At 56.9% G+C, this 253,860-nt stretch overlaps 14 protein-coding genes and 3 long non-coding RNA genes across 52 annotated transcripts; 8 read left to right on the forward strand and 9 right to left on the reverse strand.

Annotated features, from left to right (window-relative positions):
- The first annotated feature begins 4,329 nt into the window (after positions 1–4,329).
- MINK1 (misshapen like kinase 1) lies at positions 4,330–47,741 on the forward strand. Of its 11 annotated transcripts, none has more exons than XM_044391708.3 (33): positions 4,330–4,623; positions 32,476–32,541; positions 34,194–34,250; positions 34,334–34,459; positions 36,119–36,229; positions 36,553–36,643; positions 37,033–37,163; positions 37,442–37,496; positions 37,634–37,712; positions 37,916–38,091; positions 38,601–38,670; positions 38,881–39,091; positions 40,319–40,432; positions 40,872–40,958; positions 41,139–41,339; positions 41,495–41,668; positions 41,994–42,254; positions 42,673–42,758; positions 42,917–43,027; positions 43,170–43,279; positions 43,366–43,493; positions 43,847–44,007; positions 44,276–44,378; positions 44,463–44,600; positions 44,699–44,807; positions 45,009–45,176; positions 45,301–45,444; positions 45,559–45,693; positions 45,811–45,911; positions 45,996–46,145; positions 46,231–46,390; positions 46,466–46,605; positions 46,921–47,741. In XM_044391708.3, the coding sequence occupies exons 1-33, from the start codon at positions 4,567–4,569 to the stop codon at positions 47,002–47,004; spliced, it is 4,095 nt and encodes a 1,364-aa protein (XP_044247643.2). In that variant the 5' UTR covers positions 4,330–4,566; the 3' UTR covers positions 47,005–47,741. The 11 variants fall into 11 exon arrangements, with proteins under 11 accessions (XP_044247643.2, XP_044247644.2, XP_044247646.2 ...); XM_044391709.3 differs by having other exon boundaries at positions 42,054–42,254; XM_026520766.4 differs by having other exon boundaries at positions 4,331–4,623; positions 43,405–43,493.
- A 310-nt stretch (positions 47,742–48,051) lies between these two features.
- Positions 48,052–52,244, reverse strand: CHRNE (cholinergic receptor nicotinic epsilon subunit). 3 transcript variants are annotated; one of them, XM_044391714.3, is made up of 12 exons: positions 51,985–52,244; positions 51,651–51,793; positions 51,505–51,549; positions 51,286–51,395; positions 51,021–51,176; positions 50,812–50,912; positions 50,326–50,526; positions 50,135–50,249; positions 48,876–48,990; positions 48,619–48,805; positions 48,410–48,516; positions 48,052–48,314 (listed from the first exon to the last, which is right to left on the reverse strand). In XM_044391714.3, exons 1-12 carry the CDS (start codon positions 52,028–52,030, stop codon positions 48,165–48,167), a joined length of 1,476 nt encoding a protein of 491 aa, XP_044247649.2. In that variant the 5' UTR covers positions 52,031–52,244; the 3' UTR covers positions 48,052–48,164. The 3 variants fall into 3 exon arrangements, with proteins under 3 accessions (XP_044247649.2, XP_057167353.1, XP_057167354.1); XM_057311370.1 differs by having other exon boundaries at positions 48,052–48,516; XM_057311371.1 differs by lacking the exon at positions 51,021–51,176 and having other exon boundaries at positions 48,052–48,516.
- A 1,031-nt stretch (positions 52,245–53,275) lies between these two features.
- On the reverse strand, positions 53,276–71,789 carry LOC123002195 (uncharacterized). Its single transcript, XR_006411860.3, has 4 exons — positions 67,786–71,789; positions 61,737–61,818; positions 55,489–58,807; positions 53,276–55,117 (listed from the first exon to the last, which is right to left on the reverse strand). It is a non-coding gene; the product is annotated as an uncharacterized LOC123002195 (long non-coding RNA).
- On the forward strand, positions 71,578–74,420 carry GP1BA (glycoprotein Ib platelet subunit alpha). The gene is made up of 2 exons (XM_026520725.4): positions 71,578–71,624; positions 71,866–74,420. The coding sequence occupies exon 2, from the start codon at positions 71,872–71,874 to the stop codon at positions 73,954–73,956; it is 2,085 nt and encodes a 694-aa protein (XP_026376510.3). The 5' UTR covers positions 71,578–71,624; positions 71,866–71,871; the 3' UTR covers positions 73,957–74,420.
- A 1,659-nt stretch (positions 74,421–76,079) lies between these two features.
- On the reverse strand, positions 76,080–79,369 carry SLC25A11 (solute carrier family 25 member 11). Its single transcript, XM_026520741.3, has 8 exons — positions 78,655–79,369; positions 77,893–78,045; positions 77,594–77,800; positions 77,325–77,415; positions 77,143–77,233; positions 76,963–77,062; positions 76,831–76,882; positions 76,080–76,692 (listed from the first exon to the last, which is right to left on the reverse strand). The coding sequence occupies exons 1-8, from the start codon at positions 78,747–78,749 to the stop codon at positions 76,537–76,539; spliced, it is 945 nt and encodes a 314-aa protein (XP_026376526.1). The 5' UTR covers positions 78,750–79,369; the 3' UTR covers positions 76,080–76,536.
- Positions 79,370–79,477: 108 nt separating this feature from the next.
- RNF167 (ring finger protein 167) lies at positions 79,478–83,741 on the forward strand. Of its 2 annotated transcripts, none has more exons than XM_044391693.3 (9): positions 79,478–79,861; positions 79,944–80,024; positions 81,287–81,412; positions 81,521–81,608; positions 81,804–81,894; positions 82,105–82,210; positions 82,359–82,452; positions 83,070–83,150; positions 83,234–83,741. In XM_044391693.3, exons 1-9 carry the CDS (start codon positions 79,778–79,780, stop codon positions 83,536–83,538), a joined length of 1,056 nt encoding a protein of 351 aa, XP_044247628.1. In that variant the 5' UTR covers positions 79,478–79,777; the 3' UTR covers positions 83,539–83,741. The 2 variants fall into 2 exon arrangements, with proteins under 2 accessions (XP_044247628.1, XP_048082873.1); XM_048226916.2 differs by having other exon boundaries at positions 79,652–79,861; positions 81,287–81,360.
- Positions 83,742–84,229: 488 nt separating this feature from the next.
- PFN1 (profilin 1) lies at positions 84,230–87,081 on the reverse strand. Its single transcript, XM_026520763.4, has 3 exons — positions 86,789–87,081; positions 85,181–85,373; positions 84,230–84,579 (listed from the first exon to the last, which is right to left on the reverse strand). Exons 1-3 carry the CDS (start codon positions 86,918–86,920, stop codon positions 84,482–84,484), a joined length of 423 nt encoding a protein of 140 aa, XP_026376548.1. The 5' UTR covers positions 86,921–87,081; the 3' UTR covers positions 84,230–84,481.
- Positions 87,082–87,967: 886 nt separating this feature from the next.
- ENO3 (enolase 3) lies at positions 87,968–94,169 on the forward strand. Of its 2 annotated transcripts, none has more exons than XM_048226913.2 (12): positions 87,968–88,053; positions 90,071–90,157; positions 90,425–90,520; positions 90,700–90,758; positions 90,940–91,009; positions 91,347–91,480; positions 92,352–92,574; positions 92,683–92,880; positions 93,073–93,274; positions 93,636–93,744; positions 93,873–93,931; positions 94,017–94,169. In XM_048226913.2, the coding sequence occupies exons 2-12, from the start codon at positions 90,073–90,075 to the stop codon at positions 94,084–94,086; spliced, it is 1,305 nt and encodes a 434-aa protein (XP_048082870.1). In that variant the 5' UTR covers positions 87,968–88,053; positions 90,071–90,072; the 3' UTR covers positions 94,087–94,169. The 2 variants fall into 2 exon arrangements, with proteins under 2 accessions (XP_048082870.1, XP_026376517.1); XM_026520732.4 differs by lacking the exon at positions 87,968–88,053 and adding an exon at positions 89,061–89,423.
- A 593-nt stretch (positions 94,170–94,762) lies between these two features.
- SPAG7 (sperm associated antigen 7) lies at positions 94,763–98,697 on the reverse strand. Its single transcript, XM_026520746.4, has 7 exons — positions 98,574–98,697; positions 96,253–96,320; positions 95,939–96,027; positions 95,739–95,823; positions 95,528–95,617; positions 95,289–95,445; positions 94,763–95,179 (listed from the first exon to the last, which is right to left on the reverse strand). Exons 1-7 carry the CDS (start codon positions 98,656–98,658, stop codon positions 95,070–95,072), a joined length of 684 nt encoding a protein of 227 aa, XP_026376531.1. The 5' UTR covers positions 98,659–98,697; the 3' UTR covers positions 94,763–95,069.
- Positions 98,698–98,818: 121 nt separating this feature from the next.
- On the reverse strand, positions 98,819–113,930 carry CAMTA2 (calmodulin binding transcription activator 2). 4 transcript variants are annotated; one of them, XM_044391683.3, is made up of 22 exons: positions 113,848–113,930; positions 112,469–112,563; positions 112,179–112,282; positions 110,967–111,034; positions 110,749–110,884; positions 110,127–110,213; positions 109,754–109,907; positions 109,351–109,485; positions 107,931–108,874; positions 107,232–107,358; positions 105,895–106,029; positions 104,129–104,244; positions 103,391–103,575; positions 103,001–103,079; positions 102,669–102,891; positions 102,270–102,574; positions 101,165–101,361; positions 100,759–100,942; positions 100,545–100,616; positions 100,061–100,248; positions 99,677–99,751; positions 98,819–99,569 (listed from the first exon to the last, which is right to left on the reverse strand). In XM_044391683.3, the coding sequence occupies exons 2-22, from the start codon at positions 112,497–112,499 to the stop codon at positions 99,506–99,508; spliced, it is 3,609 nt and encodes a 1,202-aa protein (XP_044247618.1). In that variant the 5' UTR covers positions 112,500–112,563; positions 113,848–113,930; the 3' UTR covers positions 98,819–99,505. The 4 variants fall into 4 exon arrangements, with proteins under 4 accessions (XP_044247618.1, XP_044247617.1, XP_026376499.2 ...); XM_044391682.3 differs by lacking the exon at positions 113,848–113,930 and adding an exon at positions 113,270–113,612; XM_026520714.4 differs by lacking the exon at positions 113,848–113,930 and adding an exon at positions 113,270–113,610 and having other exon boundaries at positions 110,127–110,198.
- Positions 108,458–111,760, forward strand: LOC113271077 (uncharacterized). Its single transcript, XR_003322050.4, has 3 exons — positions 108,458–108,711; positions 110,821–111,011; positions 111,209–111,760. It is a non-coding gene; the product is annotated as an uncharacterized LOC113271077 (long non-coding RNA).
- A 272-nt stretch (positions 113,931–114,202) lies between the features above and the next one.
- Positions 114,203–119,539, reverse strand: INCA1 (inhibitor of CDK, cyclin A1 interacting protein 1). The gene is made up of 7 exons (XM_048226910.2): positions 119,439–119,539; positions 118,365–118,446; positions 116,138–116,251; positions 115,883–115,922; positions 115,428–115,621; positions 114,840–115,005; positions 114,203–114,645 (listed from the first exon to the last, which is right to left on the reverse strand). The coding sequence occupies exons 2-7, from the start codon at positions 118,439–118,441 to the stop codon at positions 114,499–114,501; spliced, it is 738 nt and encodes a 245-aa protein (XP_048082867.1). The 5' UTR covers positions 118,442–118,446; positions 119,439–119,539; the 3' UTR covers positions 114,203–114,498.
- Positions 119,540–119,954: 415 nt separating this feature from the next.
- Positions 119,955–140,972, forward strand: KIF1C (kinesin family member 1C). Of its 5 annotated transcripts, none has more exons than XM_044391688.3 (23): positions 119,955–120,154; positions 121,740–121,860; positions 122,102–122,236; positions 122,653–122,729; positions 123,083–123,262; positions 123,885–123,950; positions 124,326–124,504; positions 124,598–124,709; positions 124,826–124,903; positions 125,033–125,098; positions 125,184–125,259; positions 125,780–125,858; positions 126,049–126,194; positions 127,351–127,520; positions 127,680–127,759; positions 127,878–127,953; positions 132,182–132,261; positions 133,076–133,170; positions 136,014–136,097; positions 136,426–136,612; positions 136,728–136,800; positions 137,770–138,378; positions 139,653–140,972. In XM_044391688.3, the coding sequence occupies exons 3-23, from the start codon at positions 122,194–122,196 to the stop codon at positions 140,343–140,345; spliced, it is 3,249 nt and encodes a 1,082-aa protein (XP_044247623.1). In that variant the 5' UTR covers positions 119,955–120,154; positions 121,740–121,860; positions 122,102–122,193; the 3' UTR covers positions 140,346–140,972. The 5 variants fall into 5 exon arrangements, with proteins under 5 accessions (XP_044247623.1, XP_044247624.1, XP_026376507.1 ...); XM_026520722.3 differs by having other exon boundaries at positions 119,956–120,154; positions 122,102–122,232; XM_057311374.1 differs by having other exon boundaries at positions 119,956–120,154; positions 121,754–121,860; positions 122,102–122,232.
- Positions 140,973–145,340: 4,368 nt separating this feature from the next.
- On the forward strand, positions 145,341–155,083 carry LOC125283768 (uncharacterized). Its single transcript, XR_007191761.2, has 3 exons — positions 145,341–145,403; positions 146,207–146,353; positions 148,682–155,083. It is a non-coding gene; the product is annotated as an uncharacterized LOC125283768 (long non-coding RNA).
- A 6,665-nt stretch (positions 155,084–161,748) lies between these two features.
- Positions 161,749–248,227, forward strand: ZFP3 (ZFP3 zinc finger protein). 13 transcript variants are annotated; one of them, XR_006411845.3, is made up of 7 exons: positions 161,750–161,854; positions 174,977–175,069; positions 231,046–231,500; positions 240,823–240,917; positions 241,212–241,307; positions 241,747–241,810; positions 243,048–244,990. XR_006411845.3 is itself a non-coding variant. In XM_026520731.4 (2 exons), the coding sequence occupies exon 2, from the start codon at positions 169,676–169,678 to the stop codon at positions 171,179–171,181; it is 1,506 nt and encodes a 501-aa protein (XP_026376516.2). In that variant the 5' UTR covers positions 161,749–161,854; positions 169,668–169,675; the 3' UTR covers positions 171,182–172,530. The 13 variants fall into 13 exon arrangements, 2 of the variants coding, with proteins under 2 accessions (XP_026376516.2, XP_026376514.3); XR_006411850.3 differs by having other exon boundaries at positions 243,929–244,990; XR_007191757.2 differs by lacking the exon at positions 241,747–241,810 and having other exon boundaries at positions 161,751–161,854; positions 243,929–244,990.
- ZNF594 (zinc finger protein 594) lies at positions 181,192–189,192 on the reverse strand. Of its 3 annotated transcripts, none has more exons than XM_048226909.2 (2): positions 188,921–189,192; positions 181,192–185,481 (listed from the first exon to the last, which is right to left on the reverse strand). In XM_048226909.2, exon 2 carries the CDS (start codon positions 185,438–185,440, stop codon positions 183,500–183,502), a length of 1,941 nt encoding a protein of 646 aa, XP_048082866.1. In that variant the 5' UTR covers positions 185,441–185,481; positions 188,921–189,192; the 3' UTR covers positions 181,192–183,499. The 3 variants fall into 3 exon arrangements, with proteins under 3 accessions (XP_048082866.1, XP_026376513.2, XP_044247625.2); XM_026520728.4 differs by lacking the exon at positions 188,921–189,192 and adding an exon at positions 186,417–188,914; XM_044391690.3 differs by lacking the exon at positions 188,921–189,192 and adding an exon at positions 186,283–188,914.
- On the reverse strand, positions 208,739–226,143 carry SCIMP (SLP adaptor and CSK interacting membrane protein). Its single transcript, XM_026520761.4, has 5 exons — positions 226,028–226,143; positions 216,516–216,639; positions 214,976–215,039; positions 213,245–213,318; positions 208,739–211,277 (listed from the first exon to the last, which is right to left on the reverse strand). Exons 1-5 carry the CDS (start codon positions 226,046–226,048, stop codon positions 211,126–211,128), a joined length of 435 nt encoding a protein of 144 aa, XP_026376546.1. The 5' UTR covers positions 226,049–226,143; the 3' UTR covers positions 208,739–211,125.
- Positions 248,228–253,860: the final 5,633 nt, after the last annotated feature.

Below are 253,860 nucleotides of genomic sequence, written 5' to 3' on the forward strand. Positions count from 1 at the left end.
ACTTTGTTGGCTTCCCGGGGCTTGTCCTGTTCTTCGGCTCTCCTTCCATGCACTAGGAAGCTGTTTTCTGTTGGGTAAACATTGTCGTGCCCATTATGTCGCATGGCTCTGTATTAGGCATACAGGGGCGCCTGGGTGGCTCAGTCGGTTCAGCTACTGACTTGATTTCGGCTCAGGTCATGATCTCTGGGTTGGGAGATGGAGCTCCGGGCGGGGTTCCACGTTCAGCACGGTGTCTGTTGGACATTCTCTCTGTCTTTCTCTCTCTCCCTCAGCCCCTCCCCCCATTTGCACTCTCTCTCTAAAATAAATTTGAAAAATTTTAAAGATTTTTTAAATTTATTTGACAGAGAGTGAGAGAGAGCACAAGCAGGGGAGCTGCAGGCAGAGGGAGAAGCAGACTCCCCGCCGAGCCGGGAGCAGATGTGGGACTCGATCCCACGACCCTGAGACCATGACCTGAGCCGAAGGCAGATGCTTCACCGACTGAGCCACCCAGGTGCCCCAAAATAAATCAAATCTTTAAAAAATAAAAGCAGGGGCGCCTGGGTGGCACAGCGGTTAGGCGTCTGCCTTCGGCTCAGGGTGTGATCCCGGCGTTATGGGATCGAGCCCCACATCAGGCTCCTCTGCTATGAGCCTGCTTCTTCCTCTCCCACTCCCACTGCTTGTGCTCCCTCTCTCGCTGGCTGTCTCTATCTCTATCGAATAAATAAATAAAATCTTTAAATAAAAAAAAAATACGACAGAACGAGGTATGCCTGTAAATGGTAGGGTCTAGAAGAGAGTGTAGCACACACCGGATTGAAGAGGGTGACCTCCCAGGGCAGGCGGAGAGAAGGGGATAACGGAGGGGTATACACAGAGAGCTCTTCACCTGAATTAGTGCCATTTATGTAAGCGGAATGCGGGGTAAATAAACTTGTATTTCATATATATATTCATTTCTTTTTGTGTATCTGAACTATTTTGCAATTAGGAAGAAGTTCAGTGCAGGTCCGGGCTTTTGCCTATCAGTCCTCAGCCTCGCTCCCCAGCCTGAGAATTGACCACAGGAGCAGGGGGAAGCAGAGGGGAGCAGAGGGAGGAATTTAGGAAGACTTCCTGGAAGAGGGGTGTGTGGGTGGATGACAATGGGGAGAAGGGGGATGCTGTTGCCCTGCTCCCGTCCTTTGAGCCCAGCCCTCCCTTCCTCTGAAGCAGTCACTTGCACTCAAGAAATCCCCCCTCTCACATACAGCGGTCCCCTGGTACTAATTGGCATCCTGCTAATTAGCCTCATTGTCAGCGGTAAGTGCCTCTTTCCTGAGGGGACCGTTACCTCATTAACCGAAGGAGGGGGGTAGTGGAGAGAGCAGCCCTCCTCCTGCTGAGGTGGGCTGGAGCTGGGTGGGCTTCTGCTCACACTATCTGTTGGTCTATCTGCAACCCCCGCCCCCACATACACACAATTAATCCTGGAATTTCTTGAATGGAAGGCAGCACAGTGCAGGGAAAAGCAGTGGGCTTGGAACAGGAGAGGTGACTCGAGACCCAGGAAGAAGAGAATGAATCCAGACTCCCGAGGTGTGTGGGAGGCCCCGAGGGCACTGGGGCCTGTGGGAGAGGTTCCTCTGTCCCCAAGGGGGTCCTACAATTTGTCTTATTTTTAATATTTTAACTTTCCTTGGGGCACCTGGATGGCTCAGTCAGTTAAGCATCCGACTCAATTTTGGCTCAGGTCATGATCCCAGGGTCTTGGGATGGAGTCCTGTGTCAGGCTCCTTGCTCAGTGGGGAGCCTGCTTCTCCCTCTCCCTCTGCCCCTCTCCCCCACAAGAATACATTTAAAAAATATATCTTCATTTTCTTTGATGCCCGATCCAGGACTTTCTCTACTACACCGTCTGTAAATTTTTATTACGGACAATTCCGTATATACACACCTAATAGACGACATGAACGCTCATGCCTCCAAGTGTCCATACTCCAGCCTCAGTAATTACGAGCAGGAGGTCAGTCTTGTTTCTCGGCACTTCCCACCCTCCAGGCTGCACTGCCGCTTGAGTTCGCGTGGCCAGCCTATCCCTGCCATCTTCATCTGCTCACTCATTGATTCAGTGTCTCTCTTTTTTAAAGATTTTATTTATTTATTTGGGAGAGAGAGAAAGGGAGAGCATGTGCACAAGCAGTGGGAGCAGCAGAGGGAGAGGGACAAGCAGGCTCCCCGCTGAGCAGGGAGCCCGATGTGGGGTTCAATCCCAGGACCCCGGGATCATGACCTGAGCCGAAGGCAGATGCTTAACCGACTGAGCCACCCAGGCGTCCCTTAGTATCTCTTTAGTAAACACTGCCTATGAGTCAGGCATAAGCAAATGTATTGAGGACCTAGTATATGCCAAGTACTTTACATATCTAATTTTATTTTATCCTAATCTATTATCTCTATTTTATAGATGATAGAATTGAATCTCAGAGAGATTAATGACTTGCCCAAAGGACTAACTTCAAATTTTGTTTTTCCCTACTATCCCATGGTCTTGATCTTGCATTACCAGATATCCCAGTGCCTGCCCACGACAGACGCCTTCATTCACTTAACGTGTTACTGAACCTCTAAGGGGCGCCAAGACCTGTGCTGAACAAGGCTGACATGATTCCTGCCTTTTAGGAGATGCGACAGACATTTACAATTCAAAGTCTCAGTGTTACTATGGATTTAAGGCAGGCAGTTAAAACAGAAGAGCTAAACTCAGCCTTGGCGGTCAAGGAAGGCTTCATGGAGGAGGTGATTTAGACATGTAAGGCAAAGCAAAGTGCAGTCAGAGTGGGCGTGGTCAGAATATTCCAGGGAGAAGAAACAGCAGGTGCACAGGCTGGAGGAAGGTCTGTTGGGTTCTGGCCACTGTGAGTAGAAGATTTCAGTATGGCTAGAATACGTGAGATCGAATGGCAGAGTGTGGAAAACAAGGCAGAAGAAGCAGGCAAAATCTTGAAGGGTCTTTGATGTCATACTTTATTCAAAAGTGGGGGCGCAGTGAAGGGTCACAAACAGGAGAGTGACATCAGATTTGAGTTTCAGAAAAATCACTGTGGGTATGGAGAATTGACTTAAGGGGGTCCAGGCAGGGAGACCAAGCAGGTGGCTGATAAAGAGGAATGGAGATAAGTGGTGATTGTGGCGTGGACAAGGACAATGACAAGGCAAACAGGACGGGAGGGGAGCAAAACTGGACGTGCATCCAAATGTGCTACAGAGAAGGGTCTAGAAACGAGGATGTTAACCCCTTTCCGAGGACTTTTCATTCAAACTCTCCTAAGTGATGTTTGCATTAAGACGGGTGGTGGGCTCTTTCAGAGACAATATTGCTGGAAGTGATCTCGGGGAGCAAACAGCCTTCTTTCTCAACTTCGCAGGGAAAGAAAAGCCCAGAGAAGCAAAGCAACTTGCTCAAGGTCACACAGCAGACACTGGCAGAACATGACTCCTGGTTCTTTTCATAGCCTCACCCAGCCTCCAGTGAGGCTAACGGCTGGGGTTGCTGGGCCCACACTAGACCTAAGGTGACCCAAGCAAGATCTGGAGAGGTTGGACACAGGTCCCTCCACCTCTCCTCCGCCTCTCCCTGCCACCCCTGCCCCCCCACGCGGCTCCAGTGATCGGTCAATGAATAACTGTTGAAACAGCTCCTTTGTGCAGGGACAAAGGTGTGCGGGGAGGATTCCCCGTCCCGAGATCCCCAGACCCCTCCTCAACACTCCCCACTCCATCCAGGGAAGGGGGTAAAGGGCACTCTCCAAGCACCCGGCGCCCCCTCCCAACTCCCACGTGGTTTCTCTAGCCAAATTCTCACCCCAGGCCCCTCCCTCGGCGGCTCCACTGTTGCCATGGCAATTAGGTGGGTGGACAGCCCATCCTATCTAGAGGCCACCCAGCCCTCGCGTGGGGAGTTACCATAACAACCCCCCTAGTAATAGGGGGGTTGAGTCCCTCCCCCCTTCCCCCGCAAATAGAGGTGGGTGGCTTGATTGGCAGCTGGGCACACGAAAGAGGAGGAAAAGGGAAGGAAAAGCGTCAAAGGAGAGCGAAGAAGGAAATGGGGGAGAGAAAGGGCAAAACACAGGGGAAGGGAAGGAAACGCGTGTGCGCACGCGCGCCGGCCGGTGGGCGCGCTCCGCGGCCGCCCGGCCACCGCCCACTTCTGCTCGCCAGGCTCGCGCTGTCGCTCGGTCCTCGCGCGCGCCTTTCGCTCTCGCTCTCTCTCCTGCGCCTGCGCGCAGGTGTCGGCGCCTAGGGGGAGGGGAACCCGGCGCGCTCGCGTCACGTTCCCTCGTCCCCCCTCCCGGCGCGCGGCCACTCCGCGCCTGCGCAGGAGAGTCGGGAGGCTCGGGTTGCGGGCTCCGGGCGCTAGCTCCTGTCAGTCGGTGGGTCGGTCCTCCCGCCGGCCCTCCCCCTCCGCGTCCTCCGGGGGAGGCGCGGCGGAGTCCGCCCCCGGGATCCCCCGATGGGGGAGAAGCGGCGACGGCGGCAGCGGAATAACCGAGCCGGAGCGTGAGCGGCCCCGGGGCCCGGCTGCCCGCGGAGGCCATGGGCGACCCAGCCCCCGCCCGCAGCCTGGACGACATCGACCTGTCCGCCCTGCGGGTGAGCGCGCCGCCCCCAGCCTCGCCCCGGTTCCTGCCCCCCGTCGCCGGGGAGCGGAGCGGACGCCCGCCTCAAGTGCCCCCCGGGCGCCCTTCCTCCGGCCCCGGCGTCCCCCGCCCCTCGCCCCGGCGCTGGCCGCTGCGGGGCCCCCGCCCTCGGCTCCCCTTCCCCGTGCACGCGCTGCAGATTCCGGGAGCCAGGTCGGTCCCCGCCCTGTGCTGCCCCGCCCCCACACTCCCCTGCCACCTCTGCCTGCACGCGGGCCCCGGACCCCCTTCCCCCACCCCGCTCCCCCAGCCCCGCCACCTGCAGAGTATCGCCGCCCGTGCCTCTCCCTGGCCCCGGCCCTCCCTCCCGGCCTCTTTCCAGCCTTGCCCTTACTCGTGTCTCCTTCCTCCTCCTCCTCTTCCTCCTCCTCCTCTCCTCTCTCTCGGCGTCTCGGATTTTGACTTTGCCACTGCCTTGACAGCCTCCCCCTCCTCGCCCACCCCTGGATTGCACCTCTCCCCTGGCCGGAATTTCAGCCTTCCCCTCTGTACCCCGCGCCTCCTGCGGTCGCCCTGGTCCCCGTGCTCAGCTCTCCCTCTGCCTCCTCTCGTGTTTCACGTGCAGCAGTCCAGAACCAGGCATTTCCGGTCTCAGGGTCCCTGCCTAGTGCACGACCAACTCTGCAGCGGTGTGGGGCTGGAGCGGAGACGAGGGGGGGGGGGGCGCTGGTTCTCTCCCGAAGCCCTGGCACGGGCCACGGAGAGGATGTTTATGTGTATGGACTCACACAGAACATGTGGTCGGTGGGGAGGCTGCAGAAGGGTGGGGGGGGGAGAAGGTGATGGAGATCTCTCAGGGGAGGGGCTCCTTAGGAAAGGGGATCAGCGGAAGCAACCACAGCAGGAATTTCTTCGAAATACCTGTTTATTGACCCTTCTGGGGCACGTGCACGCCCTCGTTTGGGAGCTCTCAGGAGCGTTTGTGTTCTTCAGCAAGGTGCTCCGGCTTAAGGGGCGACTTCGTGATTTCAAGGTGAACGCGCCACAGACTGTCCACCCAGGTGCCGTGTTATGCTGCGTCCTCCGGGCTTCCTCAACAGGCCAGGGGGTGGGGGACAGCAGGATTTCCCGTCTCTGGGTTGGCTTCTCCGCAGGCCCCTGTTTCAATGGTCTGGCTTCGGAGTTCGCCAGGGAACACGGCCAGTAGTGGGAAAAGGCGGTCAGCCACACAGGTGCCCCGGATACGCCTGGAGGGGGAGAGGGGAATTGAGGAGAGCAGAGTCATGTCGTTAATTGGGTTTCTCTAGGTGACACAGTTTTTCTTGCCATTCAGGTCATAATTTGTTTGGTGCAGTGTTGGGCTAGGAGACCTGGCTTGCTGGAGATAAGGTGATAAGTTGCTGCGGAGGGAGACTCAGCATTGAATTTCATTCTGTGTGTGTGTGTGTTGGTGGTAGAGGAATTCCCAGCTCCCCTTAATGTGCTCTGCTCTGGTGTGAACCCGCATCTTCCCTTCCCACCTTGGTTGTTGATTAACCCTGGCCACAGGTCCCTGTGGTTCTGGTGGCTGATATACAATAAAAAAAACGGGAGGGTCCAAACCGTGACCTTTGGCTGAAACCCTGTGGAACTCTGCTCGGGCTTCTCTTTTCCTTGAATCCTCCACTCTCGCCTGGACTCCCCAGCCTGGGATTTCCAGCAATTCTGCAAACACCCTCTGACCTTGGCTGTGGTATTTCCTTTCTGGACTTCTCTGCTAGAAGCAGTGTTAGCCTCCTGCCTCATTCTCCTCTCCCTCCATTCAAGAGAGGCCTGGGACCTGCTCCCAGGGCTTCTGTCTTTCCTGCCTCCTGCTTCTCAGGGAAGCACTCCCTTTCTCCTCACCCCGCCACTACCTCCACCCCTCTACTGCAGGGCAGGAGGGAGGGCTGTGCTTTCTTTGAAACGGGGCTACAGAGGGCCTCCTTTCTCCTTGCTGCTGACCTTTTCCGGGTGCCTGTTCCCTCCGCTCCACCTGCAGAGCAGCTGTGGCCCTGTGGAGTGACATCTCCTGTTCTGTGCCTGTCTCTTCTCCAGTGGGAACCGGCAGCCTGGGGAATTAGCAGCAAAGCCTGTTTCCCCTCTCCTACAGCATCTTGTGTCGGGGGCCTGGGGGCGGGGGTTTGAGAGAGGAACATGTTCACTTATTAGCTGGCCTTGTAGAGCCCACATTGTCTTTCTCCTTGGTTCAAGAGAGGGTTTGGCTTTCAGCTGGTGATGAGAGGAATACTTGGTTAGGGGGCCAGACTGAACGGCACTCAGCTCCTAGCCTCATGCGGAAAGGCCAGAGGGCCTGCGCTTTGTAACCCCAGGCGCACTTGACCTCTGAGGTTCCATTTCTACTGCAGCCCAGTAGCGGGGGCTGTGGACTCCTGAGTTCAAGTCCCGGCTTTCTCACTGTGTAACCTTGTCAGATTCTGCGGAGAGCCCTTGCTCCCGGCTCTGTGTGGGGAGAGTAACGGTGCCGAACGCAGAGTGGCTGCGGACTCACCAAGTGGAGTGGTCGGTCCGGCGGCCGGCACATGGGGCCGTTCTGCTGCTCGTGTCATCAGATGGCAATCAGAGACGCCTTCCAGCGCAGCTGCACCTGCAATAGCACCGCTTCCCCCGCTTGGTTTCTGTGGAAGTTTTATACAGCAGTCCCTTAGTCTGCATGCTCTTACTTCATCGTGTTTGTCACTAGCCGACAGATATATTTGTTTTTATCAACCTCGACGAAAATGTGACTTCAGTGGAAGCTAGGATCTTGACTGTTCGGCTCATTTTTGCGTGCCGGCGTCCGTGTCGGTGTTTTGCACATGACAGGGCTCAACGTGTGTTGAAAAACGCGTGTTATGACAAGTGAGCGCTCTCAGCACAACGCTTGCTCAGAGAGAGCATCCAGTAAATGCCCTGCTCGTTAGGCGTCCTCTTGCCCCTCTTCTACAGACACACAGTTGAGACTATCTCTTCTGAGTTGTTTTTGGAATCAGATCTTGTCTGGTGGTAAACAGAGTTCTGGAAGCCTCCGTCTGAGTGTGATGCCCTGAAAGTAAACTTCGGACCATCCAAGAGAAAATGTGGGCCTCTTGTTTCAGACCTTCTCTCTGTCCCAACTTGGTGACGTTCCAGAAGAATCTTCTGACTTGTGGCTCTTGGCTTCCCACAAAGGCTAAGTATCAGTAAACCGGATGGGACAAGGAGGGAGCCGACCCCAGGCTGACCTCTTTCCTTTCCCTTCGCTCCTTTCGGTTGACCCACTTCATAAATCAAACAGCTTCTCTTTACTGTCCGAGCAGCTGGAAGTCTTAGGCTGCAGTGCCCTTGAAACCGTGGAGCTGTGCTCGGTGTCGCCATGTTGAAGTAATATCAGGGCGCCCAGTCAGGAGGGACTTGTTGCAGGGTAGTTGTGCAGACAGACATGGTGAAGCCTCTTCCCCTCTCTTCTGTCCCCATGAGGCTGTGGGGCCAGCACCACTGGGAAAGCTGGCAGCTCGGGCCCTGAGCGCCGTGGACGGCCAGTGTGTTCGGATGCGCTCACTGTCCAGGTGTGGATGGCACCTGCCTCAGGTGGGGCAGCGCGAAGCCTGACCTCCTGCAGCAGAAAGAATGGCATCAGGTAGTGACTTTTCCCCCAGAGAACTGCAGAGGGGAGGTGGGGCTGTAGCGGGGGGGCAATGAAGCGCGGGGCTGCTGTGGCAGAACGATGGAAGGAAGGTTACAGAGAACTTTGCTAGAGCCAGCTGTTCGGCCTTCCCCCCACACCAGGGGAGAGAGCCCCACCCTCTCTGCTGTCGGACGGAACAGATTGCTGTGGCCCTTAGGGATAGGTGGAGGGGACGGTGTGTGGAACAGTGAGGTTTCGACAGTGAAGACAGCAGGAAGAGGGTCAGCAAGAGAGCCGGCTGGCCCACCCCTCACGCTGGCCCCAGGAGCTCCGCAAACACTGTGCTGTGTGAAATCCTAATGTCAAACCTGGCCTCCGTTCCTTCGACTTTGGACGGCGTGCCTCGCACAGTTTGGCTATGCAGTGTCCTCCCCTGTTATTTTGGGACAAGATGGCAGGAAGTATGCAGCCACTCTTTACAAGCTCGTACTCGGTCTCTAAGTGAGGAATGTGGAGGTCACCTCTCAACCAGAAACACAGAACAGGCCTGGGAGAGCATCTCCAGAAGCCTTCCGAGAGTCGGCCTGACTAATCTTGCTGGCTCCAGACAGAGTTGAGCCGGATGAAGTGATGGAGGACATCCCTTCCTGTGTTGGTCACCCGCCCCTGGCAGGCAGCTGCTTTGAAAAGCAGGTTCTGGTGCTGTGGGAAGGGTGTCACGTCAGGCTCAGAACTACACGAACCTGTGGCATGAGAGCTCTGCCTCGTCCATCGAACACATGATTTTGCAAGCTCAGGGTCGGTCTTTCTTTTTTCTTCTTCTTTTTTTTTAAGATTGATTTATTTTAGAGAGGTGGGGGAGCAGAGGGAGAGAATCTTCCAGCAGACCCCCCACTGAGCATGGAGTCCGACTCAGGGCTCCATCCCACAACCCATGATACGATGACCTGAACCAAAATCAGGAGTCAGACGCCTAACCGACTGAGCCATCCAGGCGCCGCGTCAGGCCCCCCCTTAGCTGTTGCTGCTCTCCTCAATATCTCGGAATCCTCAAGGTCGGGAACTTTTTATTGAGTCTGATTCCCGTGAATTATGCCGATTTTCTGTTGTCCCGTCTTCAGTCATCTCGAAATCCGATCCCCAGTCCTTTCTCCTCCCTGAGCATCCGCTCCACACCCCCGACTCCCTCCGTCTTTCCTAGGTTGCAGAAATAGAACAAAAAGTCAGGTTAATAAGTCACCCTTCAAAACGTTTCCCGAATGCCCACAGAACATAGGGAGATAGAAACCTTCCTTGGTAGCAGACGTGGGCCCTGGCCACACCCACGTTCATTCTCTCCCCTCTCCCCTTCTTCCTGCCATTCTCCTCCTAACCAGCCCGCCCTTGACTTGCGTCTGGGATTCTTCCATCCACGGGAAGCTCCTCCAGAGGCTAACTGAGAAGGTACTTGAGGCTTTCTGTTCTTTCTAAGGGTGAGGAATGGTACACGGAGGAGAGAGGAAAGGGATGGAATTACAGTGACCCAAGGAGCCCCTGGAGATTGCAGTCCAGCGGCCAGACGGCCTGAGGTTGTGCTTGTTAACTGTGGCTAGGCTTCCTGTTTTGTTTGCAGAAAGATCTGGAACTAGGCACAGAGGGCACACTGATGAACGAGATAGACTGGGTTTTCCTGCAGTCTAGGAGTGGGGAGAGACATTAACAAAACAATCAGACATATATATGTGTGCGGCTGCGTATGTAATTGCAAATTGTGATAAAGGCGACGGCAGAAAACTTGCGTATGTCAGGAGTGCGTGTAACTAGGGTCATTCTTCCTTTTTATAGACGAAAATATTTGGTGGGTCAATGGAGAGAAACAGATGACATGTCCGAACACCGAGCTGGCGTTGCCACAGAAAGAACAGCTGGAGGAGAACCAGCGGGTAGCGCGTGGTGATGGCCAGAGCGGGGAGACCTGGGAACGGGGCCGTGCTTAGGGCGGAGCGTTTAGTCAACAGCCAGGCGCCTGGGGCCTGAGGATGGGGGGGGAGCTCCAGGCTTACCGTCCAAAAGGATTTCTTCTGAACCTTCCTGTGGGAGGAACAAACGAGTTTGATTTCAAGGGTAAGGGAATGTACCTGGGAGGGTGTATGACTCAAGGACCCTCGTGTTTACTTATTGGGGGGAGGGTCTCAGGACGGGGTCACTGTGAGCCACGCGTCGCTCTGCAGAGGGTGGGTGAGTGTGCCGTGGTCTGGCCCAGGTGCATGAAGGACAAGGGTTATCACCGGACACGTTATTTTAGGTCTGTGATAGAGGTGTGCGCGGCGTGATGTGTTCGTACGTGGACACGGTGAGATGGTTACTGCCGTGCGGCTACTCCACATTCCCATCTGCTCACACAGTCACCTGGGGGGGGGGGTGTCAGTGGCTGTGAGCCTGAGCTCTGGCTGGGCTTGGGAGGTGGGTACGTCTCCCAGAAATAAGCACAGGCGGGCCGGGCCCTGGGCCCGACTCTTGCTCTCACGGTCTGCGGGAAGTGGGCTTCTTCCCAGCGTTTAGGTAGATGCCGTCTATAAATAGACGAGAGTCTCAATTTACATTGTGTGCAAGTAAAGCATGAGTGGGGTGTGCAGGGGGACTGTTCCTGGTTTTGCACGTTTTAAATGAAGCAGGGCTGGGGAAGCCACAGTCTTGGTCTTCTTGGAGGAGACAGACGCCAGAAGCTTTGGTGGCGGGCCGTAGAGAGAGTGGTTGGTGGCACAGCCTGTGGGAGGAGCCGTAGCGGCCAGAGAGGGATGAATGGAGGACTATAAGGAGGGGGCTCTGCCTAGGAAGCATGGGGTGGCTGGCAAGGGAGGAGGCCAGAAGGCCTTGGACAGCAGAGGTGATTAGACCTTAGACTAAGCTGGGAAGTACGTGTCCCCATGGCAGGAGAGTCTGCAGGGCCCACCCCGGAGCCCCCTGCAACCCGAGCCCCTGGCACCCTGGAGCCCCCAACACCCCGGCACCCGGAGCCCCCTGCACCCCGAGGCCCCAATACCCGGAGCCCCTGGCACCCCGGAGTCCCCTGTACCCGGAGCCCCCGATTCCCCAAGCCCCCAGCACCGTGAGACCCCAGCACCCTGAGACCCCAGCACCCCGGAGTCCCCAGTACCCCAGAGTCCCCAGCACCCCGGAGTCCCCTGCACCCAGAGCCCCCCGCATCTGGAGTCTGGGCTGCAAGGAAGGAGCTCTGCCTCCTGGCCTGTGGGACGAGAAGGCCTCCTGAGAGCAGGACTGAGTGGGGCTGGCCTTCTGGGGGAGAGGGGGGATCCTCGTGCCTTCCTCCACCGGGAACCGTTTGACGAGAGGATTGGAGAGGATCGGAGGGGCTTGCGTTGCTGAACTGCTCCCAGAAGCACGGGTTTGAGGAGTTTTCTGTGAACAGCGAGCCTTACAGGGACAGATTGTGGGAAGAGAAGGCCGCCACCTTCAAGCCACCTCAATTTCTGCTTTCTGCGGGAAGCCTGTCCTGACTGTGCCCGCCCTCCCTCGTCAGCCCCCTCCTCCTCCTCACAGACCCTGTAATTCAGCATCTGAATACGTCCTGCCTCATACCCCGTATTGTTTTATGGTCTTGTCTGTGCCCCCACTTCCTTAGGTCTAGGGACCATGACCCTTCCTTCCTGCTACCCTCACAGTGCCTCCAGGAAAGCTGAGCACGGGGTTCAGTAATCACCCGCCGAGCGGGAGATTCGGCTCCGAGCATTGCTGGGACCGGCCCTTTCCCTCTAGATTTGATCTACAGGCCGCAGAGCAGCCCCACGTATCCTGCACTGGTTCCTCACTCAGTGGTCCTCGGCCAGGGCGGTGCCGCCCTCCCTCCAAGGGCGTCTGGGAACGCTGGGGAGGGAGGTGTAACTGTCACTGTGTCTACATGGGGACCGGGGACGTTCGCAGCCCTGCGTGTGGGAGGCACAGGGAGGAATTGCTTTTCCACCCAGGCTGCCGGCGGTGCCTCTTGCGGGCCTGGCGTTGGCTTGGGAAGGGCCAGGTGAAGGACCGGGACAGGTTCCTCCCTCAAAGTCCCCTCCTGTCCCGAGCTCTGGGTGGGGAGAGGAATGCAGGCTGTACAGGGGTTTGGCGCATGGCACCTGTCTGTCCCGACAGCTTTTCTGTGTTTGCCGGCACACCTCCGAAGGTAAAGTGGGCAGGCTCCAAGCCAGACTGGAAGGAAGACGATTTCATGTTCTCTCTTTACCACCCACCCACTCTTTCTTTCAAGGCACATTTGTGAGAAGGTGGCTGAAGCGTGTAGTACTTGGTCTTTAATTCTGAGTGGCTCGGGAAGGAGTCTTCAGGAAAAGAGGCAGGCGCACCCCACAGCCCAAGCGTCAGCAGGCAGAAGCAGGTGCGCCCACGGGGTCGGAGAGGAGGCTAGCACACTCGTCCTTCCTCTCGGGTCTTTGTACTCTCGGGCTGGCCCCTGGAAGGCAGAGGGGCGGTGAGTGAGCGCCATGACTCAGATCGCACAGGGAGGAAGGCACCTTGCCCCTGGTACGCTTTGGAGGTGGGCGAGGGGCGGGGGATAGAGCAGCGATGGGGACAAGCAGGGGAAGCCCAGGGACAGGGCTGCCATCCACTTCTCGCTGCCTCGACGTGGCTTACGGGAACAGAGCTTGGCGGGCTCCTGGTCTCGTCTCGCCAGGGTGTGGAGGCGCCGCAGTGCTCTGACCTGAACAAGGTCCTTCCCTCTGGAAACCACCTCGGGCCCACAGGGCCCACGTGTTGAACAACACCGGGTTGGGGGTACAGGCAGGCAGCACGTGGCCTCGCGGTTTGTCGTTCCTTTGTCCTTTAGACTGCCAGCGAGCCCCTTTTCTCTTCCGTCAGTTCTGATCCAAGTCGTTTCTATTTTAATATGGGTTCATCACAGGAGGGGTTTGGGGTTGGAATGAGAACGGTAAGAACACTAACTCTGCGGTGGGCTCTGTGCTTATATAACCTCGCCAGCCCTCCCCATAGCCCTTCAGAGCAGCCATCTCCCTTCCAGGGTGGACACACCAAGGCTCACAGAACGTGGGGAGTCCCAGGGCCTCGTCTGGGGTTGGACAGCCAGGACGTGGCAGCTCTTGGAGTCAGACTCAGGTCTGACTCACTGCACAGCCTGAGCGTGTCGGCGCCCGTGCGGCTGGCCTGCTCCAGGGGGCAGGGCGTGTGTGTGCGGAGGAGAGGGCACGGCGTGGCTCCCGTCCTAGACCGTGTGCTCCGAGCAGTGTGGTTTTCTCCTTGCTTCCGCTGTGAATGTGTGCCTGTGGTGGGCAGGCTGTGGGGGCTCGCGCAGGGATGTGCCACTGTCCGTGTTTCTGTGCTCGCGTTATCTGGGGACTTTGGGAGTGTGGCCTGCCTTGTAGATTGGAGACAGCCTGTGTGAGACGTGGTTCCTGCCCTTGAGGAGCCCACGGTCCGGATCTGGGTCTTGGTAGAGGACAGGCTTTATTCAGAAACGTGGGACATGTTTTGAGAAGAGGGACTGAGTCGTTAGCCTGGGTCTTTGAGGACTGCAGGTGGGTTGGCATTGGTGGGCCCGGGCCAGGAATCCGAAACTTCATGGGGCCTGTGCCCAGGATGGATAGAGATTTCGGGGCGATGGGCTTCTGGGCAGAGCACTCTGATGGCAGCAGGGAAAGATATGCACAAGAATCCAGAAGATTGGGGCGCCGGGTGGCTGAGTCGGTTGAGTGTCTGACTCTTGATTTTATTCGACTCAGGTTGTGATCTCGGGGTCGTGAGGTCAAGCCCCACGTCGGGCTCCATGCTGAGCATGGAGCCTGCTTGGGATTTTCTCCCTCTCTCCCTCTGCCCCTGGACCGCGTGCTCGTTCTCCTGCAAACACTCTGCTCTCTCCCTATATATATTAAATAAATACATCTTTAAAAAAAAAGAATCCAGACGATTTCGTTTGGAAGAAAGTTGAATGATTCAGAAAAGAGACCTGTTCTTCGTCAGGAAGCGAGGAAGACTGTCTCACTCACTCCTCCCTTTAAAAAAAATGTGTTGTTTTTTTTTTTTACCGTAGTTACATATACATAAAATTTTACCATCTTAGCCAAGTTAGGGTTTCGAGCAAGGGCACTAAGTACCCTCACATTGTTGTGCGACCATCCCAGACGAAGCTCTGTCCGTAGGAAGCCTGCAGTCCAGTCCTGGCACCCCAGCCCTGGGACCCGCCGCTCGCCACCTGCTCCCCTGCTCTGTTTTGTGTGTGCGGAGCTGAGCGAGCGAGTGGAGGAGGCCCTGACAGAGCAGACGCTTAACGCTTGTGGAGCCGGGTGAGGTGACCTGTCGTCCCAGAAGTCGCTCTGAACGCGCACACCCCCCCGCCCCCCGCTCGGGATCCCGGCCCGGCTCTGAGGGGGATTTTAAATGAAGGGCCCAGGCCGCGAAAGAGAATCTAAGGGGGTTCTCGGCCACCTCCCGTGTCTGGTTCTGTTGTGCCTGTGTTCACCATCGTGTTCACCATCGCGCTCATCTCAGCTCTGACGTCTCATCCCGGGGGCCGGCGGGCCCACTAGAGTGAGTTGGAAAGGTCATTTGGGGGACAAGGGTCACAAAAGGTAGCATTTCTGCACTGGTGCATGAGGGACACAGGCCCCTAGAAGCAGAAAAAACCCGCCCTTTGATGAGTGCCGTGGACCCCGGGGAGAGCGCTGTCCCCTGTTCCCGAGGGTGGCCAGGGGTACGGCTCTGGCTTGAAGCTCTCTTCAGCAAATGCCTATTTGTGTGTTGATAGGAACCATTCTAGGTGCCGAAAGCTCGGACACGGACAACATCCTGTCAAGGAGGGAGGTTCTCACTGTCGGACGGCAGGTAGTGCGCCCTGATGCGTCTCTCCTGTGGGACGAAGGGCCACCGGAAAGGCCTAAATACTTATGGGGGGAGGGCGTGGTGAGCTGCTAAAGATGATTTGGGGAAACCTGGGCCTCCAGGCCTGTAGGGTGTGGAGCCAGGTCGGGCTGCGTCCGGGTGCCCGCAGCCCTGGACGGACCCGGAGCGTGACCTGGAGTTGAGTTGGCTTTCTTAGGATGGAGGTGGTCAATGCAGGGGCCTGCCTGGCCTCCTGGCCTTCCTTTGGCCACACCATTTGCCATTTCTTCATTGCCCTTCAGTGGGAAAGAGGGAAAAGGCAGCAGACGCTTGGGACTGGAGTCACCCAGGACAGAGGAGGGCAGGAGAGCCCCGCATCGCCAAGAGGCCTGCCTTACAGGTCGGAGTCCAGGCCACAGGGGCCTCCAAGCCAGTGGCTTGGTCATGGTGACTTCGGGTCCGCTGTTCAGGGCTTTGTGCCCAGGTCCCCAGTGTTTGTGTTGGATCCCAAAGCCAGAGGACTTTGTCTCTGTGCCCAGCCTAGAGGACGCTGCACAACTCACCTCGGCTTCCAGGCTCTTCTCCCCTCAACCCTCAGAAGCCTACGGTTCCCTTACCCTGAGCCAGGTGTCAATGGGGTTTGGTGGCTTTCCTTGGATGAGCCCACTTTACCCGACGGTGCTCAACGTCAGAATGAGCTTGCTCGGCTCACTCACCCCGAGAAGGACTGCCTGGCTTGCGTGTCACCCTGTGGTCCGGCCTCATGCGCGGCCTGGGTCCGGTCGTCACCGCCGGTCTAACGCCGTCAGCGCCTGTGTGGAGGGCAGAGCACGCGCAGGCCATCTTACGTTTGTAGAGGGGCCCGCGGGAGGTCGGGGATCGGACTCCCAGCTGCCGCGCTGCCCAACCCCTGCAGCCCGGGGCTCCCGCGAGGCCAGCCTGGGGCCCGAGGGGCGCTCTCTGCAGACCAGGCGTGTCTCGCAAGGCGGCGAGGGTGCTCCTACTGCTGCGCTGGCCTCTTGACCTCAGATGGGGTCGAGGTGACGTCTCCGGAGAGCTCTCTTGGAAGGCCTGAGCACACGGGGCCCGTGGGGCTGAGGCGTCCCGACACCCGCAGCGAGCGCGGCGTCAGGAGCCGGGGGACCCAGTTCTAGCTGCAGGTCCCGCTCTTGTGTCTGGGATGCGTGTCGTCTCTCTGGGACTTGGTTTCCTCGCTTGCACAGTGAGGAGATGGGGACAGTGGCTCTTAATCAGGCTCCGTGGGAGTCACCTGGTAGCTCTCGTACCCTTCGAGCGCCCTGGCCTGGCCCAGGGGGCGGTGCCGTGCATCCAGGAGATCTGATGCGGAGCCGCTCCCAGGGCTTCTGGACCGCACAATCCCCAGGGTCCGTCCTCCCTTCTTTCCTCTCCTCCTTCCTAGAAGGCTTCGGTGCCTCCTAGCCGGCGTGCTGTTTGTTCTCAGCGCTGTAAACACACGAGCGCGTGAGATGCGTGATTTGCTGTGTGCTGCGCGTGAGGAGAGGCACGCTTACCGGGTGGCGAGTGTGCGTGTGAAGCTGGGCTGGAGGGAGTTGAGGGAAACGGGCCTGGGCCGGGGGCTGGCCAGGGCGGGACGGCCTCGTCCCAGCTTGTCTGGGGAACACCAGCACCACCGTAAAGACCTCAGGGGGCCAAGTTGGGGTGCGGGCTTGCAGTTGGGTATCTGGGAAGGACACGAAATAAAGGGAAGGCTCAGCAGAAGGTCTCCAGGCCTCTCTGAAGCACGGACCTCCGTGTGCGTGCCCTCCAGGACCGTTTCCCGAGTCTGCTAGTGCCCGGGGGCAGAGCGGCCAGACCAGGTGAGAACCGACCTGGGGAGCTGGGCCGAGCCTGGACTAATGGGCCTTCCCTGTCGTCACTCGCCCCTAAGAGCACAGGCCTTGGAGACAGAGTGGGATTCACATCCTCGTGCCAGCACTTACTGGGTGACCGTTGGCAAGGTCATGACTACCCCCAGGCCTCCTTTTTGTCAAATGAGGCCTGAAAGGCCCATCTCATGGGGCTGCTGTGACGGTTCAGCAGAAGTGTCGGTGACGTGTGGGTGACTGCTCGCTGGAGGTGGGAGCGGCCTGATTGTGCTTGTGAGAGAAAGGCCCAGAAGGGGCGTCTCCTGGGGTCTGTGGGCATGCCTGTCCTCCTGGGCGTGGTGTTTGGGAAAGAGACTAGGCTGTGGGTGGGTGAGTCACCGAGCCCCCAGGTGGGAGCATGGCTGGCTTCCCTTTCCCTGCCCTAGAGCCTTCCACCATCCCCTGAAAGGCCTCCTGCTTCCCTGGAAGAGAGACCAGCTTCACAATCTAGTGTCTGAACGAGAAACTCCTGTCTGTCCTGCCCCTGAGTCAGGAGGCCTGCGCCCTGCCCTCCATGTGGAAGGTCGGGGCCCACCCAGAGGCAGCACTGGGCCTCACCCTGGCCACCCTGAGGGGGACGCCTGGCTTTGTTAGGATGTGAGACCCAGGACCTTGGTTCAGAAAGCTGCGGAGTACTTAGTGAAAGGCTCGGTTCTGGACTCCAGCCTGGGGGCTGTGGCTGCCGGGCTCCCCCGGGCCGAGAGATTGAAGGCTTTCCTGCCCCAGAGTCTGGGGTCTTCCGTACCCCCAGCAGGCCTTTCCTGGCTCCTTGTGCCTCTGGGACCTCGCCTTAGTCCTTCCAGAAGGGCTGCTTCCCACAAGCTCCGCGAAGGAGCGCGCCGCTCTGTGCGTCACCGTGGTTGGTCTCCAGCAGGCGCTCGGTGTTGGCTGACCGAATGTGTGAACTGGTTCACTAGGCCCCAGCACCGCGGGAACGCGGCCAGGGAAGGTTCCCCAGGAGACACGGGAAAAGTTGGGCAGCCTGTTGGCTCCGTCCTGCTGGGCAGGAAGTTCTCCTGTGTCATCTGTCATCTGCCTCCCTGCGGCTGTGTCGTTCACTCTGAGTTGGCCCTTGGTGGGGCCCATGAAGGTCTGGTCTCCGCCCTTTGAAGAACAGCCCCGGTCTGCCTTTCTCGGTCTGTGATTCAGACAGTCCTCCCCCTCCCTGCCGGCCTCGCCCTCCACCTGCCCTGCTGCCTGACTCAGCTCCTGTGCCCTCTGCCCTTCCTGCCCTTCCTGCGGGCTCCTTCTATGCCCCCCTGTCCCTCATGGCGGTTCCCTCCCCAGGGCCCCCCTCACCACACCTGGTTGCCCTCCCGTCTGAAATTATTTATTTGTTATTATGTTTTAAAAGTTCTCTCTCTACCCAGTGTGGGGCTTGAACTCATGAGCCCGAGATTCAAGAGTGGCTCTGCCGCTGAGCCAGCTGGGTGCCACCCCCAGCCCCGGAATTAGAAGCAGTGAGGGGAGAGACAGGCCACAGGTCTCCTTGTCCCTTCCCTGGGATCTGCGGACACCTGACTCCCCCAGGAGGAGGTTGGCAATGAGGTATAATGATTTGTTTGTGCTACAGTCAAAAACCAGCCGTGAGAAGCCTTATTATTATCCAGCCCCTGATTAGTGCTGTCCTCCTCCGAGAGAGCTCCGTCTGCCAGGCTGAATGGGCTTGCGGTCCCCTCCCGCCCCCGCTGCCCCTGCTGCCTCTGCCTCTTCCTCCCCTTCCCCTCCTCCCCCTCCACCATCTCCTCCCCCTCTCTTCCTCCCCCCTTCCTCCTCCTCCCCCTCTTCCTCCTGCCCCTCTTCCTTCTTCCCCCCTCTCCTCTTCTTCCTCTTCTTCCCCTTCCTCCTCTTCCTCCTCCTCCCTTCCTCCTCCTTCCCTCCTCTTCCCCCCTGCTATCTCCTCTCCTCCCCTCCTCCTTCTCCTCCTTCTTCCCCCTTCCCCTTCCCCCTTTTCCCTTCCTCCTCCCTCCCTCCTCTTCCCCCTCCTCCCTTCCTCCTCTTCCATCTCCTCCTCTTCCCCCTCCCCTCTTCCCCCTCCCCCTCTTCCCCCTCCTCCTCCTCTGCCATCTCTTTCCCCTCCACCTCTCCCCCTCTTCCTCCTCCCCCTCCTCTTCCTCCTCTTCCTCCTCCTCCCTTCCTCCTCCTTCCTTCCTCTTCCCCCCTCCTCTGCCATCTCCTGCCCCTCCCCTCCTCCCCCTCCTCTTTCTTCCCCCTTCCCCTTCCTCCCCTCCTCCTCCCTCCCTCCTCTTCCCCCTCCTCCCTTCCTCCTCTGCCATCTCCTCCTTCTCCCCCTCTTCCCCCTCCTCCTCCTCTGCCATCTCTTTCCCCTCCACCTCTCCCCCTCTTCCTCTTCCCCCTCCTCTTCCTCCCCCTCCTCCTTCCTCCCCTTTCTCTTCCTCTTCTATCTCTTTCTCCTCCTCCCCCTTCTCCTTCCTCCCCTTCCTCCTCTTCCTCCTCCTCCTCCTCTTCCTCCCCCTCCTTCCACAGGGACAACCTTCCTCCCTCTTCCCAGCCCCTCTCAGCCCCGCCTCCAGGGCCCTCAATCTGTGCCCCACCCCCATGTTCCACCTGTCCTCCCCTCAGTTCTGCTTTTGATCTGGTTTCTCCTCTCCTCACCACTCTTCACCCTAAATCCCGGGGACACCACCAGTGTTAATAAGTCGCCTTTTGACACACTTCGCCCTTGCTCTCTGGAAGGCGGTCTCTTCGTAATGATTCTGTGCAAATTTGTAGCACTTAGTGGTTTTCAAAACGTTTCACATGCAAGAATTCTTGTGATGGGGTTGGGTAGACAAGGAGAGGCTCTCAGAGGTGAAGTGACTTGCTGGTTTGCCCCCGTCACATGGAGGCCTCAGAACCGGTTCCAGGCCTTCCGGGGCTCAGGGACGCGTACACACTAGCCCTGCCTGCTACACGGGCTCCCGCTGGGCTGCGGCGTCCCTGTCCTCCCGCACCTCTCACCCTCCTGGGAGCTGTTTTCTGGGTTGGGGCCTTCTGCGCCTCTCACCCGGCCTAGCCTCTGCCTGCCTCCTTCTCCTTTCTCCTCCAGGACGCTTGCCCTGGATCTCTTCTTGCCTGCTGGCTTCTCACAGTCTTTGGATCCTTATTAATGTTTTTGTTTGGGGGGCGCCTGGCTGGCTCAGGTGAGCATGCAACTCTTAATCTCAAGGTCGTGAGTTCAAGCCCCACAGTGGGCGTGGAGCCCACTTAAAAGAATCATGTTCTTGTTTGGGTTTTGTCAACTGTATAGGAGTTCATTGCTTCAAGAAAGTACACTTTCTAGAGGTACCTAATTACCATGCATATAAATTATGGGATGCCGATTCACAGGACAAAAAGGGGTTCGCTTTTAGCAGCTGCCCTAGTGCGTTGCTTTTAAGTGAATATTCATGGATTATTTGGGAAGAATGGAGGTAAACCCAAAACTAGTGTTAGAAACCATTGACTGCACTAGGGAGAAAGGAAGGCTTTTCCAGAGAACACCAGCTTTCTTTTATTTCTATATTCCTTCAACAGACAGGTTTCGGATGTGGCCCTGACCCCTAAGAACAGTCTAGCAGGGGAGACAGTTAAGGAGTTAATCACAAGAACATGACTGTGCCACCGTAGGCTCCTGTGGGAGCAGGTGGCCGGTGGTCAGGGAAGCATCCTGCAGGATGGGCCGGGGCAGGGAGCAGTGTGCTTGGAGGAGTGAACAGCAGGTGCAGAGCGCAGCGGGAGCAAGGGTGTGGCAAACTAGAAGAGCCCAGAGAAGTCCAAGGGTGTGCAGGGCCCCTCCGCCTCCACGCCAGCAAGAAACTAATGATTCCGAGGTGCGGCTGGTGAGGCTCCAGGTGAGCCAGGCCTGGGAGGTCAGCTGGAAGGCGGTCAGATCTGAGCCTGAAGAAGAGGCTCTTGGGCCCGCAGATGGCAAATGAAATCTCTGGGGGTGGGCAGAGCTCTGGGGGCCGGGGGCAGCATGGCGTGGGCCACAGGAAGGCCCCTTGGATTGGCCATGAGCTCATGAGTCCCTGCTGCAGCAGACCTTTAAGTTCTTGGAGCCTCAGTTTTCTTATCTGTAAAATGAGCTGACAAGTCCTGCCTGTCTTCCCTGCAGGTCTGAGGTGCAAATGACATGGTGTCACTGCGGTGTCCCCAAGCATGAGGCCACAGAAGGGATTCTGCTGGGCAGGGGCGTGGCTGGGCGGTGGAGGGCAGGGGCTGTCCTGGGGGCTGCCCCCTCCCCCCCCAGAACAGTCTGGAGGCAGGTGGAACCTCAGACACAAGCTGTTTATCTTTTAGGGTTTGGGGTTTATTTTTAAATTTCTGACTGTGATGATATTTATTTTTTCTTTTCCCTTTCCCCACTTCTCCAGCTCAGCCGCAGAAAGGGACCATCTGTCCCCTGCCTTGCCTGTGGCCATTTTAGAACCCGCCCCACTGCTGGTGCTCTGGCCCCCTCTCCTTCCCTCCCTCCTGGGGCTGACTTCCCCTGCACTTCCCCCCCTCCCCCCACGGCTCCGTCTAGCGCCCTCCAGCTCCCGCTCTGCTCCCCTCTCCCCTCGGGTCTGGAGGGAGCGCCAGCCCGCCCCGCCAGCCCGCCCCGCCAGCCTGCCCCACCGACCCTCCAGCCCCGCCGGCCCTGCCTGAGGCCACCATCCGCCCGCGGGGAGCCTCCTCGCTGCTCTGACTGCTTTCCCATTAGAGTGGTATTTGTGTTCACGCGTGTAGCATGTCTGGACCTGTTTCTGCCTCTCTGTGCGTGCGAGTCCCAGTCACGTGTGTGTCTTTCTGGAGGAGAGACTCAAAAACTGTCCCTCCCCCCAGCACATAAACCTCTCCCGGTTCCTTCCGTCCCCTGCGCTCCCAGAGCCTGCTCTGCTCCTTCCCCCACACGCTCCGTTCCCACCGAGCAGCGAAAGCACGCGTAGCCGCCAACTGAGGGCCAGCCCTTCCGGGGGAACCAGGATCCCAGGAATCCGAGGGCGAGGGCCGGATGCAGCCCCAGCATGGGAGGCAGGGCCGGTTCTGGACAGCAGAGAACATGAAGGAAGGGGTTTCTGCAGCTGATGGGGGTTGGTGCCCCTCTCCTGGGGGGCTTCCTTCCTCACCGGGAGCATGTCCTGTGCCACATGCTTTGGCTTGGAGCCTGCTTCCCTGGGAGGAGCGGGGCGATGGCACACTCCCCGCCCCCTCCCCGCCCCCCCCCCCCCCCCCCCCCGTCGTCATGGGCATGGGGGCATGGTGCGAGCGGCCCAGACCCGCTCCCCTGGCGGGGCTGCCTCCTGCGGGGAGGCCACCTGGTCTCTGCTGGGTCAGGAAGAGGTGACCTGATGAGACCCCTGCCCCTTCGTGCGCCGGCCCCATCCACTCCCCCCCCCCCCCCCCCCCCCCCGCACGCGTACACTTCCCGCAGATGCACACCCGCCGGCCCGCGGAGCTCTCTCTCGGCAGGTGGGCGCTCGTGGCTGCTCCCGGCTCATTGGAGGATGGCTGCACGGCCAGCGCTCACCCTCACCCGGAGTTCTGCCCCCGCCACGGCTCTGCTGGCCGCCGGGCGCCTGTGTCCCGTGGGACCTGGACTGGTGCGGGGAGGCACCAGCCTCGCCCCTCAGCCTGACCCCTGTCTGGCCCTGGCTTCCAGGGAGTCCTGTGGTTGGCGATGGGACCGAGGGCATCGAAGCTACCTGTGCTTGGCAGCAGGCAGCCTCTGTGTTAGCACGTAGACTGCTGGGGTCGTGGGAGTGGCTCTGAGCCCCACTGCCTTGCCCTGGGGAGGGGGAGGGCCCCTCTCCAGCCTGGACCTTGATACCACACATGGCCTTTGCCCCTCTTCCCCTCTGGGTAGGTCTTCGGGGTCACAGGAAGAGCTCAGGCAAATGGGCCTATTTCCCTCTGGGAGGTGGACAGAGGGCCGCTGCACCCAGCCCAGTCTCAGCACCTTGTCAGTAGAGGCTCCCCGGGCCCTGGCAGCCCTCTCTCCCAGGCTCTCCCAGGCTCTCCCAGGTCCTCCCAGGTCCCAGAGCTGTGTGGCTCGAGGCTCTACTGCGTGCCCTCGTTGGGTCCCTCTGTGGACCATGGCTCCCCACTCTTTCCCTAGAGCCCTTTCCCCATCCGTCTGTCTGCCACTACTCTGTGGAGCCCTGGTCCTCCTGTCCCCCACCCCTGCTGCCCCGCCTCCTGTCCAGGGCAGGATGGCAGGTCCGGCCCTGCTTCCAGCCTCAGGACCTGCCAGGGCGCGTCCCCATGAATAATCACTGCGGGGCCTGCAGCGCAGGACAGACCAGCCCCCCTCATCTCTCTCCCCAGGCCTTACGGGTCTCCTTCTTTCTGCCACTCTGGAGCCTCCTAGACTCTCTTGGGAATTCTCAGTGGACAGACCCTTCCTGCTCTGAAATTCTGTGAGCTCTAAGACCCACGGTGGGGGGAGGGGGTGCCTGGCTGGTTCTGTGGGAGGAGCACGCGATCCTTGATCTGGGCTTGTGACTTTGAGCCCCAGTTGGGCGTAGGGCTTACTTTTAAAAAATAAAATCTGGGGCGCCTGGGTGGCACAGCGGTTAAGCGTCTGCCTTCTGCTCAGGGCGTGATCCCGGCGTTATGGGATCGAGCCCCGCGTCAGGCTCCTCCGCTATGAGCCTGCTTCTTCCTCTCCCACTCCCCCTGCTTGTGTTCCCTCTCTCGCTGGCTGTCTCTCTCTCTGTCAAATAAATAAATAAATAATCTTAAAAAATAAAATTAAAAAAATAAAAAATAAAATCTTAAAAAAAAAAAAGACCCACGGGTCAGCAGAAAAGTCGGGGGTGCATTTCCCATCACACCTCCCTGTCCCGCCTTGGCCTTAGGCCTCACGTCGTACCACATGTGACTTGTGGACGCATTCGTTCTCTCCTCTCCGTGCTGGAGTCTGACTTAGAAGCTCCTAGAAGGCAGAGCCAGGGTTTAAGGAGGCCCTGTGTGACAGGCACTTAGGAAAGCTGTGGCTAATGTTGGTAATAACAGCTTGCATCGTTAGAGGACTTCACAAAACCCTTTACTGCCCAGGGGTTCCATCTGCAGGCAGGGCAGATGCGGCGGGAGTGCCTCCCCGCTTTGGACACAGGAAGTCTGAAGGACGCTGGAGGAGGCCTGTTGTCAGTGAACAGGACCGGAAACCAGGGTTCAACCCTGCCAGGTCTGGGCCACTTCCCGGAAATGTCACCCCTGCCCTAAGGTGCTTGCCCCTCTTTGCCCATTTTGTCACCCACCCCTTTCCCCCCAGACTGCAGGGAACCTGGAGCCTTCCTGTCCCTTTCTGGGTCCCTGCACGCTAGTCTGTCCGTCCTTGCCCTACAGCCTTGGCCCTCTGCTCCCGCAAGCCCGAGCTGCAGTTCGTATCCCCACCTCCCCCACTGCCACCACATCGCAGCCTCTGAACCCAACCGTGAACCGACTGGTGCGTTTTCTCTTGGGATGCGGCCACAGCCTTCATACCGAACCTCATCTCAGCCTGTCCCACTACCGCGTTAAACGGCTCCGGGCTTCGGGGAAGAGAAAGGAAGATGTCAGCCGGTGCTGGGCCCCTAGCCCCGGACTGGCTGCTTTGCTGGTTGTCAGAGTTCTGCTCGCCATTCCCTCCTTGTCCTTCCTCCAGATAGGAGCTGTGGGGGTACTGGGAGCCCCTCGAGGGCCCGCGGAGCAGGGGAGAAAGAGCCAAGGCCAGTGCGCGCCCAGCTCTCTCTTGGTCAGTGGAGGCGTGATCAAGGGGCGAGTGGGCACCTTGGGAAGGACCCCCCGGCGCTGGGCCCCCAGCCCGCGCCTGATGCTGGAGCGGTCCTGGGGCCGAGGCTGGGGTCACTGACTCTGTGAAGTCTTTAAAGGGAGATTTAAGGGGCCCCTGAGTCGCTCCCGTGCACTCAGAGACACGTGTGGTGCCGAGAGGAAATAGGCCGAGGGGCCGCTGTCCCGCGTGAGCTGCGTCCCGAGTGGGTGCGCGGCGGCACTGCCTGGGTGTGGGGCAGACTGCCCCGGCACCGCGGCCGCCTCTTCATATGCGAACACGTGTGATTATGAACCGTACGGGATGCCATGCAACGGGGGGGGGGGGGGGCACAGCGCCCCATAACCCGGCTCTGCCGGCAGCGCACCTCCCTGAGGGGGTCTGGCTCTTGTCTCCCAGCCCCGCTCATCAGTATGGGATTCCGGCATTTATACGACGCCGTCCACGTCTTTTCTGTCCCCTGGACACTTTCTAAAGTTGTAATGTATGTAAACGCTTCGGTCCGGAAGGTCTCGGGAGTGGCAGAGAGCAGCCCAGACCGTCGCCCTACGCACTCCCTATGCGGCAAAAGTACGGTTGACCCTTGACCGCTGCAGTGTTGGGGGCGCCCGTGCCCTGCGCAGTCAGAAATCTGCGTGTCATTCTTGACTCCCCGAAAACTTAACTACTAACCTGCTGTGGACCACAGGTCTCCCCGAGAGCAGAAGCAGCCGACAGGCCCAGCATCCTTACCGCAAAGGGAGGCTTCAGTATTCACTGCGGTCTTCCTGACGCCCAGCCAGGACGTGAGGACACAGCCCGGAGGCCGGCAGCTTCTGGAGTGTGCACGGGAGCGTTTACTGTCCTAGAGTGAGAGCTGGGAAGTTTTCTCATCTTGCCGAAAGGGAACCCAGAGAGGTTAAATGACTTGCCCCCAAACAGAGGTTAAATGACTTGCCCCCAGCCTGTTAGCAGCAGAGCCGAAATACAAACCGAATTCCCCAACTCTTAATCCTGAAAGTGGTTGTGGTTTATCATTTTGTGTTTGGCCCGGGACCTCGTCATATGTGTTAATAGTCCAAAAGCACTCTGTGGGCCTCCTTCCGAGTTCGTAGGGTCGTTTTCTCAGTGTGGAGACGGTCACTGATCAAAATTCTTGATTGAGTGCTGGGGGAGCTACTCTTAGGATTATTTTTCTTTTTTAATTTTCTTGTTTTTTTATTAAGGAATCTCTGTGCCTGATGTCCGGCTCGAACTCAACCCCGGATCACGAGTCGTGTGCTCTCTGACAGCCATCCTGGCGCCCTTGGCGTGTTTTTAGTAACAGCTTTATTGATGTCTAGCTCACATAGCCCACAGTTCAGTAGAGGGGACTGTAGTGTGTTCACGGGCTGGCTGTCGCCGCTATGCAGGGTCAGGACGTTTTCACCAGCCCCAGATAAAACCCAGTACCCACTAGCCGTCGCTGCCGTCCCCCCTTCACCAGCCCCTGGAGGCCACCACTGTTTTCCGACTGTGCGTGGGCCATGCAGCCACACAAAACGTGGTCTTTTTTTTTTTTTTTTTTTTAAGATTTGTATTTATTTGAGAGACACAACGAGCAGTGGGGAGGAGCAGAGGGAGAGGGAGAAGCAGGGAGCCCGATGCAGGACTCAATCCCGGAACCCTGGGATCATGACCTGAGCCGAAGGCAAGCGCTTCACTGATGGAACCCCCCCCCCGCCCCCCGCCGGGTGCCTCCAGAATGTGGCCTTTTGTTGGGTTTCTTTCACTTAGCGTGTTTTCCAGGTTCATCCGTGTTCTAGCGTGCGTCCGTGCTTCATTCCCTTTCCTTGCCAAATAATACCCTGTCATGTGCATGGATCACATTTATCCATCCACCAGTTGACGGACATTTGGGGTATGGCTGCTCCTGGGCTGGGGTGACTAATGCTGCTGTGAGCGCTGCATGTGTTTTCAGTTCTCCTGGGCATCTGCTTGCTGCGTCTCGTGGTAACTCTCGGTCCTACAGTTTGAGGAACTGCCACACTGTTTCCCAAAGTCGCTGAGCCATTTTACATTCCACCCGCGGTGCGCCAGGGCTCCAGGTTCCCCACCTCCTCCCAGTGCTTGTCATTGTCCGTCCCTGTGATGGTAGCCGTTTTAGTGGCCGTGACGTGGGATCTTGTGTGGTTTGGGTTCAAATTTCCCTCATGACTAACGATGTCCGTATTTTCGTGTGCTTGCTGGCCACTCTGGGCCCTCGGAGAGATGTCTGTTCAGACCCTTTAATTGGGCTATTTGTCTTTCTATTGTTACTTTGTTCTTAAGGAGTCCTTTTTATATTCTGGATACAAGTCCCTTATCTGATATATAATTTAAAATGTTTTCTCTCGTTGGGTGGGTTGTCTTTTCACTTTCTTGATGGTGTCCCTGGAGGCACAAAAGTTTTAAATTTTGAGGAGATCCAACGTAATGTTTTTGTTTGTTTTCTCTTGTGGTTTATGCTTTTGGTGTCCTTTCTAAGAAACCATCGCCTGATCCGAGGTAATGATTACTCCTGTGTTTTCTTTTAAGATTTCCATGGTTTTGGGGGCGGGGGGGAAAAAGATTTCTATGATTTTAGCTCTTAACATTTTTAGGTCTGTGATCCATTTTGAGTTAAAATTTTATATGGTACACGACAGGGATCCAGCTGCATTCCTTTGCAGATGGATACCCAGTTGTCCCAGCACCATTTGTTGAGAAGACTTGACTACCTTGGTACTCTTGTCAAAAATCAGTTGACCACAAATTAAAGAGTTGATTTTTGGATTCTCCATTCTAGTCCATTGATGCAAGTGTCTATCATTATGCCAGTATCACACTGTCTTGATTACTGTAGCTTTGTAGTAAGTTTTGAAATCAAGAAGCGGGAGTCCTCCAACTTTGTTCTTCTCTTTTCAAGATTGTCTGTCTCTTCTGGATCCCCTGCATTTCCGTCTGATGTTTAGGACGAACTTGCCAATTTCTGCAAAAATGCCCACTTGGATTTTGATACAAGTGCACCAGATCGGTAGAGACTCACAATATTAAGTCTTCTGATCCATGAACATGGGAAATCTTTCCATGTACTTAGGTCTTTAACTTGTTCCAACAATGTTCATATTTTCAGTGTCCACGTCTGACACTTCGGTGGTTAAATGTATTCTTTTGGGTGCTGCTCTAAATGGAATTGTTTTCTTGATTTCATTTTTGGATTAGTCACTGCAGTACATAGAAATAGGGTTGGTTTTTGTTCATTAATCTTGCATTCTGCAACCTTGCTGAACTCATTGATGGGTTCTGATTTTTAGTAGATTTCTTAGGATTTTTCTGTACACGTGATTATGTCATGTGCACACAGAGATAGTTTCCCTTCTTCTTTTCCAACCCAAATGCCTTTTCTTCCTTTTTCTTTCCTGATCACGCTGGGTAGAGCCACCACTATGACGTTGAATAGATGTGGCAGGAGTCAACAGCCTCGTCCTGCTCTCAGATTATTGAAAGAAAAGCACGTCTCCATGTGGTCCTATTCTTGAGAAACTCAATCGCACAGTCTGCACCGTGAGATTAATTCGTGAAACCGAGGTTGACATTCATGGGTGGGACAGCTTGGGGTGGGCTAGGGTAGCCGGGGAAGACTTCCTGAAACAAACAGGATTTGGCTTGGCGGACAGGAAAAGCTCATCATTAGGCAGGGTCAGCGTGTGAACGTGAGAAGAGTAGGCGTGAGTTGAGTCTGTGAGGATGGAGGGGCTGTGGGGCCGTTACAGGGGGATGGTAGTTCATCTCACAGAGAAGCTGCTGCCGGGGGGCCTGCACCCCACCCATCTGTCAGTACCCCCCTGACGTGCAGGGTTTCTCCAAATGGGGCCCCGGACCGACCCACAGTAGAGTCACCCGGGGAAGGCGATGGGGGGCTGTTTCATAGACAGATTCGGCCCCTCGCCCCAGACCTGCGTGCTGCCTCGGAATCCCGGGAGCCAGGTCCCAGGGTGTCTTCCCACATGACCCTCGTGTATCCTGAAGGCCTGTCTTCCCCAGCTTTTCCACCTCACTCAGGGCCCCGCTCCCACGGAGCAGGTGGTCTTCCCCCCGATGTGGTCATTAAGGTCAAGGCTGCCAGCCGTTCCTGGGGCTCCCTCATCTTCCTCCTGCCTCAACAGACCAGTGTCTCTTCTCAGTCCCTCCCGTCCTCTCTCCCTCCTCTCTTTCGTTATCCGCAGCCTTATCCCCGTCCATTCCCGCCTCCCGGCGTCTGGCTAGACAGGAACCTGATGGCTGACAACAGTTTGAGCAGTCAGAGGAAGGGCTGGCGGAAGCTTCTAGCACATTGTCTTGGAGCCAGGCCCGCGTGCGGGGGGCAGGCCAGGCTGCCTGGGGCCTCCCACGCACAGAGCACCCCTGCAGAGGCACCTGTAGACCCTCCGCGGAGAGAGCCCCCGGGCTCGCGGACAGGCACACGTCTGAAGGGCACACGCAAAGCCAGATCTGTGCATAAATCCGTGCATTGGAATGGGGCCCTCTGAACCCTCAGGTGTGTAAGGGAGAAACCAGACGCACCGAATCGCGAACGTAACCCCGCGGGGGACGCAGTTTACATACAGGCTAAAAAATCCGTTCGGCAGGGTTCCTCAATCTCCTGTCTTTTTGTCGTCTTCCCTTCCACAGGCAGGGGAGACCTTCCTGTTTTGGAAACCCTCTGTCTGACCCTGCTGCCCCATCATCTGATTCCCCTTCCGCTCAGCCTAGTTTCCCCAGATGGCGCTGTGCCCGTGGGCCCCACTTCTCCTGGCCTGCGGCCCCTCCAGCCCCGCCGCCACCTGCCTTCTGCACCCGCCGCCGGCCTCAGTCCCCGCAGAGGTTCCCGTGCTCCCCTGAGCCTGGGGCCGGTGCTGCTTTCCTCTGTGCCTGTCTGTCCTGCCGTCCAGCATGGAGCACAGGGCTGTTTCTGAGAGGCCGGCTCTTGTGTTCTTCCTTCCCTGGATGCCTGTCTCCTGTGTCCACTCTCAGTCTTTGTCTCCAGACCCTTGTTTCTAACCACCTGACGTCCCCTAACATTGCAAACTCAATGTCCAGACCAAACTGCCGTCACCAGCCCAGCCTGGTCCCCTCACTCTCACTTTCCTGGGGCCAGCTGACTGCAGACCCAGCCTGCCAAGCCCGGCTCCGTCCCCCTGTCTCCTCCAGGAGCCCACCTGACAGGCCGGCCTGCTTCAGTCTGTCCCCGAAACCACGAAACAGACCTTCCACCCAGTCCAACCTCTGTCTGTGTGAGCAGGACAAGGCCCCAAACACTTAAATGTTCACTCAGGACACAGCTGGTGCCCAGGACCCCCTAGAAGGGCACTCGCGGGGCCCCTACTCTGCCTGGCAGCTTCTTGGTGGCTCGAGGGCCTTCGCTCGCTCTTTCGGCATAAAATCTTGTACTGCCGCCTGTCCGCGTCAGGGTACTTGGGCTGTCAATCACGAGGTCCATCCTGGACCTTCCATGTGCACACGTGTTGTCGAGCTCTGTTTGCGCCTAACTGAGGACTTGTCACCTAGTTGGTGCTCAATAAATGTTTAACAGGTAAATGAAAGAGGAGAAAGTTGCCTTACAGATTTCCCCTGATTAGGGCGTAGGCGGGCCCAGGGTGGGTGTAGACACTCACTCAGAAAATATTTATTGGTTGGTTAACGATGGGGCAACTCTGAATACCAGACTGAGGTGTTGGGACTCCTCTGTGAGCTGCGGGGGCCAGGCTGGCTCTGGGCACAAGAGGAAGGTCGGGAGGGTGAACGTGGGCCGAGGACGGAGGCGTGGTGAGGCACGAGCCCGGGGGCGGGGGCACCCTGGAGCTGAGAGGGAGGCGAACAGGGACATTTGGAGGAAAGAAGGGATGGGCGACAGGTGTGGAAATGGTCCTGCTGTTGGCAGAGGGCACAGCCTCGGCGTTCTGAGCAGGGGGCTGGGCATCATGACACCCGTCACAGGCATGGTCTCAGCTTCCTTCTCGGGAAAGCTCTTCCTGGGAGGTGCGGCCATCCTGGTTTGCGGGTCAGGAAACCAGCTTGGAGCTGCAAAGCTGAACCTGGGGATTGTGTCTACCTCAAGGACTTTTCTTCCCACACATCTGAGGAGGAGGCGGGTTCGGGTCTGAGATCACAGAGTTAAACCGTCCATGCTGAGCTGAGGTGCCTGCGGGAACATGGTTAGGACTCCCAGGCCCATCCTCCCCTGTTAGACAAGGAGCCTCCTGAAATTCACGACCAGAGTCCCTGTCCTGTCTCTGTCCGCCTCGGAAAGAGCGGAGCAGACGTAAGAAATGACTGCCCAACAGTCCGAGTTCGGAGGCCTCCGAGAGGCTGAGCCCTTCTGGGGGGCTGGGGGACTGCAGGCAGACAAGAGAGCGGGGTCCAGGCTCCTGGCCACTCTCATCGGTCCCCCTGCTGTGACACTCTCCCACTGTTTTGTTAGACCTGCGCAAGGTGGTTTTGTTGTCGGCCTGTTTTTGTGTTGGGGAACTTCGGCTGGAGCCTAATACTTGCACGCAGAATCACAGAACTCTTGGCCGGGTCAGCCCAGGCCCCTGGGCAGCACTCGGGGAGCCTCTCGACACTTCCCCCGAGATTCCCTGGAGCAGGTGAGGGCTGTTCTTGGGCTGCTGCGTCCCAGGCCCCGGGCTGGGTGCCGGACACGCCGCTGAGCGAAGAGGGTTCCGGCACTTTCTTCCGGGAGTTTCCAGGCGAGTAAAGACACGGTGCACGATGGCGCGTGCTCTGAGAGGGGACACACACAGGGGGCTGCGCGGCCAGGCCTTCAGGTCCCCTTGCCGGGAAAGTGGGCACAGCTGGCGTCCAGTGAGGACGCCCTACAGAAGCCTCGGGCTGGGTTCTCCCCACCGTCCGGCCCGTCCACGCTAGGCTCCTCTGCTGGTGGCCGTGGAGGAGCGGTGAAGGGTTCTTTTGTTTCCCAGAAATCCCAGCCTGGGTTTCAAAATCGGGAGGAAGGAGTTTCAGGTTATATACTTTTCAGATGATCAGCCCAAAGGCCCAGGTGCTGCCTGGACAGTGTGTTCTCGGTGGTGTTGCCCCGCCTGCCAGGCCTGCAGGTGGCCGAGGGGGTAGGGCTGCGCCTCCCGGCCTGTCTCCAAAAGAAGGCCCAAACGGAGGGTGCGGGTGGCCTCCCCGCAGCTGTGCCGGCCGCTTGCTCTCGGTCTAGCAGGCGATGAACCTCTTTGGAGGCTTTGTCTGAGCCCTTGGAGCCTCTCCTCCTGGCACCGCCTGGCTCCAGAACGCAGGAACCGGCAACGCTCTGTCCCCCCTCCCCTCCCAGCGGCCCCCCCTCTGTCACCTGCTCTCCTGCCCAGGAGGTCTGCAAAGAAGCAGGAGGAGGGAGCTTCTGGATTTCTGGCCTCCTGCTAGCTTTTCTCCTCCCTGCTTTTAAAAAGTCCTGACAGCGCTGGTTACCTCTTACCGCGCACACACTCTGTGCTGGGCACCGTCTCAGGCTCTTCACGGGCCTCGCCTCACTTACTGGTGACCCCAGCTCCCGCGCTGCGCGCTTGGGCATTGCCGTTTGGCAGAGGCCGCAGACTCTCAGAGTCTGTTGCTGCCTGTGCGATCCCGGGCGTGCCCAGAAGGCCAGCTGGGCTCCCACTGCCGTCATCTCTCCCCTTCCTCTGACTTTTCCTGTAGAACACGAACTCTGAACCAATCCACGAGAACCACAGCTGGGTCTGGGTTCCCCCGAAGCCCCCTTGTAATATCCCTGTGCTCACTCATCTGACTGGATACCTCTCTCCCCTTGTTCTTCCTCCCTCCCCACAGGACCCTGCTGGAATCTTCGAGCTGGTGGAAGTGGTCGGCAATGGAACGTATGGACAGGTGTACAAGGTGAGGCTCCTCCGTGGGGCCCTCAGGAGGGCTGGTGGGATCGGCCCTGGGTCTGAGGACTTGGGGGGAGGCTGGGGGAGGGGAGCGAGGGCCTGGGAGAGGCAAGGAGGGTGGAAGTAATGGGGAAGGAAGCCCAGGACGTGGGGTGTTTTTGCTGGCCTGTGCACGGAGCCTCCATGAGTCCTGGGTGCAGCGGGAGCAGGTCTGGAGCCGGGTGAGGTGTGGGCAGTGGCAAGAGTGGCTGTGTGTGCGCACGCGTACATGCGTGCCTGTGTCTCTGCGTGTGTGTGTATCTGTGCGTGCATGTGTGTGCGCGCGTGCACGTGTCTGTGTGCACGCGTGTCCATGTGCATGTGTGTATCTGTGCGCGTGTGTGTGTCTGTGTGCACGTGTGTATGTGTGTGCGTGTCTGTCGGGGCTCACCTGGGAATTCAGAGCAGAGCTCAGGCCACAGGTGAAGCCTTGGCTTCTTCCGAGACCGCAGGGAGGCCCAGCCTTGGTGTTGGTGGAGCCCCAGGACCTGTCGCAGAGGGGAAGTGGTTTTCTCGGGCTCCCACAGCTGGCCTGCAGCAGGGCTGGCGCCAGAGCTCTGGCCTTCTGCTCTGGGGGCCGCCCCTGTCTGTTGCCTGTCGCTTTAGCCTGGCCTGCCCAGGCCTGCCCACGGGTCCCACCAGGAGGGGGAGGGGCACGTTAGATGTTCCAGGTGGATGCTGTCCCCAGAGCTGGAGACCCCAGGGCACATGCCTGCCTTCTGCATCTCCCGACATGATGCTATGCCTTTCCACCAGTCTCTGCATCTCAGGGGCTGTTTCCTGGATCGCAGGGACCACCCTGTAAGCTTTGGGGGAAAGGTGCGCCCCCTCCCCCATTCCCCTATCACCAGCCTGGTTGTTGCCATGGAGATAGCAGCTCTGCGTTCTACTGCTTCTCTGGGCTTGGGGCCTTGAATGACTGCTGAGGGCAAAAATGACCCAGGGACTGCCCCCCCCTTCCCCAGGAAGCCTGGACTTCTCTGTCCAAGGCTGGGATGGCTCCCGGAGGAATGTCCGAGGGATGAGGGGGGAGGAGGGAGAATGACAGGGACATACTCCAGAATTTACTCTCCATTAGCGCTGGTGATGGGGCATCGACAGGCCGTTCAGCCTTCTGGGTGTCCCAGAGTTCCCTAAAATCCCAACTCTGTATTCTTTCCTGCCAATAATAATAAAAAGGCTTGGACGGGGATGATTCTGGGAAAGGCTTCCCGGAGGGGAGGGGGGAGCATGAGCCAGTGTGTCTGACATAGAAGGTGCCAGAGAGGCAGAGCCCCTCCCCCAGCCCCCCAGCTCCCTCCAAGGGGGAGAGCATCTCTTTCACTCCCCGCTCTAGCTTTCAAACTGTGGGAAGTCCGGACCAAGGTGAACCTTGTTCACCTCCCTCAGCTGTTTTAGGAGAAGAGACCCTTCCTCTTGATCCAGCTGAGTGCTTAGAGTCCAGGCTCCATGGTCGTTCTTGGAGGCCTCTGCCTGCCCCTGTGACTAACCCATAAATGAAGTGTCCAGTCACCATGGGGACACTTTCTAAGACAGAAAACAGAAGGCACGGCCTGTCCCGGACTCATGCCGTCCCTGGACGCAGCCTCAGACCTGCACGCCCGGCTCTCTGTCCCGCAGGGTCGGCACGTCAAGACTGGGCAGCTGGCTGCCATCAAGGTCATGGACGTCACGGAGGTAGGCAGCAGTGGGGGCAGAGGGCGGGCTGGGGCACTGAGGAGGGCTGGGGGCTCCCGGGCTCAGCCCTCCCATTCTCCTAGGACGAGGAGGAGGAGATCAAACAGGAGATCAACATGCTGAAGAAATACTCTCACCACCGCAACATCGCCACCTACTACGGGGCCTTCATAAAGAAGAGCCCGCCCGGGAATGACGACCAGCTCTGGGTGAGACGGCCCCCAGCCCTCCCTCAGTCTACACAGCCTCCCGACTCTCACACTGTGGCCTCTTGTCCTCTGAGTGTTGGGGGAGCCCCGGGGTCCTGGGGTTTGCCCGTGCCCTGAGCAGGGGCTCACACTGTGTGTGGCCCACACTTACTAAGCAGGGAGCATTGTCACCAAGCAAATGCTGGGGCAGGTGAGTCCGTCAGTCCTGCCTCCCCCCCCCCCCCGCCCCGCACAGCTCGGTGGGGGGTGTGTGTGTCCACGGCCCCAAGTACCGTGTGCGGAGGCAGGGCTCGGACCCTCCTGGCAGAGCGCAAGCCCTTCTGGAGGACTCCTCTAACCAGAGCTCGCTGTGGCTCCTTTGGGCCTCCCCCAAATCCCTCCGGGCCCAGAACATTCCTGAGAGTCATTGCCCTCCCGGGCCTGGGCCCATTCCCCAGCCTCGCCCTTTCTGCTCCACAGCCCAGCCCCCGGGAGTTAGTGCCAGGGAGCGTGGCACGCGGGCTTGGGCTCATGCTGGGTCTCCCCTCCCACCAGTTGCCAGACAAGTACTTATTGAGCACCTTCTGTGTACTCTGCGCAGATAGGCGTGAGTCACGGCCCCGTTTCCAGGGTGCTCACACACACAGAATATGCCCAGAGGAAGCGCGGCAACGCTGCCCCGGTTACCTGCCGGCTGGTGAAGGGGGATCCGGGGAGACCAGAGGCTAGGCGCTAGCCGGGGCGCCCCCTGCTGGACACGCGGGACCCCTGTCCTTCCCCTGGGCTTGTTGGGGGGGGCAGATGTGCGGCATACAAATTCCCTTTATTGCATGTGCGAGTGCCACATTCCCTCCGGCCTTTCTGCATCAGAAGTGGCTTTTGGAAAATACAGTGGAACACGAGGACTGGCTCCAGTGCCCGGGGCGCTGACGTGGCCCGGCCTCCGCGGTTCGAGCCGGGGTCTTCCCAGGACCCCTCCTGCAGCTCTCTGGCTGACGGCGTGCTGCGCTGTCTCAGGCCGGCCTGGACAATCATTCTTAGCCTGTCTTGCCTCGGTCAGGGGTTGCCCAACTTTTCTTTTGCCATGAAGGCTGGGCAGCAGGTATTCGGGGCTCTGTGGACCGTAAGGCCTGTGACGGCTCCTCACCGCACCCGCCGAGCCCCGAAACAGCCACAGGCATGCGCATATGAACGGGACCGGAATGTCGGTGGGCCCCCAGAAGCCTTTATTTAGGACACTGAAACTTGAATTTTATAGGATTCTTAGTTTGATTTTTTTTAACCATGTATAAATGTAAAAACGAGGCTTAGCTCACCGGCCAAAGTTTGCCAGCCCGCACTCTGGGACTGCCGTTGTGGCTTCGGGCGGTGGGTCCCCACAGGGCGCCGACGAAAGCCTCGGGCCCCTCGCCCAGGAAACCATGCGCACACACCTCATTCTGTCTGCAGTCTCCAGGGTTCCTTGGGCTCCTCCTTGGGACCCAGACGGTCTCCCTCAGCCCCACGTGCCCTGTCTTCCCGCCTGCACAGCCTTCTCCTCTCCTCAGCTCCCCCCTGCTCCGCGGCTCACCCCAGTTGTGGCCCCAAGGCCTCTGGCCCTCCTCCAGGGGGCTGGCGGGGAAGGAGGCCCTGCCTGACGGCTGCTTCCCCCCAACTCCCTGCACGTCCCTGGGGCCGTAGCTGGTGATGGAGTTCTGTGGTGCTGGTTCCGTGACAGACCTGGTGAAGAACACGAAAGGGAACGCCCTGAAGGAGGACTGCATCGCCTACATCTGCAGGGAGATTCTCCGGGTGGGTGCAGCCTCGCCCCCGGCATAACCCTCCCTGCCCCAGGGAGGCCCGGGTCAGGGGTGGGAGGAGGCGGAGGCCAGTGCTGGAGAACTCTGGCAGCTGGGGGGCTGGGGGGGGGCAGGGACAGGGCCCTTGGGCACCATACCTGCCCCCTGCAGCTGCCGGGCCTTCTCCAGGGTTTGCTCCTCTGAGGACACGCACCTCGGGCACTTGGGCTCCCGGGTGGGGAGGGGCCGCCCTTGCAGCCCAGCCCCATCTCCCCCTCCCCTCGCTCTCGCACACCTCCAGCACCAGGGCTGATCTCCCCTGCCCTCCTGCCTCAGGGTCTGGCCCATCTCCACGCCCACAAAGTGATCCATCGAGACATCAAGGGGCAGAACGTGCTGCTGACAGAGAATGCCGAGGTTAAGCTAGGTAAGCCAGTTCCTTCCACAGCAGATGCGGCCCCCTGACCTCCAAGACAGAATGAGAGAGGCTGGGAGTCTTGCTCCTGCCCTCCCCATCCCCTCCCCTGCTAGAAATCACTCCAGAAGTTGCCCCCCTGCTACCTCTGTCCCAGGTGCTGGGCAGGTCCTCCTGGGGAGATGGGATATTTTGGCCCCTCCTTCCTGTCCCTTGGCCCTTTCACATTGCTTCCCCCCCCCCCCCATGCAGGGAGATCAGGTCAGGCTGCTCGGGATGTAGATGGGGTGGCAGAGATGTGAGGGAATGTCTGGGTAGGCAGGGACCGCCGCTGCCTCTGGGGCATGCACCTGCCAGCGCCAAGACCCTCTTTTATGACCCCTCCCTCCGTGTGTTCCCAGTGGATTTTGGGGTGAGCGCGCAGCTGGACCGCACTGTGGGCAGACGGAACACTTTCATCGGGACCCCCTACTGGATGGCCCCGGAGGTCATCGCCTGTGACGAGAACCCTGACGCCACCTACGATTACAGGGTATGGAGGAGGAGGCAGGGCATGGAGGCAGCCGGGGCAGCACAGGGATGGGGTGGTGGGTAGATTGAAGACACTGGGGGTGTGGACGGGCCAGGTGACACAGAGAAGGTGTGGTGGTGTGCTGGCGGTGAGGGGTGGGGTCTGCTGGAGCCGGGCCTCGGGCAGGGGTGCAGACCAGAAAGTGGCCCTGAAGAGGCCCGGATGGTGGGTGCAGAGGATGGTGGGTGTGGAGGGCCGTTAGGGACATGCTCCTGTCCCTCCTTCTCTCCCCTCTGCAGAGTGACATTTGGTCTCTAGGAATCACAGCCATCGAGATGGCAGAGGGGGCCCCCCGTAAGTGTGGAGCCTGGGAGTGGAGGGAGCCCCAGAGGGGCTGGGGGGGTGGGTCACTGGAGGTCATGGTGGGAGGGGCTCCTTGAAGCTCTCCGCATGGCTGCGAGAGGGACTCATGTTGTCCCCCCATGTGCCAGCTCTGTGCGACATGCATCCCATGCGAGCCCTCTTCCTCATCCCACGGAACCCACCCCCCCGACTCAAGTCCAAGAAATGGTAGGTCCCTGGACCAGGCCCCCTGTCTTCACCCCTGCAATCCGTGAGGGTCTGCACCACAGAGGGGTGGGGCCAGGCGGGGCTTGGAACGCGGAGAAGACCATGGGAAAACCCAGGTGGCTTTTGGACGGATGCTTCCCCGCTCGCGCCTGTGACCTCCCCCTTCCGAGGGGCCGTCCCAGTGTGAGCTCTCTCCCTTCCAGGTCTAAGAAGTTCACCGACTTCATTGACACGTGTCTCATCAAGACCTACCTGAGCCGCCCGCCCACCGAGCAGCTGCTCAAGTTCCCGTTCATCCGCGACCAGCCCACGGAGCGGCAGGTCCGGATCCAGCTCAAGGACCACATCGACCGCTCCCGGAAGAAGCGAGGCGAGAAAGGTCAGCGGATCAGCAGGGAGGTGGCTGGCCAGCAGGGAGGGCCTCCTCCGCAGCCCGGCTTCTCCCGCCCCTACCCGCCTCCCCTCCAGCGCCTAGGCCTCCCGGTCCGAGGAGACCTTCTCCCCAAACTCCCAGCCCCATAGGCCTTTGTCCTCATCCACCCCCCCCAGCCCCCCGGATCCCAGGCAACCTTCCCAACCGGGGCCACCCTGTTACAGGCCGAGAGGCTCCATGGTGAGCGGGTGCGGCCGCAAGTGCACATTGTGCGCGTGCGCTGCGCCATGGCTGGGGCGTCTGGTCCACCCCCACCCCCACCCCCGCTCCGTCCGTCCTGTCCGGGCCCAAGTTCCAAGGGGCCCAAGTTCCAAGGGGGCGGACGGGGACCGGGTGCGCGGCCCGCCACGCAGACCGTGTTGATCATCCCCGCGGAAGGTTCCCTAGGTCGGGGTGGGGTGTGGGGCGCTGGGTGAAGGAACAGCAGTGCCGCCCCCCCCCCCCCCCCCCCGCAGAGGAGACGGAGTATGAGTACAGCGGCAGCGAGGAGGAGGACGACAGCCACGGAGAGGAGGGCGAGCCCAGGTGGGCCACACCGCCGGCTGAGGGGCAGCCGTGCGCCCTGGCGTAGGGGGCACAGAGCCGGGGAGACCACAGAACCCGCCCCGGGTGCCGGAGGAGCGGGGGGTGGGGGGGTGGGGGGCGCAGGCTGCGGGAGGGGGCGGGGGGCGGGGGCGACGGGCCCTGCCCCCGCGCACGCGCACTGACCCCTGCGCCGTGCCGCCCCGCACCCAGCTCCATCATGAACGTGCCCGGGGAGTCCACGCTGCGCCGGGAGTTCCTGCGGCTGCAGCAGGAGAACAAGAGCAACTCGGAGGCCCTGAAGCAGCAGCAGCAGCTGCAGCAGCAGCAGCAGCGGGACCCCGAGGCGCACATCAAGCACCTGCTGCACCAGCGCCAGCGCCGCATCGAGGAGCAGAAGGAGGAGCGGCGGCGCGTGGAGGAGGTGGGCGCCCGGCCCGGGCTGGCTCGCCCTCCCCCACCCCGCCGCGTCCCTGCTTCCGCCCCCCGGCTCGCCGCCCCCTCCGCGTGGGGGTGTCGGCGGCCCGCAGAGAGGGTGGTCCCCACCCCCTTCCTGCGCGGAGCCCCTCCCGTTCGTCCCGCCCGTGATCTCAGGTGTCAGGGCGCTGGGGCCCCGCACACGCTCCAGCGGCCTGGGCGTTTGCCCCAAACAGCCGTGTGGTCTGATCTGGAACTCCCTTCTAAAGGTCCTCCTTTTATTTTTGGTTGGTTGGGCTTAGATTTGCTGGAAAGTACGGTCTTGTCACTTGGAGTAATTGGAGGCGGGTGGGAGAAATACCTTTTAGTAGTCTTATTTTTAAATAGGGGTGGTTTTTTTAAAATCACCGATTTAAAAAGGGAGCATCTGTATCCGTACGTACTTAGATGCCCTTATTTTGCGGGACGGACGTGGCGAGGAAGGAGAAGGTATAAATATGGCCTTCAACATTGGGATTTTTGTTGAAACGATTACATGATTTCAAAGTTGGTGGAGAGCCGGACTTAACAAGAAGACCGTCTAAGTGCTCGGAGATACCCCGCTGCTGTCCCCAAAGCAGCCCCTGAGCCAAGGCGCTGCGCTAGCCGGGCCCAGAGGGTCGCACCGATTCCCGGCAGCGGACGGAGAGAACGCCGTGTGCCGCGGGGTCCCCCTCTCAGGGACGGGCAGGGCACCGGGAGCTCCCGGGCTGGAGGGGCCCCTCGGGCGGCCTCCCCTCTAGTTTGGACACACCTGGCCGCACCCGCGCGGCCGCCCTGGGCCCCGCGCTTCTGCACGGGGGCCTGCCGCCCCCTTGTGGCCAGAGCCTGTCCCTGCGGCCCACTCCACGCCACTCCCGGCCGGGGTGGGTGTTCGGGGCCAGGGGCTGGGCGTCTAGCTATCGGGCACTTTGCTGCCGTGGCTTGGCTGGCTTAGTGGAGGGGTGGACAGAGAAGGCATCCGAGGCTGCCCTCCGGGGGCAGCAGCCGCCGCCGGGACCCCCATGGCTCTGGGGCAGGGAGGCTTGCAGGAGCAGGCGGGAGTCGCCCCGTCCCCCAGCAGTCCCAGTGAGAAGACGTGTCCGCACTGTCCAGTAGGGGTCCACTTCCCAGCGGGCGCCAGCAGCAGGCCGGGCACCCCGTTCTGGGGCTGAGGGTCCAGGGCAGGCGTGAAAGCACGTGTTCCCACCCCCAGCAACAGCGGCGGGAGCGGGAGCAGCGGAAGCTGCAGGAGAAGGAGCAGCAGCGGCGGGAGGACATGCAGGCCCTGCGGCGGGAGGAGGAGAGGCGGCAGGCCGAGCGGGAGCAGGTACAGCGCCCCCAGCGCACACCGGACTCACCCCTTCCCTGCCCGCCTCCCCTCTGCTCCTGCTGCCTGCCTCCCCTGCGCCCGAAGCCCTTCCCCTTCTTTCCCGTCGCCTAGATTCCCCCTATCTTTTCCAGCTTCACTCTCTCTCTGTTTTCTCCCACCCTTCAACCCCCACCCTGGCTCCTGTCCTCCTCCTGTCTCTGTGCCTTCATTCCCCATCTCTCTGCCCCGTCCTTGACTCCTCACCCCTGCACCTGCTTTCGCGGGCGCTCCACCGGGCTTCCTCCTCATCGCCTGCCCTCCCGGGGCTCATCCCACCCCATCTGTCCTCTGATTCTGCCCGCTCTCCTCCTCATCCTCACCCCACCGATCCCGTCCTGCAATGCTGCCCCCCCCCCCGCCTCTCCCTCTCCCCTGCCCTGTGCCCCCCGCCCCCCAGGACTATATCCGTCACAGGCTGGAGGAAGAGCAGCGACAGCTCGAGATCCTCCAGCAACAGCTGCTCCAGGAACAGGCCCTGCTGCTGGTAACGGGGTCCCCGGTCCCTCTGGGAGGACGCGGAGGCAGGGCCTCCGTGCCGGAGTGGGATGGGGACACTTCAGGTGCCAGGGGAAGACCCCTCCCGTCCGGGCAGCTGGAGAAAGGGCCTGCCTGCGCCCGCCCCGGGCCGCGCCCCGCTGAGCCCGCCCCCCTCCCTTGGGCCCAGGAGTACAAGCGGAAGCAGCTGGAAGAGCAGCGGCAGTCGGAGCGGCTCCAGAGGCAGCTGCAGCAGGAGCACGCCTACCTCAAGTCCCTCCAGCAGCAGCAGCAGCTGCAGAAGCAGCAGGGCCCGCCCGGGGACCGGAAGCCGCTGTATCACTACGGCCGCGGCGTCAGTCCCGCCGACAAGCCGGCCTGGGCCCGAGAGGTACTGCCGCTGGCCTCGCCACCGCTGCGGGGGGGCGGCCGGGGGGACGTACTGCTGGGCACGGGCCAGAGGGCCAGAGAGGTGCGATGAGGGGGGGCTGTGTTTTGAAGACGGCGAAGCAAAGCTGGCCCGTCAGGCATCCTTCCACGCCACAGGTCGAGGAGAGAACGAGGATGAACAAGCAGCAGAACTCCCCCTTGGCCAAGACCAAGCCCAGCAGCACAGGGCCTGAGCCCCCACTCCCCCAGGCCTCCCCCGGGCCCCCGGGGCCCCTTTCCCAAACTCCTCCTATGCAGAGGCCGGTGGAGCCCCAGGAGGGACCGCACAAGGTGAGCCTCTCCCCGTTCCCAAGTTAACGCACGGACAGGGGAGTCTCTCTCTGCACAGCCGCGGCACAGCCATGTGCACGCGCACGCGCACCCTGAGCAGGGGTCGTGGATCTTGGGGTATGGGGGCAAAGACGGCCACTTGTCTGTCGCTGCGTGAGTCTGGTCTTGTCCCACCTGTTCCGGGACTTCCAGAGCTCCTCTCCTCCGACGGACAGTTGGAAGCCAGAGGCTTTCCTCACCCCTTCCTCCCAGCCCAGGCCCCCCGCTCCCCGGTGGGGATGCGCCACAGAGCGGGCAGCCCACCCTCCCTGGTCTTTCCCTGCAGAGCCTGGTGGCGCACCGGGTCCCACTGAAGCCATATGCAGCGCCTGTACCCCGATCCCAGTCCCTGCAGGACCAGCCCACCCGGAACCTGGCCGCCTTCCCAGCCTCCCATGAGCCTGACCCTGCCGTCCCCACGCCCACTGCCACGCCCGGCGCCCGAGGAGCCGTCGTCCGCCAGAATTCAGATCCCACCTCCGAAGGGCCTGGCCCCAGCCCGAACCCCCCAGCCTGGGTCCGGCCCGACCCTGAGGCCCCGCCCAAGGTAAGGGCCGTGCTATGGGACCAGAAGAGAGCAAGGGAACAGAAAGAGGAGGAGCTGTGGGGAACGGGCGAGGTGGAGACAGTTCAGGGCTGGAAGGGAAGGGCCAGACGCCTGCCCTGGGCCCTGGGCCTCGGGTACAGGTGGGACGGCGGGCTGCCTGCTCTGGGACTGCGTCCCTGCTCCCGGGGCTGAGGGAGGGAACGGAAGCATGCCCAGGGTGTTTGGGGAGCCTCGGGGGCAGACTGGCTGGGCCGCAGTCCCCGCTTCATGATTGTGAAAAATTCGTGAGCTTCCATGAGCTCGGTTTGCGTGTCCGGGAAAGCCGGGGAGAACACCTGTCAGGGACCAGGCGAGGACCCATTTGAGGAGTGGCCAGCAGGCCGCAGGCACGACAGGCTGATCCCCCCTCCTCCTTCAGGTGCCTCAGAGGACCTCCTCCATCGCCACCGCCCTCAACACCAGTGGGGCCGGAGGGGCCCGGCCCGCTCAGGCTGTCCGCGCCAGGTAGCACCCTGGTGGGGTTGCATGGGGACCCGGGCGGGGGTGCTGGGGGGGGCACAGGGAGGTTGCCAGGTTACCCGCTGAGGGGTGGGCAAGCCCCACCTCGTCACCTCAGCACCCCTGCCCCGCCCCCCCCCGGCACCCCTGTGCTCCCTCCACAGACCTCGCAGCAACTCCGCCTGGCAAATCTATCTGCAAAGGCGGGCAGAGCGGGGCACCCCCAAGCCTCCAGGGCCCCCCGCTCAGTCCCCTGGCCCGCCCAACGCCTGTAGGTAATGGAGTTGCCTCCCCATTGCCTCCCACCCTCACTTCTGCCACGGGCTCCCCCCCCAGGTGGTGGTTCCCCTCTCTGCGCTGCAGCTCCATGCTGGAGGGGGGCACCGGCCTCCCTGACCTGCCTCTGCCCTCCCACAGCAACCCCGACCTCAGGAGGAGCGACCCTGGCTGGGAGCGCCCCGAAGGTGCCCTCCCGTCTCACGGGCACCTCCCGCAGGCCGGCTCGCTGGAGCGGAACCGCGTGGGAGGTAGGCAGGCCTGCTCTGGGATGCTGCCTCGGGGCCGGGTCGGGGACGGTTGGCTGTGGAGCTCCAGGGTCACTGAGGGTGACCAGGTGTCCATGACCTCCCTTCTCCTACCCTGCCTGACCCAGCCTCCTCCAAACTGGAGAGCTCCCCCGTGCTCTCCCCCGGGAACAAAGCCAAGCCTGAGGACCACCGTTCGCGACCAGGCCGGCCCGCAGTAAGTCACCGGTGGCAGCTGTGGCCGCATCTGCTCCCGGGGCAAGGGGGGGCTTGGGGCCTCGGAGCCCCCAGGAGCCTGGTGCTGGAGCTGGGCCCTCTAGAACCTCGTGCAAAGGGGCTGCGGGCTGCACTTCTCGGCTCCTGACCTGTCTTCACCTCTTTCCTGCTCTCCTGGCTGCTTTTCCATCCCTGCGGCCTCTCCCAGAGCTATAAGCGCGCCATCGGTGAGGTCAGTGAGAAGGCCTGCTTGGGAGCCCCCTGTTGCCTGCCCCTTCTCCTTCTGGCTCCCTTTGTACCCGCTTCCTCCCTCCCCATTCTCCCCTCCTCATTCATCCCCCCCCCACCCTCCAGGATTTTGTGCTGTTGAAAGAGCGAGCCCTGGACGAGGCCCCGCGGCCTCCCAAGAAGGCCATGGACTACTCGTCCTCCAGCGAGGAGGTGGAAAGCAGTGAGGATGAGGAGGAGAGCAACGGCGAGCCCTCCGAGGGGAGCAGAGATACCCCCGGAGCCCGGTATGGGGGTGCCCTGGGGAAGGGCAGGCTTTCCCTCTCCTAGCTGGGGGACCCTGGCTATCACTGCTGGTCAGGTTCCCCTTCCCTTCTCTAGAGCACGGGGTCCGGGCTGGTGTCCCCGGGCCTCCCCCAGGAGCCAGCACACGGCACCCCTCCCCCCACAGCGGGGCAGCGTCAAGTGGAGGGGAGAGCACTGGTCCTCCCTCTCCGTCTGCGCCCCTCGGTGGGCGGGACCTGGGGCTGACAGCCGTCTTCTCTCCCACGGCAGTGACGGAGACACGGACAGCGTCAGCACCATGGTGGTCCACGACGTGGAGGAGATAGCCGGCACCCAGACCCCCTATGGGGGCGGCACCATGGTGGTCCAGCGCGTGAGTGCGCCCCCACCTTATTCCGAGCTCCTGCTGTGCCCCGTCCTCCACGCCGGCACTGGCTGCCTTTCCTCTGTCCCTTAGACCCCGGAAGAGGAGCGCAGCCTGCTACACGCGGACAGCAACGGCTACACCAACCTTCCAGACGTCGTCCAGCCCAGCCACTCGCCCACCGAGAGTGGCAAAGGCCAGAGCCCCCCCTCGAAGGACGGCGGCAGCGACGTAAGTGGGCACATGCGGCCCCGAGCTGTGGGGCAGCGGGCAGGGGTGCCGGGGGCCTGGGTCTCGAGTATTCGCCTGATCGCTGCCCGCTCCCGCAGTACCAGTCTCGTGGGCTGGTGAAGGCCCCTGGCAAGAGCTCATTCACGATGTTTGTGGACCTGGGGCTCTACCAGCCCGGAGGCAGCGGGGACACGATCCCCATCACAGGTGAGGGCCACGGAGGCAGAAAAGGCACCTGAGGCTGGGGATTTTGCTCCGTGTCCACCCCTCCCTGCACCTCCTCCTTTCTCTACCCTCCTCCTGTCATGCTGAGTACTCAGAGGCACCCTCCACCAACTGCAGGGGTGGGGGTGAGGAGGGGTGGGGGAGAGGGCTGCAGCTCTCCTCTCCCTGCTCTCTTTCCCGCAGCCCTGGTTGGGGGAGAGGGCGGCCGGCTGGACCAGCTCCAGTACGACGTGCGGAAAGGCTCCGTGGTCAACGTGAACCCCACCAACACCCGCGCCCACAGTGAGACCCCCGAGATTCGGAAGTACAAGAAGCGGTTCAATTCAGAGATTCTCTGTGCGGCCCTCTGGGGTGAGCCTGGCGCCGTGGCGGGGGTGCGAGGGGAGGAGCGGGGTGTGGTGTGCCCTGTGCTCCCGGTCAGGCGGGGGCGGGCTGCGGGGACCGGGCTGGGTGACCTGGCCGCCTCCTGCTGCAGGCGTCAACTTGCTGGTGGGCACGGAGAACGGCCTGATGCTGCTGGATCGAAGCGGGCAGGGCAAGGTGTACGGGCTCATCGGGCGGCGGCGCTTCCAGCAGATGGACGTGCTGGAGGGGCTCAACTTGCTCATCACCATCTCAGGCACGCGGGGGGCGGGGCGGCCCGGGAGGAGGCGGGGCTGCGGACCACGGAGGGCGGAGGCGGGCGGGAGGCCGGGGCGGACCTCCAGTGAGGGTCTGTGTGTCCGGCCCGCAGGGAAAAGGAACAAATTACGGGTGTATTACCTGTCTTGGCTCCGGAACAAGATTCTGCACAATGACCCGGAAGTGGAGAAGAAGCAGGGCTGGACCACCGTGGGGGACATGGAGGGCTGCGGGCACTACCGCGTGGGTGAGAGGAGGTCACTGCAGGGGGTCTGGGCTGCAGGGCTGAGCCTCAGAGCCAGAGGCTGGGCGACGGGAATTGGCGCTCGGTGACACGCTTGTGCCCCCCCCCCCGCGCCCCCAGTGAAATACGAGCGCATTAAGTTCCTGGTCATCGCCCTGAAGAGCTCCGTGGAGGTGTACGCCTGGGCCCCCAAGCCCTACCACAAGTTCATGGCCTTCAAGGTAGCCCCAGCTGCAGCCCCCCACCTGCCCAGCGCCGGCCCAGCAACCCCGGCCGCGTCCCCTGAGCCCCTCTCCCCTCCGCAGTCCTTCGCCGACCTCCCTCACCGCCCTCTGCTGGTCGACCTGACAGTGGAGGAGGGTCAGCGGCTCAAGGTCATCTACGGCTCCAGCGCCGGCTTCCACGCCGTGGACGTGGACTCGGGGAACAGCTACGACATCTACATCCCCGTGCACGTAAGCTGGGCGGGGCTTCGAGCGGAGCGCGGCCACCAGCCCCGGGGTCTGGGTGCCGGCCTGCAGCCCGCCCTCTCGTCCCCAGATCCAGAGCCAGATCACGCCCCACGCCATCATCTTCCTCCCCAACACCGACGGCATGGAGATGCTGCTGTGCTACGAGGACGAGGGCGTCTACGTCAACACCTACGGGCGGATCATTAAGGATGTGGTGCTGCAGTGGGGAGAGATGCCCACCTCTGTGGGTGAGTGAGGCGCCCGCCCCCTCGCCGCTGCCGGAGCTGCAGCCCGCTCACGGCCCCCCTCCCCTTCTCCCCCAGCCTACATCTGCTCCAACCAGATCATGGGCTGGGGCGAGAAAGCCATTGAGATCCGCTCAGTGGAGACAGGCCACCTGGACGGAGTCTTCATGCACAAACGGGCCCAGAGGCTCAAGTTCCTGTGCGAGCGGAACGACAAGGTGGGGAGGCCCCTGTCCTGCCCGGGGCTGGCTCCGCGGCCCTAGGTCCCCTGATGGATTGGGGGGGGGGAGGGGGGAGGGGGGAGGGGGTCCTGGGGGCACAGCCTGCCCTTCCTTCACTTTCAGTCTGAGACACCCCACCCCCCGACTGCACCTGGAGGTCTGTGGCTGCCCTCTCCCCAAGCATCTCTGCCCCTGGGGTGGGGGGCGCTCTAAGAAACACATTCTGCAGTTTCTAGCTCTTCCCTCTCTCACGTTCCCAGTTAACCCAGACCCCCCCGCCCCCCCTCGGTGACGTCCTCTTCTACCCCACAGGTGTTTTTCGCCTCGGTCCGCTCCGGGGGTAGCAGTCAAGTGTACTTCATGACGCTGAACCGTAACTGCATCATGAACTGGTGATGGGACAGCCGCCCCACAGCCAGACCCCCCCCAGGCCGCCCTTTTCTCCCCTCCCTGGGCTTTTGCTTTGACTGGTTTGATTCACTGGAGCCTGCTGGGAACGTGACCTCTGACCCCGATGCTTTCGTGATCACGTGACCATCCTGTTTTCCCCCCCCCCCCCCACGTTCTCTCCCCAAAACTGTGCCTGTCCCAATTCCAGGGAGAGGCACAGCATCCCCTTACCAGGAATCAAGAGGGCCGAGCCCCACCCCTCTTTTCTCCACTTCAGAGGAGAGTGCTTGGGGCGTGGACCCCGTACCCCACTGCTGCTGACCAGGCAGGGCCCTGGGCCCCTTCATTTGCACGTCAGGGGAGCCGGCTCCCCCCTTGAATGTACCAGACCCCGGGGGGGGGGGTCACTGGGCCCTAGGTTTCAGGGGGGTCGCCCGCCACTCCAGGGGCAGGGACCATTTCCTCATTTTCTGAAAGCACTTTAATGATTCCCCTCCCCCCAAACCCCAGGGAATGGAGGGGGGACCCCGCCAGCCAAAACATTTCTCCCTTTCCAACCCCATTTCTTTCTAGCCTCTGTCCTTCCCTGGTGGAGGGAGGGAGCAGGGAGCTCCCGGTCCCCACCCCCGGCACCCCCTTGCTTGCCTCTGTATATAGTGTGAGCAGCAAGTAGCCCCGCCCCTCCTCAATGTAGTGGCCTTGGAGATTCCGTTTGTTAATAAAGACAATTCAACCAGCTCCTACCATCTCGGGCCCTGTTTTACTGTTTTCTTTGCCAGGCCTGGATACCAGCCAGGGTGAGCCAGCAGGGCTGGGAGGGAGGAGGCGGCCAAGGCGGCCTAATCCCCGTGGGCTTGCGAGGACCTTCACTGAGGGCGAGAAGACGAAGCAGCTCCTAGGGCTAGAGGGTCACATGGGCCTGGGGCCTCAGGAGCTGGGTGCGTGGGCAGGGCTGGATGGAGGGGTGAGGGCTGGTTTCTGGGGGACCGTCCTCGGCTTCTGATCCCGCCCGGCGGCCAGACCTACGCGTGTGCGCGCGCGCACAACTCTTGGGAGGTTGGCAAAGTGGATTTATTACGGAGGTGGGTAAAGGGTCACGATACAGCAGAGCCCAGCAGAGGGCTTTTCAAAACCGGTTTCCTCCCGGAAGTTGGGTGGGGAGCCGGCTACATACACGGAGGGTAGGGCAGTTCGGGCACCTGGTTGAAGTAGCCCCCGAGGAAGATGAGGCTGGACCCCACGCCGAAGAGCCCCAGGGCGGCCCAGAAGCAGATGTTGTCCAGGGCCTTCCCCATGCGCACCCAGTCGGACACCTCCTGGGGAGGGGGCAGACACAAGCTGCGGCTCCCGCGGCGCCAGGGCCTGGAGCCTCCAGGTGACCACCCGCCACCCTCCCCCTGGCCTGTCCCACCTCACCGGAGGCCTCCCGCTCCCGCGTGCTCTCGGCCACAAAGTTCACGGCATCCACGCAGCAGCGGACCTCGGGGGCGGCGGAGCCCAGGCTCTGGCAGAGGGCAGCTGGTGGGGCGCCCGGGAGGGGAGGATCAGCGGGGAACCCGCCCCGCCCCGCCTCCGCCGGTGCCAGCCAGCCCGCCCACCCGCCCGGGCCCCCCTGCTCACCAGTCCAGACCCCATGTCGGTGCCTCTGTCCCTCAAACACGAGCTCGCTCCGCGGCTTTTTCAGTATCAGCTCCTCAGCGCGGAGCAGCAGGCCCACCGAGGACGCGCGCCGGGGCGGTGAGGTGGTCCGGGGAGCCTCGGGGGGCGCGCCCGAGCCCAGCAGCCTCGGCAGCAGCTCCAGCAGGACCTGGCGGCAGGGCGGGGCGAGCTCGAGTCCCCGCCCACCCAGCGCCTCGCCCTGCCCACCCGGCGCTTACGTGGCGCAGCCGAGGGGATATGGTGTGTGTGGTGGGCGTCCGCAGAGACACGTTGAGCACGACGACGCAGTTCATGACGATGATCGTGGCAACCACCATGACGAAGATGAGGTACCTGCGGGGCCCGCCACAGGTGACCTCACAAACGACCCTCCCCGACGGCAAGGCGGCTCCTCCCCAGAGGGCCAGAAGGCGCGAGAAGCTCCGGTGCCCCCTTTTCCGCCGGCGGCCATGAAGGGGACCCCCAGCTCCCTGGAAACCCTGCTGTGGGTCTACCACTTCCACAGCTCCACGGAGGTGAGGCTACGCCAGAGGCCCCGCCAGGGCGGGCGGCCCCGTGAGATCTGTCTGCCCCGTGACCCGACGGCCCCGCCACCCCTGCTCCTTGTCCAGGTGGCCCTGCAGCCCCCACTCCTGTCCTCCCTGGAACTCGCTGTGGCCGCAGCCCACGAGTATCTGGAGCAGAGGTTCCGAGAGCTCGAGTCCCGGGATCCGCAGGGGCCGCCCGCCCCGAAGCCCACCCTGGGGCTGGTGCTGAGAGAGGCCGTGGCCAGCGTCGTGAGCTTCGGTGCCACCGTGTTCGAGGTGGGGCGCAGGGGGCTGCGGGGAAGGGGGGGCAGAGACCCCTGCATCCCCACCAACTCCTCCATGCCCCACCGCAGATCTCAGCCCTGTGGCTGCAGCAGGAGGTGCGGGGACTGGACAGCGGCGCCGGCAGCCCGAGCCCAGCCTCAGGCGCCGGGGACCCGGGCGGAGCGCTGGCCCGAGTAGCCCAGGCCGCGGGGCAGGGGGCTCGGCAAGCGGGGGCTGCGGCGGGCGCAGGTGCCCGGCTGGTGCTGCAGGGGGCGTGGCTGTGCCTGTGCGGGCGGGGCCTGCAGGGGTCCGCCTCCCTCCTGCAGCAGTGGAGGCGCCAGCTAGGCCTCGGAACTGCTGGGGGACCGGTGAGTTCAGGACGGAGATGGATGGAGGGGAGAGGAGTTGGGGGCCGGAGGCGGCGGGGCTCGGGGGGGGGGGGGGCACTGAACCGGCCCGCCCCCGGCAGAGATACTCAGGGGACCTCAAGGTGGCGTCCAGCAGCAGCGCGGAGGACGGCGTACCCGAGAACCCACCGCAGTCCCAGATCCTCCCCACGCTCGAATAAAGCCCAGGTGGGCCCGGAAGGCGGAGCTGCTCCCGTGTCATGTGGCCCTGGCCCCGCCCCCGTGCTCGCCCGGCCCCGCCCACACGCGTGGGTCCCCTCCGGGACCCTCCGCCGTCACCTGCCCAGCATCGGCACGCTCAGCGACGTCTCGGGGATTTTCTGCGCAATCAGGAACAGGAAGACAGTCTGGGCGAGCAGGACGTTGATGGAGACGGTGCACTTCTGGCCGCCGGCTGGAGGGAGCGCCCGGTGAGAGCAGGCCCCGCCGCCCGCAGCGCGCCCGGGGTGGGGGTCCGGGTCGCCCCTTACCCTGCGCCGGCAGGAAGTAGGCGAGCAGCACCAGGCCCGAGATGAGCACGCAGGGCACGATGATGTTGATGACGTAGAAGAGCGGCTTCCGGCGAATGATGAGTGTGTAGATGACGTCGACGACCCCCGGGCCGCCAGCGGAGGCGCGGTCGGGGCGACGGATCAGCCCGGGGCAGAAGTCGATGGCCCACTCGCCGTTCTCTGCGGGGCGGGAGGCGCGGTCAGCCGGCCCCCGGGCCGCACACCTGGGGCTCCGGGCGGAGGAGAGGGTGTGGCCGGCCCACCCCGGCTGGTGGGGCCGCAGGGGGTCTGGGCCGTCGGGGCGAAGGCGGTTCCGGCGCGACCGTCGAGAGTGCTTTCGGGGGAGGGGCAAGGTCGAGGCCAGCTGCAGGAGTCCAGCCCCGGCCTCGATGGTCTCGGGCCACAGCGAGTCCCCACCCTGGACCCCGTCTCGGGGCGGGTTCTCGGAGCAGGAGGAGGCCTCACCAGTGTAGGCCTCGGTGTCGATTTCGATCTTGCTGATGGTCTCGCCTGCGTCGTCCACGGCGAAGACGAAGTCCACCTCTTCGGCACTGTAGGTCTGCGAGCTGCAGGGCAGGGCCGGTCGGCACCGGGGAAGCTCGGACCCGGCCTCGGCTCCGCCCCCGGTGCCGGTGCCGGCCCCCCCGCCCCCGCCTCTGAGCCGCTCATCCCACCGGAAGACCAGCGAGCAGTTCTGCCAGTCGAAGGGGAAGTAGGTGACCTCGACGGCGCAGGTGCTGCGGTAGATGGCGGGGGGCAGCCAGCTCACGTAGCCACCCTCGTAGACCAGCACGTTGGCGTCGTAGGCCACGCCGAACTGGCCGTCAATGCTGCGGGTCCCGAGAGAGACGGCGTCCGCCCGAGCCCGCGACCCCCTCGCCCTCCGAGCAAGCCCTGCCCCCTCCAGGTGCAGCTCCGCCCCCGGCCGCCCGTGCTCACTTGTTTTCCAGCACGATCTCCGGGAGCCAGACGAGTTCCGAAGGCACCCGCAGGGTCTCCACACCCCCGAAGTCGTCCTTGCTGTAGTTGAGTCGGTAATCCTGCCAGTCCTAAGGAGTGGGGGCGGACTGGCGAGTGCCCTGCGTCCCCCACCTGGTGCCCCCCCAGGAGACGGAGAAGGAGGCCAAGTCCTCACGCTGTTCCCCAGATTTGACTCACGATTCCAATCCAGACGCTGGTGGTGAGGGTCTCCTCTTTCTCGTTCTGCAGACGGTGGGGGGGGGGGGATGTCAGGATGCTCCAAGTGGGATTCCACAGCCAGGAGTGGAATTTCAGGCTCCGGGCTAGGGGTGGGGGTATCTTACTAGGGAGATGAGGTTGGTCAGGGTGACCTTGAGGGTGATGGTGACCGTCTCTTCAGGCTCCTTCACTGGCCGGCGCTCTGGGTCGTAGTTGTCGAAGAGATGGTGGTAAAGACGCAGCTCCTCGTTCTTCGCCTCACCTCCACCTGGGGATGGGGTCAAGCGGTGGGCTCGCTGCAGAGGAGGGGCGGGGGGGGGGGGCCTCTCCGCTGCTCTGGGTCCCCGCAGGGCTCTGCTGTGTGCTTTCCCCCCGTCTCCTGACCCAGACCCCGAGCCTGCTTCTCTCGTCTTTGCCCCGTCGCTGGGGCCCGTGTGTGGGCCCGACCCCTGCCCCTACCGAGGAGCTGCAAGACGAGGAGTGCGCCCAGCAGAGCCCCTGCCATCCCGCTGTCTGCTCCTGGGGTTATTCTGAGCTCTGGCAGGCTTTAGGGGGGCAGGCCAGGGTGTGGGAGGGAGGGGGGAGGGGTGTTAGTTCCGGCCTGAGTTAGGGGACTGTCACCTAATCCTCTCCGCACCGCTACCGCAACCAGAGACGTCTTGGCTGCTCCCACAGGCAGCTGCTCCGTCCCGGCATCCTTTGCCTGCTGTTTGGCTCGCAGACCCGACCCCCTTATGACCAGAGCCAGCCAGGTGCAGGTCCTTGAAGAGCACCTGGAACCACAAGCCTGGCAGTGGGGGATGGGGTAGCCCTGCTCTGAACATGTGCTGGTGTCCCTCGAGTAAGCCGCCCTGTGCAGGTGACATCCCTTGCCTTCTGTCACTCACGTGGGACGCGTTATCACCACCCCGGCCCGGCCAAGGTCACGGCAATGTAGTTTCTGCCGGCAGAGTCTGGCAAAGTCTCCACAAAGACCTGGTAGCAAGACCGGCAGCCGCCGGGGATTACCCGGCAGGAAAGGACCACCTGGCGAAGCAGACCTCGCGCCAATAGGGCCCGCCTCCTCCCACAACCTGTCTCAGGTGGGCCCACCCGCAGCCCCTCCCGGCACCTGCCGCACACGCCCGTTTCTCCTGGCCTCCCTGCTGCCACCTCGTGGCCACACGTGGTAATACCGCCTTCCCGCCCCAGGCACACCTGAACGGATTTTTTTTAACCTTAAAGTCTCCTTGGACCACCCGAATCGATCACCTGAGGTGCTTGCTTAAAATCCCTACTCCTAGGTTCCAACCCCCAAGAACCCTGAGTTAAGAGGATGCCAGGGATGGGGTGCCAGGAATCTGGGTTTTCCTTAAGAAGCTATCCGTGTGGGGCGCCTGGGTGGCACACGGTTAAGCGTCTGCCTTCGGCTCAGGGCGTGATCCCAGCATTATGGAATCGAGCCCCACATCAGGCTCTTCCGCTATGAGCCTGCTTCTTCCTCTCCCACTCCCCCTGCTTGTGTTCCCTCTCTCGCTGGCTGTCTCTATCTCTGTCAAATAAATAAAATCTTAAAAAAAACCAAAAAAAACAAAAGAAGCTATCCGTGTTTGCTCCTGCAGTGGGAGGTTCTGGACTAAGCACTTCCTGCTCCTTTGCCCATCGTGTCTTCACACGAATCTGGGAGGCGGTTACCATTGTCCCAAAAGTATGAAAGAGGACCCTGGTCAGGTCCACGGCCACTCAAGCACATGGGCAGTGAAGCACGAGATTCAGCGATCAGCTTTACTGATCACCTGCACCTGGGTTCCTTTTACGCTTTACAAAACACTTTCATGTCCATCCTTTTGGGGTGTCCTTCCTCTACCTGTGAGGCCCCTCGTCCTCGCCCCCGGGTTACAAGCAAGGACCCCGAAGGCCAGAGGGTCCACACAGCTTGTCCATGTCCCAGGCGTCCTGGAAGCCACTCCCCCCACAGCTAACCCGCTCTTCCAGTCCACACTCTGCCCTGCAGCCCAGCCGAGCGGATCCCTGGGGCCCAGCTCATCTCCGTGCCCGCGGCTGATGGGGGAACTGGCTCCGATCCGTGCTGCGGCCCATTCCGTGGTTCCTGGGTCAGGGCCCGGGCCAAGGGTTCTGGCAAATGCAGGGATTTATCTGACATGAATGGGCCCTCCAAGGTCCCTGCCCTGGCCCAGCCGCTCGGATTCTAGAGCTGAATAAGCCCCGTGGCCTCCAGCAGGAGGCAGCGGCCCTCAGTGACGGCCGCGCGGTCAGAGGGGAGCTGGGGGCACCATGTCGCCGGGCTTCCCTGTGTTACAAGAAACAGCTGCACAGCCCAGGTGTCCTGTTGGCTTCCGCCAGGACTAGACACACGGGACCCGGACCCGCGTCGGAGGCCAAGGCGGCTCCAGGGACCGCCCCTCCCACCTTTCCCACCCCCTCTGGCTCCTGGCCAGCCTGCTTTGCTCTCTCCTGTGTAAGCCCCTCTGCGGTCTGGGTTCGGCTTTCTCGAGGTGGCTGCCCTCTTCGGGGGCAAAGTTTGGTCTTTGTTCCCACTGCCCCTACCCCTGCCCGATGCCCTAAGGCTCCAGCTGCAGGCCAGGAACGAGCCTGGGGTTGGCCTGAGACCGTCCAGGGTGGGCAGAGCTGGGGGCCGGGTGGAGAGCTGAGCCTGTCTTCCCCCAGGTTTGCTCGGGATGACAACTGCCCGAGGTGCCAAGCTTCCTGCTCAGTGCGTGGGGCCAGGCACCTGACTCAGGCTTTGTGTTTCTATCATGAACACCCCACAAAACTGACACTTTTGTTCCTGGGGACGCCTTGGCTTCCAAGCTGGACCCAAAGATCTCTGCCTAAGAGGCAGCGACTCCCTTTGCCGGCTTGGAGCAGTCGCCTCCCCCCCTCCATAGCCCTGCTGGATTCAGAGCCCTGGGTCCCCTCACAGTTCAGATACCCCAAGCTGGTCTGATGAGGCCCCCTCTGCACACAACAGAAAGAGCCCCCCTTCCTCCTGTCAACAGGGGGAGAGGGTTCAGCTGAGCCAGGACGGTGTCTAGCCAACCCTGGTTCCTAGACCGTCCCCCTTGCTAGCACCCACCTTCTCTGATCGCTGAGACCTTGCCGGTTTACCGTGTTCAGGGCACAAAGCCCAGAGCCTCGCACATCAGAGGCGCTCGGAAAACACTGAACAGATAAGTCAGCACAAACGGAGGAACGTCTTCCCAGCGCTGTCCCTTCTTCTCCAACCAGGGGACCCCAAAGGACCTACCAGGTACCTAGCGACGCCCACCCTCTGGCCAGGGTTGATGGGTCCAGAGGAGGACACCGGCTCAAGCCTGGGCCGAGGAATGTCCTTCCCTGACAATGTTGTCCGGCAACAACTCAGGAAGTGGGGTGCGCTCTCCTGGGGGCACAGGACGGCGCTTACACATGGGGGCACAGGGCAGCTGGTCGCCATGCAGGGAGAGACAACGCACTGGGGACACACGCAGATGACAGAGGGCCTTGGGCCTCCCCACCCCGGCCGGGCTGCGCTCACGTCCCCCGCAGGCTGTTGTCCAGCACTTGCCTTGAACGAGGCGCCTCTGCATCCTTCCGATAAATCCCCCGTTGACTTAAAAATAGTAGCATTAAGAAAAGTAACCTAGTATAAAGAAAACAAAATACCCCGTAACACAATACCCAGAAAGATGCGTCTGACAATAAAAAGATCAATGCATGCTGTCCTTTAGATGTAGGGATGGCAAACATGCTCCCCTCTCCCCCCACCACGGGCATGGAGACCCCTCCCCAGGCCGCCTGGCCAGCAGCGCCCTCCATCCGCCCCCATCAGCACCAGCCAGACCGGCCCGGGCAGCAGCTTCCCTGCCGTCCCCAGAGCTTAGCGGGCAGCCTGGCAGATGGCAGATCTTGGATAGAAGTAGAGAATGCATTAAGTCACCGTTCCGCTCTTGCCCAGGTATGAACCATTTGGTCACAGGATACAGCACTCTCCTGCCCTCTAGGACCAAGGAGGGACATTACTGGGAGGGGTTCACAGCCTAGTGGCGTTGAGGCAAAGCGCAAAGGACTCAGGGAGACAGTGGAATGCAGGAAACTAAAAAGGCACAAAGCAGGGGCCTGTGGAGTGGAAAGAGAAGGTCTGAAATAGAAGAGTGAATGAAAGGCCTCGAGGTCAAGCGAAGCCGACCTAAAACCCGAGGCGGGGTGCTGCCCCACCTAACAGGTGCCTTCTGTTAAAATTATAAAGCGTATCTTACATGCAGTATGTACAGAAAACATTTGTACAGTTACAAGATAATAAACACGTGCCCACCACCCAGGCCAAGAAATCGGCTCTTCCTGTCCCCGGAACCCTCTCTGCGACCCTCCCCCATGGGCCCCCCGCCCCCGCCCCTGCTCAGCGGTAACTGTCATCCCGAAACTGCAATTCTGTTTTCCTTCCGGTCATGACAACCTAGCTGTTCCGATGTTTGAACATTTGTAACGGAATAATGTGTCTCTTAAAAAAAAAACAAAAACAAAAAAAACCATAAATAAAAGTAATACATGCTACCACTAGAAACACAGAAAAATCCAGACAGACATAATGAAACTCTAACCTTTCTTGTTGAATCGCTGGGTCGTACACCTGAAACGAATGTGACACTGCGTGCCAAACTAGACCAAAAACCCAAAAATCACATCACTCCTCTTTCTATCCAGCCCCTCTCCCCAAAGGTTAACAGCTTCTGTTAAATATGCATCTTTTTTTTTTCTTTTTTAAGATTTTATTTATTTGAGACAGAGAGAGGGAGGGTGAGCATGAGAGCGAGCAGAGCAGGAGAGAGCAGAGGCAGAGGGAGAAGGAGAAGCAGACTCCCCGCTGAGCAGGAAGCGGATGCGGGCCTCGATCCCAGGACTCTGGGATCATGACCCCAGCCGAGACGCCGCACCGACTGAGCCACCCCGGCGCCCCGGATGTACATCTTTCTAGAGCGAAGTCCGGCATGTGTGTGCGCGTATGAATAGATACAACAGCGAGCAAGCATTTACTTTCTGCAACTTCTCTCCTGGCGAGAGGCGGGGCGCGCCCCGCCCTCACTCTTGCAGCTGCTACCCCGATGATGCTCCGTGGTACGCATGCGCCCCAGGCAGCCGCTCCTGACCCGACGGGTAGACACTGAAGATACGCACCGTTCTGGGCTCTGCTCCGCGGCCTTGAACATATTTATGCATTTCCCTTTGCTCTACTTTTTGCAAATGTATCCAGAGGGCAAATTCCTAGCAGGGAAACGACTGAGACAAGAAGTTCATGCGTTAAAAAAACAAAACCAAAAAAACGCTGGTGCCTTTTGCCCAACTGTTCTCCAGAAACAGCACGTGCCCGCTTCCCGCATTCAGGCCACAGGAGTACGAGAACGCTTGCCCCGCTCGAGCCCTCCCCAGGAGAGAAGAGCTTCAAGCTCGAGAATCTTTGCCAACCCAGCAGGTGAGAGCTGCTGTCTCGTTATTCGGATTTCCCCGTGCTGATGAAGAGGGTCGAGCTGTTTCTGTGCCAGTATAAGAGAATCTGAAGATAAAATAGTACATTAATAGAGAATATAAGCCTTAATCAGATAAATCCCATTGGGACAACTAGAAAACCCATCGTCAAAATAACCACCAGACCCTCAGCTCCCGACCGCCGCTCGGTGGGCCAGAGAATCTGAACATAAAACGAAATCAAGAAAGTCCTACAGTAAAGCCAGCACCAGCGTATTCCTTATCTCAGAGGGAAGAAGGCCTTGCTTCCCTCCCCTGCAGCCCCAAATCAGAGACCATAGAGAGAAAGAAGAACTACAGGATATTTCTGTAGGGTCCAAACCATAAACCCAAGGGCAAGCAAGTGACAAACAGGGAGCCACCGGCTCATCTCCTGTCACTGAAAACCATCCAACACTCACAAGGTGGTGGGGCCTCCCCTCTAACGGCACTGACGAGGAGCAGGGAGAGGCACCTGGGTGGGGGATGGAGAGGGCGGTGGTCCTGGTGTTGGAGGGAACGCAGACCAGAGCAGGAGGGCGGCTAGTTCCTCGGGAGAGAGACGAAAACGGTGAAGACTCATAATAAAAACCTTCAACAGGGAGGAGCAGAAATGAGAGCGACAGAGACAAAGATGGGAGAGGTAGAGAGGAGAGGGAAGGCAGAGGAGGGGCCTCTGGGGTGGCTGACACAGCCAGGGGTCCCCCAGGCCCAGGAGGATGCCTGCACCCTCCCCAGAACGCGACCTCTTTACTCTTGTGGCTACAGGAGAAAACAAAAGTCTTTGGGACTCACAGGGCAGGAGAGGACTCCACTCTGACCGCCCGATTTCAGGTCTCCTGTAACGTCTCCTCTGAGAACAGAGGAAGAAGGCGGGAAGGCAGGTTTCAGCAGCAGCCAAGCATGGACGGTGCATTCCAGGGAACATTCTAGAACGTCGTGGGCTTGGCTCCAGAGAGAGTAGGCTGTCTGCACAGATCCTGCTGATGATTCTGAAAACCCAGGAGTTTGGGGCGCCTGGGTGGCACAGCGGTTAAGCGTCTGCCTTCGGCTCAGGGCGTGATCCCGGAGTTCTAGGATCGAGCCCCACGTCAGGCTCTTCCTCTATGAGCCTGCTTCTTCCTCTCCCACTCCCCCTGTTTGTGTTCCCTCTCTCGCTGGCTGTCTCTCTCTCTCTCTCTGTCGAATAAATAAATAAAAATCTTAAAAAAAAAAAAAAAGAAAAAAAGAAAACCCAGGAGAACATGCTTCAGGGTCCGAGCAGAACCACCGCTACGAACTCCGTCCACAGCGCCAAGACAGGCGGTCCTCACAGAGAAAGGGCGCGAGAAGCCAAGATGCACTCCAGCGAGTCCGGCTCTCTTACCCATCGGGCCGCCTCTGCCGTGAGCACACGGCATCTAAACCACTCCTGTTGGAGCTTCCTTCATATTCCAAAAATATGAAAACAAGACCTCCTGCTTCAGTGAGCCTGGAGGACGACGCTCAGAGCACAGAGCCGGGTGACGTAACGCTCAGAGGCTCTGTGAAAGCATTGCAGCGACGTTTGCTCTCCGACTCGACTCCACGGCTCGGGGTCTGATGGTCTTGTCCGTTTCAGTAAAGGATGACGGCTGTGAAAAATACACAACAGACCCAATCCCTGCTTCCCTTCTGTGTGGGCGTCCTCGCCTTCCCTCCTTACGGTTACGGGCACATGCTTCTAACACACAGGCCATGTTTTTGCGAAGGCTTTTGTTGGTGACAGCTGCCGTGATCTTCCTGCCCGGCTGTATTTTCCTTCCAAAAGTTCCCCTCAGTCCTGTGATGAGATCATGAAAAAGACCCTTCCTTTGATATTCTTTTTAGAAGAGAACTAGTCATCACCAGCGTTTCTCCTGCCAACACTCGACTCCACGTCAGCAATGGCAAAACAGCGGGCATATGGTTGACGTGAAGGATTCACTTCTACTCTGGGGGCACCTGGGGAGCTCCGCCAGTGATGCGTCTGCCTTCGGCTCAGGTCATGATCCCAGGGTCCTGGGGTCTAGTCCCGCATGGGGCTCCCTGCTCAGCAGGGAGCTTCTCCCTCTCCCTCTGCTCCCTTCCGCTCCCCCTGCTCGTGCTCTCTCTCACTCTGTCAAATAAATAAAATCTTAAAAAAAAAAGAGAGAGATTCACTTCTACTCTTTTGAACCAAAGCAACATAAAGGCAGATCCATTCACGCCCGTCAGGACTGATGACAGTATCATGCCTTAGAAAGCTGTCTTCATAGTAAATGAATTATGTAACATGTCACATTTTGATTAAATGTGACCAGTTTTTATGGAAGACATTTATTTTTCTGATCATTTGATCCTTTCTCTTCTTTTTAAGATTTTTTAAATTTATTTTTCTAAAAGATTTTGTTTATTTGAGAAACAGAGAGACAGAGCGAGCAGGAAGGAGGGGCAGAGGGAGAAGCAGACTCCCCACTGAGCAAGGAGCCCGATGCAGGATTCGATTCCAGGACCCTGAGATCATGACCTGAGCCGAAGGCAGATGCTTAACTGACTAAGCCCCCAGGCACCCCTAAGATTTTTTTTAAGAGAGGGAGGGAGAGAAGGGAGAGGGAGAGGGAGAATCTTTTTTTTTTTTTTTAAAGATTTTATTTATTTATTTGACAGAGATAGAGACAGCCAGCGAGAGAGGGAACACAAGCGGTGGGAGTGGGAGAGGAAGAAGCAGGCTCATAGGGGAAGAGCCTGATGTGGGGCTCGATCCCATAACGCCGGGATCATGCCCTGAGCCGAAGGCAGACGCTTAACCGCTGTGCCACCCAGGCGCCCCGAGAGGGAGAATCTTTTTTTTTTTTTTTTTTTTTTTTAAAGATTTTATTTATTCATTCGACAGAGAAAGCCAGCGAGAGAGGGAACACAAGCAGGGGGAGTGGGAGAGGAAGAAGCAGGCCCACAGCGGAAGAGCCTGACGTGGGACTCGATCCCGCAACGCCGGGATCACGCCCTGAGCCGAAGGCAGACGATCAACCGCTGTGCCACCCAGGCGCCCCTCGAGAGGGAGAATCTTAAGCAGGCTTCACACCCAGCGTGGAGCCTGATGTGGGGCTTGATCTCATGACCCTGAGATCATGACCTGAGCCAAAATCAAGAGCTGGAAGCTTAACTGACTAAGCCAACCACGCACACCCTAAAGATTGTATTTTTAAGGAATCGCTACCCCCGATGTGGGCTCGAACTCATGACCACGAGATCAAGGGTCACACGCTCCACCAACCGAGCCAGCCAGGCGCCCCCTTGTTTGATCCTTTCTGTCTAATAGCATGTAAAACTGATTTTTAAAGGGGAGGTACAAAGTTAAATTGATTTTCTACCTGTGGTCTAAAAGCAGAGAAAAGAGATTCCTGTGTTTGTGAGTTTTTCAGCCTCATCATGGGGAGAGGCTTTGTTGGACCAGAATCTAAAACAGGAAGTTCTCTTCGGTTTATCCCAAGGCTGGGTTTTTTAATTCATTTTATTCATTCGTTACTAAAAATAAGCGCCAGTTTATACGTAAAAGGCGGCGGGGGGCATCAGTAAAAGTAGAGAGAGGCGGTTACAAAGCTCAGCTAGTGATGTCCGCATAACAAAAGATTCCCCCCCCATGCCCCGGTGGTTTTACAGGTGATTTCTACTGAACGTTCAAGAAACAGATCATCTGATTGCCCACAAGCTCTTCCCCAAAGTAGAAAAAGAAGGCAAACCGACTCATTTTAGGAAGTTCCGACTTCGGCGAAGGACACAAGAAAATGAAAACACAGGCCTCATTCACTTATGAACATAAATGTGAAAATCCTACATACAAAACAGTCCAAAAGGTTGACTGAGAAAGAAACCATCCGACCTGATTAAGTGCATCACGCCCCACAAATGCAGAAGTGACGTGCATTCTTTCCTCCCAAAGGAACCCCATCTTGTTGAGAGTGGCCGCCCACGCCCAGCCCCGAGGGGTGGGTTGCAGTGAGTCACAGAACCCCATCTTCTTCACCGGGCACTCAGAATACAACCCTCTCTTACAGCCAGAAGCACCGTGATCCGCTTCTGACCAATGTCACTAGAAGTCTGCCAGGGTGGGGGCTGCCAGCAAAGTCTGTCCTTTGCTGGTAAAAGGAGAGTCACCTAAGATAAAGCGGTTTTTCGCGTCTGCTCCTGCTCTTTCCCTTCCACCACCGGATTCATGCCTTTGAGGTGACAGCCATGTTGCCACCATGAGGTAACTGGGCTGAGGACAGAAGGCCAGTGTGCCAGAGATGGCCCATTAGAAGGGTGGGCTCCTTCCTACTGAATGGCACCATCAGGCTGCTGGACCAACCTGTGAGGGCTGATCTCTCTGACGGTTGAGAAGTTAATGGCCATCGGGCGACCCCTGGCTGGCTCAGTCAGCAGAGCGTGCGACTCTTGATCTTGGGGTCGTGAGTTTGAGCCCCATGTTGAGTGTAGTGATTACTTAAATAAATAAACTTTAAAAAAAAAGTTAACGCCCTTAGTTTTTAAGAAAGCCTTGCTGATATTCTGTGAGTCACAGCTGAGACCATTTCTACCAATTCAAATGGTTTAACATCAGAAAACGTTCCCATGTTAATTGTGCTAGTGGACTCCCGGAGAACGATCCCGCGCATGTAGGAATTAGAAGTAGGAAAACACACAGAGTGTAGAACACGATGTCAACTTTGAAAACTTCAAAAAACAACATCCTGAACTTGAAAAAGACTTACGTGTCATGATGCGCTCCCTGCAAAGACGGGGATAGGACAGGACTGTCATCACCGCAGCACTGGTGGGGTCCTGGCCAATGCACTAGGATAAGAAAATGAAAAAAGCAGTAAGACAGGAAAGGAAAAGAGAATTATGTGACGGTATAATTACGTACGAGGAAAATCTAGCAGAGACAATAAGCAAACCACTGGAACCAACAGCAGAGTCAGGGGCTTCACCGGATGCAAGAAACACTTACAAATGGCAGTCGCTCTCCTTGGCACTGGCAATAATCAGCTCGAAGCAATAGAACAGAAACGATCACAACACTAACAGAATCTATGAAGTATTCAGAACTAAACTTCATTTATTTTTTTTTAAAGATTCATGAATTCATTTGAGAGAGAGGAGGAGAGAGAGAGAGAGCACGAGCAGGGGGAGGGGCAGAGGGAGAGAATCCCAAGCAGACTCCAAGCCGAGCGTAGAGCCCGATGTCGGGCTTGATCTCACGACCCTGAGATCATGATCTGAGCCGAAACCAAGGGTTGGACATCCAACTGACTGAGCCACCCAGGTGCCCGAGAACTAGAATTTACTAAGGGTGCTCTCCACGTTTATGTGAAACCTTTATGGGAAAAAAAAAAAGTGAAACAGTTAAAGGACATAAAAATCAGTGTAAACAGGGAGATAAATTCTTGGTTTGGATGCACTGCCTCAACATTAGAAAGATGACAGTTCTCCCCCAAATAAACTGTAAGTTAAATTCTTAGGAACTTGAGGAGGAACTTATTCTAAAATGTTTATGACAGTATAGAGGTACCTGGCTGGCTCAGTCGGTAGAGTGTGTGACTCTTGATCTTGGGGTTGTGAGTTCAAGCCCCATGTTGGGTGTAGAGATTCTTCAAATAAATATATATATTTTTAAAGATAAAATGTTTATGACAGTATAAAGGTCCATCTGGGGCGCCTGGGTGGCTCAGTCGTTAAGCGTCTGCCTTCAGCTCAGGGTCTGATCCCAGGACCCTGGGATCGAGCCCGCATCGGTCTCCCTGCTCCGCGGGGAGCCTGCTTCTTCCTCTCCCACTCCCCCTGCTTGTGTTCCCTCTCTCGCTGGGTGTCTCTCTCTCTCTCTCTGTCAAATAAATAAATAAAGTCTTTAAAAAAAAAAAAGGTCCATGAATCGCCACATCAGTTTTGAAAAAGAAGAGGGGAAGGAATCACCCTGCCAGATATTAAAACATACCACAGAAGTTATAACAAATAAGCAACAACAAACAAATATATAAAATACAGAAGGACACAGCTGACATTGCTTAGTTGCTGACAAACTATGGGAAGCGATAAGAGCAGAGGAGCCGCCCGTGTGCACACAGAAGGGTGGTTACGGGCGAACAGTGGGGTGACATCAAGAAGGACAGGTTAGATCAGCAGACAAGGTAAGCAGTTGCCTCCCTCTGTGGAGAAAAAAAGAAGGAAAGCTGCATTCCTACGTCACACCACATGCAAAAGTAAACTCCAGGGGGATTAAAGACTTTAAAACAACGGTAAAACTATAAGGCTAAAGAGGAGAAGGTGGGAGAGTATTTTTCTGACCTTGAGGTGGGATTTTCTGAAACAAGATACCAATACCACAAACCATAAAAGGACACATTGACGGCCTGAATACATTACAATTAGGAATTTCTGCAACAAAGGACATCACAAGGCACTTTTATTCAAGCACCAGACATCGGAGCAGGGAGCGAGCTGTCCACGGAGCGTGGGGGACCCAGCGCTGCTGAGCGAGGGAACAGAGGGGTGCGTTCCCCGGGAGTGCTGTCTTTCAGCAGGAGTGCAGGTAGGGTTTTGGCGGGATCCTTGGTAAGGCTATGATAGGAAGATACTAACGGAAGCATATAAACGTCAGGCAGGAGACAGAGAGAGGAGCCAAAGGAGACGTCTTACTGGAAGGGGTCATCCTCTTCCAGGGCACGCAACAGTGTCTACCCCTTTAGAGCACGCGCGGTGCTTCTGGCCCGGAAGTTTGCCAGCTGGAGGAGGAGACGGTTGGCGGTTCACACAAAGCATGACAATAGCTTGGGCAGGGCTGTAGGAATTTACAACACAGTAACGAACCCAGCCTGGAGAGCTCAAAGACCAGTTTCCCTCCTGGAATTCCAGCTCCACCACCGTCCCACCGAGGGGCCCATCCTTAGAGCCCAAGAGACCCCCGGAGATGGTCCAGTTAGTGGCTTTGGTGAGCAAACACTGGCTGGAAACCGTCCATTCCACCTGATGACACTCGGGGTCAGTTCTGTAAAACCTCACTTCCAATTCTAATGTTTTGTTTTAGCTGGGTTCTTCCGGTTACAAGGAAAAAGAATACATATAAACCACCTAAAAAGGGTTTTTCAAGATTTCCGGCAATAATCGAATCACGCAAGGGTCATCAATGGCTGCTACACCTTATAGGCCTAGTTTAATTGGGAACAGGATATTTTGCATAGCGTCAAAATATCTCCCCACAAAAGGGCTTCTTAGAGACAAAAGGAAAAACGGGACCTTGACCGTGGGAAAGCACGGTGGATTCCACCTTCACCACGTATCAAAGGCAACATCGCCAGAAACAGGTCAAAGAGATATAAAGTGTTTCCTGATACGATTGCCCCCAGAAAGCCACATCACATCTGTCATAGTCACGCCAGAAACCCCCCCCCCCAAATCCAAGCACGAGAAACATCAGACAGACAGAGGGAAATTCTACACAATCGAGGGACATTCGATGTAATTACTGGACTGTGGCTTTCAAAAATGTCAAAGTCCAAAGAATAAAGACAGTTTACGGAACTATAGGAAATAAAAGAGCTGTAGTCCTGGGGTGGGGGGCTCCTGCGCTGGAGTGGGGGAGGGGGGCAGCTCTAAAGGACATTTTTTGGACAATCGGCAAAATGGGAACATGAACTGTAGATTGGATAATATCATTGCATCGGTACTGAATTTCCTGAAATTAACAAGCACACTGCAGTTATGTAAGAAAATGTCTTTGTTTTTAGGAAACACACATGGAAATGTTAGTGACAAAGGGACACGATGTCTCCACGTTCGTCTCAGTTCAGGAAAAAACACTTGAGAAAGAGTGATAAAGCAAAATGAGACAAAATGTTCACAAATGGTGAGTCTGGCCCAAGCTGATACATAAAACTAACCCTCACGTGGTATGTTTATTGCCAACCGTGGGAAATTGAGAAGTTTTCAGGAAAAAGGTAGCCAGCGCCACCGGGGAGATTTCTGTTTCTGGGAAGATGGAGTAGATGCGCTTTTCCCTGTTTGGCCCATTACGTCCAACTAAACTCTGGAACATTCGATATAAACACAAGAGGTGAAGGAGTCAGCAACCTGGATACAGGCTCAGACAAAATAATAATAATAATAATAATAATAATAATAATGAGGAGGAGGAGGGGAAGGAGGAAGAGAAGAAGAAGAAAGAAGGAGGAAGAAGAGGAGGAGGGGGAAAAGGGAGGAGGAGGAGGAGGAGGAGGAGAGGAAGAGGAAGAAGAAGAAGATAAAGGCCCAACAAAAGCCTGCTCTCTCTAGCCAAAGCACCAGGCAAGGAATAGCCTAATGAGGCAGAACTCGGAAAATCACTGGGATGCCTGGGTAGCGCAGTCATTAAGCGTCTGCCTTTGGCTCAGGGCGTGATCCTGGCATTCCGGGATCGAGTCCCACATCGGCTCCTCCGCTGGGAGCCTGCTTCTTCCTCTCCCACTCCCCTGCTGTGTTCCCTCTCTTGCTGGCTGTCTCTCTGTCACATAAATAAATAAAATCTTAAAAAAAAAAAAAAAGAACTCAGAAAATCACCACTCTATTCCAGGCAAATACCACAAAGTGTGGCCACACCCACACCTACAAAGGCCAAAGGGTGAGCCTAGAGTTCTGCCCTCCCCAGGCTCATCATGAGATGCCCCAACATCCCTGCCAGGGTGGGGAGCTCTCTGGGAAGGCCAAGCAGGGGGGCAGGGACTTTACCAAAGCTGGCCGGTAGCCACGGGGGAGCCTGGATTTCCATCCCAGGCAGTGGCCAGGCACCCCTTCCCTTCCCCGCTGCAGGGCCTCAGGGGAGGCCAGGTGGGTTAGGGCGGTCACTCACTTTCCTCACTTAGGAGGCTGCAGGGACCGCGCGGGGAGCTGAGACCCCCACCCTCACCCCAGCTGATGTCAACAGAAGGGGGGGCTTGAACTTCTAATTCCGCCTGGTGGCACCTTTTCTTGCCAGAGCAGTGTCAGAAAAAGCCAGCTAGAACAGAAGATTTTAGGCCCAGACTCTCAAAAAACCATACAAAAATGGCCACGTTTCCATTAAAAAAAAAAAGTCATTCCTCATACCAGGAACTGCAAAGACCTCGAAATGAATGACAAAGACAACCAATAGCTGCCAACACCGAGGACGGAGGTGTGAGGATTCTCTGGGAAGTATTTCAAAGCAGGCACGATATAAATGCTTTAACGAGACGTTATGGACACGCTTGAAACCGATGCAGACCTGACTTCAGCAACGGCACGGAAGATCTAAAGACGACCCAGAGGAAGACTGTAGCACTGAAAGGCGGGACGGCTGAAATTAAAGCTCAGGGAGTGGGCCCCACAGCACAATGGAGGGAACAGAGAAAAGAATCAGTGAGCTGGAAGATACAACTATAGAAACTACCCTTTCCAAACAACAGAGAGAAAACAGACTTCAAAAAAGTTGGGGGGGGGCGCGTGGGTGGCTCAGTCGGTGCAGCCTCTGACTCTTGATTTCAACGCAGGTCAGGATCTCAGGGTCCTGGGGTTCCTGGGTAGCTCAGTTGGTTGGGCATCTGGCTCCGGCTCACGTCATGATCCCGGGGTCCTGGGATCAAGTCCTGCATGGGGCTCCCTGCTCAGCAGGGAGCCTGCTTCTCCCTCTGCCTCTGCCCCACCCCTGTTTGTGCTCTCACTCTCTCTCTCAAATGAATAAATAAAAAATCTTAAAAAAAAAAAAAAAAAAGGATCTCAGGGTCCTGGGATCAAGCCCTGGGTTGGGCGTCCATGCTCAGCAGGGAGTCTGCTTGTCCCTCTAACTTCTGCCCCTCCCCCTCTCATTTGTGCTCTCTCTCTGTTTCTAAAATAAATAATCTTTAAAAAAAAAAAAAAGTCTCGGGAAGCTCCGGGACTCTAATAAAACATCTACCATGTTGAGCAGGGAGCCCGATGTGGGGATCGATCCCAGGACATGGAGATCATGACATGAACCAAAGGCAGACACTTAACCATCTGAGCCACCCAGGTGCCCCAAGAGACTATCCAAAGTTGTAAAGAAACATAAACAGACATGCAAGAAGCCAAGTAAATCCCAAATAGGAAAACCCAAAGAATGACACAAAGAGAGGTGCCTGGGTGGCTCAGTCAGTGGAGTGTCTGCCTCTTGATTTTGGCTTGGGTCTTGATCTCAGGGTCGTGGGATCGAGCCCCATGTCAGGCTCCAAACTCAGTGCGGAGTTTGTTATGACCCACTTACTTTGTTTCTGTCCCTGGACCACTTTCACTCGGACCACCGGATACCCTGACCAGCTTATATCAGGCTAGTTGCTTGGGCCCCATGACTGGCTGAGGTCCGCTTATGCAGCTGGAATAGAATCATTCCCACAAGAACCCTAAGGACTGAGTCGGAGTAATTTTTCAAGAGAAAAGAAAGAAGGGGCGCCTGGGTGGCACAGCGGTTGGGCGTCTGCCTTCGGCTCAGGGCGTGATCCCGGCGTTATGGGATCGAGCCCCACATCGGGCTCCTCTGCTAGGAGCCTGCTTCTTCCTCTCCCACTCCCCCTGCTTGTGTTCCCTCTCTCACTGGCTGTCTCTACCTCTGTCAAATAAATAAAATCTTTAAAAAAAAGAGAGAGAGAGAAAAGAAAGAAAAGTTGAGTGGATCTTGAGCAGACGTCCAACAAATGTCTCCCACACAAACTCTTTAAAAATGAACCACAGATAGAGCACTGAGTCGGATTCTTTGGATGAGATCAACTCTGCCTAACTTAATGCAACAGAGACTTGTTGGAAAGATGCAGGGCTCACCGGGTACAAGTCAACATGACAATCCAGGACTGCTCCAGAATCAGGTAGCAATGGGACCTTTGTAGGAGGAACCACTCTACACTTTTCCTGAGCACTTTCTTGAAATGAATGCTGTCCAGTTCTATTTTCTCTTTTCTTGTCACCACAGTCACCATTTGAAAACCTAGGACAGGGAGAACAGTTGTCCGTGATAAGGTTACATCCTGGAGCTAAACTCAGGTGGTGACAGGAAGTACCCGGTGGAAGGAGCTTCCAAAGACGTTGGGGTTTCCAAAGTGAGAGGGCAGCGTGCCTACTTCCATACTCTTATCAAGTCTGTACTCATCTGAGGAGATGAGATCTCCCAAAAGGAAACTGGGGTCCTCTTACCTAAGAGGCATGAATGCTGCATTAAAAAATTATACATATTTCCCTTGGGTATTACATGATAAAACATGTTAAGTGGTACAAAGCAGTATTCGGATGAAAAGTATGAATTAAGTGGATTTACTTGAAAAGCAAGAAAGATGGAAAATAAATGAACTAAAAATTTCAACTCAAGAAGGTAGGAAGAGAACAGGAAAATAAGCTCAAAGTATGAAGAATTATTAAAGGTGGAAGCAGACATTCATCATCCAAGAGGGGAAAAAAAGCAATTGACTAGTAAAACTAATAAATCTGGTTCTTTGGGGCACCTGGGTGGCTTAGTCGGTTGAGCGTCTGCCTTCGGCTCAGGTCATGATCTCAGTGTCCTGGGATCAAGACCCGCATCGGGCTCCTTGTTCAGCGGGGAGTCTGCTTCTCCCTCTCCCTTTGCCTACTGCTCCCCCTGCTGTGCTCTCTCACTATCTCTATCAAATAAATAAAATCTTTTTTAACAAATCTGGTTGTTTGACTAGCCCAATAAAATAGACTCATCTTTGGCAAGTCCAGTGAGGAAAAAAAGAGGGAATGGGGAGAAAGAGAGAAAAGACAAGGGGTCATAACTCTCAAATGGAGATTTTAACAAATGATAAAAGTTTAAGTGTTCAAACCTGCAATACTAAATTTGAATAGCCACATGAAAGATATTTTATGAGAAACTATCAATTATCAAAATTGACTCAGGAAATCTCAACAGACCAAAAATTATAGAAATTGGAAAGGTATTCCAGAAGCTATTCCCCAAATGGCATCAAGTCCAGATGGTTTTATAGGTGAATTTCACCAACCCCGAATTCAACGGAAAACCCCTACGATCTCTAACTTTTTCAGAGAATATAAAATTATCCAACTTAATTTCTAAAGCCAGCATAACTCTGGTAAAAAACAAACCAAACAAACAGAAAAAGACAAAGCCCCTCAAAAGAAACCTATGAGCCACTTCTATTTTCTAACTTAGATGTAAGAGCTCTAAGTAAAATATGAGCAAACCAACCTAGAATTATATTAAAAGAATAATTCATAATAGCCAAGTAGTGTTAATCCCCAGCCTTCAAAGATGTGAAATTAGAAAAAAAAAATTCAGAACTTTAACATGTGAAGAAAATGAAACACAGCATTTCAGTAGGTCCCAAAGCAGATGAACCCCTTTTCTGTGTCTGCAGAAGCCTTCAATTTAGGAATGTTTGGAGAAGCGGAATCGGCCTCCTATTACAGAGGCTGAAACCGCCAGACTTGCTTTCCCAGACTTCCTGACAGCTGGGTCACAGGCATTTGACTAAGCCGACCGACACCCAGACTTTGAATCGAGCTGGTACCGCAAAGGAGGAGGGGTGGTCCAGGAGGCTGTCTCTGTGCAGGGAGGTTATGTGAACATGGAGGCTCCAGCTCAGTGACTGGTCTTGGAGCAGGAGTCGAGTTTTGCTCACCAGACTGGTTCTGCAGCCTGGTTCTGTTCCGGGCTACACAGTTCCAAGTCTGGTTCTCTGGCCCTTACTGGGAAGTCTGGGAAGTGGCCAATGAACGTTTAACAAATTCCTATTCATCCTCGCCAAGGACATTTTCTGTTGCTTACAACGAAAAACCCCAATACATCAACAATCAATAGCTCCAGGGGCTCCACTCCACCTCACAGCCTCTCTCTCTCTCTCTCTCTCTCTCTCTGCAACTTCTCACCACACTTCCTGATGCTTGAGTCCTCATTTTCTCCATGTTCTCAAGTACTTTTTGCAGTGGGCAAATTACATAAATGTCAAAGCTACGGATTAACTGCATTCGGCTCACGTGTCCCCAGTGGTGAAGGGAGCAGACGTGGTTGCACGACGTCTCTTCTGGGGGAGAGTGGGTGGGACATTTAATCATGAGAGGGGGTGGTGGACCCACAGACATGGTGGCCGTCTCTGAAATCGGCACCTCACTTGGTCTTGGGAAGTTCTGTTTTGTTTTGAAGTCATCTCTACACCCAACATGGGGCTTGCACTCATGACCCCAAGATCAAGAGTCACACGCTCCACCCACTGAACCAGCCAGGCCGCCCAAGTCTTGGGAGGACGTAAAAGGCTTTCCAGAGAAGACATTCAGGGCTGGGGCTTTCCAGATACGTAAGGGTTGGGCAGAAGAGGGTAAGAGGTGAGAACACAGTCCAAGCATAAGAAAGAAAGAAAATTATCTTCTAGAGTGAAAGGTGGGAGTGTAAGAGATGGGGCTGGACAGGTAGGCAAGGGTCAGATCACATAGGACCCTGTAGGTCATGTCAGGGGGGCAGGGAGGCCAGGGAGGCCGTTCTTGAAGACTACTCCATGGGGGATGGGGAGAAAGAGGGTCAGGGTGTCAGGAGATCAGGTGGGAGGCTGTTCCAGTGAAGCCGTAGTGAAGAGCTGGTGTCCTGAATTGGAAATGGTGGGGATAGAGAGAAGTGGGTTTCGGAGAGATTAGGAGGTAAAATCAGCAGGACTTGGTGACAGGTTGGATGGGGATGAAGGAGGGAAGGAGTTAAGGATGACTAGCAGGGATTGTTTGTATCGACTGAATGGCCGAATGGGCGGATGATGGTACCATGCACTGGGCTGAACGACACAGGAGGGTTAGCTATGTGGAGAGAGGTGAGCTTAGCTTTGAACATATTGTTTTAATGTTTACAGGTCATCCAAGGAATCCAAAAGGCAGTAGGACCTAGATGCTTGGGTCTCTGGAGCGGGGTCTGGGTCAGAGTAAAGTTGAGTCACTGGGGTGGGTGTATGGTTGTTGAAAGCAAGGGAATGAATGAGGGTAACATCGGTGTTTGTGCAGTGCAAGAAAGGGAGAGGGCCAGAGACCAAACTCTGGGGGAAGGCTGACTTCCCATGAAGGCCGGAGGAAGAGGAATCTACAAAGACTGAGAAAGGTCAGCCAGAGAAGAGGAAAATGAGTGGCATGAGTCCCAAGGTAGGAGAGGCCGCGGGTATGCAGGCTGCAGAAAACAAGTAAGATCATAATGAAGTGTCCAGTGGGTATAGAGGGCTGGGGGACACTGGTGACCTTGGCCACAACAGAGCCAGTGGGTTGGAGGGAACCATGCTAGAGAGGGGGAAAGGCAGAAGGCGGTAAGGGTTAAAATTGGCAACTGGGAAGGGGAAGTGAGTGGCAGCTGGAGAGGTTTAGAATCCGGGGACAGTGGTGGTTGGAGGAGTCCACTCCCAATCCGCCCTGTGGAGATGGAGAGTGGGAGAAGGGAGCCACAAGGAGGGCTGGGGACAGCTGTGGAAGGAGGTGATAAGGGCCTGTGTCCGGGAGGGACACTGTTCCCAGGTCACAGGAGGGAGTCGCTATCAGGCTGGCATTTCCTCCCCATCCCCATCGCCTTCCTGCCCCTGCTCAGCCCTCCCTGGAGCTGGAAGAGAGCAGGACAGAGTCACACCCTGCAACAGACGCTGTGCCCTCGGAGGTTCTTCTGCCTGCCCGTAAGCTGGACTTGGGGCTGGGGGACGGGGCTGCTGAGGGATGGATAAGAACCAAGGACATGGGGCTAGCGGTTTTGGCTTCGGGGGGCAAGGGTGGGAGAGGGCAGTGGGGAGGACAGGAGTAGGGGGGCTGAGTTTCTGGAGGGATCCCCAAGGCTGCAGCAGGAACTAGAGTCTGGAGGAATAATGGCCAGTGCCCACGAGGTGCCCACTCCCCTGCCCGTGTCCCCCTGACCCCCAGGTCCCCATGCCTCTCCTCCTGTTGCTGCTCCTGCTGCCGCGCCCTTCGCACCCCCAGTTGGTCTGTGAGGTCTCCCAGGTGACCAGCCAGGTGGAAGTGAACTGTGACAACAGGGGGCTGAAGGCGCTGCCTCCAGGTCTGCCGGAAGACACGGCCATCCTGCACCTGGGCGAGAACCCCCTGGGCACCTTCTCCACAGCGTCCGTGGGCTCTCTGGCTCAGCTCGCACAGCTTCACCTGCGACAAAGCCAGCTGACCAGCCTGCAGATCGCGGGCTCGCTGCCCCGGCTGGAGACCCTGGACCTCTCCTACAATAAGCTGAAGAGCCTGCCCGCGCTGGGCCGGGCACTGCCAGCCCTCACCACCCTGGACGTCTCCTACAACGAGCTGACCTCGCTGTCTCCTGGCGCCCTCGATGGCCTGAGCGGCCTGCACGAGCTCTACCTGCGAGGCAACAAGCTCAAGACTCTGCCCCCGGGGCTCCTGGCGCCGGTGCCCCAGCTGAGGAAGCTCAACCTGGCCGACAACAAGTTGAACGAGCTGCCCCAGGGGCTCCTGGATGGGGTGGGCGAACTCGACACCCTCTACCTCCAAGGAAACTGGCTGCGCACCGTTCCGAAGGGCTTCTTTGGGGACCACCTCCTGCCTTTCGCTTTTCTCCACAACAACCCCTGGTCCTGCGACTGCGAGATCCTCTATTTCACTCGCTGGCTGCAGGACAACGAGAATAATGTCTACTTATGGAAGGAGGGCGTAGACGTCAAGGCCATGACTCCCAACGTGGACAGCGTGCGATGCGTCAACGTGGCCAACACACCCGTCCACACCTACCAAGGGAAGGGCTGCCCCAGTCTTGGGGATGGGGATGACCTAGACTACGACGACTACGGAGAGGAAGAGGTGGGAAAGGTAACGGCCACGAGGGCCGTGGCCAGGTTCTCCACCAACACCAGAGCCCACACAACCCACTGGGCCCCACTCCACTCAGCAGCCACTGCTTCTCTGGACCAGACGCCCCGTCTGTCTCCCACCCTAGAGTCCACTGAGACACAGAGCACATTCCCAACTGCCCCAGAGCCCAGCACACCCATGCCCCACCCCCCGCCCTCCACCACGATCCCGACCACCCCAAAGCCCCCCATGCCCTCCACCACAACCCCGACCACATCAGAGCTCCCCATGCCCACCGCCAGCCTGGAACCCACGACACCCCCCACCACCCCAGAGCCCACCACGACTCCCAGTACAACCCCCACCACTCCAGAGCCCACCACGACCCCCAGTACACCCCCCACCACCCCAGAGCCCACCACGACCCCCAGTACACCCCCCACCACCCCAGAGCCCACCACGACCCCCAGTACAACCCCCACCACCCCAGAGCCCACCACGACCCCCAGTACGACCCCCACCACCCCAGAGCCCACCACGACCCCCAATACGACCCCCACCACCCCAGAGTCCACCACGACCCCCAGTATGCCCCCCACCACGACCCTCACCACCCCGGAGCCCACCACAACTCCAACCACCCCCACCACCCCGGAGTCCACCACGACCCCAATCCTCTCTGAACTGACCACATTCTTCAAGATGCCAGAATCAACCTCACTCCCTGCTATCTTGGAATACCCAGCCCCCACCTCACCTGCCCACCTCCCAAAGGCCCACGAGGTGGTTCAAGGGAATTTGGAGAGCTCCAGAAATGACCCCTTGCTCAACCCTGACTTCTGCTGTCTCCTCCCTCTGGGCTTCTATATTTTGGGTCTCCTCTGGCTTCTGTTTGCCTCTGTGGTCCTCATCTCGCTGCTGGCCTGGACCCGGCACGCGGAGCCACAGGCCCCCGCCACAGCCACGCACACCACGCACCTGGAGCTGCAGAGGGGAAAGCAAGTGACCATGCCCCGGGCCTGGCTGCTCTTCCTTCAAGGGTCACTCCCCACTTTCCGCTCTAGCCTCTTCCTGTGGGTGCGGGCCAATGGCCGTGTGGGGCCTCTGCGGGCAGGACGGCGGCCCTCAGCCCTGAGTCTGGGTCGGGGTCAGGACCTGCTGGGAACAGTGGGCATTAGGTACTCTGGCCACAGCCTCTGAGGGTGGGTGGTTTGGGGACCTGCAGAGGCTGTGATGGGCTTTCCTACTGGGATCTAGCTGGGGGGGAGGGGTGGGCAAGGAGCACAGGGTCCGGGGAGACTTAGCTACTTTTCCTTTATCAGAAGCCTCCTCTTCGGACCACATGAACCACCTCCTCGAAGGAGCAGGGGTGGAGAAGAGCGGGGTGGGCCCTAGAACAAAGCTCCCTATGCTGCAGGAGAGGGTCGCAAACCACTAGGTTGTTACCATCACCTTGGGGGAAGTTTGGAAACAGCAAAGGGAACAGAGCAGGAATCTCACACGCGTGTACCGGAGGGAACTGGGAAAGCGCTGTATCGAGATGTGAGCCCTGATAGTCCCTGGGGAGCAGAAACATGGTGGTTTTCTTTTCTTTTCCTCTGTTGGACATTTCTAGTTGTACACCCTTGCATATTATTTGTGGAATAAAAAAAATAACTTCAAAACACCGGAGTTTCCTTTAGAGGCGAAGTGTCCGGGGCACCTGTCATTCGCACGTCCGAAGCCCCACCTGCCCCCACCAGAGTTGGATCAGTCGCCCACAAAAGTTCAGCAGTCTGCACCCCCTGCCTGGGGTGCCCCCTCTCCTCCTGGGGGGCCGACCACCAGGCCACCTCAAGCATTACCTCCAGCTCAAAACCTCTAAGTCTCCCTGGAGTGGCCACTGCCGAGGCGCACCTGCCCCCAGCCGACTAGGAGCCAAGGTGGGCACCTGCCCGCACCTGCGGCCTCCCGACCTGCCCAGCGGCCAGGTGGGTGTGGGCCTGGCGGCTTGGGCCACTGTGATGGGTTTTACTGATGACCAAGCCGTCTCACTCAAGTGTCCTGCTCGCACGCTAGAACCCACTTCTCACCAGCTCCCCTAGATTCCGCCGTTTCCCCTCACCACGCCAGGCACGCTGTCTCCCCTGTGCCGTCTCCAGCCCAAACCAAGGCCTGGGGCCCAGAGAATGCGGTGGAAGCTGAACCTTCCTGGCTCGAGAACCCCCCTTCTCCAGATGACGCAAGCCTGAAAAGCTGACCGCTCCTCTCCTGCTTGAGGTCTCCCCTGGAGAGAGGACAAATCTGGAGCTTGGCCGTCAGGGGCCTGTGCCCACTCACCCGGCTGACTTCTTATGACAGGTGCTCCATGACCCATGCTCCCGCTATTGCAAGCTTCGAGATCACCTGCCTCACCCCACCTCCGCCCTGCCCCACCCCGGGGTTTCCCCTCTGAGGCTTTGCTCTCCGTCGGGCAGGTGCCACCAGCACGGCTCTCCCTCCAGGCTGGGCCGGGTGCCTCGCATTACCCTGCAGCGGCCCATTGCTCCTCTCTGCCCCCACCTGCCCCTGAGCCATCTTCCCCTCTGCACTTGGAACCTCGTAAGGATAACGCCCAGGCTCCCGGTGTCTCAGAGCAGCCACTGTGACCCAGGCCAGCAAGCGCCCGGAGTAAGAGGAGGGGCAGAGGTGGGAGGGCCCAGCTGGGGCGCCGAGCTGCCGAACTCCTCCTCTCCCCCTCTCCTCGTCTTGAGGAGGCTCTGCCAAGGGGACAGTTCCCACCTGCCGCCTGCCTGTCCCCTGGCCAGGCTCAGACGACTTCGGGCCTCACACTGCCCAGCCCTCCTTCCAGTTGACCTTCCTGTGCCCTTTGACACCCCGGGAGATTTTTGGGCTCCTTGAGGCAGGGCCTGGGAAGCACACATCACTCTCCACAGGGTGGGGCTCCGATCAAGTCTCTGGCCAATGCCCCCCCACCGCCCAGTCTTCTCAAGCCTCCCGGCTCAGGGCACCTGCCCCCACAGCTCAGCCTTCCCGTCCCCTGCCCAAGCCACCAGGGCACGGAGGCATTTCCTGGGGATCAGGTGAGATCACCCGTGCCTCCGACGTTCTTGGGCGAGTGGCTGGGAAGCAACACGCAGGGCCTGAGTTCTGGTTCTCCTTACCTGTTGGCTGCTGCTGCTGTCGCTGCACCAAGACAGACCGACATAGCACCTGCATGAAACGGGCAAGTGCCTTTTCTTAAATACCTTTTCTTTAGAACTCCAGTTCCTGGTCTCCTGGGACTTCCATCTCTCTGTCCAGCTTCCTCCCCTCCCGCCCCCACAACTACCCAGATCTGGGGGTGGTGTCATCATTCCAATTTATTGATCACGTCCCAAGTGAGGTGGAGGGAGGGTCACATCCTCCCGCTGCAGACCTTTTGGCCATCCTGACGGCTGCTGCCATCTCCGGTCCCCTCAGCCCTGCCTTGGTTTGCCCGAGAAGGGGGATCTTCCACTGCCCTACGTGCCGTGCAACTAACACCCAAGAGGAGGCCGGAAATCTTCAGGCAGTTTCCCAGCTCTCCCCGCGGGCACAGCCAGGGGCAGAGAGGTCGTGAGGTCAGGACAAGTAGGGCAAGGTGGCGCAGGGGTAGGACAGACCAGAGTCCTTTACCGCAGAGGAGGGAACCACACTGTGGAGGGAAAATAAATAGACGGGCGCAGGGCAGCAGAGTCCAGGCCCCCAGGGGCGCACTGACTGTGGGAGCAGCGGGTAAGTGGGAGCCCTGGCACCCCGGCCCCGGGCCCCTCGCCTGCCTCAGCCACTGAGGAAGAGACGCTTGTAGGCCTTGTTCATCTGCTCCAAGAAGATGAAGGTGAGGACGGTGTGGGGGCCCAGGCGGGCGTAGTACGGCGTGAAGCCCTTCCAGAGGCTGAAGAAGCCCTCATAGCGCACGACCTTCACCAGCACGTCCTACACGGGCGGGCAGGGCGTGGGCGCTAGAACCTGGCTTCCCGGGCCGTGTCCGTCTCCCCCACGACCCTCTCCGCCCTCCCAGAGCATCCCATCCTCCAGCCCGAGCCCGCCCGAGCCCCCAGCCCGCTTCCTCACCAGCCCGTTCTTGTACTCCGGCTTTCCGTCAATCATCCGCATGTTCTGGATCCTGCACGAGAGGAGGCAGGGGCATGAGAGGCACAAAGCAGGCCCTGCCGTCCGTGTCCGGGCACCGGCCAGCACACTCACCGGGTCTTGGCGATGTCCACGGGCATGGAGGCGGCAGTGGTGACCAAGCCGCTGATCATGCTGGCGCAGAAGTGGCACAGGATGTTGTCGGAGAAGTAGCCTGGGGGCGAAGCAGCGGCGGCAGTCAGCGCGGAGCCAGCCGAGCCAGGCCAGGCCCCAGCGCCCTGCTCCGGGGCTCACCTGAGTCCAGTAAGAACTGCTTGGACTGGGAGTAGGAGGCAAGCTGGGCGGCGTTGACCACAACGGCGCGAGCCATGGTAGGGATGCAGCCCTGCGGGGGCAGGGATGGGGGGGTTGTGGTGTCAGAGACGGCCAAGACCTGCCCCTTTACTCCCCCCAAAATCTCCAGCCCCTTCACTCACCCTCCACAGCGTGGGGACCCCCTCCTCCCGGGTGATTCGAATCAGGGCATTAAACACGTTTTTGTAGCCACGGCGCTGGTCAGGGGGAAGCCTGGTGGGAAGGTGGGGAGAGGCCAAGTTCAGGATAGACCACCCTGCCCCACAGGAGCAAAGAAAGGGGGGCCAGAACACGGACGTTAATGCTCTGCTCCAGACCAGGAATAAGAGTTAGTCCTTTGATTGTAGATCCCAGGGAATGGAGCTGGGGCAGACTCAGGCCTGGAACTCACCGGCCGTCAGCGGTCATGCGGATAAGAGCCACCTCAGCTGGTGTTCCCACAAAGGCACCAGTCGCACCTGCAGTCATGCCAATCAGGGCCTTCAGCAGAAAGCCAGGGGGTGTACCATCAGCCCCCGTCAGGCGCTCAAACAGCACCGTGTAGATGCCAAGGCGGGTAGTGGTGTAGGTGGCCTGGCGCAGCAGGCCAGCCGACAGCCTGGGGAGCGAAGGGGTCAGTGCATCAGGCCAGGGTCTGGAGCCGCAAGCCCTTCCCCTACCCCCCCACCCTGTATCCCGTGGCTCCAGTACCCAGTGTAAATGCCCCTCAGCCCTTCTGCCCTCAGGATGCTGGTGAGGGCATGGAAGCTGGTTTTATACTCTCGTGTCTTGGCTCCTTCCCCACTCAGCTGCATCCGGTTCTTCACCAGATCGAGCGGCTGCACGAACACTGTAGCTCCCATCCTGGAAGAAGACAGAAGCAGAGTCCAGGGCCAGGTGTCTCTTGATTACCTACCAGTGCTCTCTGGAACCTGGCAACGAGGGGTCACAAAGTGCCAGGCCTGCCACGTGATGAACTAAGTGTTCAGGAGGCTAGTGGCTGTGAGTGTAAGTCTCCGCCTGTGCCAAGCGCCAAGGGTCTGAAAAGTCCAGTGGTCTGCAACGAAAGCGCTCCACGCAGCTCTGAGGGGGTCAAGCAGAGATCTGGAACTGCCTGCAGTCCAGCCCAGGGAGAGGAGGTGGGCATTCATGACCTGGGGCTTCACCTAGCCCGACAGGAGCCATGCAGGGACCTGGAACCCCACATGACCCCAGAGAGCCAAGCAATAGGCTGGGAAATTCAAGTGGTCCGGTGGGGTCTTGTAAGGAGCCTGCACGCAGCCCAACAGAGACCCCGCAATGGGTGAACAGGTCCCGGCGGCCCATGAGAACCTCGGCAATATGCCTGGAACCGCGGTGACCCCGTGCCGGCTCGGTTCCCTGCCACCGACCCGGAGATGAACCGGGCCCGGTTCCTTGCACCGTCCCTTCCTCCCTTCCTCCTCCCTTCCCAACCCTGGGGCCTGAGCTTACCCGGCCAGGCCCCCGAACAGGAACTTGACGGACTTAGGGGACGTGCGGGGCTTCGCGTCCATCCCGCCGGCCCCGGGACTCGCCGTGGCCGCCATCGCCGCTCAGTGGCTCTCGGCTTCGGGTCCTGTGCGCGCGCGGCCCCACTCGCGCCCAAGGTGACACCGCGCGCGCAACAGGGCCGAGGGCGCGCGCGCGCGCCCCTCCGGCTCTTGGGTCCAGCCCCAGCTGGAAGCCGGCGCAGGCGCGCGGCGCAAAGGCGGCCGGGAGGAAGGCGGGGCCGGAGGCGGGGCTTCGAGGAGAGGTGCAGGAAGGGGTGTGGCTGGTTTAGGAAGCCATAGCTTAGACGCACTTTTCGCCGAAATGGACTCGCGGGAAAATAAAGAGGGTGTCAGGAGATCTCGCGAGACAGAGTGAGCTAGGGAAGCCAGAGTCGGGGCGGGGGGCAGGGGGGAGCGGTTCTCTCGCGATAGACGCAGCAAGCGTTCGGCTGGTGGGAGGGAAAGTGTGGGGAGGATTCTCGCGAGACCTGAAGATACGGCAGCCGCGGCGGCGGCCAGAGAGGGTGGAGAGGTTTGTAAATCGGGCAGCTCCGAGATCCGGGGCATGACAGGGGAACGACTAGATCGTCTTCTGGGGCTTCGGCGCTCGCTGCATCTGCAAAGGCACTTCCTCCGCCCCTAACCTTTTTTTAACGGGCCTTTTAGGACCGGAAGTCCTTCCTCGTGAGCGGCCAATGCTGGAGGCGGCCTGACTTTGCTTCCCGGAAGCCCTTTCCCAGCAGCGAGGAAGACCGCTCACCTGCCCGGAAGTCCCGCCTCCTCGAGCGCCCCCACCCTGGCCGAAGTTTTTCTGTCACCTGTGCTTGCCTCCGTCCCCCATCCCTATTTTGTCCCCGTACCCGAGAAGGATACATTTAGTGCTTCCCTCCGTGCTCCACTAACCGGGTTGGGTGCCCCACTCCCGGACTCGGGGTGCCTCCCCCGCGCCCCCATGTAGCTGGGAAGTGGGGCCTGGGGGTGGGTGGACCCCTGGGATCCTGAAGGAGGGGCGGAGAGGGCGCAGAGCATCGCTTCTGCCCCTGCTACCGGGACGCGGCCTCCTAAGTCTCTCCCCGCCCGCTGCCATGCACCCCGCGGCCTTCCCACTTCCTGTGGTTGTGGCCGCCGTGCTGTGGGGAGCGTCCCCCGCGCGGGGGCTCATCCGAGCGGTGAGTCGAGGGGCGGGTGGGGGAAGGGCGTTGGAGGACGGGGTTGCAGGCGCCCCGGGAACACGGGCTCTCTCGTCCGCAGACCTCGGACCACAATGCCAGCATGGACTTTGCAGACCTGCCAGCTCTCTTTGGGGCTGCCCTGAGCCAGGAGGGACTGCAGGTGATTCCCTTCCCTTTTGTCCGTTTCCCTAGAGCCTCTCTCTTCTGGGTAGGGAGTTGAGGAGCCTTGCCCTTGCGTGAAGCTGGAGGCAGGTTCGGAACCACGCGCAGGAGCACGTCTAGGGTGGGATTTAGAATCTGGAGGGAGAAGACATAAAGTCTCTTGCTGGAACTCTGAGTCCTCTTGGACGGGCGCTGGAAGGAGACGAAGATGACAGCGGGGCAAAGTGCCGCTTACCAGCAGGGTCTCTGGGGCCGGCTCTGGGGTTTTATGACGTTGGGCGAGTTAATTACCTCCCTGCAGCTTAGTTTGCTTTCCTGTAAAATGGGATGAGAGACGTTCTCTCAGCGTTATTGCGAGAATCAAGTTACATAAGCAGTTTTGGGGTATTTCATCGTGAAGACGGCCGTCTAGCAAGCACTCAGTCCGGCCGTAGGTGTCAGTGTAGTTGTTTGTTAGATGGGTGGCTGGATCACCGAACGTGGTTAAAAATAAAATGTAAGTGTGGGAATTTTCAAGGGCTTATTGGCTTTAGTCAACAGTTCATGAATCGGGCAGCATCCCATCTAGCAGATGGGAAGGAGTTTGGAAGAACTGTGCGGAAATGAGACTTTGGTAGGCACAAGGTGTCAGGACGAGTAAGTCATGCTAGCCGGAGAGGTGACTGTGGCAAGATCATCTCTCTTCAAGGGACGGCAGGGGAGTGTGGGGCAGATGACCTCTGACCTCGAGAGTTCTGACCGGCTCTAATTCCAGATGGACTGGTTTCCAGTTCCATTCCTGGGGGAGGCTGGAACTAATTTAGTTAGGGAGTCAGTCTTGGTTTGGTGCTGTGGGGCTTAGCACAAGTGACTCCATTTTGGGCCTCTTGTCATTTTCTCAACAGGGGGGAGTATGTTTTGTGGGAGTGTGTGCTGGAGACGGGGATGGGACATGGAGCTTGGGAGGGAGTGACTCGGCTGAGTGGAGAGTTAGTTTCTGATCTGGGAAACTGGAAGGCAGAAGAATTTGGATTAGCTTGGAGTGTGGGGTATAAGCCCTTCTGGGACAGGGAGAGGGATGATGGGAGGTCTGGCCCAGGGGTATTGTTTGATGTCCTTGACACTTCAGGAGGCGGACTTCTGCCTGGGGGGGGGGATGCTCAGGGTGAGGAAGTGAGGGACAGTGTGTGCAGCATGGGGGAGCCAGTATGCTTGGTGGGCCCCTGTGGGGAGCCGAACCTAAGGAGGTGAAATCCAGCTGTTGTTTGCTTCTCTCCCCAGGGCTTCCTTGTGGAGGCTCACCCAGCCAATGCCTGCAGTCCCATTGCCCCTCCGCCCCCAGCCCCGGTCAACGGGTCAGTCTTTATTGCACTGCTTCGAAGATTCGACTGCAACTTTGACCTCAAGGTTGCTGAATGTGGAGTGGGAGCTGGGAAGCTGAGGGTGACAAAAGGCACAGGAATGAAGGGAGGCAAGGGCCACGATGGCCCCTTATCCCCTGCCTTGTCCCCCTAGGTCCTGAATGCTCAGAAGGCAGGGTATGGTGCAGCTGTGGTGCACAACGTGAACTCCGACGAGCTTCTGAACATGGTGTGGGACAGCGGTAAGGTCAGGGCTTCGGGACAGTCGGGTTTTCAGTAGAGCTCAGACTGAGATTGGGGCTGGGGCTGTGTGTGGCTGAGAGCTTAGGGAAAACGACAGTCCTTGGGGTGGGATGGAGCAGGAGAGCCGCGTGCCAGGGTTAGGAAGGAGTTGAGTGGAGGGTCAGGTCTGCAGCATCATGCACTGATCCCCGCAGAGGAAATCCAGCAGCAGATCTGGATCCCATCTGTGTTTATTGGGGAGAGGAGCTCCGAGTACCTGCGTGCCCTCTTTGTCTACGAGAAGGGGTAGGACACATCCCTCCTTCCACTGCCTTCAGTCCTTCCATGCCAGCCTGGAGCCCATGCCTCCGTGCCCCGGCCATTCAGCCTCAGGTCCTTCTCACTCTGCCTCTAGCCTTTCCTCCCACCTCCTTCCCCACCCGTGGGCCCATCCAGCACCACCTACCCTGTCCGTTTGCCTTTACTGCTCCTCTGATCTGGTCTTCCTTTTCCCAGGGCTCGGGTGCTTCTGGTCCCAGACAATAGCTTCCCTCTGGGGTATTACCTCATCCCCTTCACAGGCATCGTGGGCCTGCTGGTTCTGGCCATGGGAGCTGTGATGGTGAGTAGCTCAGGGAGGGTGATGGGAAGAGCTGAGGCCTTTAAACCCAGACTGGGTTGGTGCATGCGAGGTGGGGCAAGGGGGTGTTGTACTGGATTTGCCCAGTTTTGTTCTCTAAATCGGATCTGTCCACGGCCCCTTTCCCCAGGTAGTCCGTTGTATCCAGCACCGGAAGCGGCTCCAGCGGAATCGACTGACCAAAGAGCAACTAAAACAGATCCCTACACATGACTATCAGAAGGGTGAGGGGTGTGCGGAGAGTCGGGGCCTTTCCACAGCTCACCTGTGCTGAAGGAGTTGGAGCTCAGGAGACAAGGGGCAGAGGTGGCAGGTGGCAGCCTGGGCTGCCAGCTTTCCTTCTCTTTACCCACACGCACGGTGAGGTCAGGACCGGAACAGAGCAGGAGGTGGAAAGCACAGACGGCTAAGGGGAAGAGTTGGGGGGGGAAGAGATGGAGGACCGACCTTGCCCTTAAGGGAGTTAAGAGAGCAGAGCAATGGAAGGAGTGGGGAGAAGTTGGTGTGAGAAGGAAGGAACAGGTAAGGAGGGGTTGGGTCTCTAGGCCCTGGAGCCTCCAGTGCCCAAATAAGGCTACAGCAGAAGCCCTGCCCCCACTTCCGCTCCTCCCACTGCCTATCTCCCCACCCTTATACCTCCCCACCAGAAACCCACTTCCCTCCTAACCCCAGGTTCTTCGTGTCCTACTCTGGCCTCACCCTGCCCGTTCTCAGCACTTCTACTGGCTCCGTATAGCCAGGGAGCGAAACTGGCAGGGTTCAGCTCCACCGCAGGCCTCCCAGAGTTCTTGGGGGCCTTGGTCCAGGATGGCTCAGTGAAAGGTCTTTCTTCCTGCTCCAGGAGACCAGTATGATGTGTGTGCCATCTGCCTGGATGAGTACGAGGATGGGGACAAGCTGAGAGTACTCCCCTGTGCTCACGGTGAGGCCCTCACTTCCTGCACCCCCACCCCTAGCCTCCCCACCCCCACGGGCGCCAGGTGCCTCACCTCCTGTGTCTTGCAGCCTACCACAGCCGCTGCGTGGACCCCTGGCTCACCCAGACCCGGAAGACCTGTCCCATCTGCAAGCAGCCTGTCCACCGGGGTCCAGGGGATGAGGATGAGGATGAAACTCAGGGGCAAGAGGGTGATGAGGAAGGGGAGCCAAGGGACCAACCTGCCTCAGAACGGACCCCACTTCTGAGCTCCAGCCCCACACTTCCCACCTCCTTTGGCTCCCTAGCTCCAGCCCCTCTTGTTTTCCCGGGGTCTTCGACAGATCCCCCACCCTCCCCTGCTTCCTCCTCTTCAGCTGCCATTCTGGTCTAATAGTCCCTTTACCCCCCACATGCACCTCCTGTGACCTATTTGCACAGCCCCATGTCCTCTCTCCAGTCTTCTGTGTTGAGGGATGGGGGACATTTCCACCCCTGGTTTCTCCCTTCCCCAACCCCATCCTTTTGAGGGGGTTGGGGGTGGAAAGGGACTGGGTCTTCACTTACTGGGTTAATAAAATTGTTTTTGTGAACTAAGGAAGGGTGAGGTCATTCTCACACAGGTGAACTTCTTATTCTTTTGGGGAATTGCCCCCCCCTTTTTTTGCCATAAAGGGGCAGGGGAGTGCTGGGAGAGAATAACCTGTAGCCATGGGGACAGCCCCGGCAGGCGTTTACTGTGACTCAAGAGAGGGGGAGCCCCACCCACACAGGGATGACTCAATCCGGCCCGCCTTGCCCGCAGGCCTGGACCCATTCTTGGGTCCAGACGACTCTCCCATTATCTACCAATTCAGCTAGCACCTGAGAACCTCAGGCTGGAAATGCCACAGTGGAAGGGCTGGGCTACCTGGCCAGGTGGGCCTCAGGCAGGTGCTTACCCCAGCATGGGAATCGGGAATAGAGGAAGCCCAAATTCCTAGACGCCATAGTGCACTAGACCCTCTTCTAACCCAAAGCCAAGATAAAGGAGGCACGTCCCAGGGACCGTCCATCCTGACACCCAGGCCAAACCACACAGCACCTTGTTAGTAGAATCTTTTTTATTCAGAAAAAAAAAACCCAAAAAACAAAAAAGTTTTCCAACCACACACAGGAGGGGTTTGGGTAGGGGGAGGTGTCTGTCCATCCAGCCCCAGCCCCCAGCCCATGTGGTTTTGGCAGCAATAAGGGGTGTGGGGTAATGGCCCAAAAAATAAAAATGGTGTACGTGTGTGTCTGGGAAGGAGAGGGGTGCAAAAGCCGTGGGGAGTGGTGGGGGGAAGGGATGGACGAGGTCAGTACTGGGAACGCCGCAGGTGGGAGGCCATTTCATAACATTTCTTGTTGATCATACCACCGTGGACACCTTCTTTGCCCATCAGCAGGACTAGCGCTGGAGGAAAGAGAAAGGAGGCTAGGACCCAGGTGTCACAATTCCACCCCCTGCCAGCTGCTGAGCAGCTGTCCAGCCCTGGGGGCTGTAACCCAACCTCCTCTCCCCCCCCCCCCCCCACCACACAGGCAGGCTGTCAGTCACTCTGAAACAATAGGGCTTTTCAAGAGGGGGAAATCAAGCTTCAAGCTGGAGAGGGCTACACTAAAATTGAGGGCCCAAAGGCTGGCCGACTGGTGACTGCGATTCAGGATAGAAGGAACCATGGTGGAGCCTGCCACCCCACATTTTAACAAAAGAGTTCAAAAGACAGAGCCGAGTGCCAACTTCTGACCACCAGTCCACCTCTCCCAAGAAAATAGGGTTTCCCCTCTGAAAAGGCTCAGGGACAGGAAGGAACTTAAGAGGTAATACAGTTCGAGCTCTTTGTGTCACGAGAGGAGGAACCGAGAACTGGAGGAATTATGCAGAGCCCCAGCATCCAGCAGGCGGCTGTGACCGCCTCTACTGGGGAACCACACACGGAAAGAACCCAAAAGACTAACGGGAGGTGCACGAGGGATCTCAGAGCTGGAGAGAAGGTTAAGAGTCGGAAACTCACTCTTGGCAGTCATGGTGACAGTGATGTTGAAAGTGGGAGCGCCACCGGTGCTCTTGGTACGAAGATCCATGGTAAACTCCCCGTCCTGCAGCAGTGAGTCCCGGATAACAGAACATTTCTGGCCCCCAAGTGTCAGGCCGTTCACGAAAAAACTGGACCGGTCTTTGCCAACCAGGACACCAACCTCAGCTGGCTGGAAGGGGAACGGAGCAGCCATCAAAGTTAGTACACCGAGGCTCCCGCCTGCTTCAAGGACCCACCTGCCCTCCACACCTCCCCCGAGAAGGGGTGTATGTCGTCTGCTGCGGGCACAGCTATGGGGATTGAGAAACTCTTAAGGGGACTTGCTGAAAGATTGGGCACAAGATCACGGTCCTCAAACCTAGATAATGGTCATAGAAAGGGACTCCATGTTCGTCTGGACACTTCAGTCTCATTTACTAGGGAAAGCAAACCCAAGAAATAAAGGGAGCCAAAAGGCAGGGAGGAGAGTGGCATGGCATGGAATGGGGAGCCTTTGGATGCACACCACTCTCCTTCAGGAAAAGCAGAAGCGAAGAGGGGAAGGGAGGGGGCGGGCGAAGCAGGAGAAGCAACTTTGCCCTTATTTGGTCAAAGGATCTGCAGGAGTTGTTAGGGGCCCGGACGCCTGGGTCTCCAAGTGACTTACGATCTGGGTCCAGGTAGCTGCGCCCCGAGAGGAGGAAGCAGATCCCTGGGGGCTTTCCGGGGAAATTGGAAAACTTGGGAAGGGGGCGCGGGGCCAGAGCCGGCCACCCAGCCCTCACGTCTAGATACCCCAGGGAACCTCTCTCCCCCTCCCCCTAACACCCCAAACCCCCACATCCGGTCCCCTCCCGCCCGGAAATCCCCTTCCCCCCCTCCCGAACTTCCGCTCCCCCTCCCCACTTCCGGGCAGTGCGGACAGGGGAGGTGGTGATGGGGACAGCGGCAGTCATCCCTCATTCCTGCACTCGCGCTGCCCCACAACTTCTCACAAAGTTCCCCCGCTCCGGGCCCCGCCGGATGGCGGGAAGGGAGGGCGAGGGGACTTCCGGGACGGGCCTCCCAGGAATGCGGGGCGCACAGCGTGCCGACCCGGGGGGGCGTGGGGCGGCCTCGCCCTCTCTAACGGAGCCGGGAGGGCGGGGAGCCCCGGACGACCGGGGCTGCCTCCCGCAGCCGAGAGCAGGAACAATGGTGGCGGGGCGCGAGCCGGCCGCCGGAAGCGAGGCCGAGGGTCCCCCCTGCGCCCGCCCGGTGCCCGTGCCCGGCCGAGCCCGCCGCGCGTGCCCGCCCCGCCCTGGACGAGGCGGAAGTGGGCCTCCGCACCGGGCGGCGCGCCCCTCCCCGCCCTGTGCCCCGGATGTAACGCCCCGTCGCGGGGAGCGGGGCGGCGGGAGGGATGGGCGCCGCCGCCCCGGGGCGCGGGTCTTGCGGGCAGCAGGGGGCCCGCTCACGTGCGGCCGCCATCCGCGCCGCCTGCAGGGCGAGGACCCGGTCGCGGCCTTTCGCCGCCCTCCCCAGACCGCGCCCGCCCCCACCCGAGTCCCTCCCTCTCCGCGTCCGAACCGGCCGGCGCCCTGGGGCGCGCGGGCTTCGCAGTACCGTGATGTTGACGAAGGTTTTCCCGGGGACGGCGGCCCAGACGGAGGGCGAGTCCTTATAGCCCACGATGGCCGCGTCCTGACAGGTCCCGTCCGCCATGAGGTTGTCGATGTAGGCGTTCCACCCGGCCATGGCGCTGCTACTGGGGCTGCTCTCGGCGCTGCTGCTGGGGCCGCGGGCTGGGCTCGGGGGCCTCGGGCTGGCGGGCGGGGGGAGGCGGAGAGCTCGGGGCACGCGCTGCCGTCCGGACCGCGGCTCTGCTAGCTGTGCAGCAGCCCTCGCACCGCCACTTCCTGCTCCTCCCCCCCCCCCAGATTTTTATTTGCAAAGGGGCGGGGCCTGCTCCCCGTTCCCTCCCTCCCCCCTCGCCTGCCCAGATACCGAACTTTGCAAAGGCAATTTTAAAAATCCCTCCCCCTATTGCAAAATTTGCAGAGTTGGGTGGAAAGCTCTGTAAAAGGATGGGGGGCGGCGGCGGCTGGGGGAAGTTAGGGTCAGGGCTCGCTCCGCTTCGCCTTGAATGTCAATGAGACTTCGGTGTCGGGGAAGGGAGCGAGCCCGAGGGAGGAAGGAAAGTGAAAGGAAGAAGAATTGGCGAGCCGTGAGCGGAGCCAATCGAGGAGGGTGCGGGGCACTCAGGGTTAAACGGAACGGCTCCCCCTTCCCCCACCTCCGCCGGAGGGCAGGAGCGGCGGCGGCGGCGCGTGCGCCCGCGCCTGCGCCGGGCCGGGCGGGAGGGCGCGGGGCGGTTGGGGCCGGCGGCCGGCTGCGCGGGCGCGCGGGGCGCGCGCGGCGGGACCCCCCGCGGAGGCGGGCGGGCCGGGGACGTGTCTCCCGCCGGGCGGAAGGGGCGGGGGCGCGGCGCGCGCGGGCCCGCTGCTCCCCCGCCGTTTTATTCAGTGGAGAAATGCGGGAGCCCAGGGGGAGGTGTCTTCAGAGTTGAAGGCGCCCACCGGGGGACACTTGTGTCCCCAGTATCTGCCCGAGGGGCACAAGCCGGATCGGCTCCAGCCCCGCGGGCAGACCTCCGCCCCACGTCCCGACCCCGCCCGGCGTCCCCCCCACCCACCCACACACCCAGCCAGCAGTTCGGGTCACCGGCCGTGCCCCTTGGCCCGGCGCGCCAGAGGTCACTGGGCGCGGGAGACTGGGGCGGGACTACTTTTCCGGGCGGAAGAATACCGGGGGCTTGCAAGATTTGCAACTTTTCCAGGAAGGGGAAAGTCCCCTCCCGCTCAAGCCCCTCGGGTTCCTTCTTCTTTTCGGTAAAACTTATACTAAGAAGTGGTGCGCGCCGCGCTCGCCCGCCGCCCGGTGTTGGAAGGGGCGGGCAGGGTCCCCCGCGGTCGCCCAGGTGCAGCCGCCCGGCCGCCGCGGGGCTGGGCCGCTTCCGGTCCTGGGGGAGGGGCGCCCCGCCGGCCCTCAGGGCGCGGAGCCCGGCGGCCGCCCCCAGCCTCCGACGCCCCCCGAGCCCGTTCCTCGACAGCCGCGCGGCTGAGTCACCGGGTCGCTCGGGCGCGGCCGCGCTGGGGCACGTGGCAGCGCTCCTCGCCCTTCGGCTCCTGACGTCTGACCCGCCGCATCCCGACCCCGGGGTGGAAAAGTCCGGAGGGCGCGGCCGGAGCCGGCGACGGGGCGGGGGAGGGGACGAGCCTCGAGGTGCCCGCGTGTCCGGGCCGGGGCTGCGGCGGAGGTCGGGGCGCGGCCCCCCCAGACCCGCCGCCCCGCCGCGCTGCGCTCAGACGCGCGCAGGGGCCCCCCCCGCCCCCAGTCATTCATTTTGCGCCGTGCTGAGGAGCCTAGTCCGGTGGCGGGCCGGGGCCGCGCCCCGAGGCGCCCGCGGTCGGCCGGGAAAGGGGCTCCCGGCTGCCGCTCGGCACTCTGGGCGACAAGTGCTGGCCCAGCGCTATCAGTAGGGAGCCATGCCAAGTCTGAGGGCCCGTCTAAATTCGGCTCCCTGCCCCCTCCCCCACCCCCTTGCTGGCCCGGGGCGGGGAGGGTGGGGCCCAGAAAGGCCACCATGAGGACCCTGAGAGGTGAGACCCTCTCGCCTTCCGAGTGGGGGTTTCGATTTGAGACCTCAGAGCTTGCCCGGGACCCCGGCCCCTCCTCCGACTGAGGGCAGAGGCAGCCAGGCGCCTGCCAAGTGAGCCGAGCATGTGTGGATGTCAATCCTGCAGCCCCTCTTCCAGGCCCCCTCCCCAGCCCTGCAGGGCTCAGGTTACCCCTGGCCTTTACTAAAGGGCACTGGTCCCTCTTTAACCTTTGCAAAAGGGGAATATAATCCTGGCAAAGGGAGAGACCCCCCAATCTGCAGGCCCTCCCCTGCCCCTCCCCAGAGCTGGAATTAAAAGTAGGGGCGTTTATTGGGGGACAGAGAGGAAGGAGGTGTAGTCACTGACCTTTGGGAAGGGGGCAGGTGCCCAGGGCCAAAGTCTGCTGCTTTCGGCTGTAGTGGGCACTTGGCTGGCAGCCCAGTGTGGAGGGGGAGGATGGAGAGGGAGAGAGGCGGGGCTGGCTGGGGCACAGGGTGGCTAGGGGATAAATGCCCAGCTTGAGAGGGGGTGAGCTGACACTGTCCCAGCTGCCACCTAGACTCGGAGCTCACCCCGAACCCCTAGCGAAGACATCCCAGGTCTGGTGAATTCTCCAGTCCCAGAGGGTGGGGGTGGTGAAGGGTGAGGGTGGTCCTGGTTTGGACAAAGTGGGGGAGCTGTCAGCGTTTTCTTCCTCCCAGAACTGGGAGTGCTTGAGAAAGACGCGGAAGGGTTGGGGCAAGCAGGCTGGGGGGTACCCAAGGCAGGGAACCAGACCGTGAAGAGGGGCAGGCAGACGTGGATGGAGAAGGGGAGTGAGAGTTCGAGCCGGGTGGGGAATTGGGGGGTCTCCACGGATTCGGAGGAGACTGAGGAGCAGGAACAGGAGAAGCGGAATAGCAGGAGAGGTTCTGAGGGCCAGCAAGCCATGGAGAACTGAGCGCCCGAGCAGAAGGGTGAGGGAGAAGGCCTCAGTGCGAGTCTGCGGGCCACGGGGGTCCAGGGAGCTGTGCACAAGGTGCAGTTAAAGGAGAGGCCCCTGGATCCTTAGGATGGGGGTGGAATAGGAGCTGTTCTGAGTGGGGGAGGGGGCTGCGCCAGACTCTTTGGTCTGTGACCTTTTTGTGGGATATTTTTAGCTCCCGCACCTGCCTTCTTGGGGTGGGGAAGACTCTTAAAGGGCAAGGGATTTCGGGTTCCTTCAGGGATCAACTGTCCGCACTCAATCACACTTCCTGTCTTGCAGCCATGGCCATGCAGAAGATCTTTGCCCGGGAAATCCTGGACTCCAGGGGCAACCCCACGGTAGAGGTGGACCTGCACACGGCCAAGGGTAACACAGGCAGGCCCCTGGAGTTGCTTCATCTTGGAAGACCCCAGCCCACTGGGTCTTTGCCCCCCACCCCAGTTGTGCCTCTCCTTTCTCTGGGATCCCCTTCGCCAGAGTTCTTCCCAGGCCTTCCTCTTCCAGCCTGCCTCCCTGGTCCGGAGAAGCAGGAGTCTCCCTCTGCACTGGCCCCTGGCCCTGGGCTCAGAGAGCACACTTCTGCCCTTTGGGGAGTGCAGGAGACTCTGTGACATTCCCATTCCACCCGCCCAGGCCGATTCCGAGCAGCTGTGCCCAGCGGAGCGTCCACGGGTATCTATGAGGCCCTGGAACTGAGAGATGGAGACAAATCCCGCTACCTGGGGAAAGGTGAGGGAAGACGTCCCCGGAGGAGCCTGCGTGTGCGGGTGGGGTCAGGACCTGGGTACGCAGCATCCTCCTGGGGCGTAGAGGACTGGAACCCAATACTCTCGAGGAACCAGGGTCCGCAGGAGGAGGCCTGATTGAATCAGAGTTCTGAACACACCCACCCACCCCTGCCTCTCTAGGGGTCCTCAAGGCCGTGGAACACATCAACAAGACCCTAGGCCCCGCTCTGCTGGAAAAGGCAAGAGGGAGCTCCCTCCCTGCCCCTATGCCCCTGCCGCCTCACCCCCAGCAGCTCACGCCTGGGAGAGGCCCTGCTTGGCCCCTCCAGCCCATCTCCCCCAATACCTGCACTTCGTCCACACATGCCCTGACTCCCGAGAAATGTGACCTCTGCCCCCCCCCCCCACCTCTCCTTCCAGAAACTAAGCGTTGTGGATCAAGAAAAAGTTGACAAATTTATGATCGAGCTGGATGGGACTGAGAATAAGTGTGAGTGGAAGGCTAGGGGAAGGGATGGGATGTGGCAAGAGTGGGAGGGACCCCGGGATGGAGCTCTGGTTAGGATTACTTCTGTGTCCCACAGTTTGGGGCACACCGTGGCTGGCTGGATTTGTATTCATTCCACAGGCATTTCCTGGTGCCTGCCCTCGGCCAGGCCTGGCCAGGCTGTGAAGCTGACACATTCCCCTGGGGCGGGGGCTCCTGCGGGAGACCACTGTTAGCACACCCTTCATGCCCTGTGGTCTGGCATTCCAGATGCTTCCTGGGGTGACCCCAAAGCCTGGGGGAGAAGCCCTCACCCTTTCTTTGTGCTTGCCTTCTCTAGCCAAGTTTGGGGCCAATGCCATCCTGGGCGTCTCCCTTGCCGTGTGCAAGGCTGGCGCAGCGGAGAAGGGGGTCCCGCTCTACCGGCACATCGCAGACCTCGCCGGGAACCCGGACTTGGTCCTCCCGGTCCCTGTGAGTGCAGCCGCCCTTGCCACATGCCACAGTGACTGAGCTGCCCCACCCAGTGAGCAGGGCCTCAGCGGCCCCTGGAAAGTCCACCTTCCAGACCCAGCTCCAAAGAAACGGTTTCCTGAAATGGACAGTCTCCAGCCGCGGCCCGGCCCCTCCCTCTTTCCCACAATCCAAACCTCCCCTTCAGCCTCTCCGCTGCCTTCCCTTGAGTAACCCCCCGAGTCCCCTCACATTCCAGCGCGAGGACCAGGAATAACCGCGGCAGCTCGTTCTGCCCTGTACCCTAGCCCCCGAGTCAGATCGAGAGCTGCTCTGTGGCCAAGATCTGGCTTCTCTTTGTATCTCCTTCAGTCCTTATCAAACCCAAGTCCCTGTTTTCCCGAGACCCTTTTTGTGTCAGTAGTAACGTAAGCACTTACTGTTACCTCGCGGGGCAGGCTGTGTTTGAGTGGGAGCTCGGCAGACAGCCGGCTCTGCCTGTCTGCTATCCTGCAATCTTAGGTTTGCGCAACCGCTCCCTGCCTCCGTTTCCTTGTCTGTAGAATGGGGGTGATAACAGTACTTAGCTGAGCGGGGTGCTGGGAGCAGCACGTGAGTTAACAGACCCTAGGAAGGCTCTTGGAGCAGGGCCTGGCCTGCCGCCAGTACCGCGGCGGCACCCGGGGGTGTCACAGACCAGGCACACGGATTTTAGCATAAGGTGCTGCGGGTCAGCAGTGGTGTCCCCGTCTTATAGAAACAAGGAGGGACTGAGGAGTCAAAGTACTCACTCTAGACCCTCCCACTGGTAATTCGGGAAGCCGGGATTCCACCTGGACCCTCCAAGCAGGCCCCGGTCTAAGCCGCCCTCCCACTCTGCCTCCCCTGCCAGGCCTTCAACGTGATCAATGGGGGCTCCCATGCTGGGAACAAGCTGGCCATGCAGGAGTTCATGATCCTGCCTGTGGGAGCCAGCTCCTTCAAGGAAGCCATGCGCATCGGTGCCGAGGTCTACCACCACCTCAAGGGGGTCATCAAGGCCAAGTACGGGAAGGATGCCACTAACGTGGGTGACGAGGGCGGCTTTGCACCCAACATCCTGGAGAACAACGAGGGTCAGTATGAACACTCTGAGGGGCAGAGCCCCCCTGCGTCCTCCCGGAGGAGGGGCTGCAGAGCCTGCGTGCCCTGGAGCCTCAGGTCCTCTGTTGCCCCTCCCCCAGCCCTGGAGCTGCTGAAGACGGCCATCCAGGCGGCCGGCTACCCGGACAAGGTGGTGATTGGCATGGACGTGGCGGCGTCCGAGTTCTATCGCAACGGGAAGTACGACCTCGACTTCAAGTCCCCCGATGACCCCTCACGGCACATCACTGGGGAGAAGCTGGGGGAGCTGTACAAGAACTTCATCAAGAACTATCCTGGTGAGACCCCCAGCTGTTCTGTCGCCCAAGACCCCGGCAGCGGCCCAACTCAGTGACCTGGGCGCCTCTGCTGCCACTGCTGAGGCCCTCACCATCCTTAGCCCCGCCGAAATCCCCATCCGGACTCTCCTGGCCTGCCGCCCCGTGAGGCCCCTCTGACCTTTAACCCGGCTCCTGCCCCACCCCCTCCAGTGGTCTCCATCGAGGACCCCTTTGACCAGGATGACTGGGCCACCTGGACCTCATTCCTCTCGGGGGTTAACATCCAGATCGTGGGGGATGACCTCACGGTCACCAACCCCAAGAGGATAGCCCAGGCCGTCGAGAAGAAGGCCTGCAACTGCCTGTTGTTGAAGGTCAACCAGATTGGCTCCGTGACCGAGTCCATCCAGGCGTGAGTGTCTCCTGGCCTCCCTCCGCCCCAGCTCTGCCCGTCCAGCCACGGCTGACTTCCCCTGGCTCCTGCCGCATCCCCACCCTCCTGACCCCAGAGCTTTGCCCCGGTGACCCTGCCGTGCCCCACCTCTACCCCACGCGGTTCCTCTCTCCCACCTTCTGCCCTTCCTTCCCACCAGCATCTCAGGAGCCCCCGTTCAGAATCAAGACTCTCCCCTTCTCTCCTGCTTCCCAAAGAACTTAGCATTCCCCTCCTTGCAGAGACCCCGCTCCCCCAAACCGAAGGGAAAAGCCCCACCCAGCCCTGGGCTTTCCCTCTGAGGCCCCGGCTGACCTTATCGAGTGTCCTCTCTGCCCAGCTGCAAACTGGCTCAGTCGAACGGCTGGGGGGTGATGGTGAGCCACCGCTCCGGGGAGACTGAGGATACATTCATCGCTGACCTCGTCGTGGGGCTCTGCACGGGACAGGTACTCACGGCTCCCAAGTGTGACCAGGTCTTCTTGGGGTCCCTGGATTCCTGCTGGAGTTGGGTGCTGCCGCAGGCAGCTCCCACCTCCAGCCTCGTGCAACCTGGGAACTCCCCTTTCCTCCCCAGATCAAGACTGGTGCCCCCTGCCGCTCAGAGCGCCTGGCCAAGTACAACCAGCTCATGAGGTACAGGGGGTTCAGGGGGCCCGGATGTGGGGAGCCCGGGGCTGTTGGGTTGGAAGGCACAGCTCTGACTTTGCCTGTTTCCTAGGATCGAGGAGGCTCTCGGGGACAAGGCTGTCTTTGCTGGACGCAAGTTCCGTAACCCGAAGGCCAAGTGAGAAGCTGGAGGCCCCAAGACCCCACAGGACCCATCTAGGCCTTCGAGCCCTTCCCGGGGGAAATAAACACTGGTGGCAAGCAAGACAGTGGTGTGCTCCCTGGTGGGACGGAGGGGATGCCGGTCTCTGGGCTGGGCAAGACGGCAGGTGGGGGCAGGAAGGGAGGAACACATGGGTGACCTGCTGGGACACGGTGGAAGGGGAGGGACGGGTTCACACTTCGGAAAGAGGCTGGGGGAAGCAGGGCTGGGGCCAGGGGTCTGAGCGCCCTGTGAGGGGAGGCTCCCTCAGATCTATCCGCGGGGCGCACTGCGGGTCCGAATCCAAGTGGTCGTGCTCACGAAGCCTCCAGGATCTGGAACCCTTGTAGACGTGACGTACTGACCTGTGTCACCTGTGAACCAGTGCCATCGGGGAGTCACTGTTTTCTCCCCATTTTCCATGTGAGGAAACAGGCACAGAGAAAGTCTCCCTTACTAGGAGCCCAGGAGCCCAGACTGGGCCGCGTGTCTCTGGCAAGTGTGCTCTTTAAATGCTGTCTCCTATCAACCCCAGGAAAGGGCCAGGATCTGGCCATCCTCGGCCGGCGCCAACAAACATTGTACACCGTTCGCCCTAAAATTCTCTTCTCTTCCTCCCCGGGACCCACCTTTCTCTACACAAACCAACCGAGACATTGGGTGAAACAGTGTTTATTGAATGTAAAGTCATCCCAGCCCCACGGGGAAGAAAATTCCAAGGAGAAAGGAGAATAATACACATTAAATACCCACCTGTGCATCCGTACACACGCACCCACGAGCACACACGCACGCGCACACACACATACCCAGGCGCCAACGGTGACGCGTCAAACACCGGCCCCCCCCGCCTGAGTGACGGCCGTAGGGAGGTGATGCGGAGGTGGGGCTCCAGGATGGGTTCTAGTAGCAGCAGCCTGTCCCCCCCCCCTGCCCCCTGCCCTGCCCCGGGGAGCCGCGGCCCTAGGAGGTAGGCGGACACTCTTCCCCGCTCTGCCGCAGGCGCTTCTTGGCCCGGATCTCATTCATGGCCTCTTCGATGGAGCGTGTGTCCCTCTTGTTGGCCACGGGCACTGCATGGGGGGAGTGGGGGTGGGGGTGGGGAGAGGAGTGTGGGGAGGGCCTAGGAGCCCTGCATCACAGCGCCCCCCACCCCCCGGCCCGCCCCCACCGGGGCCTCACCACAGCCATAGGTCTTGTTGGCCTGCAGCATGTGGGCCGCGTCCTTGGCTGCCCCCTTGCCAATGAGGTGGCTGTACTTGTCCTTGTAGTCGCTAGCGGGGCTCACCACCACAGGGCCCTGCTGGGTCGCCTCCTCCTCCTGCCGCTGGGCCAGCTCCTAGGGGTGCAGAGGCGAGGCGTCAGCGCTCAGGGGCCTGTCCCCAACCCCTCCCGGGGGTGGGCTGCCGGGCGGAGCTCACCTTCAGCTTCCGTTTCTCCTCGGCCTTCTGGGGGTCCCACTCCTCGCCACGACGGTACGAGTCCAGCTCTTCATCGGACGGCGCAAACTCCTGGGGATAAAGGCACCATGGGGTCGAGGCTCCACACACGTGTTTCGTCCAGGCCTCTCTCCCGTGGCGGGGGACGGAGGCTGGAAAGGAGAGAGGAGGGCAGGGGGCTTGGGCCTTTCACCTTTTTGAAGATCATGACGTAGCGACACTCGTCATCTTCCCCGAAGGAGAAGGACGTCAGGCCGGCCACTTCCACCACATCGTGTCTGGGAAGGGAGGCCGGGGGGGGGGGGGAGTATGTAGGGCCGCCAGGGGCCCAGCACCCCTTCTCGGGGGTCCCCCGCTGGCCCGCTCACGCCTCCCCAGCCCAGAGACACTCACAGGATGCTCCTCTCTATCTTGTTCATCGGCTGAAACTTTTTCTTGATCTGCCCACTGTCTTGGATGAAATCTGACACCTCTTTCTCCATCTTGGGAGACAGAAGAGGAAGACATGAGGTGACTGCCCCACCCCAATACCCCTCTCCCGAGCCGGGCCAGCGGGCCCTACCCCCAATACTTTCCCCAGCCTCCATGCCACGGGCCTCCAGGCTTCTCACTGGAGACTTCTGGGAAAACCTGGGTCCTCAACCTTCCAACTCTAACTCATTGGAAGTCCTTCCTGAGGCTGCCTTTGCCACCTCCAGTGGGCTCACCCTTTTCCGAAACTCCACTTTCTGTTGTTTCTCTTGCTCCTGCAGTTTCTTCAGACGGGCAGCCTGCTCTGAGGGTGAGAAACGGCAGCATGAGGCCGGGGCTGGAGGCAGGGGTGGGGAGAGTCTGTAAGGCTTCACTCGAGGCCTGGTGTACCCCGGGAGAGGCCTCCACTGGGAGAGCAGGGTTAGTACCTGCTCCCCACGCGTCTGTGCATGCGTACTCTGTGCACGGCACTGTGCTAGGCCCTGTGGCAGACACAGACACGGAGCTTTGCCCTTCAACAGCTCACACTTTAGTGGGAGTGACAAGTAGAGCCATGCTTGGCCCCATTTCCCAGCCCCACCGGGGAGTCCGATTCACAGGCATTTATTTCATGCCCACAACGCACAGAGACCTGGGACCGCTGGGGAGCTGAGAACAGATTCGGCCCTGGCCTCCAAGAGCTTACGGTCACTGTCTACACAGGAAAGGGGAAATTATTTAACTTCCTATATTCTGTAACACCCCCACTTCTCATTTCCACGGACAGGAGGGCGCTGAAGTGACTAGTCTGACACCCTGCTCCTTTGGGACTGCAAGTGTCCAAGGTGAGGTGCAAAGATGCTCCCCCAGCTCGGGTCTTAGCACCCCTTCCCCTCTGTCCGGCCACTTCGAATCCCCCGTCTTGCTGGCCCACGTGCACAGATCAGGGTCCTCCAGATGCACTGGACCGCTTCCCATTTTCCTAACCACTCCACGCCTTTGCACCTGTGGTTCCTCCTCTTGCAAACTGGGACCCACCATGAGTCAGAGTTGCTCACTGCCTCCCCTGGGGCCCAAGCACTTTGGGTTCACATACTCACTCTAGCCAAGTGCTGAGAACCAACACGGTGTAACTCCTTATTTGTCTGCCCTACAGACTGGGAGCTGCTAGCAGGCAGGGACCCTGTTCACCTCCTATCCAGTTATTCTCCATAGCCTGGGGCGGGACAGCTTGGGGCTCTCCTCTGTCTGATCTTAGGGGCTTTACCATCCGTGCATCTTATCTTGACCACTGACTGTTCTCTAACTGGTCTGTGAATCTCCCCTCTGCATCTGAGCAGGTGGCGAGAGATGGAGGTCAAGAACGTAAGCCAAAAATAAAGAACAACAACAACAAAAAGAGTGCAGGCTTACCTATCACAGGCGGGTTTCAAACCTTACCACTTAGTAACCCTGTGACCTCAGGCAAGTGACTGAACCCTGAACTTCAGCTTCCTGGTCCAGCCCCGCCGCTAACGCCCAGCTCCCACGTGTTGGCCCCCTCCCGGGAAGTCTCGAACACACATCTCTGTCCAAAGGGGCAGGTGGCTCTCCTCTGGCTGAAGGGCCCCCCGTCAGCCCCCTGCAGGGCGGGTCAGAACCCCTGACAATTCCTTTCGCGGGCGTACCAAGGGGGCTGTCAAACTTGGGTGTGATCATTCCGTGCGAGGCCCAGACTGCGGGCTCCCTGACGATGGGCGCGGCCTCCAGCCCCCGCTCGACACTTAGTGCAGGCCGCTCCGGAGGCGCCCGGCCAGCCGCCCCGCTCCGCCCCGGCCCCGCGCAGGGACCTGAGCCCGCCCGCCCGCGGACGGCTGCCGGGGAACCGGGAGGGGGGACGGCGGCCAATCGGACGGCCGGGGTGCCCTGGTGCCTCCAATCAGCAGCGCGGCCCGCCGGCAGCAGGGAACTGGGCGGCTGCCCACGAGGGAAGGGCGGTGGGGACACGGAAGGGACCGGGGAAAGCAGGTAGGAGGGGCGCAGGCCACCCAGCGGGCGCGGCCACCAATCGGAGGCGCCGAGGGTGGGGTGCGCCCGAGGAAGGTCGCACCAGACGTCGTAGGCAGAACCCGAAATGGAGGGGACCAATGGGAGCGAAGGGATTGCGGATGGGCGAGCCCTGGAGCCAATCGGAATGCGGATGGGGTGCGGAGAATCGTGAGCCGGACACGCCCCATTCCGACGTGCTGGCGGGCCCAGACGCGGGGGCCGGGGGAGCGAGGAACGCCAAGGGGCTGGAGGCAGCCAGCCAATCAGGGCACGACAGCGGCGGACGGGCGGGCCCGCCGGCGAATGGGAAACAAGGACTGCGGAAGGCCAGTAGGAAAGAGGCGGGAGGCTGGCGCTGGGCTCCAGGCAGCCAATCACCGGCCGCTAAGAACAGCGGGCGGACCGGCAGCCCTTTTAGGGACTCTGGGGGTCTCTGTAGGGGCCTGTGAGGGGGTCTTTCAAGGTTGAGGAGGCGGCATCGTCCGAAGGGGCAAGAGTGCGGTCCTGAGAACCGGACGAAGAAAGGCGATTGTGGATTTGGGGTCCTCACCTCGGGCCTTGCGCCGAGACTCCTGGTCCCCGAGGCTGGGTGGCTTCTCCATGGAGCTCAGGATGGAGCCCAGTAGGTCCGCCATCTTGGGAGTGACTGAGAAGGGGCGGCGCGTCTTAAAGGGAAGGGCGAAATGCCTTTAAGGCCGGAAACACGTCGGAGGCGGAAAGCTCTGCGCCCGCCCCGCCCGCCGCCGCCCGCGGCCCCGCCCGCCCGCCCCGCGCAGACAGAGGCCGGAGGCTGGCTGGTGCAGCGATGTTTAATGGCAACTCGTAGAAACCAAGCCCATGCACAAGTAGAAAGTGCTCGTGGAGCCGGCCGGGGGGCCCCCGCCGCGCCGTGCAGCCCTCCCCGCGGCGCCTTAAATAGATTCTTCACTATACTCTGTATGTTACAGTATGTACAGGCCCCCTCCCCTCGGGGGACGGGGGGACGGGGCGGACTCCGCGGCGCGCGCTCCCGCACAGCCCCTCCGGCCCTGGCACTGCGGGCCGCCGGCGGGCGACGGGGGAGGCGCGCCGCAGAGGGAGGGGACACACGCCAACATGCGGAGTCGGGTGGGGGCGCGGTCGGCCCTGCGACACGAGGGGCGCGCGGCGGAGGTGGGACCGAGGCGGATACATTCAGAGACGCGTCCAACAAATAAATAAGGCAAGTCAGGAAGGATCGAGGCGGGTGCAGGCAGAGAGGGAGCCGTGGAGAAGGGGCAGGCAGGGCTCCGGAGGTCACGGCGGAAGATGCAGGGAGGTGGGGTCGCGGGTTTGGGGGGCCGGAGGGGGGCCCGAAAGGGGGAGGCGCGACCCAGGGGGTTGAGGTGGGGTAGGGCGGAGGGGGACAGCTGCCGACAGGGGGCTCCCCTCCCCCGGAGAGCCCTCTCCCTGTTAAGACTGCCAGAAGCGGCCCCCAGGGCGGTGAGGAAGGCGGGGCGCAGGTCAGGTGGCCAGTCCGGGCTGGGGGAGCCCTTCCAGCTCCTGGTTCTGCTTCAGTTCCCTCATCCTGCAGAGAGACGGGGAAAGAGTCAGGAGACCAGCAGATGAGGCCACAGGGACGGTGGGATGGGGGTGTGGAGGTGCCCAGGGGGACCCAGCCAGAGAAGGGAGCACCTGTGTCGGCAGCGCCGCAGGAATCTCATGATCTTCCGGGCTGCCTGGTCCTGCTTCTTGGTGAGAAAGGAGCCTCTGGTGGAAGAGGAAAGGATGAGGGTCTGTGGCACACCAGCGCCCTTGCCCTCAGCCCTGGGACCCAGCAGGTAGAGGCAGGTGCAGGATGCTGGGCCAGCCCCCGGGACCCAGCAGGGAGAGGCAGGGGCAGGATGCTGGGCCAGCCCCCGGGACCCAACAGGGAGAGGCAGGGGCAGGATGCTGGGCCAGCCCCCGGGGCCCAGCAGGGAGTGGCAGGGGCAGGATGCTGCTCTCAGCACCCCCCACCCACCCACCCACCCAGGAGGGAGGCAGGGACTGGGCACGGAGGGCTGCAGGCGGCCGTACTTGCTGCGGGTGGGCAGGCTGCCCGTGGGCCGGTGGGGAGGCCCGGGTCGGCGGCGGTAGGAGCGGTAGTGCTGCTGGATGAGCACAGCCGCCCGGCGGCTCTGCTGAAACCGCTTCTGTTCATAGTAGCTTCGGAACTTGCTCTGGATCAGGATGGCCGCCTGGGTCATCTTCTTATAGAGTGCAAACTGCAGACATGGGGGCGGGGGGGACAGGGGCTGAACTGGAGGGACAGAGACCTGAACCCCTGCGGGTCACCCCCAGGTTCAACTGGTGCAAGTCTTTAATCCACACGCTCATGGAAAGGCTGAATCATCACGGACAACCTCACACCCAGACCTCATGCCTAATACCTTAAGCGCAATCCAGGTCAGCTTGTGGAAAGAGAAGGGCAATTAGGGCTTCGGCAGCACTCTGGATGCTCGGGGCAGAGTGGGGGTAGGGGTGCGTGTGTGCGTGCACCTTTTAGAGTCCGGGCTCTCACCTGCTTGTACTTGCGGTAGCAGCGCTGGATCACAGCCGCGGCCACCTCCTGCTGCTCCTTCAGCCTCCGGCCCTGGGGCAAGAGAAGGAACTCAGCACCCAGGGGCCTGCCTGACGGACAGCTGACCTGTCCTTCGGTTTGCCGGGAGCCCATAATCTCCCCCGCAAGGCTGGGGCTGGTGTCATTCATGCCCGGGGACCCCCAGCGCTCTGACCTTGTACTTTCGGAAGGCCGTCTGGATGACGCGAGCTGCCTCGTACAGTTCCCGCTGCTCGTGATCCGACAGCGTCAGCAGGGCGAAGTCACTCTCCATCTTGCCACTGGCAGAGGCAGACAGAAACTCTGCCCAGGACGGTGCTGGAGGGACAGCCAGGCGCCCACGCTCAAAGGGCAGTTCGCTGTAGGGGAACAGGGAGAAGGGAGGTCACGGGGTATCTGAAATCCCTCCTCTTCTGCCCAGCGACAGAGCATGGAGAGGGACTTGGGAGCTCCCCAGACATTATCCTTTTCCCAAAGGCCCTGGGGCCCGAGCCGCAGTGAAGCTCTGGCTATGGGAAAGACTCCTTCCCTGCTCCCATCTGCCGTTGCCGTGTCTGGATGCTCTGTCCTGAGCTGGTCACCTGGGAGGGGCTGAGCTGGGGAAATGGTCCACGTTCTCCAGGTAGCTGGCCAGCCAGGACATGGTCTCACTGAGCCCCAGGGCCCCCGTCCGCTCCCTCATGGGCGCTCCGGCCTCGGGCAGGCCCACAAAGTCCTCTCGTTTAATCCGCTCTGGTGTGGCTTCGATGATTTGCTTGGCCAGTGAGATCATGTCCACCTGCACGAAGGAGAAGCTGCCAAGTCCCAAGCCGCCCCGACTGCCAGGTGTTCCCGCCCTGCCAGAGCTGTAGCCAGCGTGCGCTTCCTGTCCTGTCACTCCCCTCACCAGGCCCTGGGGCCTTGCGGATGGCCATCCCTGCTCCCCACTCTCAGGTTCTTGCATGCACACCCCCTGGGCTCCCATGGGGGCGCACAGCCCTCTGTGTGGAGACACCGTGGAAAACAGGACAGAAGGACGGGCTCCAGACGGAGATTCAGGAACTGAGCGAATCGAGCACTTGCCCTTCCAGGGTGACTGCCCACTTGGGGCCTGCCCGCGGCCACCAACCAGAACGTCCTCCCCGCAGGATTGGCCAGGCCCGCAACCCCAGCGCCCTCAAGGCCCCCTCCACAACCCCCTGTGGACTGGCTTCGCCGGCGACGCCCGCAGTACTCCGCGCCTGCCACACGCAGTGCGGTACTCTGTGCTGTTCTCGAAGCTGTCTGGACTTGTGTGCTGCCCAGTGAGTCCGATGGCCTCTCTGAGGCAGGCTTGTCCCGGGTTTGAGCAGAGCAGTGCGCTGCTGTGCCCCGAGACTCCTCGCTGTTACCCTGTGCCGGCCTCCCTGCTGCTCACCCCCATCACTCTGCCTGGTGTCCCTGAGAATCCTGTGTTCACGGATCAGCGGGGAACCCCTACAACCTAGCTCCAGCTGAGGCTGCTCCCCAGGATTTTTAACCTCTGATGCCTCATGATTTCCGAGTCACCAGCTCTGACAGCAGCTAAGCAAAGGGCTCCCGTGCCCATCCCCAAAACAAGGGTAACTGGCGCCTTCTTCCCAAACCAAAGCCAGACTGCTTCTGCCTCAGGGATGATCCGTGTCTGAGCCCCTGTCCCCCTCGCAGCTCCAGCCACGGGCGGCGTACCGGGATCACATCCACAGCCGGTGGGCTATCTGCTTCCTCCACAGCAGCCCCACCTTCTGGGGCTGGTGGGAGAGGAGGCGGTGAGGGGGCTGGCCCGTGGGGGTTGGCGGCATCACAGTCCATGAGGAATAGGGGGGCCTCGGGGGCACCTGCGGAGAGCGGGCCTGGGACAATCTCCTCCATGGCCATCTCGGAGGCTGGCAGAGGCGCAGGTGGAGGGCTGCCGTCTGGGGCACTGGAGTAGGCCGACGTGACAGAGAAGGTGCCGTCCGACAGCTCCGAGGGTGAGGACACGCTGCTCAGCCCTGTGAGGTGAGGGGGAGGCCAGGGTAGCGGGGACCCTGGCCGTCCCTCCTCCTCCCACCCACAGCCTCCTCTTAGACTGGGGACGACCCTCACCAGTGTCGGGGCTGGAGGACGGTGGCGACAGGGCGAGTGGGGGTTCGGCTGAAGCCTCCTGTCTCTGCAGTTCCTCGAGGCAGCGGGCAAGGCGCACGTGACCCCGGGAGTGCGCCACAGACAGGGGCAGCCGGCCCAGAGAGTCGGGAATGCTCAGCGCCTGTCTGTTCCAGCGGAAGAGGAGCACAGCGGCTTCCAGGTGGCCCAGGGCACAGGCCCACATCTGCGAGATGGTGGGGAGCGGGAGGTGAGGCCTGGCGCCCCTCCCTGCATCCCTTACAGACCTCCCCAGGCAGCACGCCCAGCCCCCCGGCTGCCCCGCGCGCGCTCACCAGAGGGGTGCAAGAGAAATGGTCCACGTTGAGCGGGTCCGCCTCTTGCTCTAAGTCCAAGCTCCCAGTGCCCACGCTCCTGGAGGATGTGGGACAGGGACACCGGAGCCCCATCAGGGTAAAGACAGGTAACACGGGAGCATCAGAATTGAAGGGGCTGGGGAGCATACTGTCTAGAAGCCCTAAGGTCAGTGGAGTGAGGCTCTCAAAGCGTGTGGAGCTTGGAAAATCAGCGTCACAAGTCGGGGGGTGTTAAAATTCCCCAACCGCAAGTCCTTTCCCAGCCCATCTTCCCACAGTGACCACAGCTCCCTCCTGGCAGGGCTCCAGGTCCTCTGGGCCCTCCTTAGTCCCCTGGCACTGGTGGCCCCTCCCCGAGGTCCTGCTCACCGCCACTGGCTCAGGGTCTCGATGAGGCGCGCGTAGCCCTGGGCGGCGGCCAGGTGCAGAAGGCTCATTCCCCGGAAGGGGCTTCCATGCGCCAGGCGTTCAGGACCCCTCCAGGTGGAGCGTGGGATCATGCTCTCTACCAAGACCACCACCCGTGCCTCAAAGCCGGGCCCCTGGCCTTCGTCCTGTGGAACAGACCCCCTCATGCAGGGACCTGAGCGTCTGGCCACCCCCATCTGTCCTCTCCCCACGCCTCCCCCTCCAGGTTCCCCCCACCCAGACCTCTGTGGGCCGTCAGCGCTCCCAGCTCGGGCTCCTGGGCGTCCCCCACTCCCACGGCTCACTTCTCCCAGCTGCTCCAACAGCCGGACCTCACAGGGCCTTGCCCATGTGCGTCTTCAGATGGCTCCGCTCAGCACCATGCCCACAGGTGGCCCAGAGTCCTCTCCCCACCCACATCCTCAGAGACCCGGGCCCACGAGTGCCAGGCCCCCAGGCTCCCCATCCCCTCCCCCACCCTCGCCTTCACCCCCCACCCCCCACCCCCGCTTCAGATCAGAAATAGTCTGAAGCCTGTCATGCCAAGAGGGTGCCCAGAATAGCCACTCCTGCCTCAGGGTGACGTCAGGGAGGAGGAGACTGGGGACAGGAGGGACGGGAGAGTCCCACAGCAGAGCCAAGTTCTCCAGGGAGACCCTCCACGGCTCCCCACCCAGACCTCCCTCCTCGCGGAGGTACCTGGATTGGAGGCGCGTCCGGACTGCGGCAGGGAGCCTGCCCGGCGGCTGCCATGTCAGCCATCCGCTTCTCCATCTGCTCCAGCCGCTCCAGAATGGACATTCGGAACTGGTTGTCTGAGGGGGAAGAGGTACGGGAGGCTGAGCGGCGGGCGGGCTCTGGGCGATGCCCCCAACACCACGACTGGACCTGGGCCGCCACCTGGGAGGTGAAGACGCAGCGTCCCACTCTTTCCTCTTTCCCAAAACAACACCCCTTGACCCCTCACTCTAAATACGGCCCACCCAGGACGCAGTCCTTAAACCAGGGCTTTTAACACTACCCCCCGACCTGGGAGCAGAATCCGGAACCAAAACCACGTCCTTCAAGACACAGACGTGGCAGGGATTCCAGCGTGCGGCCCCGAGCTGCCCCAGATCGCTCACACGGGCACTCACGCACGCACACGCACAGCTCTCTAGGTGAGCCCTCCGTCCGCTCTCTTTGCCCCAAACGCTACCTCTGTCCCCCATGCTGGGGCTGAAGGACCCAGGGCCCCTCCTCTCTGTTATCCACTGCCCAAAAGAGCTCAGGGGCTGTGATTTAAAAAGCACCACCCCCTCCTCCCGGCCCCCCGCAGCTGTCCACAAAGAGAATGGCGGGGCTGGAAGGTGACAAAGACGGATCGCGGTGTCCACTCCTCCTCTTCCTCCCCCCACCCTGTGCACAAGAACGCACACACACACACACCAAGCTCTCTCTGTCCCCTCCTGAGATCACACGAGGACAAGGAGGGGAGGCGGGCGGGGATCCGAGCCACGGGAAAACAGGCACGGAACAGGGTGGAGGTGGTGGGTGTCCCGCTTGAGACACCAGGACAGAGGGGCTCAGGGTCTAGAGCTGATGGTGGCGAGGGGGGCGGACAATGAGCAGAAGGAGCAACGAGGTGAAGGAGGCGAGAGAAGGGACAGGCGAGCGAGTGGGGAGGCATGCCTGACAAGCAACAGGAAGGAGAGGGGCAAGTGAAGACGCGGCTCGAGGCCCAGGGCAACCTCTGGCACCAGGAAGCATGGGGAGGGAGGAGGCGCCCGGGGGAGGTGGGGCAGGGCTTTGGGAGGCCCCCCCACGGTGAGACAGCAGGGGGCAAGCGCCCCTGAGGGAAAGCAGTCCCTCTATGGAGGAGGAGGGGACCCTGAGTCGGACGCAGGGGCCGCAGGGACACGGAGCTCGGAGCCATGGGAGGGACCAGCAGGGAGGGAACACACACTTTTCGATTTAATACACATACGTGTGCGCATGTGTCTGTTTGTATAGGGAAGTGTGTCACAGTGTATTAAAGGCAAGTATCCCTGAGGAGTGATACGGTCAATTTTCTACTTTATGTTTCTCTGTTACTCCCAAATTTCTTACTGGAAACACCTATCCCCAAAAATAGAGGAAAAAACAGCAAGGAAATTGAAATACGGGCATCAGGACACACCCCACGTACACCCCACGTACACCCCACGTACACCACTCCAGACCCTGTCCCTGCTCCCGACCCCTGGCCATGCCTGCCTACATCCCACCTTTGGGACAGAGAGACAGGCCAAGAGCTGAGACAAAGACGGCGCCAAGATTTCTAGGGGAGAGGACGTGAAGGACAGTCGCTGCTGCCTTTAGACCTGACCCACAAAGCAAGAGCTGGGAAAGGGTGGAGAATCGGGGGTGGGGCAGCGGCCGCCTGAGTCCTGGGGGCTCTAGGAGCGCGTCCCACTCAAATGTTGGGCCCAACACAGGGAACTCACCGTCCAGTGACAACCAGTCGAGCTGAGTACTAGGCAGTGACAGGAACCGGCGGGCTCGATACTCAAAGAGCACAGAGGCGGAAAGGGGCCCCTCCCGCCCCGCCACCTGCAAAGACACCAGCCCCACTTCATGGGCTGGGGGGGGCAGGGTCAGCGACATGGGCTCTCTCCCCAGCTCCTCCTCTGCCCTCCCCCGCCACCCCGTGAGAGCCACACACGACCGTTTCACAGCTGGCTCCGCTGCGCCCTTGCTGGAGGCTGGGAGGCCCCTGCCTGACGTGGCTGTGCGGCCTCTTGGGGTGGGATTCCATTCATTCAAGAACTGAATACCTACTCCGGGCTGGGATTGCAGACCCTGCGGCCGTGTTAGTCAGCACCCAGGCCCGGTAGCCGAGGCTTCGCAGATACCTCTGCTCATGAAGCAGCCTGACCCCCCAGGTCCGGGTGCAGAGGTCACGGGCCTGTGACTGAGGTCAGGGAAGGAGAGGCAGCTGCTCACCAGCAGGGTACAGTGAGAGCTGTGTGCCAGGCTCTCCATGTCTATGGCCTCGGGGACGAAACCACCAGGCCCCGGTCCCCAGACTACAGGCTGACGAATCCCAGCACCCAGCTTCCCTGGTCTCCCCTGGCCTTTCATGCACCACGGGACAGGCTGTCAGATGGGGCAGCAAGTCTGTCACCCTGTCACTCTGCTGGTCCCTGCGGTCCCAGAGCAGCACTGACTGCTGGGTGCAGGGTAAGGAGCAGAGGCGGTGGCAGAAGGGCAGAAGTGAGCCTTGGCAATGACCTCTAGACCATGCTGTCCAACAGAGCTTGCTTCAGTGACGGAAACAGTCTGGATCTGCACTGTCCAGCAGGGTAGCACGAAGCCACATGTGACCACTGAACTCTCCACACATGCTTACTGTGAGAGAAGTGCTGAATCTTACATTTGATTTCATTCTAATGAATTTCCACGGGCCCATGTGGCTAATGGCTACCTTACCGGACAGCCCAGGTCTAGGAGGCTATTTCCTTTAGTCCAAGACATGTTGGTCTCTCTTCTCATGCTCCCGAGAGCTCCCTGGATTGGAACCAGAGACTGACTTCAACCAGCCAGAGGGCCTGGATGGACAGTGGAGGCCCACTGGGTCAAATGCCTGAACTCCCAGGCAGGGAGGCCACAGGCCCGAGAAAGCAGACTTCTCCAAGGCCACCAGTCAGCTGAGGACTAGACTGCTTACACCAGAGCCTAGACCTTCTGACACATACACGCAGACTCATCTGCACGTTGGGGGAACACAGGGCTCACCTGCCCGTGAGCCAGCCCCTCCCCTGACTGCTCCCCACCCCCATACCAGGACAGTAGCAGCGTAAGACTCCAGGCTGGACAAGCGAGGCTGGCACAGCGATGTGATCAAAGACACAGGAGTAGTGCTCGGCGGCCTCTGTCCAGGGACCTGTGATGAGCACCTTGACCCCACCCTGCAGAGACAAAGCCCAGAGTCATGCGACTGGAACTTGGTTGGGTGTTCATTCACTCATTCATTCATCATGAATTCAGACCCTGAGGGAGTATCTGCAGTACGGCAGGCCCTGTGCTAGATTCTGGGGTACAGGACTGGGGCAGGACCCAGCGGGGTGAGGTCAGCTAGCCTGGCCCTCCTCCCAAAACTCCTGCCAGGAACAGGGAACTCACTGCTTCCCCAAAGCTACCAACTCGTGTGCAGACAGCTGTCAGGGGCCGAAGCCCTTGCCTTGGGCTCCCACTTTCCTCCCACCCAAGTTCCTCCTCTCGCTCTCTGGGGCAGCAGAGAGTGGAACTTCACTGCAGGAGACAGACCCTTGGCTGCCCCAAGTCTGCATCGAGGGCACCTGGGGGGCTCACGCAGAGAGGAAGGGGGGAGAGAGGCTACCTGGAGAGACGAGGGAAGCAGCTACTCTGCTCTGCCTACAGAGAGGGGTGGGACGAGAGCGAAGCCGCCACACAGACAGGAGAGAGCAGGTGGCAGCGCGGGGTGAGCAGCGTGGAGGAGGGGCTGGGGCCTGAGGCTCACCTCCGGGTAGGACCACTCTGGGGAGAAGTCTGTGATGGTGCTAAGAGCAGGAGAGAGCTGGGTGGTTGGGGCAGGGGCACCTGGAGCCTCGTCGCTGATGAGCTCTCCCATGAGGTCTGGGAATGATGCAAGACTGAAGGGCTCCAGTTCGCTGGCCCCAGCAGCTCCTCCAAACAAGGCCTCCCCTCTGCCTCCCCTGCCGGCCGGCTCCAGGGGCGCAGGGGAGGGTGGGGGCGAAGGAGGGGGCGAAGGTGCGGGCGGGGCGGCCCTCTGGGCCTTGAGCTCCTCGCCACTGCCATCGTCTTGGATGAAGAAGCGGTTTCCTCTTTTCCCACCTGCTCCTGGTGGAGGAGGGGGACCCCGAGCAGCGGCTTGGGGCTCCAGGGCAGCGGCGGGCTCCAGGGCAGGGCAGGGGATGTGGGCGGCCTCTGCCTCGGGGAAGTCTGGGCTTACCCCTTGCCCCCCTCCGTAGGTCTGGCCCCTCTGGGGGCTGTTGAGAAAACGATCCGGGTCAAAGGCAGGGCTGGGAGGAGCCGGCGGGGCAGAGGCCTCGGAGCCTACCACCACAGCCAAGCTCACGGAAGGCCGAGGATCAGCCTGGGGAGCCAGGTGCCTGGTGGGCGTCAAGCCCCCGGTACGCTGCTCCAGTCCCGCCAGGAGGAGGATTGCGGTGCCTCCTCTGGATGAACCCCCTCGAGAGGTGGGAGGGCTCGGTCTGATCTCTAGGGGTTCTGCAAAGCCGGAGGACGAGGAGGACGAGGAGGAAGAAGAGGACGGGGAAGTATGTGCCTTGGGGAGCTCCGGGGGAAGAGGGGCTATGAGCGGAGGGGGCTCAGGGGGGTGGGGGTGGGGGACAGAGGTCAGGGTTAAAGCTCGGGGCTCCACTTTGGGAGAGATGATGCGGTGTTTCGTGCTGCTGCATTTGTGGGTGAGGCTCCCGGAACCTGCAGTGGAAAGGGGTGGGAGGATCACTGTTCTCCCCCTTCCCTTACGGTCCCTTCCCAGCAGCTGCCACCAGCTTCCTGGCACTGGGCCCTGTAGGAGGGGTGTACTACCGGCCGTGGCCACTGGGAGGCAGGAGTGGTCCCCACCCCTGCCCTCGCCCCAATTAAACAGGACAGGAGCAGCGCCCCAGGTAGAGTAGCTGAGAGCAGATAAAGTCACACAACCAAAGGAGTACCAACTAGGAATAAAGCTAAGGCTCGGTGTAAATGGTCATGTTGGCGTGGCCCGGAGCCGCTAAGGACAGCACACAGATCAAGAGTCTGGGCCGGCGGGCGAGCACCCGGACGGGAAGGGCTCTGTTCATCTGGCCATCTTTCTGAGATATGCAAAACACATGCAAATCAGCATGCAAATCCCAGCAGGCCAGCCATGCGGAGGCCTGAGGAAGACAGCGCCGGGGTCCGGGGTCACTCACCGAGGCCCCCACTGCAGAGGCAGGCGTGTGTCCGCGGCGCGGGCTTGGTCGGGTGGGTGTCCAGGATCTGCTGCACCAGCTGCTCCACAGAGAAGCCCTCTGTCCCGTTGCCACAGCTCCACCTGATGCCATGAACTGGAAGAGCGCTGGGGTCGGGGGGAGTCTGTGGGACCCCACGGGACAGCCCCCCGAGCACCTGGGATGCCCCACGACTTCTGGCCAGCAGCCTCAGAGCTCACAAACGTCCCTTCAACCCCTTCTCCTCAGAAACGCCAGGAATCCTGTGCCCCCTCGGGGAAGCACCCCCCTGGCTTGCAGGGAGCCACTCACCCCCTGCTGGTGGGTACAGAGCCCCCCCCACACCTCGGGAGGCCCATCTCCATGCCCCCTGGGAGTGCCTTACACATGGGCTTCAGCTGCCCCAGCAGCTCCTCCCGGGACCACTTCAGCCACTCGCGACGGTCGCTGCTGATGGAACAGAAGATGGGGCTGCAGCCCTTCCCGCAATCCTCCAGGGCGGGGACATTCAGGTAGTGCACAAGCACGATGTCAGGGTTCTGGGAGCACAGGGCACACACACAGTGCCGTGGGGTCCCCGCTCTCTTCCCAGGCAACCCCCACCCCCAGTCCTGGCGCCCTCCTCCCCCACCCCTCTCTCCTCTTCCCAGGCTCTTACTCCCACTCAGAACCCAGAGGTCCTTCCCTCCATCATCTCAGATCCCATCTCCCTCAAAGAGCCAGGAAGCCCCCAGGTGCTGGAGCCCTGCCGCCCTTACCTGGAGCAGCCAGTAGCAGCGCCGATGGAATGTGGGGACGATGGAAGAGTGAACGTAGCAGCCATAGAGACACTGCCAGGAGACAGGCTGGGGTGGGGGGAGGGCTAGTCTGCTCCCCAACTCTTCCTCTGTTCAGTCCCTTTGCAGGAATCCCAATCTTTCCACCAGTTCCTGTTCAGCCCTCGCCTACCCCCACCTACTCCCCATCCCAGCACCCCGCGCCACGGATGGGGTCAAGAGAAGGGAACGGTGGGGCTGGGGCCTTATAAGGCAGAGCAGACTGGGCATATGGGAGGGACCGTCTAGAGATCAGAGCACATCTGAGAAGAGAAGCAGTGATTCGGGGGAGGGAAACCCAGGCTCAGAGGTTCAGGACTTGGACCCCTGAGGGAAACGCAAGAGAAATGAGGGGAACGAGCCTGGGCGCCCTCTGGGGGAGCCTAAGTCCTGGAGAGCTGGGTCATGGAGGGACGTGGGAGGTGGCGCGTGGGCCAAGCCACCCACTGGCTGAGCCACGGGATTGAGAAGGGAAGCGTAGCCGGGAGGGCAGGAGGAGGTGGGCCGGAGCCCCGCTGAGGACGGAGGAGGGCGGCCGGGGCCCACGGCTGGACGCCCGCCTCACCTCCATGCCCTGGACCTTCAGCTTCATGTGGTCCTCTCGCGTGGTCTTCCCATCCTTCCGTTTCTTCCACAGGTAGCCGTCCTTCCGGTACTTCACTTTCTTGCGGTTGTAGAGGATGATGGAGCCGTTCTGAGGCCTAACGAGGGGAGGCCTGGCCTTGAGTCCTGCAGCGGGAACCCAGGAGCCCAGCCACTGCCCACCTTCACAAACCTGCTCACCTTGTCTTTGGGGCACAGGACAGCCACTCGTCATGCTTCTCAAAGGTGATCAAGTACGATGCGATCTCCTGTAGGACAAAGGGCATTCAGTTGGGGGTCCCTGCATAGAGTCTGGGGCTGGCCTCCCACTCTGCGGAGCCCCGGCAGCTAGTGGAGGCTCCCAGTAAGGACCACTGCCCCCCTGAGTCCCAGGCTCCATCTCAGACCCAAGTCTAATCTCTCCTTCCTTCCCTCTCAACCAGGGCCAAGTCTAAACTCTCCATCCTCCGTGCTTCGTGCTGCATATGATTTTACTTTCCAAATCCCATTTTTGTGCCACTTCCTGACTCAGAAAACCTCAATGGCTTGACACTGGCAGGAGGTCCAAATTCCTCTGCCTGACTCCAAGCTTCTCCCAGACCAGGGATAGGACCGCCGCCCGCTCCCACCATTTATCTGTATTCCACCTACCATTCCTGCCAGACCAGCCACTGACTCTTCTCTGAATATGCCCTGAGCCGTGAGCTCCTGAAGGTTAGTGCCCCCGCGGGCCTGAAGCGCCATGCACTAATTTCTCTGAGCCTGGACATCCTAGTCATGCCACAGACCACATGCCTTCCCACATCTCCACGAAGCCCCGCTCCCTGCCCTCGCCCTTCCTGCAATTACAACCACCACACACGCATATGCTCTCTTGCTGACGATTCTCGCCTAACGAAACAATCAAGCCAATGACGATCGAGTGCCAGCTACACACACAGCATTGTGTGTGTGTGTGTGTGTGTGTGTGTATGTGTGTGTGTGTGTGTATGTGTTGGGAGGGCGGGGGGGATGGAAGGTGTGTAACACGAGGACTGTGCCTCCAGAAGGAGCCATCGTCAGTGGTTGTTAAAAGCAAAGGCTCCGGAGTTAAATAAACGACACAAGGTAGACCCGTCTCCTCCTCTATACACGGGGAGAAGTGTCTGCTCCACAGTGTCCTTAAAGGACGGAGTGAGGTAACCCCGAGCAGGTGCTCAGCAGAGCGCTCGGTCTGTAAGAAAGGGAGCCTGCTATCATTTTCACCCAGGTGCACAGGCCCAGGAGTGAGTGTCCACAGACAGATGCAGGTCTTTACACCTCCTCTGTGACCCCCAAAGAGCTTAGAGCAGTCCTCTGCACTGGGGAAGACCCCCACTCAGCTCCCTCCAGCCCACCTTGCTGGGCCCTACCCCCCAAGGCTCCCTGGAAAACCTCATTTGTGTTCCAGCGAAGCCGCTCTGGAGGCAGCAACGGACAGCGAGGAAGACACTCCAGCAGCTTCTTGGGGAGAAAGATCTTCAGGTGGTGGTTGTTCTCTAGAGGGGACCGGAAGGGAGGGCTCAGTGTGCTTACTCTGACACCTCCAACAACCCAGGGCAAAGGGGCTGAACCCAAAGCACTGGGGGGGACTGGAACCATGACATGGACAGCGGGGATCCAAGAATTCGAGGGTCACTGCAGCGGGAAGAAAGAAGGGCTGGGAACCTGGACAGTGAACTCACCGGCAACCTCGGTGGTGTCCTTGGTATTCATGGTGAGGGCTCCAGGGGGCAAGGTCACCCCCGGCCTGAGGGGCCGGGGGGAGGGGGAGTCTGTGCTAGGAAGGGAGAGAACAAGGTCATGGCAGAAGCCCTCCCACACTGACCCAGGATGAGGAGGACGGGATGGGAGAGGGGTGCAGAACTGGGTTTTGATATCCAGGAAAGATGAGGGGGCAGGGGGAAGAGGCCAGACTGAGATGTGAGGAGAGCTGGGCATGGAGGAGAGGGAGACTCCAGACGCGGCGCCAGGAGCCAGCACGAGTGGGGAGACACCACGGACATGGTCATCAGGAAGAGACCAGTGGGGTGGGGGAGGGGGAAGGCTGGCGAGGCTGCGAGTCCCAGGCTCTACAGCAGGAGCTCTTCTGAGGCTGGGAGCTACCGTGGGGTCAGGGCCTGGGGGCTGGCACTCCGGGCACCTGGTCCTTGGAGGACTGTTCGGCAAATGGGAGCCTGGATGCTGGGGGGAGGGCAGGAGATCTAAGTCCGCTGGAGAGCTGGGCCTTACAAGACACACCCTGGGTTCCTTCTCGATTTGATACTTGCAAGGGGAAGGGCAGATCTGATGACTGCTCGTAACCTCCTCCCTCTCCTCCACGTTGGTCAGGGCCAGCTCGGATCTGGGCCAGGTACCCAGGCCCTGGCTTCCCACCCTCAGGACAACCCATCCTCCACTCCGAAGCTCACGGCCCTCCCCACCCCTCCCCCACCAGCGCTCTCCCCAAACGCCTCCGCTTCCCCTGTCCTCCAGGCCCACCGTACCCCATCTACCACTCTGGCTCCAGCCTGAGCCCCCACCCTCCCGAGGGAACAGATGGAAGCCGGAGGATGCTCTCTGCGCGGGCTCCAGGCGGCGGGCTCCGCCAGGTGTCCGGGGTGGAGAGGGGAGGAGGCCCGTCCGCGCTGGCCGTGTGCAGGGCAGCTGGGTCGGGGTAAGGACTCCGCCCCAGGGCGCAGGTGCGCAGTCCCGGCCCGGCAGCCGGCCAGGGTGCGGAGCGGCCCGGGGCGGGGGTCCCCGGAGAAGCCCCGACGTGGGAGGGTCCGCCGCCCGCCAGCACGCAGGGGCGCTCCGGAGACGCCACGGGACAGAGCCCGAGGGCGCGCGGCGGCGAGGGTCGGGCCGGGGCGCGCGGTCCCCCGGAGGTGCCGGCGCCGCAGGTCCGCCGCGGGGCCCTGCGTGTTGCGGCGCCCCCTGGCGCGGGGGAGGAGGACGGGAGCCGGCGTGGGGGCGAGCCGGGAGGAGGGGCGGGGGTCCCCGCGCCGCGCGCCCGCGGCCCGGCCCCGGAGCGGCGCCCCCTGGCGCGGGGGCGGAGAGGCGGGCAAGACGCCCCGGCTCTTACCTCCCGGGGTCCCGCGGGTGACGGCGGCAGCGGCCATTCTACCCCACACCGACCCCCCCCCGGCGCCCGCTGACAGCGGCGTCCGACGTCACTGCGCACGGGGCGGGGCTTCCCCGTTAAGGGGATGGGGGGCGGCCGGGCCGCCCTGGGCGGCGGCCGCGGGGCGGGGGGCGCGGGGCGGGGCGGGACAGCCGCGCCGCGGGCAGGCTTCCGGGGTCCCGGAGGGGCCGGGGACCCTGGGGCTCGGCGGGACCTAGGCCGACTTCACTTTGGCTGGTTCTTGCAGGAGGGGACGGCGCCCTCCCTCCCCACGAGCCTCTCCATCGCTGCTCCCCGGGCAGAAAGACACTCTGGGCACGACTTGCTTGCTTTTTAATGCCAGAACAGAGGAGGGAGCGCAGTGCCCGGGATCGGGCCTGGGGAGGGGGCAGTCCGCCCTGGGGAGCCCCGCGAGGGGCGGGTTGACCAGGGAAGCCAAGGGGGCTGTTAGCGCCCCGTGCTGGGGGTGGGGGCAACTGGGAGAGGCTAAGGAAAGGGAAACGCCTCGCTGTCACAGTCGAGGAGGCTCTAGGGCCGCCAGCAAGCCTGGGGCCCGTGAGGCGGGGGTGGGGGTGGGGGTCATCTGGGACATCTGGGGCCTGAGGTCCGTCCTCACTCCTCAGACTGCACCTGCATCCCCCAGGGCTTGCAGAGGAGCTTCCTGCTGGCTGTGGCAGCGCTGTAGGAGGCCAGGGAGCCCAGCCGCCTGGGGAGGCAAGACCCCCCCTGGCCCAGGGGGCTCCAGGGAGACCAGAGCAGCTGTAAGGATGAGAAGAGCAGGAAAGGCGGTCTCTCCAGGTTTCCTAGCCCCCAAGCCCAGGCACCCCTGCCTCTCTGTTTTGTTTTTCTCCAGGCCAGCCACCCAACCTGGGGCTCTGGGCTTCCGCTGTCCCACCACGCAAGACCAGGCACCCCCGCACCCTCCTCCATCCCACCAGGTTCCTCCACCAGACCTGGGGCTGGCCACTGGTGAGAGGGTGGCCGTCTTCCTGTAGATAGGCAGCCCTCTCCTCTTCCAGACCCCGGTATTCGGTGGCGCTGGGGACTCTACGGCGGTCATCAGCTAGCGCCAGGGGCTCAGATGCGGCCCCAGAGCAGCCCCACTGGGCCTTCTTCTGTCTGTAGGGTCGTGAGGCCTAGGAACTCGGAGCCTGGAGGCCAGGCTTCCTATCGCTCCACTCTTCACCTCTCTGCCCTGAAATACTTCCTACTGGGACCCAGGGGTGTTATCACTGGACTTCCAACCCTCCACCCTCAGCTTCCTGCTCCCCTCAGATTGGAGCACCCTCATTCTGGGGACTCAGAGGTGACCTGTGGCTGCCTACTACCCTCCGGTTCTATGGACCTGTCAGGACCTTTCCTGTCTTCGGTGGCCCGTTTCCACTCCTTGCGGCCCCTGTGGTTCATCCTCCACCCCCAGTTCCCTCCCAGTCCCCGTACAGCCTCCAGTTCCTCCAAAGCTCTCAACCCCTTCCTTAGTTCAAACCCTCCTGCCCCCAAACCCTGCTTGGCTCCCAGAGCCCAGATGTCTCTCTCCTTACTCATTGATGAGTCTCTGTCGCCTCCTCAGATCCTCCAGGTGATAAGTGACTGCCCTCACCCGGGCTGGGATGCCCCCAGGTCCCTGCTGCATTCCTGCCAAATGCGGCCTCCTTCTCTTTCTTCTGCAAAGCACCTCCGGTGGTGGGAGCCCCTCAGGGGGGTACAGGCCAGGCTGGGAGCATCCAGTGGCTCTCTGTGCCCAAGAATGGGGGCTAAGGGGCCAGAGGGCAGAACTGGGCCTCCCAAGGGAGGGCTTGGACTGAAACAGGGAGTCAGGGGTCTCGGGAAGCCCAGGTGGTGGAAACAGGGTGACGGATGCAAAGAAAGGAGGGCATGGTCCGTGCACTGGTTGGGGGACAGTGGAGGGAAGAGGTGATAAAGGTCAGCTGAGGATAGGATGGCAGTGGGTACGATTTTAACCGAGAAGTGCTGAAGGACACAACGTTCGTCATACCAGCAGGGGTGGGGTGTACTGTTCTTCCGTCCAGGTGGGGCTGTAAAGCACACAAGGGGGGCTACTTGCAGAGGACACCCCCATCCCTATTGCTTCTCTGACCGCCTCTCCCAACCACCTGTCCGTCTGGCAGTAGGAGCTACGGTGTCCGTCGGCCAGTGGGCCATTGGTCCCCAGACGAGGGCTTATTGCTATAAGGCTTAGTGTAAAACTGTACAGCCTTATTTCCCCCGCCTTTTCTCTGTGTCTACCCACCTGGGCCCTTGGCTAAGGTTGTCCCAGAAGAGGTCTCCGTATCGCTGGGGCATCAGTCCGAGGCTCTGGGAAGGCAAGCCAGGGGGTGCAGATCGGCGGACCACCCTGGAACACCTGAGAAGAGGACAAGGGAGGCTCAGGACTGGCTCACCCCTCACAGCGCCCACTCACTCCACAGATTCGAGGGTCCCGTCTCTCCTTGCGACCGTATGGCTGCCCGGGACCCTCCAGCCACGTGCTCTCTTAGCCATTTCAGCTGAGGAGGTGGTGAGATTTCTGATTTGCTGGGGTGAGGGTAGAGACTAGCAGTTGTTTGAGCTGCAGATCTCGCCAAATCTCCAACGTCTGAGCCCTGCGACCAGAGACCATCGCATTCAGCTGTTAAAGAGGAAGGCCCCAGTGACTCCGCCGATGTGACAGGCAGGTTCTGTCCGGTCAATGCAAGGACCCAGCAGCGCAGGGTCTTCACTCTTCACTCCTGCTTTGTCTCCCCTAACTCAAAGAAACTACTATTGTAGGTAGCAAGGGGTGTGCAGAGCTGTTTGAGACAGGGCTCAATACTTCCAAAGTCCCCAGACTGGATGCCAACTGGTCTCCTGCTCCCCAGGGGAGTGTCCTAGGTCTTGGCCTGGGCCCTCTCTCTTCTCATCTCCATCTCTCCTTATGCGATCTCTCCCAGGCCTGTGACTTTAAATACTACCAACGTGCTAAGGACTCCCAAATCCATATCCTCCCCTGGACTCCAGACTTGGAGTCCACATCTCCTCCCCAGCCTTCCCCACCTCACGGGAAGGCCCCTCAAATGCCCAATTGCTAGAGACCACAAACCTGGTGTGCCTCACTTTCCCTCAACTGCCATATCCAGTCCATCAGCAAGTCGTCTCAGTTCTACATCTAAAATATACCCAGATTATTTAAAATAAAAAAATCAAAAAATAAAGTTTCACTTAAATTTAAAAAAGGGGGGGATGCACTTGGCTGGCTCAGTAGGTAGAGCACGAGACGCTCGATCTCAGGGTCGTGCGTTCAAGCCCCACATTGGGCGGCGTAGAGCCCACTTAGAGTAAAAAAAATAAAATTTTAAAAAAGTTGCATTTAAATTTTAAAAAGATAAAAAATAAAATAAAATAAAATAAAATACATCCGATTGGACCACTCCTCACTCTTTCCACTTCCACCGCCACTATTCCGGCTCATGTGCCCAGACTGTTACTGCGATGGGCTCCTCCCGCTCTCCCTGCTTCCATCCTAACCCCCCAATCATCTCTTCAGCCCGGAGCTGTGTGAGTAACCGTTTAAAACATGGTCGTGTGAAATGACAGACAGGTTGAGATTTACTTCAAAATAATCTGAGTAGGAGGAGGCTGGACGGTCATATAGATGAAATGATCATCCCTAGAACAATAATTTTTGAAGCTGCCAGAAAGGGTACACTGGTTTCATGATGAGTATTTCTCTACTTCAGTATTTGTCGACATTTTTCACAATAAAGAAATCGGGGAGAAAGAAAACAGTCTCCTCATGTCATTTCCCTGCTGAAAACCTCCCACTGATTTCCACTCTCCTTAGGATAAAGTCCAGACCCTTTTCAGTGGCTTGTAAGGTCCTGTATGAGCTGGCCTCTGCCTGACTGTCCGACTTTACCCTCTGCCTCTCCCTTGATGGCGAAGTTTCAGTTTCACTGGCCTGCTTCCTGGTCCTACAAGATACCAAGCTTATTTCTTTCTTGGGGCTTTTTTTTTTTTTTTTTTTGCCCCTACGATTCCCTTGCCCCCCGACCTGGGCTATTATCAGACTGGCTGCCTCTCACCTTTCAGATCTCAATTCAAACTCACCTCCCCCGAATAGTCTTCCACAATCACCTTATCTAAACTTGAGCCTCTAGGACATTTTGTTTTCCATTATATTACACTCCTATTTTTCTTTTTCATGATACTTCTCACTAATTGAAATTATATTTATGTTTGGACATTCTGTCTCCTCTCTCCAGAAGGTAAGCTCTGTCTTCCTATCCCTTATCTCTCTAATCGTTGAATCCGTGGTGCTGAATCTAGTGTCTAGAACATTGTAGTTCTAGACAAAAACTATGTGGAACAAATTAATGAATCATTGATCCCCTGAGACCAGGCATTGAGCCTCTCGTTCCTTGTTTGCTACTCCTGTTGGGGAAGAAGCCAGGCGTGCAATCTTCCCTCCATCCCATCCCCACTGGGTGGGGAGGACTCACTTGGCAAAGGGGATGAGGTTGCCTCCATCTTCCTGCACGACTGGACTGGGCTGGGTGGCTGGACTGAGTCTCCTCATTGGTGCTGGGAGGATAATGGAAAATGAATCATTCACTCATGTCACGGCTGTAGGGATGAGACCAGCCGAAAGATCTAGAGATTGGCAAGAGGCTTTGTGGTTCGGGAAAAAGGAAGGAGAGCTTAAGGGGTATTTCTAGTGCTGAGCACCTTTGTGAGCTGAACACACACATGGTTTAAAGACAGTGAGCATAGGGAATGTGGACGTTCAAAGATAAATAAGGAAATTAATTTTTTGGAGCCAAACGTACAGAGTAAGTGAGACCTACAGATGGCAACATGGGATGATGGAAGGACAGGTGGAGACTAGCTGGGGCAGAGGCGTTTGGGGGTCGTTGGTACCGAATCGGTGGTTGGGGGCAGTTAGACAACTGAGGGTTGGTGAGTAAATCAGGTATGACTTCATGAAAGTCACGTGGGCACAGGGCAGAGTGGTCCACTGGCGCCAAGGACGTCGGGAAGGAGGGGGCAGTCGGGACTGCCTACAGGTAAAGGTGAGCAGGCAGGTGAGCTGCACCTGCCTCAGCGGCGGCAGGAGATGACCAGCGAGCCGGGTGGGCCGGGCAGAAAGAGCAAGTAAGGATGCTAGAGAAGGGGTCTGAGCGGGGTGCCCCAGGCCCAAGGTGGGGGGCGAGCTCAAGGGGTCTAAGCAGGCGCGCCGCTCTCCTGGGCGGGGTGCAGCTGAAGGCGGGGCTGCACTCAACAGCGGGCGGGGAGGTGGCCCAGGGCGGGGCGGGGGGCCCCTGAGCCTCCCGGGGCGGGGCGGGGGCCACGTGCAGGTGCGCCGGGCCGGGGGGGGTGGGGTCAGAGGGAGCGGAGGCCTGAGGGCGTAACCCGGCGAGGCAGAGGCCCGGCCTGTGTGGGGAGGGGAGGCCGGGCCCGAGACGGCACCCGGGCTGAGGCGGCGGCCGGCCTTCCGGGCTTGCGCCACCTGCGGGCCGGGCAGGGGAGCGGGCAGAGGACGGGACAGCGCCGCTGCCCGCGCTCGGCCCCGGCACCTGAGGCGGCGGCGCGGCGGGTTCTAGAACGCCAGGCCGGGCGCGGAGCAGAGAGGTGATGACGGGAGCCCAGGGGCGGAGTCGGCGCGCGGCGCACCCGGGGGCGGGGCCTGGGCGGGGCTACCCCTGGGCGGGGCGCGACGGGCGGCTCCGCCCCTGGGCGCGCCTCCGACGGCGGCGACGTGCGCGGGTCCGGGGCCTGGGTCCCCTCCAGGGCCCGCCCCTCTACCCCCCTCAAACCCTCCAACCCCCCTCCACCCCCCTCCGCCCCGGCCCGGCTCCTCGGGCGCCGTAACCCTCCCGCTAGCCAGCGTCCAGCGCGCCTTTCTGCGCCCGTAGCTCGGTTCCCGGTCAGCTCCCGGCGGGCCCCACAGTCCGAGGGCATTGCCCCTTTAACAGCAGTTCCCGGGGCGCTCCCCGGCCTGAGTCGGGACGGCGCGCGCGCCCGGCCGCGTGCGCGCGCGCGCCGGTCCCCCGCCCCTCGCTCCCGCCCCAGCTCGCGCTGCCCGGGCGGGCGCCGGCCGCTGGCGCCGCTGCTGCTGCCGCCCCCGGGGCGCGAGTCCGCCGCCCTCCGCCCGGGGACCCGGCGAGGGGCGGGGGCAGCCCCGAGCCCGCTCAGGATCAGCCGGCCGTCGTCTCACGCCCCCCCTCCCCGCCCCGGGAAGGTCGCCCCCGTGCCCTCCGCCGAGCCGCTCGGGGAGCCCCGCCGCGACGAGGTGAGCGCTGGGGGTGGGGGGAGGGCAGAGGAGGGAGGGGACGCCCGCCGAGGAATGTGCCGGCTGGGGGGGCGGGGAGCCGGGGTCCCGGCCGGCCGCGGGAGCCGGGGTCATGTGCTGTTTGTCCCGCGGAGGCGCAGAGAGGTGCCAGGCCCGGGGCGGCCGTCGGGCGGCCGGCCGGGAGGGAGCACCGGGTCCGCATGGCCGCCCGCACAGGCCGGGACCCGGGTCCGCGCGGGGATCACCCGGCGGGCTGCGGGCAGGTGCCCCCGGCCGACCCCCGTGCCCGTGCCCCGGCCGCGCCACCCTCTTCCCAGCCCCATAAGCCGCGACGGCGTGACCAAGGCATGTCTCCGTCGTCGTCCCTGCCCTGGTCAGGGTCTGGGGGGTCAAGGCTGTGCTTCCTGACAGCCTCTGTGATCTGAGCTCCTCCCTTCCTGTCCTGGGACACACCAGCCCTGTCCCCCTTCCTGTGCCCTGACCGGGAAGGCTGCAGAGGTGAGGCCCAGCAGAACGGGTGCTTTGGTCCTGTGGGGCCACAGAAGGGGCCCAGCATCCTGGTCTGTCTTCACCAGCCTCCACCCTACTGCCCGTGGGCGTGGGCTGCTCAGCCTCTCCTCCCAGGGTGTGAGCACTCGGGAACCCACATTCCTGCGCTCCAGCCTGGCACCTTCCCCAGGGCAGTGGACGCCATAGCCCTGGCCGCAGGCTGGGGCTGGGACCTGCCTGCTTCCTTTCGGGGAGACCCCAGTGCTTCCCCGTCCCCCAGTAAAGACACAGGTATTTCACAGGGATCCCCCAACAGAGGAGCTCTGGGGGCTGGTGTGATGGATACAGGATGACCCCACCCTCCCCTGCCCATTGTCCTGGATCCTGAGGAGGAAGTGCTGGGGGCTGGGCAAGGGGTTTGGGGCCCACAGGCAGCCCATGGATCCCAGGCCTGGGCTGTACCTCCAGCCCTTGAACTTTGCCCACGGGCAGTTTCTCCCTATGTGGAGGCTGTGGGCTTTAGGTGGGAGCTGGTTTCTACTTCTTGGCTGGCACTGTGGGGGAATTTTAGGGCAGGTTTTATGTTTGGGGTTTTCTCCCATGTCTCTCCTGGGCTCCCACTTTGTGCTGTCACCCCAGAGCTGCCCTCCCTGTCTAAGATTTCTGTGTTTGCAATCTTCTGTGGTTCCTTCCTTTTCTCCTTTCCTTATTTTCTCCACAGCATGACCTGGATTTTGCCTCCTCCTGTCTTGTACGTTTCCCTTTCTTGGTGTCTGTGACTTTCTGTTGCTCTTCTGCCCCTCTTCTTGCCACCGCCAGTATCTTTGCCTCTGTGTCCCTCTCTCTGAACTGCTCTCTGTCTAGCCTCTCTCTCTTTTCTCTATCTGGGTGTCCAGTACACTTGTGAGTGACGAGGAATAAAAATATCACGGTCCCTGTCCTTGGATTCACATTGCTTTCAGCCACTCGGGAGGGACTGCCACCTTCCCCTTTTCTAACCTTACCCCCTGCCCCTGCCCCTGCCCTCTAGCCGCGGAACCCCCGACCCACCTCTGGAGCCACAGGTGCCTCCTAACCACTCTTCCCCCACAACCAGGGTTTCCCCCACAGCCCCAGCTGGTGTGGCCAGGCCCCAAGGGTAGGATGGGGCTTCCCCTACGAGGGCCGGTGGCAGCCAGAGCTGATACAGCCCCCCTGGTCTGGGGCCAGGACGCCAGGTAACTCTGGGATAATGGCCCAGGTCCCTGCGAGCTGGGCTATGGCCGGGGAGAGAGGCAGGAACACTGTTGGGCGTCCCTGAGGAGAGTGACATTTGGGAGGAAGGCCAGAGGGCCAGGAGCTAGGTCCTGAAGGGGCTGGGTAGCTGGGGAAGGGGGTGGAGATGCTGGGAGAAGACCGGAGGCAATGTCTGGGTCCCCCTGGTGGGGTCTGACCATCTCTTCTATTTCTATCCTTCAGCTAAGGAGGGTGAGAGTCGGGAACCATGGCTGGTGCCTCAGTGAAAGTGGCAGTGAGGGTTCGGCCCTTCAACGCCCGTGAGACAAGCCAGGATGCCAAGTGTGTGGTCAGCATGCAGGGCAGCACCACCTGTGAGTGAGTCCCAGGGGCCTGGCCGGGCACAGACAGGGCAGGCAGGCCCACCACGCTGGCCTGGCTGGCTGGGCCGAACCGGGAGGAGGACTAAGCTGGGTGCCCAGCAGGTGCTAGTTGAAAGGGTGGGGGCAGGGTGGGGGCAGACTGGCCTTTCCATGCTCCAGTCCCTGGGAGGGGGAATGTTGGCCTGGAGCCCTCCATTGCCCAATCGGGGAGGCAGCCCGGTGGGGGGCGGGTCTTGGGAAGCCAAAATTAGCCATGGTGGCTGGAGGGGGGTGGGGAGTATTAAAGGGGAGAGATGAACCAGGACAGAGGTGGGGAGTGGGATGCCTGGACTCCCACAACGTGGGGGAATGGGCAGAAGTCGGGAGTACCTGACCTCGGCCTTCCTGTTTTTTCTCGTCTTGCCCTATCAGCCATCATCAATCCCAAACAGAGCAAGGATGCCCCCAAAAGCTTCACCTTTGACTACTCGTACTGGTCACACACTTCGGTGAGGTTGCTGGGGTGAGGGGAGAGCTCAGCAATGAGGAACAGGGGTTTAGGTCCTGGGGAGGAGGCATTGCTGGGCTAGATAGGACCTCCGTGGGATGGGTTGGGACTGGGATGGGAGGGCCAGGACCCCAGGGTGGGGGTGAGTAGGACCCTTACGGCGTGACCAGGACCGGGGTGGGGGGGATCCCTCGGGATGATGGGTCTGGCGGAGGTGATTAGGACCACGGACGGGTTTTGCTCAGGGCACATAGGACCTTTGGCTGATCAGCAGCGATGGGGGCAGACTGTCGGGACCTAGACCCTGAGGACAGAGTCACCTAGGGCTCTCCGGTCTCTGCCCCGCTTCACCAGGCCGAGGACCCCCAGTTCGCGTCTCAGCAGCAGGTGTATCGGGACATTGGAGAAGAGATGCTACTCCATGCCTTCGAAGGCTACAACGTGTGCATCTTTGCGTATGGGCAGACCGGCGCCGGGAAGTCGTACACCATGATGGGGCGGCAGGAGCCAGGGCAGCAGGGCATTGTGCCCCAGGTACGCCCAGCGGGCGGCGGCCAGGGCCAAGCAGGTTCAGTGCTCCCAGGGAGGAAGGCGGACTGTGGAGCAGAGACCTGGGTCTCTGAGGCTATGGGGACAGGGGTTGTGCTGGAGATAGGGTGGGAGGCTACGTGGACTTCCGGGCCCCGTGGAGAGGGGTCCCTGCCCCCACCAGAAGCAGCAAAGCTTCATGAGAAGAGCCATAGCCTTGTTGTCGGAGAATCCTGGGTTTGGAGCCTGGTTCTGCTACCTCCTACCGTGTTATCTTGTCTCAGACTTATGCATGAGGGCGGTTCCACCCAGACTCGTGTACTGTAGTCAGGGTGTTGATTGTAGAGAAAGTAGATGTGGATAACTGGGAGCTGACTGTAATTCTCCCCGACCTGCGGCACAGTGGCCTTGACCATGGGCTCTGGTGTTAGGGTGCCGGCGTTTGCTTCCTGGCTCACCGGATAGTAGGTGGTGGTCCCGGGCACGCATGAACTCCTCTGAGGTTGCTTTCCCATCTGTAAAACGGGAGCACCTAACCTCATGGGTTTGGTGGGGGTTAAACAGAGCCACTTGGGCCAAGGCCCAGCAGGTCCATCGTGAACAGCTGCTTCTCTGTGTCCCCTTCCAGCTTTGCGAGGACCTCTTCTCTCGCGTGAATAAGAACGAGAGTGCTCAGCTCTCCTATTCTGTGGAGGTGAGCCTGGGTCTTGGTGGGGCCCCGGGCCGGGGAGGGGCAGCAGAGGCAAGACTATGGGCAGTGTCAGGACTCAGGCAGCCTCGGGCCTGTCTGCAGCCCCACCCATTACTCATGGCGGCTTTGGGCCGGTAATTTCATCTCTCCGCTCTCGAGTGTGTTCACCCCTGAAATGATAGTCACCGGCCTCCTGCCCAGGGCTGTTGGGTCAGCGAGCCCGCATGTCCGAAGTGCTCAGCACGGCGCCTGGGGCGTCCTGAGGGCTCAGTGTCTGCTAGATGCCGTCAGCTGCGTCGCGTCCGGAGAGTTTAGCGTGATTTTTGTTAGCGATACGTCTGCCACACTTGTCGCTTCGTGCCTGCTTCTCCCGCTCAGGTGAGCTACATGGAGATCTATTGTGAGCGGGTGCGGGACCTCCTAAACCCCAAGAGTCGGGGCTCTCTGCGGGTCCGGGAGCACCCCATCCTGGGCCCCTACGTGCAGGACCTGTCGAAGCTGGCCGTGACCTCCTACGCAGACATTGCTGACCTCATGGACTGCGGGAACAAGGCTCGGTGAGGCCGGGGGCCGGAGCGCAGGGAGAGGGAGCCAGGCCAGGCAGGTGGGGGGCCAGATGCAGTGACCGCTCCCTTCCTCCCCCCGCCCAGGACCGTGGCCGCCACCAACATGAATGAGACCAGCAGCCGCTCGCATGCCGTCTTCACCATCGTCTTTACACAGCGTTGCCACGACCAGCTCACAGGGCTGGACTCAGAGAAGGTGGGGTTCCTCCAGCCCTGGCTACCTGCCCCTGTTCCTTGCTGGGCGTCCCCTCGTCTGCCTGCCCCTCCCGCCTCCCACACCCAAGTGCCTCCTGCCCTTTCCTCCGACCCCAGGTCAGCAAGATCAGTTTGGTGGACCTTGCTGGCAGTGAGCGGGCCGACTCCTCGGGGGCCCGGGGCATGCGTCTGAAGGTGAGGGGGCTGAGGAGGCACGGGTGAGGTCAGTGCTGGCCGCTGCGGGTGGTGGTCTCTGGCTGGGGGGAAGGCGGGTCCGAGTTGGGGAGGGGGCCCCCATGGCCCACATTCTTCGTGCCTTTCCAGGAAGGTGCCAACATCAATAAGTCCCTGACGACTCTTGGGAAAGTGATCTCGGCCCTGGCGGATCTGGTAAGACCAGGGGCTGGGAAGAGAAGCGGCTCTGGGACCGGGGCAGAGGGTGGCTCATCCTGAACCCTTCCTCTTCCATCCCCAGCAATCGAAGAAGCGGAAGTCGGATTTTATCCCTTACAGGGACTCTGTGCTCACGTGGCTTCTCAAGGAGAATCTGGGTGAGGGGCTCCTCTCTCTCTGTGTCCAGGCCCTGCCGCCCTCCCACCGACCCCTCTGATGACGTCTGACGAGTCCCTGTGCCACCGCTAGAATCGCAAATCCCCCAGGGCTCCTCTCTCTCTGTGTCCGGGCCCTGCCACCCTCCCACCGACTCCTCTGATGACGTCTGACGAGTCCCTGTGCCACCCCTAGAATCGCAAATTCCCCAGTCATCCCAACCGTCCCCCGTCCCGGGGGACATCCTTGGAAGATGTCCTGATGCTGAGGCGAGCCACGGCCCTCTCTGACCCAATGCCCACCGCTGGCTTTGTCCTCCTCTCGTTGATCTGTTCCAAAGACATCAGAGGTGTCCCTGACCTCACTCCTCCCCATGTCTGACTGCCAGCTTCTGTGGGGAGTTTCAGGACTGGTAGCTTCACCCCATCTTGGACGGTGACCCTGTCTGACCCCTGACCCTGAGACCCAGCCTGACTGCTCTTAGGCCCTAGCCCACCTGAGCTCTCCCCACTCGTCTTGCAGGTGGGAACTCACGCACGGCCATGATCGCGGCGCTGAGCCCTGCAGACATCAACTACGAGGAGACTCTCAGCACGCTCAGGTGAGGCTCCCGCGGGAGCGGGCGGCCGGGAAGGGGCCAGGAGCCGAGAGGCCGGCAGCTTGGGACCCCGGCCGGGAGACAGGCCACGCTTCAGCCAGACCCAGTGTTTGACAGTCTGGAAGAGGGAGGGAGACAGGCCACGGACCCAGGGGCTTTGGGGCTGCAGCCACCCCGCCCCCTCCTCCCCCAGGTATGCTGACCGCACCAAGCAGATCCGCTGTAACGCCGTCATCAACGAGGACCCGAATGCCCGGCTGATCCGAGAGCTGCAGGAGGAGGTGGCCCGGCTGCGGGAGCTGCTGCTGGCTCAGGGGCTGTCGGCCTCCGCTTTGGGAGGTAGGGCTCCAGGGGAGGGCTGCTCAGGGACACCCCCACCAGCCTCGTCCCTCGGCTGCCCGCGCCCGGGCCTGAGGCCGGAGAGAGCCCGCCAACCGTGAAGCTCTTCTTATGCCCGGTGGCGTGGATGCAGATATGCAGAGGGGACATCGCAGGTCTTCAGACAATGCAGAGCTAGGGAACCAATTCCCTGGGGGAGTGAGGATTCAGGGGGGCCTTGAGGACCGCGGCAGTGAAGGAGCGCGGATAGATGGCCAGCCCAGCGTTCATGCTTCGAGGAGTAAATCACGTAGGAGAGGCCGTGGGGGCACCTGCCTCCATAGACGGTCTTGTGGACTGGCGGGTTCTGCTGGCTGTAAGCGAAACAACAGTCAGCCATGGAGTGGTTTCGTTGTTTTGTTTTGTTTTTTTAAAGATTTTATTTATTTGACAGAAAGAGATACAGTGAGAGAGGGAACACAAGCAGGCAGAGTGGGAGAGGGAGAAGCAGGCTTCCCGCTGAGCAGGAAGCCTGATGCAGGGCTCCACCCCAGGACCCTGGGATCATGACCTGAGCCAAAGGCAGACGCTTAACGACTGAGCCCCCTAGGCGCCCCTGTGGAGTGGTGTCTACAACGTGACACTCAGCCCCCCGAATGCTGGATGGTGTCCTGGTTAGGGGCTGCATAACCTGTGCCAGCCGCATCACATGTGGACTCGGCGTCTAGTCCCGGGGGCCTTCCCACCGTGGACAGTTGGGGGCCGAGGGGCACAGTGGGGAGAATGGGGGTGTCCGTTCTTGGGAAGAGCAGGGTAAGGTAGACGTGATGTTCCTCTTGCATCTGGAGGGGAGGCTTGCAGAAGGGAAAGTAGTCAGGTCTCTCTTCCCCAGAAGGCACATGTGACGTGGAGCAGATCAGGGCTCACTGCGGCCAAGGACTTTCTGATGGAGTCACCTCTCAGCCTTGTTCAGAAATGAGCTCTCCATGCCTGGCGGGGAACAAGCGGACACCTGGTGCCCATGTGTCAGGGCCGCAGTAGGGGATCTCCCTGCTGGGCGAAGGTTGACCACATGTCTTCCTGAGTCCTGATAGGCTGGTCCCTGCTGAGACCCCCTTGATGTCTCTGACGAGCTCTGTGTTTTCTCAGCCTCTTCTGACCTCTTTCTCCCCATCAGGCCTGAAGGTGGACGAGGGGAGTTCCGGAGGTGCCCTGCCATCTGTGTCATCTCCCCCAGCCCCGCCTTCACCCTCACACCCCTCCACACACAACGGCGAGCTGGAATCCTCATTCTCCCCCAATGCTGAGCCCCAGATTGGGCCCGAGGAGGCCATGGAGAGGCTGCAGGTGGGCAGCTGGAGCTGGCAAGAGGAGGGAGGCTGGGGGCTACTGGGAGTCTAGTTCTCCAAGGCCAGAGTCAAGGAGGAAGGAGGAATCCCGGGGGCAGCCCCCATGGTGGGTACCTGTCCCAGACAGCCCTGAACCCCGCCTGTCGTGTGCCCCCAGGAGACGGAGAAGATTATCGCCGAGCTGAATGAGACATGGGAAGAAAAGCTACGCAAGACGGAAGCCCTGAGAATGGAGAGGTGCGAGGGGCAGGCTGACAGCTGGAGCCATGGAGGGGTGCAGCAGGGAGGGGAGGTCAGGCCCTGCAGGGAAGGAGCTCACGGGTCCCCATAAGACCATTTGTCTCTCTGCCTCCAGAGAAGCGTTGCTGGCTGAGATGGGGGTGGCCGTCCGGGAAGACGGGGGAACTGTGGGCGTCTTCTCTCCGAAGAAGGTGAGTGAGGGTCCACTGAGGGCTAGGAGACCCTGGAAGGGTGAGAGCAGAGGGTTGGGGGGCATGGGTGAGCCCCAACTCTGATCTCTGCGTTTGTCCCGTGCCCACCACCTCCTGTGTGTGGTCCGGCCTCCTGCCGACAGTCAGCCCACGGCCGGTCTCGTTAGGTGTCCATGGCTCTAGAGGCCACGGACAGATGCCAGGGTGGGTCACTTCGGTGGGGGGGGAGGCGGTTTCAAGAGCTGCTTGGAGTCCACGTGTTAACAAATGTATGTGAGTGTGTGTGTGAGTTCACGTGGAATTTGTCTCTGATTCACGAGAAACAGGCTTTAGTAGTTACCTCCGGGAGCAGGGGGAAGACGCGGGAGGCTGGGGGTGGGCTGCAATGGCCGTGTGTTCACCGTGTGCTCTTCCGTGTCAAATTTTGTGCCCCGTGCGTGGGTCACGTGCTTGGGAACGCAGTCAGACATGCGCTCGTGAGAGGGTGACGGGCAGGGGCATGGGCACTGAACTGTAGGATGTGAGGGTCCGTGCAGCTGGAGACGCGTGGAAACGCTTCCCGGGGACGCGGTTTGGCACTTGGGCCCTGGAGGTCACACAGGATGTGGGTGACAGGAGCCGGGCGAGTGTCAGGCTGAACGTCGTGGCCCGTGTTGGCCGAGCCGGGCGCACCAGCCCCTGCCGCCTGCCTGCTGTGGGGTGGGAGCCCAGGGGAAGGAAGGAGGTGGGGCAGGAGTGGTCAGACTCGCCCGGGGGCAGGAGAGGCCCTTGGTCTTCACTGGCTGGCAGGACACAGGCACGGACCAGTTAGAGGGGACACAGGCTGTAGGCCGCCAGCGTGGCTGTAGGCTGTGTGCGGATGGAGGGTGTCACGGAGGGTGTCGCAGAGGCCCACTGGAGCAGAGTGGGAACTTCTGGTCCTTCCGGGGAGCTGGCCTGGCCTCTCGTCCACAGCACGAAGCTCACGGGATCAGGCCCTGGTCAGGTGCACTGTGCTCAGCGTAGGACGGGGCTTCCTGGAAGAGGTGGGCGGTTATCGGAAGGAGGCCCCTCCTGATCTCATAAGATCGGGGAAGACCTTATGAGAGGGGTTTGTCCTGCCCAGCCTGAGGCACAGCCAGGGAGTGAGAGGGCGTGGCCGGGGTGACTGGGGGCCGGGGCCGGGGCCGGGCCCTCAGCGTTTTGGGGGCCCCTCTATGGTCTGCATCTGGGACGAGGGCCCACAGATGGCTCTCCATGTGGTTTGCAGCTATGCAGGGGTGCTGGGTGCCCCTGATGGGGGGGGATGTTTCCTGGAGGGCATCATGCTGCACAGGGACGAGTGCCACCTCCTAAGGCCCGGGGACCAGCGGACGGGCTTGGTTGGGTTTGGTTTTGAATTGTTCCCGTAAGGGGAACGTGCACGTGGTACTAGGAAGTGAGTGCAGCGGAAGGGAGAGCTTCCCTCTCCTCCGTGGTGCCTGCGCCGTTGCCCGTGTCTTACGCGTTCATCCAGGGGTGGTCTGTGTGCGGACAGGCGTGAGCCATGCACACTTGTCCCTATGTCCCCCCACACTGCCCTTCTCTGGACCAGTGGTAGTTCCCTCCCTGACGTTTCTCCGGGGGCAGGGTGTCCACGTTCCGTGTGTTCTTTCTCGTGGTGTCCGAATACTCGAGTGGATGTGGGATTGCGTTGAACCAGCCTCTTGCCCGTGGGCATTTAGGTGGCTTTGTGTTCTTTGACACTGTAAGCCGCATTCCGCTGCGTGGCCTTATGGGTAGGCTTATCGTCTCGAAGACAGATTTCCAGAAGTAGAGGTTTGGGGTCTATGGTCGCCACGTAAGATTTAAGTGTATTTTGCTGAAGTGCCCTCCAGAGATCGCAAGCGTGCCCTTTTACACTCCCCAGAGCGCAGAGGGAGCGACCGCGTTCCTGCACCCTTGTCAGCCTTCTGGTCTTTGCTGGCCCCCTGGTGAAGAGGGTGTGTTAGTCTGACTTACTGTCGTGTTCTCTCGGGTGTGAGGCTGCAGGCGTTCGCACGTGAAGCAGCCTGGGTACTGCGGGGGGGGGTGGGGGCGGGGCGGCGGAAGCTGCTAGGCTCTGGGTTTGGTGGGGCTGGCACCAGCCTGGAACGCTCTGGCGGGGATCCGGTCCTGCAGGAAAAGCTAGTTGGTCTCCAAGAGAGCGGAGAGCCTTCCCGGGACTCCCACCACCGGGCCCATGGATGTCTTAAATCACTGATTTCCGCCTGGCTCGGGGCCTGCTTCCTGGGAGCCATGGGAGGTGGGCAGGGCCAGACTCTGGGTCCCCCATCCCCAGCCTCGGCCCCAGCATCTCCCTGCTTATCTGCTTAACGTGTTAGGCTCGCAGGTACAGTTTCATCTGAACAAAGGGTTCCCGGGCCAAAGATGGAAAAGCACTGCCCTAAATCACGTCTCCTTTCCCGAGGGATAGATCGCGTTCTGCTTCGAGAGCCCATCTGCGTCTGCCGTTCCCAGAGCAGGCCCGATGCTGTGGCGCGGGAGGCCGTGAGTGGGCCGCGAGGAGGGTGGCGGCCGTGGCAGTTGGGTGCCAGGGTTGGAGTAGGCGCACCCATACGCATTGTATCCACCGCAGCCGACACTGGGCTCGCTGTTCGCGGCGCTCCCAGAGAGCCATGGGCCAGGACCCTGGCTGTTCCCCGCCGTCCCCGCCATGCTGTGCTCTCCTGCCTCGGGGCTCCCGTCCTGACTCTTCTGTCCTCGTCCCCCTCGTCCTCAAGGATGAGCCGCTGTGCTGTCCTCCCCCCTCCCTGAGCTCCGGGGGTCCTTCACTGCTGCTCTCTCCCATGAGCGCCTCCCTGAGGTGGTGGCACTCAGCTCCCCCAGGACAAAGGGACAATGAAGGAGGGAGCTAAGGGAGGGCTTGAAAAGGTCAGAAACTTCCGTGGGACGTCCGTTTCCCACTTGTCGTGGGTTCCACCCCAAGCTGACTCTGTTTCCCCTGCCGAGGGGCCAGCAGCGTCCGGCTGAGGCTCATCTGTGGGTCCCCTGCACTTCCTGGGGTCTGGCAGGTAGAAAGGCCGCAGTAAATCCTCACAGAACGCGGGCAGGGGATCTCGTGTTCGGGTGGAAGGCTTCCGGACGCTTTGTGGATGAGGTGGCCCTTGAGACAGACCTTGAGGAACAGGAAGTGAGTGGTTTTGACCCGGGTGGGGGGTGCTGGGAACCTGGGAGCAGCTCCCGAGGGCGGTCAGGGATGCAGGGGGACTGCTTCCGGAGCGGGTGCTCTGCTGTCCACAGGGCAGGAGCGCAGAAGGCGAGGGGGCACCTGGGACGGGGCTGGGACGCGTGGGCTGGGGTTCTGACCTGGAGGCCCAGGGGTACCTGTGTGAAAGCAGGCTCGAGTCAGGCGGCCGCGGGGCGCCAGCCAGAGAGGTCTGGGTAGAGAACCATCCCGCTCGGCAGTGCTGCGTGCGGGCAGGAGGCAGGCCTGGGCGGGGAGGGCCAAAGGAGGCAGCGGACAGAAGGGAGGGAGACTTTCCTGGGCTGGGCCGGCAGGGCCGTGAGGGGGGTGGAGAGCTGAGGCCGGCTCTCGGGCTGCCCAGAGTTCCATGCCTGTGCCGGGCGGGGGTGTCGGCAGAGAAACTGCAGTCGGGAAAGGTGCTTCCGGGGACGGCACTGGCTGGGCTCTTGGTACAGGACGGCGTCCTGACCAGCCAGCCAGGTGTGCAGCCTGGGTTCGGTCGGGGAGGCCCCGGGTGAGGCAGCCTGGGGCGGCCGCGGGAAGAGCGGGGAGTCTGCCGTGAGCAGCAGGTCTCTTGGTGTTACTTGCTTTTGCATCGAGCTGATACTTCCTACTTTTCAATGATAAAAGTCGTCTGTGTTCCTAGGAAACTCGAGCTGGAAAGAGAGGTGGGAAGTGGGGTCCCCTCACCCAGCGCCCACTTGCACTCTCCACACGGGGCCAGCGGCACGCTGAAGGGAAATGAGACAGGGAGGCAGGGGGACGGAGAGGGGGACGGGGAAAGCAGAGGCGAGGGCCAGGGGATCCTGAGGTCTCTGTCGGGGACAAGGATGGCTCGGCCCACGCAGGGGACTTGGGGCCGTTGGGGAGCCGGACGGGTGGGGCCGGTCTGTAGCCCTTTGTGTGTGTGGAGGTGGTGTGTAAGTGAGGGCCGGGGGGTGGGAGAGCTCCCCAAGGTGGGGGTGCAGCAGGCAGGGCTGGCACCCTCCCCCGACGCCTCTGACCGCTCCCCTCCTCCCTCAGACCCCGCACCTGGTGAACCTGAACGAAGACCCGCTCATGTCCGAGTGTCTGCTCTACCACATCAAAGATGGCGTAACCAGGTAGCCTGTACCCCGCGTCTGTGGGGCAGCCTCTCCCTGTGCGGTGTGGTTGCAGACCCACGGCCACACCGGTGACTCCCTTTTCCCGTGACCTTCCTGGAGACACCCCAGAGCTCAGACAGCTGCCTGCGCAGCCCAGCTCGCCCCCTGGGCTTCCTGAGAATTTGCAAGCCTGGCTGCTCAGTGGCCATCCCCTGCACCCACCACTTTGGGAGGGGTGAGACGCCCCCGGGGACTAGCCTGGCTGTAGGGATAGCTCCCCGATTTCCTGGGGCAGAGGAGTGGGCGGAAGCCCAGACTGCCGCGTTCTTAGCCATGGCATCCCTCACGGTGTGGAGCAGTGCCCGCAGGGTGGGTGGCTTTGCCGGCTAACGCCAACAAACCCCCGGGACTCGGGCCCTCCGAGGTCACCTCCCGGAGCCAGTGGGGTGAGGGTGCCCCTTCTCCCACCATAGGCACATACAGCTGTCCTGGGCGATAACCCTGGGTAAGGAGGGAGCCCTCAGGGCAGTCAGCCCTTGGGGTGGGGGGAGCCCGCGCTGAGGGTGCCCGGCCCGCTCCAGGCTCCCTTTCCCCTCCCGTAACACGGTTGGACACGGGCTTCTGAGTCAGGTGGGTGTGGGCTCGGATCCCAGCTTTAGCACTGCCAGGCCGTGTGACCTTGGGCAGGTTCCTTTAGTTTCTGAGCCTCTGCTTCCTGATGTGTGAAATGCGAGGAACTGCCTGACTTAGGGAGTTGGGTGAACTTGCGTTCAGGAGGGGCGTGGCGGATGTCTGCCACGTGCTCAGGAAACGTCGGCCCTTGCTTCCCCAGGGTGGGCCAGGTAGATGTGGACATCAAGCTGACCGGGCAGTTCATTCGGGAGCAACATTGTGTGTTCCGGAGCATTCCTCAGCCGGATGGAGAAGGTAATGTTTGGGGTGAGAGCGGAGTGGCCACTGAACACAGCCCCATCCCACACTGGATACAGACACCGGGGAGGGTCCCCATCCTGGGAGCGCGGCCGTGTCCCTGGCCTCAGAGGGGCCTCGAGCTCAGGTGAAGCTCTAGCTGTCTCCACCTGCCCTGGGAACACGGTCTGCTATGGTGGGCAGGGAGCAGCGGGGGCCCCAAGGCTGACCCAGAGCACCGTGGCACACGTGGGAGTGACATTTGGTGAGGAGGTGGTCCTGCCCTCTTCCTTGATTCTTTTAGCCTCAGATAGCACCCTGGTTATTTACTATGAAAAGCTGTATTTGTTTTGGTGGGATATCTGAGTTTATCTCTGCAAAACCCGCTTCTGTCCAGTGATGACCACAGAGGCTCCTGGCCCCTGTGTCCCTCTGGCTCCAAGACCCTCAGAGATTTTTAGCCCTAATTTGGCCATAGCAGCGAAAGCGTCGAGGAATCACAAGACGTAAGGGTGAAGGTGGCAGTCTGTCTGATTTGTCAACAAACCAATGCTTGTGCAGTTCAGAGTGGTTTCTGTTTTTGTTTTTTTAAACATTATTTTTGAGAGAGAAAGAGAGTGAGTGCGTACGCACATGCGTGCCAGTGGGGGGAGCAGAGGGAGAGGACCTTAAGCCAACTGCACGCCAAGCGTGGAGCCCGACGTGGGGCTCGATCTCACGACCCTGAGATCACGACCTGAGTCGAAATCAAGAGTACACGCTTACCCGACTGCGCCCCCCGGTGCCCCCATGCTGTGTGTCGAGGTCGCCTTTTTGTCCTGGGCCAGTCATTGTTTTAAGAAGTGGAACGATTTGGGTTTACTCGGGCCCAAGTGGAGCCGGGCCCTGGGAATGTGTAGGGCAGGGAGGCAGGGTGCGGTACATGGGGGCGCTCCCTCACCTGAGCCCGTGCGTGGGCCTCAGAGGCTGAAGGAGGGGATGGGGACATGGGGCACCTGTGGTCAGCCATTGTAAGATCAGGAAGGGCTCCGTCGTGTGGCTTGTTGCTGGGCTTGGACATGTGCCCGTTGGGCTTTGGTGGGGGTCAGGGTTGGCAGCGGAACGCAGCGGGCTGCGAGCTCGAATCAGGTCGGCCCCATGGGCTTCTGCTGAGTTCCTGTTCTGTGGTCACCTCCAGCCACGTGCTAGGTGACAGCCAAAACCACACAGGGCCTGCAGAGCGTGCCCCCTCTCGCGAGCACAGAGTGTGTCTGGGGAGGTGGCAGGCAGGCCCAGAACAGTTCCTCAGCTGTGAAGGCAGATGCTGATTCCGGGCCCCAAAGCATGGGGGCCGTAAAGGTTGGGTCGCGTGCGGCAGATTGAGATTGGAGGTGGGAGCCGGGCAGAGCGGACTGGGCAGCACAGCGGGCCTGTGGACGGGGAGGAACAGTTCTCCCTGACCCTCCAGCTCGTGCGGCTGCCCATTCTCACGCAGCCGCCAGGGGAGGGAACCGCGGCTCGCGGGGTTGGGGCATGCGCCCAAGACCACGCAGCTAGACGCTGGCAGACGGCATCCGGACGCCCCGTGGCCGGCTCGGAGGCTGTGCTCTCAGCTCTGCCTCTGTGCAGGTGGCTGTGGGCGCGAGGACTTGGACAAGGTGCTCTCCCTGCCAGGCCCCGCTTCCTCCGTCACGCCGTCCCTGCGCCGCTAGATTCTCTGCTGATTGACTTGTTGTCTGAGCCGCTAAGCGAGCTCTGTGACAGCCGGGTGTCTCCAGGGTATTTTCAGGACCTAAAATAGCGCCTGGCACATGGGAGGGGGGCAAGGTACTTGCGGACTGAGTGAATGAATTTGGGGGCGTGGTGGGAAAGGGAGGGAGAGACCGGTACCCCCCATGACCACCCCCCAGCCCTCTCCTCTGCCACCGCCTTCCTCCTGCCCGGCCCTCGAGGTGACCAGGTGATGGATCGAGTCTGCCTTCGAGCTTGCGCTCTGAGGCTCCCCGTCCCGTCACCAGCCCTCTTGCTCCTGGAGCTGCGTTCTCTGCTTGCCTTCCTCTCCCACAGCCTCATGCCACAGTCCTTCCTGCTTGCTTTATTACTTTTAGTGGACACAGGAACTCAGGTCCACGTAGCGATTTCTGTGAGCCTTCCAAGCATTCTGTAAGGAAGGACGTACTCACCCCGGCTTACAGAAGCCACGGAGATCAGACAGCTTGCCCAGCAGCCCTCCCCTCAGGCACTGCCGAGGGTCCGTGATGGTGGGGCGCTGCTCCTGGAGGGCGGGGAGCTGCCCTGTGCTCCGTGCCCAGCGAGCAGCAGGCTCTGGGGCTGTGTACGGACTGAGGCGCACCTCGATAGATTTTTGAGTCGGCTCGGCTCTGTCTTGTCTTGTGGACACAGTGCTCTGCTGGCTGCAGCTTGGGAAGGGCAGGCAGGGGGCAGTCTGCAAGGTGCGTCAGGCAGTGGGCTGGGGGCTGTGGGAGGAGCCCGGGCTAGGCCAGGGAGAGCATCTGTGGAAAAGGAAGGAGTGCCCATCTGCGGGGGGCGGGTGCAGAAGTCACAGCCTGCCAGCTGCTGGACATGAGAGACCCAGCCCTCGGAGAATGACTGCTTTGCCGAGCCCCTGCTGGGGAGGATGGGGGGCACCAGGGAGCCCCTGCAGAGGCTTCTGGAATTGTAGCTGGGGCTCTAACCCTCCTTCTGCTCTTCCTTTCCTGTGCTGCCTGCCACCAGAGGGGCCGTGGCACCCCTGACAGGTACTGGGGGGTGGGCCTGGGGGTGTATGCACGTGTTCTGGGGGTACTGCAAGAGGGGCGTCTATGACTGTCACCCCCTCCCCCAGGGTCTAATGGCCCCATTTCCTCTCTCCCTCTGCGCAGTGGTGGTCACCCTGGAGCCTTGTGAAGGGGCCGAGACCTACGTCAACGGGAGACTGGTGACCGAGCCCCTGGTGCTGAAGTCAGGTAGAGGAAGCCGGGTGGGACCCGGAAATAAGCAGGAGACAGCGTGGGCATGTGAAGGAGGAAGGGGCCAGGAAGCGATGAGGGACTCAGCTCTCCGTGTCCCTTGTGGCCCTGGGGAAGCAGGAAAAGGGTGCCAGGCTCCCCCGATTCCCTTTGGCTGTCAGGGAGGAGAATCAGCAGGGACTCTGACTACTGTCAGACTCGGAGTGCTGGGAGAGAGATGGTGTCGGGGTCCTGGACTTGTGGGCAGGGCCCCGTACCCCGTGGGCATGGGGGTGGCTTTGGTGCTGTGGGGGAGCAAGCCCACCTTCTCTGCTCCCCTCCCCAGGGAATAGGATTGTGATGGGCAAGAACCACGTTTTCCGCTTCAATCACCCGGAGCAGGCGCGGCTGGAGCGGGAGCGAGGGGTGCCCCCGCCCCCCGGGCCGCCCTCCGAGCCCGTCGACTGGAACTTTGCCCAGAAGGAACTGTTGGAACAGCAGGGCATTGACATCAAGCTGGAGATGGAGAAGAGGTACGGGGCGAGGGTGCTCTCTGGGCTGTCCCCCCAACCCCTGTCGTCGGCCACCCCATTGCGGTGGCTCCAGAGCCCCTAGCAGCTCTTCTTCCCTCCCCCTTGCCCCCCCCAGGCTGCAGGACCTGGAGAATCAGTACCGGAAGGAGAAGGAGGAGGCTGACCTTCTGCTGGAGCAGCAGCGACTGGTGAGGGCTGGGCAGGGCATGGGGGTGGGGAGCGCATGCGCAGAGGGACGGGGGGGGGGAGGGCGCTGGAGGGGCAGGGGGCGCACGCGCAGAGGGACTGGAGGGGGTGTGGGAGGGGCCAAAGGCGCATGCAGACACGGACTGGATTGGGGGGAGCAGGTGGTGCGGGAGCAGGTGGTGCCGGAGCAGGTGGTGCGGGAGCAGGTGGTGCGGGAGCACATGCGCGGAGGGAACAGAGGAGGCAGGGTGCAGGAGGGGCGGGGCGTAGGTGCAGAGGGACTGGATTGGGGGGAGCAGGTGGGGCGGGGGCGCACGCGCAGAGGGACTGGATTGGGGGGCAGGGCATGGGGGACACACGGACTGGAGAGGCGGTGAGGGGGCGTGTAGAGGGCATGCAGAGTGGCATGATAAGGGCCAGTGGGGCGCAGGGGGTGCAGAGAGGGGCACGGGTCAGTAGAGGCGGGAGATGGGCTGGCTGTTCTTTAGTCCGACTGCTTTCAGTTCATGCTGTCTGAGCCAGAGTAGGGAGTGGGCGTTGGGTCGAGGGGTGGCCGTGGCGTTTAGGAGAAGACAAGACAGGACGGTGACTCCAGGAGCAGACTGGGTGCAGGGAGTCCCCTCCGCCCACTCGAGTAGGGCTTCCTGGACTCGACCTTCCTGATTTTTACCGTATCCAAGTACCCGCCTGTGCGGTCATTGACTTGAGGTTGTTGTTTAAGCGGACTTACTCTTAAGTGTGCGGTCTGGTGCTGAGCGCCGATCTCTGTGCGGGCCACGCGGACTCCCTATAGCTACCGCTCCTGCTTGCCCATCGCGCTCTGCCAGCCGCTGTCCACGCGCCTGGCGTCCTTAACTCCTCAGCGAGTGTCTGCGAGGGAGGCTTGTTCCTTCCCTCCTGCAGCCGAGCGGGGGTCCAGCGCGCTCGGCAATGTCCTTACCCCCCGCCCCGTTCTCTCTCTCTGGCCCCAGTATGCGGACTCGGACAGCGGCGATGACTCGGATAAGCGCTCCTGTGAGGAGAGCTGGCGGCTCATCTCCTCGTTGCGAGAGCAGCTGCCGCCGACCACGGTGCAAACCATCGTCAAGCGCTGTGGCCTGCCCAGCAGCGGCAAGCGCAGGGCCCCTCGGAGGGTCTATCAGATCCCCCAGCGGCGGCGGCTGCAGGGCAAGGACCCCCGCTGGGCCACCATGGCCGACCTGAAGATGCAGGCCGTGAAGGAGATCTGCTATGAGGTGGCCCTGGCCGACTTCCGCCACGGGCGGGCCGAGATCGAGGCCCTGGCTGCGCTCAAGATGCGGGAGCTGTGTCGCACCTACGGCAAGCCCGAGGGCCCCGGGGACGCCTGGAGGGCCGTGGCCAGGGATGTGTGGGACACGGTGGGCGAGGAGGAAGGCGGCGGAGGCGGCGGCGGCGAGGAGGGCGCCCGCGGGGCCGAGGTGGAGGACCTGCGGGCTCACATCGACAAGCTGACGGGGATCCTGCAGGAGGTGAAACTACAGAGCAGCAGCAAGGACCGCGAGCTGCAGGCCCTGCGGGACCGCATGCTGCGCATGGAGAGGGTCATCCCTCTGACCCAGGTGCGGAGCGCCGGCCGCGTGCGCCCTCCCCCTTCGCTCCTCCGCCTGCCCCGCTCCCGGTACAGGCGCCTCCGCTCAGTGTAGTTAGCGAGTCCCGGCCTCGCCTCCTGGGGCGCGGACCGAGAATGCAGATCTCTGAGCGCCTGCTCAGTTCGAGCCTGGGGACGAGTCTGCGTTTGTAACGGGTACCCAGGGGTGTCAGAGGTACAGCAGAGCTTGAGAAGCCCCGTAGGACGCGCACAGTTCTGAAGTCGCGGCTGGAGGCATGTGCGCGTGCGCCCCGGGGACCTCCCCCCCCCACTCCCCCGGGACCGATGCCTGAGCAGCAGCCGTGCTGGGCACTCCTCCTGCACCCCTCATCTAACCCTGACAACAGCCCTTGAGGGGCAACCCTGGCTTGCATGGATTCACTGAACAAGTAAACATCTGAGCACCTACTGTATGCCAGGTGCTCACTACTCACTGCGGTTCCTTGCGGCGGACACTTTGTGCTGTGTTCCCGCTTGCCTTCCCTGACGCATGACCGGCAGCCACGAGCCGGCTGGGGGTTATTGACGGCTTACCTTCTCCTGCCGTTGCCTCCTTGCTGGTCCTGGATCCCGCTGGGCACCTGCCGCCTTGAGGCCTTTGCGCCTAGAGCGCCTTCCCCGCACTTCTCCGGGTGTTTGCTGCAGTGACAGCCTCGCAGTGGACCCCGGTGGCAGCCACCTTCACCCCGGCTCCCGTCCCCTTCCCTGCACTGCTCTTCGCCCAAATGTACACTTTTCTATAAAGCACATCACGTCCTTCGTTACAGCTGCTCTTCTGTGATGGGAATCATCTGTGTTGATAATAGTAGACACTTCTGACTTCTCACGGCAGCATAGTCTATCTGCTGTGCTCTGTATTTTCTCATTCATTGATCAGCTGTCTCTCCCCCTAAATGATGGCAGGTGTTTCTCTTACGTTGGCACGGACTGCTCCATCCCCGGGGCACATTATTTAATCAGTAGGATTTACCAGGTGCCTGCTCCATGCCAGACCCGAGCGACACGCTTTACGGGGTTAGCGGTTAATCCATCCACCGGCCCTGTGCAGTACATACACGAGGATCTGGGCACGGGGAGGTTACTAGCCAGGGAGCAGACCACAGCCACAGAGAGTGGCAGGCCAGGATCAGCTCAGACCTCTGTCCCAGACGCCTTGTCGCCAAGCCCCTCTGCAGCTCCTCTGCCCTCAGCTGCTCAGCGCTCGGCTCTCCTCACCGCCCTTCTCTGTCGCCCTCTTCCCCCCAGGATCACGAGGATGAGAACGAAGAGACCAGGGAAGCCGCCTGGGCTGCGCCCCCGGGGTCGGAGGAGGCGGCGGAGGAAGCCCCCGGCGAGCGCGCGCCCCAGGCCCCGGCAGCACGGCCCTCGTCGCCGCCCCTGTCCAGCTGGGAGCGGGTGTCGCGGCTCATGGAGGAGGACCCCGCCTTCCGCCGGGGTCGCCTGCGCTGGCTCAAGCAGGAGCAGTTGCGGCTGCAGGGACTGCAGGGCGCGGGGGGCCGGGGCGGGGGACTGCGCCGGCCCCCCGCCCGTTTCGTGCCCCCTCACGACTGCAAGCTGCGCTTCCCCTTTAAGAGCAACCCCCAGCACCGGGAATCGTGGCCGGGGGCAGCGGTCGGGGAGGCCCCCGTGGCGCCCCAACCCCCGGAGGAGGTCGCGCCCCCTCCGGCCGCCCCCGCGCGCCGGCCCCCGAGTCCTCGGAGGTCCCACCGGCCCCGCAGGAACTCCCTGGACGGAGGCGGCCGGTCCCGGGGAGGCGGGTCCGCGCAGCCGGAACCCCAGCACTTCCAGCCCAAAAAGCACAACTATTACCCCCAGCAGCCCCAACCGTACCCGGCGCAGCGGCCCCCGGGACCCCGCTACCCACCCTACACTACTCCCCCGCGCATGAGGCGCCAGCGCTCGGCCCCTGACCTCAAGGAGAGCGGGGCCGCCGTGTGAGCCCAGCCCGGCCGGGCGGCAGGGGGAAGCCGAGCCGGGAGCGGAGCAGCTGCCGGAGCCGCCGCTGCCCCAGGAGCCCGGGGCAGGGAGGCGGACAGGTGGGCGAGAAGGTCCGAGTAGGTGCTGGACGGCGTGGGAGAGGCTGGGCCGGAGGCTGGAGGAAGGAAGCGCGCACGGAGTTGCCCGGAGCGAACCAAAGTGAAGGAAGAGGATGGGAGCTGCCTCGGGGCGCCCCTCGCGGGGGGGTGGGTCCCCACAAATGCTGCTAGGGGTGGGGTGGGGGGCTGGGGTGCTGCGTAGCCAATGTTTGACTTTCTTTTCAACTGGGGCAAAGGGGAGAGGACCTAGGGTGAGGCGTGTTCTCTTCCGGGCCCCTGTCTGTCTGTCTGTGGTGGGCTTCTGTTTCCAGGGAGGTGAGGCGTCGTGCGATCGCAAGTCATTCCCCTCCCCTTCCAGGCCTCCTGCTATATTTGGGGGACCTGTCTGGATTCTGGTTTGGCTGGGGTCCCATGAGGATGTGGGGCCCTTCAATAAAGGAGAGCGACACAGGGAGCTTGGTGCTGGTGCTGGTTTGGTTTGGGTTTTAACGGAGGTGTAGATTACCTAAGTAAAGTGCACAGATTCTAAGCCTGTGGCTCAGCGAATTTGTATACAGGTGTGTACGCGCGGTCACCACCCAGATCAAGGTCTAAGACCGCTTCGGTCTTGGTTTCTGGAACGTTCCGCATCCCGTGACTCCCACTTCACAGTGCTCGAGCCCCTATTTATTTCCCTTTGCTTTAGCTTACCCAGGGCTCCACCTCTGCCCCCAGCACCGCCCTGGGTCCTGCACAAAGGAGAGAGGGAGGGAGGAGGGGAGGTAGTGAGAGACCCACTCGTCCGTGCCCAACTGGCTGTTCCTAAGAGGACATGGGGAATTTGGGGGGCAAGGTGGGGTCCAGCTCCACCCAATCACCTCACTGTCTGGAAGGTCTCCCAAGGAGCCGGAATCCTGTTGGGTGTTGAGCAGTGAGTGTATGGTTGGTCAAGCTTAACTGCACCTATCCAATTATTTTTGTCCTGTCCGTGTCCCCTGCTTTTCGGCACGGCGTGTTCAGCATTCCAAGCGGTATTTTGTTTTGAGACTGTGCGGGAAGGATGCTGCCGGCTTGTTTTAATGTTCTGAGTTGGAGGGACGAGCGCACGACAACGCCCTCTGGGAAAGGTTTTGGAGGTTACATTGTATCCCTGCAGGCACCTTGCCTCTGGAACCCCCATGCGTTCATCCTGTTCTCAGGAAAACACCACAGTGTTTGAAAAAGTGAGCTGTTTGCTCGCAGCTTCCTGATGTCAGTCTGGAGGCACCGGCAGCCAAAACCATAGACATTATCCCAGCTGCAGCCAAACCACCGCTCTGGGCGAGGGTATGATATGTTTACTCTTGGTTTCCACACCCTGATGCCAGCTACCTTTCTTCTGGCAGCTGCGACTGCCAGGCCTTCAGGGACCCGCTGGCAGTGACCCAAGATCTGGAATGTAATGGATAGTTTGGTGACACTGTTTACTTGAGCAGTTTATAATCTGGTCGGGGAGACTAAATGTGAGAAAGAAAATGATAGAATGCAGCTTTCCCTGCCGGTCGGAGCAAGCCCAGTGGTACCCACAGATACTGTGGTGCTTGAGACAAGAAAGTTCAGTACTTCTTTGTTTAAAGATTTATTTCTCTATTTTAGGGGGAGAGAGCCGCGCAGGTGGGGGGGGGGCAGAGGGAGAGAGAATCTCAAGCGGACTCCCCGCTGAGCGCGAGCTGGAGGCAGGCTGCATCTCACCACTCTGCGATCAGGACCTGAGCCAAAATCAAGTGGAGACGCTCCACTGACTGAGCCACCCAGGCGCCCTGACGGCTCATTATTTTATTTATTATTATTATTTTTAAAGATTTTATTTATTTATTTATTTGACAGAGATAGAGACAGCCAGCGAGAGAGGGAACACAAGCAGGGGGAGTGGGAGAGGAAGAAGCAGGCTCCTAGCGGAGGAGCCTGATGTGGGGCTTGATCCCATAACGCCGGGATCACGCCCTGAGCCGAAGGCAGACACTTAACCGTTGTGCCACCCAGGTGCCCCTTATTTATTATTTTTTAAAAGATTTTATTTATTTGAGAGAGAGAGAGAGAGTGCGAGCGTGAGCTGGGGGAGGGGCAGAGAGACAAGCAGGCTGCCTGCTGAGCACAGATCCAGCTGACTGGCGTCTCGATCCCAGGACCTGAGCAGAAGATAGACACTTAATCCACTGAGCCACCCAGGTGCCCCGAGCTCAGTATTTTAAAATACAACTGGGTTATTTCCCCCTGAAGACTGCCCTATATAAATGGGTAGTATCTACCAATTTTATCCACTTCGTCTTTCCAAATCAATCTTTAATTTTTTAATTTTTATTTTTTTAAAGATTTTATTTGCTTATTTGAGAGGGAGAGAGAGTGAGAGAGCACGAGAGGCAGGAGGGTCAGAGGGAGAAGAAGACTCCCTGCTGAGCAGGGAGTGAGCCCAATGCGGACTCGATCCTGGGATTCCGGGATCATGACCTGAGCCAAAGGCAGTCGCTTAAACCAACTGAGCCACCCAGGCACCCCAAATCAATCTTTTAAAATGTGATTAGATTTTATTTGGAGAAGTGCCCACCGATCCTACCTGCTGCACGTGCTTGCACTCCACCTGCATGCTGTCCTTAAGACAACCCTGGAAAGTTGGTCTATTTTGTGTCCATCTTTCAGATGGGAAGACTGAGGTCTGAAGAGATTAATGGATTGCCCGAGGTCATACAGTTCTTAAGAGACAAAGTTAGGGCTCCAGCTGTGGTGACTTGACTCACGCCTCCAGGATGTCACATGTCACCTTTCCTTCCAGAAGCCACCATGACCTCTCACCTTAGGTGTGCTCATGTATTTCCTGAGTCAGCCTCCCACTTCTGGCCTCCGCCAAAGCTGCCCCCTGAAGACACGGGAGCCACTGTCTGTGGACCTCCCCCTGGAATCATGGGCAGAAGCTGCTCAGACAGTCTGCCAGCTTTCTCCCCCGCTCCGTTTGGACATCTCTTCCATTTCACCCTTGGTTTCCTTGGAAATTCCGTTTGCTTGTCTTCATGTCTCTCCTTGGAGGGGCCTCCTTCCTTTCGTTAGTTATTCTTTGGGACTTTCTGGTTTTTTTCACCTGGAGCTTGGGGATCTTGAATAGATTTGGGGAATCGCAAAGACTTCGTTGCGAACAGCATTTTTCAAAGCGTTCTATACTTCCTAGCTTCTACTTTGGTTTCTTTTGAAATCCTTCTTTTCCCTTTTAAAGCTTTAACATCAGCTCCCTGATGACGTTTTGGCTCGGGTGAGTGTTGGGCAGCTTCTACCTGCCATCCCCGGAGACCCCCCTCCTGCCAAATCACCATCTCTGCCTACACCATTGTGCCCCTTCGTGTGGCGTCCGAGACCCTGGGGGCACTGGGGTCCTGCTTCCCGTATGGGTAGGATTTTACGGGACGCTACCCAAGGCAGTCTGGCTTTAAGTATCCCACCTAACCTAACTTGGCTTGCCGGCTCTCCTATGGCCCCGATACTCTGTGCCTGTTGGTTAACGTATCCAGCCACCCGTGGGACTCCTGGGTGGCTCAGTCGATGAAGCATCTGCCTTGGGCTCAGGTCATGATCCCCGGGTCCTGGGATCGAGCCCTGAGTCAGGCTCTGCTCAGTGGGGAGCCTGCTTCTCCCTCTCCCTCTGCTGCTCCCCCTGCTTGTGCTCTCTCTCTCTCTGACAAATAAAATCTTAAAAAAAAATATCCAGCCACCCTTAAGGGTGGCTCAGTGTTTGCCTCCCTCCAGGCCCAAGGCCAGCAGCTTCTGCCTCCTTGTACATTTTCCCACTTCTGTCTCTCTTGGAAGGCAAGAGCAGACTGGCATCATCCAGGTAGGACGTCCCCTCTAAAGGTCTGGTCACCAGATGGGTGTCATAGCAGCTGCTTCTCGTCCCGAAACAATTCCACGGTTGTAGGAGCTGCCATGAACCTGCAGTGTCCCTGACAGCCTCACCAGCGAGCACGTCTGCCTCGGCTCCCCCCACTGCCCCGGGAATCCCTGGAGAAGGAACATGTTTCCAGATACCTGGGAACGTCTTGGCTTGAGCTCCTGTAGCTCCAAGCTAGTGGCCCAGGCACACGGACTAGCCTGAAAAGCTCTTTTTTAAAAAAAAATTTAAGATTTTTATCTATTTATTTGTCAGAGAGAGAGAGAGAATACAAGCAGGGGGAGCAGCAGGCAGAGGGAGAAGCAGACTCCCCATGGAGGGGGGAGCCCCATGCGAGACTCGATTCCAGACCCCCAAATCATGACCTGAGCCAAAGGCAGACGCGTCACCAACTGAGCCCCCCAGGCACCCCGAGCCGGAAAAGGTCTCCTGTTTAACCAGCGAAGCTTTTTAGAAATGACCATGAAAAATGTTCTCCTTGCAGAGCGTTCTCAGCTCCAGAAGAGAAGCAGCTCCCCTTTCTCCAAGTTCAGGGCCGAGTCCCCACCAGGGAGGGCACACAGACCTGGATTGCGACCCGTCACACATTAGCTGTGTCGGGCCTCAGTTTCTTCTCTGTACACGGGACTAGCGGCCCAAGGACACAGTTGGGAAGATTTAATGAGATAATACATGAAAAAAGCCTGGCACATACAGGGAACCCACGGTTGGTGCCCTCCCCTTTTACTTGTTCTGAACTGGAAATGAACCCATGGGAAAGAAGGGGGGCGCAGCACGGCGAGGTCAGCTCCGGGGTGATTGCTCGCAGAGGTCTCTAGCTCAGCTCTCCGCAGTGCCTGGCCCCTGCGCCCACCAAAACGGCTCCCTCCAGCCCTGCTGTTGTTCCGCTTCTGTCCGCCAGGGGGAGACAAGGCGCAGGCTCCCTCGCGGGCGGCTTTCCTTGCGCGTTCACAGAGCCTCGAGAGCACGCGGCCGTGCGCGGGACCCCGCGGCCGTGCGCGCCCGCGGGACTCCCAGGGGCGGGGCGCTCACGCGTAGATGGCTGCGCTTCCCGCCTGGCCGGACCGGGTAGGGTTGAGGCTGGGGGCTCCCTGCAGGTCAGAAGCGGGGACTTGCGGGAATCTCGTCTTCCTCCGGGACCAGTCTTCCGCTTGGATTTGGGGGAGGGACGACCTGACCCCCTTCAGAGTTAGCATTTCTTCCCCATCAGAAGGCTGTCACCTGCTGCTTGGTTCACCCTAGCCCTGCAGCAGCGAGCGTCCGGGAACAGGCATCCTAGGGGAATGGCCCTCGGACAGGAAGGGAGTTTGGGGGGCCTAAGGCTATTCTCATTCTGCGGTCAACAAAGACGGATAGCTCCTCACGCTCACTCAGACTGCCCGGGGCCACAGGAAGGGGGATGGGGGATGGGGTGAGGGCAGTGGTCAGGATTGCCCATGACCTGGTCCTGATTTTTCACTTCCCCTAATCCCGTCACCCATTAGCCAGAAAGGACCCAGAACCCTCGACAGTTGCTAGGGGGCCTGTTTTGAAGACCTCACCACGCCATCCGAATTCTAATGTTGGTGGTGAATAGGGGAGGGTGGACAGGAGATCCTCGCAGCCCTGTGACTTCGGGGCTGGCCCTGGGCGCTGGGCAGGCCCCGTGAATGCCCTCGACTGCTGTGCCTAGGAGAAACCCTCCCTGATTTCGGAGACCTCCCGCAGAAGGAGGTCAACTCGGATGAGTCTTCCCAACTTCGGGCGTTTGCCTTCTGTGCGGCAGCGGCCCCCACCTGCCCTGGTCTCAGGAGCACTGGCCGCAGATGGCAGTCGGGTGAGCCCCAGTCAGCCTGCATCCTTATCTTGCTTCTCTTATTCCCCTGCTCCAGCCTGGCCCCTCCCAGTCCAGAATCACACCTGCAGGTGTTCATGGAGGGCCACAGTCTTACCCTCCCTGAGGCTGCCTCCAGTCCGGGACTGCTGTGGACAGCTCACCCAGAGAAGAGTCCAGCCAAACAGTATATCATACCTTTAAGGTGGGTGTAACATCCCTCCCTCTCCCCCAGACAGATACTTCTGGGGAGCGAACTTTCTAGAAAATAAGCCCATGGATGAGGCTTGATGCTTACTCTCCCATTAGAAACTCACAATATTTAGGGATGCCTGGATGGCTCAGTCAGTTGAGCACCCGACTTTTGGTTTTGGCTCAGGTTTTGTTCTTGGGACGGTGGGATCGAGCTTTGCATGGGGGCTCGTGCTCAGGGCGGAGTCTGCTTGTCCCTGTCCCTCTGCCCCTCCCCCTGTTCACGCTCTCTCTCTTTCAAATAATAGTAATAAAAGAAACTCACAATATTTAGAACTCATAGAGGCCTTGCAGCAGCTCTAATTTGCAAGACCGAAGGAACTTCAGAGAGCTTTTAACCCATCACCTTACTGTATTTCTTTTAACATATATTTAGGGAGGGTCTACTGCATAGGATGCATTTTGTGTGCACTTTGAATGACACCAAGATGTTAAATATCTACATAAAGTCCTACAGGGCCCAGCCCTGTCCTTGGTGTCCCGTCCTCCTTCCGGCCCTCTGAGCCTCCCACCAGATTGCCTATGGTTGTTCGCAGACCACACTCTTTCCTGCCTCCATGCCTTCCGTCCTCCAGCCTCACTGCCCCTCTGACTGGCTGCCTCCTACTTACCTCCTGCGAATCTCAGCCTAGCTGCTTCGTGTTGGGAAATCTTGGCTCCCTCCGCCTGCGTCAGGGCCCTTCTTCTTTCCAGGCTTCCCCAGGATACACCTCTGTGACTACACTTACCATACGATAAGGCAGTTATGAATTTCAGGGCTTGTCATCCCCACCCCCCACCCCACCCCTGACTCTGGGCTCTTTGAGATTCCGGGCTGAACTTGCTTCACCCTTTGAATCAGACCCAGGTTCTCCTCTGGGCAGCAGGAGAGAGAAGCTATCAAGGTGGGTGTGATAGATAGGGTCGGAGTAGTACAGATGGGAAACTGAGGCTGCTCCTGGGTAAATTGCTCTTCCTGGCAGCAGGCGAGAGCCAGAGGCATTTCCAGCTGATGGAAGTAGCCTGGGGAGCAGCCTGACACCCAACCAGCCTTCAGCCTCAGAGCGAGAGGCCTGGAGTGTCGGGAGGTTGTATAGAGCTCAGGAGCCCAGGTCACAAATGTGAATATTCTGATCGACAAGGCCTGACCAGCAGTGAAAGGAGCCCACGGCCAGGCGTCAGGAGACCCGCGTCCCAGCTCATGCTTCCTTCCATCTCACCTCCTGCCTTAGACCCACCTCAGTCCACGGGACTCCCCAACCTGTCCTACCCTTTCCTCTGCCGAGAGTGGCTTCTGTCCTTCCCCAAGTGTCTCCTGGTTAAAATACTGCTTTTCCTTAAGATTCGACTCAACTCCGGACACCTGGGCGGCCCAGTCGATTAAACGTGCAACTCTTGATTTCGGCTCAGGTCTTGATCTCAGGGTTGTGAGATCGAGCCCCGCCTTGGGCTCCGCGCTCAGCATGGAATCTGCTTGAGATTCTCTCTTTCCCTCTCCCTCTGCCTCTCCATCCCTCCTTCTCCCTCTCTCTCTCTTAAAAAAAAGAAAAAAAATTAAACCAAACTCAAATCCTACTTCCCGAGTGAAATCTTCACCTTCCCAACCGGATGTGAGGGGTTAGAGGCAACATGGACGATGTCGTAGAGTGTGGATGACAACCAGGTCTCCGAGTCAGCATCTTTTTTTTTTTTTTTAAGATTTATTTATTTGAGAGAGAGGAGGGGGAGGGGCAGAGGGAGAGGGAGAGAATCTCAAGCAGATTCCGTGCTGAGTGCTGAGCCCAATGTGGGGCTCAATCCCATGACCCTGAGATCAAGACCTGAGCTGAAACCAAGAGTCAGACGTTCCACGACTGCACCAGCCAGGCCCCCCATGGTCCTCATCTCAGGATTGCAGTTCACAGCCTACTTGAGCAAAGAGTTTTCTCTACCAGACGCTCAAACAAGTGTAGATTCCTACAACATTCATAGAGCGGAGTTTACAAATAAACAAGTCTTGGGGTGCCTGGCTGGCTCAGAGGAGCACGTGACTCTTGATCTCGGGGCTGTGAGTTCAAGCCCCGCTCGGGGTGTACGGCTTACTTAAAAATAAAAAATAAAATCTTAAAAAAAAAAAAAAGCACAGGTCTTAGAAAAATGAAAACAACTCTTCCAACATTAACGAAAAGGTCTTTGATACTTCTGGAAAATGGAAACAAATAGAAACCCAGTTTTGGCAGCACGAGATACAAAGTACAGATTTCCCTCGGCCGCGAGTATGTCAGTGTTTCTTCACCTTATTTCTGATCCTTCAAAAACACAGGTTCCCGGGGCTTTCGTCTCCAAGCATCACCTCCTGCATCGATGGTGTATTTGGTCGAGAGGAGTTTCCTTCCACTGGCTGACATGCATTTTCGTGGAAGGTACTGAGGAGCTGAACGGAGACGCAGGGAATTAAGGTCAGCAGTGGAGGATGGACGGGCTTCCGGGGAAAGACGCGCTGGCCGGGTTCTGATTCCTGCCCTTGACCGCGGCCAAGCCGAGTGCCCGCCGCCCGCGCACCACGGAGAATTGATCTTGTAGGAGCTTTCCTAACTGAAGGTCCCAGGTTGGAGCTGAGCTTCTGGAGCCGGAGGGAGGCGTGCTGGGGCAGGGAGCGTCTCCCAGTCCTGCTTTCTTTTGAGGAGGGGACAGACCACAGACACCCATCTGGGAGTCTTCCCAGGCGAGGACCGGAGTTTGAGCTCCTGTCTTGCACGCCGGAACCGGAGCCGGAGCGGGGGAGGAGGGGGCTGTGCGGGAGCGTTGTCCTCTGGGTCGTCCCTGTGCTGTTGCTCCTTTCCTTTTAAGGGCATTCCTTTTGTTTCTGTCCTGACAAATAATAAGGTTTTCGCGGAGGCCTGGACAGTCCGAGGAGCTGGGGGGCAGGGGGCCGATTCCTGCTTTCGGTGCAGCCTGGTGAGGGGATGGGGAGCAGTAGGAAAAGGGTAGCTGGGGAGACTGGTCGGTGCATCCCTGAGCCGGGCGCGTATTTCCCTTAAATGAACGTTGCCGTTTACCTCCGTGGGCGGGAGCACCACCCGCAGCCGAGGCGCGCCGAACAGGGGCCATGGGGACTCGGGGAGGAGTACGTGGCACCCGGGAGGGGCCCCGTGCATCCGCGTGGGAGCACACGGGAGGCAGTGCAGAGGGCGGGCATTCTCTGAGTGTCTGCATTTGACTAGATCCTGGAGGCGCTGGGTTTATGAGAGACCTAAGGAAGCGCTCCCAGCACAGGGCATGGTCCCATTTATATGGAATGTTCAGAACAGGCAAATATCTGGACACACAGCAGAGGAGTGGTGGCCTGGGGTAAGTGGTGGGGGTGGCGGGCAAGTGACTGCTAATGGGTACATTTCTTCTCGAGATGACAGAAATGTTCTAAAATTAGATTAGGGTGGTAAAACCATCGAATTGTACTTTTTTTTTTTTTTTTTAGATTTTATTTTTTTTGAGGGACTGAGTGAGAGAGAGTGCACAAGCAGGGGGAGAGGGGAAAGGAGAAGCAGACTCCCTGCTTAGGGGGGAGCGTGACGTGGGACTCCATAACGCTGGGACCCTGTGGTGATGACTTGAGCCGAAGGCCAACACCCAACCCATTGAGCCATCTGGGTGCTCCTTTAATTTTCTTTTAAAGATTTATTTATTTGAGAGAAAGAGAGTAGGGGGAGGGGCAGAGGGAGAAGCAGGCTCCCCTATGAGCACAGAGCCCCACATGGGACTCGATCCCAGGACCCTGGAATCATGACCTGAGCCGAAGGCAGACGCTCAACTGACTGAACCACCCAGGTGCTCCTGAATTGTACATTTTAAGTGGTGAAATTTACGGTATGTGGATTATATCTCAATAACGTTATTGAATAAAAGTTTCCCCACCCCCCAAGAAAAGCAGATTCCAACGTTGCTGTCATCGGGAGGAAACTCTCCCCACTAGGTTTGGGTTATCAGTGAAATAAGGTTGGCCCTGATGGTCTCTGGTTGGGGTGATGATTACCCGGGAGGTCCCCTTGTATTAGCCTCTCGATTTTGGTGTATGTTTGAAAATTCAAATAATAAAAAATTAAATGAATTTTTTAAAAACACCCAAACCACCAAGACACCGTGAGAAATGAAAAGACAGAAATGGGTGGTAGGAGAAGCTGAAAGTCCCAGACCCCACTTCAGACCCTGGAGCAGGGTTACCCCACGTGCTGGGGAACGTGACAAGGGGTTAGAACCTGGCCCATGCACACGGAGGAGTCTGGACCGGCCACGGGGGCGGGGGGGGCTTGATATCCGCGCCGTGTTTTCTTTTCTTCATTCAGGTATTATTTTATTGTTCAGATGGGCAGGAGAATGGAGAGGTGCGAATGATCTCTGTCCAACCCATAAAGAGATTATATGAAGGGAAGTAAAGAGACTGAAACAATTGTTCTGAAAATAACATGGTAAAAAAAATCACTCTGTATGAAAGGAGATATATATGCAGTGGAACGTGGGTCTCCCTGCTACGGTGGACCCCAAGTTTTATCCCCCAGAGACGGTCACCGTCACCATCAACAATTCTAATAAATGCACAATATATGTGTGTGCATGTGTGTGTACTCAGATATACACACTCATCTGTTTTCTTTACATACACACACCCGTGTACGTACACACACACATATACCCATTTACATACAAAATACTTTTTATATACAGACACACATGTATGTGTATATATATACATAAAACACTTGCATTTGCTTTTTTCCCAATTATTTTATTTTAAAGGGAATTTATTTACTTATTTAGAAAGAGAGAGCGTGCAAGCAGTGGGGTGGAGGTGGGGAGGGGCAGAGGGAGAGGGAGACAGAGAATCTTAACCAGGCTCCACATCCCAGCGCGGGGCCAATCTGGGGCCCGATCTCACAACCTGATATCGTGACCTGAGCTGAAATCTAGAGTCGGACACTTAACCGACTGAGCCACCCAGGCATCCCTGTGTCCATTTCTTTCTTTTTTTTTTTTTTAAAGATTTTATTTATTTATTCGACAGGGATAGAGACAGCCAGCGAGAGAGGGAACACAAGCAGGGGGAGTGGGAGAGGAAGAAGCAGGCTTATAGCAGAGGAGCCTGATGTGGGGCTCGATCCCACAACGCCAGGATCACGCCCTGAGCCGAAGCCAGACACTTAACCGCTATGCCACCCAGGCGACGCCCTGTGTCCATTTCTGATGGAGGAGTTGAAGTCTCCAACTATAAGAGTGGATTCATCTATATCTGTTGTTCTGAACCTTGATTTTATTTTTCATATAGTTTCATATTGGTACGTAAAGAGCTCCCTCATCTTAGTCATGGCGGCAAGGTATCCCATTTTGTAGATGTATCATAATTTGTTTAACCACTTTCCTGTGGATACATTTAGACTGTCTCAAACCATTTGCTATTATGAACAATGTTGCACTAAGAAACCTTGTACGCTTACAATTTTACACACAGCGAAGTCTCTCTGGAGTACATTCTTAGAAGTGGAACTGTGCAGTCAAAAGGTAAATGGGTTTTTCATTGGGAACAATTTGCTCTCCTTGGGTTTTGTACCAATTTGCTTTCCTCCAACAATGAACTCATGTTGCCCCCCCCCCAACAGTTTTTTATCAAAATGTTTTGTATCTTTACCAGTGAGCTAGATGAAAATGCCAAGTGTGGTCAAAATAATTTACACCAGACTCCATTTAGGGCAATTCATATGGAGAACAATCATGTTAACATAACGAATGCCAGAGAGTTTTCAAAGGAAAGCTAGAGTTCATTCGGTATCTTTGAACTCCTAGTGGGGAAAAAACTTACGAATATAATCGGGGCGCCTGGCTGGCTCAGAAGCGTGTGTGACTCTTGATCTCGGGGTTATGAGTTTGAGTCCCACACTGGGTGCAGAGATTACTTAAAAATAATAAAATCTTGGGGCACCTGGGTGGCTTAGTTGGTTAAGCATCTGCCTTTGGCTCAGGTCATGATCCCTGGGTCCTGGGATCGAGCCCCGCATTGGGCTCCCTGCTCAGCAAGGAGTCTGCTTCTCCTTCGCCCCCTCCTCCTGATTGTGCTCTCTCCCTCTCTCTCTGTCCAATAAATACACACAATTTTTAAAAATAAAATGAAATCTTTGAAAAAAAAAAGAATTCAAGATGTGTAGGAGAACTTTTCAGGTGGCGTGTTGACTCACTGGCCGTCAGAGAATTCACGGAGGAGAAACACCTTTGGGATGCAATGAGTGTGAGGAAACCTCCTGGAGGAATTCCTGCATGGCTGGACATCACAGAATTCAGCTGACAGGAACCCCCGTGAGTGCACTGAATTGGAAGAGCCGTCAGACACATCAGCGAGCTCACCCTGGAAGAAACCCTATGAAGGTAAAGAGTGTGGGAGTCTGACCGTCCATAGGCGTCATGCTCGAAGAGAAGCCTTTGGGGTGTAACGACTGGGGGGAGCCCTTCCTCAGAGCCCACATCTTCTTCCACACCACTGGGTCTACTCATGAGAGAAAGCCTGTCACTTACTGAGTGTGGTTGGACCTTTCATCAGAGCCCGAGTCTTACTCAGCATCGAAGAATTCATTCTGCAGGCAAGCCCGTGGATGTCACAGGTGTTGGAAGACCTTCTATCACACGGCACACCTTGCTCGGTCTCAGACGGTCCGTGCGGGAGAGGAACCGCTTGAGAACAACACGGGTAGGAATGTTCTTGGGCTTCAGTCAGGTTTTACAGCATCAAAGAAGAATCCCGTGAATGTCCCGGAGGTGAAAATATCTTCAGCCAGACTTGTACCTGCGAATCCACCTTGCAGAAAAAGAGAGGATTGGGGCGCCTGGGTGGCACAGCGGGTAAGCATCTGCCTTCGGCTCAGGGCGTGATCCCGGCGTTATGGGATCGAGCCCCACATCAGGCTCCTCCGCTGGGAGCCTGCTTCTTCCTCTCCCACTCCCCCTGCTTGTGTTCCCTCTCTCGCTGGCTGTCTCTGTCTCTGTCGAATTAATAAATAAAATCTTTAAAAAGAAAAGAAAAAGAGAGGATAGCAACCTGAGTGATTTGAATGTATCAGTGTATTTATTTCGTGACGCAAAGCTACTCACTGATCCTTGTGGGGGCCTCCTCGGTCGGTACATTTCTTTCTTTCTTTTGTTAAAGATTCTATTTACTTATTTATTTGACAGAGAGAGAGAGAGCTCAAGCCGGGGGAGCGGCAGACAGAGAGGGAGAAGCAGACTCCCCGCTGAGCAGGGATCCTTATGCGGGGCTCGATCCCAGGACCCCGGGATAGTGACCTGAGCCGAAGGCAGATGTTTCATGGACGGAGCCCCCCAGGTGCCCTGGTTATGACATTTTTAATAATAAGCACACTTACATACCGCTGTAACATACAGTGTGCATGTTTTAACGTGTCCCTTGATACAGAAATAATTTTAGAGCCTAGATGACGGGGATTGATCAGTGCATTGAATGTGATGGGTTCACTGACATAAGGCCCCGCGTTAAAAGTGACAGCTGTGCCTGGTTGACGAATGCTCTGAGACTCAACTTTTTCTTGCCTTCTCATCTCCTTTCCCGGCCACAGTTGGTCTCTGATTCACAGGCTCTTTGCGCCCCCTGATGCCCGTGGAGGACTCTGCGTCTTCAGCCCCGTGCAGGGCCGTCGCCTGCCCCTGCGCCTCTCGCGATTGCCCCAGCGGGAGTGCAGGGCTGTCTCCTCAACCCTTGAAAGCTTTTTCAAGGTGTCAGTGTTTAGCTCTCCCCCTTCCCCAATTTAAATTTAATTGATCTCTTTAAGAAAAAAAGGGGCCACCTGGGTGGCTCAGTTAGTTAAGCATCTGCTTTCAGCTCAGGGCATGATCTCAGGGTCCTGGGATCGAGTCCTGCATTGGGCTCCCTGCTCAGTGGGGAGTGTGCTTCTCCCTCTGCCTCTGCTGCTCCCCCTGCTCGTGCTTTCTCCCTCTCACTCCCTCAAATAAATAAATAAATAAAACCTTTACAAATATAAATTTAATTGATCTGGAGAGAGGCATGGTGTTATGGACTGAATTGTGTCTTGCCGAAATTTACCCGTTGAAGTCCTCACCTCCAGGGGGATGCATTAGGAGATAGGGCCTTTAAAGAGGTTCATTAAGGTTAAGTGGGGTTGTAAGGGTGGGGCCCTGATCCCATATGACTAGTGTCCTTAGGAGAAGAGAAACCAGGGGTGCACCTGCTTAGAAAAAAGGCCACTGGAGGCCCCAGCAAGAGGCAGCCATTTGCAGGGCCAGGGGAGACAGTGAGCCAGCAGTGCGCCCTGCCCACACACCTCGTCTAACCTTGTGGAGGACTGCCAGCTTCCAGAAACATGAGAAGACACATGTCTGTGTTTAAGCCACTGGGTCGTGTTATGGAAGCCCTCGCCGACTCACGTACATAGACGATGAATTGCTCTTAGCTCTGCAGGTCATTCTAAGGCGTGCCTAGGACAGGCATCAGGGCACATCGAAACGGTACCACCAGCCCTGGTGGTAAGTCTGGGAAAAAGTCCGGAGAGAAAAGGCCGCCTTGGATGCTGGGGTGAAGATGGGCTAAGAAGCTTTCGGACTCAATAGAATTCCCGCGGTTCTCTCAGTAAAACTCCGCCTTCCCCGCGTTCTTATTTTCATTCTATTTACACAAGGTCAGCACTCCAAATAAATATTTCTGATTTGTTTTCCCTTTGCTTTATTTGTTTATTTATCTATTTATTTATATATAAATCCCGATGTCATCAACGTACAGTGTTGTCCTGGTTGCAGATGCGTAATACAGTGACTCAGCACTTCCGTACTCATCATGACGCGTGGGCTCTTCATCCCCCACCCACCTCCGTTCTGGAAACCATCAGTGTGTTCTCTGTATTTAAGAGTTGTTGTTGTTGTTTTTTTTAATCTCTTTTTTTCTCTGTTCATTCGACTTGTTTCTTAAATTCCACATGAGTGAAATCTCACGGCTATTTGTCCATCTCTGACTGACCGATCTCCCTCCGCATCATACTCTCTAGCTCTGTGAATGTTGTTGCAAACGGCAAGAGTTCATTCTTTTTCATGGCTGAGTAATATTCCACGGTGTACACGGACTCTGCACGCTGCTTCTTTATCCGTTCATCGGCCGGTGAACATTTCTGGTTCTTCCATAGTTTGGCTATTGTGATTACTGCTGCTATAAACACAACAGTGCATGTACTTTTTCAAATTAATGTTTTTGTATTCTTTGAGTAAATACCCAGTAGTGGAAGTACCAGATCCTATGGTGATGCTCTTTCTAATTTTGGGGGGAAACACCTACTGTGTTCCAGAGTGGCTGCACCAGCTTGCGTTCCCACCAACAGTGCACGAGGGTCCCCTTTCTCCGCATCCTCGCCAACACCTGGCTGTTTCTTCTCCTGTTGATTTCAGCCATTCTGACAGGTGGGAGGCGATATCGGGTTTTGATGTGCGTTTCCTTGATGACCAGTGATGTTGAGCATCCTTTCACAAGTCTGTTGACCATCTGGATGTTGTCTTCTTCTTCTTTTTTTTTTTTTAAAGATTTTATTTATTTATTCGACAGAGATAGAGACAGCCAGTGAGAGAGGGAACACAAACAGGGGGGGTTGGAGAGGAAGAAGCAGGCTCATAGCGGAGGAGCCTGATGTGGGGCTCGATCCCAGAACGCCGGGATCATGCCCTGAGCCGAAGGCAGACGCTTAACCGCTGTGCCACCCAGGCGCCCCTGGATGTCGTCTTTGGAGAAATATCTCTTCATGTCTTCTGCCCATTTTTAATTGGATTATTTGCTTTTTGGCATTGAGTTGTATCAGTTCTTTATTTTGGATAGTAATCCCTTATTGGATGTATAATTTGCAAAAATATTTTCTCCCATCCTTTTTTGTTTTATGACTATTGACACAGCCTTGTTTTCTTTTCTTTCTTTTTTTTTTTTTTAAGATTTTATTTATTTGACAGAGATAGAGACAGCCAGCGAGAGAGGGAACACAAGCAGGGGGAGTGGGAGAGGAAGAAGCAGGCTCATAGCGGAAGAGCCTGATGTGGGGCTCGAACCCAGATCGCCGGGATCACACCCTGAGCTGAAGGCAGACGCTTAACCACTGTGCCACCCAGGCGCCCCAACACAGCCTTGTTTTCTATTGCTCATTGCAAGGCCGTGCTATCTCACTTGTTTTATTGGTGTAAATACATTTTTGTGGGTTATTAGAACTTATCCAATATTCATAACACTATTCCAAGGGTAAATAAATGTACTTTATGTTTCAATAACTAATTTATTTTTTTTTAATTTAAAAAAAATTTTCTTTTTTAAAAAAGATTTTTATATATTTATTTGAGAGAGAGCACGAGCAAGGGGAGCGGTAGGCAGAGGCAGAGGGAGAAGCTGACTCCCTGCTGAGCAAGGAGCCCGATGAGGGACTAGATCCCAGGACCCTGAGATCATGAGCTGAGCTGAAGGCAGACGCTTCACCGACTGAGCCACCCAGGTGCCCCTCAATAATTAATTTACAAATGGAATTAGGAGCAGCTCTGCATGGAGATATGAGGATGTCTGTCTCCTCGTGTGTCCTGGCACACGTTTACTGAGATCCCTGTCATTCTCGCGAGTGTGAATTTCAGTGTCCTCTCTGGCCGTGGTCTGTGGATACTGAATTTGAATTGACAGGCTTTTCCCTCAGGGTTGAAGTGACTTTTAGAGTTCGAGGTGCCCTGATGCGTCAGAGTCACCTGGGGATTTGCAGTCTGAAAGCCCGAGTAGGGAACTGCGTCGTTCACGCTAATGCCCAGTTAGCCGGCCCACGGATGCCGGCGTCTTGTGTGAGTGTCATGTGACCTGGGACGTTGTTTTGATTTGCTTCCGTGCCTCCTGCGGCGATGTTGTGGACCGTGCTGTTATTTTTAAATGCACGGTTATGTCACAGACGAGAGGAGCCAAAGAGAAATGACTGCCAAAGGTAACGTGGTGTCTGGATGGGATCCTGGGGTAGGAAGAGGACATCAGTGAACTAAGGAGATGGACTTTAGTTAATAAGGAAAGTTATTTGTGTATGATTAGTTCAGTAATCATAACAAATGTATCAGACTTATGTCAGATGCTGATGGGGGAAATTGGGTGTGGGGATACGGGACTCTCTGTATTGCCTTTGTAGCTTTTCTACAAATTCAAAACCGTTCTAAAATTAAAAGCTTACTTAGGAGGGCGTGGCCGGCTCAGAAGAGCACGGGGCTCTTGATCTCGGGGTCACGAATTTGAGCCCCACGTGGGGCGTAGAGCTCACTTAACATAAAATAAAACTTACCTAAAGTAAATAAATAATTAGAAGGATGGCAAAAATGTACTATTATAATTTTAAATGTTTTTATAATGTTTTCTTGTCTTTTTTATTCTTTTAAATATTTTATGTATTTATTTGAGAGAGAGCGAGCACGAGCAGGGGGAGCGGCAGGCAGAGGGAGAAGCAGACTCCCCGCTGAGCAGGGACCCGGATGCGGGACTCGATTCCAGGACCCCCAGATCATGACCTGAGCTGAAGGCAGATGCTCGACCGACTGAACCACCCAGGCACCCCCATCCAAATTTTTTTTTTTTTAATATTTTAAGTAATCCCTACACCCCACGTGGGACTTGAACTCATGACCCTGAGATCAAGAGTTGCCAACTGAGCTAGCTGGTTGCCCCCATCCAGGATTTTTCATGGGCTGCGTCTTGAGCTGGGAAGATGGCATCATGGAAGTAGAATTAGGTGCGTTCTGGCAGTCGTCTGGTTCTCTCGTCACACGGGGAACGCACGTGGCCCTGGGATGCGGGTAGGGCCTGGGACTTCACTCTCTTCTCATGTCATTTTCTCAAAACAGAGCCTCAGAGATACGCAGGTAGGACTGCCTTGGCACTGGGATGGCAAGTCCCTTCTCCTCATATGTGAATTCATATAATAGCAGCGCTCTTGGGCCGTCTGGGTGGCTCAGTCGTTAAGCGTCTGCTTTCGGCTCAGGGCGTGATCCCGGCATTATGGGATAGAATCCCGCATCAGGCTCCTCCGCTGGGAGCCTGCTTCTTCCTCTCCCACTCCCCTGCTGGGTTCCCTCTCTGGCTGGCTGTCTCTCTCTCTTCATCAAATAAATAAATAAAATCTTCAAACGAAAAAAAAAAAAAGCAGTGCCCAGAGCGCTGTGACGAGGGGGCTTGAACGCAGAGCTGGGGGGGGGGGGCTGGGGGGTGCGTCGCGCTCACTGGTGTCTTAGCCATGCTGGCAAGTGTGCTGATTACCTGCTGACCTTGTGAAGACCACAGGGCCCTTGGCTGCAGCTTCCTTCTGCTTTGTCTTCTGATCGCTTGCTCCCCTGCGCACCCCGTCCCCGTCCCATGCCCACCCCTCCCACCGCTTCCTGCTCACCTTCCTCGAAGCCCAGCACTGGCCCCTGTACCAGGACAGCCTCCTCTCCTCCGCCTCTCCACCTGGCACCGAGAACAGCGGCTAAAGCTTGCTGACACTGCTGCATTTTACCCCATGTGAAAGGGGCCGTGGTTTCACCCCAGCGAGGTGTGGCCCTCACGGGACCCCAGTACCTCTTAGGCATGCAGCACTTGCCGGAGAAGGATCCGCTATCCCGGCGCGGCGAAAGAGCGACTCTGCGGGGTCAGGGTCAGAATTGGTTACTCTGGGCTTCTTGGACATAACGGCTGCGTCTAGGGCAGGAGGCTGCTTGCTTGCGTCTTCATAGCTGGAGGTGGGAGGGGAACATGGAGGACTTAGTGGAGTCTTGACTCAGCTTTCGCGGTCGCTTCGGTGTGTGGAGGTGAGACATGAACGTTTTAGCTCAGCCGGTTTCTACTGAAACACATAAGACATGGATGGAGGGAGGTGGGAAGTGGAGAGGTTTCCAGAGACAGAAAGCCATCCAAGCCAGTGTCTTGTGTTACAGCCTATCCTGGCAGGGTTTACATGTCTGTGGGGGACGAGGTTTTGAGGGACCTGAAGGTTTGCAAGGTAGGTGCTTGCAGTCATATATTTCTAGAATCATACTCACAGTGCTGTTTAAGTGTGAGCAGACATCCAGTGCCGTTGCTAAGAGTTTGGTGATAGCTTGGAGCGTGGTCCGCAGACAACTGAAACTATAATCATGATTAGCACGAGGTCCAATACAGACTAGGAAGCTGAATTTGAGATGATGTGATTTCAAAGTATAAGAAAGGGATGTGGCCAGTGCTGGGAGCTCTCCTTCTCACATTCTCCACGGATAGAAAAGAAGGGGACACGGGTGAACACGACCAGGGTGTCTCCTATTTTCCTCGTATCCGTCCCTGCATGAATTCAAGAGTGTGGCCAAGGTTCCTACCTGCCATTTTTCCAAGAGGAGCAAAACTGCTCCCCCTCATCTCTAAAAAATTCTGTGCAAGTCCTGAGCCCGTCGGGAGACCATGAAACACTAGCCCTACCCAGGCATACACATCCTCATACACACTGGAAATGGAGATGGTATTAACAGACCATTTGCCTTGGTCTCCTTCCCTCAGTGAATTTCCGTTGCTCCAGATGGCCCCTGAATTAGCTAGTATAATAAAGCAGATGGTGGGCAGGGGACAACCCGGGAAGATGCCACCTATCCTTTTTTCTGTCCAACCCACGTGCAAGGGCTGATTGAAGGAAGCACAGCCAACATCTGGGCTAGTGACACGGAAACGTTAGTGTGCATCAGGCCTCCTGAAGGGCCTGTTAAAACAAGATTGCTAAACCCTAACCCCAGAGTTTTTTTTTAAGATTTTATTTATTTATTTGACAGAGAGAGAGACAGCCAGCGAGACAGGGAACACAAGCAGGGGGAGTGGGAGAGGAAGAAGCAGGCTCATAGTGGAGGAGCCTGATGTGGGGCTCGATCCCATAACACCGGGATCACGCCCTGAGCCAAAGGCAGACGCTTACCCAATGTGTCACCCAGGCGCCCCCAGACACATGCCCCTTAATGCAGGTGACCTGGAAAAGTCAGTGGAGCCAAATGTCTCCCAACCTTTGGTCCCGAGGCAGGGTAACTTTGTAGTCTGGGCATCTTTCCTGGGATGACTGTTGCCGGCAATGACTGTGATGGTGGATCATGGGTTGGATAAAGGCTTGAGCAAAAGGAAGAAGGTTGCAGTGGCAGTCGTGGAAAATGGTACGCCAGCTGACTAGGAAACAGAAGGTGATTTCTGGGCAGCAGTGAAAGGCCTCTGGGAAGGAGAAACAACACAGGGATCTTGGCGTTCTTCTCCAAAAGTATTTTCCCCCTAGCTGTCAGCAGCCGAAGCAAGGAAGACGGACATTTCGGCTGGTCCAGGGGCCACATCCTTCTCGGGCAGCTGCAGATGGGAGGGCAAAGGGGTGAAGGATGTTGGTGTGGGTGTCAGAAGCGCTGGACCCTAGGGTCTTGGGCCTAATTCCAATGAGCGGGTCAAGAGAAAGCTCTCCTTTCTACCAGGGTGGGTACTGGATGCAAAACGGTAGCCTCCTCTGAGAGTAGTCGCTCCCTCCCATCCACAGGACAGCGGTGAGCGGCCCTGGCTGGGGCGGGCAGGTGGCCCTGGCTGGGTTGATCCTCCACCCCCCACGAATACATTGAGGCCGAGCACCAGACCCGAACGGGGCCAATCACAGCCCTTTCCTGAGAACCGGTATTGGGGAGGAGTGCTGCAGGCTGGGGCCTCGCTGGGCGCGAGAGAGCCCCTCCGCGACGTGACCCGGGAACGGAGACCTGAACACCGAGAAGACCTAAGGACCGGCACAGGCGCTAACAGGCGGACGGCCCAAGGGCTGGGGCGAGCCGGCCGCGCTCGTGCAGGAGATCGGAAGGCTGGCGGAGGATGCGGCGCCGCCGCCGGAGCCGCTGCCCCGCACCTTACCCCCCGGGGCGCTCCCGCGAGCAAGCCCCCCTGCGGACCTCCGAGCCCACTCCCTGCATCCCCCGCTCTCAGGATGCAGGGGTCCGCGCCCGCCGGACCCCCGGCGCTCCGGGAAGGGCGCTGGTGGCCTGAGGGGCGCGGACAGGGGGTGCCGAGGGCTAAGCTGCCGCCGCCTGCTCGGGCGCAGGTGGACGCAGGGGCAGCGACAGCGGCGGGCAGAGCGGCCGACCCCGCGGCGGAAGTGCATCCCCGGGCCGTTCTAGGCCGGCCGGAGGACCCGGCTCGTCGGTGATCCCGCGGGGGGATGCGGGCGCCGCCCGGCGCCGGGGGCCTGTCCGGGAAGCGGACCCCGCGTGGGGCGGTGAGGCGGCAGGGCGGCGCGGGGGTGGCGGGGGTGGCGGGCCCGGCCGGGGCAGCCGCGGATGCGGAGGGAGGGCCGCCCACCTGTTCCTCCGCCGAGGGCGGCGCGCGCTGATTGGCCGAGCGCGCCGGAAGTGGAAGCGGCGGCCGCCGCCGCCCGGGAGACCGAGAGCTCGGCGGCGGGGAGCGCGGCGAGAGCCGAGCGGGGAGCGAGCGGCCGCGGTGAGACCTCCCCCCGGCGCGGCGCGGCGGGGCGGGGGCCGGGCTCCGAGGTTGCTGCGGCCCGCCGGCCGAGCGGACGCGCCGAGCCGGTGGTGTGACCTTGGACTTGCTGCGCCCCCCCCAACCCCGCCTCCATTTCCCACCTGCTCCGGGAGGGCCGTCCCCGCGCGGGGCGCTCCTGGTCTCCCGGACACCCCAGCCTCGAGCGGGCGGCGGGGGCGCGATGGCGGGCAGTGTCAGCCCGCCGGAGCCCCGCGGCCGGCGGCGCCCCGGCGCGGCACCCCGGACCCTGGCTGCCGGGGGGGACTTACGGACGGGAGCCCGCCCTGAGCGCGGAGGTAATGGAGCCGTCCCGGCGGGGGGACCGCGGGGGGGACCGGCCAGAGCAGGGAGACAGCGCTTGCAATGACCCGTCCTCCGGGTTCGCCAACAGCGACGGGCAGCCGCGGCGGGCCGGGCACCGGTCTAGGCTCCTCGGGTCCGAAAACGAATGAAATACCCGCTTAGTCCTCAAGGACACGGCAGACTCGTTGTGTAGATAAAGCGTTTAGACAGGCTCACTTAACCCGTGTTTGTCAGGTGCCCGGAATGTGCCAGGCAAGGGGGGGAGTACCGGAGTGCACGGAGCGCCGTCCTTGCGCGGGGGCCAGAGAAAGCGGGCGCGCGAATAGACGGAGGCTACACTGGCCTGACTGCCGGGAGACGAAGGGGGCTGTGTGTGCCCGAGCCCCGTGGATGTTTGTGAAGCGCAGAGAGTGGGCGGTAGCATTCCAGGAAGTGGGAATAACCAGTTCCCGAAGGCCAGGACGCTGGAAAGAGCAGCCAGCGTATGGACTGCAGGACCCTCCCTGGGCATGGCTGCAACTTGCAGCCGTCAGTGGAGAGCGTGGGCCGGGAAATGGGCAGGGACCTGGCCAGGAAGGCATCGTGAGCTGCCTTGAGAAGTTTGTATTCTGTAGGCGTTGGGGGGACCCTGAACAGGAAGCCACATGATGATAAATTCGAGGACAGAAGCAGACGCGAGTGACCTGCCATTCAGAGCGCCAGGAGAGAGCCTCCTCCTTGTGTGTAGTGAACACCCTGGGGAGGAGGAGATCCTTGTACGGGTCACTGAGTATTTGGTAGGATCTGGCCTTTCAGACCTTATGTGAAAGGATATCTGTTCAGATGCGTTTTTGTCTGTAAATAATACAACTCAAGCTGGCTTAAAACTGTGCAAGTGTGTAAGCTCTCATAATTGGAAGCCAGGCAAGAAAAGTGCTTTCCCGACTGACCGAATCTAGTGGCTCCAAGGTCCCTCGATATTTATTAGCTCTCTCTGACGTCATCCACAAGCTGGTGGATGAAATGGCAACCAGGTGTAGAAGTCTTTACCTGTGCTTCTGTCAGGATGGGAGAACTATTCCCGGAGGCTCCCAGCAAACTTGCTCCGAGTATCATTGGCCCAGGTGAAGGCGTGTCCGTTCCCGGACCAGTCCCTGCTGTTCTGAACACACACTTGCAATGGAGGTGGTCTTGCTTTGTCTGGGGCTCACTCCTGGAGCTCTTAGGGGAGGTCAGATCTCCTGCAGAGCCTGCAAGGCCACTGCCCACTTCTTTGCTGAAATGCTCCGCAAAATAATTTGAGAAGCTTTGTATCCCCATACCTATGTGTAAGTCGACTTCCAAAATGTTTCATCATAAATTTAAATAGTTGCAAAGGATATTTTGAGTGTATTACGAATTTTGGCATTTCAGAATAAAACCTTGGGCCACGTTCTGGGATCCCTGCCCCGTGGTTCCTTGTGCTCACCACATTTCCCGCCCTCTCTGTAACCTCCATCTGGTCGCCCCATGCCGCCCATCCTTCCCCCACTCCATTTGCCTCCCTGTCCTGCTCTCCCATCTCCGGTGTGTCCCAGCTGACATCCTCAAGTCCCGCACTCCCTCCTTTTCCACCGCCATGTCCCCAGATTCCCAGCTGCGTTGGGGTGGGGAGAGTGGGGAAATGATGCCAGCCGGCTCCTCCTCACACTGACGCTCTCCGGCATGCTTGTCTCCTGGGGAGATTGTGAGGGTTTCCCAGGGTAACGTCTGTGATCGCTTAGTGTCCGGCACGTAGAAAGCGCACCCCGTTCCTCTCCGCTTCAGAATGCCAGCGCGCTCTCACTGACTCTCTGCCTCCTTGTCCACATGCTGTGTGGAGGACAGAATGCTCCTTCTGTCCTTTTCTGTGAACTTGGGTGCTCACCTTGCACTCTGCCCGGAGGGCTGTGCCGTGGTTCGCGGGGGGTATGCACAGACACGGTCTGTGACATCTGTGAGCACAGGGACTGCTGACTGGAAGCCAGTTCGCACCCTTGCCCTCCATTCTCTGTGTCTGCCCTGCGGTGGACCCCGTGGACCCCTGGCCGGCAGCTGTCCCTCCCTGCCCCTTCACCTTGCTCTCGCCCTCCGTTACTGAGGGATTCCTGCCTCTCACTGTGCCCTGCCTGTTTTTCCCACTGCGTGTCCCTCTGGTGCAACCCCAGAGCTTCTGTGGAGTATGTAAGTGGTTGTCGGCCTTTTGTAGCTCCAGTCAGAAATCTTTGCTTTCAACATTTTTAAAGGACCTAATCAGACTGTCAGTGGACGGATTGATCCTTGTTCATGACAAATCACACCATAGTTTTTGGCAGATAAGTGTGAAGGATTGAGTGACGTTGCTGTCCCAGGAGATTGCTGTGAACTCGGATTCAGGCAGCTGGGGGCAAACTGCTCCGGTCCTAGCAGGAAAGGTCTGATGAGAGTAGGGAGGTGTGAGTTTTCAGTCCCGAAGAACCTCGGGTCAGCGGTGCTGTTATCTGCTCTGTCTGCTCTGAGAAGCGTGGGGGCGGGGAGGGCAGCCCAGAGGGAGGGTCGGAAAGGAGAAGAGAAGTGAGAGTGGGAGCCGGGGCTGTGTGTGTCATCCTGCTGCTTCACCCGTGCGGCCGTCGCGGTGGAGCTGAGCGCCCCAGACAAACCTGCTGGGGCATCGGGATCCCCCAGGGCACTTGTTAGACACGCCGCTCCCTGGCCCTGGCGATTCTCAGAGGCCTGAGCTGGGACCTGGGAATTCGTTTCTACACATTTTCCAGTTGATTCTCGCACGTCCAGCCTTGTTCCAGGCTAAGAATTGTTATTTAAGAATCATTTCATTAGCAACAAACAATCTTCCTGCTCTGATCGCAAGCTTATGCCACAATTCTCAGGTTTTATGTGGCTTCCTGTGTAGGTTTTCGTCTGGGCAGTGTGGTCCTTTCAGAGTTTTAGATCTCGTTGTCCATGACTAGGCGGGTATCTGGTTTATGCGTCAGTATTTTGTGGATGAGGCTTTCTGAGGGTGCTCCCCTGGGGTGCATTGAAAAAATCAAATCTGGGGGCGCCTGGGTGGCACAGCGGTTGAGCGTCTGCCTTCGGCTCAGGGCGTGATCCCGGCATTATGGGATCGAGCCCCACATCGGGCTCCTCCGCTATGAGCCTGCTTCTTCCTCTCCCACTCCCCCTGCTTGTGTTCCCTCTCTCGCTGGCTGTCTTTATCTCTGTCGAATAAATAAATAAAATCTTAAAAAAAAAAAAAAGAAAAAATCAAATCTGGGTTTGCAGAAGTGAAGACCCTGTTCCGAGCTGTGGTGACCCAGCAGAGGTCTGCGTCCCCCCCCAGACGGAGGACCAGGAGCCGTCCCCCTCCTGCTAGTTGGCACCTCCATCTTCTCTCTGTCCAGAAACAGCCGGTTTCAGGTTTAGGAAAGTGAAGACGTGAGAAACAAAGGTAGGATATTCTGGGTGGAAATTCAGATCCAGGCTGTGAGGAGTGGACTGTTTCCCCGTGAGTGTCAGGTCTGGCGTGTGTCTGTGCCTCTGGGAAAGTCAGCCTGGTGGGTATCGGCTCTGATATACACGTGAGGGGCTGCCAGAAAGAGAGACGCAATATTATTCCACAAGTGACATCAATACCGTGTCACTGGCCGAAGGCAGAGTGGAAGAAAGGTCAGAGGAGGTCGTGTTTCATTGGGGGAGACTTTGTGGATTTGAATTTTGAGCCAGGTCTTGAAGTTGGGGGCAGATACAGCACTCGTCCTGTTGTACCATGGACAAGCGATTGTCCATGTGATTCTGTGACGTCTGACCTCCTGAGACCTTGGGTGGTGGGAAGCTGGAGAGGGAAGCGGGTGCGAAGGGGACCAGAGAGGGGTGGGGATAGACAAGGACCGAAAAGTAGCAGCTTGCGGGACTGGTTCGTGGCTGAACGCTAGGGAGACATGTATTTAAGGCTGTACTTCCCAGCTCAGACGGCACCACGGATGAGGAGCGTAGCCAAGTCCCCCGCAGTGGGTCCTGACTCATCTGTAATATGCAAAATTTCACCAAAAAGGAGAAATCTGGGGGCCTGCCCTTATGCTGTGGGGAAGTCAGAGCTCAGGCTGGTGGGGGGGGGGAGTTGAAGATTGAGGGTCATTTTAGGGGAGCACCAGACCTTCCAGGACTTGGGGATCCCGCAGGGAGATCAGACTTCTTCCAGGTGTGTGGGGGTGGGTGGTGCTGGAATCACCGCTCTCAGGCTCTCCTGCCTGTCAGGGTCTTCATTTCCTCACTAATCCGTCTCTCCTTCCCTCCGAACCTCTCCTCCGGCGGCACCTTGCTTTCTAACACCAAACACGGTCAGGGTGCTCCCGTCAGGGAAAATCCTTGGACCTTTCATCGAGACTGGAAGAAGCAGATTTGTTCATCTGTCTGCCAGCACCTGGCTCCACTTCCGTTCCACCGGGTCTGTTCTCACAGGTCCCCTGTGACCACCTGACTGTCCCCGTAGGCATTTTCAGGTGGCCCTGTGTCATTCTGTCTGCCGTGGCCCTGGTGATTCGGTCACTAACCGTCCCTTCTCTTGTTGGCAGGCTTCCCTTCCTCCTCCCACCGCTCTGTCATTAGGGTCCAGACAGGAAGCCGTTCACTCAAATTAGGGTAATTGAGGGAGGTTTCCTTGCAAAGAGGTTAAGTACAAATGATCCACGTGTGGGCGGGGTGTCGAGGAGCCCGGCCTGAGGAAGCCAGAGGCGGGAGAAGCTGCTGGGCCCAGGGCGTGAGATGACTGGGTCGGACAGACTCGGGAGAGGAGTAATGACCTCTAGTGGAAGGACACCGCCAGCCCAAGGCAGCCTCACAGGAAGGAACCAAGGGGACAAGTACCCCGACCTGACTCCTCCCTCCTTCTGGTCTCCCACTGGGGCTCCAGGGGCTGCAGCTGGAGGCCGGGTCTTGTGGATGTCTGCCACAGTGTGGAGAGCGGGCGGAGAAAGGCGGGAAGGTCTGGAAGGAAGGGTGGAAGGTAACAGGAGAGCTTACACGTTAGCTTTGGCTTTCTGGGCGTCTGTGCTCCGTCTCCGGCGGCTGTCACATGGTCCTCCTACCACCTGCGCTGAGTCCTGTCCAGGCTGTGTCTGTGGTCCTGGCCCGGGTAAGCTTCAGACTGTGACATTTTAGCTGATTCCTTGATAGTCTGTATGGACGCCTTGAAAACTTCTCTTGTGCAAACAGAGTTGATGGGTCCTCTTCCCTCCTGAACGAGCTGCTGCTCTCATATCCCCGGCCCCTGGCACTGCTGGTCATGTGATTACGTTCCGGGTGATCCGGCATCATCCGTGACTCCACTCTCCTTCTTACCCCATATCCAGCCCCGTCAGCTCCAGCCAAGTCTTACAGAACTTGACCCCTGAACTATTTCTGCAGCTGTCTCCTCTTCACTCCCTCTGCTGTCGTTGCCCTGGTCAGAGCTCACGCCCCTGCTTGGGGCCTGCCTCTGCCTTCTCACGGACCCCTGTGCGTCCGGGCCTGCTGCTTTCTACCTAATCCATGGAGTGGCGGTTAGTGTACGTCTGCCTGAAACCCTCACCTGACCATGGTCTGTGTCGCTCCTTGGTTTAGAAGCCATTCCACGACTCTGCGGTGTCTTAAGGATAGAGGCCCAGCACTGCCTGTTCCCCCTTGAGAGTCACCTAACACAGTGACCCCTTTTACTGTCAGAGGGTCGGTTTCCTCAGATTGTCTGGTGCACGCACGTCCCGCCCCAGGCTGCTTACTCCCTGGGCCTCCTAGCATTGGCCCCACTTCTGTGACAGGGATAGCTAGGTCCCCAGGGCCATGGTACCAGTTAGGAATAGGTTTGGCTTCCTAAAAACAAAACAGAAAACTACAGTGGCTTAAGGCAAAGGTGTGTTTGTGTCTTGATAAAAAAGTCCAGGGGTGCCTGGGTGGCTCCATCGGCGAAGCGTCTGCCTTCGGCTCAGGTCATGACGTCAGGGTCCTGGGATAGAGCCCCACATCAGGCTCCCTGCTCAGTGGGGAGTCTCCTTCTCCCTCTCCCCGCTGTTGTGTTGCTCTCTCTGTCAAATAAATAAATAAAATCTTAAACAAAAACAGGAATTCCAGAGGGAGGCCTTGCAGGGCTGGGACGGCAGCTCTGTCAGATTGTTAGGGACCCAGGTTCTGTCCACCTCTGGCCCCGTCGTGGGGTATGGAGGGTGCTGTGCTCATGGTCCAGGATGGCACCCGCCTGCCACCTGTCGCCCCAGCACAGCGTGGAAAAGAGTGAAGAAAGGCATCCCCTCGCCCCTCAGGAGACTTCCCAGATGCCCCGCACACTTTCGCCTGCGTTCTTCTGTCTCCCCGGCCAGAGTTTGTCATGTGGCCAAACCCAGCCGCAGAGAAAGCTGAGGAATGTACTTCTCTGGCCAGGTTCCTTGCTACATGGAGTAAATGCATTATTCTGTGGCTAATGAGGTGTGGACGAGTGGATATCGGGTAACAACTAAGACTTCTGCCGCAGCCTTTTAGAAGTTTAAAGAAGTATAGGCATTAAGGTCTAAAGAAGTATTAAGAAAATTCTGTAACAGTCCCTAAAAATAGTTAACGTAGCTATACGTAAAAAGAATAACCAGTTAGAAAACAGAAGAAAACTCACTAAGGGGAAAGACGTGCAGAGACGTGATGGATATAAAAACATCAGGATGCGTTTGGACATTTTACAGAATGAAAAACTTATTTGGAGAAATAGGAGCATCGACAGGAAGTATTTGAAAAAGCCGGAGAGAACACTTTCTCTCACGTGGTAAGGGTTTCAGGAAAGCTACGGTGGGCCAAAGCTCTGGTCCTGGGGCAGGAACAGACAGGTCAGCAGAGCCAAAGGGGGTCTAGAGTCTGACCCCCGCTCAGCTTCAGACGGTGGTGTGGGCGGCATTTCCATCAGCAGGGGAGGGGAGGGCAGGTGTCGATACGGTCCGCCGGCCACCTGGAGAAAATGAAGCTAGAACAACTCCGTCCAAATGGAAGGGAGGCCGAGAGGACTGACTTGTGGTTCTGGCTCAGCCGTGGGACCCTGTGGACGGTCAGCCCGACGGACATGGCGCCCCGACCTGTGTCCTGGGGAGCGCCGCGGGGCTGTACCAGGGAGGCTTCCTCGCTCTTGTGACCAGTGTGTCATCTTTGCCCCTTCTCCCCGCCTTTCCGTGCTGGGCCCTCTGTGCCCGCGTCCCTTGCCAAGCCAGGTCCCGCCCCAGCTCACCGGAGCTTTCGTGAGCATCTCTCTCCTTCATCCCTCCCTCTGATCATCCGAGTCGCGCTTCTCGGGCAGGGTCCGCTCTCTGTTTGGCGGGCCCACCGTCACCCCAGCTCCCTTTCTCGGGCAGCATCCGTCCTCTCGCCAGACCCCAAGGCCGCTTCGGAGTGTGGTCAGAACCGCACCAGGGCTTCACACTCCCTAGCTTAAGCGTCCGTCACGTGCGCTGTAGCCGCTTCACGCGCCTGCCCTCTCTCATTTCAGATTGTGAGATGGGGACTGAGCACGCGGAGGTAATCCCCAAGGAAGAAGTTTCCGAAGAAGCCGAGCCACGTGTGGCAACGCGGGAGGAACCTCCCAGGGTGGTGTGTCAGGGCCGGGAGTTCAGAGGCGCCCGGACAGAGGACGCGGCAGAGAGGCCTGCGAGAGTGTCCGTGGACGAGAAGCAGGTATCTCCTCGGGGGAGAGGCCTCGCACCGGGGCTGATCGTCCGTAAGAGGTCACCGTCAGCCGACAAGCCTGGGGAGAGCGGCGGGAGCGCGCGCGTCTGCAGGCCCGGCCCGCACCCGCTCACGCCTCCGGCCGGCCCCCCAGCAGCGGCCGTCCGCACCTGCGCTGCCCCCCGCCGTAGCCCCGCGGAGCACTCAGAATCCCACGGAGCCCAGAGAAGCCCCGTGGGAGAAAAGCCGCACACGTGCAAGGAGTGCGGCAAGGCCTTCAATCAGAACTCACACTTGATCCAGCATCTGCGCGTCCACAGCGGGGAGAAGCCCTTCGAGTGCAAGGAGTGCGGGAAGACATTTGGGACCAACTCCAGCCTGCGGAGACATCTGAGGATCCACGCCGGGGAGAAGCCCTTCGCCTGCCGTGAGTGCGGCAAGGCCTTCATCCAGAGCTCGCACCTCACCCACCACCACAGGATCCACACCGGGGAGCGGCCCTACAAGTGCGAGGAGTGCGGCAAGGCCTTCAGCCAGAACTCGGCGCTCATCCTGCACCAGCGCATCCACACCGGGGAGAAGCCGTACGAGTGCAATGAGTGCGGGAAGACCTTCCGGGTCAGCTCGCAGCTCATCCAGCACCAGCGCATCCACACGGAGGAGCGGTACCACGAGTGCAGCGAGTGCGGCAAGGCCTTCAAGCACAGCTCGGGCCTCATCCGGCACCAGAAGATCCACACCGGGGAGAAGCCCTATCTGTGCAGCGAATGCGGGAAGGGCTTCGGCCAGAGCTCGGAGCTGATCCGCCACCAGCGCATCCACACGGGCGACAAGCCCTACGAGTGCAACGAGTGCGGGAAGACCTTCGGCCAGAACTCGGAGATCGTCAGACACATTCGCATTCACACCGGCGAGAAGCCCTACGTGTGCAAGGAGTGCGGCAAGGCCTTCCGGGGGAACTCGGAGCTTCTGAGGCACGAGAGGATCCACACGGGTGAGAAGCCCTACGAGTGCTTCGAGTGCGGCAAGGCCTTCCGGCGGACCTCCCACCTCACGGTGCACCAGAGGATTCACACCGGAGAGAAGCCTCACCAGTGCAACGAGTGTGCAAGAACCTTCTGGGACAGCGCGGAGCTGCTTCTCCACCGGAAGACCCACACCGGCGAGAAGCCGTACGCATGCACTGAGTGCGAGAAAACCTTCGGCCAGCACTCCCAGCTGATCCTGCACCGGCGGGTCCACACCGGCGAGAAGCCCTATGCGTGCCAGCAGTGCCGGAAGACCTTCAGCAGGAGCTCCCACCTGCTCCGGCACCAGAGCATCCACTGTGCGGAGTGACGGCCCGGGACGAGGGGCTCCCGTCAGACCTGCGGCGCCCAGGCCCGCAGACCCCTCGAGCGGACAGGCCTCCGCCTCCCGCCGACTTTCAGCGTGCGGTTGAAAAGGATGAGACGCTTTTATGAACCGTTCGTGGAGAAGTTTCGGGATACTGAGTTAAATCATAAAAGCTGTTTCGGGCCTTAATGTTTCCTCTGTCCCCTTTCGCACTCCCTGCCCGCTCTCCCCGAGTGGATCCCATCACTTTCGGGGTCTGCACCAGCCATACAGCCGACATTGTGACTTTTCAGGCACCGTGGCGGCTCCGGTCCCGTCACCTCCGAAGGGTGACAGCGCTGGCTCATGGAAGGTTTTCCTCTGCTGCGTTAGAAAGTCGAGGCGGAGAGCACACACCTCGTCCTCCCGCCCACAGCGTCGCACTGGGATCCTTGAACAGGCTTCTCTTCGCTTCGACATCTCGCAGACATGCTACTGGCTTTCCTTAGACCGTCGCTGAAGCCGGGAAGCTTGGGGACTCCCCTCCCTTTCCCCTCCCGCAAGGCCTCCTCATTCCTCTGCAAAGGGTGCGGGACAGAGGAGACGACAGGCCACTTTCAAGATGGCGAGCGAGGCCCTGAGCGTCCTGAGGGGCGGGGGGCGAGGCCGGGGGGCGGAGGGCAGCGAGGCCCGGCCGCCCGGCACGGCAGGAGCAGCCCGTGGGCAGCTGTGCCCCGTGTGGCGGCCGCACGGTGGATGGACTGCCACCATGCCGGGTCGCGTGTCAGGAGGTAGCAGAGGGACTGTGCGGCCTCCCTGTCACCAGCCACCCGATCCCCGCGCTGGGCTGGTTCACCTGCCGGACCTGGATCCCGGCCCGCACGCCGGAGCCCTCCACCGTGGCCCCTGCTCTCGGTCGCCCGCAGCCCGGCAGCTCCCGCGTTCTCCTGCGTCGAGTCTCCTCCGAGGAGACGCGTCCTTGGGTGTCCACGGGTCCGAGTGCGTGAGCCTCGGGGGGGGGGGGGGAGGGCGGCGGGCAGCGCGGACGGGCTCCAGCAGGCTGGCGCTACTCCTTACACCTGGCCCCGGACGGCTCTCACTGTGAGACGGCGGACATGAACTCTGTGAACTCCAGGGCCCAGCAGCCCCGCAGTTCTGAACTGTGTAAATCTGACGGGACACGTCCTCAGTGGTCTGTTGTGTCAGCTCTGTGACACGATTACCAAACCCTAGTGTTTCCTGCATTTTGGCCGTGCCAGGCACAGTGCCAGGCGCTTTCCATGTGTGTTTTCACAGCATCTCTGACGTGGGTCCCTTGTAAGTGGCTGGAGTGGGGTACCACGTACGTACCATAAAATCCACCTGTCTTCCGTGTTCGTTGAATGATTTTTTTTTTAAAGATTATTTATTTATTTATTTGACAGAGAGAGACAGCGAGAGAGGGAACACAAGCTGGGGGAGTGGGAGAGGAAGAAGCAGGCTCTCAGTGGAGGAGCCCGATGTGGGGCTCGATCCCACAACGCTGGGATCACGCCCTGAGCCGAAGGCAGATGCCTAACAACTGCGCTACCCAGGTGCCCCCGTTGAATGATTTTTAATTCACAGAGTTGTGCACCCATCAGCCAATGGGGTGGCTGTGGGTGCTCCTGCCCCGATGTCGAAGACCGGGGGGTCGGGGGCGTTAGGTGACTTTTCCGTGCTCCCGAGCCCCGTGCTGTGCCGCGGACAGGGAGACTTGAGGCTACTGTGTGTGAAAGCCTGTGCACATTGATGTTTTTACCACATGGATTTGAATATCACAGATTTAAATCACGTCCTTGGAAACATAACCACTCACAGCCAAAACCCAGGGTTTACTCTGAACCTCCGTGTGCTCCCCCAGGTTCAGACCCTTCGCTTGAGAAAAGCGCCGTATGAGTGAACAGCAGGCCACACGGCCCCCCATCCAACGTCCCTCCTCTGGTCTGGTGGTCAGGCCCCGAGTGGGAGGGATTCTCCAACTTCCCTCTATCCTTACGGGGATGCCAGGCGCAGTATGCTCTCTTACTGCTCAAGTTCCAGCCGGAAAATGCTCCCCGGCTGTGTCTGTCACGGGAAACCTGGATGGCACCCGTCCCTCCACCTCTTGGTCCTGTGTTCATGTGTTTGATGCCCACGCTCACCCCTGGCCAGCCCCGACAGAGAGCTCGGCCCCTGTTTAAGCTCACCCCCGAGAGTCCACTCCCACAGATGCGTCCGTGGGCTGGGCCGGGTGGAGAAGGGCGCTCACGTTGCACATCCTCAGAGGTCCCTTGTCGGCCAAGCCACCGCTGGTTTTTCCCTCCCTCCCCAGCCTACATCCTCAGCAACACCCAGCCCCTCCCGCCGGCCCCTCCCCGGCTGTGGCCCCAGCTCCATCAGCAGCCCAGTCCCTGGGCCCTGAGAAGGCAGCACAGTGACCCAGTTCGTGGTACTAGAGCATATTCGTAAGGGGGGAGGTCTCGGTGTTTCCCAGGAGGAATTCTGGTGAACGAGTCTCTCCACCGTGACCCACACACTGCGCACAGCCCGTAACCTCGCTCCCTGTCCTCGTCCACCTCGCACCCACTTAACGCAGGGAGACTCGGACCTTCCGCTTCTGTCGGCCGCCCCTCCCCTCCCCTCCGTGGACTTGGGAGTCAAAATCTACCCGTACCTGTGGGTGACAGTCACGGTTCGTGCATGTAGGGGTCCATCGAGGAATAGAAACACAAGTTTTCTTAGGTTTAGAGCGATGAAGACCAGGCCTCACAATCTCAGAGACCTCCCTCAGTGCCCAGAAACCGTCCTGGAGAACTTCTGCTGTTCTGTACGCTCCCCTCCTCGCCGTTTTCACTGGTGTCCCGGCTCGTTGGTAGGTAGAGTGTGTCCCGACAAGTCTACTCACTTGACACCTTCCCGACGTGTATTGTCGCCGGGTACATGGTTCGTGGGACCTCCTAGGCCAGTGTCACCCCCGTCCCGTGAGGGGCACCCTCCCCCCGGGGCACAGCCGTCCCCTCTGTCCTCTGCCCCCGCTTGCTCGCTGAGATCCGTTACCGTTTACAGCCGGGCCCGTGTTTCCAATTTTGTTCATCTGTATCATATACGACATAGGTAGACACCGGTTTCTTTTGATTAACAAGGTAATATTCTGGATCATTTTTTTAAAAATCCCCTTCCCGCTGAGGTTTCGGGGCTAGTGTTTGTAGTTGTTACTGCCGTCTGAGAGTCATTGTGCCTTCTCCTAGGTAACTCCTGATCTCAGGCAGGTCCCTACCCTGGTGAGGTCAGGGGTCTTTGAGACTCAGGCAGGCTGTGCCACCAAGAATGTGCACGTGTCCTCAGGGAACTCATGTGCCACCTGAAACCCATCCTCGGACCCCCCTGGAGTCCTTCACCTCGCTCCTGGAAATGACCCTCCTCGGGGTGCCCCTGAGAGTGGAGGGAGCCGGGGCCTCTGGTGATGACCCCAGGGGGGAGACCCAGGAGAGCTGGGGGGTGCACAGTCACCCAGCACTTCCTGAGCACCTGTGACCATGTTAGCACCTGTGTGCTGACCCTGGAGGACCCCGGGGGCCTCCGGGATGGACGGGGCCAGTCTAAGCGCTAGGGGACTGGTGGGGACTTGAGCAAGCCAAAGGTGCCCAGAGCTCTGAGATTGGAGGAGGGCTGGGGTGGCCGGTGGGCAGGTGATGCCCCTGCACAAACCCCAGACTGGGCTCGGTCCCTTCCTGGCCCCTCCCGCGCTCTCGTGTCCAGCCTCCTCTGCGGCGGGACAGAACGCTCACGTGTCGTCCTTGTTTGTAACACACTTTGCAGGCAGTGTGGACTGGACTGGACCCTGGGAACCAGCACGTCTCCAAAAAGCCACCCTTCTGTGCCTGGCCGCCACCTCGCCTCTCGGACCGCAAGGTAGGAGCCCCACCGAGCAAGGCCCCGGCCCGCGGGGGTCCTGGACCTCTGGGGGCGCCGTGTTGTTGGGGAGCAGTGGGGTTGGGGTGCCGGGCGCGCAGCCGACTCACGTCCAGAGGCTCAGGTGTCTGTGTTCCGCATCGCGGGGTGGGCGTCATTCCGCCGTTGCACAGGTGCTCCCGACTGCCGTCCAGGCCCCTTCGGACAGTGATCCAGTAATGAACTGTTAGATCCCGTCTTATCTGCGGTGGGAACGGATAGACTCAGGTGGGGAAGGCAGGGCTGGCTCGAGGAAGAAGGCGCTGTGGTCCAGGCTGCGGGGCGGGGAAGGCCGGCATGGAGGAGGGCGGGCCCGCATGGGGATTGACCATCCGACGCCTTCTGCACAGAAGGAGGTGGCTTATGCATCCGAGTGGGTCGGGTCTGGGCCGGCTCGTGGGCACATGACCCCGGAGATCACCAGGAAGGGGGCAGGGAGCGTCTACACCCTTGACCTGCTGGTGTTGTGGGGCGCTCTGTAAACCGGAGTTGGGGGCACAGGAGGGGGCTTTAGGCGAGGAGGCGTATGACCCACAGCCCACTCCACTGACTCCCGCGTCGGGGAGCCCCCGGGCTGCGTGGGTGCGAGGAAGACCTTGGTGGTCTTGAGCATGAAGGTGCTGCATGTGGGCAGTGGTCACGCCGGGCGGCAGCCCGGGACACTTGGCACCGGACAGGCCCCTTGAATGTCCGTGTGGGGGAACCTCTGGTCTCGCACCTTCCGCGTCACGGATCTGCCATGCACAGCCACCCGGGGCTGGACACTCCCGTTCTGACCTAGAGCCCTTCCTCCCTCCTCTTCCTCCCCGGGGTCCGTGGGCCCACACACCGTCTGTGTGAGCTCCTGTGTCGTGCTCCTTGAGGACGGGCCGACGCTTGCAGAAGGGAGCGGAGAAGAGAGCACACCACGTCAGCCCGGGGCTGGAGTGAAGAGCCGAGCGGTTCCCATAAACTAGAGGCCACGAGGGTGAGCTGGACACGTCCGCCCCCAGGAGCTGAAGGGAGCGTCCTGATGCCTTTGCTGCCCTTCACCTCTCTATGCAGATCCTTGATCCCCCAAAGCAGGCCGGTGGCGTGAGCGTTCTGTGTCACCCGTGGCATCCGTTTATGTGACGGGGGACAGGGAAGAGGTTGCCACGCAAACTGAAGGCTTTCCGGGGCTGCGGCAGCTGATCCATGACACCGTTAACGCAAGTACGAGTGGCCCCAGGTGCCCAGACCCCTGTCGCACTCAGCACCGGGAGAAAGAGAAAGAACAGGTCAGATCAGATCTCACCTGTGCTGTCCTCAGAGTCTCTCTTTCATCGTAGCCTTTGCTGCTTGATGTCTCTCCTTCCTGTTTTTACCCGTTATTTCCGTCTTCACGGACACGCCGTTCCTCCACGAGAGCTGGTCTCCGACGTGTCTGCGGGGACGCTGTGCTTTCGTCGGTGCAGCTTCCTCGTCGTCACGGGCCTGTGCTGTCCTCGCTGTATCCACCTGCTCGGGGTGACCCTCAAAACCAGCTCTGAAACGGCCGGTTCTGAACGAGAATGTGCCGCAAGACGAAGCACGTCCGTCCTCTGGGCGCGGGCGTGGACTCCCACCCCTGAGACAAAGCGCGTCCATCCTCTGGACGCGGGCGTGGACTCCCACCCCTGAGACAAAGCGCGTCCGTCCTCTGGACGTGGGCATGGACTCCCACCCCCGCTCCTTCCCTCTTGTTCTCACCACGAGGGCTCAGGCGCTCCGGGAATGCAGGTGAGTCAAGGGAAGAGGAGCCGTTGGTCCTCAGAGTGGACTGACAGCCGGGGCGGCCAGTCCGTGCAGACCCGCAGCGCGCCCGTGGCCTCTTGAGAATTCAGCGTGGTCTGCGTTATCTCGGTCACTCCTTCCGCGTCCATGTCCTGGTCCGGAAAGCAGGGACAGTGTCTGCAGATGCGGGGTATATAACCGTGCACCCGAGAGCCCGTCGCCTGGTATGTGGTAGGCGCCCCATAAATGCAGTTCCGTTTTCTCCTTTGCCCACTCTCCTCCTCTTCTGACTTACCGCACGTCCGGGGTGCTTTCTCCCCAGCTCTGGAGCTCGAGGAGCGCAGACCGCACCTTTGCTTCTGTACCGATCCTCGTTGGCTGTGTTATCTTCAAGCGCATTATTCCTTCTGCGTTAGAGCGGCTGCGTGCCCTTGCGAGCGGACCTGGGGTCTCACGACCATTGGCACACTGTGGCTCTGTCCAGTCTCCCCAGCGGGTTTCCAGGGAAGCGGCCAAAGGCCATGTGTTCCGAGGTCTGTCACGGAAGGTTCTTCCCTTACAATCCCATGGTGAAGGTGCTCGGTCTGCAGACTTCCCGAAAAGCCAGCACTTCCTTCTACTTACAGACTTTAGTCCTCGTTTCTAAAATGAAATCCCACGTCGCGGCCGGTTTCAGCCAGTCTGATTTTGGTAGCGTGTTGGTGTATTTTCCTTCATGCGTCTTTGACCCGCCCTGTTTCCTTAAAGTATTTTTCTGTTTTCCTTTTTTTCCCCTGGGACTTTAACCGCACATATATTCAGGGCATTGGCGTTGCCCCACGGCTCACAGATGTGCTGTTCATTTTTTTTTTTTTAGGTATTTTGGTAGTTTCTATCCCCATTTTCCATCTCAGACATTGTAATTTTAATTTTAATTCTAGAATTCAGCTTATGTCTTTTTTAAAAAGATTTTTTTTTTATTTGAGAGAACGAGCACAAGCAGGGGGAGGGGCAGAGGGAGAGGAAGAAGCAGGCTCCCCGCTGAACAGGGAGCCCGATGTGTGGCTCGATCCCGGTACCCTGGGATCATGACCCCGGCCGAAGGCAGACGCTTAACGACTGAGCCACCCAGGCACCGCTAAAGATTTTGTTTTTAAGTAATCTCTGTACCCAGCGTGGGGCTTGAACCCATGACCCCGAGGTCAAGAGTTGCCTGCTCCCCCGACTGAGCCAGCCAGGTGCTCCAGGTTATGTCTTTCTGTGTCTCTCTCTACACGCTTTTGTTTTCCTTTCCCTTCTGGGGCATGCCTATGGAGCATAATAGCTGTGTTAGTGTCCCGTTTAATAGCGATCATCGCCCTTTCTGCATCTGTTTCTATTGATAATTTCTCTATCGTTACAGGTCATGCTTTCCTGTTTCTTTGTCTGCCTTGAATTTTTGACTGCGTCCCAGACATTGTAAATTTTATGTTGTTGGTGTTGGGTGTTTTTTTTTTTTTTTTCTAATTCCTTTAAGTATTTTTGAGCTTTGTACTGGGATGCAAGTTACTTGGAAACAGTGATTCTCTCGAGGCTCGATTTCCCACTTGGTTGGGTGGGACCGAGCAGCCTCGAGGCCCGGGGCTCCTGTGGCCAATCCCTGCAGTGAGACCCTTCTGCGGCTCTGCGGGACGCGTGCCCACGGCAAGGGTCTCCGCTCCAGCCGTTCCCCGACCTGTGTGAGCTCCAGGAATGCGGCCCATGCCTCCCACGGGCTCCGTCCCTGGCTCCAGCACGCATGTGCAAGGACCGGGGGCAGCTGGCTCCCTCCTCTGCGACCCTCAGCTCCGTCCCTTCAGCCGGGCGATCCTGGGACTTCCCTCACCTGTCCCTCTTGTCTCAGGGCTCCGTGCCCGGCATCCCTGTCGTCCACTGTTCTGTCTGGCTTCTTGGTTGGGTGAGGGGGGGATGGTAATTCCAGTCCCTGTGACTCCCTCACAGCCGGAAACAGAAGTCCTGTCTGTACAGAGACGTGTTCGTCTGTTCTGTGTGGCTCTTGTTTATGCTGATTTTGTGGGTGACGGAGCTGTTTTCACGTTGGAAAGAAAGGCCATCATTTCTCATTGTTCTGTTCTGTAGTTGGGACAGGATGAATTTAATTCCGCGTCGCTCGCCGGCAGCGGGGGCAGGCGGGTCTCTGGGACCGAGTACCCCCTGTGTGCGGATCAGTGCTGCCCAGAATGAGGAGTCTGCCCTCCCTGCCCCACACCTCATGTCAGAAATGCAAAGAGCCCCACTTCCTCCTCCTCCTTCTCCTTGCAGTTTTGTTGTGCAAACAAGGAGCCGTGTGAGCACAGGGTTGGAAGTCACACTTAGGTTCAGATCTTCGCGTTGCCACTGATACATCACGTGACTGCGGGCAGACTGCCAAAACTCAGTCTCTTTCTTCATCCGTAATGTAGAAATATAAAGCCAATTTCTTTCTTTTTTTTTTTTTTTTAAGATTTATTTACTGAAAGAGCAAGCTTGCAGTGCCGGGAGGGCAGAGGGAGAGGGAGAGAATCCCAAGCAGACTCCACACTAAACACAGAGCCCGACGAGGGGCTCAATCTCACGAGCCTGACATACGACCTCAGCCAAAATCAAGGGTCAGACTCTTCACCGACTGAGCCTCCCAGGCGTCCCTAGAAGGCCTGTTTCTTAAGGATAGAAGTGACCGTGGAAAACTGCTTCACAAATTTGCAGGTGCCCCAAGCCAGGCCTCCCTTCTCCCCTTCTGCCCTGTCCTGTCCTTGCAGTCTGTCCCTGTCCTCCTCCCCAGGCCACTAGTGCAGTGTGGGCCTCCCCACTCCCCTTGCCAACATCTCTTTACTCTCATTTGATTCCTGGTTTTCTTAGGTTGCAATCCCCGGGAAACACACCTTGAGATGGTGTGTGTGTATGACGCCTGCTGGGGGGGTGCCCTGGGGAATGTTCCGGGTGAGACAACAGGGGCCGCCGGACGGGCAGGGGAAGAGCTGCCCCAGAAGCCCCCGTCAGCCCAGAGGACGTGTGGGGAGACCTCTGGAACATGCCTCCCATGGAAGCACGGTGGCCAGGCCCGTGAACGCACCTCCCTTTCCTCCCCACCGGTCCGCAAGGATTCGGAGCGGGGCCTCCTGCCAGCCTGGGGAAGGCAGGAGGCGTGCCCCCTGCACTGATGGAGTGTCTCTCTCTCCCCTGCTTCCACGTGAACGGGATACCAAGGACCTGGCACGTAAGAGGTGTTGATAAAATGTTTTCCCTTCTCTGCTTAACGTACTCCCCGGGTAATCTTTAGATTCTGGGATAGTAGACACGCTGAAGCTGCCGCTCCCGTTTGGCATTATCGTGTCACTGATGTGCGCTGACATTTAGTCCTCACCCTCTCCTGCCACCTGACGAGGTGCGTGATGGTGGGTGACCCCTGTAACCCTGGGGGAGGCACTGTTTCCCCCTTTTCCCAGAGGAGAAGGCTGGGACTGCGACAGCTTGAATGTCTTATCCAGGCTGTGCTGTGTCCCCCCATCCTAACTCCTGCTCCCTTAGCACGTGCCTGCATTTGGGGAGCGGGTCTTTAAAGAGCCACTTACGTTAAAATGAGGTCACGAGGGGCGCCCATTACTGCCGTGGACTCGCAGGTGTCAGAAACACTCACCAGCGGCGCCTCTGCGTCTGAAGCTGGGGCCACTTCAGAGCAGCAAGGGAGAGACGCACAGGGCAGGGACTGAGCCGGTCCCCGCCCAGGGAAAGGTGGCAGGCAGATGGCTGTCGCCCATAGGAAGAAAGGCCACGAGTGTGGGGAATGGGGTAAAGGCTCCATTCGTGACGCACACCTTCTAGTCCACCTTCTGGAGAGAAGCCCTGTGAGAGTGGTGACTTTGGGAAAACGTCCAAGCAGAGCTCCACCCTCATTCAGCATCACGGGACCGTGCGCGCCTGGAAGAACAGGACAGCCTTTCTAGGTGCTCGACAGGTGTTTCTGGCATAACCTTTACGTCCGCATTCACAGCTGGAACGTTCCCATACTGTAACGAAAACTTCCTGCTTTCAGAAGCCTCACACACTGCATGGAATTCAGGTTCTGTCGGAGATGGAGTGAAAAGCTTAGTTTTGAAGACGAGGTCTTCGTGCAATAGTTAATATTACAAAAACCCGATTATATATTTGCCCACAAAAGGGATAAAAAGGCTCCTGAAAACGTTCTTTGCTTTGGGTTGGAATTTTAATCCCCACGTCCGGTCGTGTCTTGCTAATCAGAAGCATCATCGCTGGGTATACATCCATTCGAATAGCCAAAAATAAATAAATAAATAGATAAATAAAAAGAATGAATTATTCTTTAACAAAGGCAGCTTGGGAAGCAAAATCTCTTTTTTTTTTTTTTTAAAGATTTTATTTATTAATTCAACAGAGATAGAGACAGCCAGTGAGAGAGGGAACACAGCAGGGGGAGTGGGAGAGGAAGAAGCAGGCTCACAGTGGAGGAGCCTGATGTGGGGCTCGATCCCGTAACGCCAGGATCACGCCCTGAGCCGAAGGCAGACGCTTAACCGCTGTGCCACCCAGGCGCCCCAAGGGAAGCAAAATCTCTTAAAACACAGGGCACGAGGGTGCAAAGAAGAGGGCCTTGATGTTTACGAGGTTGGAAACCACTGCAGTAAATTACCTTGAAGGCTCCTCAGATTCCTCCTTATTGTCCTAAACGTCGTCCTCGCGGTACAGCACTGTAGGGGCAGATAGAGGACCCTCCCAATTCCTTTTATAAAAACACAACGCTAAACTTCCAGTTAGCCGAGGTTCTGATTAGCTAGAACAGGGGATAACTATGAAAATGTAAGCATCTTTAATTTTTCACTCAAGCGTATCCCCGATGAGAGCTATGGTGAATTCCTTTTGCTTCCCAAATATACTCAAAGATATTCTCATATAAAGAGATTACTAGTTTACATGAGATCACTAAGGCCTCAACCCTTTGAGGCAGGGGATGGGGTGGGGGTCGGCAGGCTTCTGGAACCCTAGGACCAAACATCGACCGCAAGCAGCCAGCTGTCAGGGACGCTGTGGACATCCCGCTGCTGTTCGGGACGCCCCTCGGGGGAAGCCACAGCCCGCAGCGCTTTGACCTTTAACCGGTCATACTCCTTACACCAGCCACAAAACCCCACTGCATCTTACAGATCTTATATTCTGCTTGTAAAAACTTCATCTTCTGCGTAAAAAGGCTGAAAGCCCCCGATACTCTGCTGTGTGCCAACAGTAAATTTCAGCGTCCTCATTTAAACCCCACAGTCACCCCTGACGTGAATGATGTTACCACCATTTCGTTAAGGGGGAAGATAAGGACCAGAGAGGGCTCACAATTTCCTCCAGGTCCTGAAGCCAGCGCATCATGCCGAGACTCAGACCCACGTCTGAGTGCTTCTGCCTCCCGGGCTCCCTCCGCTGTGCCACACAGCCCCTCCTGAAACCCTTCACCGCGCTGAGGTGCTCGCTTAAATGACCCCAGGCGACCGGGGTTCCAAAGGTGCATGGCCAGAGCTGCTCAACCACGGCACTATTGACATTTGGGGCTAGGTAACTCTTCGTTTGTGCGGGCATTTTTATCCTAAGCTATCGATGCCCATCGTTTCTTCCCAGCTGTGACCAGCACAGCGTTTCCAGATGTTGCCAAAAGTCCTCAAGGGGCAAAGCGACCCCAGCTGAGAACCCCGGGTCCCCTCTGTGCATCTCGCAAGCTGCTCTCACTGTGGAAAGACCCGAAGTGGAGATTCTCCTGTCTTACACCGTCCCGTTCAGTCCCTCTCTCATCTGATGGCTCGTGTGTTAGCTGACCATCTGTAGGTACATGCCAGCGCAGGGAGGGTCTGTGGAGGGGCTGCGACCGCCCAGGTGTGCTGAGCCTAATGCTAATGGACTGTGACTGTCCAGATGGGCGGAGCCTAATTACCAGAACCGTGAGCTGCACGGTTCTGCTTGGCCTCTCCAATTCTCAAACCAGCTGTGTCCCCTTGCAAAGCCGGGGGTCGAGACAAAACCACTGCCCTTACAGTCACCTGACCTTTCGCAGCAGACTTCCTCCCAGCTCAGGCAGCTCCCACGCTGTGCGCTGGCGCGCTCTGATTCTGCCCTGACACCTGCTATTCTATCTCCTGGGGCTACCAGAGGACACCCTGCTTCCTCTGCGGGACACCCCCCTCTGGCCCTTGTGTCCTGGCCTCCAGCTGTCCTCCTGCCATTGTGGCTTCCTCCCAATGAGTGGATCATCACACACGTGTAAGGACGAGAAGAGGGGAATACGCATAAAGCACATTCCTAACCGGAAGGATGTGTCCCAGAGAGAGACCGAACCACCCTCAAGTCCCTAAAGCAGATTCACATCTGTCACTGGACCCGGGGTCGGGGCTGAAATGGCTTCTTCCACGAAGAATTGAGTTCTGGGGCTGCTGCCAAGGTGACTGCTAATGACTTCAATGACGGTAGACATTCCCTGAAGCATTCTCCAGTAATTACAGCCCGGGGACCACATCCGGTGTCAGGTCGGAGTCAGAACAATGGCCTCTACGTCCGCGCTCTGCCGCCTGGTTACACTCCCATGTCTTTCTGCCTCCAGACGCTTTCCAAAGATAAACATCCTCATAGTGCGATAAGAACGGCCTCCCTCAGGCCGCCCTGGCTCCCTTAGGGCCCCATCACCTCCGAGTCCTGTCTGCAGGCTCTGTCGCCGCCCCCCAGTGGCTCCCCGGGGTGCAGCCTCTGGTGTTTAAGGAAGGCTGTGCGCCCCCCTAAGGCCTTCCCACAGGCGCTGCATTCAAAGGGCCTCTCTCCAGTGTGGACCCTCTGGCGACTGAGAAGGTGGGAGTTCTGACTGAAGGCCTTCCCACATTCGGGGCAGTCGTAGGGTTTCTCTCCCATACGCACACGGTGGTGTTTAATGAGGTCTGAGCTGCCCCTGACGGACTTCCCGCACTTAGCGCAGGGGTAAGGCTTCTCCCCCCTGTGGATTCTACGATGCCTTGTGAGGTCTGAGCTCTGCTGGAAGGATTTCCCACACTCTGCACACTCATGGGGCTTCTCTCCTGTGCGAGTCACCAGAGGTCCCACGAGGTCTGAGCTGCCCGGGAAGGTTCTAGCATGCTGGTCGCACCCGCCAGCTCTCTGTTCCCCGTGAGTTCCCTGCTCATCCCCAGGCACCTGGGCCTGGCTCAGTGTCCTCCCACGTCCCTGGGGTTTCTCTGCAGTGTGAAGCCTCTGGTGTTTGAGGAAGGCCGTGCGCCAGAGGAAGGCCTTCCCGCAGGCCCCGCACTCATAGGGCTTCTCCCCGCTGTACACTCTCTGGTGCTGGACGAGGAGCGAGCGCTGCCGGAAGGCTTTCCCACACTCGCCGCACGGATAAGGCTTCTCCCCGGTATGGATTTTCTGATGCGTGAGCAGGTGCGACCTCTGGCTGAAGGCCTTCCCGCAGGCCCCGCACTCGTAGGGCTTCTCGCCCGTGTGGATTATCCAGTGCCGGATCAGGTCTGAGCTTCCCCGGAAGGTTTTCCCACACTCCGTACACTCATAGGGCTTCTCCTTCCTGTCGGTTCTCTGCTGTCCCAGCTGGCCCGCGTCGGAAGGGCAGGCCTGCTGGCACCCGGCGTCCCGGCCTGCGTGCAGCCTCTGGTGCTTGAGCAGAGCCGTGCGCCCGCTGAAGGCCTTCCCACACCCACCACACACGTAGGGCCTCTCCCCGCTGTGCAGCCGCTGGTGCTCGGTGAGGCGTGCGCGCTGCCTGAAGGCCTTGGCACACTCGCGGCACTTGAAGGGCTTCTCCCCGGTGTGGGTCCTCTGATGCGTGACAAGGTGCAAGCTCTGGCTGAAGCTCTGGCCGCATTTGTGGCACACGTACGGCTTCTCTCCAGTGTGGACTCTGCGGTGAGTGACCAGGTCCGAGCTCTGGTTGAAGGCCTTGCCGCATTCGTGGCACGTGGACGGCTTCCCGCCACTGTGGGACCTCTGGTGCAGGAGCAGGTTGGAGGTCCCGCGGAAGGCCCTGCCACACTCCTGACATTCGTAGGGGTTCTCGCCGCTGTGCGTCCGCCGGTGCCTGGCCAGGTTGGAGCTCTGGTTGAAGTCTTTGCCACACTCGCGACACGTGTAAGGTTTCTTCCCGGTGTGAATTCTCTGATGAATAATGAGATTTGAACTCTGGTTGAAGTCCTTCCCACATTCGTCACACATGTAGGGTTTCTTCCCCGTGTGAATTCTCTGGTGGAAGATCAGGTTTGAGCTCCGGTTGAATGTTTCTGCACATTCCTTACATTGATAGGTTTTCTTCATATTACTGGTTTTCTGGCATTGGGTGACTTCTGCCTTCTGCTGGAAGCTCTCGCCACAGACCTCATGTTTGTGGGATCGTTCTCCTGCAGAAATTGTTCTTTCTCTCCCATTACATCCGTGGCCTCTCTCTCCTGCAATGGCTTTCTCGGCAATGAGATTCAGTTCCCTGGTACCTCTCCCCTGGCACCTCAGTGACCTGTCCGCAGGGTCACCAATTTCAACCAACCCACGGTCCTGGAGGATCGGTCTCTGGCCTCCTTCGGATCCAACCCTTGCTGAATCTTTGTCTCCGGGAATGTCCATCTTTGACTTCTGGCCCGTTCTGGTGTTCCTGGTCTCCGGACCTGAAATGGTAAGTAGACCATGATAGCATTCCTAAAATACAAACATCACCTCTTCCCCACACTGAGAAGTCTAAGAGGGAGGAACAGAGAGCTGAGAAGAGGACTGTGTCCCGGCTGGGGCTGAGAGTCGGACCTTTTTAGAGACTGGCCAGCACCGGAACGACCCTGCTCGTGCTCACTCTCTAATAAATAGACACAATTTTTAAAAGCAAAACCGAATGAGGTGGCGCACCAGCACCGGGAAGAGAACGCCCTTCCTTTTCCTTTCCCTATGGCCTTGCACTGTCCCTCCGCCGTTCATGGACAAAATCAAAACCTCGTGCCAGCTGGTGAGGGAGAAACGGTGCAGATCCAGTAACACAAGCAGGACGGAGGAGGGCGCAGGAGGAGGTGAGAGCCAGTCCTTCCAGGACACCAGGGCGGGGGCCACGGGGCAAACCCAGAACTGTGCACCCCCCCCCCATGAGGCAGGACTCCCTTCGGCACACACTGGAAGCACCTGGCCACAGGCGTCAGAGCCGCTGGGAACCCTTGATCTTCTGATCCCACGGATCCTTTAAAGACTCTCCTTTTTTGTTTCACCCCAAACCCAGAGAGCTGAGAGTGTGCGGACACCCCGCTCCCAGTGGGACCATCTCTGCCTCCCAGCGTCTCCTCCCCACAGAGCTTCCTCGGAGCGCAGGCCTGGCGCCCAGCATCCTCCCTGACTCGCTCACGGCCACACCCCACAGCCTCCTGAATTCCCGAAAAAGCAGCTCCCGCTCAGGAACCACCCCTGAGAGAGTGGCAGACGCTCTGTACCTTCCCTCCTCTCCTTAGAGCTCCGCTACGTCACACGTCACCCTGGCTCTCAGCAGCCAGTCCTGTCCTTGCTCTAGAAAGGGGTGAGACCCCGGGCTGAAACCCCGCGCTACCCTGTCTGAGGGACTCCTCACCTTCACTGTATTTCTTCTCTCCCGCTTCCTGGGGCTGATCTGCCCTCTGAGCCCTGCTGTGGGACACGGCACCACACTAGGTGAGAAATAATGAGGAATGCAGGATGACACCGAGGACAGAGTCCCTCTCCTTGGGGAGCCCGTGCTGGGCTGGGGGCTCAGGAAGGGTATGCATGGGGTGTCCTGGGACCCCGCGGGAAGAGCACATCCTTGAGGGGGGATGAGCAAGGAAACTTCCGGAAGGACAGAGCTTCTAAGCTGAGGCTTCAGAGACCACATGAGATAACCAGACTTTCCATGAGGCTCCCACACGTGCATGGGCGGGAGTGAGAGGAGCCACGGACGTCCATGCACGCACCATGCAACGGAGCCCGGGGTGCGGGATGGCAGAAGGCAGAGCTGGGAAGTGCTGGTCAACTTGTGGAAGACCAAGAGGTTTGGGCTTTGTCCTGAAGGCCACGGGGAGCTTCTGAAGGGTTAACGCAGGAGAATGGCATAAGCAGATTTACGGTTTTAGAAGACTGTTCTGATCATTTTCTGGAGGATGGAGGGTCAAGGCTGCGAGTGGGGACATCAGGCAGACAGCCACAGCAGTGACCTGCCTTGGAGCCAGTGAAGGCCCTAGTGAGCTTGGGACGGAGGGCACGGGGGGACAGAGTCCAAACGTCAGAGAAGCAAGACCTGGTGCTGTCCTAGATGGAGGGGCTGAGCGGACAGGGCAGGCATTAAGGATGGCATCCACGTGTCCAACCTGGGCAACCGCCTGAACTGGGTAGCTGGAGGCAAAGACGGGGCGGGGGGGGGGGGGCAGTGGCGGAAGTAATTTCAGACGTGTTGGAGATGCCTGTGGGGCATCCAGGAGAAACGTCTGCGGAGCTGACAGGTCAGCAGGTCAGGAGCCCAGGAGGAACATCGGGAATGCAGACAAAGGCCTCAGAATCATCAGCACACAAGTAGCATCCAAAGCAGAAAAGTGTCACTAACTATGGCTTGGAGTCCTGAGCAGAGCACAGGGTGCGGGAGCGAGCAGAACCAAGTTAGAACCCCGGCGTCTTAACCTCAGCCATCCTCCCCTGGGATGTCCAACAGAAGGAACGGCACTGATCCCACAGTATCGTCATGCCGACGAAGCATTCTGAGCTACTGGGGTTAAGACTTCAATGTATTGAAGGAACACAACTGGGGTTGGAGGGGGAGACACAATTCGACACGTAACAATAGCCCTACTCTACGATTCACCTGTATTCCCAGTATCTCCAGTATCCCCGCTGACTTCCCACACACTGTGCTTCTCCCCATGCTGTCCCGTTGCCCCTGACTCCTGCTCATGATACCACTCCAGCTCTCTTTCATCTACACCAGGAATCCAGAACTCAAACGGCCACAGGAGGCCAGGCACTTCATCAGGACGAGTGAAGGAAGCTAGGTGATGATATATGACAAAATGAGACTTTGCTTCCACCGCAGGGAGCCAGTGGAGATTAGTGAGGACTGGGGCCCTGGAAATTGGATGCTGAGTCTGAAGGTGGAGCTCAATTCCTGCTCAGTGCACCGTGCAGACATGGGAGGCCCCGCGTCGACACGTCTGAGCTTTCAAGACATGCTAAAGCCTAGGTCTTGTGTCAGTAGATGTGAAAGACATTTCCGCATTTTAAAATGTTGGCCTTGGATTAAAATAAAACCCAATGGCGCGAGCGGGAAAACGTTGTCTACAGTCCTACCTGGCCCCGGGGGCCATCATTGTTCAGCCCCCTGACCTACGGAAATACCTCCCACGGTTGCAGGCCCGCCTGTTAGCACCTTCTAACCATTCCAATCCTTTTAAAGTCCTATTCCCGTGCATGTGTTCCAAAGATAGGGCCCCTACCTAGAGAGGGACCCGGAGACTTACACACTCACGCACACACGTGAAACTAGTAGATGCTTATGACTAAGCACTAGCTCAACGAGCTAAAGGAGATGAAAAGCTTAGAGATGCAGGTGGTAACTCTGGAAGGCTTCCCAGAGAAAACGGCTTTTGAAGCTACTCATAAAAGGATGTGCAGACCTTTACAAAGAAGACACTCGCCTAAACCCCGCCCCCCTCCTTTGAACCCCAAGGGCAGGAACATTTCAGATCAAGTATGACAGCACGTCTGGCCCGGACAGCTCATTCCTGTGGTGCAGTCTGGTCCCCCCTCGGGGCCTCGATCATCCCTGGAGCCCAGAAACCAGGTCTCGCGCAGCGCAGGGCAGGGAGCAGAAGCAGCCTACGGTGGGGCTGGGCCTGGGGGATCGGCAGCTCGCGGCCCCCCAGGAGGGAACTAGAACCCACCCGGGCAGGGGAAGGCGGCGGAGGGTCGTGGAGGCGCGCGCCGGGAGCCAGGAGGGGGCCCAGCCCCGCCGTCCCCGAGGCTCAAGCCTCTCCCCGCTGGCCGGCCTCAAGGGGTCTGCTCTGCGCCCCGCTTCCCCGGGGGGTGTCCGGGCGCCGGGACCCCCGGCTCTGCGCACGCAGCGGGTCTCACCTCCGGGCCACCCCAGCCTCCCGCTCGGCCACTGCCCCCTCCACGGCGACCATCGCGCAGCCCCGGCTCCGCCCGCATCAGGCGCGCTCCGGGAGCCGGCGGTCCCCCCCGCCCCGGCCGCCAACTCCCGCTGCGCCCGCCTCCCGCCCGCTGGGGGGTCTCCTCTACGCAGACTTGGGCAGCTCCCGCGGTGCCCGCCTCCCGCGCTCTCGGGGGTCTCCTCTGCGCAGACTCGGGCGACCCCGCTGAGCCCGCCTCCCACCTCCTCGGGAGTCGCCTCTGCGCAGACTCGGGCGGCCCTGCGGCGCCCGCTCGGGGGTCTCCTCTGCGCAGACTCGGGCAGCTCCCGCGGCGCCCGCTGGGTCTCGCGCGAGTCGACTCCGGGAGGCTCCGGACCGTGCAGGGTGCACCTGCCGGTTGTCCGGAGTCCTAGACCCGCCGGCGGCCGCGCTGCGACCGTGGGGCCGGGTGGGCGAGACCTCAGCGAACAGTTTTACATTTTACATTTTTGTTCCATTTTTTTTTTAGTCTTCCCGCCCCCCGCTTCGCGAAAGCCTTTGTGGACTCATTCGTGGATGCCTTGTATTTGCAATTTCTATTTGCAATGCCTTGTCCAGGGCTTGGTGACGGACGGGTACACAAGGACAGCTAGCGGAATGTTTAAAAGGGCGAGTTCCAAAGTAAGAAGGCCACTCAGACGGAATCACTCTCCTACCACTTAGGGGCTGTGTGACTTTGGCAAGTTAGTTAACCTGAGTCCCACTTGATGTCGCCCCTTTTCCTCGCTAACTGTAAATGCTGTCTTTACCATTGACTAAGCGTACACATGTATTGGGTTATGCATTTGGGGCTTGCTTCTGTCCACTTATCTATATCTTCTTTGAGAATAAACTTCTTGTGAGCTTTTAAACGTGTTTTAGAGTCTGGTAGGGCTGGTCCTCTCTCCATTTACTCTTTCTTCTCAGAAAAATTGTGACCATGAATATATTCTTGTAGTTCTTATATTACTCTTAAATGAACAAAATAGAGGGTTTTTTGTTTGTTTGTTTAGATTTTGAGAGAGAGCACGCACAGAGGAGGAGGGAGAAGCAGACTCCCCACTGAGCAGGGAGCCCGGTGCGGGACTCCATCCCAGGACCCTGGGATCATGACCTGAGCCAAAGGCAGACACTTAACTGGCTTAACTGCCCAGGAGTCCCAAACAAAGGGGTTTTGTTTGATATTTTTGGTGTTTGTTCTAAGAACCAAGATCTGCAGGTGGAGTCTTTTGGGTTTTCCACATAAAGTGTCATGTCATCTGCGAAGAGAGAGAGTTTGGCTTCTTCTTTGCCAATTTGGATGGCTTTTATTTCTTTTTGTTGTCTGATTGCTGAGGCTAGGACTTCTAGCACTATGTTGAACAATAGTGGTGAGAGTGGGCATCCCTGTCCTGTTCCTGACCTTAAGGGGAACGCTCTCAGCTTTTCCCCACTGAGAATGATACTCGCTGTGGGCTTTTCATAGATGGTTTTTATGATATTGAGGAATGTTCCCTCTATCCCTATACTCTGAAGACTCCACCCCCAAATTACTAGAACTCATACAGCAAGTCAGCAATGTGGCAGAATACAAAATCAATGCACAGAAATCAGTTGCTTTCCTATACCCTAATAATGTAACTATAGAAAGAGAAGTAAGGAATCAGTTCCACTTATAATAGCAACAAAAACCGTAAGATCCCTAGGAATAAACCTAACCAAAGAGGTAAAGGATCTATACTCTGGAAACTACAGATCACTTATGAAAGAAATTGAGGAAGACACAAAAAGATGGAAAAACATTCCATGCTCATGGATTGGAAGAATAAACATTGTTAAAATGTCTATCCTGCCCAGAGCAATTTACACTTTCAATGCAATCCCTATCAAAATACCACTGACAATTTTCAAGGAGCTGGAACAAACAATCCTAAAATTTGTATGGAACCAGAAAAGATTCTGAATCACCAAGGAAATGATGGGGAAAAAGAAAGAAAGAAAGAAAGAAAGAAAGAAAGAAAGAAAGAAAGAAAGAAAGGAAGGAAGAAAGAAAGGAAGAAAGAAAGAAAGAAAGAAAGAAAGAAAGAAAGAAAGAAAGAAAGAAAGAAAGACAAAGCTGGGGCATCACATTGCCTGACTTCAAGCTATATTACAAAGCTGTCGTCATCAAGACAGCATGGTACTGGCACAAAAACAGACATATAGACCAATGGAACAGAATAGGGACTCCAGAAATGGACCCTCAACTCTATGGTCAACTAATCTTCGACAAATCAGGAAAAAATATCCAGTGGAAAAAAGACAGTCTCTTCAATAAATGGTGCTGGGAAAATTGGACAGCCACATATAGAAGAATGAAACTGGACCATTCCCTCACACCATACACAAAGATAAACTCAAAGTGGATGAAAGACCTCAATGTAAGACAGAAATCCATCAAAATCCTAGAGGAGAACATAGGCAGTAACCTCTTCGACATCGGCCCCAGCAACTTCTTTCAAGACACGTCTCCAAAGGCAAGGGAAACAAAAGCAAAAATGAACTTGTGGGACTTCATCAAGATAAAAAGCTTTTGCACAACAAAGGAAACAGTCAACAAAGCTAAGAGGCAACCCACAGAATGGGAGAAGATATTTGCAAATAACATTGCAGGTAAAGGACTGGTATCCAGGATCTATAAAGAACCTCTCAAACTCAACGCTCAAAAAACAAATAACCCAGTCAAAAAAATGGGCAGAAGACAGGAACAGACACTTCTCCAAAGAAGACATACAAATGGCTAACAGACACATGAAAAATACTCAACATCACTCGGCACCAGGGAAATTCAAATCAAAAACCACATTGAGATACCACCTTACGCCAGTTAGAATGGCTAAAATTGACAAGGCAAGAAACAACAAATGTTGGAGAGGATGTGGAGAAAGGGGAACCCTGTTACACTGTTGGTGGGAATGCAAGTTGGTACAGCCACTTCGGAAAACAGTGTGGAGGTCTCTCAAAAAGTTAAAAATAGGGGCGCCTGGGTGGCACAGCGGTTAAGCGTCTGCCTTTGGCTCAGGGCGTGATCCCGGCATTATGGGATCGAGCCCCACATCAGGCTCTTCCGCTATGAGCCTGCTTCTTCCTCTCCCACTCCCCCTGCTTGTGTTCCCTCTCTCACTGGCTGTCTCTATCTCTGTCAAATATATAAATAAGATCTTAAAAAAAAAAAGTTAAAAATAGAGCTACCCTATGACCCAGCAATTGCACTACTGGGTATTTACCCCAAAGATACAGACGTAGTGAAGAGAAGGGCCATATGCACCCCAATGTTCATAGCAGCATTGTCCACAAGAGCCAAACTGTGGAAGGAGCCGAGATGCCCTTCAACAGACGAATGGATAAAGAAGATGTGGTCCTGGGGGCGCCTGGGTGGCATAGCGGTTAAGCGTCTGCCTTCGGCTCAGGGCGTGATCCCAGCGTTGTGGGATTGAGCCGCACATCAGGCTCCTCCGCTATGAGCCTGCTTCTTCCTCTCCCACTCCCCCTGCTTGTGTTCCCTCTCTCGCTGGCTGTCTCTATCTCTGTCGAATAATAAAAAAAAAAAAAGATGTGGTCCATATATACCATGGACTATTACTCAGCCATCAGAAAGAACGATTACCCAACATTTGCAGCAATATGGACGGGACTGGAGGAGATTATGCTAAGTGAAATAAGTCAAGCAGAGAAAGACAATTATCATGTGGTTTCACTCATTTATGGAACATAAGAAATAGTGCAGAGGACATTAGGGGAAGGGGGGGGGGGAAATCAGAGAGGGAGCCAAACCATGAGTGACTCTAGACTCCAGGAAACAAACTGAGGGTTTCAGAGGGGAAGGGGGTGAGGGGAGGGGGTAACTGGGTGATGGGCGGTAATGGGTACTGGGTGTTATATGCAACCAATGAATCACTGAACACTACATCAAAAACTAATGATGTACTATACAGTGGCTAACTGAACATAAAAAGACAAATAAAAAGAACCAAGATCTGCTTAAGGCAGAAAATGAAAATGGATGGTGGAGGGAAGGACAGGAGCTACATTTCTGTTGAGACATAATCCTGTGAGGAGTGGTTTACTCTAGTGTCTTAGTCTCTCTTCTGCCCCCACCCCTCCCCCACCTCCTTCCATGAAGAAGTATTCTTTCTGATCTCTTCTGGGCTTAGCATGCTTCCCCTGTCAGCAGCGTGGGTCATCACGTGATTCATTTTGCCACAGATATCTGCAGAGTGCCCACTCTGCCAGGCACTGGGGATGTGGTGAATGTGGAGCCAAACCCAAGGCCCTCTCGTGGAACTTAGAGTCACGTGGACGAGATTCACTTCCACGAATACCTATAAAGCGAGAGCTGTCCTGGGAGCTGCGGACAGTGCACAGTGCCCCGAGACTTCATAAGAGAAGATCTGACCTACGCGGGACGGACTGTGAAGTCTCCCTGGAATCGGGCTTTCTCCAAGAGCCAGACACATGGAGGACAACGAAGTAACAAGCCCATCTCTTTTTTTTTTTTTTTTTCAAAGATTTTATTTATTTATTTGACAGAGACAGCCAGCGAGAGAGGGAACACAAGCAGGGGGAGTGGGAGAGGAAGAAGCAGGCTCCCAGCGGAGGAGCCTGATGTGGGGCTCGATCCCATAATGCCGGGATCACGCCCTGAGCCGAAGGTAGACGCTTAACCTCTGTGCCACCCAGGTGCCCCGGCAAGTCCATCTCTAACTCGACACGACTCGGCTCCTGGAACAGGAGCGTGTAGAGGCTGATTTCAGGCCAACAGTCTTGAGCAATGCGACGCAGAAAGGCCCCCAGAGACCCCCTGGTTGGACACAGGCCCGTTGGGGGACCCACCCGAATGTAGCCGCAGGCCCTAACTGACCAATGGGCTACTTACAACCAGGCACAGTTACCAAAGAGGAGAGAATTCCATACGGCCCCATACCTGCTCCCTTCCCCCCTTAAACCAGCCCCCACCCACCAGCTCCTCGAGGACAGTCTCCCCTCTGCTGTCCTGCACCTGCCCCCTTGCAGTGTATTCGGTCAACTTCTATCGCCTTTGTTCTGCCTCAGGTGAATTCATTCACTGCTCGCACTACAGGCTTCCACCCGATCCTTGCCCTACCGTTGGGGGCCCCATCCAATCGAGAGATACCCCATTTAGGCACTGTATTTGGTGGTGTGTCCAGGGACTTTGTGGCTCCTGTGCATTTGGGGGAACCCCACACGCGGAGCTTTTGCCTGTCCGGGACTCTCCCTGGAGTCTCCGGGAATCTGTTGGGACTTGCGCTCTGGGGACCGACTCTAGGCCTCCTTGGGGAACTGATGGCCCCGGCCTTGATGACTCCTCAGTGAGGCTCCGAAGCCCCAGGGGGAACGGGCCGGACCGCCCTTGCCTTTTCCCTTCGGAGGGACCCTTCCCTCCCTCTCCTTGCTCTTCTCGGCCGTTCGGGAGTCTAACCCTAGTGCCCCTCAGAGGACTGAAGGCCTCGGCCGGCGCGGCTCCCCAGTGCGCTTGGACTGGCCATGGCCGAGAGCATGAAGGGCCCCTTCCCTCCGCTTTCCGACTCCCACCAGACGTGTGCTCCTAGAGACCAGCGCCATTGGCTCCAGCTGCCATCCTGGTCTGTGGGCCAACCATTCCCACGTGGCTGAGTGGTGAGTCCTCCCTCTTTCCCACCCGGTGGGGCCAAACCGGGCTCCAGCCCTTGCTGCTGCTGGGGAGACACCCCCATGGGAAGTGCCATGCCATTAGCTGCTGCCCTCTTCTTGGTGGGACCCCCAGCGTGGTGGGACACCCCAAAAGAGTCAGTCGCTCTGTATTTGCATGACCCCTCTGGGTGATGGGACGCCCCAAGAGTCTGTCTCCTCGGATAGGTCTGGTCCTTTTTCAGGTCAGTGGGATGCCCTGACTGAAATCACGACCATGAATCCGAGCTCCATTCCATATGACGGGTGCTCCACTGGGAATTGGCAGCCAGTCTTTCCCCTAGGGAACCCTGTCCCTTCCGACTCACTCTTGGGCAGTGTCCTTCAAAGCTGGAACAAATCTGACCCCCAAGGCCTGAGGGAAAACATGTCCTCTTTTTGTGTTTCCTGGCCTCCTGCAAGCTCCCAGATCAGGACATACGGCCCTCCCTCCCTCGGTGCTGTCCTCCAGCGCTATTCTCCAGCTGGACCTTTGCTGGAACGCCTCACCGTGGTCTGCTGTCCCACAGGTGTCTTGCTTGGTGTCATGGCCCTAAATCAGGACCTGGACATAGGAGCCCCTTGCAGAATGTGTGCAACTGTCAACCAGGCTAAATAACCCCTTCCCGACATATTGGATGCTGGCTGCATCACTCTTCCTCCTCCTTGTAGATGTGGGGGCTTCTCCCTCCTTCATTTCCAAGTCAATGGCTATGATCCTTGGAGCCACTGTGGTTAGTCTACCTCGGGCCCGAGGCTTTAAGGAATATTCCCAAGCAGCTGCTGAAACTCCTTTGTTTTGGGAAGTTCCCCATCTATTCTGGCCCAACATGGACTGCCTATTCCCTCTTGTTGGCGGGAAAACATGGCGTCTGCTCCTCTGTTCGATCTGAAGAGGCTTAAGACCAGGCGTCCGCTTTCTCTGCCCTCTGGCGGGACCTTGCCTCCTCAGCCTCCCTCTCCACCTGTCTCTGCACCACCTGGGGTGCGGCCTGCGTAGGTGACTCCTAGGCCATCCTCCGTGCCTCCAGCGCCATTGGCTGCTTTCTCCCCCCCGCCCTAGTCAAGGGTGAAGAGCGTACCCCTGTATTTGCACCGCCCACTTCAGACTGAAAACTGACAATGGGGAACAAATTGATTGACTTTTAAGCAAACCAGGTGCAACTTAATTTGGTATTTAAGCTAATTTAAGTTTGTTTAATTAAGACCTGTCTTTAGAGTTACCAGCATTAAGTATAAAACTTTTTATCCTACCAAGGTTTACTGAAGGTCAAATAAGCTCGTGATCTCTGTTGCAATTGGTCAGCAGGAAGATGACTTAAAATGATGGTTGATTTGGTCAGTCTCAAAGTTCTCACGGGTCATTGTTAAGATAGCTTTCAAGGTCTTTGGTAACCTGAAACTTGAAAGTTTGTTTGAATTTGTTGGGACCTCTAGGTCTTTTCCAAACAGGATGGAGTGCTAACGCATTACTGATCGTAGCTTTCTGTTTTTGGTCTCTTATCGCAGAGAAACAGGGTATTTGAGTGTTGGAAAACATGCTTTGTGCTTACTTGATTCATAAATTTGCCGTCTAACGAATACTGCTGTAACGATTCACAATTGGTTACTACTTAGTTTCCACTGGAGACTAAGGTTTCTAAGAGTTAAAATTCTGTGGAATGTGGTTAAGGCTGATGGGAATAAGGGAATAAGCAGCTTGGTAGGTAAAAGAGTAGGAGATACGTAAGAAAGATGTAAAAAATGGGAATGTATTTTTGTTGAAGGCGAAAGAGGTAATTTTGTCCTAAGTGAGACTGGTTGCTTGGAAAGAAATGGCTTGGGACAAAATCTGAACACCAAAGAAAGTCGTAGAAGGGTTGCGAAGGGGAACCTTTGGAAAGGAATTTTATGTGCGGTCTGGATGGACTAAGATAGAAATGAATGGATTTTGAAAGTACACTGGTATAAGATTAAAATGTTGCTTTCTCTCTGTTAGAAAGACCCAAGTTTTCTTGGATTGTTGGTTTGCTCTTGAGAAGGACAAAGTCGTTTTCTCTTTTCTTTGCCCAGAAAACCAAAGTTTCTATGTTTCATCTTTATTGGGTCTTTGTTGAGCTGTAATCCTATTTAGGGCACTTGTGCTTTAAAACTTTCCAAGGTTCTGGGGCACCTGGGTGGCACAGCGGTTAAGCATCTGCCTTCGGCTCAGGGCGTGATCCCGGCGTTATGGGATCGAGCCCCACATCAGGCTCCTCCGCTATGAGCCTGCTTCTTCCTCTCCCACTCCCCCTGCTTGTGTTCCTTCTCTCTCTGGCTGTCTCTATCTCTGTCAAATAAATAAATAAAATCTTTAAGAAAAAAAAAAACTTTCCAAGGTTTTAACAAATTTCCCCGAGATCTGAATTGTAAATGAAGTCTCTTTGACTAATCAGGCGTGTTTATTGGTGTGTTGGGTTCTGGTATAAGGTCATCACTTGATAACCGGATTATTGAAGTGCTCTGTGTCACAGAAATAACTGAATTTGCTTATTGATTGAATTACAATCTTGTCACTCGCAGAATGTGTTTCATCCTCAAGGAGATTCATGAAAAGGACTTTTTTGACAAAAAAGTTTTTGTTATCTTTAAAATCATAACATTAGGGGTGCCTGGGTGGTGCAGTTGGGTAAGCGTCTGACTCTTGGTTTCAGCCCAGATGGTGATCTCGGGGTCATGGGATTGAGTCCCACATCAGGCTCTGTACGCAGCACGGAGTCAGCTTAAGATACTCTTTACTTCTGCCCCTCTGCACTCTCTCTCTTAAATACATACATACATACATACATACATTTAAAAAGTCATAACATTAACATAGGTAAGAATTTCCAGAACTAACTAAAAGGTTGCATTCAAACGGAATTAGAATTAGTAACATGGGACTAAATACATGGAGGAAGATGATTATACTTTTGTGACTTTTGCTTGAAATGTTGCTGGTTCTCTAATGTTCTTCCAGATTAGGAAAACTTTTCCTTAAGATAGCTAGCTATGACTCACAGAAACGTGATAAAGTACTCGTTTGTGAACAAATCCAAGCATTTAACTTTTCTCTCTACCTAAACCCTCTGAAATTCAAAAGGTCTCAGTAAGTGTTCTTTCTTCCATGACAATCATAGTCATTTGCCTTAGTTCAGTAAGAATCTTCTCCTTGTAACAGGACACCGCTGGAAACATTGGTTATCTTACCAAGGCTTTGACTGGAATGTCATATTTGAGAGACATACAGACTCAGATATGCCCAGACAGCTTTAAGGAACGAAGGTTGACTTTATGGAACCTGGAGCCATAAAGCCCCTTGGAAATGTCGGCCTGATACCTGCCTACTGAGTTCCCAGCAGCCTCACCAGGTGAGTCAAGAATGTCACTTCCTGGCAGGTGAAGGAACCTCAGGATATTGGGGGGACCTCATAAGGAGGAATTCACCGAAATCTGCTGGTATCACAGAGAAGTCTGTTGGCAGGTACTTGGCTTGGCTTCTGGCCTGGAGAGGCTACTAGAAGTTCAACCTAGAGATTCCTTATGGAAAGTTCCAGCAAAGCATATTTCAAAAGATCCGTATGGCCAACCACTGTTCTTGCTGAACTTATGTAAATATTTAGGCCAAGTTTATTAAAATTGGGCTTGTTTTTTGAGCAAATTAGTCTCAATTTGGCTATTTCTGAAAATAATTGTGATTTTAGAGAGAAAAATTATGTTTCAATAACGCACCTTTGCAGATGTTAAATTCTAGTTCGGGTTGTCTTTGGATGTTAGCTTGACAACTTGAGGCGAACTTCAGAGAACTTGCCACAGGAGCTCCTGTAAAGCCCATCTTCATGCCCGCTATTCTGTGGGGATAACAGGACCCCATGGGCATATGATTACGTGAACAGCTGGAAAATGGGATGGATTCTCCAACAATTGTACAAGTCAGCTAGCACCTGGACCAATTCTGTGTGGCCGGGATGAGAAAACCATTCCTTACGAGCCAGAGCGCACCGCACTCTATGGTGTTCACTGTGGACTTGGGGAAATAAGGGATGACCCCACTGTCTTCATGACGGCGTTGGCTGATGCACCTGGGGATGACTTTATCTCCCCCAGAAAAGCCTTCTCTCACTTGCCAGTGGTTCCTCGTAATTAGGATATTGTTAAGGCTGAACATCAGACAAAGAGGGCTTCTTGATGGCTTTATCCCTTTGCCGTATGTGTCCTAGGAGCCACCTCTGTTGATGTCAAACTGCAAATAGAGGTTTGCACCGAGCATACAAGAGCCGCCTTTAACAAAACCCATCTCCGAGTCAGCCACAAATTCAAAAGCTGGCCCTCCAAAACCGAATGGCCCTTGATATCCTGCCTGCAGCTCAAGGAGGAACCTATGCTGTATAAAACAGTGTCATGTACGTAAACCAGATTACCAGGAAAACGTGACGGGGTTTCTAATTAGCATGAATATTCACACTGGCACTGTAAACCTATCCCTCTCTTCCCTGTAATGATGGTTAAGCTCCTGGAGTGGAAGAAGATTTCGTCAGCTATCAAAGGACTCTTAGTTGGTCTTCTTTTTCTTTTTGGTCTTCGGATCCTTCAGTATGCCATATCCCTCGGGCACAGTGTCTCCACCATTGCTGACCACCCAAACCAGGACAGTCCCAAACCTGACCCCTCGTTCTCAGGTAACATACATCCAAAATGTACATCTGGGGATTGGTATACCTCAAGACTCTTTGCAGGACAGAAAGCCGTTTGAACCTGTCTGGACCAGACCCTGTTAAGTTCTCTGGACCACTCCAACAGTGGTAAAACTTCACGGCTTATCCCCATGGATCCGTCTTTCCAGAATCAAGACCCCTCTGGCCCTAGATGAGGAGCCCTGCACCAAGTACGGCTGCTAGCCAGTTGCAGATCTGCACCTGTTAATCAGATGAGACTCGGGGGATGCAAACCCGGAGGCCTGGAGGACCATGAATCCAGCCCATTGCCACTCCCTACTCTCTCGCATTTGATCATTCTATATTAGAAAAACTCCCTATTTTCTTCCCAAAACTCTCATGACTTCTTCCCAAGTCCAAGACTTGTTCTTGACCTTTTCCTTCAGGGTGACCTCTCCAAATTAACTTGGTCACAAATCCTAACTTACCAGGAGCCGCCCCCCCCTCCCCGTAATGTCCTACTGTCACAATATAATCATCACCCCTTTTGGGGCCAAGCTTTGTCTTTCTCATCGTCCCCTTTTGGCTTCCTCCTTCCAGACCATGCAACACAAGGATGGTTTTCCTGGAAAGAAACCCATTCATGGCTCTCCTGGCTTCTTCCCTTTTAGGACCCCTGGCCTCATTGTCCTGCTCCTAATTATTGGTCACCCTCTCTCTAATCTGTTTGTTAAACTTGTCTCTTCTAGAATCCAACAATTCCATATATGACTGATGGTTCAACAACGATTGCAGTCCATACCGTGGGAGGGTCCCCTCCCCAAACCCATGGACCTGACCACCAAGGAGTTTCATGAAATGGCCTCTCAGCACATAGTATAATACCATATGCTCTGGTCTGTGACTGCACAGGACCCCTGACGGACTGAGAAGTTCAGCAGGGACATCTCTACACCCCTCATGCAGCAGGAAGAAGCTACTGGAGATGAGACCTCTGCCCAAATGCCAGAGACTTGTCCTTGTCAATCTGTAGGGGGGAATGTAGAGGCCACTTTCAGGCAAACAGGCTTGAGCAAAGGAATGCAGAAAGGCCCACAGTGACCCCTGGCTGGACACAGACAGGTCCATCAGGGGACCCAGTCGAAATATCCATAGGCCCTAACTGACGAGAGGGCTCCTTACAACCAGGCGCAGTTACCAAAAAGGGGAGAATTGCATATGTCCCCATACCTGGTCACCTTCCCCCTTTAAAAACGGCCCCCACCCACCGCCTCTTTGCAGACAGTTTGTCCTCTGCTGCACTGCCCGTGCTCCCTTGTGGTGTATTCAGTCAACTTCCATCGCCTTTGTTCTGTCTTGGGTGAATTCTTGACTCCACCTGCACCAGTGGCTCCATGGGACAGTCGTCCCACATTTGGGGGCCCCCATCTGATCAGGACAGACACCACAGAAGGTCCAATTACAGGAAAAGACTCTGCCTGGCTCTGCATGGGTCCCCGTCCAACCCCGGGCAATCTCTGTATCCAGTGGATGAGGTGGTCTGATGGGCCAGCTTGGACGCCCACCGGGTGGGGAAGGGAGCCGCGTTGCCAGGAGACCTCTCAGGAAATGGCAAGGGAAGACAGGTGTTGGGTTTGCAAAAAAGAGACAGCTCTTGGAACAAGGAAAGTAGCGATGTCCACCCTGGGCCAGTGGGGGTGGCCGTCCGGGAGCGCGTGCAGAAAGAGTTGGCCCTTTATTTTGTGATAAATTCTCATTGACAGTACTTTTACTTCATCATACGGTATTTCCATCACCTGGGAGACGAGCTGCTAACGTGACAAGTGGAGGTAGACGTGAATGATTATTAAGTGGGGAGGGATTTTTGCAAGGGGGCTCACCGGAAGTTAGCTGATGGGTAAACATTTTCAGTTTGATGAATTTTTTTTTCTACCCGGACTCATAACTGTGGAGACTTAGATAATGAATATTTTAAAAAAAACGAGGACCACCCCCCCCCCCGCCGGACCCCCAAGAATTATCTTTAGGGCAGGAATGTCTCCTTGCTGATGAAGGCTAACGGCACTCGAATTCTTTCATTTTAGTGCAGTGATTTTAGGTTGCCTTTGGAATCATCATGATTCACTGTGGCTTCTAATGTTCTAGGGTCATAGAGATGGAAGGCACCCCATCTTCTCTCCTTCCCCCCTACCTTCCTTCCACAATACTTCCTGGGCTCCTGTATGCGTATCAGCAGCAAACATACACTGAGTTCTAAAAATCTCTTGCTCTGTAAATCAGAGGCCAGGCAAAATCAGGAAAAGAGGAGGGGGAAGAAAAAGATCTTTAAATGAAGAAAAAATCTATTAGTTTGTTTTAATCATTGGCTTTGCCATTTGGTCTGAGAAGCGTTAACAACTTAAACTATCTTCAGAAAATCCTCCAACGTACATCAGATTACAGGGAGAGCAATGGTTATGCCATTTCTAGAAAGGCCTTTAAGTAAATGGCTCCGTTTTCTGTCAGAGTTACAGAATAGCCCCTATCAAATAGGGGCAAAATACTCCGTTATTTTTTCTTAACAGCAGAGCCTATTTCGCCCGGAATGTCTGGACCACTAGGTGGCAGTGGCTTGTTGGCGGGTGGTGTTTGAACGCCTCAAAACATCTTAAACGCACCTTTGTTTTTAGAAGATAGGAAATAAGCTTACCAGTTATAGGAGAGTCACGTGACCTTTGGCCCTTCCTACCCTGTAACCTAAAAGTCTACCTTGTGAAAAAATAATGTCCACAAAATCAAGTTAAACTTTAAAGCAAGTTGCAGAGCAATATTCGTGCTTCCTCCCTTTCTCCCTCGCGGCCTCTCTCACTTCCTTCCCCCCTTCCACAAATATGCATTGAACGCCCACCTCGGGCCCACACTTTCTAAGTCACTGGAAATACAGTGGTGAGCAAAGCCTCAGGACTGCAGCCCCCGTGGATCTCGTCCCCTACAGATGGACAGATGCAGAGATTGCACTTTTTTTCCTTTTAAGATTTTATTTATTTATTTGAGAGAGAGAGAGAGAAAGACATGAGCAGGGGGAGAGGGAGAAGCAGACTTCCCGCTGAGCAGGGAGCCCGATGAGGGGCTCGATCCCAGGACCCCAGGATCGGGACCTGAGCCAAAGGCAGATGCTTCACCAACTGAGCCACCCAGGCGCCCCTAGATTTCACTTTCTTGTTATAGTAAGCAATATTCCAAAGAACATCTTTATTTTTATTTAAAAAAAGATTTTATTTATTTATTTGACAGAGACAGAGAGAGAGAGAGCATAAGCAGGGGGAGCAGCAGGCAGAGGGAGAAGGAGAAGCAGGCTCCCAAAAGAGCAGGGAGCCCCCCCCCAATGTGGGACTGGATCCCAGGACCCTGGGATCATGACCCGAGCCAAAGACATGCTTCACCGACTGAGCCACCCAGGCGCCCCCAAAGAACATCTTTAGATTTGTGCTTGAGTTTCTTTAGGGCAGTGGTTCTCAAAGTGTGGTGTGGACCATGAAATCAAAACTAGTTTCATAATCGTACTAAGATGTCATTTGGCCTTACTCATGCTTACTCTCTCATGAAGGTACAGTGGAGCCTCCCCGAGCTGACATGACATTGGTGTTGCAATGGGTTGGCTACCGAAGCAGATATGAGGATGTTTTCTATTAAGCCAGGCATCAAACAGGTTCACAAAAATGTGACACATGAGGCTCTTCTCACTAATTGTTTTTGTTTGAAAAAATATATAGCTATTTTCATAAAAGTGTTATTTATATCAACATGACCGGATTTACCCTTATTCTAAACAGTAATTAATAAATGTTTTGAATCTTTCTCAGTTTTAATTTCCAATAAGGTAAATATCAGTAGTTTCTGCGTGAACAAAATCTCTTTGGTCTCCTCATTTTTAAGGGCGTAATAGAGAACTGGGACCAGAAAGTTGAAAAGGCACCGCTCCTGGGTCCGTACGCTGCGGGGGGTTGTCAGGCCATGTACGGTGTTTGCATTTTCAATTTTACTAGTTGCTGCCCAGTTGTTCTCCAAAGAGGCTAAAACTGACCTTTAAAAAAATATGTATGTAGTTGGGGTTTTGGTTTTGGTTCACTTGTTTGTTTTTTCCGGGCAAATCTCAAATCGTGAAGAATTGTGGAATTATTTTAAACTAGGTTAGTGAGACAACAGAGATTTGATCTATGAGATAAAGATTGAAAATCTTTTCTAAGCAATAGTGGGAAAGGCAAGGGTAATATTTATTTTTAATGTCCTCAGAGGAAGTTTGTCTTGGGTCACTGAGAATAGCATTGTCGAGAGTTGACATTAAATGTATTGGAAAATTTATTTTTGTTTGGTGCCTCATGGGAGCTAGAAGTGTACAAGTTATGCAAATAAGCTTCTTTTTTTTTTTTTTTTTTACCGTCAGGGAAATTTCATTTCTCGTAAATACCACCTTCTGCAATTTTTAAAAAAGATTTTATTTATTTATTTGAGAGAGAGAGAGAATGAGTAGTGGGGAGGGGCAGAGGGGGAGAGAGAGATAGAGAAGCAGACTCCCCATGAACAGGAACTCCAACTCTGGGCTCCATCCCAGGACCCTGAGATCATGACCTGAGCTGAAGGCAGATGCTTCACTGACTGAGCCACCCAGGTGCCCCTGCAATTTTATTAAAACCAAATATGTTTTATTAAACCCAATCCTGTTCCACTGATACCCAATTGTAAAAAAAAAAAAAAAGTGGAGGCCTCTAATGTTTAAAAAAAAAATTCGCAGGCTGTTAGTTTAGGGGTCACTTAATAAGTGACCAAGATTATTTTGAGCCATTTAGTGTTTTTTCCTCATGGTTGGAATATTTAAATTGTTCAACTGTGGCTGATCTAAAACTTTTAACCGCACTAAATTTGGGCAGTAAGATGTGGGTAAATATAAAACACCGAGTTTTACAGTTGAAGGATCAAGGTACAACAGTATTTGTCGTCTGTTTCTTACAATGGTTCTGCACGTACTGACGGGCACGTCTGCTCTACCAACCCCAGATGTGGCCGTGGTCATTTGTTCCCGTGTATTACTGGTGGAGGGCTTCGGGCAGCCCAGGGGTAAGGCAGGCGCCCTGTTAATTTGCAGATGTGCACCTGCCCTTGGGGCAATGGTAGGAACAGGTGAGGAGTGGGAGCTCCCTAGACTCAGGACACACTCTGAGCCCTAAGGATGCTACTGGTACGACCGCATGGCGAGGACAGACGGAAATCGGTTTTCTTCTGCTAGCAGATTCCCGCAGCCACCAGCCGGGCCGACCCAGGGAAGTGTTTTCGGTGGGACTGGCTGCATTTACTGCACCGGCAGCCGGAGTCCCAGCGCTAACGGGTGCTAACGTGGTTGATCCCGGCCGTTACAGGTGGAGGGTCCCCTTCAAGGGGACGCTAACCCAGACCTGCTGGCCATGGCCTTCTGGATTATCAACTTTATTTGACTCACTGTGAATGGTAGAGGACTTTGAAGTCATCGGCTTCAGCTGTTTATGTGGTAGAAAAATGACCCTCCTAGCGCTCGCTCTGTGCAGACGCTGAATGAGTGGGGTGAACAGATAACTCATCATCCAAACTGGGGCACTTTTGAGAGTGGCGAGGGTGCCGTTCATCCCACAGAGCCATCACATGAAAGTGAAAACCGTCCTGGGCAGACCCGAATCTAGACTCGCTCTAAGGTGTAGGCCTCACCCTGGAGGGCCCAGCATCTCATGGGAAGGAGAGCTGCAAAACCACAGGTGGGGGTGGCTGTGCCCCGTGAGAAGTGCAAGAGGGATGGTGTGGAAGGGTGCGTCTGCCCCGTGGGGAGACCCCTCCCAGAGAAAGCTCCGCTCCCGCTGGGTGCTAAGGGGTGAGTCCCTGGGCATCAGGTGGGGAAGCAGGAGAAGGACGGTCCCAGCAGAAGGAAGGAAGATACAAAGGCTTGGCACCATTTTGATGCTGGGGGGTGCGGGGTGTGTGTGTGTGGGGTGGCTGCAATGGTTTCCCAGGGTGGACTGTGTGGTGGGAGGCCAGGAGGCAGTGAAATGAGGCCAGCGGGGAGCAGGTTGTCAGGGCCTGGCGGGGGTGCTAAGGAGTGTGGGGTCTATCTTGGTGGGCACAAGGGAGCCACTGAAGGATTGTCAGCGGGGCCTTGACCGAAATCAAATTGGTGTTTTAGAAAGTTCACTCTGACAGCAAGTGGGAGACGGATGAGGGGAGGAGAGAGCAGTCAAGAGGCTTTTGCATTAAGCCAGATGGAAGTAAGGCCAAGCTTGGGCAGTGATGGTGGGCATGGGCCTTCTGTGTCGGAGCTGACTGCGTGTGAAGGTGATGGAGTCCTGTTACTAAAACATCCAGAGGTCTTGCCTACATCGAAGCGTGGCTGTCCACCGGAGCTGGAACCGTGCCGTCGGGGTCTGGACTCTCCCCTCTCAGCTGGGAGTCTCCCTTGTGCGCTGGACCCCCCTCTGCGGCCGAGAGCGCCTGTCCCGGTCCTCGCAGCATCTGCCAACCAGGCACCGGGCGGAGGGAGGGAGAGCCTCTGATTGGCCAGCCTGGGTCACGTGCTCCAACCCCGAGGCGGGTTGTGGTGAGGCCCCCACACGTGACACCAACTGAGAAAACAGGAGCCCCGGGGAAAATCCCGGGCTTCTGCAGCGAAGAGCCCACTACACACTGGGGAGGCGAAGACCAGGCCTCCAGGCTGGCGGCATGGCTGGGCCACCCCCCAGGCCTGTGCTCTGACCCTGGTCCCCGCCGCTCTGGAGAGGGCCACTGGCGAGGTCAGGAAAGGTCATCCTTGGTCGAGAGGGAGTCTTGGGCTGCGGCAAGCCTGAGACATTTGCTGAGAATGTAGACAGGGTTCTTTTTGCTTGGGAAGGGAGACCGGCTTCAGCCCTCCTCTCTGACCCACGTGCACCTGCTCCCCCATTTCCTCGTCCTGGGAAATGGGGGGGGCAGGTGGGGTGCAGGTGGGATGCAGCTGCCTGCACTTGGGGTGATGGCTAGGGGGTCCATTTGAACCTCAGGCGGAAGGAGCGGGCTCTCCAGCTGCCTTGCCTTCTGGTGCATTTCAAGGTCAACTGCAAACATCAGGACACCTTCCCCTAAATACTGCAGTGTGCATATCATGAAGCAAAGCTCGGTATTCGTTGGCAGTTTTCCTTTTGAGGTAAAATTTACTTAGGTTGAAGGGCACCTGGGTGGCTCAGTTGGTTAAGTGTCGGACTCTTGATTTCAGCTCAGGTCCTGATCTCAGGGTCATGGGATCCTGCCCCGCCCTGGACTCTGTGCTCAGCTGGGAGTCCGCTTGGGATTCCCTCTCTCCCTCTGCGCCCCCGCCACTCCCACTCTAAATAAATAAAATCTTTAAAAAATTTACTTAGGGCGCCTGGGTGGCTCAGTTGGTTAAGCGTCTAACTTCGGCTCAGTCGTGATCCTGGTGTCCTGGGATCGAGTCCTGAATCCAGGCTCCCTGCAAGGAGTCTGCTTCTCCCTCTCCTCCTCTCTTGTGCTCTCTCTCTCTCTCTCTAGCTCTCACTCTCTCAAATAAATAAATAAAATGTTTTTAAAAATATTACTTAGGTTGAAATGCAGAAATCTTAAGTGTGCATTCCCCAAGTTTTGACAAATGCATGTAATTCACACCTGGAAGACTTCTTACTACCCGAGCATGGCTGGAGCGGTTGGTGGCTCCTGCCTGGGATTCTGTCCCAGAGGGCAAGGGAGAGCTAGCCCTTCACAGTGAGTTTGGAGGACGGAGGGTCAAGCTCTTCTCCGACCACATGCCACCAGCGCTGCCAGCTCCCGGACATGGTTACATTGTTCAGAGAAACCAGCAGAACTCCGACACAGAGTAGCACTCCCGTTCTGCTAGGGCTGTTACTGTTACAATTCCCATCTGACCCATAGCCCTCTGTCTATTTTGATGTGTGGAAACCCTGTAAGAGAAGAAAGGTGAACGGTGGCTTTAGCCTGAACCCCCAACACCTCTCACAGGGTCACAGAAACAAGAGCAAATAGGGAATAGTGATGTTTGTGAAAGCAAAGTGACCCGGGAAGATTGCCTATCAGCAGCTCCTGCCTCCTTTTTCCTTGATGGCAAAGCCCACCTCCAGTGAGCAAGAAAGGCTGAAAATGCCCAGTGTTCACTCCCCAGCCTTTCCTGTAGCCGGGCATGTGCACCAACCAATCCAGGCCAACGACACATCAGGGACAGTCGCACAGGCTTCTAGGAAAGATGTTCTCTCTACTACAAAGAGCCACGTGGTAGGAAATGCTCCATTCTTTCCTAACTTGAAATGTTATCATATGGGGATGTGATGCTTGGAGCTGTGGCAGCTACTTCGCCACCACGAGCTGTAAAACTAAGAGAATCAAAGAAAAGTCAGCCCCTGTTCCTGAGTCTTAGAGCTACTGAATCCTGGAGGGTTTACCTGTAGACTTGTTGTGTGAGGCCATACCTTCCCCATTGTTGGGCAGCCTGTTCCTTGCAGTCTAAAGCATTTAACTGATACACAGGATTGGTGAAAATTTGTTACTGGTAATACCAGAGCATTCCCTGAAAACAGTGGTATTTGTATCATAAAGATCAGACTTAACTGTTTTAAAGAAAACATAATCCACTGATTATGAGTAAATCGCCAGTTCTGAAGAGTTAAGATGACAGAACAGGGCTTGTTTCAGAATGATGGTCTTCAGTATTTGTAGGGATTTCAACATCTTCATGGTCCCTTTCAGGCTCCATATGCTCGGGATGGAAACTGTCTTCTTATTTCTACCTTTATTTATCTGTGAGTATGTAGCTGGTGGCTGACTGGGGGCTCCCAGGGGGCTAGAATACACAAAAAGGCCCTGTCAAATCTTTATTTATTTATTTATTTATTTATTTATTTATTTATTAAGATTTTATTTATTTATTCGACAGAGATAGAGACAGTCAGCGAGAGAGGGAACACAAGCAGGGGGAGTGGGAGAGGAAGAAGCAGGCTCATAGCAGAGGAGCCTGATGTGGGGCTCGATCCCATAACGCCAGGATCACGCCCTGAGCCGAAGGCAGACGCTTAACCACTGTGCCACCAGGCGCCCCAAATCTTGATATATTTAATGCCATCATCCAAATTGGTAACAACTTTTCTTTTTTACCAAACTGGTAAAAACCTGCCTTTATTACAGGTACCCAGTATAAAATCTCAACTAAATCATACATGCTCCGGGAAAAACTGCTTCTTTGCTTTTGTCGAACTGATCGGTAGGTTTTCTAGTAAAGTTCAACAGCCAACAAATGTTTATTAAGCGCCTGCTGTGTGCCAGAGTTTGTGTTAGATCCTGGGAGCACAGCGGTTAGCCAGGCAAGTTCCACCCCAGAGGAGCCCCCGGATTAGAAAGAAGGATGGAGAATTATAATGCAGAGAGAGATGTATTTCTATAAGGCCTAGTTTGTTCATTCATCCGTTTATTCATTCAACTGATCATTCATCTGCCATGTTTATTCAGTATCCATGAAGTGCCCAGGTGCTGTGCTAGGAACGGAGAAAACACTGGGGGGAGGACACCGTCTCTGTCGCCATGTTGCCGTCAGTCTAGTGGGGGAGGAAGACAGGTAAACAGGTCATCCCAGGGTGCTAATGGAGGAGATCATCTAAGTGGGCACCAGATTCAAGTCTGGGGTGGTGAGGAAAGGCTCTAAGCAGGGATGGGAAGGATGAGAAGGTGGAGAAGATTGTTCTAGACAGATGGGAGGCTACTGTGCATAGTCACAGGGGCAAGAGAGACCCCAAGACAGGTCATTTCAAATGACTGGAACAAAAATTTGGTCGGAGTGGAAGTTGCAAGGGTGTGGGGAGGAGAAGGTTGCAGGAGAGACCTGGGGACCGGATCCTGCCAAATCTCATACCCATATTGAGGAGTTTGGGGGTTTTCTGAGGCTAATGGGTGAAGAAGAGGTTTAAGCAAGAGAATGGAGTGGTCAGATGTCCCCTCAAGAAAACCGCTGGCTGCTGCGTAGAAAGGGGAGTGGACAGTGAGATGTTGGTGGCAGGAGACTGGCTGCTGGAGAGGCGCGGTCATGGGGGGGGGGCGCCGGGAAGGAGGACTCGCGCACTGGGCCAGTTTCTGACTCCAGGGACTGAGAAGGTGGCAGAGCACAGGGGGTTTGGGATTGGGGGAGGGCCATCGTTCCTTTTGGGGTAAGTTGGGCTGGAGGGGCCTGTTGGGGGGTCCTGTGGGGAGGTCATGAGCCATAAGAATAGAGGGGCACAGAGCCGCGGGTCCCTCAAAGCTGTTTCCAGCGGGATGAACGCAGGTGCCGGGAAGCCCCTGAGGAAGACCAGCGATGAAGAGCCGTCTTGGAGGAGGCGGGGGAGGGGGCGGGCCAGAGGAGAAAGGAGATGGCGCCATCCCCAAAATCCAAGGCGGAGGTAACACCGCTCTGGTATTTGCCTCTGACGTCTGTCATAGATGAGGATGGGTTATAGACAATCATAAGAGGGAAGCGTACGTGCGAACACTTCTGTCCGTCGGCTTACTAATTTTTTTTCCTTATAACTTGGGGAGCGAGTCCTCTCTGGCTCCTGGGGTTCCGGAGCTCCGTCGGGCCACAGTTGGAGGACTGTCTGGCCTCCAGGACGGCCGTGGTAGCACGGGGGTCTGCCAGGAATCTAGAAAGACAGAGGCTGGAGGAAGCTCTGTCCCCACTGGTCCCGGTGGTGGAGGGAGGAAGCTGGAACATGGTGGGGACACACTGTCTGGCTCTTGAAGAGCTCAGGCCAAGGGTCACTCCCGGACTCTTTGCAGTTCATGGCCCTCTCCCTGCGAGCCTGCCCTTGCTGGGTTCCGCAGGGATTGCTTAGAAATCAGCATCTCGAGTCTGCTTACGATGCGCCAATCCGAGGACTCAGCAGATCACAGCCAAGCTGACTCCGGGCGGCGGGTCGAGGGCACTTCCGTAGCAGGACAGCGGCCCCTCCGCGCATCTCCTCCGTGGCTGTGGAGTTCTGCCTCCTAGACGCGCTTGGGGACAGCGATCTCAGTGCCGTTTGCACCGAATGTGACGCAAGGAACTCTCCTCTTGAACTTGGCACTTAATTGTCCCTTTCTTTTCTCTTCCCCATGATGTTTCCCTGGGGAAACCTACCTTTCCTATAGCCCCTCCAGGACACATGTCGCAACATGACACTGCTATGTGGAACGTGTGTGCTTTGGTCCAGAAGGTAACCTCTGTCCTTGCTGATTGTCACAACGTGACCGGGAAGCACAAGGAGAAAGTCCATGAGAACTTGAATCTCTGTGGTCCATCCGGCCAACGTCACGGAGAGGCTCTGGGGTTTCGGGTGTGCGTAGGTGGGGACAGTTCACAAGAACAAGAAGCGCTACTCACTCTTGAAGAACCTGCAAGGTGTGATACGGTGCCTTGCACACACGGAGTGCTCAGCTGGAACGGCCGCCCAAAGCCCTGGGGTGGGGGGACCCCTGGGGCCCAGCGGGGGATGGGAGCCTGGGGCCTCAGCAGCCAGACACCAAGATTTAGCGTCACTCAGAACAAACACGAGGAGAGGGGGAGGAAGAGTGTTTCTCACGGGTGGGGGCGGCGAGCCGGGGGACCCGTGGACAGGAGTTCAAGGCCTGACCCCTCTGGGTCTCCAGGGCGGAGCCTCGGCACGCAGCCTCTGGATGCTGATGCTTGTCTCTAGGCTTCGGGAAGGGTTTATTTTATGGAGCTCCGCCACATTACCGCAGGCTTTCGGGATCCGTTTTCTATTGCAATTCATCCACTCTCGGTTGGTTTCAAAAGCTGTGCAAACCCTCTTCAGAAGGGACAGTTGTCTCAGAAACGCTGCTTTTCCATATTTGCAGGGATTTCAACATCGTCGTAATCGTCCAGGGGCTCGATGTAGCTCGGGATGGACTCTGTCTTGATTCTAACTTTGTTGACCAGTGAGTATGTAGCCGGCGGTGGACTTGGGGTTTCCTGTGGGACTAGAACACGCAGAAAGGTCCTTAGAGGCAAAGCTACTGTGTGTTTATATATTTTTGATGAAGTGACTCAGCCTGATTTTCATGGCTTTGGGTGATCTTCCCACCCCCTGGTGGAGCAGACCCCCATCTGATGGCGGAAACCGACGCGCAGACATGACAGCCTCGGCATCCCCCAAGCGAGCCGATGGCAGATGCTGGTCCGATGCCGTGGCTCCGTGTCCCCCTGCCCGGCCCCCACGGCACAGGAACCATGAAACAGGAGGGCAGACAAGAAGCTGACCTGAGTTAGTACCCAAATGAGTAGAGCTGTGTGAGACCCTCATTCTCGTGGGGAAGTGATACAAACCACACTTCCTTTTTGGCCCATTCCTCCCAGGGACTTACAGTGTTTCCCAGAACTTCCCATAACCGCTTAGGTACGAATCTCTGATCAGAAGGAGGGGGACGGGGCGTTTGCAGAACGGGCCGTCAGGGAACAGGTATGTGGCAAAAACCCCAAGGCGGCCCGGGGAAGGAAGACGAGCAGCCAGGTGGGCCTTGGATGAGACTGGAGTCCCCGCTACCACAATCGCGTCCTTCCTATGAGGACCTGAGAGAGGACCACCCCTCATTGCTTGCTGGGCTCTGCATGCGGGCAGATCCCCAGTTCGTACCCAGGCCCTAGCGGTCACTCGCTGTGTCGCCATGGGTAAGTCACTGAGCATCTCTGTGCCTCAGTGTCTTCATCCGTCGAAGGGGAATCATGATGGACCTGCCTCCCAGTGTTGTTGAGGGCCGTGGGATCATGCCTGTAAAGTGCCTCGCACGGGGCCTGACCCACCGGGCTGCTCAATAATTATGGGCTAATCTTATGATTATCCATTCAGTCAAGACATTCTTACTATCTCCTAAGCGCCAGGCACTGCTCTTGGTGGGGGGTACGCAGTGGTGAGAAGACAAGAAAGGTTCTTGTTTCCTCGACTCTGTGTTCTAGTGGAGAAGGGAGGTCAGAAACAAATGAACAATAACGAAACGAGACAACTTTGGATAACGGCCATACATTTCATAAAGAGAATTAGTGGGTTCACTTTACAGAGGGGGAACAGAAGGGGACTCTTTGAGGTGCTGACATTGAAAAAAAAAGATTTGGTTTATTTGAGAGAGAGAGAGAGAGAGGAGGAGGAGGAGAAAAGAGGGAGGGGGAGGGACAAGCAGACTCCACATTAAGCAGGGAGCCCAATGTGGGGCTCGATCCCAGGACCCCGAGATCATGACCTGAGCTGAAATCAAAAGTCGGATGCTTCACTGACTGAGCCCCCAGACTCCCCAGGTGCTGACATTGAGCTGACCATGAAGGATGAAGTAAGGCCACTACGTAAGCAGCTTAGGGAACAGCATTCCAGTCAAGGGAACCAGGCAGAATGTTTCTGATGGGAAGTGTGGGAGGCCCAGTGACACCCCCAAGTTCCTTTTCACTCACGCTCCAAGCTGGGATTTGAGTATGAATTTACGCACTGAATATCAGGAGCACTGCTACTCACTCTGCCCCTTTTTAGCTTATTTGTCCCTTTTAAAAGGATGGCACCAGCTGCAAATTTAGTGTTATGGACTGAAGTTCTGTGTCCCCACAAAATTCATGTATGTTGAAGGCCTAACCCCTCAGTGAGGCTGTATTTGGAGATGGGGCCTCTAAGGGGGTAATTAAGGCTAAGTGAGGTCGTAAGGGTAGGGCCCTGATGCACAGGCTTAGTGTCCTTATAAGAAGAGACACCAGAGCACGCGCGCTCTCTCCCCTACCCCCAGCACCCCCAACCAAATTGGCTGGCACCTCAGTCTTGAACTTCTAGCCGACAGGACCATGAGAAATAAATTTCTGTTGTTTAAGCCACTAGTCTATGGCGTTTTGTTGTGGACAGCCTGAGCTAAGACCTGTAGATAAATTTGTTATCCTACTGCGAATGAAACTGTCATCAGCGACAGATACTTACATGTATGTTCCGGAAAAAGCAAACCCCTGGGTGGCAGAGGGGGTAACTGAACCGGCGATTCATTAAGAACATTCCTGGAGAGAGAGAGAGAGAGGAGTCAGGGTGTGCTTTTGACCATCCTGGCAGTCAGCCGACTGGAAGGAAAACATCAAAGAAAAAGGACAGCTTTGAACTTTCAAATCCCGGTCCCTGAAGGTGGGAGGCATCTTCTTCTCTAGGTTTTGTATCCCACTGGTGAGGAAACTGCCTCCTCCAGCCCCAGGAACAGCTGGACTTAGCCTGGAGCGTGCCTTCCTGGGTTCGCATGCACTGTTTTAGGAAGGGGAGGTAAGCACCAAGTGCTCAGGTGTTCTCGAAGCTAACGATACACACTGCGTGTGACCACAGGTCCAGCATCGCGAGTCCGCCACCGCGCATCCGCTGCCCGTTGTCCACCGCCCCGCGTCCACCGCCCCGCGTCCCCCCTGCTGAAATGCTTGCGTGTGCTCTCCAGAAGACACGGACCACAGTGCTCATCACGGCACCATGCACAACAGCCCCCAACTGGACACCACCCAAATGTGCGTCAGCCGTGGAGTGGATAAATTCATCAGGGTCCCCTCCCACCGTGGGACACCCTGCAGGAGTGGGCATGAGCCATCTACAAGCACACGCAAGGACACTCAGAAAGACGGAGCAGAAGCAGCCAAGCACTAGATAATACATACTCCATCTCCAGCCTTCCAGAGGCCAAGATGGATTTATCCACTCTGCCGCTGAAACCAAGGCTCGGGGAGCCTCTCTGGCTGGCGATGCTCTGCACGTGGTGCCCACGCGTGGGTACTGGGGAAAAGAAGCCTGGCGCCTGCGATCGCGCGGGGAGACGACTACTGGAAGCTTGCGCCTGGTTTCTTCTGGCCTCCCCCTTTGCTGAGTTAATCTGTACCCTTCTGCTAGAGTAACCCGTAACCATGACTGCAGTAGCTTTTCTGGGTCCTGGGAGTCCTTCTTGTGAATCATCAAGCCTAAAGGTGATCCTGGGTACCCCCCACACATAGCAATCACAAAAGCCCCAAATTGGGACGCCTGGGTGGCTCCGTTGAGCATTTGCCTTTGGCTCAGGTCATGATTCTGGGGTCCTGGGATCAAGTCCCGCATGGGGCTCCCTGCTCGGTGGGGAGTCTACTCCTCCCTCTGCCTCCCCCCTGCTTGTGTGCTCTCTCTCTCTCGTCAAACAAGTAAAATCTTAAAAAAAAAAAAAAAAAAAGCCCCAAATACATCACAAAATACAAAAGGAAAGCGAGTGGCATATTTTTGTTAAACACACAGCCTCGTGGGAACCATACTTAGGATCCACCTCAAGAGGAGAAAGGCGGCCCCTGGCCGGCTCAGTCAGCAGAGCGAGCCACTCTGGATCTCGGGGTTATGAGTTCGAGCCCCACGTTAGGCGTAGAGATGAGTTAAAAATAAAATCTTAAAAGGAGGGTAGACCTAACCCTGAGTGGTGGGCCCAGCACACAGAGCCTGACCTGTGACCTCTACCAAACGAGACGGGACGAGGATGAGGTGGAAAGCAGAGACCCAGACGGGGCCCAGTGGCCCCAAAGGCCCAGTCGGTTCCCCTCGCGGTGGGGAGCTGGCTGCGCAGGCGCGGTGGGCGATGAGGGCGTCCTAGCAGAGCTGCGCGGGTGCGGGGCTGGGCGTCAGCGGGGGTCTCTACGCGGAGAAACGGAAGGGTTTCCTCTCACTTACTCATACATCTTCTCTTCGTCTCTTTGCTTTTCTTTCCAGGGCTTGGCTATTTCCCACTTCTTGCCTAAGGAGTCAAATAAGCATATTCATTTAGGAAGAATGAGCAGGACGTGTGACTTTATGGTTTAGAAGTCCCCAGACCCCGGGCGTGTTCAGGGCATTTGTGGGGGTGGGGCCACCAAGAAGAAACAGACTTGGGGACACGGAGCTGGCGAGCGCTGGACACTGACTTTAACACGGGCCGTTTGCCCACCCCGCCTTTGGCTAACCCACGAGGGCGGACCCGGAGCTGGTGCGGGAGGAGTGGTCGTATAAAGAACCCCAAGTGCGGCTGGGAGGAAACGAAAGAAAGAAGGGGGCCGGCAGTTTGTGAACGGTGGTGCGCCAGACATGCAGGTTATAGTAAACCATCACCTGGCTGTTAACAGCCGCGGGTCGAGACAGAACAGGTAAGGTTTGTGTCCAGCGTTGTGCTTTTGTGCATATGGAAGAAGGGGAGTGGACAGAGGAGTACCGGAGCCAGAATATGTGTGGTACTAAAAACTCAGCAGGGAGTCCCCCCCCCAGCCCCAGCCCCACCATGCTCTCTCTCTCTAATAAGTAAAATCTTAAACATAAATAAATAAATAAATAAATAGATAAATAAATAAATAAAGGGGTGAGTGGGTGGCTCAGTCAGTGAAGCGTCTGCCTTCGGCTCAGGTCATGATCCCAGGGTCCTGGGATTGAGTCCTGCATCAGGCTCCCTGCTCAGTGGGGAGTCTGCTTCTCCCTCTCCCTTTGTCCCTCCCCCCATGCTTGCTCGTGCTCTCTCTCTCTAATAAATAAATAGAATCTTTAAAAACAACAACTAATTACCGTCAAGGGGTAGAGGGAAAGGAACACTGGACAGGAAGCCCAGCGAACCCGAGTGCTGGCCCCAACTCTGCCACCAACTCCTAGGAGGCCCCAGCCTCTCTCTGAACCTTAATTATCTATCTTATCTCCAAAAACAGGAGAATGACAAGGTCTCACTCCTTGTGTGGCCCTGACCTTTCAGGACAGGTGGGATCACTGAGGGATGCCTGTCCAGGCTGTCCCCCCCCCCCCCCGGGAGGTGGCCGCACCTCTCAGTGAGTTTACCCTCCTTGGGTCATCGGAGGGGATACAGTCTCAAGAAAACACACCATCGGATCAAGGATTTCATGCCTTGGGAGATGAACAGCAAAGTGGAAACCCACTTGTGGGTTATCTAAAGTCAGCGTAAAGCCTCCAGGAAGCTGCTTGTGTATATTTTCAGGATGCCAAGAACCTCTAGCCAGGACAGCTGTCGTTCTAGCAAATTCAGAGGATGACCTCAGAGAAGGAATCATGGTAGCCAACGTGTCGATCGTGGACCGAACAGACGGGGAAACCGAGGCCCAGAGAGGCATGATGCTTAATCCAAAATTCAGCTCATACAGGCCCGGAACGAACCTTCCTGCCCTGTAGGAGCAGTGATGCATGGATACGCAGCCCAGCCCTCCCCGCCCTCCACCTGCCCAGGTGGGACTGCCATTACCCTGTCTAAGCAGCTGCCTACAGGCACAGTACAGGATGAGGCCCAGGCTGGTGGAGACAAGGACGATGGCCACAGCTAAGATGATCCAGAAATTGTCCCTCCACCAATCCATCGCGGTGGGGCCCTGAGGAGAATGGAGACAGAGGAATGAGACATGAGTAGGGGCCTCCGGCGGGGAGGGGCGGGAGGCGGTCGTCTACCACGTCGCCTCAGGGATACCTCTGCTTACAGCGAAGGCACTGGCTCGGGCAAACCCTGTCGTCCTGTGCAACACGGGAGGGGTGCCGGGCAGCACTTCCCGGGGCAGTCATGAGCACTGGAGACAGGGTACGCACCCAGAGGCTTCCTCGCCGCTCTTTCCTCGATTGTCAAACACGCAGGGGAGGAGGGTGCCACCGAAAGCAGTCACCGACTGCAGTTGCTTTTGTATCAAAGGGGCAACATAGACTCAATTCCTATGTATTTTTTGGAGGTGGGGGTTAGAAGAAAACCCCGATGGGTCTGCTTGAGCGAGGCGTGGTCAGAAGGGGGAAGGTAAAAACGCAAGGCAAATCGAGTCAGTCTGCTGGGGAAGAGGATTGGAAATTTGGGGGCTGCAAGCTGGCCCACTCAGGAAGCAGAGAGTCTGGGAAGAACAGGTCTTAAATGTTCTCGTCACGACGGAGGGCGGCGTTGGCGATGGCAGCGAGCGTTTCCCGATACGTGAGTGTATCCGATCAACACGCCATACGTCTTAAACTTACACAATGTTATACGTCAGTTATAAATAAGGCTGGGGGGGAGGGGAAGAAAGGAAAGAAAACCGTAAGAGAGCAGAAAGTACGAGGGTTGTTAGAAAGTCCGCACGGGCGGAGGCTGACTGGGCTTCCATAGGTTGGTGATGACTGACATTCCGCGTGAAGCTGTTGCCCGGGCAGTGTTATGCTGCAAGCTTCCGCTACCATCAAGTCGGCAATAAAATTGCACAGTAAAAGCTTGTGCGAACAGAGCCTGGGGAGTGATGACACGGGGGCTGTCGTTCTCCAAGCAGGGGTGATGTCTGCCACAAGAGGGGAGCTGGCTGTAGGCGGGACTCACAGGAGGAGCCTCCAGGAAGGCAGGGAGCTCTCCGTGGAGGAGCGGGCCCTGGTCCAGGGCGTGGGCACCCTGCCTGTTCATTGGGATATTCAAATAGAAAAATGATCCCTGAGGCCTGGCATATCCCAGGTCTGAGAATGAACTTGCCGTGTCGTCGTGCAGCCGATGGCCACTCAGCCACGCGTGGTCCCGCAGAGCCATTTCCCATTCGCGCTTTTGAGTAATGCTGGCGGGGGCGGGGGGGGGGGGCAGTTAGTTGCTGCCAAGGCCATGATTCCTGCAGAGACTTCTGACTTGGCTTACTCTTTACACCCGTGTTTGATTACCCGCACAGTGTCTTCATTTATGACCGTTCTGTTATAATTTGGGTTTTCAGTTCCAAACTTTGCTTCTTTCCTAAAGGTTTGGCTTGCTCAAGCAGATATTCATAAATGTGTACATAGCAAAACCAGTTACGTGTAACCCGTAGTCTTGTATGTACATCATTCTGCAGCTTTTTGCTCAACTTTTTGCTCAGCATTATGCTTTTGTCATTTACCCCTGGTGGTGAATGTGCTGGGGATTTACTCCTGAAAGAGCGAAGTGTCAGCTAGCCAGGTAGCCCAGCCCCCAGGCTTGTACTCAGCAGGGGTTTGGTTGTAAGTCACCTTTTCAGGGTGCACAGAAGAAAACAATAGAGGACGAGGAACTAAGGGAAAAAGAAAAAGCCTGGAGACTGGAAACTTGGCTCTCAGGAGAGCCCTGTGAAATTTGGTTTTGCAGGGCCCAGGGAGGTCACAGGGCACTGGACTTAAGAAAATACCACATATTAGATGGTGGACTCTTTGTTTAATAAACCTGATTGGAACCTCATCTTCTTTAGCTCTGGGGAATAGATGGATGGAAGGAAGGAAGGAAGGAAGGGAGGGAGGGAGGGAGGGAGGGAGGAAGGAAGGAAGGAAGGAAGGAAAGTGGATGGATGGAGTGATGGATAGATGGACAGATGGACAAACATAGAATTTCTTCCCTCTATTCTCTTATACTCAAATGTGTGTCTCCTGGTTCTTTGTCTGATTTGTCTCTCGTATTTTCTATCTTTTTTCTTTTTGTTTTAGTCTTGAAGGATTTCTCCAAAAAGCAACGTAAGCATACTCTTTAAGACAACAGAAGTAAATACCAGGGCACAAGAGTTAAGAGCTGTTGCATATGAAAAAAAAAAAAAAACAGACAAAAAAAGGTTGATCTGAGGACCAAGAGGGCGTAGAAGGTTGGAGGTGGGAAGACAGAGGCTGCCACTTTCCACTGTAAACCCTCTGAATTACTTTTTAAAACTCTGTATATTTAACTGGCAAGCTCAGTTGGTTAAACCTTCGACTGGATCTCAGCTCAGGTCATGACCTCAGGGTTGTGTTGGCTCCGTGCTGGCCGTGGAGCCTACTTGAAAACAAAAACAAAACAAAAAAACCTCCCCCCAAAACCCAAAAAACACTATGCATTAACTTTGAGAAGATTAAAAAAAACCAAACAAACCCAATTAACCACGTAGCGTGGCTTCCATGAAAAGCTGCTGCTCAGATTGCAAGTTCAAAGCAATGTCATTGTCCTCCATGTCCGGGGGAAGAAAGAGGAAGAAGGATGATGTTAGCCAAGTGAAATACGGGACACTTTTGAGAACTTCGCAGTGATGAGTATGGCACAGTTCTGTTCTGACAGATGGAGAGGCTCTGATTTGCCAGCGGACGTTTCGAAGGCGTCCAGCGCTCTGCAGGCAGGGGCTTTCCATCTGTCCCCCCGCCTCATCCTTGCGCCACACGCTTTCCTGGAACGGGTGTGGAGGCCGAGGGGACACGGCCGGCCCAAGCTCCCCCGGCAGGGAGGAGGCGGAATGCTTTCTGTCTAGGTCCAGCCTCTCGCTGCTGACCTTGGTCACCGTGGCCCCAGGCCTCAGGGACAGGCCGAATGGGGCTCAGGATGTCTTGCTTTCAGGAGCACAGCGATGGTGGTGAGGTAGTGGGGGCCACGAAGGAATGATTGGGACCCATGGGGGAGTAAAAGTCTCACGTTCCCCCCATTGCAGGGCCAGAGGATCAGCAGTCTTCCCCATGGACTGTTAAGCCACGCCTTCTCAGCAGAACTGAGACGAGTGGGCAGCTGAGCGAGGAGGGCCCCGAGGAACCACGTCCTGTCCCCTTCGGGTGTCCTCCGGGCTCCCGGTTAGTTTAGTGGCCGGGGTATGCCAGAGAGGGGATGTGGGCTCTGCGGAGCGGTGGCGGGGAGTACAGCCAGGGGCGGGGGCGTGCCCTGCAGAGTGTGGAAGCCGAACTCCACTGTGTCTGCCGGCCTGGGGTAGATAAGACTGGGGGGAGCAGGCCACACGGGACAGCCTGCTGGCAGTCAGGCCACAGCTGCGGCCGAGTCTCTTGAGAGACCACCAGGGACCACAGAAGTGATCAGCAGGAATGGCCATGGGTGGGCGCCTGTCTGTCCTCCTCAGTGCAATACAAGGGAAGTATGTGCAGGGTGGGGTGCAGAGGAGCTGAGTGGCTCCCACCCCTTCCTCCCCTCCCTTCACTGGGGCAAAGTGGGGGGGCTTTGAGCCAAAGACAGGACTGAACGTTTACAATGAGCAAGGTGGAATTTTGTAAACTGTACTGAGTCTGCTTAGGAATCAAAAGTAAGTTAACGTTTTGGAACTGGACTCTAATGTCTCTGGGGGAGGCCCCTCCCCATTGGAGCCAGGCGGGAGCGCAGGCAGGGTTAGAGGCAGGCCAGACCCCCTCCCCGTGGCTGCTGTAGCACGGCCCCAGGAGCGGAGGCTTCAAACGGCACAAACGCACAAACGTCTTGTCTTGAAGTCGGGGAGGTCAGGAGTCCCTCCCGTGGGCACGGGGTAAAGTCAAAGAGCGGGCAGAGCCCTGTTCCCTCCTGGAGGCTCCCCAGACCAGCCATTTCCCCGTTCTGTCTGGCTTTGAGAGGCCACTCACGCTCCTGCCCACGGCGACCCAGCACGATCTCCTGTCTCCCTCGCTGCTGATCAACATCCTTAACCCCACCTGCGCCCCCTGTTCCCCTTCGTCCTAGCACCTGACACCGTCGCAGGCTGGGGCGGGCGGGGTCGCCGCACGAACTCCTGGGATCTCAGCTCAGTGAGATGAGTCGATCGGTAAAGTGCCTCCATGCACTCACGCATTCATGCATTCAGCATCTTCTTTTTGCCTCCCGGGAGTCAGGACGAAAAGGGGGAAAACGGGAGGGATGGTTCTGCCATCTTTGTCAGAATTCCACTGAGTGGTGCCCGGCAATGCTGACCTGGTCAGGAGGCTGGGGACGGACACGGGTCTCTATTTCTGGGAGGTCTCTGTCGCATGGGAGGGAACATCTTTGTTTTCAAGAGTCTGGGGACATAGGAAGGCTCTCAAGGCAGGACTGGAGCTCACAGATAACGCAGGGCCCTGCGAGCCAGATTGGGGGGCCCACAGTCCAGTATAGACCAGTATAGACCAGAAGAGGAGCCAATGCGGGCCCAGGTCAGCAGTCCCGGGGCTGCGGAGAAGGGACAGGGGCTGAGTCCACGGGGGCAGGCCGATGAGTCCCAGCTGCCGGGAGGTCAGGAGCTGCAGGCCTGACCTCAGGTCCTGTCACCTGGGGGAGCATTTGGTGGCCACCACACAAGGAGGAAGGAAGGGAAGAGGTGCGGTGGGAGCACCCTTGGGATGTGAGTGATGGAGCAGCTTGGATGCATCAGGCTCTGGGCCGAGAACTCGAGGAATACGAAGTTCCCAGCCTCACCCAGCCTGAGCCTCGGAATCACCCAGGGCGCATGAACAGCTACATCTGAGAGTCTGATTTAACTGATCAGGAGTGGGGGGCCTGGCCACTGGGGTTTTGTTTATTTGTCTTAATAACATTGTCCAGATAAGTAATAGGAGGCCGAGCTTGAGAACCAGGGACGTACTTATTATCTCTGACTCCTTATTCTAACCTTCCTGGTGGGAGTGCTGTTATTACCCCTCACAGAAAGAGCACTCAGAGAGGTTAAGCTCTTTGCTGAAGGCAGCACAGCTAGGGATCGACTACCCTAAGATTTCAGCTCAGTGCCGTCGGACGCCAGAGTTCCTGCCCCGTTAACTCTGCCAGGCTGACACCGAGCTGCTAAATGTTCTTCCTTTCATAACAGAACTGAAAGCAGAACCCTCGCTCGAGAACTTCCAATACAGGCGAGGTCTTAGCTATTAGCTGTGTCTTGTTCCACACAAGAACCGCAGTATGAAAATGCATCTCAGAAAAGTAACGCGCGCCAGGCGCGGAGGCTCCATGCGTCATAAGCACCCTACACGCCCTGTCTCACCACAGCAGCCTGTGGCTATGAGCCCATTTTACAGACAGGCCAACAGAGGCTTAGATCTCAGTCTCTGGCCTGGGGTCGCAGAGCTAGTAAGTGGAAAAATCAGAAGCCAAACGCGGTCTTTCTGACCCCAGCACCCTCATTTGCGATCACCGAACAGGGGCTTTGGGAGGCGTATGAAAATGCAGACGCCAGGGTCCCGGGCCCCTTCCCCATCGCCAGTTCTGATTTGTGGGTCCGGTATGGGACTTGGGGCCCAGCCCCAGGGGGAACATGCATCGGGCCAGTCAGCAGAGCCAGCAGCTGGGGCGGTGAGCACGCTGGAGGCTGGTCCCCCCGCCCCACGCCCACCCCCACAGTCAGAGGCAGTAGCAGCGCCAACGTGGTGGAGAGCAAGGCACTAAAAAAGACCCCTCGAACCAAATGCCTTTCCTGTTTGCTTGTCGCAGTGCCTGAAATTCCGGCATCCACAAGTCACGGCAAAGTTCCATGCTCCCTCTCTCCCCACTTCCTCTCCATTCAAACTCATTTGCCTGAGAGTGCCAGACTCTGAGGAAGAGATTTTTACTAGGGTGTGAATGACTTCCTTGGATCCTCAGGGCATTGGATTCCTTCCTTGGATTCCCTAGAGCATTGGCAAGAGCAGGGGCATCCTAGGATAGAATGTGCCGTAGGAATGAAGACTCTTATCTAGGCCTGTCCTCCTGCTAGTGACACCGCCGCCCCCAGCTCCCCATCGGAATGATGAAGACCCAGAGGCAAGAGAAGGTTGGACGCTGAGGCGGAGGAAGGATGGCTTGTTTAGAATATGAGAGGCTTCTGCACGTTTCTAAACTGAGAAGGCGCCGGGACAGAAGACAGGAGTGAAATACAGAGAAGAGAGACACCTTCCCGTCCCAAAGGAAGGATGAGCTTTTAAAAGGGAACAAGGATGGAGAGAGGGTATGCTGGGCCCTGGGGGTAGGAAGTGGGAGGCCAACACCCCCGCATGGAAGTGGGAGACAAGGTTGGCGAGTGCTGGTGGGGCAGGTGGGAGGCAGACCCGCGTTGTCACCTCTGCGAGGAACGCCTTCTTCCTCCAGCTGGGCCTGCTCGCTGATTCTGATGCTGCCGCTGCCTTGGGGGCTATTGGTCGCTTTGTGACCACTGTGTGCAGGGCCTAGATGTCACCTGGGCCCGGCAGGCGCTCCCTACGGATCTGGGAATCTCTGAATGAATGAGGTGCCGGCTCTCCCCTGGCCTGCGGCTGGTCTCCCCTGGAGGATGCGGGCAGGGGGCGTTGGATCCAAGGTCTGCATCCCCGGCGCAGAGCCCCCTGCCCGGCCCTGCCTGCCTGCCGCTGGCCGGCGGGCAAGCAGAGGCCCCGCCATGATGGTGCCGGTGGAGGTCCAGCTTCCCTCTGGTCTCTTGGCCTTGCTCCAGCAGCCCGCACAACCTCCGGGGGGCCTGCTGCAACACTGAGCACAGTCACCGACCCCGCCCCAGCTCTCACTTCCCCAAAAGGCATTTCTGGGGAGTCAGGGACAGAAGTCATACTGTGCACTCGCTGGGAATTCTGGAGACTGTGGGTCTATTCAGCACTTGCTTAAAAAAAACAAAGAACAACAAAAAAACCCCGAAAAACCAAAAAAACAACCAAGTTCTGTCGTGGAGGAAGACAGCTGCGCAGTCACATCCATGAAACGTGTCACGACAAACTCTTTCCCATACGTGATGTGCCCCAACGTTTTCCCGGCTCGTCTAGCCTAGCTCGTGAGAACAGTATGGAGGGTGAGCCCCTGTGTTTCTTTCAAGACCCACTCATGGTCAAGACCTGGATATAAACACTTGAGGTTTTCTCAAGAAAAATTAATGAGCTCAAGTAGCCATGAGTCCCGAGAGGTGGGAAGAGGATGCAGGTGTGTTGGAGGGGGGGACTGGGGTTCCAGCTGGACCGAAGAGTGCGAGGAGATGCACCTGCAAACAGCTCAGCGGAAAGATGGGGACCCCGCCCCTCACTCGCCCTCTGCCCTTAGGGCTTCCTGGCCTGGGACAGGAATCCCCTTACCCGAGCCCTGCCCTGCCCGGGACAGCAGCCACCGGCCCCACGAGGCCACTGAGCACCTGCTGCCTCTCCAAGACTTCGTGCGGAAAGAAGAACATAAAAGATCATTTATAAATGTTTATATGGGTTACTTGCGGGAAGGATACTTTGGATATATTGGGTTAAGTTAAAGGTATTATTAAAATTAATTTCAGCTTCTTTTTTCCCCCCTCTCTTTTAATTTTTCCCCCAGTTGAAATTCTTCCCTGTTGTGCCCCTCCTCACACTCGGATCCTTAGGACCGACTGGCTGGCTCCGTCGGTGGAGCACACAACTCTTGATTTTGAGGGGCTCGTGTGTTCGAGCCCCATGTCGGGTGTAGAGATTACTTAAATAAATAAATAATATAATAAAAACAATTTTTTGGGGGGAGGGGAAGCCCATAGTAACACACAGTCATGTCCTCTGATTCCGCAATAGCATTTCTAGAAACACAGCCTGAGAAGTAGCCTGAAGGAAGTAAAAGTCAGACGCAGAACTTGACTTCGGCGTAAGAAAGCAGGGAGCCACCTCGAGGGCTGCGTGGGATGGGGGGCTGGAGAATTGCACAGGGACACTCGATGGGTCGCATGCAACAGTCACGAGGCGGGAAGAAAGGAAGAGACCCAAGCACCCACCAGGGACCCCAGACCCTGAGAAAGGAGAGCAGGGCCCATGTCTCCATGGTAGCCGCGTCTCCCCGTGTTTCCCGTGTGTGGCCAGAGCCCGCCGTAAGAAAGCCCAGAACAGAGATCTTTCATTGAGCGAGAGTGGGAGCCGCCTCTCTTCCTCTACCGCCCAGCCTTGCTGTGAAGCATGAACTGAACACATTGTCAAGACTCCAGTATCACATCTTACAAGAGCTTCTGCTCACCCCTCCCGAACAGGTGGCTTTTGCGGTGTTTCCACGGCGCTGGGTGTGATGTGTCTGCCCTGGGCAGAACCTTCCAGACTTGCAGATGACTCAAGCTTCCTGCTAAGTTATCCCAGGATTTCTGCAACCCAGAAGTCCTTCCTTGGGCCCAACCAAGTCGTCTCCTGCTATTGCTGGTTTTCTTATGTGTTTGGCTCTGAACATGAGCGGGGCACCTGGAGCCCCGTCCCTGGGGGGCCATCCGGCAACAGCGCTGGTACCATCAGTGGGGTGGGGGGAACTGGGGACGCCTGTGCCTACTGATAGTCGGTGAGGCCTTTCTAGAACGTATTTAATCAAAACAAGACAATGGTAACTTTTCAAAATATCTACACGTAGGGGAAAAACGAGAAGGCAAACACCAAACTCTCTACCGTGATTGTTGCAAGGTTGTGGAATGTGGGGTCATTATTTCCCCTTGTTTCTCTGAAGTTTTCATTTTCATTTATCCTGAGAAATACCAAGGGGCCCCCAGGCCTTGTCTTCATCAGGTTCCACAGTCCTACTTTCAAAGCTCCCTGGGAGGGCCACGCGCTGGCTGGTGGTCGAAGAGGCCAGGAAAGGGAGTGGCTCTCGGGACAAGTGATGCGCGACAGGGTAGGACTGGAAACACCAGGCCAGGCCCCTCTGGGGTGATTTCCCCCGGAGAAGCAGCAGCAGATGGCTGGATGGGGATCTGACCCCGGCCCAGCTCGACCCCGAGGCCACGGGAACACGGGATGCCTTACCGGTCCCTACACACCAGACGCACATGCGTGAAGATGCCAGGGCAGGTGGCAGCTATGTGTTTCCTGCACAGGCCCCAAGATGCAGCCCAGAGTTCGCATTGTCACAGCCTCGCCCCCTCGTCCCCAGCCAGCACAGACCCAGGAGGGTCCTCCCAATTATCAGGCCCCCAAACTCACCATCAGAGTCCAGAGAGGACTAACACCTCTCTAAGGTTGACGCAGCTCGCGGCCCGTCATCATGTCATTTCAATCCCCCAGCAGACCCGTGGGCGAACGGAGGCCTTGAGGGGTGCAGTGACTCTGAGCTCACCCAGCCAGTGAGCGGCAGAGTGGACTCGCCAAGGCCACCCAGAGATGGGGCTGCACCCCCCAGGTGGCCCCTCAGGTGGCTCAAGTCCAGACGCTTACCTGGGTTGCAAGGGTGTCCATCCGAGAGTGGCTGAGGGAACAGCAGGGGCCCGAGTGCGGTGGCTCAGACGCAGCTGGCAGGAGGCCTTCCTCGCCCACAGGCCTCCCGCCCACCCCAGAGCAGTGAGCCCCAGCCAGACCACACTTCCCCTTCCTGCTCAGCCGTCGGGTGGGGGAAGGCCCAGGCGCCCACACAGCAGCCCATCCCTTTGCCAGGGAGGCTGGCTCCTGAGGGTCCCAGGAGCCAGAATTTCTGACTGCAAGGCCCCGCAGAGGACCGTCCGGGTGTGGGGGTCAGGCCTGGGGGGGGGGGAGATGCTCGGCAGGGTGCATGGGGTGGCCGTGGGGTCCCCGCAGATGAGCCTGGGTGAGCATTCCTGCCCGGGGCAGCCAGGCCTGGGGCTCCAAGAGTGAGGATGCTGGCTCCCACCCGTGTGGGCTCCAGTGGGACAAACACAGCGTCCCCACGGAGAGCCGCTGGAGGACACCCGGGAGCACCCAGGGGCTGCGGAGCCAGCTTCTGCTGTGAGCGTGTGTCGCAGGCTGCCCGGGGTCACAGGCCGGTTGGCCGTCCTGGCGGGGCTGGGCCTCCACCTGCACGGTGGTCAGTCCCCATGGGCGACCACGGAGCTTACAGCCGGGCGGGGACGGGGAGCCAACCAACCATTTTGTCGACTTGACCGTTCTGACTGAGATGAGCGCCCTGGGGGTAAAAATAGCCACACACTGCGTGCACTGTGTCTGCCCGGGGAAGAGGGCGATGCTACCCTGGGCTTTGTGGGAAGCGCTTACCAACCGGCTTGCAGGAAGTGGGATTCCTGATCTGCAGGGCTGGCGAATTTCCATGACGCAGACGCTGCGCTGGGGCCGAGGTCCTGCAGCCGGCGGACCCGTCCTGGACTCAGACTCGGGGCCATGTCTGCCATCAGGGGTCAGGGCTGCCAACATCCACCCCGGAGCACCTGCGGGGACCAGGGCCCACCCCCGTCTGGCCGCATCCCCACCGGCCCCGGGGGTCATCACCTCCACCTTCCAGGCGAGCGCCCAGCAGCTCCGGGAGGGCACGGCTGCAGGCCGCGCATGCGCGCCGGGCCGGGCCGAGGACGGCCTTTGAGCCCACGTCCGTGCGTGTGCAAACTGTGCTCTCTCTTAGGAGGATCGAGACGAAGCTGAGCTGCTCAAAAGCCTCCCTGAAAGCGAATTCAAAATGATCTTTTGAGAGCCAAACGAGCGCTTTTGTGGGTAGAGCTGATGCTCTGCCACCAAGGCCGTGACTCCTCAGTTCGCGTCCCACTGATTCACCAAAAAGTGGTTTCGGTAGCGCTCTGGGCCGGCCCTGGTTAGTTGACACAGCATTCTCGACAGACCTGCTGCCCCCCACGTGCACAGGACACACGCGGCCCGGGTCGGGGGGTCGGAATCCCACGTGCACTTTGCCGACAGCGTCCTGCACAGGCCCCTCCCCCACCTGACCCTCAGTTTCCTCGCTTGCAAAATAAGTGAGCTCACTGGTGACGCCGAGGTGCCCCAGGGACAGAGCCGTGGAGCCGCTGCTGTGACTGTCCGCTGTCCCCTGCGGGGACGGGGTGCCCACACAGCCCTGCACACAAGGGAAAGTGCCTGCTGGGTGTGTGCTGACCGAGAAAAGAAGCCGAGCCATCACAGAGAGGAGTGAGTAACGGATGCTTCCTTCCAGCAAACCAGAGGGCTTGTTTGCCAGGCTCTGTACTGGGCCCTGTGAGGCTCAGACCCAGCACCTGCCCTCAGGGAAGTCTCTCAGAGTGCGGGAGGAGGTGAGGACATGATGTAACACAGGCGAGCTTCCACGCCTGTCACAAGTCTGTATGTGGAGGTGTGCAAGTTGTGGTCTGCTCCATGGTGGAGCCCACCTTCTGCAGGACAGAAGGGCCTCTGTCATTACTGTTGAAAGCCATGAGTGCTTCCTGTGGGGGCACAGGAGTGGCAGGGCTGGGAGGTGCAGTAGTGACATTTGAACCGGGCCTTGAAGGATGTGTCATGCAGCGGAGAGAACAGGGACAGACGCTGGAGTGTTCGGAGAGTGGCAGATGGCCGTGGGTGGGGTGGAGAGCAAAGTTGGGGCCCCACCCCAGGGCGTGTGGACCTGCCTTGCCACCCACACTCTTTCCCCACTTTGGCCAGCCACCGTCTTTCCGCCCGGAGAGGGGCGGGAGGTCTGTTTGGCCTTCCTTCTGCCCCGGGCAGGTGCCGTGCTTCGTGGGTCTGGGCGGTGCAGAGGCCCCAAGGCTCCAGGAGAATGGGGGACGCCCTCTGGTGGCCATCTGCCGTGCCTTTGTTCCTACCTCAGGGTCCCACCCGCCCTGTCCCCCCACGGGGGACGGCTGGACACACAAGAGCTTCGCCTCTGGAAGCCACAGAACCCGAGACCCTCAGACTGGAGGGACCTGGGAGGGGATTGCAGTCCCCTCCTCCCCCGGGATTCCATGTCCTCATCAGCATCCTGCCAGGTGGCCACGGCATCTGAGTCATGCACAGAATGAGGCCACTTCAGGAGTGTCAGCCCCTGTCATGACCAGTGATTAAAGGGAGGACTGGATGGGGCAGAAACACTGCTTCCGGGGGCCGCGGTTTGCTCCTTCTAATCTCGAAACGGCTGACGGGGGGTAGTGTGGCTTCCAAATACAGAGCTGGAACCAACAGTAGGAGCATCCTCAGAGCGGGTGGCTGAAGGGTGGGGGCCCAGAGCTCAATGGACCTCAGTATGAGATCCTGGAACCCAGGGAACCGCGGGCCACCTGATGTGGGGGGAGGAGCACCGGGTTTGGCCAAGTCTGTTGCAGTGAGACCCCCCCCACCCCAGCTGCAGACTGAGCATCCCTTCCCACCAGCAGGCTGCCCGGCTCCCGGAAACAGCACAGGACAGGGAGGAAGCTCTTGTTTTATCCTTTTTTTTTTTTTTTTTTAAGATTTTATTTATTTATTTGACAGAGAGAGACAGCCAGCCAGATAGGGAACACAAGCAGGGGGAGTGAGAGAGGAAGAAGCAGGCTTTCAGCGGAGGAGCCCGATGTGGGGCTCGATCCCAGAACGCCGGGATCACGTCCTGAGCCGAAGGCAGACGCTTAACGACTGCGCCACCCAGGCGCCCCATATCCTTGCTCCTTGCCTTCATACTGAGCTCCTTCCCATCCGGTCCAACACTTTGTCACCCTGTGGTTCAAAGTATCAAAGGATGTGAAGTCGAAACAAAGTATCAAGGGACCTGAAGTCGAAAGAAACAAAAAACCAACAGTTTGTATTCTGGACTGGACTTTGGTGTTTTCCGCCAGACTTATAATCACTGTCCATCCCATGACGTGATTAAATAATCGGCCAGGGCTTTGCTCCACGTGCCCCAACACTCAGGGAGACTTCTGGGGGTAAGGGGCTCACCCGGCCTGAAATTCAAACAAGAGTCGGCCTTGGGAACGGAGCCTGGGAAGCTGCCCTCTGTGGGCACATGCTCCGTGGGAGGTGAGGGGCCGCCGTGTGCTTGCACCTGTGTGCCGTGACCGAGCGCCCTGGGGAACGGGACCCTGTCCCTGGCTCCAAGTGACTCCCAGTCTGGTGGGGATAAAGACAAGGAAGTGGATTACTAGAGTCAGGATAATTACAGCAGTGATCAGAGCAGAGCCCAGAAATAGACTCTAGTACGCTTGGAAATTTAGGATGTGCCAGTGGTGGTGGTTCAGATTGCCCCGGAAAAGATGGGCTACTCATGTCACGGTCCTGCCTGGTCACTTTGAAGAACTACCTACCTGGATCCCCCTCTCCCAGGAAAACGCATTCCAGCTACAGCAAAGACGTAACTTTAAAACATGAAAGTAGAGAAAAGTACCAGAAGAAAATATGGATGCTTTTCTTCTTAAAATGGTCATGCGTGGGGAAGGACTTTCTAAGTTTGCTACAAAACCAGAAATCGTAAAAGAAAACATCGATAAGTTTGATTTTAAGATTTCTGCAGGATGAGAGAGACCTTGCAACAATCCAAGCAAGGTGGGTGTCTGTCTAAATGGGGAACAATAGTCGGAACCAAAATGGGAAAAGGGTCAGTGTTTCTGATCTGAAAACATATCTTACAAGCTAATAAATGAAATGAGGGGCGCTTGGATGGCTCAGTCGGTTAAGCATCTGACTTTTGATTTCGGCTCAGGTCGTGATCTCGGGGTTGTGAGATCGAGTCCCACATTGGGCTCCGTGCTCAGCGTGGAGTCTGCTTGAGATTCTCTCCCTCCCTCTGCTCCTCCCCATGCTCTCCTCTCTCTCTCTGTGGGGGAAAAAAAAAACAAGAAAAGAAATTTACCCTAAGGTGATATCTAGAGACACGGAAAAGAGGTTCGGGTGGTGTTGTTTATAATAGTGAACAGTTAGGAGCAATTCGGCAATCAACTCTGTACTAGTTAAATATGTTATTCTGTACAGCGCTGTGATGCTGATAGAACGGGACATATAATCCTACACTTCTGCTTGTAAAACAGGGATCATGACATAGTATTGAGCAACTAAAGCAGGTGATAATACAGCAGGTACAACGATGTTATAAACTCACATCCTGAAATCTGTCAAGAAAGATGTAGACCAGTATGTTACCAGTGGGTACTGCTGAGTCGGTGGGCTTCCTAGAGATTTAAATTGTCTTCTTTTAATTGTCTGAGGATGTTTGGGTACGTTTGTAAATCACAAAAATAAGAACTCGTCTTTAAAGTGCTCTGAGAGGGGTGTGGGAGTCCTACCAAGCCCCCCCGGGGTGGCTGGGACGTCCCAACCACAGCCAGGCAGCCCCTTGTCCTCCTGCCCCTGCCCTGAGGCCACTGAGGTGGGATCTTCCCCATCCAGAGGCAAGGTCAGTGTGTAGCTATCTGGGGGTGCATGGGCAGGCAGCGGCCATGTCTTGAGGGTGAGGGGGTCCCCGCCCACTGTCCCAATTCCTGGGGATGAAGATCCCCTTGAGAGGGCATGGGGAGTACTCACAGTCCTGTCCTTGTCCCCACATTTCACAGAAAGACCCAGCAATATGTCACCTTATTTGGGCAAAGGGACTTTGAGACGGTGACACCATCCTGCTGACCCAAGTGGGGCCACGGTCATCACCAGGGATCCCCCCAAGAAGGAAGTGGAGCTGTGACCCTGGAAGCCAGCGGTCGGGACGAGGCAGGAAGTGGCCATCTGATTCTCCGCCAGAGCCTCCAAGAGGAACAGGTCCTGCCGACCCCTTGCGGACTTCTGACGGCCAGAGCTACGGCAGCAGCAGGAACGAACACCCCTCCAGCACCCCCAGGGGCCTCCCATCCCCTGGCATGCTTAGGCCTAAGCCAGCTCGCGAAGGTTTCTGTCGTTTGCCGCCCAACACGATCCTTGCAGGACAACCGCAAACATCACATTGACAGGCTGGTGTCCCCTCACCCTGGTGCTCCTTTGTATCGCCTCCACGCTGCTCCCTGGAACCTTCTAGATGGTAGGCCATGTCTTTGTTTATTGTTTGGCTGAGAGCTGGGGTGGGGGGAGTGGGAGGAGGAAGGTTTATTCTTAAACATCACGTGCGTAAGAAGCTCAGTCTCTGAGAAGCTGTGAAATTTTGCCCCTTTCAGCTTTCCCCGCAGAAGCCCACCCAGAAAAGTATTGAAATGAGCAATTAGCTCTCATGTTTTTATTGTGGTAGAATGTGTGTAACGTGAAGCCTGCCCCTTTACGGTTGCAAGTCAGGCCATGGGCGCGCTCACAAGGTCGCGTGACCATCGCCGCCGTCTCCAGAACTCGTCATCTTCCCCAGTCGAAGCTCTGTCCCCACGAAACACAAACTCCCCCAGCCCCCCGACAGCAACATCTGCTAAAGCATTTTCGAAACCTTGACAGGCCAACCATTTTACCTGCGGGCAAGTGCGTGTGTGGCCAGGCTGGCGAGCCACCCTTGAACTGTGCTGGTGCAAAACCGTATGGGAACTTTCAGAGCGAGCCTCCTTCCCCCACCCGGAAAAATCTCAACTTCGCCTTCATTGCATGTTCCCCACCGCACGTGCTGTAGCCTGTGGGGACCCGGACACAGAGGTGAGGTCTCCCCGGGAGCCCACAGGGCACTGGAAGGGGAACCAAGGCATCCCTGGTGTCCCCTCCCCTAAAAGGGACCCCTTTGGGTCTCAGTGCTGGAGAGCTGGGCTTTCTGGATACAGGGACCCACCCAGTCGAACCTTCAAGGATAATTTTCCATAAAAGAAAAAATAATGAATCTCATCCAGATACAAAAATGAGCACCTGTTAAAGATTTTTAAAATATTTATTATTTTAGAGAGAGAGCGAGAGAGCAGAGGAAGGAGCAGAGAGAGAATCTCAAGCAGACGTCCTCCTGAGCGCAGAGCCCGATGCGGGGCTCGATCCCATGACTCTGAGATCATGACCTGAGCCTGAAATCAAGAATCACACACTTAACGAACTGAGCCACCCAGGTGTCCCAGCTGTTAAAGATTTTATTCCACTTGTTAACCAACAAGGGAACCAAGTAGACGGTTTGACATGTTTAAATCCCGTCACAGAAATGAGAAGTACAACATAGGGAATACAGTCAATAATATTGTAATTTAAAAAGGGAAAAAGAAAACCTGCAGAACAGACCCATTTATAAATCAGGAATATTGAAATGAACGTACAAATGTCGACCAAACTGTTCTTTCCACAGGGCTAGGGAGGCAGGGAAGAAAGGGAATTCAGCCTGTGCGGGGTAGGACATAATTCCCATCTCTACAGACAAGAATTATTTTTGTGTTGCTGTCTGTCAGATGTCTACACTTCACAGAGAACTGGGATCAGAAGACCCAGAGGGGGCTCCCCTAGGGTTTCTACAATGCATGATTTTCCACTGAAACACACATTTTCTCAAAGTAGAGAAAGCAGGAACGAGGCGAGGGGATCAGAAAGAAGAAGAGCCGGTGAATAAGCTTCTGAGAGAGGAAGGGCATCAGGAATCATTTCACTGGACAAGAGGAAGGGCCGTCCTATTTCCAAGAGGTGTTAGAGCTTCGGGATTCAGCGGTCACCCGTGACGTGGATCCCTGCTGAATTCTGCAGTGAAACTCAGATGGAAAAGACCTGAGGGCTGGCTTCAGGGACAGCTGAGAAGGGGAAGCCATGATAAAAGGCTGGACCCCACAGCTCCCCAGGGCACAGGGCTGGGTCAAAGGCCAGGCCACTCAGCCAGGTGCTGCCTGGGGTCTCCACAGCAGGGAGGCCCTGAATGCCGAGCCAAATGGACCAGAACTGGAGCCAGAAAGGACAGGGTTATCCGGCTGGAGCCCTAGGAATTCCCTGAGTGGAAATCCTGAGGACCCTGTGAGGGAATTCCTGCTTGGGGGACATTAGGGTCCCCATGATCTCCACCGTGGCACTCCCAAAGCTGGCGGAGGGGGGAGCACTTCAGTACTCACGGAGCTGAAGACAGTCTCAAAAGCTTAGAGCTTGGCTGGTGGAGGCTAAACCTTGCCTTGACCGCCAGCCGTCCAGCCTGTGCCTGGATTCTCAGGGAAATGACAAATTCTCAGTCCCACCGGCAGGTGGCGTGCTCACCCCCATGGGGGACCAATGCAGGTGCAGGCCCCCTACCGACCTGGGAGGCCCCGCTGGGACTTCGGTCTCCAGGTTGGGTGGGGCGGGGCGGGGGCAGCAGGTGCGGCCAAGAGCTGGAAGCCCCCACAGAGAAAGGGACTGCTGGCCAGACCCCAGCGCTCCTCACCAGGCATCCTGCTTATTCCTCCTCCTGTTTTACTTCACTTGGTTCAAGGATGGAATTAACAACCACTAAAAATCCATTGGTTCAGCAACAAAAAACACCAAATAACCCAATTTAAAAACGGAGAGAGGGCTTGAATAGACGTTCCTTCGAAGCAGATATACAAATGGCCAACAAGCCCGTGGAAGGATGCTCCGTATCATTGATCATTTAGGGAAATCAAGACCGCAGTGAGTGGGGCGCCCGGGTGGCTCAGTCGGCTGAGCGTCCAACTCTTGATTTGGCTCCGGTCATGCTCTGGGGTGGGGGTGGGGGCCCTGAGTTCAGGCCCTGCATTTGCCTTGTTGTTTTTTAACAACAAAACAAAACACCATAGTGAGATACCCTCACACCCAGTAGGATGGCTACTCTTAAAAGACAAACACTTTCCAAACACCCGGAAAATAACAAGTGTTGAAAAAGATGTGAGGAAACTGGAATCCTTGTGTCCTGACCGTGGGCACGTACACTGGTGCAGGGGCTCTTGAAAACAGCATGGCAGTTCCCCAAAATATTAAAAATAGAACGACCGTGTCATCTAGCAATTATACTCCCAGGCGTGTACTCCAAAGAATTAAGAATAGGATCTCATATTTATGCACCTGTATTCATAGCAGGATTATTCACCATGGCCCCAGGGCGGAAACAACCCAAGTGTCCACGACACAGGAGTAGGTAGACGAAATGTGGTCTATCCACATGGTGGGATATTATTCAGCCTTAAAAAGGAAGGACATTCTGGCACCTGCTGTAACATGGACGGGTGAGGACATTATGCCGAGTGAAATAAGCCAGTCGTAAGAGGAGAATATTGTGTGACTCCACTTTTATGAAGAACCTAAAGCAATCAAATTCGTAGAGACAGAAAGTAGGACGGTGGCCGCCGGGAAATATGCAGGAGGAAGAAAATTTATTGATAAAACCAGAATCATACTATGCACATCAAAATTAATGTCAAAGAGCTTTTAATGTTTAAATGTAAAAATTAAAACAAATATTCTTGAAGTAAGGAAGACTTTCTAAATATGACTTAACGTCAGAAACCGTAGCTGAAAAAGTGACTGATTTTAATGAAAACACAAATATGGAAACAAGATTAACCTCCTCTCCAAAAAAATATATTTAATAGACACTTACCATGTGCTCTGCTCCTGTTGTTTGTGGGGGGGGATACTGCAGTAAATAAAACAGATAAATCTCTGCCCGGATGCAGCTTGTTTTTTAGTTAGGAGACAACACAAATATATAATATGTCAGGTGGTAATAAGGACTTTGGAGGAAAACGGAGCAGGTAAGGGAGATTGGAGTAAGAGTGAGCTTCATTTCAGGCATAGGGGATAGAAAGTACAAACTTCAAAGACAAAGGAAAAATTGTGAGAAATATCTATACTATATGACGAGTTATTTTCCTTAATATATAATTAAAAAAAATATATCAGTATGTGAAAGAGGCACAAACCATAGGGGAAAAATGGGCAAAGAACATAGGAATTTCTTCTTGTTAAAATCAGGGTGGCTGGGGTGCCTGGGTGGCTCAGTCAGTTAGGCGTCTACTCGGGTCATGATTCCAGCATCCTGTGATTGAGCCCCGCCTTGGGCTCCCTGCTTAGCGGGGAGCCTGCTTCTCCCTCTCCCTCTGCTCACTCATGCTCTCTCTTGCTCACTCTCTCTCTATAATATATAGATAAAATCTTTAAAAAGTGTAAAATCTGGATGGCCAATAAATCTGGAAAGATACTTAGCCTCGTTGGTAATCAGGGAAATGAAAATTAAAATGAGTTCCATGTTCTTCTAATCAATGTCAGTCAAGACTAAAAAGACGGCTGGCTGGTTCTCAACACTTAGCCTCCAATCCAACGTCCCCTGCTCAGGGAGGCTCTGCCTATCTGAAATAACATCCCTGGATGAAAAATCACCGCGCATTCCGCAAATCAGGAAAATACAACTCATGATGGGGAGAGAAGTCAGTCAATCAAAACAGGCCCAGAAACAGCATCAGTGATGGGATTAGGAACAAGATCATGCGGAATAGAGACAGAGAACACACATCGGTGACCCAAGCCAAGCCTCTAGAGATGACAATACACTGAACGGAGTCCCCAGATGAGACGCCAGAGGAGACAAAGTTAATGAACTTGACGCAGTAAGAGGAAGGGTCCACAGAGGAACACGGAGAAATAGAGGCTGAAAATATATGATGGCCAAGTGTGGGATAACTCCGAGAAGCCTAAGATGTGCATACCGGAATCCCATATGGAAGAGGCACAGAAAAAAAATATTCAAAGAAATAATGGATACAAGTTTGCAAATTTGATGAAAACTATAAACTCGTCAGATCCAAGAAGTTCAGTGAACCCAAAGCACACAAAACATGAAGAAAACCAACAAGTTCCATCCTAATCAAGGTATCTAGAAAGAGCAGGAAAGAGAAAATCTGAAAGCGGGCAGAGGAAAAAGGCTCATTCTGTAGAGAGACACATATTCCTGCAATCTTCTTGTGGGATATGTGATTGATAGAATCGATGTGATCTGAAATACAGGGGAACAACATTTTTAAAGTACTAAAAGGAGAAAGAAAACACGATATAGAATTCCATACCCAGCAAAAATAGCTTGCAAAAAAGCCCAGGGAAAATGAAGACATTTTCAGTCAGATAATATATCATGAACGGATCTGACCTGTTAAAGGAAGTGAAACCCACTGAAATCAGGATCAGCACAAAGGAACAGAGAGCTGTGGCATATATGCAGATAAATATAAACATGTCTTATTATTAGAAAAAATCCCTTTCTCAACTCGAGAAAGGGCATCTGTGAAAACCTCATAGCTAACATCGTACTTATTGCTGTATGGATGCTCGATTCCGTATTAATGGTCAAATACCGAATGCTTTTGCCTTACGATCAGGATCGAGGACGCAGTGTCTACTCACACTGCTCATATTCAGTGTCACATGGGAAGTTCTAGTCGGTACAATAGGGAGATTGGTAGGGGAAGAAAGGGATAAAGAAAGGGGGGTAATCAGAAGGGGGAGTGAAGTCCATGGGAGACTATGGACTCTGAGCAACAAACTGAGGGCTTCAGAGGGGAGGGGGGGGGGGGGAATGGGATAGGCTGGTGATGGGTAGGGAGGAGGGCACGTGTTGCATGGTGCACTGGGTGTTATATGCAACTAATGAATCATCGAACCTTGCATCAGAAACCAGGGATGTACTGTATGGTGACTAACATAATGTAATAAAAAAACATTAAAAAAAATAAAAAATAAAATCATATGCTTTCCATCCAAAAAAAAAAAAAAAAAAGAAAAAAAATGAAATGAAAGGAATCCAGATTGGGAAGGAAAAAGTAAAACTGTATTTGATATGATTGCCTACGTGGAAAATTGTATAGGATGGCTAAAAAGATACTAGAATTAATAAGTGAATTTAATAATGTTGCTGGATATAACACAAAACTAAGTTGTATTTCTACATTCAATCAGACGTTGAAAATTTTAAAATGCCGCCTAGGATATCACGAAAATATTAAACGCTCAGGGAGAGACCCGACAAAGACGCACTAGAAGCTACAGAGCATTGCGAACAAAAAATAAGGAGAATAAGGAAACCCTACATGAACGGAGAGCTGTGTCATATTCATGGGTCAGATCACTCAGGGTCTGTAAGGTGTTGATTCTGCCCAAATTGATCCACAAAATAAACACCATTCCAAGAAAAATCTCAGTGGGCTTTTTTTTTTTTTTTTTTTTGGTGCGTTCATCCCCTGGTGTGTCCGCTGGGCGTCCCGGTTCGCCTCCCTCCTGGACACTGCCTGAGGGAAGGGATGGGAAGTACTTGCAGTAACGTCTGCACAAGCTAAGTGTTAAGGCTTTGCCGTTAGTACTGCAGCCTTGCATGAGGACCCAAAATTATCTTTTTTCAGATTTATTTATTTATTTTGGAGGGGGTGCATGCGCAGGGGGAGGGGCAGAGCGGAGGGACAAGCAGACTCCGCGCTGAGCACAGAGCCTGACGCGGGGCTCGATCCCATGATCCCCAGATCACGACCTGAGCCGAAACCGAGAGTTGGATGCTTCACCAACTGTGCCACCCAGGTGCCCCCAAGAAGTTATCTTTATAAAATATACAGGATAGATGATACGACGGGATGGAGGAGCTGAGACCTGGGGTCCGCCTACTGTGGTCTGTCACTTAGAAACGTCCTGCCCCACTTCTGAACTCTGCCGTAGGAGAGCTGTGTCATGTCTCAAAGCTCACCCTGCATCCCCTGTGACATGGGGACAAAAAACTGTAGCTAGCATTTACCGAATGTCTACTCAATATTCCAGGAACTTCGTGTGATCGCCCCCTTTAATTATCCCTGCAACCGTGGGAGCTAAGTGTTATCAGCAAGCCCATCTTACACAGGAGCGGGCTGAGGCTTAGGAAATGTCATATAATTACCCAGGGTAGCGGAGCCTGGGTGGCTCAGTCGGTGAAGCGTGTGCCTTCAGCTCTGGTTGTAATCCCGGGGTCCTGGGATCGAGTCCCGCACCGGGCTCCCTGCTCCATGGGGAGCCTGCTTCTCCCTCTCTCTCTTCTGTTCCCCCTGCCGGTGCACTTACTCTCTCTCTCTGTCAAATAAATAAATAAAAATCTTAAAAAAAAAAAAACTACCTAGGGTAGGTTAGGCTGGTAAGTGACAATGAGGGGATTCGAATCCAGGTATTTGAAAGTCTGGGCCCGTGACCCACGACATTGATCGTACGTGGCCAGTTGGCGTTCAGCAAAGGAGCAGGGGTGATCCAGTGGGGAAGGAAAGGGTAATCGTCTCAATGAATAGTTGACGAAACCGTGGGACATCGATCGCCACACAGACAGAACCAAACCAAAATACTCGAGACGGATCATAGAACGCAACTGTAAAACATAAAACTAATGAACTTAGCTTAAAATCTTCATGACCTTTGGTTCGGGGAAGGTTTCTCAGGGACTACGTCGAAAGCACTATCTGTAACAGAAAAACAAAATCGATACATCAGATTTCTAGAGGACGCTGTTAGGAGAATTGAAAAGATGAGCCACAGGCTAGAAGAGAATATTGGAAGGTCGTATATCCGATAAAGCCTTGTGTACAGAGTGTATGAAGGACTCTTAAGACTTCACACTAAGAAAACAATGCAATTAAAAATGGGGAAAACTTTTGAAGGGACATCTTATCACCTGGCAAACACACCGGTGAAAACCCCCTCACCACCCTTAGTGGCGAGAGGGATGCGAATGGGGCCCTCGGTGGAGACCCACGCACCTGTCAGAGTGGTTGAAGGGAGAGAGCCTGGCTGTCCACGTGCTGGCGAGGACGTGGAGGACCGGGCCCTCTCCTGTCCTGCTGACCGGAACGTGAACCAGAGCAAGAACTCTGGAAGACAGCTTGGTTGTTTCTGGAAAAATTAAGCACACGCTTGCCGTGACTGCCCACGGGCCCCTGGGAGTCTACGATGAAAGCGTGTATGGCCACGCCGAGCCTCGAGCACCGGTGTTCAGAGCTGCTTTGTCTGAGAGCAAAAACCGGGAGCGACCTGTGTTCACCACCAAGCACGTGGAGAAACAGGTTGTAGCCCCTTCGTGCCCTGGAGAAGGATGAAACTCGGCAATCGAAAGAAATGAGCTGGTGGTCTGCACAGCGCAGGGGTGAGTGTCAGAATAATTGTGCTGAGTGAGAAAAGCCAGGCGAGGAGGGGTACCCTGTGGTTCCATTCACACGTAACCCCCCAAATTGGGGGCGCATGTCAGCGTTTGCGGGACGTTGACCCAGGGGAGGGAGAGAAGTGGGAAGAAAGGACCTGGGGAAATTTTGGAGTGATGCGGGGCCTTGTTCTTTTGACTGTGATGTTGGTTTATTTTATGTCAATAATACCACAGTCAATCTTTCCTATTTTATTTTATTTTATTTTATTTTATTTTATTTTATTTTATTTTATTTTCTGAAGGCGAGTTGCGCGGGGAAGGCTGGGTGTCAGAAGGAGGAGACTTTGAAAGCCAGGCTGAGGGGCGGGGATGAGCGGGGATGAGGGCATCGCCGCCAGGAGGGGGCAAAGCCAGGTCAGGAGACCCTGCCAAGGCCCCACGAGGGGCTGGGGATGCATTCTAGATAAGAGGGAGGAAAAGCAGTTGGATCGTTGATCGGGTGCGGCTCACTCCCTGGCCCCAGGGCGGCCAGTTGATAAGTCAGATCTGTGGCAAGGAAGGCCGCGGGGCTTGGAAGGAGCTCTCCCCCCGGGCTGCCTCTTCCTGGTTTCTCCCTTGTGCGTGGGGTCCCGTGACCGCAGCCCGCTTGCCCGAGAGCCCCTCACTCCAGCAGCTCACCAGGGCAGGAAGGGGTCCAGCCCCCTGAGCCGCCCTTTCTGTTCATTCCCGGGCGCCCCCTTTCTCCGCCCAGGCCCGGCGCTGATCTCTAAGGTCACGTCCTTCCTGGGGTCTGAGCTGGTCTCCCTAGGTTTAACGGAAGCCACACGTTTTCACCCCTGGCGCTAGACTTGCTGCAGGGAGCCTGGCGCCCACTTTCCTGCCCACCTCCTCGCCGCCCTGGTCCCCCCTCAGCTTACTCCCGGAAGGCCACGGCTGCCACTGTGCCCTGATTCATGGATGACCCCGTCAGGTGACAGAAATCTAAATATAACCTGGCCGGCAGGCTGGCTGGCTGTCTGGCTTCCTATGCGTGCTCAGGGCCAAACACGGAGACCTGTGCCTTCCCCTGCCCTGCAGGGTGGCATGTGGGGGGGGACAGCTCACCCCCAAGGGCAGAGAGGGAAGAGAAGGTGTGTGGGGGGGAGGCAGCATGGTCCAGAGAAAGAGGGGGGCCAGACCCCAAGGCAGAGGCGAGAGTGAGAGCCGTGCACGGGGTCTAACATCCCTAAGGGGTGGCATCCTCCCCCGGGGGTCCCTGCAGGGAGCCTTCGACCGGCTTCCAGATGCCAGACCGTGGCCTGAGCACCGGCCCCAGCCCCGTCTCTCACTCTCCCGTCCCTTTATCGTTCAGACAGCAAGTGTTCGCTGACGCCCCTTAACCAGAGCTCAGGTTGCAGACCCACGTCCTGCGTTCAAGGAGCGGAGACCAGAACGTTGCCTCAGAAGGTACAAACGTGATGGTAATTCCTGCGGGGGGGGGGGCGAGGTCTTCCGCCCAGATCTGGGACAGGAGGGGTCAGGAAGGTTTGCCGGACGCTGTCCCATCCAGACTCCAGTCCCCCAGGACTGGCAGGAACACAGTGAGAGAGGTTTGCAGGGTGGGACGCGGGGACGAGAAGGGGTTTGGATGGTGGGCCCTCAGCATGAGGTGGGGACGGGCGGGGGGTGGGGGTGGGCACGGGCACGGGGTGAGGCAGGGCTCTGCGTGGGGGCAGCGTCCTAATCTTGAAGGCCTGGTAGGCCTGGCTGAGAAGTGTGGCCGCGTGAAGAAACACAGCAAAACAGACGCACAGACCCCCAGACCCGGAGGCCAAGACGGTGGTGGCCAGAGGCGAGGTGGGTGCAGAGGCCGCTTTGGGGGAAACAGGCTTGCGGGACAGACTGTAGAAAGGACCCACAATGACCACCTGCTGACCCGTCAGACAGGCCCACGAGGAGAGCCGCCTCGAAATAGCCACAGGCCCTAAACGACCGGTGGGCTACTTAAAACCAGACACGGTCACCAAAAACGGGAGGATGCCACGCGTTCCCAGACTCCCTCCCTCGCCCCGTCACTGCGCCCCCCCCCCCCCGAGGTGTAGGCCACACGTTTTTATCTCTCCTCTCCTGCCGGGCTTCCCCCTGATCGGAGCACCCCACGGTGGGGGGCGGGGGGACGGGCGAAATAGGTAGAGAGGGTCGAGAGGTACAAGCCTCTAGTTACAGAATAACTATGTCACGGGATGCAGCGTCAGCACGGGGGACGTGGTCAGTAATTCTGTAAGCTTGACGACAGGTGGTGGTCATCTCCCGACGTGCAAACATCCTGACTCACTGTGTTGGACTGCGCTGGCTGTGGGGTGAGAGTAAACAGGAGGGAAGGGAGTGGGAGGTGGGGGTGGGGGCCGGCAAGGAGGTCCCTCCCCCCCGGGGGACGGGGCATTTACAGGGGACCGTCTGAGACACGGATGAGGCAGGATTTGATCTGCCGGGGATCCCCGGGCGCTAGGCTTATCCTTCCCACTTTAGAGTCGGGAAACTGATACTCCCACCATGGAATGTGCTCCGCAGTCGTGTTTCCGGCAGGTGCTCTGGGGTAGATGTTGTGCTGGAGGATTAAGAATATCCTGGATTCATTAAGAAATTGGCTCTCACCACATCATCTGCCCATTCTCCTGATTCCGCCATGAACGACAAAATATTTTGGGGGCCCCGGCTGGCTCAGTCTGAAGAGCGTGCGTGCAACTCTTGATCTCAGGGTCATGAGTTCGAGCCCCACGTTGGGCATAGAGATTACTTACATAAATAAGTAAATAACTTAAAAAAAATTTTTTGAGCACAGCACACACCGATTATGCCCGTTATTTATTTGTACTCGCTTATACTGCCCTTGCTGTTTCCTTAAAATGGACTACACACCGTCTGAGGGAGAGAGACCTCGTCAGTGACAGTAGATATAAATATGTGTTTCTTTTTCTATTTTGTTAGAGGGGGGAGGGGCAGAGGGAGAGGGAGAATCTCAAGCAGGTTCCTCGGGCAGCACGGAGCCCGACGCAGGGCTCGATCCCAGGACCCTGAGATCAGGACCGGAACTGAAATCAGAGTCGGTTACTTAACCGACTGAGCCAGCTAGGCGCCCTCAACCGTTTTAGGTTAGTACAGAATCACACCCAAGTGGTCATCGTGCAGGTCCCTGGACGTAGAGGCCAGGCCCAGGGCAGCGGCTCTCTTCGTATTTCAGATGTGGAGAAGGCTCTTCTGTGGCCACAGGAAGCATCCGAGGTGGGGGCCTCGGTTCTCCTGCCTAAACCCTCCACTGTCTCCTCGCATGGGGAAATACTCAGAGCCCTCACTGAGATCCTCAAGGGAGGGCAAATGTGTAATTTGTCGCCTGAACCCAAACACCGTTGAAAAAGAAAGAGGCAGGACACATTTCAAAGAGCTGGGACAGTCATGTAAACTGGGAGGAAGGCCACTGGAGAACACGCCCCCCGGCTCCCCTGTGCCTTGCCCTCGGGCTTCCCCACACCTCCACGAAGTTCCAGCGCACTGGCCTTCCTTCCGGCTCATACCACACTCTGCCTTTCTTCTTTTCAGGGTCCTCACACTTGCTGGTCCCTCCAACACCGTTCTCCAGCTTTTCACATGGCTGATTGCATTCTTAGCTCCAATATCACCTCCTCTGAGAAATTTCACCCCCCACCCTAACTAGGAGCATCCTCACGCACGTCCGCGCCCCCGTCGTGCCACACATTCCTGCTCTCTTACCTCATGGTGTTTTTTTAAATAGCACTTATCACTGTGTGAAACTGCCTTTTGATTTATTTATTTTATTATTTATTATTTAATTTATTTATTTGCTTTCTCCACTGGATAGTAAACACTGTGAGAGCAGGAACACTGTCTCTTTTATCTGGGTATCCCCAGTACCTCAACTAGTGTATGTAGGTGGTTATCTCTCTTTAAATATTGGATGGGTGGATGGTAGATGGATGGATGGATAAAAGGATGGGCGGATGAAAGGATGGATGATGGCAGGATGACGGATGGATGGATGGATGGATGGGTAATGGATAGATGGATGGATGGGTGGATGGATGGATGATGGATAGATGGAAGGATGGATGGGAGGATGGACAGATGGACAGACAGAAGGATGGATGGATGGATGGATGATGGATGGATGGATGGATGGATGGATAGACGGTGGATCGATGGATGGATGATGGGTAGACAGAGGATGGGTGGTTGATGGATGGATGGATGGAAGGATGGATGAGAGGATGGACAGGTGGACAGACAGAAGGATGGATGGATGATGGATGGATAATGGATGGATGGATGGATGATGGGTGGATGGATGGATGGATACATGGCATGAAACATTCCTGGGGCTTGATAACTTAGTTAAGGTAAGCCACCAGGTGAGGGCAGGTTAAGGCTCACACCTAGTTTCCCTCTGGTCCTCTGCCCTGTAGCTACACAGCAGGTTACTTGGAGCCCAGCAAGGACAGTCACATGGCCCTAGGGCAGAAATGCACTTTGGAAGGAAGCCAGCCCAGAGAACAACCTGGCACTTGCTCCCCTCTGTGGACTTGCCTCTCTGGTGTCTCAGTTTGGAATGCTCTTCTCTGCCCATGCCCTGCTAACGACACTCATCATTCAAGATGGAGCTCCGTTGACTTAAATGGCAAGATACGACACAAATTTATAAAGATTAGAAGCTATGCAGGAAACATTTACCAGTTTGACTTCCTATATGTTACAAACCAAAATCTTCTCTACTGAGATAGATATTAAAATGGAAAAGCAAGAGTCTGAGAGAAGATATCTGAAACACATGTAACAGACGAAGGATTACTACCTATAATATGTAAAGGGCTCTGATAAATGAATAAAAAGACAAACACACCGATTAAAGAAACTCAGGCTGAATGGATCAACAACCGTGATACAGCCGGATATTCAATAGAATGTTATTCAGTGATAAAGAGAGGTAAAAAGAAACGAACAGACAATTAACTTACGAATAAAGCAGTCAGAGAAATGCAAAATAGAACTTCGTACCGGACTGAGCGCATACAGTGTTACTGAGGGTGTAGGGAATCGCGTGCTTTTATACACTATTGGTGGGAATGTAAACTGGCAAAACCGTTTTGGAGAAAACTTTGGCAAAAATGTTTTTAAGTGTACCACCACTTTGCAAGTACGGGGATGGAGTTTGCCGAAATTCTCCGGCCAAAGCTGTATTTACAAAGCTCCTGTTCTTTACTGCAGCATTGGCCTCAATGAAGAAGAAGCCGAGTATTAATCAGTAGGATAACAAAAAATAGAGTATGTTTGGGGCACCTGGGTGGCACAGCGGTTAAGCGTCTGCCTTCGGCTCAGGGCGTGATGCCGGCGTTCTGGGATCGAGCCCCACATCAGGCTCCTCCGCTATGAGCCTGCTTCTTCCTCTCCCACTCCCCCTGCTTGTGCTCCTTCTCTCGCTGGCTGTCTCTATCTCTGTCGAATAAATAAATAAAATCTTTAAAAAAAAATAGAGTATGTTTGCACACTGAAATAAGGTAAAATACTGCAAAAATGAATTAGGCCCTAAGTAAGTACATAAGTACTAAGGTGAAAAATGTTAAATTAGGAGCACCCACGTGGCTTAGTCGGGGAAGTGTCTGCCTTCAGTTCAGGTCCTGATCCCGGGATCCTGGGATCGAGTCCGCATCAGGCTTCTTGCTCAGCGGGGAGTCTGCTTCTCCCTCTGCCTGCTGCTCTCCCTGCTTGTGTTCCCTCTCAAATAGATAAATAACATCTTTTTAAAAAAATCCCAACTTTTTCTTAATTAAAATTTATTATTAAATTTAATCTAAGGCCCATCCTCATTGACCAAGTGATTTACGTTACATAAACACAGAAAAATATCATTACTACCCTCGAAGAACTTAAATTACTACAAAAGCCAAACTCCCAAAATTCAGCATCTGGGGAATACCCTAGAAAGGGTTCGGACCTGCTGGCCCTCGCGAATTAGCTGTGTGGCTTCAAACTCAAAATCGACCTTCACGTTCTTGGAGGCTGGCGTTCCGCATTTGCAAAATGAAGAGAGGCAAAAACAAAACCAAACCTAACGTAGGGGCCCTGAGCACGAGTGGGATTGCTAAGGGCAGAGGGAAGAACCAGGGGCCAGGGTAAGTGGAACGAGAGACGAGGCTGGTAGACGCACGTCAGGTCTCTGTCCCAAAATCCAGGTTAGAGCTACGCTGCGGAATGGCTTACACTGGCCACTGAAGGAGTTCAGTCATGTGGTTGAAAAAATCACCACAGTCGTCTCACTTCTTTTTAAAATATTTTATTCATTTATTTTAGAGAGAGAGCCCACACTTGTGCGCACGAGTGGTGGGGGGAGGGGGCAGATCTCACGACCCTGAGATCATGACCTGAACCGAAATCAAGAGTCAGACGCTCAACCTACTGAGACAGGCACCCCTCAGTTCTGCTGCTTAGGGATGATCTGAGGGTTCTAGCCAATGCAAGGAGACAACGAGGGAGGCAAGGAGGGAGGGAGGGGTAAAGAAGGTACAATTGCTATTAATGTAGACTCAAAATTATAAAACTAAAAACTTTAATCCGGCCTCATTTAAAATCCAATGGAACTATTGGTCACAAGAGTATTTGACGAGAAGGCTGGAAAGGAGACACATTTTCGCCAGTTATTTGAGGACACAAGTGTTCTCCTGGTCACCGTCATCTTAGCTAGAGGAGGAAGAAGTTAGCGGTTTTGGAGAACAGCCGGGTGTCTCCAGAGATCTAATTTATGATTAAACCACACATGCTTGCTTCCTTGTCGTCAGGATGGCCGATTTCTCGCAGTGTGTTTGCTGGCATTCAAGGAGAAGGAACTGAAGAGGTTCCACGAGATATTCATCTGTTAGAGTCCAAGAGGTGTTTTTGTTCCTGTTTAATCTCACAGGAATGTAACCTTCAACCACAAGGCTCGGGATAACCAGAAAACCTGTAAAATAGAATTACTACGACAGACCGTATTTGTTCGTTTAGGCCCCAAAATACACTAGTTGTAGAAAATCGAACTTGCTCACTTAATCTGTAGATGAGCCCAGTGGTTTTATGATCACTAAGGTACCATTTCATCAATACCGTTTTGTACGCTGTTGGCTCAAAGGATTTCTGGGAGAACTGGAGACCCAGGTTTGAGGTTACGGGGCGAGAGCCACAACCAGAGGTTTGGCATAGAACCAGCCTGAAGAAGACGTCTCTGCCGCCATCCCAGAGCGACAAAGGCTGCAGGGACATTGCTCACTGCTCACGGGCGGCCACCACCGGCCTTGTAGCCGCGGCTGACACCACCTCCGCATCTTCCTTGCCTCCTGATCCGCAACCTAAGTCAGTGCGTTTGATTGGCTGCATGGGGTCACGTGCTCCGTCCTGTCTGCAGGGGACGCTGTGAAGGTAGAGATCTGGCCGTGGGAACTTCAACGGTGGGAGGGGGGCTGTGCCCTTCACTGAGACTGGTAAGATGGGGCGGGAGTTCCACACATAGGACATAGAGGAAAGTGGTTTGGATTCCGAGCTGTCAATACAAATTGGAGAAGTCCAACACAACTGGTGAACCCCCCAGCTATCCTCTTACCCTGTACCTGCTCCCAAATAACGGAATGTTGCAGGAGAAAATCGTCTCCCCATGTTGATGGCCCTCGCTTTCCATTTATGGCCACAGCTGAGCTTGCAACATGGCCGAACCATGACTCTTCTTCACCCTCCGAGCAAATTCATGTTTCTGCCTTCTGAGATTCGACTTCACATTTCTCTCTCCCCCTCAGCCCTGTGGTGGGGATCCCTGCAGAAGACCCTTGCATCCAGAGGAGCTCTAGCCCTACGTCTTTGCACCCAGGACGCCCTTCCCCTTGCTCTCTGGACGCCACTGCCTGGCAGCCGCTTGTAGGTGACGCTCCTGCATTCTCCCCTCTCCTGTAGGCTACTTGCTCCTTCCCAAGGCCATGGAGACGGGTCTTCCCATCCTTCGTCTTCAGAAACACAAACAGCACAAGAACCGGCTCCACGCCCATTCCCCTTCCAACTCTTGCCTCACATTTCTGTTCTCTTCCCCAAACAAAGCTCATCTTAGAATCATCTCTTCTTGACTCCTCTTCCTCAACTCCAACTTTCCCACAAACCAATCAGGCTCTTGTCCTCACCGTTTTATCAAGGCCACCAAAGACCTCCGTCTTGCTGAAGCCAACGTTTGTTGCATTTTCTGGTGGCATCCTACTGGACTTCCCAGCAGCACTTCGTACTGCTGAAACGCTTTCTTCCTGAGCTTTCGGGACTGCACGCTCCCTGATTTTCTCAACCTACTCCGCGTCCCCAGGACTGTGTCCTTACAGTCTTCTCTCCTCTACTACCTTCTCTCCCTCTGTGATTTCCAGCCTCCTTGTCTAATTTTTTTTCCTCCATGACTTTTATTATATTTCTCTGCAACTTATTTTGAAAAGTTTCAAGCTTACCAAAAAGTTGGATGAGTAGTAACTATGACACCCCTCTGGTCTGGCATGAAGTTCATCAGCTGCTAACGTCTTGCCGACATTTGCACCTTCTCTCTGTCTCTCCGTCTGTCTCTGCCTTCCTCACCTGTCCTCCTGCCGCACACACTTCATTTTTTGTTGAACCATTTGGAAGCAAGTTTCAATCAACATGATACTTCTCCCTTGAGTATTTTAGCACCTATGTCCCAAGATTGGAATAAAGATTTTCCTAAGTAACTACAATACTATTATTACATCTAAAAAAATTAAAATCAGTTAGGAGCATCTAACATACAGTGCATATTCAAATTTCCCCACATCTCCACAATACAGTTTTTATAGCAGTTTTTCTTTTACTTTTCAGAAAGATATTATGTATTTATTTGAGAGAGAGCGCAAGCGCGGGGAGAGGGAGAAGGAGAAGCAGACTCCCCGCTGAGTAGGGAGCCCGACGCAGGGCTTGATCCCAGGGCCCTGAGATCATATCCTGAGACGAAATCAAGAGCCGGATGCTTAACAGACTGAGCCAACCAGGTGCCCCTGAATGTATTCATTCAATAAAGATATCCCTCTTGATAACCCCTCAAGTGGTTTACTGTTTTCGCCCTACTGTAAACAATTCACAATAAACTTACTTGTACTGGTGGGGTGCCCGGGTGGCTCTGTCAATTAAGAGGGTCCTGCGATTGAGCCCCATAGGGCCCCACACTCAGCGGGGAGTCTGTTTCTCCCTCTCCCTCTGCCTCTCCCCGCCCCCACTTAGAAATACATAAAATCTTTAAAAAGCCCACTCACTTCTACTGGTAACTGGCAAAGAAGTCTTTTATGATAGTGTTTTTGTCTTAGTAGAAAGATTTCCAGCGGCGGGATTGCCGTCGCTAGGTGCGCATGTATTTAAACGTGTAACACACACAGTAAGATCATTGTACAAAAAGTTACTTCATTTCACATATGTGCCTGGTGAGTGTGAGAGAACTCATTTCTCCGTAATGTCACCAGCGCGGTGACATTCAGATGAACTGGGGGCCCCATGCATTCACTGTGCATCATCACTTCTAAGCCCTTCCAGTGGACAGAGCAAAAATCATGAACTCTTAAAAAATATATACATTTTTAGAGATCATACACTGATATTAATATGACCAATTCAACTTCAACAAATACCACTGCACCTTTGTCCTTCTGTGTTTGTACCTTCCCTCCTCGCAGTGAGAATTCTAGCTCTCAACAAAATCAACCTAGTTGTGCATTTGCTCTATCCTATAATATACCCAAAATAGCTTGAGAATTACTGTCTATATCGTGATTTCCATTCGACTCTGATTTATCTTGTTTCCCTTTGTGAAAAAATGAATACGGATAGAAGCACAAGGCAACAGAAACGCTGGCAAAAATGGTCAAAATCAACTGTTTTAGAACTCTAGAAATTCACCAAAGGCTTGCTAAAATCCAAGAAGGATTTATTGAAGAGAAATACCTGAAACTAGGTAAGAACAGAACGATTTCTTGCATGTTAACTCACTCTGTTCTCATCCGTCCTCTCCTTAGCTTTGTAGTAGACTTGAAACTATAGTGGCTATGGAAACCACCAGCCTAGAAACCATGAGAGGGGCCAGAATAGGTTTGAACTTCCCCCAACACAGAAAACTGTCACCGTTCAAGTGTCTGGTAGCTCCTTAAAAATCTCCACTCTTAAGGGCTTGTTTTAATTTGAACTGACTCTGAGCTTACTCCTGCAGACAGCCCTGTCCCCAGAGCATTTGCTGAAAGAAAGAAAGAAAGAAAAAAAAACACAAAAAAACCACCCAACCAGTTGCTATTGTTTAACCTCATAGCTGCCAGAGGTGGAAATACCAGTTGGAGCTAACACGAGGCCAACCAAAGAACTTGAAAGGAAAAAGCTAGGGAATGAGATGTCCACAGAGGGCTTTGATAATCTCTGAGTTATTCTAGAGACTCCAGAAGGACACGTGCATGTGCAGGGCTGTGAACATGCCTGAGAAATACCTGCGAGGCCCCAGTCTCTCACTTCTGACCCACCTTGACACTCTGCTCAAGCAGGAAATGGAGGGTAAAGCAGAGTTGGAAACTGTCTGCTGGAGCACTGAAGTCATGACCAAACACACACACACACACACAACCTCTTGTCAAAGGCCGTGAATCTTCTTGTTTCAAGGCATTTAAGGAAATCTCTGTCCAATTATTAGCAAACCGCTAAACTAATTGAGTAGAGACTTCAGTGACTGCACATTCAAGAAATAGAGACTTCACAGAATCAGTCCTGAAGAGTCATCACACCCACTGACAACAACAGCATCAACAACAAACAACAAATCCTGGGAGGGGGAATCTAATTTTCAGATTTGCCACATTATATTATTTAAAGGTCCAGTTTCCAAGAAAAACAATTATGATTCATAATGAGGCATTTTTCATGTCTGGACATGAAAAGTATGGCCTATATTCACACAGAACAAGCAGTCAATTTTTTAAAAAAATATATATTTTTTATTTGGCACAGAGAGAGCAAGAGAGCACAAGCAGGGGGAGCAGGGTCAGAGGGAGAGTGAGAAGCAGGCTCTCTGCTGAGCAAGGAGCCTGATGTGGGGCTCGATCCCAGAACGCCGGGATCACGCCCTGAGCTGAAGGCAGACGCTTAATGACTGCATCACCCAGGCGCCCCTAATTTCCTCTTCTATATTATCAGTAATTACAGTAAATGTAAATGTATTAAATAGTCCATCCAAAAGGTGAAGATTGGCAACGGATAAAAAAAAAAATGAAGTACATGCTGTTTTAAAAGCCATTTAAATTCAAAGACACTAAAAGAATGGAAAGATAATCCGTACAGATAGTATTCAAATGAGAAGTAGAATGGCTGTGCTAATACCATATAAAATATACTTTAAAGCAAAAATTGCCACTTGTGACAAAGAAGGGCATTTTATAATAATAAAAAGGTTAACCCTTTATAATTATGGTTATATATGTGCCTAATAAAAGAGCCCCAATGAAGCACAAATTGACAGAATTAAAGGAAGATATAGACAATTCGACAAAAATAGTTGGCTTCAATACCCCATTTTCAATAATCAATAGATCATCTAGAAAGGTCAACAAGGAAATACATGACTTGAACAACACCATAAACCAACTAGCCCTAACACTACCCAACAAAAGCAAAAAACACATTCTTTTTTTTTTTTTTAAAGATTTTATTTATTTATTTGACAGAGATAGAGACAGCCAGTGAGAGAGGGAACACAAGCAGGGGGAGTGGGAGAGGAAGAAGCAGGCTCATAGCGGAGGAGCCTGATGTGGGGCTCGATCCCAGAACGCTGGGATCACGCCCTGAGCCGAAGGCAGACGCTTAACCGCTGTGCCACCCAGGCGCCCCCAAAAACACATTCTTTTCAAGGGCACATAGAACATTTTCTAGGCCATAACATTGTGTTAGGCCATAAAAAATAAGCCTCAGTAAGTGTAAAAGGATTAGAATAATATAAAGTATGTCCTCCAACCCCAATGGAATGAAATTAGAAATCAATAGTATAAGGATATTTGGGAAACTCACAGATATGTGGAAATTAACATTTCTAAATAACCAATGAGTTAAAAAATCACAAGGGAAATTAGGAATTACTTTGAAATGAATGAAAATGAAAACACAACGTATCAAAATTTATGGACTACAGATACAGGAGTGATTAGAGGGATATTATAGCTGTAGGTGCCTATGTTAAAAGGAAGAAAGATCTCGAGCCAATAATAAAAAATTATATCTTAAGAAACTAGAAAAAGAAGAGTGAACAAAACCCAAAGTAGTCTGAAGAAAGAAAGTAATAGATTAGAGTGAAAATAAATGAAACGAAGAATGGAAAAACAATCAAGAAAATCAGAACCAAAGTTGGTTCTTTGAAAAGATCAGCAAAATTGACAAACCTTTAATGAAATTAAGAAATGTAAACAGGGGACATTACTACCAACCTTATAGAAATGTAGAATAATAAGAGAATATTATGAACAATTGTTTGCCAATAAATCAGATAATTTAGATGAAATGGATAAATTCCTAGAAAGAGACAAAGTGCTGAAATTGACTCATGAAGAAATAGAAAAATTGAATAGATCTATAGCAAATAATGAGATTGAGTTATTAATAAGAAAAAACTACCTAGAAAGAAAAGCCTAGGACCAGAGAGCTCCACTGGTAAATTCTATTAAATGTTTAAAGAAGAATTAACATCAATACTTCACAAACTCTTTAAAAAATAGATATGAGAGGGGCGCCTGGGTGGCACAGCGGTTAAGCATCTGCCTTTGGCTCAGGGCGTGATCCTGGCGTTATGGGATCGAGCCCCACATCAGACTCCTCCGCTATGAGCCTGTTTCTTCCTCTCCCACTCCCCCTGCTTGTGTTCCCTCTCTTGCTGGCTGTCTCTATCTCTGTTGAATAAATAAATAAAATCTTAAAAAATAAATAGATATGAGAGGGCATTGCCTCACTCATTCTATAAGGCTAGTATTATCCTGATACCAAAACCAAAAAAGACATCACAACAGAGAAAACTACAGACCAGTATTTCTTATGAATATAGATGCAAAAATCCTCAACAAAGTACTAGCAAAGCAAATTCAGCAAAATGTAAAGAGTGGGATTTATTCCAGGAATGCAAGACTGGTTAAACACCTGAAAGTCAATTAGTATTATACACCGTATCAATTAGATAAAAAGAAACAACAGGATCATCTCAATAGACACTGACAGGTCATTTGATGAAATCCAACATCCTCTCGTTGAAAAAAAAAAATAACCACAACACTCAGTAAGGTAAGAGTACAGGGAACTTCCTCAACCTGATAAAGGATATCTACGAAAAACTGTATTTTAGTGAGACCCTGAGGTTAGTGGTGTGTGGTGCATGGTCCGCTGTGTTTAGTAATGCATGTGTGAGATGCCGTGCCTAGTGGGGTGTGATGTATGTTTTACTGTATGAAACACTGTGTTTAGTGATAGATGCATGAGGCAGGTGGTGCATAGTGTCTGTGCTATTGTGTTTAGTGATATATGTGTGAGATACTGGGTTTAGTGTTCTCAGTGCATGTTCTTAAGTGATATAGGTCTAAGACATTATGTTTAGTGGTATATTGTGGGTGTGCTACTTTGTAAAATAAAGCTTTCCTTCTAAGATCAAGAACAGTACAAAGATGTCCACTCTCATCACTTCTATTCAACGTCAGGCTGGAACTTCTATCCAGGGCAATTAGGCAAGAAAATGAAGCAAAAGACATCCAGATTGGAAAGAAAGAAGTACAATTATATTTTCAGATGGCATGATCTTGTATGTAGAAAATCCTAAGAAAATCCACTAAAAAAACCCCCCATTAGAACCAATAAATGAGTTCAGCAAGGGTACAGGATACAAAACTAATAATAAAAAATCAGTTATATTTCTATACACTAGCAGCAAAAAAACTACAAATGGAATTAAGAGATCAATTCCATGTACAATAGCTCAAAAACAGTGAAATGCCTAGGGATAAATTTAGCAAAAGAATAGCAAAATCTATACTCTGAAAACTATAAAACATGACTGAAAGAAATTCAAGACAGAACTACATGGGAAAACATACCATATTCATGGATTGGAAGGTTTTATATTGTTAAGATGGCAATACTCCTCAGAAGAACCTATAGATTCAATATGATGGCTTTTAATATTGCAGCTGGTTCCTTTGAAGAAATTGACAAGCTGATCCCAAAACTCATATGGGAATTCAGGGAACCCAGAGTAGCCAAAACAATCTTAACAAAGAAGAATAAAGTTGGAAGCCTCGCAATTCTTGATTTCAAAATATCACATGTATCATAAGAG

The sequence above is a fragment of the Ursus arctos genome, unplaced genomic scaffold, assembly GCF_023065955.2.
Source record: "Ursus arctos isolate Adak ecotype North America unplaced genomic scaffold, UrsArc2.0 scaffold_14, whole genome shotgun sequence".
In the NCBI taxonomy this organism is placed as follows: Eukaryota; Metazoa; Chordata; class Mammalia; order Carnivora; family Ursidae; genus Ursus; species Ursus arctos.

Excerpts from the sequence above, each read along its gene's own strand:
- ENO3 (XM_048226913.2), top strand. The coding sequence starts at position 90,073 with ATGGCCATGCAGAAGATCTTTGCCCGGGAAATCCTGGACTCCAGGGGC. Across the intron at positions 92,575-92,682 it reads CATCCTGGAGAACAACGAGG|CCCTGGAGCTGCTGAAGACG; the intron begins GTCAGTATGAAC and ends CCCCTCCCCCAG. Across the intron at positions 93,932-94,016 it reads AAGTACAACCAGCTCATGAG|GATCGAGGAGGCTCTCGGGG; the intron begins GTACAGGGGGTT and ends CCTGTTTCCTAG.
- ZNF594 (XM_048226909.2), bottom strand. The coding sequence starts at position 185,440 with ATGGACATTCCCGGAGACAAAGATTCAGCAAGGGTTGGATCCGAAGGA.
- ZFP3 (XM_026520729.4), top strand. The coding sequence starts at position 162,078 with ATGGCGGGCAGTGTCAGCCCGCCGGAGCCCCGCGGCCGGCGGCGCCCC. Across the intron at positions 162,193-169,667 it reads AGCCCGCCCTGAGCGCGGAG|ATTGTGAGATGGGGACTGAG; the intron begins GTAATGGAGCCG and ends CTCTCATTTCAG.
- KIF1C (XM_026520722.3), top strand. The coding sequence starts at position 122,127 with ATGGCTGGTGCCTCAGTGAAAGTGGCAGTGAGGGTTCGGCCCTTCAAC. Across the intron at positions 122,233-122,652 it reads CATGCAGGGCAGCACCACCT|CCATCATCAATCCCAAACAG; the intron begins GTGAGTGAGTCC and ends TTGCCCTATCAG. Across the intron at positions 127,521-127,679 it reads AGGCCATGGAGAGGCTGCAG|GAGACGGAGAAGATTATCGC; the intron begins GTGGGCAGCTGG and ends GTGTGCCCCCAG.
- MINK1 (XM_044391708.3), top strand. The coding sequence starts at position 4,567 with ATGGGCGACCCAGCCCCCGCCCGCAGCCTGGACGACATCGACCTGTCC. Across the intron at positions 34,251-34,333 it reads AGGTCATGGACGTCACGGAG|GACGAGGAGGAGGAGATCAA; the intron begins GTAGGCAGCAGT and ends CCATTCTCCTAG. Across the intron at positions 44,008-44,275 it reads AGAGATACCCCCGGAGCCCG|TGACGGAGACACGGACAGCG; the intron begins GTATGGGGGTGC and ends CTCCCACGGCAG.
- SPAG7 (XM_026520746.4), bottom strand. The coding sequence starts at position 98,658 with ATGGCGGACCTACTGGGCTCCATCCTGAGCTCCATGGAGAAGCCACCC. Across the intron at positions 96,028-96,252 it reads AAGTGGAGTTTCGGAAAAGG|ATGGAGAAAGAGGTGTCAGA; the intron begins GTGAGCCCACTG and ends CTGTCTCCCAAG. Across the intron at positions 95,180-95,288 it reads CAACAAGACCTATGGCTGTG|TGCCCGTGGCCAACAAGAGG; the intron begins GTGAGGCCCCGG and ends CCCCCCATGCAG.
- CHRNE (XM_057311370.1), bottom strand. The coding sequence starts at position 52,030 with ATGGCAGGGGCTCTGCTGGGCGCACTCCTCGTCTTGCAGCTCCTCG. Across the intron at positions 50,913-51,020 it reads AACTGCTCGCTGGTCTTCCG|CTCGCAGACCTACAGTGCCG; the intron begins GTGGGATGAGCG and ends CCTGCCCTGCAG. Across the intron at positions 50,527-50,811 it reads CGACACCGAGGCCTACACTG|AGAACGGCGAGTGGGCCATC; the intron begins GTGAGGCCTCCT and ends CCCGCCCCGCAG.
- SCIMP (XM_026520761.4), bottom strand. The coding sequence starts at position 226,048 with ATGGACACCCTTGCAACCCAG. Across the intron at positions 213,319-214,975 it reads GACGAAGAGAAGATGTATGA|GAATGTTCTTAATGAATCGC; the intron begins GTAAGTGAGAGG and ends CTCTCTCTCCAG. Across the intron at positions 211,278-213,244 it reads GCTTTTTCCGGAACATACAT|TCCCACAGGAAACCCCAAGT; the intron begins GTAAGTATCTGT and ends TGCGTGTTCTAG.
- RNF167 (XM_044391693.3), top strand. The coding sequence starts at position 79,778 with ATGCACCCCGCGGCCTTCCCACTTCCTGTGGTTGTGGCCGCCGTGCTG. Across the intron at positions 80,025-81,286 it reads TGAGCCAGGAGGGACTGCAG|GGCTTCCTTGTGGAGGCTCA; the intron begins GTGATTCCCTTC and ends TTCTCTCCCCAG. Across the intron at positions 81,609-81,803 it reads GAACATGGTGTGGGACAGCG|AGGAAATCCAGCAGCAGATC; the intron begins GTAAGGTCAGGG and ends TGATCCCCGCAG.
- SLC25A11 (XM_026520741.3), bottom strand. The coding sequence starts at position 78,749 with ATGGCGGCCACGGCGAGTCCCGGGGCCGGCGGGATGGACGCGAAGCCC. Across the intron at positions 78,046-78,654 it reads CTGTTCGGGGGCCTGGCCGG|GATGGGAGCTACAGTGTTCG; the intron begins GTAAGCTCAGGC and ends GTCTTCTTCCAG. Across the intron at positions 76,883-76,962 it reads GTGGACATCGCCAAGACCCG|GATCCAGAACATGCGGATGA; the intron begins GTGAGTGTGCTG and ends CCTCTCGTGCAG.
- GP1BA (XM_026520725.4), top strand. The coding sequence starts at position 71,872 with ATGCCTCTCCTCCTGTTGCTGCTCCTGCTGCCGCGCCCTTCGCACCCC.
- PFN1 (XM_026520763.4), bottom strand. The coding sequence starts at position 86,920 with ATGGCCGGGTGGAACGCCTACATCGACAACCTCATGGCGGACGGGACC. Across the intron at positions 85,374-86,788 it reads AAACCTTCGTCAACATCACG|CCAGCTGAGGTTGGTGTCCT; the intron begins GTACTGCGAAGC and ends TTCCCCTTCCAG. Across the intron at positions 84,580-85,180 it reads TGTCACCATGACTGCCAAGA|CGCTAGTCCTGCTGATGGGC; the intron begins GTGAGTTTCCGA and ends TCTTTCCTCCAG.
- INCA1 (XM_048226910.2), bottom strand. The coding sequence starts at position 118,441 with ATGAGGAGACTCAGTCCAGCCACCCAGCCCAGTCCAGTCGTGCAGGAA. Across the intron at positions 115,006-115,427 it reads CGACAGAGACTCATCAATGA|ACAGAAGAAGGCCCAGTGGG; the intron begins GTAAGGAGAGAG and ends ACGACCCTACAG. Across the intron at positions 114,646-114,839 it reads TCACCAGTGGCCAGCCCCAG|CTGCTCTGGTCTCCCTGGAG; the intron begins GTCTGGTGGAGG and ends TCATCCTTACAG.
- CAMTA2 (XM_044391682.3), bottom strand. Across the intron at positions 100,617-100,758 it reads CGGCCTTCCGAAAGTACAAG|GGCCGGAGGCTGAAGGAGCA; the intron begins GTCAGAGCGCTG and ends CTCTTGCCCCAG. Across the intron at positions 99,752-100,060 it reads AGCCTGCCCACCCGCAGCAA|AGGCTCCTTTCTCACCAAGA; the intron begins GTACGGCCGCCT and ends CTCTTCCACCAG.